We start from the raw sequence: 288,358 nt of genomic DNA, 5'->3' as shown, positions 1-288,358 counted from the left end.
TGGCTGGGGTCACCCTTATAACTCAAACTTTAAGTGTGCTGGATAATCAGTAGAACATGTGAGTCTCTGTAGGGCACTGTGGTTGCCTCAGCATAGCAGCAGTGCCTGCTAGGGAGCACACAGGACCTATTCTACTCCGAGGCACTCACGGCAGGAGATATGGTGTAAGACAGTGCTAAAGCTCTGCCTCTGAATGAGTTGACAGCCAGATGGTTCACAGCAAGAACCATGTGGCACTAGCCTATGTCAACATCAAGCTCTTCCAGCAGAGATCACCAGAATTCAATCATCATGCTCAGCTATAGACTAAGACTAAGCTTACAGACTAAGCTAAAACCGCCAGGTGCTTCCCTATTGATAGATGAAATGCCCTTCATTTGTAGATGCCATTCAAGCCTTGTCAAGCGTTTGTGTTATCATTTTGTTTGGAGCGATTCCCAGTGGGCACAACTGTGATCTAAACAAGGGCTGTTCTTAGCGCTGTTCATAGCATGTACATTACTAAAGTACTTATTTCCCTGATGTTTCCCACCTTAAGCATAGGAATAAAGTAGGAATATTAGTTATAGAATGGCAAATGTTTGGGCTTACACTATCTTTTTAAGCCTTTCTTTAAAGCAACTCACACAGCTTGCAACTATGTCTGAATCAGAATTTAAATGAATTTCAGTTGACATACCTGGATGGGCTAAATTCAAACAATTTGGAGAAATATCCACCAAATGTTAAAGCAAAAAAGAGAACTGTAACAATTTCCATGCAGAAGTTTTGTTTTCTCTTTTAACAACTCTCTTAACTAAAAAACACCTGATAATGAAACCACATTTGTTTGGGAAACCACAAGACACACTGGGCTTTCAGCTTTCAATGGTTTTTCCTCTTTTTTTTTTTAATATTTTCTCATTACAGCTTGCAAGTGGAAATTGCATTGTCATACAATTCAGTCAAAAATTCCCATTTCCGTCAAAAGGAGGTTCATTCAGCTTTTCAAAACAATGTGTTTTGATTAATTTCATAGCTAGCACAGGAACACAATGATAGTTTAGGATGGAAAACTAAAGCTTTGCCTATGCTTAAAAGTTGCATGAGAATATTGGTATTGGCTAGGTGTAGAGACAGTTACCCCAGTAACCCTAATATGGATGCATTTAAAATGAGTAGTAAAAAAAGCAAAACAACCACCCACCAATTTGCTTACATAGTTTATCTTGGGGAGGAGGAAATCCTTATAAACTATGTTGACAAACAGTTCTTTTAAAATAGAAGCTGTGGCTCCACTCAGAAGATTCAGTGTTACAATTCTATTAGGTTATTTATAGCAGCAAATCCTTTTAGTTAATGCATAAATAACCACCAAAACTTCATTTACAGTTGAAATGGTAGGTAATTTAGATACAAGGGATGATGTTACTTCAACTAGGATTCAAAAAGGCTATGCGATACGAGTGTTGGGCTTCTCCTATAAATAGATAAATAAATCTGTTCAGTCACACCTGGCTTGTCCAACCCCTCCACCTTCTCATCAGTAGTCTGATTCTCTCATCTGGCTCCCACCGTTTAATGTTGCATCATGTGAAATATTAATTTTTAGCCCAGGTCTCACAGACATCAAGTCCCTCGGAGCCTTGCTCTATCACTGTACAACCCCACAAGTAAATGGGAGTTATTACTAAACAACTGTACTGAGAACGTATTTACGATTGTGCATATTCACAGGTTTCCTGGACAAGCCAGTCTTGCTTCACTGAGCGAGGCAGCTGTGTGCCGCCAGCGGCTCCAGCCCCGAAGTCATTTTGTCCCAGGATGCAGAAGACACTGGGGGGAATCGGGGAGCAACACATGCGACCTGAAAAGTATGGATCTGCGGAATACATTTCAAAGAAAAATAGCATTTTGATGAAAGCTGCCCACCTTCATAAGCAAAAATAAACATAACGGTGGATATACAGACTTGGGGAAAAAACAAATCTTCAGGCTTTTCATTGAAATTAACATTAAATTGCTTTTTGATTCTGAAACGGCACAGTCAAAAGCTTCAGGCCATTTGTAACAGGCTCCACGAAGAGCAAACGCACGAAGGCCACAGCGGCCCGGCCCTCCCGCCCTTGCCCCCCGGCGCCCCCCTCCCCTGCCCTCCCCCCTCAGGCCGCCATCCCCAGGCCCCGCCGCGCCCCGGGCCGCCTCACCGCTCCTCGGGGCCGCCGCCCGCCTCCGGGCCGCCCCGCTCCTGGGTGCCCCACCGCCCCTCCCCGCCGCGGGGCTGGCTCCCGAGTAGCCTGCGGAGGCAGAGAGCTCGGCCCCGGCAGGGCGGAGACAGCTCACCCGTGCCCTGCTGAGAGGAGCAACCCCAAGCGGTTCAAGGCAGCGCGCTGCTACCCCAGCAGGTAACTTGTCATCCCCGTACTGCAAAGAGCTCCTCAGGGCCCATTTCAGTGCCAGGGATACCCCAGGCAGGTGGGAGGTTTGCAGTGGGGGAGGGCTGTCCTGTCAGAACGAGGAGAAGGTGCCCGCAGGTGGCGTCGTGCCTGCCTCCATGCAGTCCACCATGCTGGGAGGGGAGGAGGTGCCAAGCTGAGGGGGCAGGGAAGGGGCTGCGTAGGTGGTTTTGCGTGACACAGGGAAAATCCCAAGTGTGATCTGTGGGTTTCTGCCGGTTGATGCATTGGGACCCTGTCAAATGAGAATATTGCGTCATGCTCAGCTCGGAGATGAGGGTGGCTCTTGATATCATGCCCTATCAGTGGGCTACCTTAGCCGACTGCCGTAGGCTGCCAAAGACAGATCTTGAAGCCAGCAGTGGTGCATTAACTTTACTGACAGCTCCATCCGTGTCCGCTGGGGACGAATAGGGACAGTTCATGCCCAAAAAGCAAACCCAGCTTCATGGCAGTTCTATTAAGCTCACTCCTGGCTTATTGAGTGATCCAAATCATTTTGTTGCCATGAAGCAGACAGAAGGAGGGCCTGGTTTCTCTTTGTCTCCTCAAGGTGTGGCCTTGAGTGGAGTTCCTCCTGATCTGCACTGGCAAGAGCAAGACTGAAGCATTCAGACAACAATAAAGACAGGAACTGAGCGGGGTGGGGGGGGAATAATCAATATGATTCCTCATGAAATAGTTTCGTAGGACTAAAATCAGAGTTTACTGTATACTGTCACATTTGTTGAAATAAAGCAAAAACACAATAGGTAATTGAGGCAGTTTCCTGAATATTAAAAAATTCTCCCTGGGATTCTCATTGTCCTGAAATTTAATTCTCATGAGCCTTGCTCTAGACTTCGTATTTAATCAACTCATTGTCCATTGATTAGTGATACTGTACTACTGGGTGTTGCAGTGGGTGATCATCAAAAGGTTTAGAGATTCTCTCTTGAGAAATTCCAAAAATCTTTAATGTGTTTAACATTACGCTACAATGTGCTGATGGCTGGCATGGTAGGCATCACCGATACGTACGCAGTCAGGATGAAAATCCTAGGAAGAGAGAAGGGTGCTGTGCAGTGCCTGAACCAAGGGATTTACTTAGAATATTGTGAGCTAGAACATTTTTTTGTCTGATGTTTGAAGCATGAAATTCCTATGTGGTATTGATGAACTATTTGAAAGCAACTTGGTATTTAGTTTAGTGTTCCAACCACTTGTCTCGATGAGTTGATATAGAACAGAGAGGATGATTAAGAAGAGACGTCTGTGCAAAGTTTTCAAGGGAGACAGAAATGCAAAGTAGCTGCCTTTGGAATCAGTTGAGATACCTAGTTTTTGAAGTCCAGAAGATTATATATGCATTGCATACTGCTGTCCTGGTTGGGGTATCCAAGGCTTTCTAAGGCAATAAGGGGGAAAGAGATGTAGTAGGTACTAGAACAGAAGATAGTGAACTGTTTTGTCAACATATCTGGTTTTGCAGTTATCCAGTTATCTACAGAAGTTACATATTTCTGCAGATTTTCAGTGCTGACTACAAATAATAGTACTTATCTTATACAGCATGCTTTCCAGTCCCTGTACCTTATTTCTTTTAGTATGTACAGTACTGCTTTCTTCACCACAGGGTATGTTATTCTACATCGCTGCAGATTTGTATCCTCCAAAGAAGAGCCAGAGTCACGTAGAATGACACAACAAACTAAGGCAAGACTGCAGTTCTGATTAATGAGAGGATGTTACTGCATTTTAGCTGAGCACCAGAAACATTTCGGAACGATGAGATCTGTTAGATAGTGAAACTGTCTTCCAGTGGAACTCGCAGAGGCCCTGTTATTACAGTCATTTGTAATTACATTGTACAAAACATTCTGCAGGCAGCAGTTTCAGGACAAAAACAAGCTGATATTCTCTCTCCCAGATTTTTGTGACTCACTACATGAACAATGGGTGTTAGCAGCTGTGAGAAAGCCTGTGATTTTCCAGCCATCTTGCCTAGACTGTTCACCTGTGTATAGTTAAGAGTTCACTTCTGTAAGATCTTCAGAACTTTCTGGAAGGTGGTAAGTAACCTAGACTCCCACTGAATTAATTGAAATTAAATAGTTTTCAGTGACAGAGAAGGGTTACATTCTGCAGAATCAGGCCCCTCATGACACGTGGGAATGGGCAAGAGCAGCCTTCATTCAAAATTTGAATAGAGCATTGATATATTTATTCCTTTTGGTCATCAAAATTTTCACATTGTATAGTAATAACAAAGGCATTAAATTTTCAGTTAAATCTCTTCATGCTGTAGCTAAAACAAGAAACCTCTTCTGAACTTTAAAAAAGATTCCAGACTATTTTTCTCAAATCATTTGTAGCTGTCCTGTATCTCCTGGTTTCATTTGGGAATTGAAGGATGAAATGGAACTTAAAACCAGAGAGTGGTATCTCTAAATTGACCGAGACCCAGATATACTAGAAATCTCATTAAAATAATGTGTTATGTATGAGAGTTCCAGAAAATGTTCTCAATCAAACATGTCTAGAGAAATATCCAAAGCCATCCAAGTAGAATAGAGAAAAGGGTGAAGAAAGGGAGGGATGCAGGCTTTTAAAGAAGTTTGGAGATGCTGAACAGAATAAATCTACAGTGGGCAACAGGGAAAAAAAAAAAGATCCAAGTTATTGGTTTTGCCTGCAGCACTAAGTATTACAGAAATACCCTGCTTTGGCTGATGGTAGGAAAAGACAGGGAAACAGAATATTTTTGAATACTCAGCCATAAGGATCATCTCTGCTCTCTTTTTAGGTTGCCCAGGCAATGGAGTGATTTGAAACCTCATCTGCTGATACAGCTGTATTCAGTCATACAGCCATGTGTAGGCAACCTTTGGTTTACCTGCCAGGACATCCAGCATGTAGGAGTAAGTAGTATAGGCTCATGCCACCTACCAGTCTGTCTGTGTGTACAACAGGCACTGCAGGGTCATTTCTAGCGGAATGCCATCTTGTTTTCCCAGTTTAGGTACTCTGCAGTGTTACTATAAAGTTGTTTCAAGTGGTCATCCAATACTAGTAAGTGGTTTTCACAACATTGATTGATTCTAATGGAGCCTAGAGGGGAACTGTATTTTCTCGTGTTTGTTATGGCACTTCAGGAATGAAAATAGCTCTAGCCAGACTAAACAAGGCTAAATTAAATGAACAAATATCCCTTCTATAGGACAAGTGTAATAACTTCTAGTTATAGGGCAGTGGAGGAACTGACAGCATTGTTTCTTTTGGATACAATGATGTCACAGTGCACAGCTTTGGTCTGTTGACTGAAGGAGGTTTTGTATTCCCATGTATCTTATCGTCAGCACTTTCAAATCAATTTTATCCTTTTGAGGAAGGGAAGTGAGGGTTGGAGGTTGGTTTTTATTAGACACAGCTGGTCCGAGGGACGTCATTTGTTCCTAAAGCTAGGGCTGTCTTTCATATGAAACCATTAGCAATGGGGGTGGATGGTGGGCAGGGAGAATCACTTGAAGTAGTTTCAACAGCTGGGGGTCAAATTATAGAGAAAAGTGGGGAGAAGTGAAATTTATAATCTATAATTTGAAACCAAAATAAGAATGAGAGAAGCTTATTTGAAGGACTGGAAGGAAAAGGATGTGATATATGGCCTGACACAGCCAAGCAAAATGAACACTGCCATTGCACTATTACTTTGCGGACAATCCAAAAAACCAAAAGGGCCTATTAAGGCTGTCTCTGTGGAAATCTAATTAGGTCATACAAACAATCCCTGTTGTTAATAGGACCCTTTAACCGTACACGGACGCCTTAAGAAGTCTGTAGCAGATATAGGAAAGATTCTGATCCGTGAAGGGAATAAGAAGTGAGCGAGAGAGAAAGAGTAACAGATGAGGAATTGGCATAGGGGAAATCTATAAAGGGAAGAATTAAAGAAGTAGGAGAGGAACACATAAGAGCCAAATTCTTCCCTAGAGATGTTATCCTATTATGTAGGACATAATCTGCTTTGTTTGCTTTAAGTTAAGGGAATGGAGAAGAGCAATTGGTAGGAGACAATGCATTTGGGGGGGGAGGGCGGAGCAGGAAGAGAAGAGCTTCCAAAGAAAACTGTGGGAAAGACCATGTTAAAAGAATGTGCTTGCTTAGAGCAAGTGACTGATACCTGTGACTGCCTGTAACATCCTAGTGAAAGAGATACAAAGGAACGATTCCTGTAAATTAAAATAGAATTATAAAAAGACCAGTGGGACCACTCCTGGCTTCAGGACATCATGCAAGAAAGGTGTCAAAAGTATGTGGGTCCTCACCCATTGCAGGCTATACTTCTTGAGACACCACCACCACAAAGTGAGCTACTTACCCTTACACTGAAAGTATGGTTGCCATTTACACTTGTTATCTTCTTTCCTTCCCAAGCTCACAGGTAGCAAATAACTGCTTCACACCTATTGCTCCTATTATGTCCCAGTAATATTCTGACCACCTCTCTAGCAGAGAACCCCACTCCTGTACTTATTATAACTGTTGAGTAATGTTTCTGTGAACATATCCTAGAATTTTGAAAGAATTATGGACTTAATCATAGCAGGATACTCTGTAGGCCAGTGAATGTTCAAGTTATATAGCACTGTACCTACAGAGGGAGAATTTAATATCTGAATATTTGCAGAAAGCACACACTGAATGGTACAGTTGTTCATAACATACTTGGAATGTGCTGTTTGGTAACCAGTGAGGGTATGGTATTCACATCACCTGAGTCCTGTAACTAACCCACTCTGGGTGAATTTGCAGATGGGATATTCACAGCAGACTAGTTATGAGCTATTTGCAATGAGGAATATCGCACACCAACATTTACAATTAATAATGCATAATTTGATATTTCAGAATGTCACAATCTACTTACAAATGCCTCAGTACTATAAAGGACCTAATTCAGTACTCGGTCAGGCAGAATCTTCCCATAGACTTTTAAGTCCCACTGAATCAGATGCCAAAAGAGTCAAACCATGAGAAAAAAAATGTTTCAGGCAACTTCAGTAATCATATGCATGTTAATCTAGCAATGCAAAGGTCCTACGGCATTTTACCAGCAGTATTTAAACTACTCAATACCCATATGAGAGGCAGAGGAATTATACTGCTTTGTTTATGCAGTGCTGAATAATTTCCTGAAGATTGTGTAGGGAACGTGTAGTTCAGCCTGTAAAAAAATCCCATCCCACCCCAATCTTTGACTCCCCATCAAGGAACGCTGCCAGTATAGCTATCCCGAGGAAGGAGATGGCTTAGATGACCTGTTAGGATTCCTTTCTGCCCTGTTTTCTATGATTCTATGCTGTGTTCCACAAAATAAGTCTGAGACTCTCCACTGTTTGGATATTTAGCCTTCCCAGCAGCAAGTTGTAACTAGACAAACCATAGTGAAGTGATTGTCTCTACTTGTTACCTTAAATACTTTTTACCAGTATATGTTGCCTCAGAACCAAGAGCAAAGTTTGAATACTGCTTGTCTCAGGAGGAAGTAATGAATTTTAGAAACAGCTCTGAAAAAGGCCTCAGTAATGCTAGCTACCTGAAGCAGAATTTCTTCAAACTCAACTACATCTGAATAGGAGTCTACAGAAAAATACCCTTATTATAGATCACTTTCTTTAGTCACAGATCTGTCATTTGTTATTGTATATGCAAAGGAAGCAGTCAAAGAGCTGCCTGGGAGTTCAGCTTGCCATGACTGAGCTGCATTTCACTTTAGATTGAGATGAAACTTGTTTACGATAGATCTTTGACTATTGCAAATAAAACTGCAAAAGTTTACTAACAGGTTTAAAGAAGGCCAAAAATAAGAGGACGAAAGCTAATTTTAAGTATTTATAAAAATTAAGCAATATACATGCCAATTATATTCAGGCACCCTGTATATCAGCAGGTGCCAGCACATATAGGAAACCGCAGGCAGTGATTTGGTAGCAAACTAACTGAGTTGATACGGTATTTTGCTGGCTCCTATGACATCATCATTGCTGGATGGCTCTTTGGAATAAATAACCTCTTCCACATATCCCTAAGTGCACAGCTTCCGAAGTAAATTTCTGTTGCTGTAAGGCTCAAGGACGTCCTAAATCACCTTGGGTTAATAAGCAGCAGAAATAGAGTAGGAGGGGGATCCAGGATTTGTTTTTATTATTCTACCAGAAATATTTCAGAGTAAGTAATTGTTAAATGCATCAGATACAACGCAGGGCAATCAGGAAATAAAAACACAAGGGCAGGAGAGATGTTTGTATCAGATTTACATACTGAAAACCTGGCAGGACATAGTGCGGTAATTCATGTATTGCTAGGCTATATTTTAAATCATGGCAGCATTCAAGATAGGTTGAGATTCTATAACTGTTTTGAGCAGTGTTTGTCAGGTGTCTTTGCAGAGGTCTGTGTTAAGAGAGTATTTGTTCAGAATAGAGAGGACGTTGAATGTGAAACTTCCCTGAGAAAAAAAAGCCATAGTAATGTTTGAAAAACATGACAGCACTTGTATTCTTACTCACAAACAGTAAAATTAATTCCCATGTAGATGATCAGTGCAGGACATGCAAATATAACTCCCGCTTAGACCTGATCTGTAATTCTGGAGTATAAATGGTGCCTTTATCTCTTGCTGTCCCTCTGAACCGGGAGAATCTAGGAAGACCTGAATAGATGTGCTGTGGCTGAATAATAGAGAAATGCCAGTTCAATTATGAGTGTCCAGCGTAGTTACTTGTTCTTCCAGGAACTAACAAGTGAAAATGAGTCCTTAGCCAGTTTATGCTGGATCTCTTCTAAAAGAAGAGGAATTAATTATTGCAGTGTTGTCTTTGCTTACCAGTCTGTAATACAGAGAGAATTGTTTCTAGAGATCAACTTGTAAGTGGTGCATTTGCATTTAGCATGACCTATCATTGCGACAAAAGATAGGCTCTATCCTAGATACTCAGCTTGTGTTTCACTGAATTTTTTAGAGTTTTGGATGCAGCTTCTAGCCTTGCACATCTATGTGATGCACCACAGAGAATACCAGGGTTGCATTCCCTGAAATTTTGTGAAGTTTGAATTTTAATATGAATACTGATTGGGTTCCAGTTTCTAAAGACATCCGAAGTCTCTTCCTACTCTTCGTAGCAGCACAAAATAGATCCCTGCCCCCTTAAACCCAGAACTTTTGGACATTAAATTACCTTAGTGGAAAACTGGTAGAGTCTCCAGAAGCCTGCTGCTCTCCAGGAACTCTGGCAACTTACTGCTCGCGGTTTGACATGCACTTAAAGTGTTGCTTTTGAATTGCAGAGTTGAATTGCAGTTTTCCTAAAATAAGTTAAAACCTTCTTACTATGCAAAGGGGGACAGAAAAGCTTTTTTTTTTTTTTTTTTTAAATATCCAGACATGCATATTCTTGCTGTATTTTAAATGTGATCACATACTACTGCAATGAAGGCTGTGAAATAAAAACTGTTGGATGGATACATGGCTGAATAGATATTTCATTTATACTTAGTGCATATGCTCCCATGTCATCCCACAGGGTTTGAAGTCAGACAGGACTCTCCAGAAGAGTTGGGGATTCTGCAGAACTTTCATGTGTTTCGTGTATCTCTCTGCTGCCTTTCTAGCAGATGATGATTTCTCTCTCTGAGTTGACCTCACACAGACATTCCACTTGATTCAGTATCATAAGCTTCCTGAATGCCACCCTGTCATCTGCAAAAGAAGTATCTTTGCATAATGTCCTGGTTTCAGCTGGGATGGAGCTAATTTTCTTCCTAGTAGCAGGCATAGTGCTGTGTTTTGGATTTAGTAGGAGAAGAATCAACATTCTGATGCTACTCTGAATCCATAACACGCTGATGTTTTAGTTGTTGCTCAGTACTGCTTATGCTAGTCAAGGACTTTTCAGCTTCCCATGCTCTGCCAGGTGCACAAGAAACTGGGAGGGGGCACAGCCAGAAGAGTTGATCCAAACTGACCAAAGGGCTATTCCATACCATATGACATCATGCTCAGTATAGAAACTGGGGGGGGTTGGCCAGGGAGCAGGGATTGCTGCTCAGGAACTGTCCAGGTATCGGTCAGTGGGTGGTGAGCAATTGCATTGTGCATCACTTGCTTTGTATATTATTATTATTATATTGTTATTATGATCATTACTATTTTACTTTATTTCAACTATTCAACTGTTCTTATCTCAACCTAGGAGTTTTCTCACTCTTATTCCTCCGATTTTCTCCCCATCCCACCGGGGCAGGGGCAGCGAGTGAGCGGCTGCGTGGTGCTTAGTTGCTGGCTGGGGCTAAACCACGACACATAAAGACAATCTTGCCCTTTCCTTGCTGTCTCTGAATCCATATAGCGGAAGTCATAATGACTTCAGCCTGTCAGGCAGGTAATAATGGGACAGAAACAAAGATTCACAAAACACTTGGCCAATATGCAAGAAGAAAAGAGGCTAGCATAAGTACACCCATTATGTTTTTTCTCCTTAGAATGTATAACAAAGTATAAAAACACAAGAACCTAGCCTGAGTAGTGTTTTCCTTTCAAGACCAGTATGGAGACCATTTACAAGAAATTGCTACCTCTGTATAAAACAAAAAGGAAAAGAAAAGCTGAAGTTGGAGCAACCTATCTGCTTTCCATGAGAAAAAACAGGCTCAGCTTGCAAATGCAATGGGAGAAGCGATCAGTGTCAAGACACAGATTCCCCCTTCCTTTTTATAGGTTGCACACAGCAGTCCTTCATACTGAGCTGAAACAAAGTTCTCCCTAAAAGTAACACATGTAATACTGCAAAGCCCAAAATCACCTGGAGAATGAAGTTCCACGTCCTTCATCTGGCTCCTCATAATACACTAAAGAGCACAACGCCATTTTGGTTCATGATAGAAGATTAAAAAGGAAAAAATCCACTTGCTAGCTAAATGTTGGGTGGTTATTTGATTGGTACTCATTTGGCGTGTCAGGTGGTGTGCAGCTGAGCTGGACTTAGAAGCTGTGCGTGCAGTCTCTCAATCAGAGAAATGTAAGATTTGAAAGTCCTATTACGCCACTTATCTCTATCTCTGCCGTTGCTGAATTTTTCCCCACAGCACAGTATTTTCTCTTGTCCTTTTTTCAGTACTGTATCAAACAATTCAAACAGCATGGTTTCACAAATTCCTTGCAGAGCCCATTCATTATCTCGCATCTCATCCCATCACTACTTGTTATACCCCCCCAGAGAAGCTGAGGCATGGTGTTTGTATGCTGGTGTGTTCACCTTACCCAGCACAGCCAGGCAGCTGTCAAAGGTGGAGGTGATCGGAAAGCAATGAATGAGAGACCAAAGGGGAGCACCTGGCACTGTGAGATGACGCTAGTAAGAGCTGGTTTAAAATTTCTGTCAGTGACAGGCAGTTGAGAGACATTTGACAGTTTTATCACAGGATAGTGGAGCACACTGTAATTTCACTGTTTACATGGTGGCATGTGCTTGCATTTTACGGGTGTTTGTCCATCTCCCCACTTCTCTGCCACGCTTACCTGAATGCAATGAATTGATTAATGAACTTGCTTTGCACTCATTCTCTCTCAGCCCTGTAACACATTACACTGGAAATCCAGTAGGGAAGAATTCCATTTATTTATCCCATCTCCCAGAAAATACTGGCAGAGACTGGATGTTTGAAAAACTGTGAACAGCACGGGAGTTTGAGGAATGTTCCACTAAGTAGTCATCTCAGATAAAAATCTTTCTTTTAGAGACTTATGCCTTGGGTGAGCATTTCATCGAGTATTTGCTGTGTGAAAATGGTTCTCCCTGTCCCAAATCCTTTCCATCTCCTCTCTCCTCCATCCCCTGCCCCACCCTCCATTTTTATAGAGCATGTCAAAATCACATTGTGCTGTTGTTATGCCTGTCACCAAGCAGATAGGCCTAAATGGCAGCCTTTCAGGATTCTAGCTACCTTTTGCAGAAACAGCATTGCATGAGAAAACTACAGTTGCCATTGTTTCTAGCTACATGTATTCACCTCAGATACCTTAAGGACTATGGAATGGGACAACCAGTGGCACAGTGGTGTTTCGGAGGTCCTCATCATGACTAGCCAGATGTTTCATGTTCATGTTCTAAAAGCTCCCAGCTCAGTTAGATCTATATTATAAAGAACCCAAGTCACATGGTACTATCATACCATGCTTGGAATCATGCATGCAGCAAGCCAAGCCTTCGCATTACATCTTATGAAGCAGAGACCTTGACAATCATTTCACAGAAACAGAAGTACTAAAGATGCCTGCATTAAGCCAGATTTTTGTAAGCCATAACTTGTTCCACAGTCCTTCCACAAACAGTGAGAGCCTTGTGTGGCAAATTCTAAGTATGCCATTCAAGATTAGTCTCAAGATTATTAGCATGTGACAAAAACTAGATGCTTTTCCATAAAAGCATGGTGCAGCGCCTGGTACTCTGAAGCAACTGAGTTGGTGGATGACCGGTGTGTGCTCTCTGACCTCCCAAGAAGAGAACCCAAGTAGTCTCTGACAAGCCTCGTCCTTCACACCCTGAGACCTTGCTATAAGCACTATTCCTCCAGACCAGTCAGGGCAGCAAGAGGAGGGCTGGGACAGAGGACAGCAAGCCCAGGGAAGTTTAGTTTAGCAGGCTATAAATCCCCCTTCCCCTCCTCCCCTCTTTATTGCCTGTCTTTGGAAAACACAATCCGATATAAACCAGAGAGAGTGGAAGCAGGGCAATAAAACTGTACGGCAGGAGCACCGAGTGTCGCAGGGGTGTTATATTACTGGCATTCCAAGTGGCTGATGTCAGGCAGAGAGCAGTAGGGCCCACAACACACCAGGGCAAAGAAATTTCCCAACTCTGCCTTGCGGCACTGTGACACCCCTTCTGCTCAGATCCATTCTCGGCTGTTACGCCATTCATCTCTTCTGCCCTTTGCTACTCCAAAGTCCTTGAATTATGATTTGAAGGGCTCTGGTTTCAAAGCCATTCAAGTTGAGCACTCAGGCCTTTTGGCTGCAATGTTTTTTGAGTCAAGATGTTCTTGAAATGCACAGTGTGTTGCCTGATCCATGTGTCACACAATCAGCAGTGCCACACAGATAAAGATTGTTTCTTAATATTCACATGGCTGGATTAAAAGATGTATGTATCGGCTTATTATTAAAAAAATTAATTTACATGAATGTAACTTCTTTTAGAGAGGGCCAAGAGTTTCAAAACTGATTAGCAGTGTTGGGTGCCCTACGTGAGTGATGGTTTTCACAGGATGGGCTCCCAGCACTTTCTGAAAACCAGGTCCCTTTAAGGTACTATAAATTGGGCACTTAAAAGACAGTTTCCAACTGTCTTTGCCAACACTTGCTGTGAAAAATTGAAGAAAGATGCTTAACCACAAGGAATGAGGTATAAATATTGCTCAGAAATTCAGACCTCCTTCCATTCATAGGAGCTTGCACAAGCGTGATTTCTCTGAGCTAGGTTTCTTTCTCTTCAATTGTCTTAAGTTAGGTGTTTGCTATAAACTAACTTCGAAAGCTCATATAATTGGCAAAGCGTAAGAAGTATCTCTGGAAAACAATTCATCCTGCTTTTTTTAGGATATGGTTGCACAATCAAAATTAAGCCTGTCATCATGCAGTGACTCTTCTGTAACTAATCTTTTTTCTTTCTCCTGTTGTTGTTATTGTTCAGAGTTGGTTTTAGTTGGATCAGTTTCCTGACTCAATTTGTTATGCGGCTGTATGAATGCTTGCTGGCACAAGAGAGATGGCGAAACTTGCAGCTAGGGACAAGGTAATATGAGGTGAACTTTTTTGGGGACAGTTTCCCCTTATGTTGACTTAAAGCAATTATATAACAGCAACCTCAGAGATGCATACAAGGATGGCTTTGTCATCTTCTAGGGTTGCGTATCTTTCTGTTGAATTAGTATATGCAACAAACTTAGACTAGAGACCTAACTTTAGATAACTGAAGTTTGATGAAGTGAATCTCACCATTATTCATCATTATTAGTATATTCCAGTTGTGAGGAGTACACAGCAGTACCAGTAAGCTCATTGAAGTGGTGAATTCACAGAGCCCTGTGCTCTAAATTCTGCGCCATTTTATAAATCTGACACATGTACTGTGTGGTAGTTTCTGAGCATGTCAGGAAAAAATATCCAAATTAACTTTTGAAGTGGACCAATTAAAGCATAGTAAATCCTTGTGTAGACACTCCTCCTCAGTATCGAAGAGGCCTTAATTCAGGTCAGCCTAATTTATTTTGTATTGATGTAAAACAAATCAAATAAAGGTCCCTTTAATCCTAAATGAGAGTGCCCGTGCAGGCAGGTGGAGGGGGCTTAATGCTATTCAGAATTTAATAGTATTTGATAGCAATTACTTAGAATAATCTCCTTTATGAGGTTTTTGGACACTCCTCTTGAATTCAGTAGTACTGTATAACCATTTGTTAAATTATATGGAATAGTTAAAGATGACATTGAAGAGTTAACACTGGAAATTGAATTCCAGTGGGGTTCCTGTACGTGAAATGTAGAGATTTTGAATGACCAAGGAAGCAGGAAAAGGACATTTGATTATCTTGCCGTTATAGATACGCATTGCTCTCCATATAATTTATTTCTACACATTTCTGCAAGTCTGCATAGTGCTTATTTTTAGATCTGAGCTAACTTTTTGGTTCAAGTGAACACAGCACTTTCAAGAGAAAGCTTTTAGATTAATGATTGAGTTTGCTGGTGTACATCTGAAGGGATGTTCCCCTCCATTCTCTTGTCCATCTGTATGGATATTTAATGAACTGAATATCATACTATTTTGCATGAATATATAACACTTTCAATCCTGTGATCCTAAAGTGCATTTTAAATGTCAGTGAGCAAAGCCTCCTCACTGCCCCTGAGAAAGTTAGGTAAGTGCCATTACCCAATTTTACAGATAAGAAGGACACAATCCTAAGAAGTGAATTGTCTTGCCTAAGGTCACACACAAGGAGAGAATGACTGCATGGAATAAAACAAATTCTTCTAAATCCCTGTCTTGTGACTCAGTCACAAGACTGCCCTTCTCTATTGTTTTATAACAAGCCTTTATTCCACTATCTCCCTTCCCAGAAATTCTGCTGTCAATACAGGCCTTTCCGTGGTAGACACGTTGCCTGGCACTATCTGTTAAGAAAGATGGAGCAGTTACTGGTTGTATGGTTTAGGGCTGCTGTGGCACTTCAATATGGTGGGCTCTTTCTGCTCCTAATCCATTGTATTAGCTTCTGGCAATTCAAGCACCGTCTACCAAATTGCTGGGGGTGAAGGGTCAATGCATTAAGCATAGCAGATTAATACACTGCAGTAAATCCCAGAACCAGCACTTTAAGGAGCCAGTAATATTTCACACGTGATTGTTCTACCAATTGATTGCACCATCTTGTGAGTGCGTGTGTGTATGTGTATTTCTTTTACTCCATTTACGAGCTTTCCCAAGCTCCCCTGTTTAGTGGAGATTGCTGTGTCCCACACTGGTTGCACTTTGATCAGGGAAATTCAATACCTGAGGTCTGGGCTTTATAGGAAAGCAAGGTCCAGATTAAGGGAATTAGCCACAGTATATCACAACTAATAAAAGAGTGATTGAGCCCCACCACAGTGCTGCCCCAGGGGACAGGAGGAAAAAGGAGGGGGGGCAGTTAGCAGAGGGTGGGGGGGAAGACTTGCAAATAAAGCCATGTCCATAATTATAAATTAATAAACCTGCTGTCACATCATGCCTTTTATGGTTCTAGTAACCAAAGCAAGATCTTTTCACAAAATGTTTCAGCTACAGCCTTTTCCTTCCTTTTTTCCTTATAGATGTAAAATTCTTTCGCCTTTCTTCTTTCTGTTAATGTTGTCCATCCCCAGGTTTTCAGTGCAACTAAATTACAAGTCCTTTTTAGCAATTCTGTGGAGAAATAAATCACATATTTCACTGATTCTTATGTCCATCTCACACAACTTTTGACAGTAGGAGCTGCAGTTTCAGAGATTTGACAAAAGAAGTACTAGGAGCTACCAACACTGCCATTGTATGGATGTTAGGATTTCTCTCAAGATAAGCCTGAATAAAAGTTTTGTGAAGACCTGTCTATCTTTATGATGGAGCAAATCAAAGTCATCAACCTGTCTTTCCCCATACTGCTGCAAAAACCAAACCAGATCTGAGTATGTAGTTTGCTCTTGACCTGTTGCTACACTAATTTTGTCTGAAGGTTTTCCCAGTAATATGCCAAGACACAGTATAACATCTACATATGTAAACCAGGAGATAGTAGTATTTATTATTTTATAGACAGTGATGGAGGGAAGAGTAATGATCATGCTATCAAAGAAAATCAGACTGCTGCATTATCACAATTATTCAGTTACAAAAATATTTTGTATAAACTATCTTCACGTAGGCTATAAGCTTCATTTTCTTCAAATTGCCATTTCCTTGCCTGCTTTTTTCCAAGTTCTTAATCCAGATCAAATTTTCCTTGATTTTTTTTTTTAAGAGATTTGCTTGAACAAGGAGTGGCAAAACCAGTAGAAAAAACAGCACACAATCACTGTGACTGGCATCTCCTTTGTCATAAATACGTCTGTGGCTGAGTACACTGTGATAGGTGCAGTTGCACATGGGCAACCTTGATTTATTTTCCAAAGTTTGAGTACTTGACTTTTCAGTTTTGATGCTCTTTGTCCATGATATTTGTTTGGAAAACAAATATAGAAAAATAACTGATTTTATGGTATCAGTTTGCATTTAGACATCTGTTTATGTAATAGATTTTGGTGCTTATTAATTTAAATCTGCCCCTATACAGCAAAAACATTTAAGCATACACATAATTTGACTGCAGTGTGCTTTAGGATCTTACTTGGAGTCAAATAGAGGGTTAAGTGCTTCAGTGAATCAGAGCCACTGTAATTTAAACTATACCCATAATGAAAGAAGGGAGTTATTACTTAGTGCCTTGCAGAGTTTTAGGATTTCTGTGCGCTGAACAAATACCAGCATCCTCTCCAGTAACAAAGTCCTCTATCTTTTTTACTAAATCTCTAATTTCCATGCTCTTTAGCATTACAACATGAATAATGGTGAATACTGAAGCCAATGGAAACAGTATGTTGAACTAAATGCATATTTGATCAGGTTCCTAGAATCCATTTTCACATATTGTTTATTACTATGGTTTATTATTATGGTATAAAGTAGATGGATACATAAATAGATAGTCTGTCTAATTAGGCTGGTCGGCCCGAAATCCTTATTCATTTGCCAGATAATCATTTTTCACTCAAATGGCACAACTATATTGATTAATCACAGTAACGCTTTATAGTGTTTTTTAGAACTTCTGACCTTGCACAGGATTTTGAAAGCATAAGCAAATATTTTTTGTCCTCTCATGCCTGACAGCTAATTAAATTTGCCCCAGGTTTTCAGAAGTACATAAATAAAGTCATTTTTTCCAGGATCAGGGTTTCCTGCTTTCTAACACTTTTGCTTTTTTTAAGAGCAGGAATCTTCGTGCCAAAGCAGACATTTGTGCTTGTCACATTTTCTCTTAAGCAAACTAGGTTCCCAGCCTTCTCAGCTTTGATAAAATTCCAAGAGGCAATACAAAAAATGAAGAGTGTTAAATTCAAATTAGAATATGTTGTGAAAAGCTATCAATAATTCATGGACAAATGGTTGGTTGATGGAGCAGAAAATTTTGTTAAATATCAGTTCCTAGAAGGATTCTTTCTTGACACAATTGAGCCATCTCCTTGAATTATCTGTCAAAAGTGGGCTAAATTTAAGAACAAATTATATGTATTAGTTGAGAGAGAGATGGTGACAGCATCAAAATGTATTAAGCTTGCCTGAGTACGAGCAAACCCACTTTACTGGCATACATAAGTTAAAGCACTCATGAGAATATTATTTTATTTAAAATTAAATTGGAAATAAGGTAGATAAATTCACAGTTTTGTGATGACTTGCTTTTCAGAACTTTAACCTAAATTTCATGTCAGGAAGATCTTATAAGATGATTTTCTCTTACGTAGACTGTTACCTCACAATAACTAGAGACCAGTTCAAGTGACAGACTGACTGGCAATACAGCTACTCTACCTTATCTTACTGAAGATGGTCATTTTAGTAATAATGCTGAGCAGTTTTTCCTACACTCATCCCCCAGTATCACCTATAATTCTGTCACTTGTTGTAGTATGTGGGGGTTTAAATTATCTGCTTTCATTATTTCATTATTCATCTGCCAAATAACACAAAAAAAAGACAAAAAAAAGACTTCCTTTAAAAAAAAAAAGCCATAGCTGTCATATCAGATGATGCCTTTAAACACAATGTCCTGTGCATGAATGGATCACAGATCTGGGTGTCAGTAAGACAAAAGTTGTCAAGGGAAATGATGTCTATAAACAAACGTGGAAACTTGTTTAAGAAACCCATTTTAAATCATAAAAATTAGAGCAATCAATGTACCTAATGCGCTTGGACTTTACTTAACATCCCTAGTCAAGTTCCTGATAACTCTCCAAGCTACAACTAGCATAAGTTTACTTCACAGTCCTAAGACTTTATTTTAATTAGGCAAAATTTTGTCACATAGAAGCTAAAGTCTAGGTTATCAGAAATGTCTAGGTAAGAGCCAAATATTGAAAATCTTTATGTATACATCAGTCTTTTTTCATACAATACTACCATAGACCTCAGAAATGTATCTCTTTCAGAATAAAACAAAAAAGCAGCACCCACTAGTTCTTAGTTAAATATTATATGAAATTACTTAAATGCAAGATTTTTGACATTCATTCAGTACAGGATTACGAAGACAGCAGTTTTCCAACTGCTCTGATATTTTTTTTCCAATCCACAAACAATTTACACAGTGAGGGCTGAACTGCCACTTCATTAGGCTTTTACTCCTGCTTCTGTTCAAGTGAAGGGTAAAATTTTGATAGATTTGAACAGTGTAGGATCAAGGCTTGTAGACCCAATATAAAGTCTGCTGAAGATTCCCATCAACCCCCATAGTCTTTGCAGCAGGATCCCAGATGAGTGTAAACTTCAAGCAGCTCAGCGGGATTATTTAGAGTAACCCAGAACAAGTCTGTGACTGTAACTTAACCATGTTTTATAAAGTGGGAGGAAATGAAGACACTGTTGATGGGCAGAACTCAGGAAATTGATTAAAACCCTCAGAATCTCTCTTTCGAGATCCATCCCCACAAGCAGTGAATGAATGCTACAAGTGATGATAAAATGCCAGTGAGCAGGGCCAGCCCACATCAACTGTTTAATAACTGCTTGCCAGATGAACAGATTGGTTGTCAGAGCGGCAGGATAGAAATACTTAGATTGCCAATAACCATAAGCTGAAATTCTGGCAAGGTCAGTTGCTCCCTCAGATCCTAAGGCTCAGATGTTGAATTGTGATCCCTGCTGAGAATGTGATACAATGCATATAAATGAAAATTATTTTTAAAGTAGTTAGGTTAGTAACTAGACATTAAAATAGCTATGTAAAGATATCCTAAACTGTACTGAACAGTATACATGTTGCTGTATAAAAGCCAGCCAGACAGGACATTAAAATTATGATGCTGTCATCTCCACCTAGTCATGAAAGATGCTTTCATGAGACTTCCACATCCAGCTCAGTTAGCAGATATTCGCACTTCCACGTAGACTGTACGTTCCAGTAGTGCTTTAAGTCCAATCTCAGCTATCCAATAACATTCATCTTTCATTTTAACACTTTATATCCATTTATGTCAATATATGTCTTATAAAGGAAGCCCATTTGTCCTTATCACTTCATAGATAGGGACAAAGTGATGTACTTATGGTCTCAAAACACTTTAGTGGCAGAATCAGCAATAAATGCAATCACAGTTTCCTGACTCAGTGCCCTTTTGCTGAATCACACTGTACTAGTCTAATTTTCCCTAGCATCTGCAATCACATGCAGTAGTCATCAAACCCCTAGTTACCTATTATTACGCACACCAGTAATGCAACGCTTATAAAGTGTGTTCAGCTCTTCTAAGAGACACCAACAAATATTAAATATAAGTAATACCTACTTTTCTGATTTTGCTTGCTGTTTACCTAACTGGATACTATTGTAATTATCATCTCCCCATCCCTCTGTTCCTAATAATCATGCATTATTAAACCATTTTACTAAAGAAAAACTTCATTTTACTAAGGAAGCAGGGGAGATTTTGACCTATGCAGTGCTAATATTATTCTTCCCTTTTTTCTTCAAAAAGCTCCCTTACTGAAGTGGGAGCATCTTCTATTTCAGTCCTTTTCTCTATAGCAAATTGTCAGTCTGGGCTATATGTTCCTCTTACGAGCACTCCAGGTATCTCTCTTTTCTGTATTTACAGAACATTATAAACAGTTCTCACTGTGACAACTCAATGGAGACCTTTTATCCATACAACAAGTGATTTTGTTCATTCTGTTCTTGAGCTGGTATCACTTATCTGCCTATGGTCAACATCTACCACAGCACAGGGGATGCTAATCATGAGCTTGCTCTGTATTAACAACTTATGACTAAGCCATTAGGCCTCCTGTTTTTCCTATGGGAAATAGAACATTCAGGTCTGTGGCTAATAGAAGGCAAGCAAAATGCTTCCCGGGTCAGCTTGAAATCAAATCCAGGAATATTTTCTATGAATGTATTCTCACAAGATATTCAGAATGTTTTCAATGCTTCCTTATATAATGATGACAGTGTGCGAGGAGCTTCCTTGGCAATCATGGAAAGAAAATCTTTGGTTTGGGACGCTGACAGATCTTATACCAGAGAGATGACTATCATTTTATCCTGGCAGCTTCTTGTTCTAGGCTGCCACATTTGGCATGGCGACTGATCACCATTATGCACTGACAGACTGTATGCATAACATTTTTTTAGTCAGGCTGCTATGATGAAGAGCCTTCCACATACTGATTCTGGCTGATCTCCTTTTGCCCAGGGGTAATCCTAACACATGAAGTGCTGCAGTCAGGAGCAAATGTTGGTATACACACATTCAGAAAGGGTAAGTTTATTACTAAAGATAACATGGAAATAATACAGTAAAGTCAGTATCTAAGTACAGTGATGCCTCCAGTACGGACTCCTTCTGTAACTGCAAAGAGTCATGTACATAAAGCCTCCTCTAACCTTGTATTAATTAGCCATTTAGTTTCCATCTGCTTTTGTAGGCACTGTGGCAATGAGAATGCATGGGAATAGCCACAGATAGGTTTAAGATTTCTTGTTTTCCCTACGATTCTGATGACAGGCAGGGCAGTGGAGTTTAAGAGATCACAGAAGAGTCATCTCAAAGGGATGAACGTTGTTTGTCCCGAGTATCTTTGATCTTGTGGAAGGGAGGCTGGTTTGGACTTGAGACTAAGGTGACAGTCACTATAAAAGGGCATTAGTAGGGGAAAAAAAAAAGATCTGCATGGGATCCATGTACCTAGATTTGTGGTGCTACATAATGAACTGGAGAAATCCAAACTTCTATTGCACTTGTATAAGTGAAGACAGATTTTTCTGGGGAAATGCAGCCTGGTCTTCTGTAGGCATGGAATGCCTTGAAGCAGCAGTAGGAGGACAATAGAAGAGTCCAGTGAATTAAATAAAAAGAATGGATGAGATGCCTAGCACCACATGAATTGTCTCTGATTGCACACGGGACATCAGAGGATTTGGGCAAGCTTCAAAACTTGGAAAATTTGGGACAAATTGTATCGTGCCATTCTGTCCTCACAAGTGGCTGCATATCCTCCGTGCTTACTCTGCTGTTGAGCTATGGCAGTTCCACACAGTGTCTCCACACCAAGTTCATAGCCTAAGAGGAAGACTCTTTTCCGTGAGCCCGCAAGGCCTAGCCGAGATAAACTGAGTGCTTACCCCTTTACTATGATTCTCTTGTCAAATTTTCCAGCAGGCACTCTAAAAAATAATCTCACCACCCTAGAGGCAGGTTCTTAATTTACTTCCTGCCCTGCACCGTGTCTCACTCTTGCTTGTGTTTTTCTCTTTATTTTGAGGGTAAGGGACTGGATTTTTATGGTGGCCATGTTAATCGTATCCCTGGTGGTCACAAAGGAGTTTAATAAAAGGGGTGGGTGGCTGGTTTAATTATTTTTTCCATCTGTCTTAGGAGAAGAGTGTTTTAAATAAATACAGCTCTGTTGGAGCAGAGGGGTTGCAAGGGTAACGTTTTTTGTTTCCCTTCCTTTGTCACCTCACCACCCTCCTTCCCCACCCCCTCGTTTATTTCCTGCTGTGGAGACAAGTGACTTAATAAACTATTATTTATTTGTTAAAGATGTCTCTTTCCAGCACTATACTTTCCTACTGGGGAGATGAGTGTCTATAAAATATTTCCAAAGGTACCTCCTTTAAAGGTTTAGTGGGTTTCCCGATAGCACACTCCAAGTCCTGCTGCTGTAAAAGTTGGTGGCTATTTATTTTTCAACATGTGTAAGAGCTTGAGTGATGGAGCTAGGGTAAGGTTTTGTTCTTCCACAATTTTTTTTTACCTGCTTCTACTTTGAGTCTCAGTTCTGTACAGCATGAGCAAACTTCCAAGCCAGCACTGAGCCTTATTTTGTTTAACAAGGCTCTGGTTTAGCTCAACTTTATACCATGCAGATTTGCTAAGCAGGATCAAGACCTTCATTTTAAACAACTTTGTGGAACAGTTGCTGAGCAGGGAGTCTTAAAGGTCAGCACTGGGCTTGAAGGTGTTGGGCCACAGATCTAAGTATCAGATGGGCCAACTCAGGTTTTTAATGTTTCAAGGCAAGTTATTTTTTTACTGCACTAGCGTCTTTGGAGGAGACTGTAAATAAAATAGGTTCCTGCTGCTCGGCATGGACTTTTTTCACTGCTGACACATTCATTCATTTTTTTAAAAGCAGGCATTCATTTCCATTTTTTGCTCAAAATTCAGTCTGTCATGCTAAGTGCTGTATGCAGCACCTTTCTGCTTTCCTCATAGAAGTCAATACAGTTTACTGCATACTTATAGTATGTATCATTACAAATGGTATACTTTTTTTTTCTTCTCCAATACTATAGAATTAGGAATTACTACTGTAGTAATCATTCAATGTGTGTAACACAACCTTCATTAAGAGAATACATGCGTTACAGCCTGGTGGCCCAGACAAGCTTAACATTCCAACCTCAAGGGCAATGAATCTGTCCAGCATCATGCCATTTGCTTTTTATAACCTCAGTGTAGTGCATCAATCCCAGAGCCATATACAGCTGCAGGTGAAACCCCACCTTTGGGTCCAATTCTTCCTTGGGAGAAACCATCAAGATTGATAGAATAGAGGTATGAGGTTTAAACAGATTCAGAATTTGGTGTTTACAAGGAAAAGTTGATTATGGAGGAAGTGCATATAAGCTCATAAGTTTATCAGTCTTCCCAAAGGTGATGCCAGTCCAGTTGTTCTCAGGACAACGCAAACCAGCACAGTGCCTCTTTTAGATGAGAACTCCCACCCATAGCAGGTTTTAGGCCAAGTTCTGGTTGTTCAACGCTGGTGTTGGACCTGGCACAACTGTTAAGCCTAGAGTCTGATTATGCATATTTAGGAGCTAACTTCCTGTCTGAAGCAGAGGAGTACTCAGGAACCTTCCAAAAGTAAGGAGCTCTTTGTGGTTCTCTGCTTCCCCCAGGTGGAGGTATCTGTGCTCACAGTTGGGTCCTAGGACTGGCATGCCATTTGCAGAGGGCACATAGGGCTAGAGTAAGGCTAGGGGAAGGGACAGTTTTACAGCAGTGGTGTTAGCTATGCTGCTGAGAGGTTTCCTCGGGCAAAGAGGAGAATTAATCACTAGGAAGATCCTGAGACAAATGGTGGGAAGAGTAGGTTCCTGAACAGAAGACAAGACTACTGGTAGACACAAGGAAGAAGGAACTCCTAGGTTGGGCAGTATGTAGAATAAGATTGGGATGACTGACGTATGTGACTGACCACTATCTGTGTGCTGTTCTGGATGAGCTGTACTTGAGACTCTGAAGCCTTCATTGACCAAAAATACTATCTTCTCATCACAGGGTGAGCTCAGTATTCAACTCAATGTATGTACATTACTTCTGAAAGTATTTTAATATTTGGGTTCACCACTTAAATGAACTAAGAGGGAACAAGCTATCCAGGGAGGAGATAGAGGGAAGAACTAAGACGACTGGTGAAGAGTTGAAACATCAGGAGAAAGAGGCAGACACTGACTTTAGGTGATCGGCTCTTGTCGTCTTTTGTATTTTTAAAGTTGGTTTAGTTCTTTAAGGCTGGCTTTACAGTGTTTGAGACAACAAGTAGGACTCCTATATCATCTCACATTGTAAGACAAGCCAACTGGATTACCTTGGGCCACAGTCACTCATGCCCACACCAGGCAGGTCACTCTGAATGTAGCTGCTTGGGAGATTGATTCTTTCCAATTTGTGAAAAGATGGAGAGGTGTTGCTTCTCTGCTAGATACAAGTGGAAGGAAAGAGCCTGGAGAGGGGATAGAAGATACTTCAGAAGTGTAACTACTGAAAAGTTGCAGTGGTGTCTGCTGGGGAGCTGTAGAGCACAGTCCCACATGAAGGTGCATTGGCCTTGTGATGAACAGAAAGAATGCAGAGAAAATAGAGAAGGCTTGGGAAATAGTTCTTTTTTGACCACTCGATTGTGTAATCACAAGAGGCCACTGAACAGAGACAAATCAGTGCATGATAAGAAATCAAGAGAATGAGTATTGGAACCAGATTGTTAGCCAGGAGCATAAAAATCTGGCGATAGATAATTGTAATCAAGATTCAGTCCCACAGAGACAATTAGTTACGTGAATACAAATCAGAGAACAGATAACTGAATGGAAAAGAAATACTTCATTTCTATGTAAGACTGAAAAAAGCTAGAAAAATATATGAAGAGACATTCTATGTACTGTGAATGAAATAATTTATTATATTACTTGAAACTTTCAAATTACAGCTGCTGACATTATTCAACATTATAGCTATGTATAATAGTAAGACCAATGGACAATCCCAGTTTTGTCAATTTGCTTTAAGAAAAGTTGAATCACATGAGCTGAACTGACTTCAGACTAGGTGATGCAGGAGAACTTACAGTAGTAGTCCAATAAACTATTAGTTCTTACTCATACACCATATTTCTCAAAAAATCTGATGAATTTGGTTCATTTTGACAGAAACGTTGACTTTATGCCAAGACTGAGTTTAAGAAATGCTGCAGCAACTGTCTTAAGACTGGTGATCAAACTAAGTTGGAACAGGCATATTCAAAGTAGCTGAATGAATTCCAGTCCTGGCTTCCCTGTAGCTAAGGTGTGATGCTGTTGGTTGAGGACACCAGCTTATTGATAGATAGTAAATAATGCTGCATGCTGTGACTTGGAAATCTGGATACGTGCTTGATAAATATCTTGAACATACAGTTTACCAGTAGAGCTGGGGAGAGATTATCAGTCATATTAGATGAAAAGTTACTCAGTCCACTGTTGTTGTCATTAAAGTTAGAAGTCAAGAAAAAAATTGATAAGGCACCCACTGCTCTGAGTTCAGTCACAGACTCTAAAAAGGCCTCGGCTGTAAAATGAGCAGCAAAATTACTTCCAGCATCCTCTCAGAATGGCCTTATCTACAAGGGCACCTTAGGGTGTCGGGTTTTATCATTGTTCCAGATTTTGGTTTTTTTGCTTACACAGAACTGTAAAATCAAGTCCTGGGTCACAAATACACCAACGTGAAATCAGATTATTCTGAAACATCCATGGATTTAGAACAGTGGAATCTGAAATCAGCATCTTCCCTTAGCTTCAACAACACCTTTCTTTCTCATTGTGGCCCTCATTGACTTCAAGGACAGTCTTGCATGTGTAATAAAGTAAATACTTCAAGATTTGGCCCACAGCAGTAGTCATAAATTATTTCTTTCTTTGTTTTTGAAGAGCCTGATCCTTCATCCACTAACGTTAATAGAGGAATTCTTATTTGACGTCATTTGGGAGGAACAGATCCCAAGGCAGTTGTTCTCAGGCATATCAAAGCAACTATTTTGTATTGAAAGTAAATTAAAATGCAATATTCTTACATTTGCCAGGAGTGTAAATCTCAGCACCACAAATCAAATCTTAATTGTGTATCTACGTTAAATATTTGAAATGAAACCTGTGACAGTCAGACAAGTTCCTGGATAACTGATCTTTTTAAAACTTTTCATCAGAAGCAAGATTATTTGGTCAAAGGATTACTTAAAATTACTTTTTAGTGGCTGAAGCACAAAGTGATCTAGATTTAAAGCTTCAGTATACCTATTTTAATTTGAAGTTTCTCTGTATTTTCTCAAGGATGCTTGAAGACAGAATGTCACCTAGAATGAGCTACTCCCTACACTAACCAGGAGGTGACTGGACAATTTACGTCAGCATCCTTATTGACAAGGAGGCTGAAGAATCATTTTTGTTGGTGAGTCTTGCAGCAATGTTATTATGGAGGAAAACAAGCTCTTTAAGAAGAGAGAAAGAGAAGTATGAAAAAGAACAATCTTAAATTATTTCTGATCATACGTGACTTCAGAATAATGCCAGGATATTCAGAATAATTCTTACTGCACCACTTTTAGATCATTCCCTTTCTCGTTTAGCAGCACACACTATGCCTCACTTGTGTTCAATTTAAAGTACAGAACATTTCTGACCCTATAAATTCAATACGTAGTGCTTTATATCCTTATTTTAAGAAGGAGAATTCTTTTTCTTGTCATGCCAGTAGGTAATTTGGCTGTCTTAAGTGGTTTACATATTTTACTTGTTGTGGAAATCTTAGGGCGTATGTATATGTGTGTGTATATATATACACACACACTCTACGTATACATGTAAGAGAAACGAGTTTCTTTTCTGTTTTTCTCCGAAGTTTCTTTCCAGGGAAGGCAACTATTTCTAGGTTTTTATAAGCTGATGGAACAGGCTTGTCAAATAGTCTTTATGAGAGAAGAAACAGGAAGATGGCTTGGTTTGCAGACAGAGGGTTATTGGGCAATTATGTTTTTTATAGAGCTGTTGTAGGACAAATCACGGGCCTGCTTTTGCCTTTGATGCTACGAGGCAGACGGCCCAATAAAGATCAGAACAAGGGAGGGCAAAGGGGGTCAGGGACAGAGCCTTCCCTTGGGGTCCCGCTTCTGCCTCTTGGCTCAGAAACCAGACACCCCTTCCAGATGCACTGTAGCCACTCATCATGAGGCTTCGTTGTGACCCTCCTGATGGGCTGTGCTATGAAAACTGGGGAGTGCTTCAGAAAGTTTTCACCCTGTACAGCTTTTTAGATGCTTACACAGATGTTGGTGAGAATGCAGCTCTCTATGGTGTCCTCTCAGAACCAAGCATATTCTTTGTTCCTATGTGTGGAAAAAGCTGTCATATAAACTCTGAAGAAACTTAAGTCTGTGTGAAAAAAAACCTTAGCTTATGCATAGTTGTATAACTGGCAAAACTCTCCCTGCATGTGTCCCTTTTTTTGGTATCTATTTCCTTTTGTACTGTCCGAACTCATCTTTCAGCCATTCTCTAACTTTTCAAAATTAGGAAGAATTCTCCTTGCGGCAAGTTGTCCTATCAGTTTTTATTTTATTTCACCTTCATCTGTAGCATTTCATACTGGTCCCTGTAAGAGACAGAATCTCGGCTTATGTAAACTACAAATTTGTTTGTCTATGCCAATTCTTTTATATGTAAGCGATGTTTAGTAGAATGGTATGTTTGTTTTCAGGATGGGGATTCATCATATGCCTGTACGGGGGTCACTGGGGAAATTGCATCTCTGAGGATGGTATTTCACACAGCATTCCTAATCCACAAACTTTTCTGCTGGCATTTGGAGATATTTCAGTTGGGCAGTTCATTCCCAATATAGAATAGATAGATAAATTAGAAAAAAAGGAAGTGGTTGCACATTTAACATAATCCTTTCCTCCCTATTCATAGCAGCACATGTGAGCCTGAGCTGCTTCTATTCTACTTCATTTTCCTTTGAGACACCTTGATGGCATAAGTAAGGTAGAGATCATGTCCACATGAATGTTATGACTAGCATACTAGAGTTATCTTCGAGAATATCCTGCTTTCCTCTCAGATAGGTGGTGACTGGGATAAGTGTCAGAGCCCAGAACTGCAAGGGAAGGAGGCCTGTATCTTCGAAGCTTGACTGGCCAAAGCAATAAAATAAATACATACACGACAACACAGGTATAACTAGGAAATGCTTTGGGCAATAGATCTGTTAGAACAGAACTGTTTTGTAGAGTTAAAACTGTGGCTCAGTTACTTAAGAGACAGTTCCTGTAACTGATATTTGGTGTAGGTTTCTAAATGAATCTATTTTGATCACTTTCACCACTTTTTTCCTGACAAGGAAAGTATGTTTTAGCACTAAGGTTGAAGAGACCAGGAAGAGGAGACTAACGGTAGGACAACTAGAATCACAGAAGTATATGTGGTGTATATTATGTCTGGGAAGATGGAAATACTCAAGAGTGTGTGAGGAGTGTATTTTGACCCTTGACTTTCTCTGCAAAGAGTATTGACCTCCTCTCATCACTCATGCTATCACAAAATTATCTCTTTAGAATGAACTGGACTTAGCTTTCATGCTGTCAGTCAATTTTGTATTTAATAAATCCTTTTTTTACCTTCCTCCCCTCCTGAACAGTGTGCCACTGAGCTACTTGAATACCAAAGGAAATGGGAGGAAAATGTATTATTTAATGAAGCTTACTGTTATTCGCTGTATGGTTTATTTGCTAAATGCTTGACCAATTACAGAGAAAGTAGAACACTGTCAAATTATTACTGGAATACCAGCGAAATGAGCTAGGGAATACATAAGTGGTGTATAGATTGATCAGTTCTGGTCACTATATTTCTGTATACTAGTGTAATTAGTTTTCCTGCTTGATAAACCTGTAACCTTTCTCTTTTCTCTACTGTCAGTCATGGTTAGGCTTTTCCTGAGATGTCTGCTGTTTCTTTTTGAGGAGTCCTTCACATGATTGTTGGTCTGTGGCTGTTTCCAAGTTTCCACTATAAAAAAGGAACATGACTAGCTGGTGTTCATTATTGATATTCACAACTCAACACCAAAAACTAAGTCTCATTCTGCATTCTGGCAGCTTAAGAGATCTCTGAACTGCAGCACTGGAATTACCATTGGATTCAGAGCCCTTTATCAGGGCTCTGTACAGGATATACAGGATTCATGTTTCCGTGTTCGTAAGATTCCTAACTACTTCAAAATAGAAGACTTTATGGAAAAGTAAGTAAAGTTTCATGTATAAGAAAGAAAGGATTTGGGCTCAGAAGGCCCTATCTAATATGAATATTGGAAGTCTGGAAGTCTGAAAGTCTTGAAGATGGCTCAATATAGGGCTTAAATTTTTACCTCCTAAAGCTGAAAAAACCACATGTAGCCCATTGGCTGAGCAGCACATCCCTGACAATCCGAAGAATTCCAAGAACTGTCCCTTAGGCCTCTTCCAGTACAGTCATGGGCGAGAGCCAGACAGAAGCACCAAGTACCATGCCTGAGACATCTTGAAGACTTAAAGAAATTATAACTGCATACTCCCTGCCCTCCTCTCTGCCTCTGCCCCCAAGTCATGTTTGACTCTGTAATTCACCTACCTTTGGAAATCTGCAAAATTTCACCTGTGACAGCACTGCTGACAAACAGGGGAGATCAGAGCCTTGCATCTGGGTGATGAACTGCCAGCCTGTCAGAACAGTGGAGTATCTGTACTGTGCTGAGACAGGTCAGAGCTGCCGCAGGGGGTCTGCATTCTGACCTTGGAAAGGTTTGAAGAGGACTTTCAGCTGTACCTGTTCTTAACTCTCAGGGTCTACAGGACAGTGAGTGTATCTGTTCTTGTAAGAGACAGACGCATACTGATATACAAAAAAGATACACCCCTGAGTGCACACATAGGTCGAAGAATTTTAGAGAGACTGGGCTCCCCCACTGCCTACAATCATACTCCATTTCTCAAATGAGGGCCTCCCACACTGGATGATTAATTGGCAGGTAGGTTCTAGAAACTGATAATGAGGTAATTACATGTAAAATTAGGTCTTTTCTTTTGAATACCTGAATACAAAGCCTACAGTATGGCATTATTTCCCCACAGTTGTTATACAGCATGATCTGATCCACCTGTATATGTTTTAAAAAGGATCAACACTAGCAGCTTATGTTCTGCAGCCTAGTAGTTGTGCATAAATTCCACTTTTCTAGGTGCAATACAGTGTTACTAAAACAAAAATCTCTTTTAGGTACTGACCCAAGATGAGGGGAAGTAAACAAAAGTTCTTGGCTTTTTCTTTCAAATAATGTAGTCTATCTGCTTTCTCCTGCACTTGTCCTCAGTGCAGGGACCTGGGTGGTCATGCACTCAGTTCCAGATTGCCACTTGTGGATCTTTAACCATTTTTTAGGGCAAGCAGGAAATGGAGGAGGAAGAGGAAGAAGATGACATCATCAGTGTTAGAGGACAGAGTAGGAGCAAGACATTTTGTTCTGTCATTGGATCACTGTAGCATTTAATTTGTGATTGCATTGTGTTTTCAATATTGTAGCTACACTTCGTTTGGTCCTCTAGCTCTGTCTAGATTTGGGTGGGGCAGGGAAGGTCATAGCCTTTATCTAGCTACATTCTTCTATTAAGCAGAGACATATTCTAGATCAGAGTAAATTGTTACTGTTCGGAAGTTGAAGGTAGAATAAGAAATTCCTAGACCAGATTTAGAAGTGTAGAAGGTGCCTAGTACTCAGATTTTTAGGCGAGGGCCTAATAAGACTTTCAGAACTGCCTCCCATCTGCAGTTTGAAGCATCTGGCTATATTTAAAAATAATGTGTCTGGAGTTGGCTTTTTCTGAGTACCTTCAACCAAAAGGGCATCATTTCCCATGTTTTAAGCCTCCATTCTTCTGTAGTATGGTTGTACAGTTTGCAAAACAGAAGGACATGGCTGTAGCCTGCTGGAAATATGTCCCTATATTAAATAATGTACCTGTGATTATCAGAGGTCAAGAATTAACATAGTAAAACTGTTTTTGTTATTATTCATGGCTCCAACTATTTGCTCAGCAGCTTCTAAAGAAGGAAAAACAAACTTATTGGCACAAAATTCTTTCAGTCAAAACAGAAGGAACAAGTTAGCTTTAGTGAATGCAGCCATTCAGGATGGTCACATTACCTTTAAGTGAGCTACCTCTAAGAGTGAGAGCCTCTGGAAAAGGAACTGTGAAATACTGTTCTGTATGACACCGTATACGTAAGAGAGCATCATGTAAATACTTAAGGAATTTCTCAACATGTCCTCTTCCAACTTCACTGGATCTGATCTTTGAAGAGAAGGATCTTATCTGGACATTTCACTATCTACTCATGAAAATGTGTTCTGGGTTGGGCTTTCAGCATGCTTGTGACCACTTAGATCAGTCCACTGAATAGCTCATTGCTGAGTGTTAGGATAGAGAAACACAAACACATTAACCATTCATCACTCTTGGTTGGAAACAGCTAAACTACCAACTGAGAGGTGTCCATGCCCTTCAGCTCCTGTTAGAAAATACAGTTTCTCCCACAATTAAGCCTCTGAATAATTAATTTAAGGGGGGTGTGTGGAATCTGACAGCCAAATCAAGACATAAAAACCCCAGGTTCAGAATACAGAAGATTATTCATTTTGCTACTAAAATGAGGCAGAAAGTTCTATATAATATTAAAAAAGAAACATTCCAACTCAAAACAAAACAGACCTAGCCAGTTCTTGGAGGAAGAAGAGAGTGGGCATTTATAAGAAAACCAAAAATACTCAGAAGTTATGTTCATCAAAGTACTTGCCATTGCTCCTTTACTTGTTAACCTCTTACTGAAGGCATCCACCAAAGGATTTAGGAGGCCCAGTTTCATTACCCCTTTCTATCTGAAGTAATCTGAGCCCACATCTAACCTCTCCGAGTAGCCTGAACAGTGTACTACAGTTAGTCTTTCTTGTGCCTAGGCTTAGTATTTTATTTAAAAAAAATAAAATAGAACTAAACCTGAGCAATCAAGAGCATCTCTCTATCCCCAAGTATCCAACAGCCTTGTGTCAGTGATTTCTTAAGGAAGATGCAAGATACAGTCTTAAGCCAAGAAGTGGATGAGTGCTTTTAAGCCAGGTTTATTAGTTACAAGGATGAAGCCTTTGTCAAGCCCTCAACTTTGTTTTAACCCCTCCCTTCATCTGAAGTTCTTTAGTCACCTCAACATTAATTTTTGTCACATGTGGGAATTTTGCTGAGAAAGTTTCCTATCTTAACCCATTACAGACGCATTTTTCTGCATACATCTTGACTGTAAGGTTGCAGTTTCAAAGTAGAGATGAGGAGGTAGGGAAGGTGGCTTTCATTCAGATGAAGAAAGCCTGTTATGAGAGCATTAGTCATCTATTTGTAACATCCCTAATTCTTGTGGGGAGAGCTGGTACAAGATTACTTTATACTTGCCTTGTTTCTTATAAGCTTTCCATTTGCATCCACTAATGACCATTGTAACAGACAGGATGCTGGGATAGATTTAGCCATGATCTAATCTAATTTGACTCCACTTGTGTGATTTGATAGTGGCTCCAAGACCCTGTTTCTCTGCTGAAAAGATTTACAAGGTTTACCCAATTTAAATAGTCTCAGTCAGTGAAGTATGGAACCATGTTGCATGTAAGTGCTTGACAGAAGGACAGTGACTTTGTTCATCTAAAGTGGAACTGAGAGGCCTCTTGAGGCAAGTGCCTCAGTGAAGAGCAAGCGCTATCATTGTTCTTTTCTCTCTCCCTAAATTTAAGACACTGAACTGTTAAGATCAGTTGCCTCAGGTTAGAATGTTTCGCAGTAATATAACAGGATATTCTTCTCCTGGGGAAAGTACCGTGTCTAACTAGTTAGTACCTCCTTGCTGTTGGCGATTTATTTATAATGGCAGAAGCCGGAATTCCCCTTTCAAGCTTTCCATAGTAGACAAGGAAGACTGTAGGCTCTAGCTATTTGTTGGGGGTTTTTTTGTTGTTGTTTTGTTTGTTTTTTATAATACTCTGTTTAGTACTTTCTAAATGTATTTTTGCTCATTCATAGCACAGTCTAGTGCTTCAACACCTATGTATGTTTTCTCCCTTCCCATTCCCTCAAGTGTACCAAGGAAGCTGGACCAGTAGCAAAATGCAAAAAACAGGACACAGCAAGATGTTCTGGGCAAGTGTTGATCACAGAGAGAATCTGCTACGACCAGTGGAAGGTAAACCTCATAAACAAAGAGGAGAGACAACTTCAGCATTGCTATTTTGTACCTTTAGATACCACAGAGTAACTTCAGTGAGAAACACATAACTGCTTAAAATTTCAGAAATAGACTCTTCAATGCATTTTGAGCCTATCTGCTGCTCTGTTGGCACAAAATACCTGTGCAGCACTGGCAGAAATGGCCTAGGGGCAAACTGCTGCATGAGAGGGCTTTTTATCATCATCTAGTCCTTATATCTAGCTCACTGAAACATAAGAGGGATAGAACATAAGAGTAACACTGGAAAGTAAGAGGAATGTAAAACTGTTGGGATGGTTCTACACTAATGCTGTGGAGCAGCCCCTGGAAAGCAGGTATAGTTAAAATGGAATAACGTGAAGGTCAGTATCAAGGTTAGTATCTAGTATCAAGGGCAAAGTGTAGTCTTCCATATCTGTCCCTTCTATTTGCTAATCTGCCTAAGCTGTTCTTAAACCTTTCCTTGTTATTTTCCTTTCTAATCACCTCTTTAATTCAGGTATTTCAGATATGTCCCACAAATTCTGCAGAATAGTGAAATATCATACCTGCACTGTTTGAGGAATTGAGAGAAAAGTGCTTAAACTCTTCGATTAGCTGTGTTTCCTCCGATCTCCCTCCTTCTTACCTCTAGGAGATATAAATTACATCACATTAAACTCCCTTTTGCTATGGGAGCAAAACTGAAGTGCATAAGGGCAAGAGTGGGAAGGGAAGAGGGAAGGAAAGAATGTTGTATTCATGCCACTATAAAGTAAGCAGGTTAAAAAAAGTGCAAGCTTTACAAGAAATGCACAATGTTACAGGTCACTCATATCCTGCTAGCTGTGTACAAAATGCACGATGGGCGATCTCTGAATGCACTCAATGTGATTGTATTATTACTGAGCTCACTTGTCTTGCTCAAGTCTGACCAGCTCCTATGTACTTTATTTTCTTTCTCCGAGGCTTTTTAATGAGCATCTAGCTGTGTGATTTGCAAATACCTTCCACAGCTATACTTAGCTGCCGTCAAACAAGTGGTGCTTACTCAAGTTTGTTCCACAAAACTGACATATCTGCCTTGCTGCCCAGTCATTTAGGGTTCTGTCATGAGACCCAGGGGCTGATGGGAAGTAGAAAAGACATAGGTGGAAGAATCTTAATCTTAAGGCAGCCCTCTTTTTCCCCAAATAAAAGCATCACAGAGGGGCTTTCCTATCCTCTTTGTAGAAAGAAAGAGCTGAAATCCCATTTCACCCTCCTGTTCAGGACTGCCTGCCTGTACCTGCTCCTCCTGCCTCTGCTGGTCTGGTGTATGTGCTTGGAATGAAAGATTTTCCCTGCAAGCCACCCTGAACCTCTTCCCTGGCCTATCAGACTCTCTTTTATCAGCACAGGTTTCTCAGTGGGCTACAGTGATTTACTGTCCAAATAGTGCTGCTCTTTGTCAGAGATTGTGATCGAAAAGCCTTACTTTGCAGCTAATAAGAATCTCTTCCCTTTCCCTCATGTTCTTTTTTACCTTTCTTCAAATATTGTTTTACGAGCCCATTGCTTGCCATCTGCCTGACACAGAAGCTGCACCTCAGGGCATCATTTTCTTACCTCTAAGTCAGAGGGTTGCTTCTTTGATGCTTGGTTTGAAGAGTTTGGAACAGCTCCACATAGGGTATCCTACCCTGTCTCCCCAGGGCAACCTGCTCAGGTGAGGGAAGTGTCCTGCATGGTTCAAACTAGCATTCTGGGCATTGGGGTTTTTTTTGTTTCCCTTCCACACACCATCCACCCCCCTGCCCCCCCCTCCAAGACAAAAGGAAGAACAACTCTTATCTATTTGAACCAGGACGTGAGCCTTTCAATCTGGGACCAATACGTAAGAATACTCAGGACCTACTCAAAGGAAGTAATTTTTTCTGGAAAGAATAGGACACAATGCTGATTTTTTTTAATCCAAACCAAATGCAGTTGAGAATCTGCAGCATGTTCGAAAGTCAAAGAAGAAGATGTCTCTAAAAGGAGTACTCCCAGTCTCCTTATCAGTGGTTGTGATTCTTATTTAAATTAAAAATGATAGCTGAAGTCATGCAACCAGAATTCCCATTCACTTATTTTAAAATAACTTTCAGGATTTTCCTGAGCTGTAAATGCAGGACCTGGGTTCAAATTTGGATGGAGTTGCTACACATAGCTGGAGGTATGTTAATCTAGTCCTCGTCTAGACCAATTAGCCCATCTAGATGCTATTTAAAACATTGGGATCCACTTCTAAACATCTATTTTATTCAAAGTTTAGCAAGCTGGAGAATTAGAGTAACCTTAAACATTAAGAAATCTATAGCTGCTAGATCATGAGTTCAAGCCTTTATGTGAAAGTCTAATATACACCTGAAGTACATCTCTGAAGGCTTGTTTCATTTTGGCTGTAGTTCAAGTTGAGTACCATCAGTACATGCAAATCCTTAACCGAATGTGACACTTAACTTTTCTGATAGACTCAGTAGCGCTCTGCAGCATGCATGTCATTGGGCCCTATATCCTTTTCACTGAAACTCAGCTAACTGGAAGATCCTACCACAAACTGCTCAGGTTATCTTGTTAACTAAGAAAGCCTGAGAAGTAAAGAATCAGTACAGAAAGTTTCCCTAGATTTTTCAATACATCTGCAACAGTCTCAGAGTTCATTTATCTAGTTCTTTAAAGGGCTGGCACTCTATATTTGGTCTCCCATGCTATTTTGGGAAATGTTCTGAATGCTTTTTTTGGGCACATAACAAAGATTAAAGAATGAAATAAAAACTGAACATCAAAACATTTCATAAAGGGAGTGGACTTAACACATTTATCAGATGCTTGAAAATGGCAGGATTAACAGGAATGGGAAAATGCCTATTATTCACTACCTGTGTCTTAAGATTAAACTTCAAATGCTTGGGCACTTCGTTTTTAGGAGGTCAACACAGCAATCAGGGAAGGGGATTCTGGACTGTGATATACTTTAAAAAAAAATGGAAAGAGACAACTATCCTTTCACTAGCCCGCAACTTGAATTACTACTTGTCAAGATCCTACACAAATAAGAAAGGTGATGTTTTGGCATTGATCGCAAGCAAACCAGACGTCCTACTGCTTCAATTTCATTAGCGGTTTCCCATTAATTGTGCTATTTTCAGGAAGATCCCATCCTGTTTCTGCCTAAAAGTTTGCATACTGAAACTATAGCCGCAACCTTTAAACAAAGTCCTGTCTTGAGATGCCTTCATCCTTGTGGAAAGATTTTGATAACAGCCAATAAATGGACACTGCAAATGCTTTATATCTTTAATTCAAGCACAAATATGGCAGATCAGACACATTCAGTTGATATTTCAAGCACAAGGCAATGGAGATGTCTAGAGTACTCATAACGCCACTCTAAATGGATTTTTTTCTTTTTTTCCCCCTCTTATTTTACATTGAGGCATGCAAGTTTGTATTTCCCTATTTATCTTCATACTGTAAAAATGTGTATTTTACCTTATCATTTTTCTCAAATGCATGTTATTATCTTGGTGTACACCTGAATGGTGATTTGACAGCCTATCATTTTCACATGTTAGAACACATTTTAAAATGTCTATTAGAAGAGCCTGTTCTTAACACCAGCTACATCACCCTTCAACAGGGCTGCTTATTAATCATCATTCAGATAAAAAGCTGTTTCCTTTGACTGTGCAACAAACATAAGAAAAAGAAAAGGGCAAAAAGGTAAAGATACATAGATTCTTTGAGATTTAGTTAAGTGCAGTTGTAGCTTGCATGCCATCTCAAGATGTGATCTTGTCAAATTCCATACATTTTCAACAGAATTACAGAGCAATCAACGATAAGAGTTCCCAAGTAAATGCAGTGTTACAGTTAGCGATGTAGATCATGTAATTAATTGGGTGGCATGGTTACTAAACATCCTGTAGCACTCTTTGCAAGTACAGAGGTGCTAATCCTGACATCCTGTCCAAATTCCAGCTGTAATTATATTCCTTCTGTTAATGGCTGATTGAATTTTCAGTGGATACATGATTCTTTGCTTTCTGCCCTGAACTATTGTGTAACATCACTCCATCATGTTAAATGGCTGCCGATTTCTGCCCTGAAGGTGTCTGCAGTCAAGTGGTGGATTAATGCTACTCCTTGTTTGACCAAAACCAAGCTTGGGTCCTTGCTGAAGCAGAAGCCTGTTCCAGCTATTCTATTGCATTGCTTGAACGTTGGAAGGAAACACAAACATGGGCCTCAACTGGCTACAGAGTGTGCTGGTACCAAGAAAGTTAAGAGTACCTGTGTACTGTGTTTGCTTTTTCACTGAAGGTCCAGAGACTTCATGTAATCTGAAATGGGCAAATACATTACTGATATGCTGTGAACTGTAACAAAACAGATGAGATAAAAAGCTCTCTATTTATTTTCTTTCTAAAGCCAGGAAGCCTGATCCTGAAGTAATAGTAATAATAATAAAAAAACCTTAAACTGAAAATTCTTTCAAAGTAATTTTGAAGCCTATGAGATGCTTTCTGGTTGACTTCAGTGAACTTTGGTTTGTGCCACTTAGCATCCAGCACAAATTAGCTTTTTCTCATGTCTTCAAGCTTTAGGATTAGTATATGGCTGAAGTAGGAATGAGCTTGATAAACGTACTATTGCTGTGTATAAGCAGAACAACCAGACACCTATCAGTATGTAGGAATAAAGTGCTGTCTAAAATGCTTATTATATCTAAAATACTATCAACTATGACTTGGATGAGTGACTGTTTCCTGAGATTTGAGGGCAGGAGTGAAGACACTCTTTGTGAAGCACCTTGGAAATGTGCAGGTGAACATTAGATAAATGTTACTACCAGCCAAGCACAGGGAGGCCAGTGTAATAAACTCACATTCAAACTGAAGATTTAAACTTTTATGTAAGAGCTGGTGATGTTCAGAAGACTAAAAGACAGCACTAACAGGAATTTTTCTGTATGACATTTGGGTAAGGTGCCTGTGCTCATTGTGAAGAGTTTGTTTGATTTACACTATAAATCACTCGGAAAAATACAGTTCTTGATTTGGTGTATGCAGGAAGGGAAGTCTGATAAATCCTGAAATACCACGAAGCAGGATTAACCTTGCCTGATAGAATCATAGAATTGTTTAAGTTGGAAAAGACCTTTAAGATCATCAAGTCCAGCCATTAACCTAACACTACCAAGTCCACCACTAAACGTATTAAGGGTAGAGTCATAATTAATTTCATGTTCCCTGGGTTGGTGGCTGGATTATTTTTAATGAAAGTACAAAACTAGGAATTATTAAGGTTGGAAAGGACCTCTAAGATCATCAAGTCCAACCGTCAACCCAACACCACCGTGCTTATGAAACCATGTCCCAAAGTGCCACGTCTACCCGTTTTTTGAACACCTCCAGGGATGGTGACTCCACCACCTCTCTGGGCAGCCTGTTCCAATGCCTGACCACTCTTTTCCATGAAGAAATTTTTCCTAATATCCAATCTAAACCTCCCCTGATGCAACTTGAGGCCATTTCCTCTCATCCTATCACTTGTTACCTGGGAGAAGACACCAACACCCACCTCACTACAACCTCCTTTCAGGTAGTTGTGGAGAGCGATAAGGTCTCCCCTCAGCCTCCTCCAGACTAAACAATCCCAGTTCCCTCAGCTGCTCGTCATAAGACTTGTTCTCCAGACCCTTCACCAGCTTCATTGCCCTTCTCTGGACACACTCCAGCACCTCAATGTGCTTCTTGTAGTGAGGGGCCCAAAACTGGACACAGTATTTGAGGTGCAGCCTCACCAGTGCCAAGTACAGGGAAACGATCACCTCCCTGGCTCCTGCTGGCCACATTATTCCCAATACAAGCCCAGATGTTAGCCTTCTTGGCCACCTGGGCACACTGCTGGCTCCTGTTCAGCCGGGTGTCGACCAACACCCCCAGATCCTTTTCGGCCAGGCAGCTTTCCAGCCACTCTTCCCCAAGCTTGTAGCGTTGCATGGTGTAGCAACAGTGGCACTGAATGATAGGTTTGGAGGACTACGAACACCACAATGCTGTAGCCATAAAGAACACTTGTCTTGTGTTCATCATATGGATTGACTTCTCCAGACACCAGTTTCTATCTTTTGGGGAAATGAGCAGTGTAAAAGAGATGGCTAGGCTGGGAATAAAAAGTGCATAACAGCAAAGGAAACGGCAGTGGGCAAGTCTGAACAGGAACATTCTGTCCTGTGTCTAGCAACCTGACTACCCTCTACATGTGCTTATTATGTAAAATTTATAAAAGTAGACTTGAAAGCAAGTTACTTTGACTTCTTGCTCTGTGATTAATTCCTGCACAGAACTTCTCATAACAACAGAAGAAGGACATTTTTTGGATTACATTTTCCCATTGGAGTTTAATGTTATAATGAACCCCACCAGCAGCACAAAGACAAATATTAAAAAAAAGCAAACAAGAATTGGAATTCATGTTCAACCGCCTGCCTCAGCCACATGAGAAACAAGCAAATATGTTGCCATGTAGTTAATGAATATTCCAGAGGAAAAAAAACCCTAAACAACAGCCCTTAAAATATGCAGGAGAGCAACAGTTAGTCAAGTACTCAGCTCCAACTGCTAAAACTGTAGAGTTTGAAGGTGCTCAGTAGCAAGTAGATATCCAGGTTGTCATAGCACGATGGGATTGAACTTCTGAAGTTGTCCCTCCGTATTGAAAACTGCATAGGGAGATAGAGGCAACACAGGTAAGATGGCTGAATAAGGAAAACTACTTCACTGTAGGAATTGCTGCCTTTTAATTGGTGACAACTGTTATTGCTGAGTCCAACTTTTGAAGATTTTAGTTTGTTTCTTAAAAACAACAGTTAGCCATGCCTTAGAGAGGCCATGTGCATCTGCTAGAATGAACCTAGCAAAGGGCTTCTCTGGTATAGCATTTCAGTATCAGGCTGAACATCACACTGAGAGAAAGCTATCATATTGAATACCACACTGAAGGTTTGTGGTCCTTTCCTCCTCTAATAAAAAGTTGCTTTGCCACAGTGTCTTGGAAAGAGACAGCTCTGATATATTGAAGTCTTTTCAACCTTGATTCATTAGATATATCTACACCAAGGGGTGACAATTTCAGAACAATGTCGGCAGACTCACTCTCAGGCATCTGGACTATCAGCAATAAGGTAGCACTTGTGATTTCTCCCAAACTTGTTTTTGAGAAGAGTCAGTACATTTTAGTTCTATAGGAACAGTCTGCCACTTTCCTTCCCCAATGCTGCACACTCATTTGAGAGCAGGGACACTTCAAAAGGGACTGAAAGAGTATTTAATATATGAAGAACTCGTGATCTTCACGTAGCTTCTCATTTGAAGCAAGAACTTTTGTTGTCGGTGGAGGTTTGTGCCTCTAAGTCAGATTTAAATTTGTTCTGCATATGCCAAGTATTTGTGTGATCTGCCTGGAAGTGTTCAGCATTAGTGATTTCTGTTGTGAGATAGTACTGTTTTCATGGCCCTCATATGTGGCATTTCTCACCCTTTCCTGAATCTGAGCAGCATTTGAGAAGGAAGACTTTAATTAACAATGGCATCTCAGCCAGCTGCTGGTGGCTGCCATCTTGGTTCAAAGCAGCATCTCTGGTCACACTTGACAGCAGAGGGGAAAGAGAAAGAGAGGAGACCCATGTGTACAAAACTGCAAACCTATGTTCCTTTTTTCAAAATTGGGGTTTAGCAGTTAGAAGAACTGAGCTGTTTAGGCTTTAGGACTGTTTAATTTTTTTAGGTTCTTAATTGTTGAACCAGCAGTTCAGCATTTTAGTCTCTTCTGCAGTTTTCACATTGCTCATGTCACAAAGGATGTCACTCATCAGCCAAGTGCCCACTGGCACAGGCACTGAAAGCGTCCAAAATGCCAGCTGCCATTAGTCATTGCTGTTATGAAGTCCCACAGTTTGGGCATGGTGAGAACATCATCCTTCACTGTGTGAGCCTACCAATCTCAGCAGTAAGAAAAACAGGTGTCTTCCCTTTCCAAGTGTCCTGGTTTCAGCTGGAATAGAGCTAGTTTTCTTCCTAGTAGCTGGCATAGTGCTGTGTTTTGTATTTAGTATGAGAAGAATGTTGATAACACACTGATGTTTTAGTTGTTGCTAGGTACTGCTTATGCTAGTCAAGGACTTTTCAGCTTCCCATGCTCTGCCAGGTGCACAAGAAACTGGGAGGGGGCACAGCCAGAAGAGTTGATCCAAACTGACCAAAGGGCTATTCCATACCATATGACATCATGCTCAGTATAGAAACTGGGGGGAGTTGGCCAGGCAGCAGGGATTGCTGCTCTGGAACTGTCCGGGTATCGGTCAGTGGGTGGTGAGCAATTGCATTGTGCATCACTTGCTTTGTATATTATTATTATATTGTTATTATGATCATTACTATTTTACTTTATTTCAACTATTCAACTGTTCTTATCTCAACCCAGGAGTGTTTCTCACTCTTACTCCTCTGATTTTCTCCCCCATCCCATCAGGGTAGGGGGAGTGAGCAAGTGGCTGCGTGGTGCTGAGTTGCTGGCTGGGGCTAAACCATGACACCAAGGAGGGTTTTGCTTTCAGGTACTCACGCTATCAACAAATGGAGGCACAAAATATAGAGTTTCAGCATGTAGATTTAAACAATATACAAACGATATATTTGTGCATCCATCCACTGCTTACAGAGAGCAGAGATAGAACTAACCTAATTTCTGTCCTCAGATTTTCTCTCTAAAATAATGATCTACTATGTGAGAGAAGTTTACTTGACAGCTTTGCTCCCCACCTGTTACCAGTCACATTCAACTTCATGGACAGAATCTTTTTATTTATTTTAAAAAATGATGATCACCTAGCAGAGCAAGTACAGTCAAGAAAAATAGTGCACTGGGTCTTAGTGTCTCTTACTAGTATCAGAGCTGACATAGGTCTTTCTTTTGTCCATCCCTATTGTACACAGGTAATACACAAATGGTGTAGTTTAGCACAGGGTTTGGCCTATAAACTCTAAACTGATAAAGGGTTGAGGCAACTGGCCCTTCCATTTCAGTCTGGACTACTGCTCATAGGCATAAGCCAGCAGTTAAAGTTGTGATCATTTTACTTGCAAAGTAAGCATGTTTTATCTGAAGTCTTTGTAATGAAATACAAAACTGCTTCCTTCACAGTTGCTTTTGCTGTAGAATGGCCAAAGAGGCCCTTGCTCTAGTCCTTGGGGTTTATATGGGACTCAGAGTTACCACCTCCGGTGACTTAACTTACCCGTTTGTGACATTCACTGAACACAGTACTTCATCCTACACAAGGAGGTTTTTCTCCCTGCTGCAGAGCAAACATGTTTAGATAGTGCGATTTGCTTCCTTCAGAGATGAAGGAGACAGAAGGCTGGAGCAATAAAATCCATTATATAGATCATCTTGTATCTCCTTGTCATGAACTTCTAAGAAAAGGAACTAAGAGGATCACTACTGAGAAGAGCACTATAATTGTAGCTCCTGAGCACTGCATGTAGAAGATTGCCAAGGCAACCAATCATTCCACAGCAAGGGCAGAGGTAGTTGAGTTAAGATGAGGTTGTTACAAACCCCTGCTGTGCATAATCATATAGTAAGCAACATTTTTAAAAGGCTCTTGTAAAAAATAGGACAGAGGGAAAAGGAACGAGAGAAATTAATTTCCTCTATTTTTCTGCTTGCTCATTGAGGTACAAGAGCAAATTATATGCATGTCCTGCACCTGAGGACACAGGGGGCTGGCAGGGAAAAGCTAGCTGCTTTCTTCACAAATATAATGCAGATCCTATGACAGGTAGGGCAATGGGCTAGTTTTATCTAGAAAAGATAGTTTAATTGATAATGTGGTTTTAAATATGAAGTCTCTGGACAAAAGTGCTCTTCTAATGCAGAAGCTTAAGTCTTTGCTGTTTTTGTTACAAATTGCATTCTTGGGGGATTGTCTGAAGTCAACAAGATCTTTTTGTGAGTAGGTTTTACTCATGAAGAGATTTGCAGATCAAATCCCTAAAAATTAAAAGGGTGTGTCTGCAATATTGCTTCCACCAGCAGCAAACTCCTCTGAAGTAGTTCTTTCCCTAGCTTGCCCCATCACATTACTTGTAGCTACTTATCTGAACTGCTAGAAATTGGCTGTTACAGCAGTACAGCGATTCATAGGGCTGGATGGTCAGTTGAAGCAGATAAATTTTTCTGGTTCAAAGTAACCTTTACAGGAAGCTATTTTAGTGATTCAGTCTATACTGCTGCCCCACAAACAGTTAACCAGCTTAACCAAAAGCAGCATGCAAGGCCCTGACTAGGTACCCCTAAGTCAGATTCACTGCCAAAAAAAATCTGCCCTAGTACTTCACTGAACAGAACTTGTCACTTTTCAAATTCTAGACACTGCTTTCCTCCAGTGACCTTCCACTTAAGGAATAATGATTGCTTCACAAACGGCTGTTTCCATTGGGTTTGCTTCTTTCCTGTTTTGAGTCATGTTCAGTTGCTGGCTCCTTTGCCAAATTGTGTACAAATGGGACTGGTAGCATTCTAGACCCACTTGTGCAGATTACAATTTCTACAGGTTTAAATGACCCCTATTTTCTATAGCTAGATCTGCATCCGTCAGATTTTCTGCTCTCAGCAAGAAAGAAAACACCACCCAAACAAATTTCAACTCCTACTGATACAACACACAAGTTACTCAGTGGTACTTATTGCTTATTTCTTCTACATAGGACATAGAGCATCACCCCTGCAGCCTAATATGAAAGACACTGTACCCAGCAGCACCAAAGGGAGGAAGATCAGAGTGGAGCTGTGTTTCTCATCCTGGCAGTGATGTGTGATACACTGGACAAATCAATTCTCCATCCATTTCTCTGCCCATCTCTCACTTACTCAGGGGTGGTGGTGTCTAACAGTGACTTCATTGGGGGAGGAGTCACACACAGACATAACCTTGCACCAGCCCCACAAGAATGTTCCCATATTTAGGGGTTTGGCATGCATAGAAAAGACCTTTTCCTTTACATTTCCAGAAAGTGGAATTGCCATGTGTGTTCTCTTATCACTAGCCAACTGTATTTCACACAGCTGTTTCTCACAGAACCCATTTCCTTGGTATACAGCCCCTGCCTGTTAAAAGTCAAGACAAAATTGTCCCCATGAAACCAAACACATGTGAGCATCGCAGGCATCAGAAGTGAGATTCACCTATGATTGTCCTACAGTACTGTTGTTTGTGTTGCATAATTCACCAGCAGCCATAGCAGGGATTGATTTAAACAAAAACCTAAACATTGACCAGGGATGGCATTTTCAGACCAATACATCTTGCCATCATGTATGACCAGAAAGTTTGCTCATGGCATCTCATCAAATATTTTTGCCCGTCACCTGAAGCATGTATGTTAGTATTATTTTAACTGAACTTGGGAAAATACTAGAATCTTCAAGGACAGTGAGAGTTTGAGATGCACTCAAGATCCTGAAAAGTTACTTTCCCTGTTTTGTTAAGGGATAGTGTCAATCTTTCTGCCACTGTATGAAGTTTTCCAGATGGCTTTTCAGTCCACCAAGTTACAGCAAGAAGAAAAGAATCCAATTATGATACAGCATGCAACACTGCATTAAGCACACTTATTTCAGGCATTTCTCTCCCCTGTGCTTCCACCAACATCTGTGGCATGGTATTTGACAAATACTTAGTCAGACAAAAATAATAGTTTTATCACCAACTTTTATCCCACCTAGATGTAACATACAACAACAACATGTTTAGTATTTCCTCCAAAAAAGATCAACCACCTTGATTTTTAAACAGTCCTCAGGAAACCTTAGTTTATACAGGATAGTCGGCCTCGCCCTCAGGGCCTTCAGTGTTGTCCTTCAATGGGGGACTTCCTGCTGCTTCTAAAAGGTCTTCCCTATGGTATTAAGATTATTGTTCTTTGGCATAAAGGTTCCTCCTTGATGCTGTAGTAAAGCTAAGGCAGGGTATAGGACAGTAGCTTACTTTGTTGGAACGCCAGTCAAGTTTTCTTCTGGACAAAGTGTGCTGAGAAGAGCTAAGACAATAGAAAAATCTTACTTGACATTACTAGGTGCTGAAAAGGACAAAAGGCTCTGAAACAGATCAGAGTGCAGCTCATTTAAGCAGATGCACAGGCTAGCACAAATCACAGAGAGGTATATCTATTTTTGAACTCATCCCACTATCTGTCTTTATTTGTATCACCTGAAAGCAAACAACTGCAATTAGTATACTCTGAAAATTGAACATAAAACCTTGTGGATGAACAGATGCTAGTTGAAAAAAACACACTTGGTAGAAAAACTGAAGCACTGTAGCAGCCTATGACCATGGTCTGAAATTTTGCCTTAGAATAGTCTTGAAGTGTCACATGTAACAAATGATACAAATCTTTGCTTTATTGGCAATTAGTGGAACTGATTAGTACTCATATAGGTATCTAGTGTCAGGCTAACTGCAGGGCTTTCCTGCATTGTTGTCTGATTTAGTGAAATTCCAGCTAAATACTGTGTATCACTTGGCTGGACATTTCTTTTACTAAAGTTAGACTTCAGATCATTCTTAAACGTGTAAGTTTCAAGTATCTGTATGCTTGCCCTTCTATACCCCCCCCCCCCCAAAGAAAACTGTCATTCAAGGAACTGAAAAATAAGTTGTTTAGTTAGTACAGGGCCCTTGTGGAAATTGCTTCTTCCATACACGCAAGGCGACCAGAGATACAGACATACTCTCTTATGTAATATTCTGAACCTGTGGAAGGATATTTAGTTGTCCTGCAGTTCAAGTTCCACTTGAATATTGATGTTTTAAGCCTTCCCCTTCCTTTTATGATCCTTAAACTGCCTGTCTTTTCATTGACATAGTCTATTCAGCTCTTCTTTTCCCTACCTTCACTTTAGTAGACAGATGAGTCCAAGTTTCACAGTTATCCCACTCTTCCTTGTAAAAAAAATCTTTCCTGTTTTATACATCCCCTTCAGCCTGCAATACCACATCTTTTCCATAAAGAATTTAGGTGTGGGTTTTGTTTGGTTTTGGTGAGGAAGGATGCTTTTATGTTGAGGCAGACAACTGCTGTTCAGGGTATTTAGGTTCTGCCCACAGGGCTTTTCACAAAGTTAGCAGTATATGTAGCAAGTCAGTACTTGACTTCTGTGGCATTGCTAAAAAAAAAAAAAAGATAGGGATAATACTTCACTATTTCAAGGCGATGCATAACTAGAGTAGTGCTTTTGAAATCGTGCTGAAAACAGCCTCTTCTCCCTCAAGCAGAAGGTGCAATGGAGGCAGTGGTTTGTTAGTGTTGTCTGTTTACCCAATCTCATTTGGATTTTACATGTTTTTGCCCTGTGGTTGTTTGTATTGAATAGGTAGGAACACTGGAAATATGATTATATGCTGTGAAGTAAATTGCTCTTATTTGCTGGTTTGTCCATAAAAGCTTCCTGGAGGAGCTCAAAGGTAATTTTTAGCCACGTAAGAGAGGGTTTTACACACCAATGAAAATTTTATCCTCTTCAGTGTCCTCATTGCTACCCCAGAGTAACTTGTGTGTCCACCTCCTCCTCAACCAGGTTAGCAAGAAGGCCATCTGGGGTCAACATGGCTAACTCATCTAGTTATAGCTAGTTTTGTTTATGAGTTGCGCTCCAAATTCATCTGAGCTAGCATAAGCTCAGAGCTTGGCAAGATCCATCTTTGAGACATGATGGCTCTCCCTTCACTTGAAGGTGACTGCAGCCAAGACTTAAGAGACAGGACACAGAAATACTATGTTTGACTAGGCTTTTTCCCAGAACAGAAATAATATAAACAGTATTTGTATAACAGCTCTATGCCCACCTTATATTTTCTGGGATCATAAGAAAAGAATTGCACAGCACTAAGGTCATCCGGTTGGTGCTGCCTGGGCTCTTCTGAAACTGAGCTGTAGATGAGTTAACTGCTTTCCATCAGACTTTTGCCCTTAAAAAAAGTGTAGGCCACCTCTACTTTATTCACTGTGCTTTGCTTTACTCAAATTTCAACACAAATTGTGCCTAAGTACACAGGAGAAGTGAGAACTGTCTTGAACAAAGCTATAAAAGTCTTGCCTAGTTTTACAGGCTTTACAACCCCAATCATGCACACATGCTTCTGTAAGCCTGTAGTGCATACTAATAGCTTGGACTAAGAGGACAAGACTCTTCTGAACATCTGGTATTATGGCTTTGATTTGGCTTAGAGAAGTCAGGAGCAGTCTGCCTCTTGAGGCTGAACACAGCATTCCCAGGCCATGGAGCAAGGTGTGGGAGACCACTAAGGTGTTCTACACATCAGCACAATGCACTTTATCCTGCTTATTCCAGAGGGAGAGTCTTATGTTTATGCCAGTGAAATTTCACCATGAAATGAGAACCTATTTCCCTTCCCTTTAAATTTGAAACAATGCAGATGGGGCTTCAGTTTATCAGGCCCAAGATGTTACAGACCTGTCTCTTATTTCTCACCCGAAAGCTGTGCATTCTGATGTCTCTCAGGTCAACCTATATCTCCCCAAATACGTTGTAGGAGCAAAAAAAGTTACTAAACTCCAGGGAGAAACTGGTTCCTTTTCTGAGAGATTTTGTTCCCTTTCCCATTCCCTATGAATGTTATTGTATCTGCTGTTTTTGGAGCCGGAAATGCATTATTAAAGCAGTTTCTCCCTCCATAAACTGCTTTGCATCTGACTGTTTCATTGTAAATCTGTAGCCACAAAGTCAGGCCACCTTGGGATAACCCAAGGTGAAATCTGACCTGATGAAAATGGTTCATGCCTCCCGGCCTGCATTGCAACCTGTGAGAAGGGCTTTTATTATTTATTCAAAACCTGTTTAAATCCCCCTTTTTCTGAAACAACCATTTTAAAAATATTAAAACGCCACAGCTAAGCTGGGAGATTAAACAAGTTTAAACCTTATCATCGCAGGTGGGATATTAGTTCCAATAAAATGCAGAGAGATGGCAGGCTGCATGGTAACTGGAGCCCCTTCTACTCAGTAACTAATCACTGAGAAAGCATTTGGTAAAGGAGGGGGAGAGTGGATGAGGGAGTGAGACAAACAATGCATCCAAGCTCCTGGCAACCCTAACTGTTTTCCATGGTGATGCACAAAAGGAAGAATGCCATGCAGAGTAGCAGACCTGGATCTGTCCCCATAACACTTGCCCTAGTTTCAAGTGCTCTGGAAAGCTGAAAATGTGACCTTCAGATATTTTTTCTGATGGGTGATGCTGCAGCTGGACAACACTGTTCCAAAGCTGTCAAAAGGCTGCAGAATATTTACCTACATGTCTCCCATTACACATTTTTCTTTTAAATGTTTAGCTATCAACACCACTCTACCAGATCTCTGCTCTTGTACTTACACTTTTTAAATGGAGCCAGTCTTTCTGTGGATCTTATTAACTCAGAATTATAGCTTCATTAAAAATAATTGAATTAAAAACCATCAAGCTCCAAAGTTTGCAGGGGAGGAATGACTTTTTAATTTTTTTTTTTTTTCCCCTGTCATGGGAATAAGATTTGCTGGTAGGTCATTCCTGTTCTAAGGCACCATACCTTCAGTTTTCCAGTCAGGAGTAGCCTATGAGAACATCTTCAATGTCCCACAACTGGATCAACCCTTACCTTCCTTCCTCAGGGTTCCCCACAGACACAGGCTTGTATCTAGTCCTATGGTGTAGGAGGACCACAAGTGGAACTACAGAAGACAGCATGGTGAACCCCAGCAAGCAGATTGGGCACTTCTAACTCTGAGGTACACACAGGCTAAACAGAACAATCCTGCAATGACTAACTATATGGTAAAAACAGAGGCTTTTATCAGTATAGATAATTGATCGTCTGAGTGGTGAGAGAATCATTTAATGCCAAGAGGAATTACATTGGTTGCTTGCAAATATTAATCTCCTTTTGTCACCAGCATTGAAACCTATGTACTTAGTAAATCATTTCTAGGGCATTTTCCACACACACACACTTAAAATGGAGAGGATGCAATATAAAAAAGTGCAAGCAAGGTTTTGACAGGCTACATAACTGTCCTGAGAGAGGGGCAGTAATCACTCAGTACTGTTTCAGGAATTAAGTACTCTGGCCATGAGAAGCTTTAGTAGGAAAATTGTAACATGTAAAAAACTGTGATCGTGATCTAAAGTAGCTGAAGACAAAATAGCTTGGAACCACAACACCACTCCTGTCCCTTACTGTTGATTCTGAAAAAAAAGTTAAACCAGAAACTAATACACTCCACACTACTGCTCCTCCCCCCTCCCCCACCCTTAGTTGTCTGAAGGGGAAGGAAAGTTTTGACACTTGGGAGCTGGCTAATTTGGGCTGGGACAGCTTTCATCTGGCCAGCATTGAGGAAAGTTCTGAGTGTACATTAGTTTGTTTTAAACACAGACCTGTTTCTAACAGAAGAATTTGTGCTTTTACCACGTATCATAGGTACTTAGTTCCTTAGGCAGGCAGTGTGATTTGTATAAACCCAAATCATTAAATAGCCCTTGGCCACTGCTTAAAGTGAGGCAAGTACCTGCCTGAGCTACACACTTAAATTCTTAAGGGAGGAAACAAGGGGGGCAAAGTTAATAGAGATCTCAGAGCTAAAACACAAGCAAAACTCCTAGGAGGAGAACTCCTCAATGTTGCATCCAGAAATACTTAGGAGAAGGAATCTGAAAACACTAAACAAGGTGCTTTGATGTCACCAGTGGGTGTTGAGGACTGAAATGCATTATTAGAGGCTGATGGGAAAAAACATAGATTACCTTGCTGGATTGCTCGAGACAAGAATAAGGGCGAGAATAGTACAACAATGCTACAGATCAGGAATGGGTGTGGTGCAGGACCAGCTATCAGGGTCCTGAGCATACCTGCCTGTGTAGCTGCTGCCCATGTTGCCCAGCCCTTGATGATGCCATCTGCCTCTCCTTCTCATTAACATCCATTTTTTGTGGGAATTAAGAAACCTTTGGTTCTGATTGAAGGAATGCTCCACCAAGGAGTGGGAGAAGGTTGATTTCATTGAATTAGGTATTTCCATAAGATTCTAATGAGAAGTGCATAAATGAATATACAGGGAGGATCTGTGTGGGTCACAAAGCATCCCCATCTGTTTTCTCTTGGAGGATGGACTGTTTGGGATATAAACCATGTTTAAAGCTTAATGCTAAAATATCCATTGTCTACTTCACCATTGTGATGCCTGCATCAGAGGTATACAGAAAGCTTCTTGATCCGATATGCAAGGTTATAAATCACCACCCTAGGTTATCCACTGTTGCCTAGTTTTACTTCGAAAGTGTCACAAGACCAGCCAGTCCTGAGAATCTGTTGTACTGGGTGCTGTATTCTCAAGTACAACAAAATGATAGCATCTATAGGAAACACAAGTGCTACATAAATTTCTTAAGTCTAATGGCACTCATGACACCTGAAAATCATGGAGTTACTGACATGGTCCATAAAATGCCTAATACTGCCTTCCACTCTCGTGACAGTCTCATGATTCCAAGACAACTATGTCCTCAGTGAAAGCATTTTTTTTTAATTTTGTGTCTGCTTTAATACAAGTAAACCAGATCTTTATCAGATCTCTTCCATAGGCAAAATTGCAATCTTTTGTCAGACTGAGTCCAAAATCCCTCTGTATTTGAACATTTATTAGGCTTTAACACAAAGGATGCCACACAGAAGGTATCTCATCTGGCAGCAGGTTCAGCAATCGGCAGGTAGAGACCCACAGCTTCAGCCCTGGCCTACAGGCTTGCAGGTAAAATCCTGTGTGCACATCGGAAGCATTAACAACTTTGAACATGCACATGAAAGATTTGCACAGTTCAACCTGCTGCTGTCAGAGAGCATCACAGAGGAGGCACCCCAGGTAGTCTAGTTCTAGCATTTGAAATTCAGCTGTCCCATAGGCCGCTTTCTAGAAACCAGTTTCTCCGGTGTGGGCAGAAGACACCCACTGAGGTGGGTGCGGAGGCCCTTGCTGGGGCAGAGCGAGCGGGGCCGGCGCCTCCCTGCTCGCCGGCGCTCGCCAGCCTGGGGCTGCGGCGACACCTCCCGGTGCTGCCGGGAGCCAGCCCGGGCCCGCGGCTGCCGCAGGAGCGGCGCAGGCTTCCTCTCCTCTCCTGCCACTGTCTTTTGCCCAGTACTCGAATTCGCCATTTATAAATAACCTTTTGGGTTTAGATGTCGGCATAGGGTCCAGGAACTTCGTTCCTACTTGACATTGGTTTTAGTCTTCAGAGAAGCAGACTAGGCAATCCTTTGTTTTACTATCAGGAAAACTTTCTGATCTTGTGTACAACACCAATATTAAGTTTGTAGGAGACAAGATTGTAAGCTCTTTTCTATACAAGACAGCTGGAATCTAACTGCTAAGATAGTGGGGAAAAATGCTTGAACAGTGGTAAAGAGCCCTATTGCTTCTTGACCCAGTGCCGAATTGTCAAAGGCCCAGAACATGCCTGTATAGGTGAACACAGGCAGTTCCTGGGAGTTGATCATAGGTATAAATAAGTACATGCATGCACTAGGAAAGCTGTTAAGTCCCAGTTCAGTCCAAAGACGCTCCCTCATTATGCAAAGCCTTTGTTCTGGTTATGACCTTTGAAAGGTGATGTATGAGAATGTAAGATGTTGGGGGATCCTTTGAAAATTCTCTTTTGGTGTGACAAAGTCACTTCCATATCAGCCCCCTGTACACATTTCCATTACTGGTGTCTGTTACACTAATGGGGACTGAGAATTTAAGACCCCTATCAAAGGCAGAATCCTCCAAAGTCTGAGCAGCAAGGAAGAGCGGAAAGTGTCCTTATCTTCCTAGTGATGACTTGGGCTTCACTTAGTAAAAGCAAACGCCTTCCATAGCTCCCCTGAGTCGCACACCACCAATGGGATTGGAATTCTCTGTACAAGTCCACCAGGTGGAACGGCCTGGTGATTACAGTGGCCCAGAAGCCTCACAGTCCTAGCTGACTTTCTGGGGAAACTTCAATATTTGTACACCAGCATAGATCTAAGGATGTACAAGCATCCCACTAAGCTCCATCTGTAAACAAGAGCTGGGATTTCATGCAGGCTTCAACTCTCAGTTTGTGGGGCAACTGGATACTCGCAACAGGAAACAGAATTGACTTCTTCATGGCACTGCAGAGACCCCCTCCTGTCAGCTCAGTGATACCCTCTCATGTCTCCTCAGCACCACATTTCACCCAGGAATGGTTCTTGCTACTCTTCAGAGACAAACATGTGGCAGTGTCATTACATTCAGACATACAAAAAGCAGACTAAAGCGTCTTAATTCAAGTTGAAGTGGGATTCTAAAGCGTTTTGTAAACTTGGACACATGCTGTCAGTTACTATATAATGAACAGCACAGGAACACTGGCTGCAGGACAGTACCTACTCCCCAGAAATGAGTGTTAGAGTTATAACTGCAAGAGTGTTCCTCGATGCTTGTTTTTCAGTCTCAGCCCTTCTCTGTAAGGGTTTTTTCCCCCCTCCTTAACAGAATGGCACAGATGACTTAAAAGAACAATATTACAGTTTCTCCAAGGCCTCTTTGCAATTCTACAGGCTTTTGACACATTCCTGAGGAAGCACAAGGCCTCATCTAGTGAATCATTCAGATAAATATCAGCCTGGCAGCTAAAGATGGAGCAAGCTACGAATACAGAACTGGCTCGAGCTTTCTGGAACCTCTTCGTAGTCTTCAGCCTCCTCCCCTGGTTCCCATCTTTGGAAAATAAACAGCTCTGATTGTTGTGCACTTGAGATTATGAAAACATCAAGTCCATTAGTATTTGGCAAAGTGCTCTCTCATTTCCTTCTGATGTAATAATTGAGAGAGAGGGAGCAGAGACTGCAAAGATAGCACAAGGCACGAGTTAATGACCTTCTCGCATGTATGTGTGGGCTCTTTTATAGGGAGCCTTTTCCAATCCCCATCTCGCCTCCACTCATACTGTTTCAGCTGAAACACTGCTTCAATGTGGCTTTTATTATTTGATCTGATGTCCCTTGGCCAGCCTTCAGAGGCAGCTAAATGGGAGGCAGGTGTGGGGGTCTAAGAGACAAAAAGCAAATGGAGCTAATGCTTCAACACGCCTACTGCACACAGTCATTCAAGCTTCAGTCTCAACAGGCAAGCACCACTGTTGCCGAATTCTTGTTGCCTGCTTTGGTTTCTGTTACACATTCAAGTTAAGGGGAGGGAGTGTGTCCTATTTCCCTTTTTGGGGGAGATTCTTTGGAAGACTGAAGGCCTGATAAGATCAGGATGTGGGTGGAATGACTAAATGTAGAAAGGGATCAACTGTTGAAAGAAAATTAGCTGAGGTCAATGGTTGCTACTCAAGTATTGGACTGGTCACCCACTTGTTTGGTTGCCAAATTTGTGGCTTTACTTTAGGTACCTAAAGCCAAATTAAAGTGGGATAAATTTCACAGAAGGGCATAGTGTTCAGTACTGGCTTTCTAGAGGCTTTACTTGCATCTTTTGAATTGCTTCTAGAAGCCTCCAGAGATGTGTAGCTTTCCACATTAGTTTAACTGGAACTTAAGCCAAAAATGTCATCTCATTTTTAAAAAAAAAAAAATCTTAATTTGACAGGTCAAGTTTTGGGAAAACAAAGATTATCCCTTGCCAGAGGTGGTCTTGCTTGACTACCCCACCTTGAAATGGCAAGTTACTAGGCTTCCTGAGCCAAAAGGTGATAATATAGATACTCCTTCTCCACCACACTGAAGCCCAATCCTTCCCTGTACCAGGTGTCCCGGCTCCCACTGGATTCACAGTAGTCAGCACCCTGGGAAGGGGAGGCATGTGTGGGATCACAAGTAGATTTCGGTGAGGTACTCCCTCCTGTAGGTAAGGGGTTCTGTCAAGATTGACAGTAGTGCCAGAAGGCAAGTTACATGTTACCTTGGTGCCTAGAGAAGGAGTCTTTCCCCTTTCTCCCAAATAAGGGTGTGCATACACCTCTTCCATTTGTATCAGAGTGTTTTAGTAGGAGAGTTAGGCACATTAGTTTGATGTATTCCAAGTCTCAACAGGGTTTGGACTGTTCCTTTTTTGCCACCAAGACACCCTGGGCTTACATGTTCCAGGGCAAACTATGTATTCTTTGTGCAGCAGCATTAGAAGACTGGCAGTGGGGGGATCAGTTTTACCCTCTTTTCACCTCCAATTCCTAAAAGGAACTGACAAATGGACTACAGGATTGATCTATCCCAGAAGACACATGATTTTTGAAAGGCCCTTCAGAAGGGCCCCCAGCTGATTTCAGGACTGTAACAATACTTCCTTGCCAACCTAATATACCCTTATATTTAATCATGAAATATTTCATATCATAGAAAAATGGTCTTTTTCCAGACCTAGCTGCATGTGTAGCTGTTTCCTCCTTCCCTGTACATTTTCTCCCCCCATATTTTATACATGCAAAGGCACATATATTCTTACTCCTTTCTGCCATACTTCGGTGGCTTCAGTTTTGATTTCATTGATTGCACACACCAGTGTCTGCAAAGCTGCCTTAAGTAAGTTGAATCAGTTGGGAATTCAAGGTGATTACATTTTTCTCCTTCAGATACATTGTTTTAGTTAAAAGCCACTCTGGCTGCTCCATAACAAAACTAGACACAGTGGGCCTCATTGTCTGACTCTTGGCCAAGGTAGCATGTATGGATTAAGTGATGAATTGCAAAAAGGGCCTAAAAGCCAAGCTGTAACTTTACAAAAAGGCCATTAAAGGTGAGCACTGTCAGTAAAGTGCCCATTTAGAACAGCTTTTATGACCCTTGGTCTTCCAAAGACTTACATGAGCCACAAATCGTTCAGTCTCCCAGACTCCTGCTGCCCAAGAGACAAGAGAGGCCTTCTGCAAGGTGACAAATTCTCATCTGAACTTGGCTGGGAGAGCTGCTTGCTGCAGGGAGGGTGGTTGTAACACTATGACTATCCACTCCCAGCTGGTGAGAAAAAGCAAAACCTTGGTCAGAGACAAGTCTAACAGCACTGAAACTTCAAGACAGAAAAAATGGGGGGGGGGGGGGGGGGGGGGGGTTAAGAAAAGAAAATGAAAGCACACACTTTTCTAGCTTCCCCCCCCAAACTTCACCTCCATCAATTCTGCATAAGATCTATTTGTGTCTCCTTTTATACATCCCTTTATATGGCTTTCAGTGCATCTATAGAGCATTTCAGAATGCCAAGTGCTTCACGGATTTCTGGTTATTAGAGGGGAGGTACCTGGCACTTGAAAGCAAAGTAGGACTACAGAATAGATGTCAAATAGGACAGAAGACTTCCTGTCATGGAACTTATGGTTGGCCTCTCTCACTCCTGTCTCCCTGCCATCCAGGTAGCACTGCTGTCATTAAGAGCATTACCAGTTCTTTAGGAAGTACTTCTTGGCAGCAAGTTTTTTACTGGACTGAAATTTCAGTCTGTGGAAGATGAGGAGCAAATACTTATCCCCAGAGCTCATTTTCTAACAGGTGAAGGCAAGAAAAAAAGGCAGGGAAGAGGACCCAAAAGTACAGACCTGTGAATCAAAGTTTAGGTCACCACTGCTGATTAGGCTTTCCAGACTTCCCAAGCAACTCTTGACAAATCAGTTCTATTTTCTGTGCCTCAGTTTCTCTTTTAGGGGCAGGTTAAGATTATTGCTGTATTACAGAATGATGATTGTGCACTTCAGTTCTGATCTTAGATTGCTTTCAGGACCCTGAGTAGAAGGGGCTATAAAGAATGGTGAAATGCTTGTCATTTAGAGGGTAGGTGCCCATTGTATGATCCAAGATGTTTCCCATTCTTAAGGGGTCCAATCAGGGGGCCCGATTATTTTTCCATATGGAAATCAGAGTAATATCGGCTGTTGATTGTAAGAGCAGAGTATAGACAATATAAAATATTTTTCAAGTTCCTTGTGGAGGAATGTAAGCAGCTACTACAGCCTGTTATAAAAAAAACAATGCAGCTTGAAACCTGACCACATTTGCCATCAAATTCAAACCTAACTTACATAGTCAAAGAATTGCAACCCAGCTAGAACAAGCATGTATCCTAGAAACAGACAACACAAGGCAAAAAACCATTAGCTTTCCAGGAGACAGCCACAAACACTCTTTGGGTAGCCCCAGTGGCCAGCCTCCACCAGACTTTGTTTTCCACCCGAGGCAGGAGAGAAAGAGCTTGCATATGTAAAGTGTCAGGACCACTCACCATGAGCTGTGGCATACCTTGTACATATTCCCTACTGTTCCTGTAACCCTGCCTTTTGTACTTTGGACAAACATGTAGGAGCAGCAGTCACAATCCCAGGCAGAAAGCCTGGAAAAAAACTTTTAAGTGATAGCATTGAAGTACAAGGGTAGGCAGCTGGTAAACAGAAGACTTGTTGTCAGTTTGGGGAAGGAGAAGCTAGTGCATTATGGGGATTTCACTGCTGACAGAGAGAAAATACACAGGAAGAGCAAAGCATATCAAGAATATGCAAGATGTCTCTTAGGCAGGGATCTAGACAAAAAGACCAGTCAGCAAATTAGATTACTTAGCATAAGATAGTATAGTGCTCTAGCTTAGGTTTTATTCTCAATTCCTCCATCAGAATTCAGGGAGAGGTTTCCAAGACTATCAACCCATAAAATTCTGAGGTACTTTTAATAATAACTTTGCAGGCAAAACAATACAGAAGGCACAAGAACTGTTTACTTCCAGATATTCATGAGCAAAAACTGTTTCTATAAGCCCACATGAGCTTAAGGCTTGCCTTTTAGAAATGGTTTTACATCAGAAAAAGAGTCTTAGGCTAAGACACAGTAGTGGTCCAAATCAAACCAGTCTCCTAACCAGAAAACAGCAAGTTATTAGCACCAGGTATAGTTTTACAATCATTGTACAACTTCCTGTGAGAAAGCAAGCCTGCTACATCCTTGTCCAGCATATGTCCTTCCAAATAAAAAAAAAAAAACACAACCAAACCACCATGTAGAATAGCAGAAAAAATACTAACATAGCAACACATACATGAAAAGTTTATCAGCAGAAGAGAATTCTTCTTACCTTGCAGGCTACCATAGCTGGAAATTTATTCTAAAGAGTAGTGACAGTTTCTTAAACATGGACTGCTTTGAACCCCCAAACAGCTTTTTAAAAAATGAGAAAAAGACACCACACAGCCTAAACATGAGGGCCTCATATAAGGCTTTCATAGATAGGTAGGGGGCAGCTGTATGCTATATATCTATCTATGTACACCTGAAAGGCTGAATGGGATTGGTCAGCAAGAGAGACAGATGCTGATTTAGGATTGGCTGACAGCAGAGACAGGTGAAAATACCAAGTGAATCAAGTCCTCTAACAAGAAGATAATTGAAGTGGGTTGAGCCTTGCCCAGATAGGGATGTTTTACTACAGCAACATATCTACACATTGTCTACAGTACAGTATTTCTTGGGAAAGCCCATACAGCATGCTCTTTCTGCTCCAGCAGGCATGCTGGATATTTCCAGATTTTGTTGCTGGGAGGGAGGCTGTTCCAAAAAGTATAATCATTTAATTCAAAGGCATTTAATCTCTACCTGCTGCTTCTGCCCATTTGAGGGTAATGGGTCTTTCTACAGCTGTCATAGATTATAAAAAGTTCAGGATACAGCTGTTTTTATTCTTCCATCTCAGTTTATTTTCTAATTGCTAGAAGGGAAACTCAGTTTACACTGCAGTCTTTGTACCTGAATCATTCCCCACTGTATGGATCTCATCCAGGGTTTGGTGATTAAATTTTCATAGTGTGATAGATATTTCTCTGAAATTCCATGGCTTTCTCAGTTTAGGATGTTTCACTAGAATTTTATTCTGTAATAAAATTGGAGTTACGGGAAGACTTTGAAGAGCACCAAAAATACCTTTTTGCTTTTCTGTATAAGTGGAAAATTCTTAAACGTTGACACTAAGACATTTTGAGTATCCCAAAACAATATGGGACTTCTAAGCTTCCTTCGCTGAGTTTCAAAATAGATCAGAGGAGGAATCAAGTTTGTTCCCATTCAGAACAACCTCAGACTTTGAAAGCCTGTTACATAATGGGACTTCTACCTCTTGTATGGCTTTATATGTACCCCAACATAATTTAAATTATCAACACCTTTTTAGGCATGGCTTAGAATTTTGTATAGAGTGGGGGGGTCTACATAGCTTATGTGAAAGGTAAAGAATAGCTCAAAGAGTTGTATCAAAACGCCCTTCTCTTTCATGTCTCCATTTTTCCTCTGCCTCAAGTAGTCAAATTTGATTACATATTCTTCATCTGGAGCAGCAGAAGAGATCACATTTACTGTAATAGTACACTGTACCACCAGTCCAAGCCCTTCACCCAATCCTTTTTCTTTTCTGCGGAAAATTTTGGTTTCAATAATCAAAGCACCTTCCAAGAGTATACACCACCTGCAGCAATTTGAAACTGCTGTGCTTGCTATAGTATGCAGATAAGGACTGGTCTGTATTATTGTCTATGTTTGGATATTTTGTAGATATACTGAGCTATTTTCAGCTAGATAGCACAGATTCTGAAAGATGTCATGGCAGTGATTTAGGCTATAGATACAGCATGATTACCTGGAGTTGGAGACAAACTTATACAGTGCACACAAAAGGCTGAGCTGGCAATATACAATTAGCCTGAGTAGGTTTTCCTGATCTGTAAGCTCACCTTTGGACAGCAGTATACACATACTTTAATGGCATAGACTTTCTAGAGGCTAAATTGTGCCTGAGTTTCCTTGCATGCTGGATTAAAAGCCATAGAAGATGAAGGAGAAGGGACTAAACATAACCCTGATTGTTTCTATCAAGCTTTAAAAAACCAGTGTTTCTATCAAGCTTTAAAAAAAACAGTTCATAGAGCAGCAGATTCATTACAAATATTTTAATCGCTCCCTGAAAGAAAAACATGCATCTTCCTTCTTCATAGGGGAAATGAAAAGAGCAGTTCCTTGACTTCTGTATGATGCTTTGAAATCTGTAATTTGGTGGACTTGTGAAATGTTAGATGATAGTGGTCTGAAATATAGAGGGTTCTGCAACCCAAAGCAAGTAAGTCTACCCAGAGACTGGAGCATTAGATACCTCATACAGCTTAAGTGAACAGTCTCTCACTTTGGGATCAGTAGCTGAGAGGTGTTTCTTGGGCAGCTGCATTTTAGCTTGAACTATATTCCCTCCTTTCTCCAGCTGTTGGCTGAATTTATTGTTTCAGGCATCAAGGAAGAACAGTTATTGTGGAGGGCATTTCTTTCTCCACAGCACCAGATCCTCTTCTAGCATTGCCTTTCTGTCCCAGCTGGCTTTGCTGAAATCCCCTTACTTGGACCGCGTTGGCCCTTAAAATTTAAGTTCCTGCTTTGGTCAAGGTGTAATTCTGAGCTGCAGATAAACCTCTCTCATTTCACTTTTGACTGAGAAGACTAGCCAAGGCTGTGTGCTGTAACCAGCTAGGGGAAATCTTACGAATTTGATTGTGGTTATTTGCTCTGATGCAGTTGTTTCTACATAAGCAACTCCCGCCCCACCACCCACCCAGACATACATGTTCTCCTCAGCCCTAACGAAACCAGTTCTTCTGGCACAGTGCCTGTGTTTGGGGCTTCACTTTGACATGTCATAGCCTCACACATTGCTGTGAAGGTGTTGGAAAGGCACTGCAGCCTCTCTCAGAGCGGTGCTCTTTAAACTTTCCACTGATTAGGGGCCTTTTAGCACTCAGCTGGCTTTTCCTAATGGATTTTTCCTTTTCATTGAGACTATTTTTTTTTTTTGCAGGCGTTGCCAAAGTAAACAGTTGTGGATGGCTATTTGGAAAGCAGGGGAGAGAAGAAAGGGGTAGAGAATCAGAACTCATCCAAATGTGTCCAGACAAGCACTATATATCAACTGATATGTGTTGAGGGCCAAGTGCTGCCAGAGTGAAAATCTCTGGGAAAAGGAGGCCATTTGTTGAGAGAAACTGCAAGGTCTTCTTTTGGACCAAAGATGCCGTGCCTGCATCCTTGAGCCTTTAGGGGGAGCAGGGTGTGAGCTTGGCATTAATCAGCTCCCTTCAGATTTATTTCCAAAGTCTTGAAGACAGAGGAGGTGTCTGAGCAATTCAAACCTTACAGAGTTCAAGCACATCAGTCCTTCACTGCTCTGAAGTGGTAATTTAAATTTCGGCCAGCTTGCTGTGTGGGAACCTATCAGGCACTGTCTCAAAAGAAGCTCCCTTCGTCTGTGCTGCTCTGGTCAGTGGAAACCCCACATCTCTCTTTGGAGATGTTCAGAATTTAGTCCAGGCCAATAAGGAAAACTGTGCACAGCACCTATGTTCCCAGCTGGATAAGTGTTCACTTTTGTGTAGGCCCTGAATGCACTGCAGATGTCTATTATGAACATAATACATTTATGGCCTGCATTTTTTTCCGTTAGTCAGGAAGGGCATGGGGCTCTGAAAATTGTCCTAGGTTCTACAGTTCCTTCTCTGATTCCTTGACACAAAGTATGAGAGAAACAAAGCAGACCTTTTGTATATGAAGATCTTCTTTCCCTGCCCCATCTCTGTTCTGATTTGGTCCTTAGTTTGGCCAGCTGCTGAATGCCCACTCTTTTGGCTTCCTGCTCAGATTAATTGCAAGAGTTCAGACTTTTCAGCTGGTACTTGCTCCTTGCCAGAAGCTTCAGCTTTGTTTCATCACACAAAGCAGTGAGGGTTCACCTGGCTTGTTCTGGTCAAAGATGAGGAAGCTCCCTTTTGGATATCCCTATTGGATATTCTTGTCTACATCCCCTCCGCCAGCTAGAGCATAGTTCATGGGCAGAAAGTTTCGGCTAGAGACAGCTAGACTTGATCATATGTCTCAAATGCTCAGGACTACCCGAGACCTCCTATCCCCGCAGCAGAGTCTCCCAAATGTCCAGGTACAAGCTCTCATGTGACTTTGATCCATGCCAGGGATGGATTCCAGATGGACACTTTCTCAGTGTTGGCCTACAGGCATGTTTCACACAGCATTGATGGGGTGTTAATGATGCTAAAATTTTCAGCCAAGCTTCTTAGACATGCTGGATAGGGAATGGGGAGAGTAGTTCTTTAATAAAAACCTGATGTAAAACAGGCACTTCTACCTGTAGCGCAGCTAGAGGAGTATATCAGTACACCTGAAAGAAGGAAGTGAAACTGCAGTACCTGCCCATTACCAACCTACTGAAACAATAGTGTATCTCTGTATTTCGCTAGACTTTAGCTTGAATCAGGGCCCAGGATGAAGCCATTTTTGGCAGGAAAGTGCTCACCGTCTCAAATGGCTGAGCTTCCCATTCAGCACGCTGCCCTGCACAGCAGAGGAGCCCTTCATATAGAGCAAAGGTTGAGAATTAAAGCAAAATTAGGCTTTTTAGATACCAAAGGATATAAGGATCTACTTGCTTCAGGATTAAAAGGCTATAAGGATCCTCTTCATAAAAGGATCCTCCTTTTAGGACTAAAGCATGTAAGGATGTATTTGCTTTAGGATTAAAGCAAAATTAGGATTTTTAGATACCAAACCACTCTCCTCCTTCCACAGCTGAGTCATGCATGTTGTGGTTTAACCCCAGCCGGCAACTAAGCGCCACACAGCCGCTCGCTCAGTCCCCTCCAGTGGGATGGGGGAGAGAACCGGAAGCTTCCTTATCCCCTACTAAACGAGTTGACTTCCACTTCCACTGGTTCCTTTTAGTTATAGCGGCGACTGATACAGTGTCTGGTTTAGCCATAGTGTCCATTGCTATGTTTCCCCTCTCTTCTCCTTGAGGGAGAATATTAGGCAACGAGGGAGAGTATTATGCAATATTGAGTGGTGTTTGGTAGGTGCTGGCCAGGGCCCAGCACAGCGCGGTAAGTTGTGCCTTTTTGGAATAGCCACGGCTTTTTTTTTTTTTTCTTCCCCCCAAACATTCTGTCACTTCATCAGGATCCTGCAGTTGTTTGGGAGTGAACTTCCAGACCATTGGTGCAGCACTCTTAGGCATTGCTATAATGCAAGTGCTGATGCTTTTTGATAGCGCCAGTGTGTCACAACTACCTTTCTCCTGCCTGAAAAATGCCAGGCCAGTCCCTGTCTGCAGAGACAGTAGAGTTCAGCCAACGTAAGGCAGGAGCCTTGAGCTCACAGAGTCCTGATGCTGACACACATGCAACCAAAGCCCCCTGCAGCAAGTGGTGAACAAGAGGAGGAGATGGCACGGATTCAAATTAATAAGTCCGGTGTAGCTTATAAGGCAGTTCTGGGGCTTGAGAAGCCTCCTGTGAAGGGCTCTGGCCCCAAGTCGGGAATGTAGGGCTGGAAAGCACCATTTGGGTGAGAGGCATCAATGCACCGGCAGTTCTGAGTAGCCAAAAAAGGGATGTTTTGGACTATCCGTCCAGTTTGGAGGCCACCTAGCCTGCAAACACATCCCAGCCCTCTCTGCAAAATCAATGTAAGTCACACAACAAATTTAAATCTCACTTTGAAAGCCACAGTGGCCTTGCCTCGTGACGTGCTGCGTTTGCCCTCCAAAACACCCAGCAACCAAGGTGTAATTGCAAATCATTTTGCATACAAAGGTTAGGAAGACCATCTTCTGCGGCTGAAGTTTCCTCTAGTGGACAGGTGCATCCAGGAACAGCGCTGGGATGGGCAGTTGTAGCTCTTGGATGGAGATGCTGCATTCTAGTGCTGGAGCAGCGTGGATCTGATCCATTCCTTGCACTGCCAAAACTGCAATAGGTTCTTGCTGTTCCCTGTCTGGCCAGGACTGGGAGGGGCTGGGAACTGAGTCTGCAAGCAGTGCTCTGCACAAAGCATGTGGGTTTTGGGATGGATTGATAGCTGCTGTGATCTAAGATGGTGTGTGGCTTCCCATATACAGTTGGTAGAGCACCCCTTCATTTTCCCAGTAGCCACATGTGAATCCACATCCAGGGCTCTATTGCCATCCACCCTGAGAAGTCAGCAACGTATCCTTCTACTAACGAAGTGCAATGGGTAGCAGCATCTTCATAGCGCTCATCCTTTTTGCCCTCCGCCTTGCTTCTGTGAACCAGTTAGAGAGGGCAAAGTTTCTCCCTCTTCTCCCTGAGCTCTGTAAGCACCCACTCGCACTGGGCCTGATCCAAATTCCACCAAAGCTGGTGGAAAGTCTCCATCTGGCTCACGTGGATTTTTAACAATACCTCAGCCATTAAAATGCTGAAGAGGATGGGTGAGTAGAGTCTGAACAATGCTGGCCCTCCTCAGAAACAAATCTTTGCCCACGTTTCAGAACCGATCCCTGAAATGCGCCTCAATTAGGAATGGACACGGGGGAGCGATCCCCGGGAAAGGGGCCCTCATCACCCCCCACCCCTGACCCTCCTCTTCCTCGCACAGTAGGTAGGCTACCTTTAAGGCCACAGGCCCCCCAGCTGCTAGAATAGCCATATATGGTTATTTGCATAGACATCACAGTGGCCTCCCATTGTCACAAGCTACCTCACTGCGTTCTGTTCCGGACCCTATAAATATCGGACCCCCAGCAGTTGGCCCACATTCGCTGAGCTTCCGGGCCCTTGACCTCCACGATGGCTGGAAGAACGAGGACCCACAGCAGCGAAGCGAGCGGGTGCCCACCTCTGCATGGGCAACGATGGTGGGAGGTGCGGAGGAAGAGGCAGTGTCAGACGGGAGGCACCATCAGCTACATGGCCATCGCGCATGTAGCTGGTGGTGTGGAGCCCATGGAGGTGGATCCACCTGAAGATGAGGTGGAGCCCATGGAAGTGGACCCACCTCCAGGATGGCTCCCCTGGCACCACTACATCGTGCCAGGGCTCCCCTCCACGGCACCGTCGACGCGGTGCCATAGGAGCGCCCAGCCAGCGCCCTACCGTCGGCCCGGCCTCCGCACCTGGCGCTAGCTGGGAGGCCTACCCTCCGCGCCTGGCCAGCCTGCCGGCTCACATAGTCCATCTCCCCGGCATCAGCAATTATTCTGTTGATGGCCGCGGGTCTTGTGAGCCCTTCCTTCCCTGCCCCCCTGACCCTCTCCTCTACCCCCACCCCTTCTGAAGAGGTGCCATCTCCTCTGCTCTGAGCCCCAAGAAAAGGGGACGAGACACCATGGCTTCCGCCGGGCTGCTGTACTGGCAGAAGTCCCTCAGAGGGCCACCGAGGTCCCTGGGGCCTGGAGGTGGTGGGGGTTTTTTCAGCTTGAGGACGAGAAGGCTGCCCGACGGGAGGTTGGAGGTGAAGCCAGACCCTGCACGGCGGCACACAAAGAACAACAGCTCAAGAAGAGACACCAGAGAGGCAGCCATTCCTCTGGAGAAGCAGAAGACCGCAGGTCTGCCAGGAAGAAGTGCTGGCCGTCAGCGTTAAGGCCCCTTCTAGCTGCTTCGCTAGTTCCTTTCAAGATGGGGTAATAAAAAAGTTAAACACACACACCCCACCACCCCGCAATAAACCAAGAAAGTAACAGTAAAAATGCTTTCCTCCTCTCTTCTTTGGTACTTTGGCAACCACGCCTGGACTCCTCTCTCCCCTCCCTGGTCTCCCCAGCCCAGGAAAGACACCGGTGCGTGGGGTGCGGGCCCAGCCCCGGGCCTTCGGGATGGTGAGGGGCCGGGGCGCACGAGGGCAGGCCGAGGGAGCTGCCTCTGCTCGTGAGGGTGGCCAGACCCTGGAGCAGGTTGCCCAGGGAGGCTGTGGATGCCCCACCCCTGAAAGTGTTCAAGGCCAGTTCAGCTGGGGCTTTGAGCAACCTGATCTGGTGAAAGATGTCCCTGCCCACGGCAGGGGGTGGACTAGGTGATCTTTAAATGTCCTTTCCAACCCGAGCCATTCCATGAGTCTGTGATCCTATGAGGAGGCCACCTTCTCCTGGCTGGCCTGAAAAAGTCACTGGGGGAACCGTGCTTTCTTCCTCCCCTTCCTTTCCTTTTGTATACCAAAACCAAACCACTCTCCTCCTCCCTCAGCCCTTCATATAGAGCAAAGGTTGAGAATTAAAGCAAAATTAGGCTTTTTAGATACCAAAGGATATAAGGATCTACTTGCTTCAGGATTAAAAGGCTATAAGGATCCTCTTCATAAAAGGATCCTCCTTTTAGGACTAAAGCATGTAAGGATGTATTTGCTTTAGGATTAAAGCAAAATTAGGATTTTTAGATACCAAACCACTCTCCTCCTTCCACAGCTGAGTCATGCATGTTGTGGTTTAACCCCAGCCGGCAACTAAGCGCCACACAGCCGCTCGCTCAGTCCCCTCCAGTGGGATGGGGGAGAGAACCGGAAGCTTCCTTATCCCCTACTAAACGAGTTGACTTCCACTTCCACTGGTTCCTTTTAGTTATAGCGGCGACTGATACAGTGTCTGGTTTAGCCATAGTGTCCATTGCTATGTTTCCCCTCTCTTCTCCTTGAGGGAGAATATTAGGCAATGAGGGAGAGTATTATGCAATATTGAGTGGTGTTTGGTAGGTGCTGGCCAGGGCCCAGCACAGTGCGGTAAGTTGTGCCTTTTTGGAATAGCCATGGCTTTTTTTTTTTTTTTTTCTTCCCCCCAAACATTCTGTCACTTCTTTGGTTGGATTTCTGAGCGTATCAAAGGGTAAAAGTAAGAAAACTCTTGGGTTGAGATAAATAGAGTTTAATAAGTAAAGAAAAAGCCACGCACGCAAGCAAAGCAAAACAAGAATTCATTCACTACTTCCCACCGGCAGGCAGGTGTTCAGCCATCTCCAGGAAAGCAGGGCTCCATCACACGTAACTGTGACTTGGGAAGACAAACGCCATCACTCCGAATGTACCCCCCCCTCCTTCTTTCCCCAGCTCTATATGCTGAGCACGATGCTGTATGGTGTGGGATCTCCCTTTGGCCAGTTGGGGTCAGCTGTCCCAGCTGTGTCCCCTCCCAGCCTCTTGCGCACCCCCAGCCTGCTCGCTGGTGGGGTGGGGTGAGGAGCAGAAAAGGCCTTGGCTCTGCATAAGCACTGCTCAGCAGTAACTAAAACATCCCTGAATTATCAACACTGTTTCCAGCACAAATCCAAAACATAGCCCCATTCCAGCTAGTAGGAAGAAAATTAACTCTACCCCAGCCAAAACCAGCACACCTGTGCAGTCTTCAGAGGATATCTTCTAGGTCTCATGTAGTGAGAAAAATCCATTCCCTGTTGGTCTTTGTTTAACCTCAGACATCCCCTTTTGTTTTTTCTGAAGTGAATGATCGTGGTCTGTTTAGTCTTTCTTGTTTATTATGAGTATGCCATGGCTTTGAACATATTTGTTATCCTTCTCTGTACCTTTGCAGTTCTATTATATTCTTTCTGTGGTTGGATGGCCCCAGGAATGTGCAGAGTTTAAGGCACAGGCAAACTGTGTGTATACAGTGGCTTGACTATGATTTCTGGTTTACTCTCTTTCTCTCACTTTAAGTCCTAACAGTTCATTTGATTTTTCAAAGGCATTGTTCTGTTTCTATTCATGGAAATACCTACAGTGACTATGAGATCTTTTGAAAGTTACATCCTGATTTAGGTTATATCCTAAGGTTTTATCCTAGTTTAGAGGCAATTCTACATCCATGTGTTTGGCATAATTTTTTGAAATTTTGTGTCTTACTATGAATTCCTTCTGACATTTTATTGGCCAGTTGCTCAACATTCTGGGATTTTTCTGTAAGTATTTGCAAGAAGTTTTAGTTTCCATTGTCCTGAATAATTTTATATCATCTTACTGTCTTGACTGAAGTTTGCAGACTAACGCTCTGCATTCTTCTGTCTGAGGGTCTTTCACTTATAATGAAACAGATATCCAGACAGGCCTATCAGTATCATTGTGATTGTTACATAGACAAGGAGTAAAAAAAGCCAACAATTTGCCCAGCATCACACATCAGTTTTGGCATGTTTAGAATTAGAGCTTAGATCTTTCCTCTCCACCCAATCCTTTTAGCATGCCTCCCTTATTTGCTTATTAAATCTGGAGCTGTTCTTCTGTATAACTGTAGACTTAATAACTGGAAACACGTTGTTTAGGAGGCTGAACTGGTGGGTAGTAGTTGCACAGAAACTTGGAACTGCAGTTCCATTCTGTAACTGCTTGGCCTCAGGCGTACTGAGATTATGCATTAACGCTTAGTGCCAGTGCCCCTCACCTCCACAGGTACCGTGAGCTGCCGTCTGCTTGCCCTATTTGCCAGTTTAGTGGTAATGCCTATGAAACTTGAGGCAGCATAATACTCCCCTGCTGTTTGCAAAATGTCAACGCAAAGGAGGGAGGCAGGTGTGGGCAGAGACCTAACTGGGGCTGCAGGACTGGAAGCAGGGTGTCTGCTGCAGCACCAGGAGAGAAGGGAAGGGTGGGAGCGTGGGCCGGTGCTCTGTGCAGGGCTCTGCCTGATAGCTGTGGAGAACAAGGTGCACCTTGGCTTGGTAACTCGGCTGCTTGTGTGCATTTGTGCACGGCTCGCGGGTTCAGCAGAGGGAGCAAGACCTTCTATCCAGCCCTCTGCCTGCATGGGCACATGTGCGTACTGTTAAGGGTGTGCAAGTTCCTGTATGAGCCCCAGTCTGAACTAAACCACTGTGTTTTCAAGCTGTATAAAAGGCGAAAAACCCAGTTTCTGAGTTTCTCATTTGCGCTGAGGTTTTGCTTTCAGATTTTCCTTTGCATTGACATTGGATAGAAACTTTTTTCCATCCTTATTTTTTAACCAAAAGGGAGCGCAGACTCTTAAGTTGGGCCTTGGTTCTCACAGTGTGGTATTTAGAAAGAACATAAATTGACAAGCGTCAAAAACAAAGTAATTGTGGTGGAGGACCCTACAGATGAGAATCTTGCAAATATAATGGAGTTCACCCTAAGTCCCACTCCCTGATCAAGAATCTGTAGACTACAACAAAGGGTTTGTGTTGCCTGCACAGACACAAGACTCAGCGACTGAATTTGACTTAATAACTTAAAAACAGAGGTATTAATGGGAAAACGAAGCCTAGCTCCCACGGTGGAATGGAGCCACTTTCTACACATAGGTGTTCTCAGGTTAAAATTGTTGAAACATTTTAATTCACCCGTCTTCCTTTTTTAATTCACCCTTCTCCCATGTGTGTGTGTTTTTACCCCTCTACATTCTCTCTGCTTCTTACTGAAATTGTTTAGGGAGAGAAGGTTTTGCCAAAAATGCACTTGTGGAAAGAGCGCTGTATGTTCACTTGGGTATGCTAGAAGAAGAATGTTTCTTTTAAATAGAAGCAACATTTCACTAGCTAAAAAGGCCCAACATCAAAAAACAAGTCAGCAACATAAAGTGCTAAGAGAAGGGCAAACAAATGATGGGGGAAAAATCTCCAGTTCCGCTGCTAGCAGCAGAAGAGGGGTGTCCGATCTCCCTCTGTCGTTCTGCTGCAATAGGGAACGACATGGATCTTGATGAAACAGGCCCACTCTGAAGCATGTGTTGCTTTCCACTTGGACTCCCTGTTATTTATGTCTAAAGTCACCCTGAGACCAGGCTTGAACGCTGCCTATTATTCTGTGTTGCCTTTCAGGTTTCTTTTCTCTCTGCTGTCCCTAGCTTGACAATCCAATTGTGCAGTAGTGTGTGTCATGGCACCAGAACGCCTCCTCCACTCACTCCCAACTTTTGAATGGGGAAAGAAATGCAAAGGCAATTACTTTTAACTCTAAAACGCTGCTTAACCCAGCAGCTAGGAGAGTTGCTCACAGCACCTTTCTTTTAGCACTTCCATGGGCCATTACCCTGCTGGGATTACCAGCCTCCCCTTCCCTGCCATACGCACCTTACCCCATCACCTGCTGCTCTTGTCTTTTCCCCAGGCACTAATGAAATTACCACTGAAACTGATTACAAGTAGGGCTGGAGCACTTTGACCAACGAACCCACACCTGTTCGCGTGGTTGACCTTTAATGATCGAGCTCTGTAGCTGCGTGCGGTTTGATTTGGTTTTTTAAAGGCCTGTTCTGTGAGGAATCTGTCGTTTCATTTGCCATCAGAACGTGACCCCTGCTGGAAGACAGGGGACATGACTTCCACTCGTTAATGGTAGACAACCCCGGCGCAGCGAGCGCAGTCGGTGGGATTCGTGTGATGCGTCGCAGCTGTCGCTGACTGCAGGAAATCACAGATAACTAAAAAAATGGTTGACTTAAAAATTGACTTTGCAAAGTATTCACCCAACTGCAAAGTTAAAAAAAAGTATGGTTTGGGGTTTTTTACTCATCTGTGGGATTAGGTTTTACAGAATTGCAGGAACCTGTGAGCTTTTTGTGCAGGGGTGTGTGTTCCTTTTTTAATTGGGATTCTGGATATTGGAATCTGTTGGCAGGAAGTTCTCAAAAACCTCAGGTAGCAGCAACGTGTTTCAGAATGTAGTTTGTTGCTAGATACAGACCACAGTTTGACATTTTCAAAATGGCATAATATTTAAATGAAAACAGTGTCAGGCTGGTTGGACTTTTTTAAACATATGTCTAATTTATTGTGTGAGGAAAATAAATTCCACTTGTGAAGGACCTAGGTCTGCTATGGTTGCCACGTGGGCTGAATCACGTCTGTGTCTTTTAAAATGAACCAGATGGAGTGAGTATCACTGCCTGTGAAGTTAGATGATGTTACTGTGTAGGTGACAAGTATCTTGCAGAAGCAGGTGTTTCTGAAATGAAATGTCTGTCAAACAGGAAAAGGTGCATGTTCCTGGGATGTACAGGTAGAGGAGGTGGCTAAGTACCAGAGGTTGGTTAAGAACTGGAAAACGAGGCATGGCTTTTGGGAGCGGAGAAGGTGTTAACAGCAGAGGCTGTTGTAGTGTCCTCAAATCCATCTTAGAGTCTAGTAATGCCTTCTGTAATTAAACCGGTCTCTAGGCCTTGCAGGCATGCTCGCTGAGGAGCAAGCAGAGGTAGCCGGTGAATTCTGGCAGGTGTTGCCCTTGATTCTTGTTGCAGGACCACAAAAGATATTCTTGTAGAAAGGGTTTGTAGTAAGTTCTAGCAACTACAGTGTCCATGGTGGCTTTCTGGAAGGGGCCTTGATGCTAAGCACTTTTTTTGTTTAGTTTTGGGGTTTTTTTATGGTATCGTAATTCTGAAAGGCTCTAATAAGCAGTTCTTACAGGCAAAAAAGCTAACGCTTACATAGATAAATGATCATGTATTATATGTTTATAGCCTATATAAGCTATATTCTATGTGCTTATAGCATGGTTAGACAGCCAGTTGGCTGACAAGTCCCAGTATAGAACCAGAGTGAGAGCTGACGTGTACTGAATGGTCTCAGAACCAGAGGCTGAACGCCGACTTGAGCAGAGTTAATCGGAAAGGGGGATCTCAGCCAGCGACAGCTGAGGGCAGTCTGTATTCAGAGTTGGCCTCTCACAGAAGGTGGTGTCATGTCATTTCAGGTTTTTGAAGGGTATTTCAGGTTTCACTGAAATAGCACTGAGGTTCGTATATCCCCTGGGAAAGCCCTATGGGACTGCTGCTTTGATACCTGCGAGAGGAACAGTCAGTTAGGCGTAAAACAGGGCCTGCCCACGTAAACATTTGTTGGAGTGTTACGGTTCAGTTTCAAAATAGGGAAGTGGAGGCAGCATAATTTTATAAATACTGCTTTGTTGTTAAAGACCAAAGACTTCCTGTTTTGGGATCTCAGGACTGTTTCTATTTCCACTATAATTGGTGAGAGACTGACCATAAACCTAATGTTTACTTTCATGACTTCTGATGCTTTCTACATGTGCTTAAAATGTTTTCAGGTGGCTGTGATGTTTTGCCAAAAATAGAAATGGCAGTTGGAAAAAGAAAAGTAGTTTAATGTCAGCCTAATCTTTAAAAACGTTTTCTTCATTGGTATTAAAGAGACCATCACCACAGTACTGTATATATGTCATAAATATTACATTATTGTTACAAATCAACTGAGATTTTAGTGTTTTCATTCAATTCTTCCTTGCAGTCCACATGGAACAGCGTATCTAATTGGTAGGTTTTGTCTTTAAAGCCAATGAGTTAGCCACAAAATAATCTCCATTTTAAAAATACTGCTCTGCAGTAATTCCATCTACTTACAGCACTCACAATGGAACGCTGAAGCGTTAACTATTCTGTAAGAACTTGTACAAGTTAATTGTACAATGTCATTTCTTAAGAATTTACCAATAGTAAAGTGAACTAAAAGATACAAGCTCGAAAGTTTAAAACTAAAAAAGGCAAAATCTTGGGGAATATTTTTCTAACTATATAACTTTAAATTTAGAAAAAAGATGCACGAAAATTCAAGTGGGCTAGGAAAAACAACTACTGAGGAAATCCCAGGTGGCCATTAAAACAGCCATGAAGCTGAGCAGCAACTCCTCGATGCAGTCACAGGGGTTGTGGCTGGATGCAAGCGGGGGCTCCATCTCTCTGTGGAAGGTGAGTTCTTTCAGTATGCTTTGCAAGAGAGCGAGCTACAAAGATCAGTTCTAAAAGCATTTCGGGTCGGCAGAAACTCTCTCATCGGATTCTGACAGTCACCACTGCTGGCTCCTGCCAGCAGCACAGCCTACATAGCTGATGGTGTAGTTACAACTGGAAAGAGAGGGAGGGTAGGTTGTAGTTTACTTTTATTTTTTCTTGTTTAATAGTAAAGCAAGGAATATGGTATTTAAAATATACTTAGGCAGGTCACAGATTTGCACTTCTTTAAGTACAGAAAATTATATATTATCTGAAGATTCTGTTTTAAGTTTTTCCAGAACTATTCTTATGGGAGATGAATGGAAAATAGACCTCTGGTCTTGCTAAGGTGTAGCACTGTGAAAGGGCATGGGGTCTAGTTGTTAATTTATCTTTTTTTTTTTTTTTCCCATGTCTGTGTTTAGAAATGAACCTGCTAAATACAGAATGTCTTGGTTTGGAAGGGACCTTCTGAAGTCCAACAGTCCGACCAAGCCCCTGGTCAAAGCGGGTACAATGCCATCAGGCTGCTCAAAGACATGTCCGGTTGAGTCTTCAGCTTGTCCAGGATGGCGATTCCGCAGCTGCTCTGAGCGACCCGACGTGGCAGATCTGGTTTCGTATTCCTCTCTAACCTGGGGCTGACTGCACTTCGGTTATCTCATCTGTAATCCTGCTGCAGCGAGGAGGAGGTTACAAGACTGATACGCCACTGAAATCTCCCGTTAAAGAGTTACCTGGTGTATTCAGAGAAATTTCATGTGCAATTGATGAAGCCCTGGTGATTAGAGTTGCGAATGTAAAGCAACTACTGCTCATGTATCACCAGATTATCCCAGGTTGCTTCCACCCAACCTACCTGGCAGAATTTTAAATCTGTTCACCTCGGCATTTACATTAGTAGCACCGAATTTCCTCTCACAACAGACACGCTTTTAAAATAGAATGACTACTCTATTTTGCTTTGATTTCAATTTTAAAGAAAAGTGCTGTTGCAGTGTGAACCTTTATACATTTTAATGAGCCTTGTAACTCTGAAAGGGAGTCTGACAAAGCTGTAAGCTTTATCAGCATGCAGCAAATCTAAAAGGCAGGCAGGCACTGGGTTAATTCAGGGAAGGCAGCAGTGACTGTCTCGAAAGTAAATAAATATTAAAGAGCCTTTAAATTAATTTCAGTTCCATTCATATCATGTGGAATCTACACCTTGTAATGCAAGCCCTCCTTCACTAGAAATGCTAAAACTTAGAGTTAAAGAAAATACTCGTAAGAATAAAACTCCACCAACAGTTTCAGTAATTCAATAATTTATTCATCTAAAAAAGTGTGTAAAAGTATATAGCTCTCATCCACAAGGTATATATGAATGACATTTAAAATGGAGGTCTTTATTATTATTGTTTCTTTTTATCAAAGTCTTTTTTTAGTGTATTGTACCAGCGATATACTGTAGATTTAAAATGAACTTCACATTTTTTTTTTGTTTTCTTTCAAATTGTCGGCTATATATAAAAGAAGCTCACTGCAAAATGCTCAGAGAAAAAAAAAAAAAACCAAAAAGAAATTCAGAACTCCTCAGAAATGTACAGCTTTTACATTTAAAAAAGGTTCTGAAATATACATACAAGCATGCTGGACATTCCCCACCCCCTCCCTCTCCCTTTAGCTCAAACAACTGTAATAACAATTCTGATTTAGGCATGAATTTCCAAAGTTAGAAATAAAAAAAAAAAATAAAATAACTTTCTTCACTCTGTAGGAAAGCCAGGGCTTGTACATTTCAGATTAATTCAGTAAAAAACTCACAAGTAAAATAATGCATATTTAAGGGAAATATTATACAGAACTTTTCACACTGAAGTACATAAGATTTTTCTTTAAAATCTATTGCCATTCATTTATTTTGCACAAAAACGTATAAATATGTCACCAGCTTCTCTTAACTTAAAAAAATTAAATAAAAGACACCAGATGAAAACTACTCCTTGCTGCCCTTTTTTTATTTTAAATTTTTGCTTAGAACCAGGTTTCTGGGGAAGAAACGCCCCTGGATAAAAACGGCCCATTTAAAAAGAACAAACAAAATAATAATCCAAAGTTCAAGATGAATCCTGGGAACAAATAACCCCCAAATGGTAAAAGATTACAAATGTCTACTTTACATTTTTTCCTCCCCATGTTAAATTTTTTTATACAAGTTTACAATCTTCATCTTTTTATGCTCTTCAAAAGGCCTTGAGAATTTTCTTTTCTGATTAAGAAAAAATAGTACTGCAATATTTTTAAAGTCAATTTTACACTGTACACATTAGATACAAATGGTTTGATATCAGATTTTTTTTTTTTTTTTTTAACCTATACATTGCAAAGAGGATACCCACATGGGAGGTTTGGTGCAGAGAATGAAATAATCCATTTACAGGTTACTTCTCTGACTTCACCTTCTCATTACACAAGCAATTCTTTTTTTTTTTTTTATTTTATATAATTTGTTTTAAATGTTACATTATCTCAAGAAAAATACTTTTTAAAATCATAGAATTTCTTTTTTTTTAACCAGAACATGAAAGTCTTTTGGAAGAACTTTAAAATTTGTAGTTTTTTTCTCCACAGATAGATAACTAGGTCACACAGCCTGATCAAAGTGCCCGACCCCTCACATAAGGCAGTCCATGCCTGCTGCACAGTGCAACAACAAACATTAGAAAATGGAGTTTAAATATAAACCCCTTGAAGCCTGGAATGAAGGAGTCATAAAAATACTTCAATTAGCCATTAACCTTTAAAATGGCAATCATTTTACTAAACAAAGTAACTTTTCCACCACAGTGGTATAACTTCAAGTACTAATTTAATGATATAATTTTTAAAAATTATTTCTTTGAAATAATATTCCTATAGTCAGAAAAAATACACCAGATTTGTAACTGATTTAGTGTAAACAAAAACCATATTTTTGGATATGTACATGGACGAGTCTGCCCAGAATTAAAGGGCGACTTGGGTTTCAGTAAATAGTTTTCTAGCATCACTAAATTTACTGGAAATATATTTCAATCATAGCTCTACAATAGATTAATTTACCACTTTCCATTTGCCCTTACACTGGGCTTTAAAGTATTTTTCCTCCCTACCTCTCACTCACTCTTCTTCCATTAGGTAGTGTTATCCTTCATTAAACACTGGCCATTTCTTGGTTTAACCAGGCTAAATGCAGGTGAGAATTCCTTAAAATACAAGTATACCCTTACCAGAATACACTTCCCTTCCCAGCTTGGACTTTGATTGTTATTAGCTTCACTTTTGATTTCTAGGTCAGAAGAGTGAGAGGTATGTAGATAAATAACCCTACAGTGGAACGGAGCTGGATTTTTAAGATATTCTACGGTTCCTGGTCCTTTATAATTTAATCCCTCCCCTCCCCAAACCTAAAAATAAATAAAGCATCTCCAGACCATTCATATCTACATGGACAGGTAACAAATGCATGCATTCATCCCAATCCACTCTGACAGGAACTCCAGGTAGACAGAAAACTCCAATATTTATACGAGACTACAACTGTGTGGTTTTTTTTTTCCCCCTCCTGCAAAGTCCCAGTTTATGATGATCAAACAACAAAATAAGTTTTGGACAACCCAAACTGGTCATTACAAGGTATTTTTACTTGCAGGGCTGAAACTGCTCTTGGTTGTTTATCAGAGTTCCTAATGCAAAAAGATACTGTAGTCTTCCTTAAAAAAAATAAAATATTAAAAAAAATAATCACACTGACCAGTAGTTACCGGGCCACCAAACTAACACTGGCTTGAGGTTACTCTGTGTTCGCTGTTCTTGGATGTTCCCAGATTTTGGACTGAAGCTGCCAGAGATGTTAATGGGTAGTTTAGTTTTGAACACTGCAGAATTCACATGTGCTTTTGGAGGGACAGAAGCACAGCACAGGACTGGTCTGAAGAGAAGCAAAACTGTGATCTTTGCAGACTGTGGCACGTTTCTCAGGTTGAGGGGAGAATAAGCCAGAAGAACAAGTGCTTTTCTATCTATTAAAGTATATTCATGATGGCATTGTACAGCTGAGTGAGCACCACGAAGTGGACAGGAAGGCAGGAGCTGCGATCCTGAGTGGCAGGATTACACGTAAGCCAGGACAGTGCATTGTACTGCTCCAAAACGAACCTGCAGAAGAGAAATGCAGAGAGAAATGAAACTGGAATTGTTTACTCCTTTCCCTTCTTGTCTTTTCTAGAAGACTGACTTAAACTTATCTCTGGTTTCTCCTGGAGATACAATGTCATGAGGACTGCCTGGCTGTATTAACGCCGGTGGTGTTGGCAAGGTAGGGAACTCACTGAAGCATGAATTTTTAGTTTTAATATGTTTGAACTTGAACCAAGCTATCTGAATGTAGGCCCTCCCCAGTACATAGTAGAGATTATGGAATCACAGAGTAATTTAGGTTGGAAGGAACCTCTGGAGGTTTAGTCCACCGCTGTATTAAAAGCCTTGAGTTTTGAACACCTCTAAGGATGGAGGTTCCACAGGCTCTCTAGGCAACCTGTGCCAGTATTTGATCACACTTTTTGTGTGTGTGATGAGAATTTCTCATGTTGTAACTTGTGTCTGCTGTATCTCGTTCTTTCCCCGTGCACTGCATCATCCTTTTACTCAAAACAAAGACAGCAGTACCTCAGGACAGCTGTGACAGCTCAGTCCTCTAAGAGGATGCAAATTCAGATCTTCTAGAACAATACAAACACCACCAATCTTCTTAGATTAGATTATTCTTCAGGTTTCCTGCTGATACTCTCTACTTGGTGAAACGTACATGTTTGTTCACTGGTGTGTTCCACCCTGTACGCTGTCTCATAAAAGGTCTTTTTTCAGTCCCCAGCGGTGGGATGGAAGCAAACGGTCCTCTAGTTATCTTGTACCATATGATACACAACCCTGTATTAATTCAGGAAGAATGCCTCCTTTATATCCCAATTCCTAAGATACTGGTACCAGGAGAGTACTTTTATCTCCATCTATAAATCAATTTGGTTTGGTGAGTAAAAATAATTGTTGACACAGTCCAGATTAGACCACCAGCTAAACAGAACAATCTTAGGGAGGCAGACCAAGATGTCCACTTGGTAAGGCAAAGCGGTTCCTAAGTTTTCTTTACATAGTTTTGTATAGTAGTATGGAAACCTGATGAAGTAACCCTCAAAGTCCTGCTCTTTGGTGGTGGAGGTAGCAGCTGTAGTAAGAGTTGCCCACTGCTCTGAGACACACATGTAGGGCATAACAGAGTTATAAGCTGTTGACAAAGCTAAGAAATGATTTTGCCAGGTCGAAAAGAAAATGTCCCTCTGAAATTTTAGAGCTCAGTCCCCTTAACATTAGGGAGGAAATGCAAAATCTAAAAGGCGTTACCTCAAGACATCTGATGTAGTTTTAGAGTCAAGGGGGTGAGGAACTCGCTGAGAATTTCTGGCAGGTAGAAGCTCATCTGTCTGTGCTACAGAGATATGGTGATGTAATGAGGCCTGTGTAAAGGAAAAAAGTACAAATTAACTCTTCACACAGCAGTACTTCTAAAGATTCACAGTGAACAAATACATTCTGAATTGCCTCAGGACAGCATGGAAAGTTGGCAATTCTTTGTTGAACCCACCATGACCGTGTGTATTTCCGAGTTCCATAATGATTACATGTTTGAATAAACTGACTTCTCTTTTTGACTGGAATGAAGGGTCTTTAAAAAAGAATGCTGAATTCTGTTACTAATTTTAGTCAGGGAAGAAGCAATGAGGGGAAACACTTGGGATGTGTCAGCGGTTCTTTTGGTATTTCAGTAACAAACCATTCTGATTCTTCAAACTCTCCCAGTAAGGGACCATCACAGAGTACCACACCGGGGGGCGGGGGGGGGCGGGATGTCCAACTGGAACGCTTAGTGCAGCCTTTGGCCCGCTCTCTGCTCTCTCAGTCTGTCTCATCTTTCTTCTGGACTGCGGCTTGTGCATTAGTTTATACAGGAGTATGAAAGGGATTTCACATTGATCATGTGCTGGGGGTAGAGCAACCATGTAAGCCTTTCAAGTGGGTAGCCTAATACGCCACACAGCCTGCCGAGGCAAAACCTCTAATTTATACTCCTCCAATTACAGCATGCACATTAGAGGTGAAATACTTTAGCTCAAAAATACTTAATCCAAATCAGACAAAGATGACTTGAATCTGTATGCCTCACATGCCATACAAGTTTCCTAATTGCAGCGCTGTGCAGCATAAAGGAGACAGCACCACCTGCTCACTGAATGGTGAACAAGTTACTGCATGAATTCAGCCCCTTGCTTTTATTAAAAATTGTCCAAACCAAAACAGTATGTTCCAAGTCAAATTAAACATTTAATTCAACCTAGATCTGAGAGAGCAATTGTGTTGAGCTGGGGGGTGGTGGTGTAGGGAAGGGTGGTGGCTCCTTCTCTCTAGTACAAATCTAGTGTAAGCTTACGGAAGGAATTCATAAAGTTGCCTGGAGCTCTGCTGACTATGTTTTTACTGCTGGAACTGAAACGTAGTCTTTGGATTACTCATTCACAAAAAAAAGGTAGTTTTAAGTTTAGCATAAAACTTCATCTCTAGCTCCTAGAACATGGTGGTTCATTTTTCATATTATTTTGAGATCTCCATTCTGTAGGTTTAAAGAAAAGCACATCCTTAAGGGAAATCTATCCAGGAAAAGTGCAGAGTGTAAGGAATAAGGTTCAGTACTTTGCTGGTGGAGGTGCTACACTGAATATAAAGCCTGCCGTGCTGACTGCAAGTCATTGTTAACATCAGTTCTAAAATTGCTTTTCTTGCATGAGGGGAGAATTGAGAAATAAACACATTTACTCTAATAATTGCCTGATAGACATGGATGAGAGAATTTAGTTAAGAGACTAGCAAAAAATGTTTAGTATTTGTTATTTAAGCTGGGAATGGATAAAGTAAGTGGTACTATCCTTATTATTCTATATGTTGTTTGCTCGAATAGTTATGTGATGCTATTCAAGGCAGATTTTCACCTTCTTTCCATCCTCATTACTTCACATTTTTTTGATTCATTCAAATAAAAAGCTGCATGTAATTCTACAGGGATCAGTGAATCTCTAGTAGTTGAACCAATTCTGCTGCATACATCTCGCAAGCACTTGCAATTCTGGAATTGAAGGTATCAGGTTCACTCTGACAGTACAGGCTCCACTGTGCAACTTTTACAACTAGAGAAATAGAAATGGATTGTAAATGCTCTCTCTGGAGGTGCTACTCTCCTTCTAACTTATAATCTATGTGTCATAACTGGATTACAGCAGAAGAGAAGGTATGTCCCTCCTGTCTTAGGCTCACTGAAAATGAAAACTGGGACACTTCTGTAATACTGAATACAGCTTTGATGATTCTGTATTTAGAAGCTGCCAAACTATTCTGCTTTCAGGTAAGTGCTTTAGGAATAGAGAATTAAGTTTTAACAGCCAGCTATCTTAAGTGAAGTTAAACCAAAAACTGTATTTCTGTTTCCAGTACTGTCTCAGTTGTGGTAACGTGCAAAGCCAACATTTTCAAGTAAAATTCATAGGATATAAATACAATTCTTCTTCTCCTCCCCCTGTGAAAGGATACCAAGACACACCTTCAGGAAGAGGGGACACTGGTTTTGTGCCTGAGGACAGGATGACCAGAACCACTGCGGAAGATTCTCAGCTTTGGCAGTTGATACGAAGTATCCGAGAGCAAGAGGTTGCTGCTTCAGTTCTTCAGGGGCTTCTCTGGAAAGGAGACGTTCCCCTTGGCTCTGAAAGAAGAGTTGAAAAGGCAGGCTTGTTGTTTTATGTCATTGCATCCCACTCCAATAACATTAATTTTGTTTACTAATTACTCAGTTTTTAATCCAGTTCTGTCTTGTTACTAATGAGCTATCCTTTAGTCATTCATGCATCTTAGTCAAAGTTGTCTAATCCCTTCCTTTTTCCCTGTAGTTGGGTTCTCCAGGCTTATGTTCCAGAATCACTTTAGATTCCCAAACAGCAATGTCAATCCTCTAAATTGACCCAAGGCCATGTGGAATTTGATGTTACAGAGTAACTCGGAGGTATTACGCTGCGGCTGTGAATCTGAACAGCTTCTTGTGTGCAGGCAGACAGTAGACCAGTGTTGAATTTAAGTTTATAAAGCTGCATAGGCTTTTCCTATACATGTCAAAATGAGCAGTCTGCACTGCAGATCTTCCTGTCTTCAGCTAGTGGAAGGATGTGTTGCACTCTCAAATACGGAAGAACAGAGAGCATCTGCATCTTTACAAGCCTGGTTGTGCTTGCTTTCCCAGTTAGTTACATTGATAGCTTAGAAAAAAATGCTACACTTGCTATTCCTTGCTATGGACACTTGGACAGAAGATACGATGCTTTGTTTATATTTGTACTACCAAGCAGAGGTCAAGTGTAGGGAAAAAGAAACAGCTGTCCTGCTTTTCAACTTATGTCAGTTATTCATTTATTTATATACTGTATTTTTGCAGTATTAGTTACTCATTTACTTATATATGGACCAAAGAGTTACTTGGAGAGGAGAGAGTTAAACAATGAGAAACCGACTGTAAAACTAATTTCATCAGACTTCGAGTCGCTGACTATCAGCATATATGTTTGTGATTTTATTTCTGTAGAGTAAAACCTAGATGAACCTTCCGTACCCAAGGCTGTTGGATAGGAATGCTTGATGCGAGCTTGCTTACCTCAGCCTCTCTGTGTGTATGTATACATATCCTTATCTATCATGAACCATACCACCAAACCTACAAGGGTCTCCTTAGGTATCAGAAAGGGTGACTGCCATTCTATTCTAGAGTACATACCTATTTTAAATGCATTTGGTGTTTTTTGGAAACGCCCTTTATTATTTTGCTTTTATTTTTATTTCATAGAAGAAAAACCCAAAAGATGCCTGCAAAGGATTTTAGCTTGCAACTTATCCCAGAAGAACTGGGGTAGCAGTTCATTTAATCCATAAGCATCTTTAAGTCAACAGTTTTTTAAAAAAACAAAACAAAACAAAAAAAAGATTCCACTGCACAGAAAATGGCTTAATCACAAAACCTCCACTGCTAGCCCTTCGAGCAGGTCTTTCTCCAACAGCAGTATCTTGATCAGGAATCAAAGAAAGTTAAACACTCCATAAAGCTTGGAGAAGGCTGCAGAGCTCACCTGGCTGTGGGCACTCAGCTCAGAAAGCTTAACAGCAAACCTTGAAACCGGCTGCTGAGCAATCAGGACTTACACTGCTAAACCACAGCAATCAATTATGGGTTACATGGATGAAGGCTTGACCTTTCCTGACCCACAAGGTAATGATCACACGCTGTTGCTTTTTTAAAACCAAAAATTACACATCAATTACTAGGCCCTTGTTAATGGTTAAACTGAATTACTATGACAGGTTCATGTAGAAATGGTTTGTCCAGGTCTCTAAGCTCTTTGGTCATTGACCTTTCAGTGCTGTTCTTAAGCCACTTGGATGGAGTTCCATTGAGAATAAGTTTTGTAAATGCATTTCTAGAAGTGGTAGAGAATGGAGATTTTTAAATGAACTAAATAAGAGAGAGAAATTGTAATGAGTGATGAGTTGTGATTTATGGCTGGAGGGTTTAGTAACAGAATTTAAAACTTTTAATTTGCCCACATACCAGTTTGAAATAACCAAGTGACAGTAATGTGCAATTTTTTAGCCTTTGAAAAGTGGGTTGGAGTATTAACATAAGGTAAGGTGGTTGTGTACTGAGATCACAAAATACAGTATTAGCATTTTTGTGGCTGATGCAGAAGTAATTTTTCAATCACAGACTGTATTAAGCTGACCACTGAAGCATTTTGGCAGAGGTTGCAAGGAAAATACAGGCAGGACTTTTTCCTTCCAGGAGGTGAAACTAACACCATTTAGTTAGTCATTTTCAGGGAGTGAGAATTCTTTTTTTAAGATATCTTATTTACATTTAGAAAAATGCACCGCTTTGTTGAATGAGGCTGAATGAGTAGCATCATTCACAGGCAAATATCCTAGCTGCACGTATACCTCCTCTAAGTATCTATTCTGTACTTCCTTTCATACCAGATTTATAGTTTCTCTTGATGAGACTGTTTAAAGCCACCAGTGATAGTCACTGATCCAGATCCAGTTACTTAAATTATCACAGATCACTCAATCAGAACTTTTAAATGCATGGGGTTGTCTGCTTCCTGTATAAAAGTTAGCCTGTTTCTTTAATAAAATACTGTATTGTTTATTAAAGAAGTAATATCCTACTGCTTTAAATGTACTATTTCTAGAATAAAACTTCTCCACAGGAAATTATGAAGTGTCAAACTTCTACATACTTGTGATGGAACCATTTTAAGAGTACAGCTAAGTCTCTTACACAATTAAGTGTATTAGTAAAACAGTTCCATCAAACATGATCCAAATTATGCTAAAGCTGATTCAAAAAAATACCTTGAATTACCCAAAATAATTTGCATTTTAAGTAATCACTGGTGTTGGAACCAACTTTATAAAAGCCACTTCAAACAAAAATAACTTACAAACACTTAGTGCTCTGGGCTAATTTCTACTAAGGAAATGACATTTGCATAAACATCCAGCACCTGCAGAGTTTCTGTGGGTAGGGTTTTATTATTAGGAGAATTATTTCCCTTCTTGCCTCCCCTAGAAATTCATGTGAACAGAGCTGTCATGTCTTCCTTTCTCTGAAAGACCTGTCACTTTGTGCCAGGGACGTTCCACGTGATTTTCCAGAAAAAAAAAAAATGAATGAGTACAGATTAAATTTATACAGGGTCATTACATATGGCTCTGCCACAGACAAATAAAGCTTCTCTCTTCCTCTCAATTATCTTGTACACTAACAATTAACTTCAGAGATGTAAATACTCAAGGCAGAGGCATCTTCTACAACAGTATTTAACCACCACCTTCAATTTTAATGTCAATTTCTGCTTGCTGTTGACCTAATTATGTTGCAGAATCTATAGGAAAAAAGTATTTCATTGGAGGATTTGGGTCTTTTTTGTGTTTTATTTTAAGTAGCATACGCCCTAAAGTGCTACAGCCTTACCCTACTATGCTGGAAGTGAGATCCCACTCCAATGCCAGATGGTGATCCAGGGGAAGGAACTGGGGAGGAATTTGGTGAAGAGTGAAGATTCCCTGTTATTAAGATTCTAATGTCATTGTCCATGTCATCTGGGAATGGGAGGTCAAACATGTCATCTGAAAAGGAAAAGAAAGAAAAATAACTTCCCATGTGCTGTAGTCATTTTTGTCACAAATTTTTGCAATTTATTACCGTTCCCTTTAATTTATTATCATTCCTTTTTTTTTTTTTTACATACTCGAGGCAGATGAAAGCAGAGATAAACACATTACTATTTAATCTTTCTAAGTACCTGTGACTGCAACCGCACAGACTTGAAAGGAAAAGTTGGCAGACATCTATTAAAATAATGAATTTTAACAATGGTCATAGAGTGAACAAAAATCTTGTCATACCAGCTCAATAAAAATCCAAATTGAACTTTGTAACAGAAAATATGACACCTCTCTGCAGTTGGTCACAGAAATCCATTAACAAAATACTTGAAATACATGAAACAAACCTACATATATTACTCTCAGCAGGTGCTGCTCTTCAGGCTTCTAGTGCTACACACCAGCGCTTTGGCACATTTGCTCAAAACATTCTGGGAGCAGCCCCAGCAGCTTCAAGGAAATTGCTCACAGAATCAGTAAGGGCAGCAAGGTCTGCTCCACACTCACATGCAACGTACTTTCATGATTATTTCAAACATTGCACCAGGATTTCCTGGTGCTGCTTTTAAGATTTTACTTTCATCTCAGAAATTAAATAGTTGTATTATCATAACTTGCTATTTTATAATTTGGTTTACGTTAATATGTGGGAAGGACATAAGGATATAGTGAAAATGTGTTTGCATTCTATGAGCAGTACATTCATTACTCAGTTGTTTAAAACACAGGTTATGGTACGACAAGTAATTTACATGATGACATTACAAACACAGAGCAAAAAATTACAAACAACACAGTATACTTTATAGGGTTTTTTTTCCTTATCCAGATTTCTCAGCAGGCAAAGACGTTTAAACAGTATAATGACATTTAAAGTACATTTTAGGGGACAGAAAAGGACAGTGGGGGCTGTCTGAATCAACTGGATTAACTGGAATTGCAGCCAAAATTTATACTAAAACACACAGAGTCCTCAACAAGAATCATGCATTTCTACATATTATAATAAATAATTCATCTTGTAAAAGAACAATTTACTCCGCATGAAAAAGGAAAAGAATGTGTGTGTCTTGAACTAATTTCACCTGAAGTTCTATTGCTGAAATAGGCAGGTGGTTGTTTTTCTTCATCTTCTGAAGAGAAATATTGGATTGCAAGAGCAATGAATTAACTTAGTTTATTAACTTCTGTCCTACAACCTCAGTAAACAAAACAGAACTAATGTCATGCTCTGCTTAGCCTCCAAAGCATAAATGAGATGCCTAATAGCATAGGAAGCAGTTTAATCATTAAGTAGAACAGAGTAAAGAAAATTAAATTTAACACCATTTTGGAAAACGCCAGTTCTTGTACCTGATTCTAATTAGCATCTGAAGCACTAAAGGGCAGGTTAATGCAGGTTAAATATTTGTCAGCACAGCATTCAGTCAGGATTCTGGGGCCTTGAAAGGACAGCTGCTTAAGTATTAAGAGGGGTAACTTCCCTTCTGTGAGGCCCACTGAAATTCCAGGAGGAACAGATCAAAGCAGACTCTTTCATTAAAAATAGTGGTCCTTTCTTCCTCTCTATACTGTAACTTCCCTCTTCATAAAATGCTTCTATTGTAAATGTTTGTAGTTACTCTTGGTTTAAATTATTTTACAATAATTTTTAAGGATTTATGGCAAAACAGTTCGGAAAATACTTATTTGATATCAAGTATTAACCAGAGTCTTGCTGACACAAACTATAGGGTTAAATATGCTTGAAAAAGCACACTGTCAGCAGAATGAATTCTGAGGTTGGTCTATTTTGCCTACGCTACAGGAAGATTAAAATTCTAAACCAAGTATCTCCTTCCTCAACAAGCTTTGTACACAAAAGGGCATGAAGCGAACCACTACTATAAAAAACAAGTTGGTCTCATCAAGTCACAACAAGAAGCATTTTGTAGTCTGGGCCATTTCGCATATTGATTGGTCAATAGCACTTTTGGAATACATCAGTACGATTACCTGAAAACAGACTTCAGAAAAACATAGTACATTATCCTGTAACAATAAAGTACAGTGGTGTTCTCTTGACATTAAATTAGGATGGTATGGGGTCCGTGGGAAAACGCTGGTCCACTTGGTTTTTATTCATGACTGGCACAGCTCTGCTGATGTTCCAAATACTGCTGAGCATTTGCAAGTATTTCACCTCTCACTAGACATGCTTACTCACCATTAGTAGGGCTGAATCCATCCTCATTGGGGTAATTTGCTGGCGCTACCTGGATAGTAGCAGAGGTTGGGAAAACCAGGATGTGTGTACAGGAGGCATCCTGAGGGGTATTCAGCTGAGATGACTGCAGATTCAGCGCAGTACTCCGGCCAAACACTGATCCCATAGTGACAGCATCTTCCAGAACAGAAGCAACAGCAGAGACATTAATTTGCACCATCTTCAAAATATATGTTCAATTAATTTCTAATCTGGGTTTGCAAGCTAATAGAAGTGTTTAAAGGTTCTTATCTTGAAAAGAATAAAGTACTAGAAGAGCTTGAAATTAAGATCACAAGTTGTAGATAAGGTTTAGCTAAGTGAATTTCCATACAATGCCCCACCTTTCCTTTCATTCTGCTGCCCTTTAATCAAAGATTTACTTGTTAAATGAGCAAGTTAAATTTATTTTTGACACATGCATCTGTATAATTATGCAATATGCCCCACTTTGGTTGACGTGAAAAAAGCATAACTTGCCATCTATTTTCTCATGTTACAAAAACTCTGCTTTGAAAATTACTCAGCTTGAGTAATTTTCAAGCTCGTTTAATTCTGTTCCATGTAGTAATCTTTTATTTCTAAACTAAAAAACTAGAGTAGTTTGTAAGGATATGTCACCACGTACATTAAAAATACGTGCTTACATAATAGAGCAGTAAGTAAAGGGAACCTCAGTATTTAATTTTATTTCAACTTAACCCTGTGGACTGCTGCTTATAACAGAACTCTAAGTAACTTAAGCATATGAAAAGGCAAGTAGGTTTATCCTTACTCCCATTTACAAAGACTCCTACTCTTTCACGCTGTTGACTCTTACAGTGTCTGCAGTCCTCCTTGCATGAGGGCATCTACAACATCACATTTCAGCTGATGAGAACTGGTCTACCTGAAAACATGACCTCCCCAAGGAAAAGGTCACCAGTTTGCCAGTGGCATACAGTAGTCCTTCCCCCTAGGAGCCTACACTCCCAGCACAGCATTTCTTCATGGTATTTTTGGGAATTCTGCTGGCTCAACCTATTTTCTACCACATCTAGCCATGCTAGTCAAGGTCATCTTGTTGGACTCAAAAGTCTCCCAAAATTAACGTGCTTATGTGACAAGTATGATAAAAGAAGGGAAGTTTCAATGGCATTTAAATAGATGGATAAAATTTACCTGGCATCACAACAAATGACCCCTGTGGCTCCATGGCAACTAAGCAGGCACTGAGGATAGAAGGAGAGTCTGCTGATGAGATGCCACACATGCGGCACACCTCCTTTAGTTGTTTGCTGATTGTCTGCAGGGAACATTCCCCAAGGAGGATACTCCAGTCTGAAATGAATAAACATTACAATAGAACAGAAGAGAGTTCTGAGATAGCCAGCAGTTGCTTGAAAATAGCAAAATAACACTTTGCATTTCTTTAACACTGTAGGATTCTGGACTGCTTCCCCATGTAAACAAGGTGTATGGTTCTACAAACTGGGTATTCAAGCAGTCGCTGCAGAATAATTTATTCTGTGGTATTTTGTTGTTATTCCCACGAGCTAACAGCATTACTCTGACAAATCACTGAAGATGATGTGTTTCTTTAAGAACGAGTCTTTCATTCTACCTGTAAGGTAGAGGAGGTACTTATCTGATGTGAAACAGGGCAACATATAAGGATTCTTTTTTTAAGATTTTTTTTTAATGTCTTTTATTTACACAGAAATCTTTTCCTGAACTGCACTGATTCTTTTCTTCAAAAAGGATGTCTGTTTTCATCTAACATGCATAATTGTAATACTTGAAACGTAAGCAAAGACATGAATTCACACACTCAACATCAAAGAAATTTTGTTAAACTTTGTTATGAAGAAAATACACTAAATAAAGCAAATTTCAGTGGAGGTGCAGATATACATTCAAGAAACTACTTTTGGCCATTTAAATGACATTGTGTGTCCAAACAGAGGAAGGGAGTTGCTGATTAAATTCTTAATCTGTTTTCCTGCCTTCGTTCCATTTAACTCATGTGTATGTGATGGATACCGAATTCCCATACCAGGGCAGGCAACAGCTCTTCCTCCCTGCATGTACTATATGGGAGAAGGCATTTAATTACTGCTTTCCCCCCCTAGAGTATTTCTTTGTGCTTTCAGACTGAATTGTTATTTATTGTGTGCACCATTTTTCAATTTTTTTCTCATCTCATGAAATACAGAATCTCCTACAATAAGGCAGCCAGAGGAATTCATGTCTCCTTCAGTTATTAATGTAAAAGGACAAACACTCATGAAGTATCTTTATCCTCCTGTCTAGTTTGTCTTCGTGTTCCAACTCAGGAGATGGGAGAAGACTGAAAGCACCCTCTCAGAATCCCATTTTCTTCCAGTTACCAAACAAAACCTGAATAGTGGCCACAGTCCTTAGAAATGGAAGAAAAGATGATGAATGGAATCACTGTTGAAGTGAAGCAAGGCAGTCCCTACCCATGTTGGATTAAGGCACCTATACTTAAAACACTCCAGAGCTCCCTTTAAGTTCCCACAGAGCTGTTCGGAACACTAAATCTTGGGAACTTTTTGCAGGCTGCAGAGGGCATCTTATTGCTGGTTAACACTGATTATCAGTTAGTTTTGTATACCACAGAAAAAAATTAAATTGTTTTTGTTCAGTAACTTTTGCAAGAGTATTTTGTTTGTTTAGTTTATGGTTAAGTTTAGGAATCAGGGTTGAATCCTGTTTCTATTTCTGTGACAGGATAACTATTGTTCAGACCTTTTTCTAACGTGACAAAACCCATGACTTGGAAATACACTGTGCAAATACTATTTAATGTACACAACATCTACAAGACATGAAGGAGTAATGTCAAGCCCAGTGTACAAACAAGCAAGTTGTTTATGCAAACCAATACAAAAATCCAGTGCAAAGGTAGGATCATCAGTCTCAGTTTTCTGGTTTTAAAGGGTCATGATTATTCTGTAAGTCACTCTGCCTTGCACACTAAGGCCATGTCTTCATTCCAAAACCACAGGTAGCGACAGCACTGACATTTCATACCTTTCAACTCCCCGTGGCCTAGGCGGCCGAGCCGCCCAATTACAACTCTCCAAGGCAGTGATGTCATCTGTACAATACCAATGCACCATTCCCATAGCTTCTGCAGACCAATTTTACGTGCAGACAACTTGCTCCTCCTTGACCTTGAGGTTAAGGAAGGAAAAAAAAAAAAAAAAAAAAAAAAAAAAGAAGAGAATCAAGGACAATATTCAGATTTCTATTCCATATAATTATTTCACTGCTTACCCTCTACAGGAGTTCTTGCAGTTCTGTGGAATACCTAACTTACCTTTTACTAACAAGAAGCAGAAAAACTACTGTGTGTCTGCTTTCAGTGCTATTATTGCAGTGATATGCGAAAGGTCTCAATATGCTGAGCAACACAAGTTGTTCTTGAAGGTATGAGTCGTACGTAGCATTTGCAAAACAAGTGTAACAGTTAACTTTTTTCCTCTGCAGTTTATAAGTACAGAAGTATCACTGTAACATTATCATAATCCCATTAGCAGGAAATATGATTAGAAGGGATGTGTGTGCAAGAAACTAGTAAGAGTGAGGGATTACAACTATAGACCTATATATAAAGAAAAAATTAAAGGTTTCTACCTGTTTGGTAAATCAATATTAACTATGCAGGTTTCCAACAATTCACCATGAAGGTCAGTGCAGGATGCCAGAAGCCAACGCTGATCGTGAGACAAACAATATCCAACGAAAAGCACATTGTATTTCTGACTGGCCTCTCCAAATGTTTCTCCCAGCTCTGTCTGTTTGTCTTTGATGGGTGCCAATACGAAAGGAGGAGAGTATAGCTGGATTGGGCTGGGCCTCTGCAATAAAGTCAACACAATCATCAGCAGACGATTCAAAAACTATTTAATGCAAGAAACACACAAACACAGATCAGCAGTGAGTACAGAAAAATGCGAGTTTGAAACGATAAATTCAAGATTCAAGGCATTCATAGACAAGAGAGATATTGGGAAAAGAGTGGTTATAGACAATTCATTTCTGCTAGTTAACGCTGATGCACTTCAAAACTTATCTAAAGATTTCTTTTTACATACAGGGAAACTCAGGTATGAAAACAGTCTTTGGACAGAGTAATATCAATCTCTGAAACAGTCAGGAGTTTAAACCTGTTATTCCATATATTCTTTTGCTAAAATTGATGGCATCTGCTCACCTCCGGCCATTCACATACTACCTACAGAACAATGGACAGCACGATCTGATGTGAGGTACTAAGGACTCAGGTAAAGCTCATGCTTCATGTATGGTTTTTATCTAGGCATTAGGTACAACACACTTTCACGAACATCAGGCATGATGTCAGAAATGCTTTAAGTCTTATAGCTCACAGTTTAATTTCAGAAATACTTTGGGTTTTGAATCAGAACTCAACATCGGTTGGACTTGATGATCTTAAGCGTCTTTTCCAACCTAAATGATTCTATGATTCTATAATTCATCAGGTCTGCTGTATATGTGATAGTGGTTCTCTTTAAGAACCAAACTACCCCTCAGAAAACCAACCTGTAAAAGGTTATAAGAAATCAAGGCCATTCAACACCATTTATTGATGAGCAGAAGCAAATCAGTATTGTAAATAATACACATGCAGTCCTCCTGCAGAGTCTGACAGTAATATGTTATTAAATCCATCTGTTATTTTAAAAAAAAAAAAAAAAAAAAAAAGTAGTCATAAAATCACAGGAGGCTGAGACTGGAGGGGACCTCTGATCACCTAGTCCAATCCTCCTGCTCAAGGCACGGTCAATTACAGCAAGTTGCGCAGGACTCCGAATATGGAGATACTGGACATACACTGGACATACAGATATTGGATGTCATCTCCAGTGACAGAGATGTTCAGCCTGCCCGGGCAACTAGTTTCAGTGTTCAGTCACTCCTACAGTAAAAACGTTTTCTTGCCTTTTTTTGTTTCAACAGACTTTCTTTCATTTCAATTTGTGCTCACTGCGTCTCATCCCATCACTGGATACCACCAAGAAGAGCCTGGCTGCATCTTCTTTACCCCCTCCCATCACGTATTCATACACATTCATCAGAGCCCTTCTGGCTAGACAACTGCAGCTCTCTCGGTGTCTCCTCAATTGTCAGATGCTCCTGTCCCTTAATCATCTTTGTGGCCCTTTGCTGGATTTCCTGGATCTGGTATGTCTGTGTCTCTTGTACTGAGGAGCCCAGAACCAGACACAGTACATTCCAGGTGAAGCCTCACCAGTGCTGAGGAGAAGAAAATAATCACCTCCCTTGCTCTACTGTCAGCACCCGTCCTAATGCAGGCCTGCCTGCTGCTGGCTTGCTTTGCTGCAAGGGCACACTGCTGGCTCACATTCATCTTGTCCAACAGGACCTCCAGGTCGTCTTCTGCAAAGCTGCTTTCCAGACGGTTGGTCCCAAACCTGTCTGTGCTTTAGAACTCCTCTCTGAAGAAAAAACATTATGGGCCTGACCAGGCATGCTTAATAGTTTAGAAATGGTCAGGGTATTTTCTTAATTTTTCAGGCAAAGTTTGGAAGTCTGCAGTGCAGACTGATAGCAAACTCACGTAAAATGGAAAAAGTAGACATCTGATTAATTAAGTATGCTAAATGCAAGCTGCTCATGAAAACGTTTGCCCCTTTTCTGGTGTCTTTTGTATCTTCAGGAAATGAAACATGAAATGCAAAATGCAAGTTAATCAGCTCAGAGGAAAAGTAAGTTACAGTGTTTTCTTAGAGACATTAAGGGGTATTGTATTTCTGCTTATGTCACTTTCTAGAAGTATACCACGCTGGCAACAGTGCAGGAACGTTAATTAAAGGGAGGGAGATGCTTGCAGGGGTCTTCAAGTTTATTGCTCTTCCCCTTACACCTAAATATCTTGAAGTATGACTGTTGTAACTTGCTGCAAAATCCATCCTGCTGAACAGATATGTTTTTGAGGGAAGCATGAGGAGAGAATGTGAAGAGGAGACGCCTGAGGTGATACTGCTTTTAGAAATTTTCAGTGAGAGCTTACGGTTTTACATGAGTAATGAAATGTGCTGATAGGTTGGTTTTATGATGATTTTGAAACTAGGTTTTTAAACCTTAACAAGCATGTCTTTATCCCAAGGTAAGTGTTTAAGTGTTTAGTTGGTCCATTAAATCTAAATAAAACAGTCATCGTTATCTTTCAAAGAATGAAAAACATTCATGGAAAGTAGGATGGATTATTCTTCTTTTGAAATCCCTGAAATTCCAGAAACAGGGCTTGAATATTTACAGTTTAAAAAACAGATGAAAGATAAGCCCACTGAAATAGGGGAATTTCTCCACTACCTCAGGGAATTAATATAATATCTGTAATTAGGCACAGGAACTTATTTCATATATATGCATATATATATATGTATATAAATAAAGATTGGACATAAACACTTTCTTGTAGGAGTACCCTAGACTAAAACTACAAAATGTCTCAGAATCCCAAGTAACAGCATACATTTTCTCTTCTTTCACACTGACCTTTAACCTTTTACTTTATGACTCAAAACCAGAAGCTTAAAATGTTTTGAAAGCAAGTAGTCTGACATTTTTCTTACTATTTTCAATTTAGTATTAGCTTACCTTTTCCCTTTGTATTGTCATTGTCTTCTATACCTTGAAAAAGTACTCCTAAAAGTATTTTCTTTACTCTTTTTTTTGGATATTTGAGAAAAGTGGGTACAGTTTATTAGCAGGCTTTCGTTTTCTTGACACCAATACTAACCTCAGGGTTTTTGAGGGTCATCTCAATGCTGGCAGCTGGCCCAAAGCCTGTGAGAGACTTGATGTGAATCTGTGTGGGCAATGGCCTCCTGCATTGGCAGTACACTGAAAATGCCAATGACTTCAAGTGCTGAATGTAGAAAACCTGTTCATCCTTCATTGTCTGCAGCATGTACTGGCAAGGCACAATCTATATAATTCATATAAACAATAAAACATGATCGAAAGTCTTCAAAGAGCTGTTCATTCATATCAAACCAGATTCACACATTCATTAGTCATTTAACAACTATGATGTTTTGTATGTGGTATTCAAATATTTGCATTATAGTATCTGTAGCTTCCCATCAGGGCTACTGTCCTTTGGCATGAATGACTGCAACATTCAGCAACTATATTCCCTGGCACAAAACTGCTGTTCCCATGATAATGATACATTTAAGGTTGCAAGATCTCTCAGAAAGCTACAGCTCCTACTGTCCAATATAACGGAAGAGTCTTCTTATAGCGCAACAATAACTGAGTAGTAGTATCATACAGCTATAACAGCTGACAAACACAGCTTACTAGAAACTCCAAATGAATTTTGCTTTCTGTGATACAAACATCATGGAATGAGAAACCCAATCACCTACACGAAAAGAACAGATTATTTTCCCCAGTCAAGTCTTATTTTTCTGAAGTCCACTTTCTCATTCATACTACAATTTGGGAAGGGCAGATCATTAATTACATGTATAACATTTATCGAAGTATACTACAAGTAGTAACTGCTAGTGGCTTTTAAAAGCAACACCCTAAAACTTGGGGGTAGTTTCAATTTTAATTTTTTTAATCCCCAGTCCAAAACCAAACAGCCAAATTCAAACACCTCTATTTTTTTTTTTTTTTAACTGTTTTTCTGATCAACATCTTCATTTGCAGGTAGCCTTTACTATATAATCTCAGTATTCTGAACTTGGTGTTTAGGCAGATTTGGTTCCAGAGCTTGCAGTTAGAATTAGTATTTATTTGCTGTTCATGTGGGAATCAGCACTATGGTGTCATTCATAAAGAAGACTGAAGAAAGCAGAATTAAGATTCTGTTATAATGATTTATGTGGTTGTTTCTCCTTTTCAATTCAGTAAACAGTGGAACCTCAGCAATCTTATGCTGCTGTTCAGTTTTATCTGTTTCAGAAAGTAATGCGAAGCAAGATACTTAAATTTACATGTTCAACCAGCAAGAAACAGAACTACAGTAAGATTTGCCTATGAGGTTTGAGTTTGGTGGTTAAGACCCATTTGCACAACAAGAACAGGAGGGAGAAATGGCACAACATTCCTTCAGAAGTAAACAAAGCATAACAAAACTAATCTTTTCAGTTCAAATCCTTTCTAAAATCAGAATTAAATCCCTGTAAACTGTTTTTTTTAAAATGTACTGTTGAGAAATACAATGTCCTCCACATGGCTGTGGAAACATTTTCTTTTGAACAGCGAGATCTTCAGAGCAGAAACTGTCAATACAAAATATTTATGTTGCACCTAACACTATGAGACCCAAGCAGATTCTTTTAACAAATATTTTCAGTAGTAATAAAACTTAAGTATTACCAAACTTTTACCACTCTCTGGTTCTTGTTTGAACCATCGTTACTTTGGTAGCATATTCTACTTACTAAATGCAACTGCATGTTTTTAGAAGACAACTTCTTTATCCAAGAATTTCAGGAGCTGGGCTTTTCCATTCTATATATGAATTGTAATAAATCTGTAAACATTTGGGTTTGATTTATTTTGAAATAACTGTATATTTGTGTATACTATGGTACAGCTGTGAGAATACTGTGCTGGCAACTACATCCTGTTATCCTTTACTTAGAGAAAATTGTCTACTATTTTGACTTAAACTGGCAACATGCCACATATTTTGAGAAACAAACGGTAAGTGCCCAGAAAATAAACAGTACTTACAAAGAGGTCGTAAGCCCATTAGTTGTCTCATACAGACTAAGATACAATTTCAATACACAGTTTACATGTTCTTGTAATTCAGACATTGTGATATCAGTGGCTATTTTATTTTTAGTATCTTCAGGTCTGAATCAATTAAATTGCCTGCAATCTACCGCAATATGAAGTTGTGAATCTCATTTTCAGTTCATCCCCAAGCCTAAAATATTTTGGTGACAGTTTCCCCCATCATTTCAGGGAGTGATGAGGTCAAGATTACCGAAAATGACAAATGTTTTCCATGCCCACTTTGAGACACTACAATAATTTCTAATTCTTTTTTTAAATAATTTAAATTAAAATACTTTTAAGCCAAGTTGAGCACACATGAATAAGGTATACAGGAATCATTCACATGCTGCTTCTTGCATGTGTTGCACATGTACATGCGTAGTCTGTAATCTCTGGCCTCCCATTCTCCCCCCCATTTATTTAGACTGAGCCACTGTGAAAGAGGAGGCATGGCAAAATGCAGGCAGTCTGGGCAACAGGCCAAGCTCTGCTTCTGACTAAACAAATTCAATTCTTAAGTAATTCCATAGTGAGTAACTATTATTGTATGCCAAGTTACATGGTAAATTATTTTTAAGAAGCAGATAATAACAATACAATAGTTAAATTATGCATTAAATATCTGGTTTCACATGCTTCTTTTGGATTAAACAGTATAAATCACCAGAATATAGAAAGCAAACAACTCAACATGCAAAGTAATCAAAGGAGCAACTGGACATTTTTGGCAATGGCAACCCAAGTTGCAACTTAAATAAATCCCTCTTCAGGAAGCATCTAGCTTATATGATTGCTAGAATGATGCAACAGATTTGGTGCAAGGATACTGTGGCTTCTTAAATTAATTTCTCATCAAAACAAAAGCAAGTGGTTTTTTTTCAATATATAGCCTCATGCTGTCAACAAAAGAATTTGCAAATATCACCTACATTTTATATATTATCTTCCATTTTATATCTTTTAGCATAGCGTACGTATCAAAAGTATGCTGTGATAGAATGACTCTCCAGTGTGAAGATACAGAGGAATGCAGAATTACCTGGAGAATGAAAGAATTCCTCATATTCTCAGGCAAGTTATCCAACATTTCTGTGTAACATCTCATCAAACTTAACAGCCAAAAGTTGGTTGAGGCAGATTCTTCATCTGCAGTGTAGGTAAAAGGGTCCACCATGTAGATGACAACTGCTGGAGGATAGGCATTGCTGTCCGCAGACTCTGGTTCAGTGGGAATCCCGATTCTCTCCCTCTCTGTAACACTAGAGACATACATGTTGTTAAATTCAAAGGCAAGTTACAACTGTTAATTACTGTGTTTCTGTAAAGGTGTGCAAGGCTAAAGCAGAGGAGGAAAAAGGGGAGTACTGAGTGATTCTTATGTTCAGAAGCAAAACTAAAAAACATGACAACAGTGATTGAGGCGAGATGACTTTTACTTACAGAAGTTCTTAATCCAAAATACCCGTTATTAATTATGCATTAAAGATACTTACCATAAAGTCTAACATAATCTCTTTTAATGCAATCAGGATAGCTTATGTCTGAAGAATATGGAAAAGTTGACTAATACTAGCTCTGTTAGCTTTCTTTTTATGTTTGTGCATGTCTGGTTCTTGGTGCTGTTTAGGGTTTCCTTTTGGGAGAGGTGGGAGGGAAGGGAGAGAGAAGGAATTGAGAACTGAGGAAAAGTGCCAAAGAAACGTTCACAGAGGCTGAATTCCTCTGTTTAGTTACAGAAAAGGTTCCATTGGTAATAGAATGAGCAACTGAACATTTTTTACTTGGTAAAACACTCCTCCATGTTTCAACCATGAATGGGAGGCTCAACATCTGTAAGTGATAAAAAGCAGCTCAGACTTACTTGGTCAGAAACCATGCTGCAGTTGATAAAATGGTATTTTGCATAGATCCAGTGAACAGATGTCTTAAGGATAACCCGAACTACAACAGGATGTGGGCTTTTCACTTAAGATACAGGAACTCCATAACATATATCATGACTATTAGTAATACACATTATTATGAGAGTAATGAAAAACATGTTCACTCAGGAAGTTACTTACATAAGATGTTAAAAAACCTTTTCCTAATTTTTATGTTTGATGGATGACTATTTATAATGAAGTCTTTAAAGAAGTTGTGCTGCTAAAATTTATTTTAAAGTAACAGCAATATAATCCCGCTCCCTGACCTCGCGATATACCTGCTTGCAAAACAATACTTGCAACGCAAGAAAATTAGGAAAAAATCCCTGGATTGCATTTCGCATCTGTTCACATTACAGGCATGATGGAGTTGCCCATATTAAGAGGCATTCAGTGCCACATGAGATACCCTGCAGTACCTGATGCACGTGCGACTGAGCTAGCAGGTACGGCACAGAACCTATAAGACATCTTTTGTTTTTCTTGTACTGCAAATGCAGGCCAGGTGGGATACCCTAAGGCATCTCACATGGCACTACAACACCCATGTTCACGCAGTTGAATCAAGCTTTGCTTCTTGTAACTAAAAAGGGGAGGTTTGTTTTTTCCAACTCCCCTGTATCAGTAACTACTACAAACAAATAAAAATGAGCCCTGCTCCATTTACAACTGGTCAGTAGTACTGTACACGTCAGAGGGTCCTCTCCTTTCAAGGGTTTACATAAGGCTTAAAGGTTATGAGTTGTATGAAAAAAGGAGAACAGTAGATTTAATTAGAAGTACTTTGAGTCATTTGAGCACTTAAGTAACTTACCCTTCCTGTCCTTCCTGTTGCTGTTGTGGCAAGTTTTGACCTGATTCTGTGTCTCCTCCAGAACCTGTGCTTCCTTGTGAGCGGTCTGCTGTGTTTCCCCCAGTGCTGGTGTTTTGCCCTGAACCAATGTTCCCACTAAACCCTGGAGTAGAGGTAGTGGTCATCTGGTTAACCCCGGGCGTTGCAGAAGATGCTGCCAGCTGCGGCACAGAGGATGCAGAGGATGAACTACTTCCTGCTGGAAGGCTAGTGGTCCCACTGCTGGGTGTGGAGTTAAAAGAACTGCCTGTTGGTGGTGCCCCAGCAGCTGAAAGACATGTTGAATTTGAGGGTACAGGTCCAGTGTTCCCAGGTACTGTTTGTGTCTGGCTTGCTGGCGCTGGGGTTTGGTACTTAGGTGGCAGCAATAGGCTGCTGTCAAGCTGCAGAGTGGCTAAGTAAGGTGCTGAAATAGCATATAAAGAGGAAAGGAGATTAATGACCGTCTGTCAGATCAAAGTGAACTGCATTAGCCATAAAGTCATACAACATTTTCTGCGCTTTTACAATATTCTTAAGGTATACAAATGCTAAGTGAATATAATCTCCATGATAAATATTCACTTTGGAATCCATTCTTCAGGGTTTCAGTTCTAGCTGATATGAATCAAATGTCTTTAAAAACAGGACGGACTTTGCAGAGCTTTGTGAATTGAAGTTGGTACTCGCATGTCATTATCTCTGGCTAGGTTGTGTTGCGGCAACAGCTTTATATAGTGTTCAGCTTTGCAATCTGCTACAAGTTATCTTTGTCAGACTGAAAATCTAAAAGTCCTTTTTACCTGAGCTACAGTAATGGCAAACTTTAATGTAGTTATTTCTTCTCCTTAGTATCAGAAAAAGAGATATTACAGTGATTATTTTTAAGTAATAAATGAATAAAAAAGTAAGTAAATGAGTATTTATTATTTATTTACTCTCAGAGGTGGTAAATCACCAGCAGGGGAAGTTTCCAACACTGCTCCTGCCAGATGCCTCGGGTGTGAATTGAACAGCCCAATTCCTCAACTGACCAGGCACATGCTACATATTTCTGCATGTAAGCCTGGGGTACTTATGTTAAGTAGTGTTGTAGTAATTCCTCGCTCCCAGTTACATGGTAAATTAAAACTAAAAGCAGACTGAATGAGGCAACAGGGTCATTTGAGATAGATGAGTCCTAGCCTGTTCTGCCAAACTTTCCTCAAAGGATGGGGTGAGCATTCAGCAGTCTGTAGAACTGCCCAGCTAACTCAGATACATTTGCTTAAACTTTTTTCCAAAACCAGATCACCAGTCCTCAAACTAAGCAGACTTAAGAACTGTCATGCCTTTTTCAGAGCAAAGGGAGCAAGCACTTTTCAAGAAACCACTTAAAACTTCCTGGCTGTTTTTAAACAAAAAAGTAGTTTCCACATTTCCGCTCAAGCATGAAACATTTACGTGGCTGGTGTTCTATGATCACTGCCTGCCTTGCTGACCAGCACTATCTCAGCAAATGAGACATACAAACATCTTATACCAAACTGACTTTTCCAGAAAGATAAGAATTGGCTTTTGAATCTCTGACATGATCACCAGACTGATAAACAACAACAAAACTTTCTAAAGTAGACAAATTTAACATGGAAGGACTAAGAAATTAAGGTAAAGCCTCATAATACCTTTTTTTATTTTTAAACAGATCATAATTCATACCTTAAGAAAAAGCCCCCTCTTTCCACCTGCTGCAAATAATCTCTAAAATACGTACAGAAAACAAAATAGCCTTGCTAACGCCATGGTAGACTTACCTAGGTGATGCCGGCAAACTTGCGCATAAAGTTTGAGTCTGGAATGATTGTCACACTCCTCAGTGCCCCAAGGCTGGTTAAACCATTCGCTCACAAGCTCATCCGTTAGCTTTTGTGCCACAGTCTTTCCCACCCGCATAATCCCATCACGTAACACTTTGCAGATTGGTTTGTGCTGGCCAAGTCTACACATCTGGTGAGGAAAGAAGAAATGCTTGTAACTAGATGCCAAGCACCTGAGTAAGTTATGCAGACTGATTTGTAGCGCAAACCCTCTATTACCAGCACACATCTGGTAGCTTCTTACTAAACATGAAAAAAGAAAAGGCTACGTTCATCCGTTGACTTGAATTGCACTTAGAGCAAAACTAAGGTTACAAAGTAATCTTACATATTCAGTAGTACACAATGTGCATGCTAAAAAAAGGAAATGATTTTATCTCCAGCCTTGTTACAAGAAAGCAAGTGTTTCTTTAATCTACTCCTTGCTCTTTAGGTTTGGTTGGGCCTTCATGCGTTAGGTTGCAACTGCATTAGTACTAGTGTTACATCCTCTGTAAAACAAGAGAATGTGTACTGGAAAGAGCAGATGGCAACAAATAGCCCAAAACGCACAGAGAATCACAGTATAACTCAATTAGATAGTATTCTTGGACTCTGAAAGTGCAGAAAGTCCTCAAAATGAAAGATATCCTTATTCAAATAATCATAACTTTAAAAAACATGGATTTCTCCCAATGAACATGCAGTAGACCAGAAGCGACACTTAAGAAGAAATAATTCAGTGTGGTTCCTCTTTCCAACCTCGTATACAGCACTCAAGTCCCTGAAGAAAGTTTTGGCTCCATCGAGCAAGGCCTCATTTTCTGGACACACCACGATATAGGCGACATCCCGATGGCCCCCATATGGGTCTAGCAACAGCCTCTCCCAGAATGGCAAGGAGAATGGAGAGATTGTCAGGAAGTCCTTGTCATAACCCACTAGTAAAGTCGGGATCGGAAGAGGCTCAGGAGATTCTTCAGAGCCTTCAAAGAGAAAAAGAGAAAGAAAAAATGTTAAAATAAGTGGTTTAACTGCAGTGGGTTCTCTGATGTACCAGAAAGTGGGTTCTTTTACGGGAATACTGGAAATAACTAATCCCTTGCCATTCTGAGTTTCCTAGAAGTTTGACCATAGTGTGGAAACATATACCAAGGCTGTACAATGCCTGAGAAACCATGTTCTCCCACAGCCTTTTGCCTTGGAAAAGAATATTTAATAAAGGAGAAGAAAGATTTATATTGTACTTAAGAAATGTCATAAAATCAAAGTTCAGTCAGCCAAAGTAGAGGGAGCCGATCCAAGCACCATTTAAACTTTCCTAGAAAGTTGCAATAAAACATCTTTCAGTACACTGTAAATACATGTATTGCCCTTCCTGAGGCTTAATCTCATGGTTTTACTTTGCCATAACCATAACCACATCTCACTAGTTCCTAATAACATGAATACATAAAATATGATTTTACAGTTCTGAATCTACCTCCACCTGGTTGTGCAAAATTACTAAGTAAAATGGTTAGGCAAATTTATTTCCAGGTATATAATAATAAGCAAAGTTATCGTAATTCTAAAAATCGCCTCCTGCTCCTCTCCATGGGAAGCGCTCCAGAGCACTTGCTGTCACAGCTGAGAGGATTACCATCCAGTTTAACATGGTATCTCCCAGACACTGTGCTTATTAGAAGAAATATTGTTGAAAATTTCATGCAAAAATATACCCATTGGTTTCTGCAGAACATAATCCAACTTTATTAAAAAGTCAACATTCAGTAAACGTTACTGAATCCGTATCAAAGGCTCTGCTACTTACTATATGGCAATTTCAGTTTTATTCTCTGGTAACAACTGGCAAATCCTAACTCTTAAGGTTACAAATGCTGGAAAAGTTATTAGAAGTATTCCTCATGAAGCACAATATCTTTGGACAGGAACTGTAGTTACCACAAGTTGTCCTAGCCCCAGAGGAAAGCAGCAACATATTAAATACCAACAGAGAGAAAATAAAGCAAAGCATGATGGAACAGTAGAAAAAAACTAAGCAAGACTGCATCGGTTAAGACTGAAATAAATTGCAGGCAAGAAATACATATTTAAAGCTCAGTCATTATTTTGCAAATGGGCACATACAAAATGTATTTTGTAATCTGTATTTTCCAGAAGCGTCATTCATAACCAGGAGATACTTAAACTGAAACTTCTTACTAAGACTACGAGAAACCTTAGAACAAGCAAACCTCTTCATGGAGAAAGCATACCCACTTTTTATATTTGGATAGCTCAGAAAGCCCCTCTTCCCAATTATGATTTGGTACAATTTTAACAGCTTCCTCTCTTCATGTTATTTATATACCAGCTAGTTTCAGTACAAGCCAAAATACAGATTCAGATAGGGAGTTTGATCCTCTGTAAATATTCATCAATCTGGAAGAGTAAAACCTCCACTATGGTATTCAAGCATGTGCTTCAAATGCCTTTTAAGGCATTTGGGAAAAAGCTATCTGAAGAGCCCAAAAGGCGGGGGTGTGGGGAGCTATCTGAAGAGCCCATTTATTCTAATGTATTTCCAGAAGAAAGTGCATGTTTCTAGAAAACTATGCTTTCATTTTAACTGTTGGCTTATAACACAATATATGTACCATAGGTTCCCCGTCCTGCCATCTTATGGAATTGCTGCCAGGTGAGTGGTCCCTGCACGTGCTGGATGTTCTCCCAGGTCCTTCCTGTTCGCTTCTTCTGGATAGCATCCTGCAGAAAGGGCTGCAGCGACAGCAGCATGCGCACCACATCCTGGGAGGAGAGCATGCTGATATCCAATACTGCAAACGACAAAGGAGCATCAATCATTTTCAGTGAGGAACAGGAAGAATTATTTTGAGGTGGCAACATTTTTCAGTTTATTGTTCCTTCGCGTTGTTCTTCACAATGTCCATTACATTTGTACAACTCTAATTAGCTTAATGGCATTTAATATTGTACTTCATGAAAATATTACTGAAATAAAGCTGTCACCACAGTCCTTTTCACATACCTTTCAATGTTACTGTTGTCCAGCTCAGTTCATAAGAAGTCAGAGCATCTTCAGCATATAAACAGGTAATATCTGATTATAAAATCACCTTTCTTTTTTTTGTGACACTGTGATACAGAGCAGTTCTTTTCTGCTGACTACTTATACTCTTCTCCAAAAAAAAGGGACCATAATACTGCCCTCCCCTTAATACTTGAATTTGTTTTGCATCTCTGCTTCAGATTTGTGAACTTCCACATTCTTACACAATTTAGACCACAAAGTCTAAGGACAACTGGATTATTGGTACTTTATATGTAATTTATAGAGCTTTCAGAAATCTACTTTATTTCTAGAGTATTTTTATGCATATCATTTCCCACATAAAGATTAAGTGGCTCATGATTGGCAAGTTTCAAACAAATTTATAGAGGTCACAAAAAAAAACAAAGGAAAAAAAAATCTGTTCTGACCCATACCATTGCTGTGAGGCCAAGAATGTACAGTGGCACTTCTTACTAGGGCTTCATCCACTTTTCCACCAGTCGGGTTGTCCACATACTGCCTGCCTTGCTCAAGGGCATTGAAGCATTCTATCCAGGAGTCATTACTGTCTGCCTGCAGTCTGTCATAACTCCAGTTCATGCATGGGAGCGTCTGACGATTATTGGAGGACATATAATCCAAGCAGCTCAGAGATGTGAAAGGCTGTGTGTGCTGATTCTGGAGGAGGAGGAGGAGGCTCATGGGAGGTTCCTGGGTCTTTCTAGCTCCCTCTCCCATCTGAGAGATCAAGTTGCTTTGACATACCATCAGTCGTCTTTCTGCAGCTTGGCCAATGTCTGAGGTCTTGCCAAAAATATCCAGCTCATCCTCAATGAAGAGCCCAGAGTTGTAACCTAATTTGCGGTTCATAATAGCACTAAAGCCACAGGTGCAACGGTACTGATCCTCATTAGATGAATCTGGGATGTATAATCCAACATCTGCACCTTTAATATTCATATTACAGGCGCATATACAACAACTATCAAAGTTACGGTCTTTGAAGATGTTCAACACAGAGTCTGAAAGAATTAAGGTGACGTACAGGCTGTGGGCTTCTGGGATTGGCTGGACAGTGGCTGGCTCCACAGAATTAAGTGGTCGTGTTGTAGAAGGGGTAGAAGCAGGTGAACCTTGATCTGTGCTGTCGTATTTTACAGATCCTTGACCACTCGCAGTACCCCCACCTCTAGGAGTCCTGGGGGTCCTGGGAGTGCGTGGGGTAGGGACAGAGAAGCGGGGAGTTGCTGGTGATGGCAGAACTCCTGCCCCACTGTTGCTGGCCGGAGCAGTGCTATTTAACGTCACGGGTGTATTCATCTGAGGAGTGTTCATTTGAAGATAGTCTTGGTCGGCCAAACTCCCAACACTAGGCACATTGCTACAAGAAATATATGAAAAACCAGAGTCAAACGCCATCACAAACTGTTTGGCTGTGAAGACTGATTTTGTCAAAACTGATTTTTAAATACAAGGAGATGGTGAAAACTGAAAGGATTCATTGTAACTGCAGTAAAGAAAGAACACCTTCAGATGTTCTGCTCATAACCTTTTACTCGTGTCTCAACTAAAATTGTAATTCTCATCATGAACACTGTTGTTTCTATCAGTATAATAAAAAGCTATCATCTCAGGCACTTAGCCCTCTTAAAGATTATTCCTATGGCCTAAAACTCAAATACTCTTGAGAAGAATCTCTAGATAAATTATCAAGTTAAGATTTCAGGATATTTGTAACTCTTTTAGGGAAAAGAGAAAGAATTGTAGCTGTTGTTTTAAACACAATTACCTGTAAAGAGATATACATTAGTGGAAATGAAGAAAATATTTCAGAGGCATAGAAGTCTTCCTTTATCTTAGAAATTATCACTTTAAATAGCTGTCAGAAGTCACGCATGTGGCACATATGCGATACTGCCTCATGGTGGTATGCAACTGATAACAGTATTCAAGATACTGTAAATGCAAATATTCATTTAGAATTACACAGTCTACAGCATAATATGACACATTCCATTACAAACTCTTAGTCCAGTAAAGCTAAGAATCATTTCTGGGTCATCTCCTGTCATGCCTGGTTTTTATTACTCTGTTTTTGCCATTTTCTGCCAAATTTAAGTGGCCAGAGAACAGTTTGTACATTCCTGTGAGATCTATCTTCTCTCTGGAATGACTCATTATATCAAGAAACAGGTAATACAGGGCAAATCAAAAGAATAAGATCTTTACTTAACTTTTCTCTTTCCAAGTTGCTAATAAGCTGCTCACTTTTCTTGAAATGTGTTCATTACATATTAGGGCGAGGAAAAAGTATAAGAACTCAACAAGTCTCTTGATAAAGGATGGGAAACAGTTTTTTTCATGTTTGTCTGTTCTTACTGTGTATTTTGTGTGTTATTTAAAAGGAGTACTATTTTAATGCTCAAATATCATTAGTTATTATGTACTATAATATATAGGATTATATTTTCCTTGAAAAGGAAAATAATGAAGACCTTATTCCTTAGAATCATTTTATTACCTTGAACTGATGTATGTCCAACTCATAGCAAGACAGGAAAAAAAATGAACAAAGGTTTGAAGGAGTTCTGAATCTGAAGCATACTGAATGCCTCAGACTAATAAGAAAAGGTGACCTAGAAACCTTGATTGGCAATCACCACTCTGTTGGAAGCCTGCAGTAATAATCTTCACTCTAATAGGATTATATTGAAAATGAAAGGGTTTTTTTTCTCCAACAAATACCTGAAATTAATAACCAGCTCAGGCCTGGTGCATCAGTTATTATTATGAAAAAAACTGAGAATTAAATTGCTCTCTAGGCACTATCAAGGGTTTCCAATTTCTTTTTTGCAATTCTTTTGAGAACACTGAAGGATCCTTTGGAGTTGGAAAAGGACTGATTTAAAGGATTTACAGACTGATTTAAAGATACAGGCTACTTCCTCTAGAAATGAATACAGTGCAGCTGGAGACCTTTGTACTATTACTATACCTTTTAAATGGTTTTAAATTCATATTTAATGGTGCAAATTCTTGATAGCTTTCAAAATCTCCAGCAATTAATTTCTTCCATGAACATTGCTAATTTCTGAGTAAGGAATACAAGCTTTTAAATTTAATAGCAGTCTTTGCTGATAGGTCACAGCACACTCATACTCAAAAGAGACGTGGCATCTTTTCTATTAGGATTTAGAAAGGGGAGGATAGCATCCATCCTATCAGCATCTTTCTGATTAGTGACTCCATATGTGGCCCATCCAGGTTAAATCACAAGAACTCAGAAGAGCTAACATTAGAACACAGAGAACAGAGCTGTCAACAGGCCTGCTCAAAATTTTAAGAGTCCTCAGAAGGCATACTGGTTATCATCAGGACCAGATATCATCAGACTGAAGCTCAAACTGAATACACAACTACAAACAAGAGGGGTGCCTAACTGCAGGCTAGAGAATTGGACATTGAAACGGGAGGACAGAGACATGAGACATTAAGTACATTAATTTTATTCCCGAACGCTTCTGTTTCATGTTGAATTACAATATTTTCCTGTATCAGAAATTGCAATTAATTCAAGTACCACATGTTCCTGTTCTTTTAAAAGCACTAAGAATGTAGCGGACACATGCTGTAACAACACCAATTTCCAAAAGCTGTTTTTAATTAAAATGTTCCTACTATCAGAACTTTTTTGATCTAAGACAATGACAAATTGAAAAGGTTTAAAATACATTTGCAGGATATTTTATGGTTCTGGTGCATAGGAAAGCACTGTTAATACATGCAAAATTTTAATTAATGAGCCATTTTAGGTATGGGCATGACAAACTGATTTCCTACAAGACTGTACTTACTTGTAGCCATCTCTAATGAAAGTGGCTGCAGGTGGCAAAGGAAGTTGTTCAATTTTAGGAGGAACAGCCCAAGAAGGCCTGAAAATGCAGGCATCTGGTATCTTCAGAGGTAGGAGGCACTGACTTGGCAGTATCTTCAGTGGAGCAAATACGGAGGAGCCCACAAAAGGTTGAAATGATGGAACTTTGTGCACGTACGAAAAATCCTGTAACATCCAAGTGACATTGTTTACAACAATATGGTTAGGTTGCTCTTTATATTTAGATATTTATTTTTAATTAAAACTTATTGTACTGTTTGAACCCTCTACAACTGCCTTTTTTCCAAAATTAAGTATATTTATTCATTCTACAAAACATTCAAGAGCAGTTCCTTCAAGGAAACTCAGCTGAGGCTCCTTGTTACACTGAGATGCTATACAACTTTGATATCAGAAGATTTCACAATTCGATTAGACTCATTTAAGACAAGCTATGTCTGAAAAGTGAGTAGTATACTATGAAATTTTCATACTACCTAACTTTAAGGACCTAACGTAGGCACACAAAAGATCGCTCTTTGCAAGAGTTCTATACTGACAATGGAGAGAGAGGCTGAGTCACAGTGTGAAGAACCCTTAGGTGCCTTAAGTCAGCCTTTCTGAATAACCCCCATATTGGGGAATAATATAATCCAAGTAATAACAGTGGACACTTCACACTTTCCAAATATTAAATATAAGTATATAACCAATCTAGTAAGCGTAATATTAAAGATAAATGAGATCCAGTCAAACTGGACTTTCACTGATTGTCATGTTTGTTGGCAGAGAATGATGACGAGAACTTCAGCCAGAGTTTCTAGTGCTATTCCAAGTTTCTTTCAGAAGAAAAGAGCTAGTCCTTTTGAGGCACTACTGCAAAGTAAAAATCATTATTAAAATAGTAACAATAGTCTCTCTTAGAATTTCAGCATTTAACATCTCATTAGATCTTTGCATTTTTTCCCTTGCACCTTGTAAAGCATTGAGAGATGAGAAATGTGTGGATTACTATCTTCAGCTGCTGAACACTCAGCGCAAGAAATCTACTTCCATGTTCTCAAAATGATTAGCAATGAGTTTAGGTGCTTGTTTCCCCCACTGGTGTATATGAGCAGGTGTGACACACTTAAAAGCAAGTAATCTGTGCTGTTGGAAATGTTATCAGGCAGAATTAAAATATGTATTTTAATACTCCTAAAATGGTTGTGAGGGAGATTAAAATATCTTCAGTATCGATGACGCCCTAAAAACTATTCCCAGTCAAAAACTTTCAGCTCAACAAATTCCAATTCTTTCCAGGACCAAATTATCCTAGTCTTAAGCAAATAGTTTACTGCACAAACAGAAGAAAAAAACCCAGCAAGGTCCCTGGCAAGGCAGGTCTTACAAACCTTACAAAAAACTTATTTCAAACTTCTATAATGGTATATAAATTGGTAGACACACAAACTATACCAGGCAAATGGACAGCTGTACTTCAGCAAAGCCTTTACGAAGATGCCTTTTCTCATCATGCCTTCAAGTTATGAAGTTAGGATAGAAGGAAGAAGAGATCTTGCAATAACAAAGCAGACTTGCTACATAGCTTTCCGGGTGGTTAACTGTCTCCACGAGGGGCTCACTGCTAACTGACTCCCTTACACTTTTGCAAAGTCTCTCTTTCTCAACAGAATTGTTTGTAAAAGCTCTCTACCAGCTCAGCCTCTTCACAGGTGTCAGCTTAATCCGCAGCCCTGTGAGCTGGTTAACTCCTGGCTCTGACTTTATGATACTTTATGGAGACATAATCCCTGAATGCAACAAGCTGCCTTACTTCCTCCTGTCCCAGGGATAAAACTGAATGGTCTTATGGAGAAAGTCACCCTGTGGCTTGCCTGTGCTTTACTTTCACTCTGCCTGAGGTACACTATTACTGCCATGCAGGAAAATTTACTAATTCATAGCTGACTAAATAATTTATATTAAAATAAATGTATGTATCAGTATTCTCATATTGATATATAGCCACTTCTTGTCCACGCAACTGCAAGTGCTGTATCTTTCTGTGTACAGCTCTCTCAGCAATGCAGATGCTCAAAAATAAGCCTTCAGTTAATTCCAACATTCACAGGAGCACAAAATGAGAGGGAAGGAGGTGGCGTTGGAGAGAGAAATGGCTGCTGAAATAGAAGGAACAGGCTGCGGCAGATTAGAGACACAGTGGGCCTGAAGGAGAAGAATTAGGCCATAAAATCAAGGGTTGGGGACTACCAGGACAGAGTTATAGCGTGTATCTCCCTTGTTATTACCTGCGTACAAATGAGCTTGCTGCAGAACAAGGCGATGTGTATTTCTACGAGGAAATGTGCATTTAAAAAAAAAAAAAAACAACCAAAACCCTCAGGCTATGTGCATGGAAATATGGTAACGATAACTTCTGACAAAAGTGACAAAAATTGGCCCAAAAAGTTAAGTAATGCAGAAAACACACAAGCAGGCAGAATGATTTTATCCTACCTCTCAACCTGTGCTAAAGATGGAACAATGAAATACAAATCAATGTACACTAGGTGCTTATGTTAAGGCCTTTTATGTGATGCTATGGAAAAATGGATACATCTTGATATGTAAAGTCGGGGAGGTGAGTACTAGTACCCAGCAGCAGAGTCCCCATTTAAAAATAGTTCTTTACTCAGATATACTATAGGACTCAATATAGGAGTAACTATGTGACATTACCTGACCTGTGTTATACAGAAAGTCAGATAAGAATGGTCCCATCTGGCCTTAAAACTTGTGAAGTAACATCAGCTGAAGAAGAAACAGAGCAAGTTCAACCCCTGGGCTTTCTCAGAGATTTTCAACCCTAACCAAAAAAGGCAACATTTCAGAGAGAAAAAGGCAGCCTTTCTACATGCATGATTTTATCCTAGCTGCATCCCCAGAGACTGGCAGCAAGGAGTGGCTATACATAAAAGGTGCTACAGAAAAATTATCTGAAGAAATAAAGCATTTAACAGCTACGTAGTCACAAGTATGATTTTTTTTCATATACGTACATTCTTTCTGTTAGGCATAGGGCTCATTTCACATACAATATTGTTTGTTTCCTGAGAACACCCAAAACCATTACAAACATAAAATTACGAGAAGAAAAATACCTATAGTTGAAATCAGGGAAACAATTAAAAAGCTCTTTTATTAGAGAAGAATTTTTTTCCCAAGTAAAGGCTGATATGTACTTTATATGGATCCAGTTCACATTTGTTAAAGTAGTCTGCTACACACACTACATGTGACTTTTTAATAAAAATCAAAACATACATAGATGAGATTATACAAATACCACATCTTGGGCATGTTACCTTAATTTCTTCAGGTTTAGGGCTACCTAGTCCATCTTCCACCTCCATTTTAAACTCAGCAAGATGTGTTGGAACCATGTTGACCATAGGACTTTCCATCATTCCCAAGGTAGTCACAGTCTCTGAACTTATTCCATCTTTATAACTCATTACCGGAGAGAAGGCAGGGTGTTGTTCTAAAGAAGGTGGTGTTGGGAACATCCTTTGGAGATCTGCCACAGCTAAATAAGATGAAACAACACACTGTTAATCATTAAAATACAAATTCTCAAGGAAATCCAATGAAACAGAAGAGACTGACTCAATACTAGCTCTTATTTCATCAGTTAAAACCTAGCAAAGATTCTACAGGCTTACTAGAGTTCTGACACCAGTATAAATCTAGATGAAAAGTTAACTCCTAGGGATAAATTCCAAAAATTCCTAGGGATACTTTGCAAGCTTATTGTTCAGCAGAAACAACAAACTGGTAGATGCACAAATTCTATATACAATTTTAACAGCAACAAAAAATATTTCGTAATAGAAGAGATTAATTGACATTAATGCAAAGTTCACCCCAGCAGCTTTTACTAAGGAAATACAGAGTAGTTTCTTCCCCTTTTTAGAGCCAACACTGAGCCCCGAACCAGGAGGCTTTTGGAATTGGTGTGCATTTAGCTGCATTTTTCCACTGACATACAGTCATTGTAGTCTCATTTGGTCCATAGTGACATAACGCCTGAAGATAAGACAGGCTACTGTTGCTAACACAAACATAGGCAATATTGCTTAAGAATCAGACTGCCAGGCATCCAAAAGTGACAAGTGTCAGAGGAAGCCACAGAGTTATAATTTTGCATCACAAGACATTAAGCCAGGAAAATCCCTAAATTACTTCTCAGTAAATGCACATAATGTCATCATCCATCATACGTTTTTCTTCTTTAAGCAAAATAAACAAAAAACCCCAACAGAAATGCTTTATAAGGTGCAATGCAATCAAACAAAAATCAGAATAAAATCTTGTATTTTCTCGCCAGCCACATTTTTTTCCTTCCAGCTACCAGCTTCCACATTTATTCTGCTTAAAATTCAGAATATATGCTATCTTTTCCTGACTTGAATTAGGACAGATATTCTCTGGACATAACCATCACTCTGGTGAATTCACTGCTAAAATACTCCAATTAGAGAAGGGTAAATTCCCATAGGTGTCTCTTCTTAAATGTTTTTTCTGACTAAATGCCCAATTCCATTTCCATTCCTATACATACATCAAACACAAGTTAAGAGGGCACAAGGACATACTTGTATTCAATAACTTTGGCAGCCTAAAGATTATGGAAAATTCATAAATAAACACAGATTGATTTCTGACTGGTAAACACTGTGTTGTGGAAATCCAAACTGGTGAAACACAGTACTACTCTCAAAACTTAATTGAAAAAGACAGAAATAAGTGATGGAATTAAAATTATATATAGTAAACAAATACATACACTAACAGAACATTTTTGTAGGATGCTGCAACCTCAAGACATATCTCCACTCTGCCTTAACAGAGCCAAAACCTGAATTTCATTCTTTTGTGCACAGAGATGGGACAACCAATCTATTTAATTCTTTAGACAAAGTGAAACAACTCAAACAGGTGAAGTCCTCTCAAAATGGAGTTCTGTTGGTAATAACAGTCAAAGCTGAACCCAAAGTCTTTCACAACCTGAAGTAGCAGAGTAAATAATGGGCTATGAATTATTCCCACTCGGTTCTTCTCCACCACCCCCCCCCCCCCCGGCCCCTTTCCCAGTCTTTGAATTTAAAAGCCCTTAGTCTTGCCCTGATATAGGATAAATTAATGTTGAAAATAGGTTCAGTAGAATGGAAAAAACTATTTTCCACCCAATGGTAGTATGAAGTATAATCTTCAGGATGCCAGCTGGATTAGCTACTGCCTCTGTTTTTCAACAGAGAGAAGCGTGCTTTAGAAATTGGAAAAAACAGGACAGGAAAGAAGGTTAAAATGAAATGTGGTCAGTAGGACTTTATTATGATGTACAAGGCATTTCAGTTCCCTGCAGATACTGTTATGCCTCAACAGCTGGCATCAAGGGGACAGCTACAGAACAGAAGTGGAGTGTACCTATTTAACTTACTTCATACAGCTCTATAGTATATCATTTTCTCCTACTCAAGCTCACTCCAGTTAGGAAAATTCTGCAGTGCAGATTCATAAAAAACTTTAATTACAAAAAATCCCCCAACCCTACAGCAACAGGCTAACTATCATTATTCATTTTCATGTGTGTCATGCTTGAAAAAGCTTTGCATATTTTAAAAAGCTATGGATCAACTAAACCTGTCAAAATCCAATCTCTGTATACTTCAGACTTCTACATTTGAGTAAATCAGCACAGCTTTTATGGGTCCATAAAACTCTGACTCATCTCCTTCAGACTGTTTTTTTTCTTCTCCTCAATTTGTTCTCATTACCAGCTGAAGTTAATGAGAAAGCATTAAAGAATGATTTGCAGAGAGATCTGATTTCTGCTTATAGCAGCCACAAAAATCAAACATTCTTCCTCCTCACCATGAATTAATTCGTAATTCATAATTTGATTGGTTAGTATTATACCAAAAAGTCTCACCTTCCTCCTCTCACACATACATATACACATTTCTCTTTCATCTCAAGAGAAATGCCACATATATAAATAGAATCATAGAATCATTTAGGTTGGAAAAGACCTTCAAGATCTTCAAGCCCAATCGTAAACCTAACACTGCAAAGTCCACCACTAAACCATGTCCCTAAGCACCACGTCTACATGGCTTTTAAGTATCTCCAGGGATGATGACTCAGCCACTTCCCTGGGCAGTCTGTTCCAATGCTTGATAACCCTTTCTGTGAAGAAATTTTTCCTAATAACCAATCTGGTGCAACTTGAGGGCATTTCCTCTCATCCTATCACTTGCTACTTGGGAAAAGAGACTGACAGCTACCTCCCTACAACCTCCTTTCGGGTGCAAGATATGCAAAAGTTATCCAAAAATTCCCATTAGCTGTTGGCACAGTCCTTACAAAAAAGCCCTACTGTTTTAAGCTGTGTTTCATATATTTTCAGCATACTAAATTTAATTTCTAACTTTCCTGCACTCCTATAGCCTTCCTTATACGTGTGTAGTGCCTGCAGAAGCATCACTTCTACCATAACCACCTGTAAAAAGTCTACAATGTGTCTTCAGTTAGAACCTAGTCCTTCAATTTTAATCATGCACTTCCACATCTAGATTAAACCCTGAAGGTGATTTTAGTCTGAATTTGTCGAATGTTGAATGCAATTTTCTTCGAAGACAGGTTGCACCATAACGGCCAGCTTGTAAGTCACAGCTTTCAATTCTTTGAAGTCTTTAAAAAGAAGAATGATTTATATTTAAAGAGGGATATGGTAACGGTGTAAGTGACTAACTGGGATTAAATACTGAATTGAGAATAGAGGGGATAGCTTCTAAATGAAGATTTGTAACAAATCCCTCCCATACTTCCAATCTAAGACAGTAACATTAAAAGAAGAGCATCTCAAATCTCAGTAGGCACATAAAAAATACAGGTCTATATTACCATCCACTGTTTTCATTAAAATCTGCTTATCCTCTTTTAATACTGGCATCTTGTAATTACAGAACAAAATAAGCACACTACCTCTCAGTCCTGAAAAAGTCACATTATAAGTCTCCTACAAAAAGGCAGTATGGTAGCTATAAGGAGATTTTAACTGTCAACGAAGTGGAAATCAGCTGTTGCTACTTACTTGGTGGGTAAGGTACTGCTGTTCTACCATCCTTCCCTACAGGGCGTTCCTCAGACCCTACTGTGGGTATTTTCGATGACCGAAGAGCTGGTGATACAGCCTAAAAGCAGAATAATCACATACCGTATTAACAAATATACAAAATATTAGAATTCATAAGCTATTAAAAATTCTGAAAACTCGCTGAATGAGATTTCACAAGAAAGAAAAGTGTACTTTTCTACTCTCCCATCCGCTCCCCCCAAGGCGCCTGGATTTCTTTTTCCTCTCTTTCAACACTAAAACAAACCAAAACAAACTCTGAAATATTTGCCTGTCTATACACCCCCCCCCCCCCCATATAGATACATACGTATAAGCATATATATCTATATACACAAAAATTATATTGAAAAAGTTATCACAAACACTGATCTTGAAATTAATGTGACTCCTCTGCTTGCTTCCATGTTTGGACTACTCTAAGATAATAATGAAAATACAACACTGAGAGTAAGAATGCCATAAACAGACTACCACAGGGGACAGCTCAACACATGCAAGTTTTAAGACAAGAAGAACATCAGGTCTGTCCAGGCCAACTTCAAAGAAAAAGGTAGTTTTTTATTTTGACAGAACAGTTCTCTAGTAGATTTGCACATTAACTGTTACATCTTAAGTGCAGTTTGTGTGGAACCGCAGAACAGGAAGAAGTGCTAAATAAATTGGTGTGCTTGAAAAGTACTGCCAAGAACCAGACATTAGACTTTTAAATGCTATTATCTACTATCAGTCAGTTTAGGATCACCTTCTGTATCATTATGGCTATAAGATTAAGCTTAAAAATGGTAATTATTCAAATCTTTGCTTTTTCATGTATCTTGATTTTTTTTCCTGGTAATTGATGTAAATCTGCTTTTCCTTTTGTATTTCTAATATTCAGCAACTATTCCTCTTTGCACTGAAATACACTGCTTGTAGGAACAGAAAGAAACATGCTTCAGAGAATTACTGAAATTCAGTAAGGTTGAATTTATTTTTCTTTGGGCAGTTTCTTAGAAAAGGTGAAAGAACAAATCACCAGTTAATGAAACTAGGACCTTTTCCATAACTCTCAAACAAACACAAAATACTGACAAAAACTAAGGACAAGAAACTAGATGCAATACATTTATAAAGCAACTACATTGCTTTATCTACGGAAGTATTCTCACAGCCTGTCTACGCAATGACTGAGTCAGCAAGTTAGCTGTATACAGGTTCCCCTCATGACTGAAAAACTGTCGGACAACACAAGCTTTGATGTTACCTAAGTGATCTCCTAACATTCCTGAATTATACACAGTGATTTCTCTCTTTGACAGATCTCCTGAAAGGATACTTCTCTTTCCTAGCAATTCTTCCTAGTTAAAATCCAAGCCTGCCTACCTGGAAACTATCTCTCCTATCTATTAGGGATAATTGCTCCTCACTAGGATTCCATCATTCTCCTCCTTTTTTTGGCCAAGGTTTAAGTGTACAGAACACTCAGTCCTACAAAGACTTACACCAAGCTCATCTTCATCTGAATTATCGAAGATATTATCTAGATCATGAAGCGATGGAGCCAGATCCATCACCTGTGTGAGGCTACCAGAGCCTACTCGGCCTGCAGCATTGTCTTGCCTGGTATCTATCAAAAAGAAAAGGAAAAACACATGAAAAATGGGAGCAAAGTTAAGAAACACAAAATTGCCTTTTTGCAGTTTTACTTCTCACTCTAAACAGGGGACAAGCAGAATCACTGAGGCCCCTTTTCTACAATGTAGCCTAGAAATAGCCTTGCAGTCAAGTTTTAAGCAAGGACTGAAGGTCAGCAGGGAAAAAATGAAGGCAGCTACTGCTCAACTTTGATATTCTAAAAAAAAAAAAAAAAAAAAAAATTATAAAAACGATAAGCAGAATCAAGTTTTTTTCCATCTCAGAAGCTGTCTATAGCTCTCATTTTACAGTAAAATGTTCAGCATGTGACTTTTCAGATTTTATTGCATAGCTTTGAGTATTTTTGCTTTGCACAGCAAATTAAAGAGCTTTTACTCACCAGTCTTAGGAGCAGAACTGAAAATAGACATGGCATCCTTTCCATCAGGAACTGGTGTAGAATGACCTGTTGTGGGGATTTCCTTGGTACCAATTCCATCTTCTGACTATACAAAAAATCCAAGAGTTTTTAATAGAGATTAATTTAAGCTATGTAAGAACAACTGTTTTCCTATGCCAAGCCAAACTCAGGGCTCTGGATTAAATGCTTTCAGAAGCAAAGAAAAATTTAAGAAGGGAAAAGAACACAGTTGTCTGCTGTTTATCCACATATCAGGAAAAACATGAAGTAACATTGTGTATGATTTACAACGGATTCTGTATACATCAGTTAACTTTGATAGCCAGTACAGATAATTAGCCACCTCAATTTCTCCAGAAAACACATCTTCTAGAATTTTAAGCATGGTGGCTACCCACACAAGAACAAATTAGTGAGTAGCCAGACAATGAAACAGCTCCATAATGAATAAGATACATGAGAAGTATCATCCATACAGGGCAGGTGATGACCAAAGAATGGTGACCAAACTGTTTTCTTTCACATATGGAAGAACACCTCTAAGGTAACGTTCAAACCAATATAGTGTCCCTGCCACAAATCCTCTCAGCAGAAGGCTACATTAATTTTGCCCAAGGAAATCAAAATAAACTTGGGCTGGAGAGATCTGAGCTTTGCAGTGAGGTGATATGTCAAGCTGAAGTAAGCAAGCAAAAAAAAAAAAAAAACCAAACCAAAAAACCCCAAACCCCAGCCCAGTAAATTCTTTCATCTCAACAAGTGAATATAAGGCTCAAAATATTTCACTTCTTAGCTTAAACCTGGAACCTGCTGCTGGTCAAGCTATATATATATAAAGAGGAAGTATTCCTTGCAACGGCAGTTTTTGCATATACAAACAGGTTCAGGGGGATGCCAGCAAACAGCAGTTCAAAAGTACCATAGTGAAATGAAGCTTTTTCCTGTGAGCTGGTGCAGGAAAGAAATACATAATCTCTGACTTCGATCTGTGGAACAAGCTTGTGTCTTCCTGAGAGCTGTAGAGCAAATACTGTGCTAGAATACTATAAGTCCAATAAGAATGTTAATGATAAAGACTCTGGATTTACATGTTACCTTGTTCTTTTTCAAAGGATCTTTTTCAAACCCAAGTTTGCATTTTTTATTGCCAGTGAAGCTGTACTTTATATCACCATCTTCAAAAGTGTAAGGATCACTAGCATCTCCCAAGCCTTCTCCCGGTTGTTGTATTAGAGGCAAGGGGTCAAGATAGTTCAGTGTCTGCACTGGTTTCTGCTCTTCCAAAATTTTAAACCGTTTATTAGGTTGTGCTAAGAGCCTGAAAGTGAAAATAAACAAGCAAAGCCATCATGAAACAAAACAAACATGCCTTTTACAGCAAAGAAAAATAACAGCTCTTAAGATCAGTAGCTGTCACACACAAATACAGCCCAGGTCTCACTCCATCCTCCTTGATCTAGCAGAAATATGTTTTTTACTCAAATAAAGGATGGATTTGCCTACATTTAGTATTAAACACCTTACTATATTAAGAACTACTTTGGGACAATGAAAAAAGAATTAATCTTGTCACTATGTAAATAAAACCACTCTGAAGTACACGTAACCTTTTCAGCCTAGCAAACTCCATTGTAATTACCAAAATCAACGTTGTCCTAGCTCAAAAATTCTTCCTCAATTAATTTGAGCTTATACATTTTCATTAGCTACTCTGCTACATTTTTCTATGCAAAAGTAATTTTTAGGTCAGCATAACATTAATTCAAATTCTCATGCTAAATTTATAAATAAATAAATAAATATTGTTGCAAAAAAGAAAATCCATGTTTAAAAAAATAAAAAAAGAGAGATAGCTAAAAATTCCCTAAAATTTAGGCAGTTCATGTTCTTCACTGAGGAATACACTGTATGTTAACTGTAGTTTTTCCGAGGTAACATTTACAAGAGATTAGCACTTGCTCTTTTCTCTGTACAGACCACAGAGACTGTTGGGGTTTTCAGTTTCAATCCTCCGGAGACTGAAGTTAATAGTAAAGCTTCTATCAATTTCAAAGATCTGACAGTGGGTATATAAAAAAGCAGTATTATTCCATAATATAGTATCAGCTATTACTTACAGAAAGCATGGTACAGTGCAATTTTAAACCCACTCAATTGGACAACACACACGGAAGTGCCTCAACAGTGCCATAAACAGAATTTCACTCAAAACCAAGTATTTGTGTAGCTGGAAGGTTGCGTAACTAAACGCAGATTTTCTTTTTTTAAATGATCAAGACATAGGCTTAATAAAACTCTTACATTTGCTCAAATTACTGTGATACAGGTTACAGAAAGATTTATCAGTTCTTATAGTGCCCAACAGAAAGCCAGATAAGAAATAAATAAGGCATACTACTATAGCACATTTCTATTTAAGCATTTAATGTTTCCTCCAGCATACATAATCTTTGATGTTATAGTGAAGCCTTCTACTTGTTTCAGTTTCAACTGAAAACAGAGTTTGGTAATGCTTATAATTTAATAAAACCACCACTCAGATCAATTTGCACCCTTACCTTTTCAGTGCAGTGCTGTCCGAGTTTATTTCCATCTTGGCATCATATCTCTCACACGGAAGATCTGGCGGCCTGAACTCTGGATCGTCACTTGGTGGGACATTATAGGTCCTCCACATATCTAGTGACTCATTGTTCGGAATTATCCCACAGTATAATGCTGTCTCACTGACCTCTGCCATCAGAGGTAACCTCTGTCCAACAAGGACTGTCCTATCATCTAAGCTAGGCAACGGCTGAAGCTCCAGCCCGCTGCCATAGAGTGCTGGGTTTACAGGTACTGAAGGTGGGTCCAGATTCTCTGCTTCCTGACCTCTTGGCTGGGGACTAAGTGTGGGAGGCAGAGGGGAAGTAGGGGAATGGGGAGAATCCATAGGATTCATATTAATTTGCTTGCTTGGATTTCTAGCAGGTATAGATAGCGGCTTCTCGTATTTTCGGGAATTAGGGACTTCTAAAGAGGGCTCCATTCCTGCTAATCCCAGTTTCTGCCCTGATGTGTCCTGCTCCATGCATAGCTCTTCAGTCACAGAGGGCCGATGGTGAAATGGCATCATAGGCCTTTTTTGCAGTTTATCTCCTTTTTCCTGTCTCTCTGTTGTTTTGTGCTTTGAAGAGGCGGGAGGTGGCAATGATGAAGATGATGATGTTCCCACGCTGAATCCTGGCTGATTTATCGTTGGGGGACGGCTGGAGCCAGCAGCACAACGCTGTTTGAAAACCTTGTGCCTGAAAGAAGAGGCAGAAACAAGTCACTACATGGTTTATGCAGTTATCTGATCTAATGGGGAAAGAAAAAAAAAAAAAAAATCCAAAGAGCAGCATTGAGAAATCTTATGTCTATTCCTGATCTTTTAACAGATTCTGGAACAGTCACATGATCTGGACCAGGTTGTTCAAGCCAACTCAGCTGCAGTTTCTCTGACCTATAAAATGGAAAATGAGAGTCTCCAGAAAATAGCATTCAAAGGAAAGACTTAATGTTTACAAAAGCTTAGTACTGCTCAGATGGAAGGTAGTGTAACAAAAAAAATCCAAGCTACTGTTGTTTTCATTACCCTAAAGAAAGATAGCCTTTCAAACAAAATGACTGCTGTGGAACTACACCACTACTCTTGCACGCTCTTGAGCATCTGTTACAAAAGATACAGATCGGAATTGTTTTAGTTATGTTCACAGACGCAATACATGGCAGGATGCTTTCACGGCAGTTTTCTCCTCCATATCAGCTAAGAAAAAATAAGTACAACTCTAGCCCAAAACCAAACCAAAACCAAAACAAAAAAAAAAAAAAAAAGAAAAAAAAAAAGAAAAAAGCAACTAGCAACTGATGAAGACAGCATGAATAAATATTTTTAAATATTCAAAACGAAAAATGCAGTAACATACAAACTTATTATGGGCTTCATATTTTAATAGGGCTTTTTTCAATTTGTATCCACCATCTTTGAGACTGGGAAGCACAGGACTGAATTTCAGTATTTCAGGTACTGCTAAACAGTATTTTCATCACATAGCTGATGGTCCCTAAGGATGTTACAACAGGCTGTTGTAACTAACTGTCCACATTTTTATTAGCCTTTTTTGTTGTTTGGGGTTTTTTGTTTAGTTGTTTGTTTTTTAAGCCAAGCACAAGTTGAAAGACATACTGTGCTTGATATTTATACCTGTTTAAAGTTAAATACCATTTCAAAATAAATCACTCCATCCCTATTTTTGTTTATAAACAACAATATCTAGGACAGCAACAAAACATTTCAAAACATATAATATGCTTCTTACTCACAAAGATAAACTACATTATCACAAGTGGACTACTAGATCGAAGAAAAACCAATTCTGCTTTTATGACAGCTGTGAAAACATCCAAGTTCTATAGCACTGTCAAACGGTACAAATAGAACTTCTTGTACTTGCTACACCTTTCTCCTGTAACCATCTATGTTGTGTGGTACTGTCCTGGCTTTCTTTGTGGGCTTTGCTCTTATCAGGATATGTTGCAAATTTTTTGCCACAGCAGATGGTCTTTAGCTGCAGTCACCCATAACGTGGAGCTAATGCCCTAGTAACTGAAGATTTGCCTTAAGCACGTTCTTGTAACATTTCATTGACTTAATTCTCCATCATTCACCATATTTTAACTGACTGCAGAAAATTCTTTTAGACAGTCTGTTGTTCAACACACAAAGTTGGGTCTATAGAAGACTGAATTTGATGCCGAGTACCAGACAACCCTTTAAGACTCCATATTTAAGATCTTGACATTTATACAATACATGGAATGGGCACAATAATGATTAAAACTGTATCTGTATGACAGTAGCTGTCCGGTTTCTGCAGCTACGCAGAGAATTTTTATTACTGTTTGAAATCAGGTACCGCCTCCATTTTAATGATAATGTTTTAATTTCCCAGTTGCTGTGTTTACTAACTCCAGCATGATGTAGTTAGCACCAGAGGTATTAAAAGACAGTGCAAAATTGTGAATGCAGCTGAACCTATCCATAGATTCAGGTTTCCATTGTCCAGTATTGATTCCTAATGCTTTCCAGGTGAGGCTGGACCTCAGGTTTCCATAGGAAACACTTGGCACGCTGACAAAACATTTATCTGTTCCGTGTTCTTGAGTACATACATACAAGCAACAAATAATGTAAAGAGCAAGGCTGCAGAAGAGCAGCACTTTCACTTGGATACAGCACAGAGTCTCCAGGTTGAACACTCTGCCCTCTGTATGATGCACAATTCCTCTGCATCCCTTTATCTCTTCTAAATACACAAAGAAGAACTGGCTTCATGAGAAGTCAAACACAAAAGGTACAAGGACACAATCTTACTTCATTCAATTTTGGACAATGGAAATTTCTAATCAACAACCCTTCAGAGACTGTAAGAATGCTAGATTCCTAAATTTCTCCATACAGCCAAATCTATACAGAAAGCTCTGCAGAGACTGCTGTGGCAGGTATCACATTTAAGGATTTGGTTAGACAATACACTAATTTTACTGTTATTAACAACAGCATTATTCTTGAGTTTGCCTTGCTGTTAAAAGAAAAATAAAGAAGAAAAACAGCTATGCCTCAACCAGATGAAAAGCAGAGAATCATTTCGGCCACATCACTGGCTGTTGTATTAACTATTATTTTGGCAAAGACCTTTACTGCACTTGGGAAGGGGCAGGGAGGGATGGGGGTGCATGACAGGAAAAAAAAAATACACCAAAGGGGTTAGCATAGCACAATCAGCATTTCTGTTTGATCATACAAATGACATTTTCAACTGCGCGTACTTAAGGAATAACTTCTTTAGGTCATAAAAACACCTTTACCAATCTTATAAGTAGATGGCAACCTTAGGAACTAAAAGTTTCAGTAGAAGCCGTTTCACAGGACTATTTCACTAGAAACTGTTTTTTTCTAGTCCTCAACTCAAGTTGACTACTGCAAGCGACAATGATACGAGATGCATATTAATCACCTGAACATGAGTGGTGATCACAGTTTTGATATTAGTTTCCTCTTCTCTCAGCTAAAACAAAACTCTCTTTTGTAAGTGTACCTCTGTCTGAATTAGACAGGGTTCTTCCAATATGATAAATGCTTACTCTCTTTAAAGCTCACCTGGAACAAGAACAACTGACTCTTTGGACTGGATCCACAAAATCCCAGGAAACAGTATTGTTAGGAACTTCCTCTTCCAAATTTGCAGTTGTAATTTGATTCCTTCTGAGGAAGATAAAATTATTTCAGTAGTTACTACCTTTTGTAAAACAAAATTTTAAAAATGCATATGCATAAATTCACGTATGTTCCCCTCAAATAAATTACTTCCTTCTACTTCACCTCTGAAATACAATTCTGTATTTAACAGTAGTTCCCTCTACTACTCCTTAAAACTTATAGTTTGATTTATGTGGTAGGATGGTACCAGCTCTACATCAGATAGCTCTGTCTGGAGTTTGAACACAAGAAGCAAGGGGCAAGCAATTTAAACTGAATCTGGAAATTCTTCTGATATATACAGTGAGGAAACTGCATGGAAATAGTGAAAAATAAAGACTTCAGGGCACACCGTGCCACGAATATACCCTAAATCTCCAGTTATAAAAGTCTATGATACTAACAACAAGACTTTACCATATCCTTGTCGACTGGAATTTTAGTCTTTACTAATGTTTTACAAATATTACCCTTAGAGTTCTAAATATCAAATATATACTATTTGCTCTTCAGCCACCCCACTTTCAGTCTAGTAACTACAACTGGAGCTAGAAACTGCAATCAATAAATGTGAAAGCATCTAGTTGAAGGTACATATTATAGATTTGTAGCCTCGAAGACTGTCACAATTAAGATATACAACCGCAAATACAATACTAAGTGTTAGGAGTTTTCAGCTGAACGCAGTAACAAATTTTGATAATGCTGTTCTGCATCATTAGCTTTGGTTAGTGGCAAAAGAATTCTGTGAGGAAAGGCAAAACTACTACAATTTTAACTATATATTATATGTTATTAATAAACAAAACCATCAGGACTACTGCCTTACTTGGACTGTGACCTGTTGAGAATGCATTCCTTCCAGACACGGTGAACCATATGATTGTGAAATTTTGGAGTAATCTTGCCTGATTTCTTTGGACTCTGTACACTGACTGTCCCCTCCTGTACAGCTGAATGGCTGACATTGCTCTGAGGGCATCCACTTTCTCCTGCAAAATAAATTAAGCATCAATGTTATAGCTGTTCTTCATATTCACATTTGAAACTTTTTCCTGAAAAGACTTTCCTTCTTATAAGTCTGCTGGCACAAATGCACACATTCACTAGAAAATGCTTAAAGCATCATTATAAAAGACATTTCAAAGCAACATTTGCCTTTGGGGTAACAAAGATGGCACTAGGTTATATCAGGTACATATGCAATAGTCGTGCGAGTACTGCACCTCACGTGAGATAATATACTCTGCTGCTTAAATGGAGGTAGTTTAGATAGCCCCCTACAGCCTTTTATTGAATCAGTAAGAAATACTGCAGACAGAGCTTTTTTCCCCAATTATCCTGGATGTTAAACATGAATTTATACAGTCTTTGGTGAGTTGCTTTAGAGACTAAATTTATTACAATATGGATGGTTCTAAAAGCATCTACTAAGAAAACCAATAATTTATATAGACTATTTCAAAGCAAGAATCAGTTCTTTATACTCAAAATAAAACCTCACTGAAGAAATGAATGGATTAGTGTGATGCTATTTCTTTATAATATGCTTGAATTGAAATACCAGAATCAAAACTCACATTGGTAAAATCTTATAGTTGAGATGTATACTACTACAGAAATTGTTCAATAGTTGATCATGAGTATATACTATTAACGTAGTATGTGAGGTTCTTAGTAATACTGTGTGATTATCAAAGAGATAACAGATGAAGATATTACTTCAAAATGTCAATAGCCTGAAAACTCTGATTTACATTCTGCACTTCATTTCTTTCTGTTTGTGATGCAGAAACCTTACCAGCTATTGTATAAGCAGATGTTTCTTTTTCTACTATAAAATATGTTTTTGTCGTGTTGGATTTCAGTTAAGTTAAAGTCATCTTTACAAACACAAACTACAACAGTAGAGGGAGCTTTAGGTTCATTTGGCCTGCTGACTGAGTAATGCTACTCTGTGCTCTGGATGGAAAAGTAAGGACATGCCGCATTTTAACAAGGTCAAATCAGTGTACAGAACACTTCGCCCTTCTGCCTGACGCAATTTAAGAAGCCTTAAGAATGAAACGCTGAAAGGATTCACTGCTATACACCACTGCACCTAACAGGTAATTCTGCTGATTTCTATTAGGTGACTTTCAAAATACAACTTTTAAAATTGTGCACAAGCTGCCTAACCCTGTATCTTCTTTGATTCTTCATGCTTATATTTTTTTTTCCTCCAGTTAGACCTTCCCCGGTTCTCTTTTTGTAAAGAATTCCGATTAAAAAAAAAAAAAAAAAAAGAGGCAGTTCAGACTGTAAATGCCTAGACATACTAAGGCTTGTGGCTCTAACAGTTTATTTCACTGGCTTTCAAATGTTCTACAACATTGTGAACTTGACAGATGATCAAAAAACAGGTCAAAACCGCAGAATTAGCAAATCTGTCCTCCTTTTTTGGGGGGGGTCAGCTGGAAGGAATGTGTGTATATAAACAAACATACACACATATACATCACATATGTCAACAGCAGTAGAGTTACAACTGCCAGGAAAAAGAAGTATGATGGAAAGGGAGGGACAGGACATATGAGAGGATAACCAAGGAGCTACCACAGCTTTCAAGTTACTTTTGAGTGCATTAATTACTGTCTTCCAAAATTCTGTAATATTTTTATACTACACAGTACAGCAATACATGGCATAACATGACACAGAACTTTGCAGCAGGCGAAAACATTTTGTTCTCATACAATGACACTAATTTTTATCCATGAAAATCACTGACAAAATACTGGAACACACACAAATAACTATGTCATATAATGGTATAAATACTGGAGGACGCAACCAGCCACTCACCAGATGTCACTTCACAATCCCTACAGTGCAGTCTGTTTCTACACATTTTTCAATGCCATTCCCTAGTTTCAGTAGCAATTTGCTTTGTTACATACTTTCGACACAATCATGGAGAAGATGGTTGAAAGAGATCTGAAGAGATCATCTAGTCTATCCCCTGCTTCAAAGCTGGATCAACATATTTGACTAACCTGTTCTTTAAAAACAAACAACCAACCCCCCTCAACAAACCCCCCCAAACTCCCAACAACCCACCCACCTCTCTGCTAATGGAAATTCTGTAGCTTCCCACCAACCAATTTATTCTAATACTTCATTATCCTTCCTCAGAGAAAGTTTTTCCTCATGTTTAACCTAGTTTTGCTTTGCTCCAGTTTAGGTTCATTACATATGCATTGCAGAGAAAAGATTATTCTTTTTCTCCTTTTATGTCTCTGAAGACTGTTACACCATCTCTCCTTCAAATTTCTCTTCGCTAGACTAAACAACCTCAATTCTTTCCATCTTTTCCTGTAGGTCCTGTTTGCAAAATCTATGATCATTCTCACTGCATTTTTCTGGACTCCAGCCAATTTGTCCACATCTTTAAGTGTCCAAAACTGGACATGGTACTACAACCACATTTTTACTAGTATGGGGCAGAACTGAAGTATTATTCATGTGCCTCAGACTAATCCAGTTTATGTATCCCATTTACGGATTCTGAACTGCATGACATTTTTTTCCAATCCATTTCTCCAATTTTTCAAGGTCTTTTAAACTGGTGTATGATATAATATAAAGGAATGCCTTCATTGTTTGCTGGAGAGGCACCCCCTGATAGAATTTCATATTGACCTCAAACAATAGCATGACTGCCAGATTAGACAATATGAAACCTTTTTAGATATTAATAGTTTATAAACAATCTAAAATAGAATCCCCTCGTGATATTGTACAAGTTTAACAGGGATCTGAAAAAATTAAAAATACAACGGCATATTAAAATATGCATCAATACTTCAACAGCGATTGTTATTTAGAAGTTGACTGTCCTGCTTCAGTTAGTTACTAATAAGCTTTTTGCTTATTTTAACTATCAGTTGCCTTGAAAAATACTATTCAAAGTGAATTTAAATTTCCCATTCTATATTATTAGCAGTAAATACTAAATATTTTGATTGTCTTCATATGCAGGCACTGTTCACGGACAAGTGAATCCGGACAAGTACTTCCATGGCAATGAAGCCAACGATGATTAGTTTTCTTTGGCTTTGCATCAAGATTGATCCTCTTGATGTGACAGAACTATCTAATAAAGGCTAAGCTAGCTTGGTAGCTGCTTAGACCTCAGTGAGGGTATAACAAGGATTCTTTAATCCCATCTGGCTGCATAGTCTCACAGAAACTTGTAGGAACTTCATGTCTGACACATCTATTGCTCTGTGAAATTTGGTAAGCACTGATCAACAAGTTCAAAAAAAGCACAAGTTCAAGCAGAAGAAGGTTGCTCAGTGGTGAGTGGTCTCTAACGATTTTGCTAATGTGACTCAGGTCGGAGAATCTTCTGTGAACTGAGAACTGAATTCCAAATAACAGTCATTTGCAAAGCATAAAACATACTAGTACTTGTGAAATTATTATTAATAAAGGTTACAAGGAGAGGCTGAGAAAGCTGGGGGAGGAATCTTATCAATGTATACAAATAATAGGTAGGATATAACCAGTGTATCCAGTGAAAGGATAAGAGGCAATGGGCATAAATTGAAATACAGGAAATTCCATTTAAACCTAAGAAAGAACTTTCTACTGCAAAGACAGTTGGAACAGGTTGCCCAGAGAGGTTGTGGAGTCTCTGTCTTTGGAGAGACTCAAAACCTGATTGGACAATATCCTGAGCAACCTGCTCTACCTGACCCTGCCTTGCACGGAAGTGTTGGGTAAAACAATCTCTGGAGGTCTCTTCCAACCTCAACTATCTTGCAATTCTGTTAGTAACTGGCAAGTCTGTAAAGAGCAAGCTCAGAAGACAATCTACACAGAGAAAAAGAAAAATTAGTTGTAAACATGCCTTCAAAACATTTTTTGAGGAAAAAAAAAAATCCACTGAATTTCTTTTTTCTATATCAGGACATTTGACTCCTCTGTTCCCTAGTTCTCATTTGAAATTGCAGTCCTGAATTTGTTACAGCATAACCACACTGACAGCAACTATTCTTAAGGTCTTGTCTGTATTCTAGATGATGACAGGTTATAGATATTTGTTTTCGTTTCTAATAAGTGACAGGATATACACATTTGTTTCAACGAAGCAAGATATTGGATCTAGTACCTCGCATACCAAGCATTTGCATGGCTTCTGAGATTAGAACTACCGTAGATCCAAACATTTGAAAGAGGCATACTCTATCCAGACAAAACACGTAGCTCACTTGCAAGTATTATGCAGCACTCCGTTTGCCACCTGCATATGATGCAAGCCTATCTCAGACCTCATTCGGGAAGCCCAGCTCCTTCTCACCAGTTCCAGAGACTTACGCATTTCTTTTGAATAGCCCTAATTTAAAACCCAACTGTGCTGGGCAAAAAGAGTAGCTAGCTTTTGCAAATTTTTATTATACCAACATGAATGCTTAGTTAAGTGTCATATTTCTAGCTCTTTACAAAAAGAGCTACATACTCTTGTACGTTCACTGTACTCTTGTACCACAATGAATCAACACCCTCCTCCCATCCCAACACAAGAAAACCAACACTTCATAAACACTGGCAAAATCTGTCTAAAACGCTGTCAGAATCTAGTCTCTCAGGTATTTGCACTACTGCACAAAGATAATGCAGTTATAGAAAATGGAGCTTAACTGAATTCACAAAATTTTGTTTAAAGATGTGTTGTCTTCTGAGACTTTTAAAGCATTGGCTTTCATTTACCACAGACCTACAGAAAAAGTCCTCTCCTAACTTTTGCCTGTCTTTAATCTGCTACTGTTCACATACTTGTCGTCACTTATCATGAGCTATGCAAAAACAAAAGACTGACTCCAGCCTCCTAAGTTTATTGCTTACCCATAACGGCCTGCTCTGGAGAAGTGGGTGGAGTGAGTGGCATCCCACAGGTACTAGCAGGATCTTTCACGCTTCCAAGGCCCTGCTGTCCCACATTTATATGGCCTCCAGTACTGGCAGCGTTCTGTGACATGGGGATGTCACTCTGGGAGATGAGAACAAAGGCTGAAGGATATACCATTCTTACACCACCTACAAAGAAATGGAAAACCAAAAGTCTTAAATATACCCGATAATATTCAGCAGCCCTAGCTACTTCAACTTGTTTTCAGTGTCAGTTAGACAAAACTTATTATCTGAAATATAAAGAGCTAAGGAATTTCACATACTAATATCCATCTAACCCTCTATAACTAGTACAGAGCTGAAACAAGAAGCTTGATACTGTGAATAATAGCATGTGGGATACAGGGAGTACAGAAGCTTGAGGCAAGATAACTAGTCAGATGTTCCAGTGTCAAGAGAGCTACGAGAGAAGACAGGAAAATTATAATGGCTGTTTCTGATTAATTAGATTTTTTTTTTTAAAATCATGTGGAGGAAAATAATCCTTCAGGCAGAATACTGAAACTTACCAACAATGACTTCAACTGCCACAGGGAAATCGTTGTCATATCCCAACTCTTCTTCCTCTTTCATGCCTTCTTTTTTCTTCAGCACCATAGGGTAAAAATACTGCCATTCCTCCATCAGTTTGCGAGTTGCTGGGTCTGACATCTTATACGACTGGCCCGTGAGTGTACCATTTAAACCATAAGGACTCACCAAAACTGCAAAGTAAGAAACAGTCACTACAGCATGCGTATTTCAACTATGTATCAGCCAGTCTCTGCTTCTCTAGCTTGAGTCACTATTCCGCTCACATGCTGATTTAAGGATCTGCCTTCAGGGGAAAGCTACTGCAAAATCAGGTAAGGGTGTGAATTTAAAGCTACATTATGCTGCTCTAGCTTCCTTTATAGCCATCCTTATTGAGCTAAAAATGGACCTTTTTGCAGTTCAGTTTAATAATTTCCACAATGAACTAATCTAAGTGTACTGAAACAGCACTTGCTATGGCAAAGGGATGACCATACATGGAAGTAATAGAGAACAGATATTCAACAATAGGGTTTTTACCAGGAACATATGGTACTAGAGACTTCTCGGCATTAAAAAGGATAGAGATAACAATATATGAAGACGACTACAGTCATGACAAATAAGGAGATCTAGTTGCTCAACAACAGGTATTTCCATTCAGACTCAATTTTGCTTTTAGTCATATTTGATTTGAGAGGGCAATGAATTTAGCTCACTGAAATAAAACCTTCTATGAATTAAGTGTCTGAGCCTCTGTCAAAACTTTATATTTAGAAACAATGTTTTTCAATATAGCTTCTATAAATTAACATCTCTATAAATGTTCATTTTATAAGTCTCTGGTGTTTCTTTACTGTATGTTTAATTTTATAAAGACTTCTTGCTTTAATTGCTTTGAAACTACAATTTCAGGCTGTAGTAAAGACAATATAACTCAATGACTCAAATATTCTTAATTTTTTTTGATGTAGATCATTGCATCACAGCTGCATCACGAATTTAATAAGCCATTAACTTAATTCTGTAAACCTCTAGTTTCTTATACTGGCAAGTAAGTAGTCACAGATACTTCAAGGTTTTCATTTTTTCTGATACATTTTAACACACACCCCCTTTAAAAAAAAAATAGTTGACAATTTATGAATGAAAAGTACTCCTGAATCAGATAAGCTTAGTATTTGTATTCACATAGCATTGAAGTTACAGATTTAAGCCCACTGGCCAAGACACCATGTAAGAAAATCAAATCAGTGCACTCACTTTCTTAAATAACAAGTCTTTTTTTTAAAAAAAGATTAATTTATTTTATTTTATTTACTATATGCACGTACCTTTAAAAGCAACGTTAATGAACAGAAAGCTCTGGAGAATTCCCATACCATTTATGACTGGCTATAGTGCTGAAGTCCTAGCAACATTCTCCCTTATGCCTACAACTTCCTGAACAGAAATTTAACCCATTTGAAGAGTTACTTAATCTTACTTTATTCACCTCTGACGATAACAACACCAGGAGCAAAGTCCCTGCCACACAGAAGTTAAGCGCACGGAGTTCCAAATCCAGCTCACTTACCTTGAAACGGTGACGGTGAAGACTGGGCCATATGGATATGCTCTTCGTTGATCAGGTAGATTGGCTGGTGTTGAGCAATCTCCACGCTTGTGCACACATTGCTTTCCCCATGAAGAAAGAATGTGAAGGCACATGACAAATGCTCACTGGAGGAAGGGGGAGACAAATGAGAAACGGATTTATTAGCATGTTAATGAACTCATAGGAGGTAGTGATTTCATAGCCTTAGAGGCCAAATCTATACTCTTCTGTTTCATCACTTGTGGCTACTGAGTACAGGTTCATTGATCGATAACCATATATGACAAATGACCCGTCACTAGACAGCTATGTGACAATGTTGGCACCTATCTCAAGGATTTGTTTTCCTACTCGTTTCAATTAATACGATCATTGCAAACAAATGGGATTTTAATCAGGATTCAAGCAGTAAAAATAAGGGTCTTCAGAAAGAAAAAGGAATTCTTCAGAATTCATTCTGCAGTGGGTTCTAGCTGAAAAGGAATAAAAAAGGAATAGGAAAGATGTCTGTCTAACACCTCAGGAGAACCTCCACTAAACAAAATAGAAGCACATGAATATTACAAAAAGTTGACAATGGTCTAAGATGAACCATGGATTTGCCAGCAACAGTTAAACTTAATTTGAAATGAGTGGTATTTAAAATGTTCCCACTTTATTCTACCCCTAGAATGACCTCCCATCATAGCTAACTATTTGCTTAAATATTCCTTGCCACAAAGCTGCATGAAAAAGAAAACAAAACATGTTTCATGCTTTTTATCATCATTTTAATCAACTAAAAATTTACAGAGCTGAAGTGGTAATCATGCAGTAATTTTTCTGTCCAATACAATAGCTGTACATAATTTTATAACTGTTGGCTTTGACACTGGGCCAGCCATAATGTAACCAGTATTTTAAAGACAGCTCTTAACTACCTTTACCAGAAGGAAAGAACACAGGCAACTATAGCAATTTCACTTTAGTAATTAACTCAACCAACTGCTCTACTACTGTCAGGTACTTTTAAAGAAAGGCACTGATGGTCTAGAATAGGAAGCTGGTTTAATCTCACTAAATCTCTGAATGATTCTACACGTCATGCAGAACAACTTTTCATCCTGTACTACAAGTTATTCTTGTGTGAGCCTCAAATGCTACCACAAAAAACCCAAAGAAAATGGTCAGCTGAGACAAATCTGGAGGAAAAAGGTTATTTAAATGACAGATCACAACTAAACTTCCTTGGTGCTATCACCCTGTATTCAGAAGTAATGTGGCAATCTTTTAATTCCATGAAATAAAAGGTTTCATTAGATTTCTATTTTCACAAGGGAAAGAAATTTCACTATCGTCAGTGTTGCAGAAGTAAATTGATCATTAATTTACACGGCGGGGGGACGGGACACGGGACAAAAATTCCAGGTATTTCTATCTAGCAATCTTGCCCCAAGAAGAAAAAAAAAATCAATTCACGTAAAAAAACTTGAACAACAGATTTGCGCACATACAAGAAATACAAAAATAAAAGCGAAGCCCAATTATTTAATCAAAACCCATTAGCTTCCTTACATAGGATGATAGCCTCTAGTATAAAAAAGGTCTTAATAAATAAAAAATGATGAGAAATCTGGTCCAAGATCAAGCGGAGATAATCTCTGCAAACAGTTTCAGCATGCAGCAGGTCAGCCTTTCTAAAGCAGAGAGTAAAGCTATTTGTGAAGTAGTCATTTTCAACTCCTGTCTTTAGGATATTACACAGAGATAATCCTGATTCTGCAAGCTTCCTACAGTGTTTGACTGTGAAAGTGTTGCTTGTCTTCTATTGAACTGAACAAAAAAATAGCCTTCTGGGACCACACAGGGACTCTTTCACGTCTCTTGCAAAGTGGCCTGGCATGAACAAATCACGTGCAATCTTATGCAACATTCACAACCATGCATAAATACTGTGAGAATAAGAAATAGACAAAATGAGAGTTTAAAAGAAAAAAAGACTCATTTGTTTTTGCAGGGAAGGGAATGCATGCCACTTAATTTTTTCAGCTGAGCTAACATCAAAATTAATCATTAAGTTCAGAAAATTAAATAGTCTCAGATTAGAAGTGTATACAGCTAATTACAGGAAGAAAGATATACAGCTAGCAATAGGACGAGAGGAAATGGGCTCAAGCTGCGCCAGGGGAGGTTTAGACTGGAAATTAGGAAAAATTTCTTTACGGAAAGGGTGGTCAAGCATTGGAACAGGTTGCCCAGAGAGGTGGTGGAGTCCCCATCCCTGGAAGTGTTCAAAAAACGGGTAGATGTGGCACTTCGGGATATGGTTTAGTCTAGTCTACCCTTGACTGGTTTAGGTGGGCTTGGTAGTGTAGGTTAATGGTTGGACTGGATGATCTTAAAGGTCTTTTCCAACCTAGACGATTCTATGATTCTATGAAATACAGCCCATATATTAGCCCATTTTACTTCCCTGCAAATATGACAGATTAAGGAAGAACAGTAATGAGTATTACCACTCAGGACCAGCGACAAATGCTTCATTAGTGAAAGATGGATCATTTCTAACACTGGACCCAAAGTAAATCATGCTCAGCTACAGAAAGCGAACCAACAAATGGCATTCGCTCGGGTGTTCCTTTTCTTCAGACCACAGCTAACAAGTCCTTATGGTACGAGGCCCGCGCACGCCAGCAGTAAGCTTGCTTTCCCGCTCCCTTCCCCAGGCCTTCCTCCCGAGGGCGGTCCGACAGTGCTTTGCAAGAGAAGACACAGTTGTATGAATGTTATGCTCCCTCTGGTGTCAGTCATTGCTATAAGCTCAGCTTTCAAGACCAAAAATAATAAAGATCAAGGCCTGGGGACTTCCTACATTCCTAATAAGCTTCTGGCAGATTCTGAGTGAAATGTTTACTTTAGTAACAAATATGAATTTTATTTCAAGAAAATAGCATCAGCGCACTCTATGATGTATTCCACTCGGGCATGTACATCCCAGCCTCCTGACATTCCCGTCTTTAGTACATTTCACACAATTCCTTAAATACCAAGCTGCAGAAATCACTCTTGCTACAAATGTGAGACAGACCTCCGAATAAAATTCAAGCAGAAGAAAACTTACCAAGCTAAAACCAGTCAGCCTGCAGAAGCAGACTGAGCACTGAGGCTTTACTTTTAATAACCATTTAGCTATAGCTCTACAGTGTACATCAAGACCTACATACTTCAAACTAAAGCTCTAAAATACATAAATTGTTCAGGTCCTCACTACAGTCATCCAACAGTGTTTTATCAACATCCAGTTTTCTTAACAGATCTACTACTCTTTGTGCGAACAAAGGCACCATAAAAAAGCTAAGCACAAAATGCAGATCAGACCAGAGTTTCTAAAAACATTCAGCACCATGTTCAGATTGATTTTTTAAATTTTGTTTCAATTTATTTCAACCTAGTTAAAAAACTGAAGCTAACAGGCTTTTGAGAATCCACTCTACTCTCTCTCCAGGTTTTTAAACTTACTCGTTTCTGTACTCTTTCTTATATCCCTGACATTCAAAATATCAGAAACCACCAGAGGCATGTGAAATGGATTCCAAACTATTTCCCCTACTCTACAGAGTCTGTTGGAATACTTTGAGCTGTCCGTATATACCTGTTCAGAACAGGTACAATAATAAAAATACTACCAATTTTAAATAGCTGCATTATACATTTACTTCGCACGTATTAATGAATTACACAAGGAACTAAACTAGCTTCAGAATCATGTTTTGAGCCTATACCGCTACACAGAGGAAAGGAAGAAGGGACAAAGGCTCTTTAGGTGAAAGTGTGAAAGCAAGGTGACCATCCTGAGCAAGCCACCAGACATTCCTGATCCTTATCAGGGGAGGACAATGTTCCATATATTCCCTAGAAGAAGTTCCAAATCAGAAACCTGAATCAGACTGAAGCATCTAATGTATTTTTTTTAAAAGAAAAAAAAGTTGGGGGCATTTAAAATTATTTATGCCTTAGGTGTAGTATAAAGTGAAAATGCTTAGCCATGTACCCATGAACTTAGTATGAAATATACTTCAGATGGATTCATTCAGCTACCTACCATTTAGGGTTTGAGCTTTTTAATTTCTTCCCTTCCTCATTTTTTTTCAGGCATACAAATAGTGCCACCAGAGACAGTGCAGCTGTTTTCCATCAGAAAATTTCAACATAAACTTAAGGTTCATCCTATTTTATAAAAATTAGAAAAATTTTAAAAGAATGCCAATCTGTAACAGTACTCTCATCACACTACGCTGGAATTGTTGTCTCTTTTTTACAGGTACCTTTTCAGAAACCTTTCTTTCCTCTCTAGGTGACTGATGGCTGCCTCAGTTAGGATGTCAGATTGCCAAATAGAATATATAGAATATATGTTATTTCCAACTCTAGCTGCATTAAGGCCAAGGGATGAAAAATGCTGAGCGCTGTGGTCTTGAGCTACCAGAACACTTGAGCATATACTTTCAAGAATATTTCCACTATATTCACTGAGAGACACTTATGTGCTAAAATTAAAATAATTGTTTAAATAAAAGGCTTCTATTAATAGAAATACAAGGAAAACAAAACAAAACAAAAAAATCACTCCCCAACTACACATTGACAAATATTCTGTGCCATTTCCCTTAACTTTATTTTGATCTGCTCTTGGTGTTTAGATCCTTACCTTTTATGAGCAAGGAAATTGGTAAGCAAAAGCCCCCCAAAAAAACCAGCGGTGTCATATAATCTCTTGTAACCACAGAAAAGGTCTGCGTCTTTCTCCTAAGTATTGCAGGTATTTTTTTCCCCATAACACAGAAAAATCTTCAAATAAAGAGTATTTACAATAATCAAACCTTCAATCTGGCACCTAATCACCTGCAACTGACAAAAACTGCCTTTCAGATGTTTCCTCTGGGATCTTCATTACCTTAAATAACCTTTGAGACGCCTAAAAAAGTCCTTGTCAATGTAATATTTAGGACCTCCCATAATCTTTATGAATGCCAATCCCTCAGTTACTATAAATGACTTAAAAGAAATAACATTATGTTAAATTCACATATATATAAATTCAGATGAGGATTATGAAAACATGACTATGTTTAAACCACACAACATTGGCAGAGAAAGGAGAACATCTGACGGATTTATGTATTTTTTCCATTTGTTAGTAGGTTTATACAAATACCCAATGGAAACTGTGCTAGTCTGCACTGAAACGTTAAAGAGATTATTTCCATACAAATAATCTCAATGAAAAAAAAGCCAAGGTATTGCAATTCATAACTGAGTTTTGAATGTATGTACTAAATGTACATCTGTGTACAAAGTCAAACTATACCTCCTAACAGATTTCATACCTCATTTTGGATGCCAAATGTGGAAATCAATTACTTCAGGAAAATAATAATAAAAAAATGCCAATTACTTGGGGATGGGGGGGAGGGGGGAGGGCACCAAGAAGAATCTACAAAAAAACTTAAAAGAACATTGCAAGTTTTTTTCCTTATTAGAGGGATATTCAAAAAATACTTTTATGATATGAATATTATTATTATTTTAACGAGTTGAAATCACTCACTGAAAAGTGCTTTTATATTTTGGAAAACACTTGCTGCTGTGCAGCGTACAGTTTCTAAGCTAGGTTTTGTCCCAAACACTGCAACCTACTTACGCACCCAGAAAGTGCAATGGGAAACAGATGACGACAGTGACACCAAAGGTTACTTAGAAGAATGTGGTGAAAATTTGAGAATCCTGTATTTGTAAACATTCATCCCATTTTTAGAACAATTTCAAAGATGAGAATTTTCTAAATATTTATTTCTCTACAGACAAGCTTGAGCAGCCTTTCCCTGCCACCAGGCCGTTGGCAATCTCTTGTTTCTCTCCTTCAGTTTATAAGCAATTCTCCATAAAGCCACTGACCGTGTACAATTATAATTTTATGACCAATCAATTGTGTTGCTGTTCCAATACCCCTCAAAATTAGGGTTCAATCTGAAAGCCCTCAACTCACAGTTACCTCAAAATAGCTTTATCAAGTCAGATCTCAGAGAAGAGGCAGCAGTAAGCCACATGCATTAGGAAAACAGTCATACCAATGAGACTAATCACTTGTTTGATGTGGACTATAAAAAAGAGGGCATGACAAGGCTCTGCACAGATTTGGAACATAAGAGTAAGTGAGAGCATAATAAAATAAGTTCCTTTAAATTTGGCTAAAGCCACAGGACAGTTATTAGCAGGTCCCAGTGGTGGTCTGGACAGGAGATGGCAGCACCTGGACACACCTACAGTCGATAACACTCTAGAACATGTCAGAGAAAATTAATAGCCCCATAAGAAAATTGCCTCTTTTTAAATAATCTGGAAATGGATATCCTCAGTGAAGTTTGAATTTGAGCAAGCTCCCACAACAACCACAGACTGAATGTAAAGGGAAGAGAGAAAAAAGGCCTTCTGCTTTGATTTTAGAGAAGTCAGACCTTCTGTTCTAATGCATAGAAGCCTATGCGTTCTCCTTAAATGGGAGAAATGATGCACTCTCCTAGTGCCCAGATGTCCAGTACATTTTTCTAGGACATATGATGGGTCCAATTTAGGAACTACAGGGACCTGCCAGGCAGCTGTGTTAGCATATACCAAGAGAGCGGAAGAGGACCTGGAACTGAGACTTCATCAAGAGCAGTAAATAAAAAAGGCCAGGACACATTTTCTGGCCCTTAGGGGAAACAGCATGTTCATATGGTAAAACCTCTTCATCCCTAAAAGGGAGGCAATGTCCACACTGATTTACTGGAAATGGTCCTTGGCTGTGCTATCCCCAGAACCTCTCCTGGGCATTGCCTTGGAAGACTGCTAGCTGCCACTCCCAGAGCCAAGTAGGGAGTGCGCAACAGTACAGCAGGCCGGATAATAGCACGCCAGTTCTTGAGATCATGACCTGTCTGGTCTAATAAGTAGTGTAGATACAGTCTGAGAGGCAAAACTTTCATGTGGCATTTCTCATGCTTGCAAGTAACTCATAACATACTCTCGGCCTAGCAGATGGACTTTGAATGTTGCCCAAGCTAAAATAATACAAAGTAAGTTACTCAGAAGTACAACTTCAGTAGTTCGCAGTATACATTCAAGAAACATGGCATAATTAGTAACAGTTTTTGCAGAAACCACAACTAAACCAAAAAGGAAAGCATTTCCAGACATGAGACAATTCCAGAGTTTTCTGGATACAACAGCCTTCCAACGAATGGTAGGCAGCACAAAGCTGACCACAATTCTGCACTAGACATGAAGCTCACACAGTTGGTTTCTCTATCCTACGGCCTCAGATGCAGGCCCATAGTCAAATACCTGAAACAGCAACCCAGAGCCTATTTCGTGCTCTGCAACTCCATATATTAACCACTGGTAATCGAAGACTGGCTGCCCAGCTGCATCCAACATATGCTGTGTGTTAAAGCTGGAGAGAGGGCTGTGGCACTGAACTGCAGCAGTCCCTTCAGCAGGAGCTTGTCTGAAGGCTAATGAAGACCCAGCTGAAACCACGTGTTGCGGCCATTTCACTGTGTCACAGGACTCGAAACATCTTTTCATGTGACACACACTGTTATCTCATGAACAAGGGAACCTGATACTGGGAGAAATCTGGTTACACAGCGAAAACAATCTGTGTTTCTGTAGCCGTTTCTGCCCAAAGTCACAAATTTTTGTATGGCAGAGAGTAAGAATACAGGAGATCAAGTTGCAGATTAAACCATATTGCTTTTGCAATTACTCCTTTCCTCTTTCCTTTGCTGACTCTCCCCCCTCCCTGCCCAAAGCGGGGAAGAGAACATTAAGTTCCCAGAACTACCCAGGTCTGATCTTTTAATGATTGTATTTTATAAGTCAATGTGTTGTCTCACACATTCTGTTAAGATTTTTTTTTTTTTTTTAAATGTATGAGATGCGCACACAGAAACTTGGTATAAATATTAATTACCTTTAGTGTTCTTCCAGAGGTGGAGTAAAGTACTAAGATAACAGTTTCACAATGCAGCAAGCATTTAGGTAACATTATCTAAACAGTTTCTGTGTTACAGACTTATTATCTCAACACTTCCTCACTTGTCACCAACAAAACCTCTTGCCAAGGCTAATACATGCCTCACTATCGAGATTCTCTCCCTGATCCCATGTCTAACAACCTTCTTTTCTTCTCTCTGTATAAACGTATGCACAAGATGACCTGCTAGCCTGGAGGGATACTGGAGTTTGTACTTCAAATGGATACATCAATCTGCAGCATGACAGGGCTAACAGCAGTATGAACACCTCCAAGAAGTCAAGGGGAAACTGCTGCACATCACATTAGCTAACATTTTGAGGAGTAATTATATTGTAGTCTCTCTACGTACAAGACCTACTTCAAGTCTTTGCTGGAGGAAAGGTCACGTACAACGTACGTAACCTTTAATATGAACACAGTACAAACTGCTCTGCATTTTCTGCACTGGTTGTTTACGGTGTCTTAGACTAAGATAGTTCCATGTTTATTTTTTTTTTAATGACCTTAACAAAGATGGACTGGACTATATACAGAACAACATCCCAGGGCTTACACGCTGTCAGTGAGTTATACTGCGACAGTGCTCAAGCTTAGGAGGAGAGAAGTTTTCACTTTAGGAAAGAAGATCACTGAGCTTTTGCCACATGACTTCTGCAGGGAGGAACATGTTCTACAGTAATAGCCATCTCATTCTTTCCCTGAACCTATACCTACACTGAAATAAGCATATTTTTACAATACATTAAAGCAGTGGTTAATATTTAGTTTGGTTTTTATTAATGGATTATTTAAACTGTGTAAGTAGCTCCTCCAGCTTACTGGCATTGTGAGATTTTCTTCCATGTGCAACTGAAGTAGCAGTTTTATTCCTGTGATCCTCAGTGAAATACTACACCATAATAGGTGAAAATCTCCCATAAATACTCACAACCCCCCCCTTATTTTTCTATATTAAATAAGTGTGGCATGTTGAACATAGAAATTTATTGATTTATTACTAGCTGCACATATGTATACAATGTGGCTTGTCAAAATATGCCGTTCTGATCTAAAATTTGCTTATTATTCTTAAGATGAACTGAAGTAATTCCTAGACTGTTGATGGTTACTACAGAAATAATCCAAAATAACACAACATCCCTGAATAATTAAATTAGGCAGCAGGCTGCCATGACCACTGCTACGTATTTCTTTTCTCTACATCGGGGGACAAATCCTGCTCTTCCTATCAGTTAATACCAAAGGCAACATGAAGTAAGAAGGAAGGCTGAAAGCCCCTGGATCAAGGTTGTTTATCCTCATACCATGTATGCGGAAATATGGGACAATGACAGATGGCACGAAAAGGTTGGTCAATGCATCTGCTAATGTAAAAATTAACCAGTTAAAATCAGAGTATGGCAGTGCAGGGTTTTTTTAGTTAACACTTCATGACTGGAAGCACAACCCATTCAAAACAACTTTACATGGTTTCTGCTCTGCAAATGGGACGCGATTCATCTCTGTAACAGGATGCCACATGCAGATCAAACTACAGGAATCCAAACAGTACTGCTAAATAGCTGAAGGTTATGTGCATCTTCCTACTAATATTTAAAACTTATGAACATTTAAGGTACTTCAGGTTAGAAAATATACTGTCTTCAGAAAAGACAAGGTAAACAGAAAAATAGTTTCCCTCTAACAGAAATTCAGATCGCTTAAAATTTTTATGTACTAAATTATGATTTTTTTAATAAAATCCAGTTTTTACTAAGTTTAATCAATACCAGATCAAATTTGAAAAAAAAAAAAAAAAAGTCTCACGGATCTATGAAATAAAATTTCTGCAATGAAATCACAACCAACTGTCTTCCCTTAGCAGCAGGTAAGTGATGTAGTCAGCACTATACCACAACCTATAGCTCAAGGTATTAATAATTATTGATTTGTTGTTTCACATTTGTGTTACACTTCAGAATATTGCTGATTTAGAACTACAACTATTTTGAATTATTTAAAATGTCAGTACCAAAAAATGATTCCGCAAGTTTGTCATATTCATTATTAATATAAATTCATCGTGATAAGATACTGGATCCTGCCCTATTTAGGAAACACAGAAGTTGTTGTAACCATATTTCTATTGTAATACAGGCTATAGGTTTTACAATAAAATATAAAAGCATACCAAAAAAAAGAAACACGAAGGTTATTAAAGGTACATTCAGTTAATGCTGAAATAAACACACATTTTTCACTGGAAATTCTAAGCTTCTTCAGATGTATGTCCTTAACAAAAATCAGGAACTTGCTCATATCTGTACCAGTATTACCAGTTATTCTAAAAACAGTAGCACCAGCTGGTAATAACTACAAAATGAATTATAATTAACTAGAAAATTGTCAGAATGGACACAATCTTTTGCTTTAGCATACTCAAAATACCAACATCAGGAAAAATTGCATATAAAACTTCTAAAATCACTGCTGTATCACCCTTCTGACATCTCTCTGTCCTTGTCTGAATCACTGTGTTTTCACAGTTTGAAATGGACTCCTTTGGAACATTCATTTCCACAGAAGACCTAATACTCTTTAAAACAGGAATGCAGCCAGATAAGCACATATATTCAAAGTGACACATAACTTATTCATGGGACATGAATAAGTTACACATTAAGTTACAAGTGGTATCTCCAAAAAATCCCTCTTTTTGTGCTGTTAGTATTTTATTAAATACCATACAGGCATAAAATCACCTCAGAACTGTCATGAGCAGTTGCGCTCTAGAGATCAGGACTGAAAAAAATCCTTTTGAATATTAATAACCTAAAACTCAAGAACAAGCCTGACTAGCACTGATGGAGGTTCGCCAACCAGCTATTCCATTTTTCCAGCCTAAGGCATAAACTGACCTTTTCTTAACAGCTCAGTACTGCAAAGTTTAAACCCTAGGTCTCCTTAAATGTAAGCTTTCCCTGGTAATTTTATCACAGATAATACAGCTATCAATTTTTGTCTCACTGTGAGCTGTATTAGAACCACTGACCGGCATGGCTGCACAATGATTCATCTGTGGGTCACAGACCCAGATATAGCTGAAGCTTTGGAAAAAGGAGGCTTCCCCTTACCGCCCATAAAGATGCTTTCAGCAGTCATAAAGTGGGTAAAAGTATCATCCTTTCCATTAATATTTGTGTTATGCTGCTCTAGAATTAGCAGCTGTTGCATGCTGGTGATCAGTGGTCTACTGAAACGTCCAATACCAGGCACCTATTCTGCCAGTCAGCTGTGCCACCCACACTCTGCCGGACATCTTAACCAGGAAAAGCAGAGTCCTCCTACCCCTCTGGAGAAAGGCGGAAAGGGCAAGGGAAATGTTGAGAGGTTTGACATTTGATACATGGCAAGCACTAGCATCTACTGTACAAGTCAGTCTGTAGAGTCCGGATGATGAAAATGAGATGACTTTTTTCAAATTAAGTTAGCGTAGTTTTCAATATTACACCCTAATTACACTAGCTGTATGTTAAGTCAAGTTAGTGATGTAGTCATGTTCAGCTTATAAACAAAAAGAACATTTAACACACAGGTATATAAGAGTATCAAACCACATTTACATTAGGAGCTTCATTTTCATAAATTAGTATTACTCTAGGAGTAAAGCCACAAGTCATTATCAGTGTTAGACAATTCTTTTTTTTTATATGTCCTTGTTGCACAGATTCACTCGAAGCCACAAATAAGTTTGTCACCACATTTTTGCTCTATATTCTGCTAGATTCAAAACTGCACAGTTTTGAAAAGACTATTAATGTGGGATAATATAGAATTTCTTTTATAACAAAATATCAAAAATTACCTGAATTCTCTCTTGATAGTTACATCACAATTAGCTCTGAAAGCTAAAAACTTAAGATGTTTGATAACCTGTTTTGCCTTAAAATGGCTTTGATCTCAATAGCAATTTGTTAGAAATTATTACTGTCAATACCCCTGTAACTTGAAAGAGTACTGTGAAGTAGATAAGCATTACTGTAAGCATTTTTATAGGGCTACTGTATAATTATGTATGCAAAGTCTGAAATAACACATTATTTGCTTATATAATACATGTGGCCCTCTTCGTACAAACAGCATAGCTCTGAGTTTTTCAGTATCCAACAAAACATTTTCTCAGTGTGGGAACACCTAGTTGAAACAAATACCACAGTAGTGTTCAAACAAGGCTAGAGGGACCTAAAAAATTAAAAAAATATGAGAACAAAACCAGCTGGCAACTGCTCTACAACACCCCTAACTAGAAGGTATAAAGTATAAGTGGAAATAATACATGAACGTAAGATGATTCTCAAGATTGCTAATAGCATGAGGAAAGAAAGTGAAGCAGATAGTAAGATGCTGCCCCTTAAAAACTCCTGCTTGCATCGTGTGTTTAAATACAGGGAGGGGTTGTGTGCAGATTTAAAATTACTTTGTCCAAAATCTTCAAAGGTTATAAGATCGTTGTACATAAATCCTAAAAATGGGGCTTAAAAATAATGAAAACTGAGATCTGATAAAAGAAAGGACAAATGTTTCTTATAATAATAGAACCTAATTTTCTAAGAAGCATGCAGTCTTCTTTTTCATTGCTTTTTGACTAATTTAAGAAGCACTGGCATGGTAATATCAATCGATAGTAATTCACACGTTAATAGACACTACAATTAATTTGCTGTATCTCAACTTAAATTACTTGTTCGCTCAGTCACAAAGATGGTCTCCAGACATGCATGCAGGCTGTCACCACAGTTAAGATACCAGACCACAAACACATAGCATACTTTTGACATGTAAGTTATAAAAATAAAAACACAGCATATCAAATGCCACTCCTCTTCTTAGCAAGGCCTCTGAACACACGCTTATTTTTGCTGTCTGCTAATGTAGGTTAATGCACCCTTCTTCCCTTCACTCCCATGAAAGCTGAATGCTATTACCCAAAGTAGCATTATGTTAGATTCAGGCCATTCAGAAAGGATACTCTTGAAAATATATGGCAAACTGAAGGGGAAGAAGGGACATAAGCCCATTCTTTGTTGTTATTAAGTTCCACTGAAGATGAAATTACATTTATGAGTTTCATTCACAAAGCAAGTACATGAACAGGGGGAAATGTGGTTACTTAGTTTCATCAACACAGAAGAAAGAGGAAGAATATTTTTCTCAAATATTTTTCTCAAAATGTAAGAACTACTGATGCGGTTTTGATTTGGGCTTTCAAACAGCTGCTTACCATGGGCACCTCAAGTAAGTCACTTAAGACATAGTGTTTTTACTTCTACTTTTCCCTTGAGGTCACCTGATGTCATAGATCCACACGACCTTAAAAAAAATCAAAAGTCATCAGGTATTAAACCCATGTACCCATTTTCCAGTATGAGCCAATTTTTAGTTTTTCTTGCAGGTGAACTTCAGCATTGGAGCTCTCCAGTGAAGAAGCAGCCATGCTCTTAGAACATGTAAGCTAGGTAACTTCTGACCATCTTAGATCAATTTAGAAATGACAACTGGAAACAGGATTTGCAAGTGCTGGAAGACTTGATTCCCCTCTATGTCCATTTCTCCCCCCAAAACAAATCTGATACCTTTACGTGATTATAAACCTATGATAATAACCCTGTATTTAAATTACAGAACATGAAGAGATATTAATCTTGATGGAAAGTTTTAATATTCCTAGGACTTGCAGCTAAACTCTTAAATTTGGCAGGGGTACAGCACTACCGTAAAATGAATGCCTTTTTTGTCCCCTAAAAGGAAAAAACCCTCAAATGTACCTTGACTGAACTAAAAAAAAAAACCAAATACGAAAAAACCCAAAAACACAAAGCAAAGCAAAGTATCTAAATCTCTCTACATTTCTTTGTACCGCACACCTTGCTCAAGTACCAAGGACTAAGTATATGATGTCCTTCACACTTCTATTAAAGAGCACAAGGTTTAATGGGTTCCACAGAATGGACCCAAATTTTTAAGAGACCTGAACCCCATCCATTTTACAGCATGGTTTCAGGGAAAAGTTACTATCCTTTGCTGTATTGTCTGTAAAAGAGACTGCAAGAGATGTAAATACCTACTAATACACATTTAAATTCATGCTGTAAGCCTGCTACCAGCTGTCCTTTAGGAGGATGGTTGCACAAAATTATTTCACATGTGTCCATTATGCAGTATGATCACAATTCACAGAATAAATTTTATGATCCAAAACAATATTAAGCAACATGTAGAAAATACTAAAACCATGAAAAATGCATTAATTTATTCATTGCCATGCATTTGTGATCTTTCCACTTTCGAAGTACAGTTTAATTGACTAGTTTAGAGACCAATTAATCCCTTTACATTTAAGTCAATCACTGAATCCTCTCCAAATAATTTAGCTTTTACATGCTGACTCCCATTTGATGTCCCTGGAGAGCGAATGCAGCTGAAACAGGTGGCACACAAATCACGTTTAGTAATAGAGAAAGAACTGCATTAGCAGGGATATGAAGTATTAAAAATAAAGACTCACAATTCAGTCAACCATATTCACTCTCTACTCTCTAGTGCTCCAAGCTCCCAATCATATCCTGAATGTTTTCTTTTTTTAAAATGACAACTGCAAGTCCCAGATAATTATTTTAATTTTTGTTAGTTTCTAGTCCTCATCTACCTACTGCTCATCTCTTCTCTCAATGTAGTTCTACAGGCTTTTCTCTATGTCACGTTAGTCTTCTGTTCTTCTGTCTTCTGTGTAAGTAAGTTAATGCTAAATTGGCCTGAATTAATTCTGGAAGATAGTATCTTGTTTACCCCCTCATTTCTTGACTTGAAAGCCCAAAATTTCAGCTTCTGTAATAACCATCTGCCTTCTAGGATTACTCTTCTGTCATCAGGATTTCATTTCTTCTTGCCAAGCACACATACCTAGTTTAACAAATTTAGTCACACTGTATCCGTTCATATCACTTCATGAAGACCATAACTTCATTTCTTTATGAGGTACTGGAAAATAATTTGGCATCGAAGACAGGGAGAACTGGATCTGTCAGCCAAGGAAATCATTACTCAGATGGGTAACAGAGGTATCTGACATCATCCCAAACCAGTAAACTCCAGCAACACAATCTTAGGAGGGGAAAAAAAATAGTAATTGAGGTTTTGGCCTATTAAAACCACTCACAATCTCACCAATATTAGAACTGGATAGGGCATTTAACTTTCCCACAAAATAACGTATTGAAGGGTATCAGAATGAACATGGGATTCCTCTACAGAAATAAAAAGGTAAATTTGAAAATGAGTCAAGGATTTCACCTTTTCTGTAAGTTGCCCAATCAAGCAAGAAGTTTAAAAAGACAAATTATTTCAAATCAATTGTAGTTAGAAACACCTCCTGAAACCATGTGAAGCTCAAATGAACAGAAATTAAAGGAAAATATTATTTCTGTACATTAGTCCAAGATCTGTTGTATTTTAAACATTTACATAAACATACGATAAACAAAGTATCTGAAAACTATGTATGTTCCAAGAACACAATTCAAGAAAATCACATGAGAAGGAAAAATAATTATTCTATCATACTAAATGCAAGATTTCTTGTTTTCAGTTCCACCAAGTAATCCTATAATATAAATTAATAATAATAATATAAATTATTTCCTCCTTAGTTTTAATCTTGAATTAAGAACAAGTTTCTGTCTGAAACTGCTGCTAAAACAAAAAAAACCCACCACCCCACACAAAAACATTTCTGCGGTGAGAAGTATTTTATATAAATGCCTGGCATACCAATTATGTGCCTTTGCAAGAATGAACTGCTGCAGAGTATGCTTAACCAAACAGAGAGCTCTCATGAACAGCACACATTCACGCTGGGACACTCTGAAACAAAATGACCACCAGAGAAAGGAAAAACAATATCATTTATTCATCCTCGGCCTTTAGTTGCAACAAGCAGTTACTGATTTCTCCATTCTGAAACCGATGAGAACTTTGTGCAAACCCTAAGTAGGCTCAGTCTCTTTAAAACCCAGTGCCTGTGTCTTGGCCTATATTGCCATCTATACTGCTGACTCAGGATCTCTGCCAGTTCAAACAATTCCTTAGGCAGGAATGTGCTGCGACCATCAGTTTTGCACTGAATTCTCACCCACGTAGAGAAATTAAATGGTTGAAACTTTCGGCTAGTTCTGTGACGCTAGCTATTGTAATGGCACATGTTTGTTTGCAAGTGAGAAACAACACTGTTCAAAATGACTACAATCCAAAAATGGAACCAAAATTGAAGAAATTACTGGAAGAGCTGCCTTAGTCTATTAATTACCATGCAGAAAGCACACTAGCCTTGCACGTATATAGGCACTGTGTGCAGAGATCTACATACATGTAATTCTGAGCTTCAGTAGACCATGCAAACCCACATGTAAGTAGTGTGCAGGGAAAAAAGATCCAGTTTGCCCTGATCTTCAAACCAGCCTCACCAGATAAAGTACTGAAAGAGAATCTAAACAAAAGGAAAAGCTGAACTCCATAAACTGTACGTGCAAGCTATTATAAGGTAAAGTAGCCATACTTACACATACCTCTGAATTGTTTAGATTGTACAAGTTTCACAAAACTTTTCTGAAAACACATAAGACTTCATTATTTCTAACAGGTCACTGAGATTTGGCAGGATTTTCCTCAAGGTCAGAAACATTCTCTTCATGCTTTCAATTAAGTACTGTTAAATTTTGACTGAATTATAGGGTGAAGAAAAAATAAATTACCACTTCTCAATTCTGGTTCCTCCTCCCCCTGCCCAGTAACTTGACAGCCTGCCAAAATTTCTGAGCATTTAAACTCAAGTCCATGCTACAGCTATTGCCGTTACCATCCTACTCCTGAAGAATCCAGGAAAAAGAGAAAACACAGGTGTTACCAGTAAACGTGGGAGAAGGGAGATGAGTTAGGCTGGAATCATATTGATATCCCTCAGTATAGTCTGCAGCTTCAGGATCCAAGCTTTTGTAGTCTAGCCTATAGAAAACGTTTCATACCATAATTAATAAAATGGAACCATGAGAAAAGGAGTTGTACATCCATTTCCTCTAGTCTCGTTTTTAAGCTTCTCACTTTTTCAAGTCACACTGAGCACACCTCATCGGCTATAAAGCACTCACAAAGTTTATTTAGAAACTGTTTTGACAGAGAAAAAGAACATCTTCACCCCCAAGGAATCAACTTCCACTGATCCACATTGCCCCTCTGAAAGAGCCTATCGTAACTCTGACTAATGCAAGGTTGTTTGTTTAGATGTACATCCTCAATCAATGGTCGACATGTTATGTTTTACACTATTGTGACCTGCTATTACACTGGAGCTCAGAATGAACAAGGCAGCCTGGGAATATTTTTCTTTCTTGGTAGTTCAGAATTCCTGGCATGGCTCAGGAATCGCTCCTGTGAGGCTTCCCAGCACCTTTATTACAATGGAAAAGAACAAGTGCTGTTGTAAAGAGCAGACAATTGTGAATAACCCAAGATACCAAAAGGAATGGACCTACCAGGAAATTCTCGCACAACATCGGCAAGAGTCTCTGCTACCTCTTCAAACTTTGGTCTCTGTATTGGCACATCTTTCCCTCTGTGGTGTGGACAATTATTTTATGCAATGTGCAGCCTCACCCAGTACTCAGTCTGCTTTCTAGAGCTATCTATCAACCCTGAGCTGTCTGGATCTGCTACATCCCAGCAGTTATAGCATATGTTCTATCCTGGTATCCCTCTGCTCCAAAGGAAAGAGAGCTAACAGTAGAAAATAGAAATTTCTCAGTAACTCTGAACTGCTCTTTTTTCACCCCTGGCATCTGAAGACAGGCAGAGTCTTCACAATATTGTGTTTACATGCCCTATGAAGGGGCGAGTCACTTCCTTTTGAAAATATTCTGGTAAATGGTGGGATTGTTCACCAGTCTGATTTCTATCAGGAAACACGAGAAGGTTTTTGAAGATGCGAGTACAATAGGCTGCGTAATCTTAACACTGTTCCCACAGAGATGTCAGGCTTCCATCATGCACTTAAATAGCTGTCTGCACATAGACCTTTATCAAGCTCCTTTGTTTTAGCACAATCAACTACTGCATGAGATACATTCAACTATTCCAGAAAAAAGGACATGTGAGCAGAAGAGCAAAGAGGAAAGTCAGAGTGAAGGTTATAATGTGTGGTCTTTTGTGTGGAATAGGTTAGTAATACTAAGATTGCAAATGAATGAAAGGAGTAGAGAACATGCAAATTATTTCACTTTTTCCTTTAGGGCATATGGTTTCCTCAGTACGCAGGCTACCCACCCAATTTAACTATCGGGAAAACACAAGCCGCCTTTGTTGATGCTTAGTGACCCATTAAAAAATTCCACTGTAAAATGAGACTGTTTTCAGGTGTTACAGAAGGTCTTGAGAATCAGAGATACCATGTTTTACAGATGGCAATAGATATATTGCGCAAAAAGGTACTACTAAGTTCCTTTATTCTGTCCTAAAAACTTTTCTGACCTTACTGTCATGGAAATGACAGAACTAGCCTATGGAAATATCTTTATCAATAGAACAGCAAAAAAGTCCACACTTGCATTTTATTCCAGAATTTAAGTCTAAAGTGTAGGATGTAATTGTTTGCACAAAATTGGTACAGAATGGAGTCACACAACGTTATTTAAAAATACCTGTAAATTCACTCTATTCTCAACTTGGGGGGTGGGGGGGAAGAAGGGCAATGCTGCCCTAGTGACATCACACCTGCATCTTTACTACTTAAATCCTGTTACCATAGCAACTGCTACAGTCTCAGTGTCACACTACACAATCACTAACTGGAAATGGAGTGTATCACAACCCGAACAGCGATACACTTAACGGAGAGAGAAATTTCACAAGGGTTAAAACAAAGGCCCTTTACTCCCTCCAAGTGCTTTTGTTATGGTGGACTTACACATACCTCCCAGTAAGCACAACTGAATTTCAGAGAACGTGCTAGTATTTGCAATCACATCCTACGCTAGATGAAGAGCAAAATGGGTGCAGATGGATGTGGCTTTACTTTTAGGCAGGTGTCTACTGTTCCTTTGAGAAAATCCAAAGCTTGGAAAGCAGTACTACTGATAAAGCCACACTGCGGTGAAATGCAGTGCAATTTTGGGGAAAGCTAAGTTCCTCCATGTGTACAAAAGGCTTTTGAGTTAGAGTTTCTTAATAAATAAATTCTTCTTTTTTTTTTTTTTCCCATTTTTTAATGACAGATGAAAATTACACAAGAGTATATTGAGTACATAGGTACATAACGCTGAGGAACATTTAGTCCAGAGATGTAACCAGTGAGTAGAAAGTATTCAGCTAACTCTAGCTGTCTACAGTCTTTTGTTTTCTCATGAAGTGACTCAGACATTAAATAAGAAATCTGTATATGTGCTTTAATTTTAAAGCATGTCATTTTACGATTGACACATGAAGAAATGTGTTAGCGATGACCTGAAAAAATTTCCATGAGTGTCATTATCTTGTACAAGTGATTCTGAGTCAGATTCAAGGAATTTCAGATTTACAAACTATTTGTATTAGTACAGTGGGCATTTTTACTGAAGCTAAAACTTTTGGAAATCCTTATGCTAGGCGATTTTGAGAATCAGGCTGCAGACATTTGTATTCTGCACACAATTAAAAGACTCCCCTTTTTTGATGTTTTAGTTTTCCCAATACATACTAATAATAGTACTTACTTCATAAAGACGTGGTGTTATTTTCCTTCAAAAAATGATTATTGGGAAGAAACAGCAGATTTAATGGAACAGCAAACTTCAAAATGGCCAAAATACAAGAATGCTTAAAAGCACTACAAGTACCACTCTCAAAGGAGAGAGTATTTTCTTAGGACTGTTTTTGTTTTTTGTTGGGTTTTTTTGTTGTTTTGGGGTTTTTTTTTGTTTTGGTTTGGTTTTTTTTAGCAATTAATTAGAAAGAGAAGATTCTCTTAGTAGTGCAGCTGAGAACATAATTCTGAATGGATTTGAATTTCTTGGGCAGGAAGAAAGTATGAACTATAAAATAGGCAACCAAGTTAAGGAGACACAGAAGAAAGGAAAATACTAAGCTTGTAAAATACATTTCTTCCTTCTTTTTAGTGAGGGAAAAATCAAGGTACTTGTTTTGGAAAGTGGAGCATAGTGGATAGTGGGTAGTTTTGTTTGTGGGGTTTTGTTGTGTTTGGTTTTTTGGGGGGTTTTGTGGGTTTTTTTGGAGAGGGGGGTGGGTTGTTAGAATTACAGAATTGTTTAGGTTGGAAAAGACCTTTAAGATCATGAAGTCCAATCATTAGCCTAACACTACCAAGTCTACCACTAAACCAATTAAGGGGAGAGTAGCAATTTCATGTTTTCTGGCTTGGTGGCTGGATTATTTATAATGAAAGTACAAAACTAGGAATCATTAAGATTGGAAAGGATCTCTAAGATCATCTGTCCAATCATCAACCCAACACCACCATGCCCACTAAACCATGTCCCAAAGTGCCACGTCTACCCGTTTTTTGAACACCTCCAGGGATGGTGACTCCACCACCTCCCTGGGCAGCCTGTTCCAATGCTTGACTACCCTTTCCGTGAAGAAATTTTTCCTAATATCCAACCTAAACCTCCCCTGGCGCAGCTTGAGCCCATTTCCTCTTGTCCTATCGCTAGCTACTTGGGAGAAGAGACCAACACCCACCTCACTACTACCTCCTTTCAGGTAGCTGCAGAGAGCGATAAGGTCTCCTCTCAGCCTCCTCTTCTCTAAGCTAAACAACCCCAGTTCCCTCAGCCGCTCCTCATAAGACCTGTGCTCCAGACCCTTCACCAGCTTTGCTGCCCTTCTTTGAACACGCTCCAGCACCTCAATGTCCTTCTTGTAGTGAGGGGCCCAAAACTGGACACAGTATTCCAGGTGCGGCCTCACCAGCGCCGAGTACAGGGGGACAATCACCTCCCTGCTCCTGCTGGCCACACTATTCCTGATAGAAGAGCCAGGATGCTGTTGGCCTTCTTGGCCACCTGGGCACACTGCTGGCTCATGTTCAGCCAGCTGTCAACCAACAGCTCTTGTTGGGGTTTGAGACCTTGACGCTAAGCCTAGCCTGGCAGACCTTAGTAGAGTGTTACTGCTTGAAGCCTCAAACTTCTCTTCCCATTTGTTGTCTTTATTGTTGTCGTGGTTTAGTCCCAGCCAGCAACTAAGCACCACGCAGCCACTCGCTCACTCCCCCTACCCCGATGGGATGGGGGAGAGAATCGGAGGAGTAAGAGTGAGAAACACTCCTGGGTTGAGATAAGAACAGTTTAATAATTGAAATAAAGTAAAATAGTAATGCTAATAGTAACAGTATAATAATGATAATAATAATAATGATACACAAAGCAAGTGATGCACAATGCAATTGCTCACCACCCGACGACCGATACCCAGACAGTTCCCGAGCAGCAATCGCTGCTCCCTGGCCACCCCCCCCCAGTTTATATACTGAGCATGACGTCATATGGTATGGAATAGCCCTTTGGCCAGTTTGGATCAACTATTCTGGCTGTGCCCCCTCCCAGTTTCTTGTGCGCCTGGCAGAGCATGGGAAGCTGAAAAAGTCCTTGACTAGCATAAGCAGTACTCAGCAACAACTAAAAACATCAGCATGTTATCAACATTCTTCTCCTACTAAATCCAAAACACAGCACTATGCTTGCTGCTAGGAAGAAAATTAACTCTATCCCAGCCAAAACCAGGACAATTGTTAACCTTGTCAGAACAAATCCAAGAGATTCCACGTTTCTTAACGTTTCTCTGTGTATGTGAGAAATACAGAATTCCCCTGTACAGAAAAAAAGACTAGAGACCTAATCATTCAATTGCATGGTCAAACATGAAGCACAAGTTGGACTTACATTGTGCAGAGATCCCGCAATCTTAGATTTCTTAAAATAATGTGGTTTTTTTTTTTTTTTAAAAATACAAAAGCAGAGCATAAGTAGACAGTATCATCTTAAATATCTTTAAATTCCTTTAATCTCTGGATTAAAGTGTAAATTATCATTATTACCTTTTCATTTCATAACACAGCAGACTCTTCCTACTGTCAAAATCACATACAACTACTCTTCACGAAGATCATCTTCCTATTGCCTTGGGTTCGCGTGGCAAAGTTTCAGTAGTGGGGGGGCTACAGGGGTGGCTTCTGTGAGAAGCTGCTAGAAGCTTCCTCTGTGTCCAGCAGAGCCAATGCCAGACAGCTCCACGACGGACCTGCTGCTGGCCAAGGCTGAGCTCATCGGCAACAGTGGTGGCGCCTCTGGGATAACATATTTAAGAAGGGGAAACAAACAAAAAAAAGGCCTGGGACACAAACTGCAGCTGGAGTGAGGAGTGAGAGTATGTGAGAGGAACGACTCTGCAGACACCAAGGTCAGTGAAGAAGGAGGGGAGGAGGTGCTCCAGGCACCGGAGCAGAGATGCCCAGGCAGCCCGTGGTGAAGACCCTGGTGAGGCAGCTGTGCCCCTGCAGCCCATGGAGGTCCATGGTGGAGCAGATATCCATCTGCAGCCCGGGGAGGACCCCATGCCAGAGCAGGGGGATGTGCCCAAAGGAGGCTGTGATCCCATGGGAAGCCCACACTGGAGCAGGCTCCTGGCAGGACCTGTGGACCCGTGGAGAGAGAGGAGCCCACGCTAGAGCAGGTTTGCTGGCACCACTTGTGACCCCATGGGGAACCCACGCTGGAGCAGTCTGCTCCTGAAGGGCTGCGTCCTGTGGCAGGGACCCACGCTGGAGCAGTTTGTGACGAACCGCAGCCCGTGGGAAGGGCCCGCGTTGGAGAATTTCGTGGAGGACTGTCTCCTGTGGGAGGGACCCCACGCTGGGGCAGGGGAAGAGTGTGAGGAGTCCTCCCCTGAGGAGGACGGAGCAGCAGAGAGAACGCGTGATGAACTGACCGCAACCCCCATTTCCCATCCCCCTGTGCTGCTGGGGGGAGGAGAAAATGGGGAGTGAAGTTCAGCCCAGGAAGAAGGGAGGAGTAGGGGTAAGATGTTTTAAGATTTGGTTTTATTTCTCATTACCCTACACATGTTCTCACTCCTCTCTCCTACTCCGTTTTGGTTGGTAATAAGTTAAACTGTTTTCCCCAAGTCAAGCCGGTTTTGCCCGTGACGGTAATTGCCGAGTGATCTCCCTGTCCTTATCTCGACCCACGAGCTTTTTTATTATATTTTCTCTCCCCTGTCCACTTGAGAAGGGGAGTGACAGAGCAGCTTTGGTGGGCACTTGGCATCCAGCCAGGGTCAAACCACCACACTATGTTCTTTCCTACTCCCCACCTCAGTAAGACTGGGTACCAAATAGGGAAAAATAAACTGTGATTGCCGCTTCATCTCAGATTGGACCTTCTCTCCTCTTCATGGAAAATGAACGGACTTTTCTATTCTCCCTCACTTCTTCCCCCCATGACTCCAAGCTCCTCCATCTTACCGAAACAAGGGCTGGCAAAAGTGGTTGCTTGTGGGGTGTAGCCCCTTTCAGGTGGATGAGGCAAAACCCACCTCCATCTTCCCCAAGTGTCTATAGTGCCAGTAAAGTAGCTGTATGAGCACACAACAGCAAAGTTATGTAAAACAGCAAACGCCAGATGAGGCCAGGGACGCAGCCGATACAGAAGTGTGGGACCATAAGTCTTCAAATTGATGTATGTATGTATGTATGTATGTATGTATGAAGTATGCACAATTTGTCAGACAGCTGCAAAACGTGCACAGACAGATGAGTAAGCACATACCTACATGGTATCTGTATTTTAGGAATGGGCTGTAAGCCCTCTGCAATTAGAATAGCATTTTTATAGCTTCATTAATTTCTATGGCATTTTGTGATTAAAAATCTACTGTCTTTCATCACAGGATAATACGGGTAGGCATGTTTTTGGATAACAACTTTAGCTATGAATACTATGAATGTAGATTCAAAGTAAGTCTACTGTTTATTGGTAACATATTTGCAAAGAAAATCACATGGGTACTTTATGTCCAAGAGCAGAAAACATGTCAGAAGCTATAAAAGATTTTGCTGAATTCCTACTGAGAACTCTGCTTGGTAGACACAGCATTCATACATTTATGTCTTATTTTGTTACTCTCTAGTAAGAGCAGACTAAAGTAAGCACATCCCTTGTAACAGTATCTTCCTTATTGACAGAGGAGACGAAATAAACAATCCCACTGTAGTAGGTCTTATGTCACTGAAGAAATTACCTTTCCGTACTTTAAACAACACTGGAGTAAAAGAAATGAAAACTGCTCTTAAAATAACATCGTACCCCTATAAAGCCCATCATTAGTTTAAATAAAAGTTTTTGAATGCCCTAAGTCAGTATTTAGCAGTAAAATACTCTTCACATACCTACACAGAGCAGAGAACTGCCATTTCCAACTATTAGTACTTTGCAACTTCCTATACACTGTAATAAATCCACAGAATGGAAACATAACGAAAAATACTACTACTACAGATTAAGAGAAGCTAGAGGCCAATCAGTTTAAAGAAAGCACCTGAAGCACTGGCTTAAGAAATGTTTTCTAAAAAACAATATATCCTGTTTCAGCAAAGAAAAAAAAATGACGCCTATACCATTATTCTACAGTTCAACACAATTACTACAACTTAGGACTGAAAAAGGTGAAACAAATACAAGGCTCTAAAATTGCTCATTAAGCTAAGACACTGCAGTAAGTGATTAAGCAAAATATCCAAACTGAACAAAATGTTTTCTTGTTTCTTCTTATACTCAGTCTGCTTCAAGAACAAAATCAGAAAGCAGATGTAGAAAATCATTCTTTATAGATACATCCATAAAGTTCCATTCATTTAGTCTAACTGCACAAAGGCAAAAATAATGACATCAGTGTAGGAATTTTTTTAAGATACGGCAAACACTGCAGATAGGAATGCAGACAAGCAATAAACAACTTCACGCAAGATTTTGCTTCAACTTCATTTCCACTGCAGTATTAGCTGCCAATACTGATGAGCTTGCAAGACATGTATGTCTCTTATCAGGTGCCTGTGCTTTTAGTACCTAAGGGAGATGTAACTTTTGCCAAAAAAACCCCAAAACAAAACAAAAAGCCCAACCAAAAAACCTAAAAATCCATTTCATCATTAGCATTTGTCAAAATCAAGCAAATCTCTGGAATTTTATTAAGATTTCATTTAAGGTCAGAATTTATTGGTATTGATAATAAAACTCTATTTGCTAGTACTATACTGCTACACAACTCAAAAATGTTTTATCCGATTTTGTACACTGTTCCTGTTTCTGGAATAAATGGAAACAGAACTACTCGCCTCAGCAGGTATCCAAGGCATGGCGGGACAGCTGACAAACACTGACATCTCAGACCCGCTAGGTGCGGAAAAGGCAAATCGACTCCGCCTGCATGCAAAGTGCATCCCTGCAATTACGTGGAACTGTGCATTGCACCAATGTCATGACTCCTAGCATTCACTTTTAATTAGAGCAGGATTGCATGAGAATCAAACTTCTACCCATGAAAGAGAAAATACTGAATATATGAATGAATGAATTCAAAGATTTTCTGCAAAAACAGAGGATTGGCACTTTAATGAGAGAAATAAGAGAGCCTTGAAGGGCATGCTGGACGACAATACAATTAAGAGACTGGAGCAGGGAAAGTAAATTGATTTATATTCTCATCTCATCATTGTAACTTTTGGTCAAACCCAATCACTTAACCTTAAGTATGCAACTTAACCCAACTACATCTACATTTCTCAATGAAATGAAGTTTATTAGGCAACTTCATAAAGCTCACAGAATTCAAATGAAGAAAAAAAAAAAAAAAACAAACCAAGGAGCAGAACATTTATGATCTTCAGGAAGCAAAAGATCGTACACCATATCTTACCTCCTGCCCAAAGCTCAAACCACCAGAAGCAGTAGTCCAACAGTTTTAACTTATTAAATGTTATTCTGCTCCAACCATCAGCAACACAATTCGACAGGAATCACTCAAACTCCAAAAAGAAAAAAAAAGCAGCCCCTTTCCCCCTATCCCCAACACAAGAAAACCCCAGCTAAATTAACAAGAGGCCTGAGAGATTTTGTACTTTCTTGGTACCTCAGTGGCCTATAAGGACCAAAGTCCCTACATTTCTTGTACATTCTGTAGACTATTTTTTCCCTCTTTAAGACACTGTTAGTTAAAACAGACTTTCAGAGAAAAAATAAAAACTTCCCTGGAATACAGAATTTTACACAGTCCTTGTGTAAAAATTAACACTCAAAGTGTTAGGGTTTTTGTTACACTGGCCAATAATACATAAGTGACAGAAGTCGTGAACATTTTATGTTTAGACAGCCAGCAACTTGCAACAAGTATAAGTAATGAGACCATTTGTTTCTGTCAGTGTGTATGCATTATACAGAAATTTCTAACATTATGTAAAAACCTACACATCTGTACTTTACATAAATATAACTTTTAACAAGTAACTGCTTAGGAGAAGATTTTGTGAAAATATATTTACATATTCATATGTAAAAATTATTTTTGTCACACAAGTAGTCAGTTTCATAGTGAGACCTGTATCAAAAAATCCTGCATGAGTCTACTGCTATTTTACCCCAGTAGAAATAGCACATAAGTTTGAGAGGTTGGCAGTTGTGTGATGGCTAGCAACCACCAACTAAATGCTGCACATAGCCTTCTACAAGGAAGTTTTAGTATATAGTGAGGGAACATGATATTTTTCTTATTTCAACCACACAACTAGTCCTCCACCAAGCCTAAAGGGAAGGTGTTCTTTCTGGTACTCATGAGAATATCTTGAAAAGAGTAAAGAGAATTAGAAACAGCTCATCTCATTCAAGACATCTAGTCAGTTCTCCTGACCCATTTTGCTGGTTTCTTGGAGGGGGGCACTACAACAACGGACACCAAAAACCACCAGGAGAACAAATACAATTCCTTATCTTAAGCTGAAAAGAACATGGAACACTTAGAGATTATTTTCAGGTGTAAAAATCCTAATGAACCATAGTCAACACTTCAAAACATTCGCTGGCATAAAGAGGAAAGCTTCAATCCCCTCCATTCCTCACAGACACAACTATGCTGGCAAAAGCCCTGCTGGAGACGAATCGGTATGACCTTTTGTTTCTAGTATGGTTTCTCAAGAACTGCTTTAAAGCGTTTGAATACAATATTTCTTGCAAATTTAAGCTATACCAGCATTAGGCAGGTCTGGTGGTTCATTTCTTCACAAACTCTAGAGAAAGATTTTTCAGTAGTCCTAGCTGTTGAGTCACTACAGTCAACATGTAGAGGCAGGAATGGTGAGGTACATGTACTGAAAATCCATCTTTTTCGTTACGCATTCATAGTGACTGCTGAAAACAAGCCATCCATGTTAATCTTTTAAAAAACTTGCCTGTAAAAATATACATATAATGATTGTATAGAGTACATGTGAACTGTAAGAATAAGGCCACCTAAGTGAAAAAACAAACACATAACTGGCTGTAAAATACTGTCTCTGTCTGGATTTCAGGAGGAGGGCAACATCTTTTTGCAGTACGAAATCACTGGAGTAAGACATATAATTGTTTAAAGACATGACCAATACTGGGAAAACTGGCAAAGACTGTAACAGCAGTGCCTTGCTGCAAGTAACAGCTCGTATTGTAGCTAACTACTGATGCCTACATATGAACCAGTATACAGCCCTGGCTGGGTACAGTATACACACTACAATTGTTGCCAAAGAATTAAACCATATGAAACTAATTACAGAGTGGATTCCGTACAGCTTTATTTTTTCTTAAGCAAACAATACCAAGATTCTTGAAGTACCTAAAGACATGTGCCTCACGAGAACTTTGTAGTTAACTATGTTTTCCCTCACAATTTGTTCTTCTATAACATCAAGGCTGATCATAAGTAGTGCAATATCAACCCAAGCTAGTCCCAGAATTTCTATTTCCAAACCTCTCTTCATAAACCAGAAAGGATTTCAATTTTCCAGCAGCCACGGGAATTCAAAAGAGCGGGGGGTGGGGGAATCACTTCAGATAGATGCCAGATTTTATTACATGTGGAAGTTTGAAAGAAATCTAAATCTAGGAAAATTATTTAAAAGCAAGACACAGTCTGGTTTTGTAAAAACTATGCAGATTTAATACCAAGGCAGGACACTGCCGTCAAATAGCTTTAGCAGATTCTGTTTTCCTTGTGCTAGGATCAATTCATGAGTTGAGTACGAGGGAAGACTTCCTTCAGGGTTGAAAGGGTAATTTAGTTTCTATGGTCCATTAATTTCTTGGCTTCTTTCCCCAGTCTGCTCGTTAGTGTGAAGTGCGGCAATGAGTTTCAGAACATGGAAGTTGAAACAGCATCTACAAAATTCCTTCACGCAATTATTTAAAAACTTCCATCAGAATTAACATAGCTTTGAAATTTTTTGCCCTAGAATTCATACTGGTGGCCTGCATCAATAACCACTTTTACCTTTAAAAATGATACAAAGTCAGTTAATTACATTATTCATGGCTTCTCACGGTCATTCATCAGCATTTAAGCCAACAGCCTCCAAACAGACAAACTAGTTTTACTTCAGCTGAATTAGTAACAGATGGAAAAGATACATTACCCTCAATCACAAGGTTAAACAGGTAATTATGAAAAAAAAAAAAAAAAGGGCAAGTCTTCGATATTATCTCATCCTATTAATGTTGCATGTGCAAAGAGTAACGCATAGCTGAGTTTAGGAATAAGGATAATTATTTAGGTCACTGGAAGAAACAGGTTTATCTATGATTTCTTTCCTTCCAGAAGCACAGACTGCAACCATTGAGCTGAAGAAACCAAATTTGGCACCTTGGAGGCACATATAAGCCACTAGCCTGTGTGAGTTCTAGACTCCTAGAAAGAGTTACTGCTCTGCAGAAGTATTAGCTTGGTTTAAACACTAACATGATTTGACCCTTTTCTTCCAGAAGGCAGGAAGAAAAAAAGACTTATATATAGTTCTGTTAGCCTATTTAAGACAATTTTGTATTACACCTTTGTATTCTCTATCTGAAACACACAAGAGCCAACCCTTCTCATATGAAATTAAGTAGCCTGGGTTAAAAAAGGATAACGACACAAAAGCATTAGAAGTAGTCAGACAAAGATTTAGGATTACCCTTCACGCATTCCCACCCCGTACCTCAGGGCAGGGTCATTCATGTTCTTTTTTAAACCAACAGTAAAAAAAAAAAAAGTATAAACCTGAGGAATATGTACTTCTTTTGTTAGTGTCCATCTTCAATCTCCATATTTTAAGTAGATTCTCAGCAGAATAAAGGAAAAATTTAAGTGAAAACAGACATACATTTAAAAAAAAAAGTTGATTTCAACCACTTCCTGGGATTTGGCTGGCTTCACTGACAACACTTGACAAGAGAATATAAACCTCACTAATTCCCGCAATCCAAGATGACTACACTAGGAATTCCTGCAAGAAGTACCATTTCTAACTCAAGACACTTGGGTGGGTTGCAAAGCCTGCCACCCCACTCCAGAAGAAAGCTCCTGTTCCTTGCAGTGGAACAGAACTGTGACTGCTATTTTCTTTCAGACGAGTTTTCTATAGCCAGCTGCTCTTGACAGAGGGGGTAAAAAACTCTAGCAAGAAATACACCTTGCCAGAATCCAGCACTAGATCTTTTCCTGACTAACTGAACCAACCAGCTCCAGCTATTGAGGATGGCAGCATTTCACAGTGCTGGCTTCTACACAGGGTGAGCCATTAAACGTATCAAGAGTGAGCCAGTAAAGGCTAGAGAACGTACTACAAAGTAAGAGAAGACAAAAAAGTCCATGTTAATTTTGCCTGCCTTAATTAGTCTTTCAGTTCACAGCTTAACCCGATGGGCAAATTATCACACAGATGATCCTAGCAAGCATTACGCTACTGCTTGGAGGCGGTCAAATTGCCATCTATTCTGGAGGTCAATCCTGTATCACAGTTTTCTTACCTTGCTTCAGCTGTTTCCTCTTGTGTCATTTTAGACTTCAATGGTAAGGCGGTTGCTGTGTTTTAATTGATTAGCCTAGCACAATGGGATTTTGACAAACGATAAAATAATACTATAGTATACCTATGCATATATTATATGCAGATATAAAATATGAACTCTGCATTAGAATATTTTATTTCCTTCGGAAAAAAATCAGACTACCTACATTCCTTTCTTACTTTCAACAACTCTCCCAAAACTAAAACAACCAGGGTGGAACAGCTCAGCTAACATTTTTCAACCATTAGCAAATGTTTTCATAATGCTACTGTTGAAAGGCAAAATTTTAATCAAAAAGATTTTGTTAAGATTCTTAAAATGCTACTATCTACCGCAAAGACTAGGTCAGAGCAAGTGGCAAACACGAAAAATCTAAATATTGACTTAAATTATAAGTTACCTAGCCACAAAATTCACATCTAAAATTAAGATCCTAAAAATATGACTACATTTTTGAAGTGCTTCTTGAAATGCAAGCTATATTATGGGCATTCTGCCAACAAAATAATCCCACAAAATCAAATTTTAATTAGAAAAAAGAAACAACACAACAGCGATGAGGAGATCATGGTATTTCTAAACACACATACATACGCACACCCATGTATTACCAATCTCAAATAATCACCTGTACAAAATCTAAAGGTCATAGAGGGAGGAGGCAGGAAGAAGCTAACTCCATCCTGTGAGTAAATACAGCTGAACATACAGTGTACTTTGGGACCTAATGTCACGTTGGGAAAGCCTTAAGAGTGTATAGGTACATGACTGATATACAATTAATGAATCACAAAAACATGTGAATAAGTATCTAGCATAAGATAGTATAACATTAATATTAACATGAATACACAACTCCTGTTTTTATATATGCTGGTACATAGAGAGGGGTTTTATTAATACGTGTTCAGGATCGCTGAACCGCTTTGCAAGTCCAGAAGTCAATTAGGCAATGTATATGCTAGTTAAGCTATTACAGTGTATTGCACATTCTTAGATTCCAAACATAGCCAATACCTACTTTAGGAAACAGTCCAAAAAAAGATGCTCAATTTAAAATGGAGATTTCGATTCCACATTCAGATCAGAAAGATGAAGTATCACTGGCAGGCTACTTGGCTGGGAAAAGAATCTCTTTGAAGCTGCTCATGAGTTTGGAATGCACAAATGAAGACTGTATCCTAATTCAGCCAGACAAGGAAGTAAGGACATAACTTTAAACAATCATGTAGTTACAATGGCTTCAATGGAATGTGATATTCTGAAATTATGTGCGGCTCAAGTGTTTTTTAAATAAGAACTTGAAGTAATCAAACTGCAGATGAAGGAGTCAGAGTACTATTAAAACCAGCATGCTTCATATACAATACTTTTCACATGATGTTGTAACCAAAACATTAAAAAAGCTGTTCTCATTTCATTATTTACCCTAGTTCCGAACACACTGCACTTTTGCCTTCAACAATATAGATGTATATCGAGCTTATGCTCACTGTGAGAAATTCACCCACACAACCTTGTTTCCTGCCCATTACTCATTAGTTTATTTCACTTTTCATTACTCCTGAGGCCCACCTCCTGATAAGTCAAACCTATATTAACATTTTTTTTATTTGTAACTCACTCAATCAAAAAAAAAAAAAAGACAAAACCAACCAAACCCAACCTAAACAGTGGTTAAGTATTCCTTTGCTCTATGATTTTTAACTTCTTAGGACAGGTTTTTTTGTTGTGTTTGGGTTGTGTTTGTTTGGTTTTAATAACATCAAGTTACAGGGCATACTAGTACATGGTTGGGGTTTTCCAGCACTGGCACATGTAAGTGTAGTTTCATTCTTCAAACATGCCTCTATAAGGTTTTATAAGTAAAACCCATGGAACTGTTCAGATGCAAAATTAACTAATAGTGAAGAGTTTACCACATCTTGATCTTTAAGCAATTCTGTGTGACTTAGGAAATTAATTTTAACTGCTGTTATTTAGGTTTTTATAGAAAAATTTCTATAGAAAAAACATTCATTTATTCAACTACAAAACAGAAGAACAGCTCTGTATATGCATTTCAGTTATTCACTAGAAGTATCTGAAAATTATTTTCCTTACCAAAAAATCTAGTTAAATAGAACAGCGGCAACACGTATCTATCTACGCATATGTACAGAAGATGTAATGTGTGTGCATATGCCACAATGGTCCTAAGGCAGCTGTAGGCATATTTTTGTACTGTTTTTACAGCTTATTTCAGTATAAGGGGCCTCTAAACTAATAAACAAACAAAGCAAAAAACCAAGGGGTTGTTAAAAAGATAATCACATACAGCTGTGTCATCTGTATTAGGGCAGAACTTTAATATAATTTGACCAGTGCCATTCTTTGGTAAATAGAAGGGGCCATCTAGTAGCTAGAAAAGCCATTATCATAGGAAATCCCTCCTATTTCATTGACAATACAGATAAAAGCTTCTCAGATAGGGTCAGGTTTGCATGGTCAGGAGAAAGAAAAAAAAGTAAAACCAGTTTTCCACTCCCACTTCTCGAGGGAAGGCTGAATATTAGGCTATTAGGTAGTCAGATACATTATTTTATAGCTAGCAAAGCCCTTGGGTAATAAAGAATGAGTGCAACTGCCACAGGCAGCTTTACAGGAAATTGTGTGAAACAATGACAGATGCTCCAGAATTGTTTCAAAACAAAGAAAGCCAGGAAGAGCAGTGTGTCAGCTGAGGGTTTTTTTTGCTCATGAACTATATTCTCTAGCATGCTGACAGAAACTACATTCATAAAAATTATATTTTGAGATTATGTACATGCATGCACACACACACACAACCATATGAATGCAAAGTTAAATAATTCTAGCCATAACTAAAAATTTTAACAAACATGTATTTCTATTGCCATTCTCAAAAACAATGCAAAAAGCCTTCCTCATTTAACAGAAATTGCTTGAGAAGCTGACTGTGAAAGATAATTAAGAGGAGTAAGTGACAACATTAAAGATGCATATAAAACTTTCCAAAAAAGTTTAAGTCCCTTTTCAGAAAACACTCAGGCATTTTAAACACTAAATCTCACAAACCCTCAGTTGGATTTGATATTCTTTATTCACTTCTGAACACAGAACTTATGCCACCAACTAACTGTGGAGCTAGATTTTAAAAGCAATTGCTTGCTGTAAGACAGAAAAAGACACCAAGCAGGATCTTAAAGAAGCAAACAATGCCAACTCCAACTGAAAGAAACATGAAGTAGGTGCCTAAACGTGTCTGAAAACCCTACAAGTAGCTACGTACATATTAAATCACACAGATGCTATTAACTGCCCCTAAACCCAAGTTTCTCAAGATTTTTAACTACAGTGAAAAATTATCTTACAGATTTAGGAACAACGGAAGAGACATGAGTCTTTCACACAGTTCAGCTGGCGATCTGCTTGCTTTTGGCAGAATGACATTGATCTTATTATTTTGCAGTGCCATCTGACTGTTTAATAAATAAGGCTGACTCCTTCTGATCTTCTAGTTGTTTTGTGTGGGCAACTAACCACATCTTTTTCTTGCTTAATATGTTTACATTTCCAGTGTACTTTTTGCTATAAACTGCTTTAATCTATTTATTTGCTTTAATATGCTACCAATGCAGTATGTAAAAATTCATTTGACTGGCTTTTATAGAGACCTTTATAAAAAGTAATAATATTTAAAAGCTTAACAGTAAAATCACATCAATAAAGTCAGCTTAGTACTTTTCAAAACAAAGTAGTGGAATTTCAGTAAAGTATGCATCTGCAAAGCGTAGAGACAGATGAAATTACTGTAATATTGCCAACTGCATAAGCACTTGATCTTAATTGTGATTCTAATTGTTTCTCAACATTTATAGAGAACGTTATTATTTTTAAAAGACACTGGTCCAGATTATTTCTTCAAATTATAAACTTCATTAAAGAGTAATGCTTAACCCTCTTAAAAGAGCTCTGAAATTTTTAAAGCGTGAAACAACTGTATCTCAAAACCTCCCGTAACATGACACAGTGAAGAAAGAGCAATACCCCCCTGGCTCCAAAGGTGGTGGAAGCCAAGTATTCTTAGTTTAATCTCTTGAGTTTCGCATCAAGGAAATTGTGTGCTCAGCTTTATTAAAGCAGTCCACAACAAAACAGGGAGCGGGGTCGGGGGGGAAGCACAACTCCAAGTAGTACACAGGCCATACGAGCGCCTAAGTAATATAAAGCATGCTATCAGAAAGCAGAAAGGCATTATGACAGTCTAAAATAAAGCAATGCTATTTTTAATTTTTTGTTGCTGTTTGATTGCACTGTACCAGAAATAGATTCTAAAATAAGTATCGGTGTTTGGTGAAGAGTTTATTGGTCCATCTGTTCTCCAGGAGAGTTGGAATTTTCTGTAATACCACACAAATGACAAAGCTGCAGGATATGTAGCTGTTCTTAAAAATAAATATATAATTAAAAGAACTTTCACAAAAAATACACCATGAAACAAAGTCTCAAAACAGTCGTTTACAGTTTTCAACTTGAACAAAACAAAAATCACCAAACTAACACTTTTATTCCCAGATCTCTGTTATGACAGTATATTGTAAAGGATTGACTAGTTTATTTTTCAACTCGAAGTAAATCATCTCCACTCAAAAAACCCCCGTCATTCAAATTTGGAACATTAAACAGGTTTTTCTTTTTATACTCTTGAACTATTCATTTACATTCAAAATGTATCTTTAGAGATCATAAATGCTACATAAAGGAAAAATGAGAATACAGCTGAAATTGCCAGTGTGTGTGTGACATGACTGTGAACATTCACATTTTTGCAAGAATTGTGACCTTAAGAAAAATGAAGTACAACCGAAAATCCTACTTTATTACCTATTAAGAAAACATTCACTATAGCAGAAGAAGAGAGATTTAGTCCCATTAGTATTAGTGTTATGTCCTGTAAATAAAATTAAAATGTGATGCACGGGGTGGAGGAATGGATAATTAAACCCATTGGCTAGTAGAATTTCTCAGTCAACTGCTTTACAATACTTACTTCCTTCATTTAGAATAGCTTTTTCTATGGTAACTTCCATCAGTAAGATATTTATTTCTCTATTGATTTTTATTAATACGAGTCCTGCAGGTTTGGATTAACTGTATTAAACAGGTCTGTGCAAGTAGTTTTTACATTGCACCAGCTTACTTTAATCAGTTTTTTTTAGTTCTCTCATTTATACAAACACTACAGCTACTGAAGTACCTCTCCTGAGATCACTTAGCCTCCTTTGATTTCTTCACAGCATTGAGACACAGCCTTTGACTTAACTTTGCATTTAAAGGAAACGTCACAACCATTAAGGCTAAATAATGAGAATTAGAAGACGAGGGCAAACAGCATGATAACAAATTCTACTATTACTATGATACTGAAAAAAATATTAAAACCAGAACTCAAGGCAAAGAACTGCAGTACAACTTCAGAAGAGTTAGTGACTGGATGAGGGGAAAAAAAACAACCCACAAAGGAAATTCAATATAGATAAACATACAGAAAAGGTGCACGAGGAAAAAAAAGGATAATTCTTTCTTAGGGATTCTTACTTTGAACAAGTATTACTGGCCAGGAAAGAAGTTCTTGAATCTACAATAAACATTTCTACAGAGATACATCAGTTTAGAAATAACAAAAAAATCCCAAACAAAAACACAACAATGATCAGAATTTGGAACGGGATGCAGAACAAACAGAAGATGCCATTGCAACAGCCCAGAAAACCATGAGGTATACATATAAAACCAAGTGCCATTCTGAATCTCCTTAATCTAAAGCAATGACAGTAAGAGATGCACAAGGAGGTAACAAAAAAGGTAAGAAATACGGAACAGTTTCCATACAAAGAACAGCTAAATACATAAGGAGTCTTCATTGTGAAGGTGATTAACTGAACAGGGAGAGAGCAGATGCGTACTAAAAGCAAAAGGATTGACACAAAAAAGGATATAGGTAGTTACATTCTCCCCTTCATACAGGAAGTAGAAGACCTAACACTACACTAATGAATGAAAAAATTCAAACAAAAGCCACAGACTTTTTTCCACCCACTGCATAGATGAGCTATGGTATTAATTACCAACAAGTATTTGTGCATGCTGAGATTCTGTGTGGGTTCAAACTCAATTAAACTCACAAAAGAAAAATTCATCAACAGTTGTTAAACACAAAAAAATGTCAAGTTGTATTGCCAGAACCAGCAGGAAGCTGACCGAGTGTACAGAAAAATAACTGTATTCTTCGCATGACCTTACAGTCTTCCCTAAGCTGTTCCACTTTTGAGCACTGCTGGAGACAATTTTTATGTTAAGGGATTATTTAAAAAGAGTATCTGCGTATATTTCTTTTTAAGACACTAGAAGCACATAATAGCAGACAGCTTCCCGAACATCCAGAGTGACTATATTACACTGCTTTTTATCTTACTTGGTTAAATGCCACATCTGTCTCATGGCTGCACCCAAAGTAGACAGGATCTGAAACTCTTCAGGCAACATTTCTCTCCTTCCTAAAGTAAATCTTTTTCTAGGAATTGGGTGGGACAGTAAATAATTTCACTATACATCCCTGTGCTAGGGAACTGTTCTTCAAAACATCAGATCATAAATGTGTTTTAAGCAACATTTTGTGTGCACACATAATCTACATAATCGGAAAACTAGTAAAAAGATAATTCCATACATTAGACATCCAATTCTATAAATCAGACTGTTGGATCCTTCAACAAGTAAAAAAAAAAAAAGGGTATTTTAATGTTCTTCCTTCAGATCTTCTCCATCAGCTTTCCAGTCAACAGATGGAAATTATATAATTAAATGTACTGATACCATCATCCAAAAAACACTTGCAGTTCCCCATGTTTTTAACAGCTGGTAACATGAAGATATTAAAAGGAGACGAGATCCCTTACAGTAATTTTTGTAGCTTGCTTTCCTCAAAGACGACAGAAAATTCTCTTCTCTGGTGGGAAATTCTATCTACCCCTGAATTACCATCTTGTCCTTCTAAGATTCTTCTCCTGACAGTCCTGTCATGACTGCAATCAGACTGGCCATTAGGATTGATCTCTCACCTCCCATGTTGTGTCATGAATCATGAGATGATATTTTGGACAGCCCTGAATGATTCACATAGCTACCTACAAGGTGGTGGCTCTTCCCACTTCTCATGGAATGTGTTTCCCACCCCCCACCCCCTCCGGAAGGAAATTCCAAAAGAAGAATTGTCACCATGACATTCAGACTGATAAAAAAAGAAAGTCAGGGGAGGGCAATTATCCTCCATGCAAGTTTCAATTTTCCCAAATATTCTGGTATCTAGTAAGGCACTGCTGAACTTAAAGATGGCAATCATTACACAATACACCTTAAGAAAACTGCTTTTCAGTCCAAATCTGAACTGGTTCTCAGCAATCCACAGAAAACTTGAACAACAAGCCAAGAAGAAAGGGTGGAGAGTAAAGGGGGAAGTCTACTCACGTAGGAAGAAAATACATTGAAAGTCACACAAGAGGTTCACACAGACATTGCTAAATCCATGACACATGAGGAATGATTGGGTTTTTTTTTTTTTCTTATAGATCACCAAGGATCAAAAGGCACTGCCGCATGAGTGATTTGAGATCAGAGTATACTTCATCTGCAATTCCCTGGATAGATGAACCCTGACCAAAATATTGACTGAAGTAATTCTGCACGAACACAGTTTCAGTATTTAGAGTGCCTTTTCCCTATGTAATGTGAACTCTTTGTAACAGACATAAGCTAATCCAAAAGTAGTACTTTAAATCCTGAAGAACAGTATCCACATTCAAGTATTATAATGGCAAATCTGCAGAGGTGTAATCATAACAAAGCAGTTTGGACCACGTGTTTTACCACAGAGGCAAGCCATGATTTGATCCCCTGCTGCAATGACAAAACATGATGTCAATAGATGGCAGTATGAAGCATATTATTGGTAAAAATAGTTTGTCAATACTCAAAGAGATGAGCTCTTTGCTAGGCACCTGGAAAAAAGGTCTACTCCTTAGTAATTACTCAGTCTTAGCCTCATTATCAGGGTAAAGTCTAGAGAGACTAAATGCAGTCTGATTTATTACAGGTATTTTTTATGTTTACTGATTTTTCAGAGAAAACTTAAATACCTCTGCTGTGACTGACAGTGCGAAAAAGAGGACTGCCTACATTGTAAGTCAGAGGCGAGAGCGCCATGCAAGTGGATATACCCAACTGAAAGGGAACCTAGTCAGCTCAGACCCAAACACAGCAAGCCGCTTCAGTTTTTTCAAAATTTTATCCAGTGTTTGCTCATTTGTCCAGGATTTCTCAACTTCCTAAGTGCATACACTCAAACATACAAAGTCACTTCTCTGTCAAATTAAGAGCACTTGAAAGTTGCCCAACATTTGTGATTGAGAAACGACCTGCTCCACACAAGCTCTTCACCCTGCCTCAGGCTTAGACCACATACAACTTGTCTGAAGTTCAGACTGAAGGAACAAGGTGTACTCTGCAACTCCAAGCAGGAGGACAGAAAGCTTTTTCCTGAGGTTTTGCCCTCAAAGCGCAAAATTCCTCAACAATTCACCCCAAAAATCTGTTTGAGGGAGGTATGCAGGCAACTGATCACACATCTGTTGCCAGAACCTCCTCCTCCCTTCCCATCCTGCCCGAGTCTTTTCAATGAAAAAGCTAGACGTTTTCCAATAGGAGATTTTTCAAAGACAAAAAGTAAAAGCCTAGTCACCAGGCAATACTTCTTGCTACAATGCACTCAGAGAAAGCATCCAAGAATAACAACCAGTGGCTTCTTAATACACTTTACTAACCAAACTCTATCCAGTTCGTACCACCAAACATAATTGCCCTAACTGCAGCTCTTCCCGCTCCAGGCAGGCTTAAAAACTAGGCAGGTTTAAAAATAAATATTACTGAGCTCAGAACAGAGTTTGTTTACAGCGATTGTGTAGGCGAAAAGAACAAACCCTCAGAAGCAAACAGAAGGGAGAAAGGTGGGAAGAAGTAACTCTGAAACCTCAGTGAGCGTTACTTCTGTTCTTTCAACAATGGACTGGAGCCATACTTCAGAACTTACTTTGCTTTACTCAGTTGCCAAGTGAATTGAAGCTAACAGAGGTCATTAATGATGATATATTTTAAGATGTATGTATCCACTCTGTAATTACTGTACATCAGCAGACTGGTACTCTGCAATGTTCATTTTAGTCATGAAAAGGATGGTTTACAGCTCACCGGTTCATTATTAAAAGGAAGAACCCAGGTTTGTTTATGTTACTAGTCCTACGCAGAACTGGTTTATATAGCCTTATTTAGGTTATATACGATATACCAAGTCTTCATTCAAGTACACTATCTTCTAAACTAGCAGTAAATTAATACCAAAGACAAGCTACTTTAAAACTGTGTTATTATCCTGAATCTGGAAATTTAATAAACCAAAACACTAAAAGCATTCAGAACACTAATTCAGCTTTCTCTTCAACTTCACAAATGGTTCCAGCCAAATAATTTTAAAAATAAGCATTTCCGTAACTTTGACCTATCAGTCACAGAACAGTTAATTTATATCACATCATCTGATTATTTCTTAAACAAGCAACCTGATTGCACAATGCCTAGTAGATAGTGTGGTATTGCACAAAGATGACATTATTTTGCAATATTTTAAAATACTTGTTCTACAGGCTACTGAGGTGCACAGAACACTGTGCTGGCATACTACCTCCTACAGCTCACATTCAAGAGAATTTGCTAAGAGGTACATGCAACCAAACTCGATTAAGAGGAACACAAAGAAAGGGAAAGAAACATTTTGAGGACGGAAAGGAGAAAAGAGTCTGAAATCATGATTTCAACCAGTTAAAATGAACAAGATTGCAAAAATGTCATTAATGCTTGAAGGTGTGCTAGCAGACAGATTAACCAAGAATGAAATGGTTCCATACTGGCTGAAAGGGAAAAAAACCCCAATCAAACATACTGCACTACAATTCCACTTTAGTCTCAGTCTTCAGAAAATAAGGGTTAGCAAAAATTTTTTAAGTGAACATAAGTCTCAGGAAACAGACTTTCAGAATAAATAACCTAGATAACTCTGTTCTGAAACAAAGTTGTATTTCAAGATTAAGTTATTCTAAAGAGGTATAAAAGTGTCAGAAAAATAAATGAAAAAGGTATTACTGTTGACTGAAATCCTTCAATGGAATTGCTTTCAACTGAAGTTTTCTTTCCTGTTTTTGGAGAGAGATTGAAGAATTTTTTGGCTTTAGGCACCCATTTTATTTGGGAATATGAGGAAGTGTATTTACTTCTGAATTAGACTGAAAACAAATCTTATAGTGCAACTGTTTTTGCAGAAGTGAAAAGACTACATACTGCCTGCAAGGATTTTAAATCAGTTTAAGCACAAAATCCAGCTTGATTTTCAGAAATTCAAGAAAGCGGATCTCTCTTGTTTGTGGAGGCTCTTGCAGTACAGTAAGCAGAGCTATAGCTGTAACTACAATTATGTTGCAACAGATTCAAGTATTCAAAACTAAGGCCCTCTAAATATCTACAAAAGCCCTTAAGTCAATTCATTACTGATACAGTAAGTGACAACACTTGTGTTTGGCAGACAGTGCAACTGGGAGTCCTGACAAATCTAATTAACAGCACATCAGGGGCACTTAGTTTGTCCTTTATATACAGTGCCAATAGTGAGTGTATAATGAGAAAAGGAGCGTAAACATTAGTGGGACTTCACTAATTGGTCACCAAGTCCTGATCAAGCCAGGCTTCATATATGATTATTGAAGTTCCAGCATCTGACACAGTGTACCCAAAAACACTTCATGAAGATACTGAGTCACTTCTAAACTACAGAAATAAAAATAAGGCACAAAAAGGAAAGAAACAGACAACAGAAATATGCAACTCTGATCATCTTTAACTACTTGCCATTTGTATACCCCTAGTCCAAAATATTTCAACCATTTAAATATCTTTTTAAAAAGTTACAGAAGTGTGAAAAATAAGGTAGTGTCTCAATTACATTAAATAATGCAAATATTTGGAATATATGTAGGCATTCCAGTAACCTTATATATATAAAAATATTTGTATATACAATAAATGTTGCCAGCAAATAATAAATACAGGAGAAGGTTTTACAAAATCCAGAAGTTAAAGATGACAAGAGCAGCTTTATATATTTGTTCATTTACATTCATTAAATCAGTAAAAAGATCCTTATCTTCAAAATTGTAGATAACTGATCTGCATTATAAACTGGAATCCACAACAGTATCCGCCACCATATCCCCCAGAATGGTGCAAGAGGCGACCTGAACTGTGTAACTGGCTGCACATGGAAACAGGTATCGCTACACACATCTCCCGTATATCCTGCCTTCCTCTACAAGGAAATGGTAGTTATAAACATTCACCGAAAATAGATAGATTCAGAGGATTTCAGAAGGAAAAAGGCAATCCAAAGTCTCAGGCACGTCACCAAACTTGTGAAAGCTCCATGATACTCGGTGACAGCACCTTGAATATTTCTATGGGCTCAAGTACAGCATGGGAAAACAGGCTACCTTTAAAGGCAGCGGTCCACACGGTATTTTTCTTTCTCAAGACAGAAAGCAGTAAGAATTCTGCTAACGATTCATTTCAGACTGGTAGATGTTGATCGGTAGTATCTTGCTTCGGTGTTGGAAGCTCACTAGGAGCCAAACAAGTGGAGCTTACAAACATCCTTTTACAAGATTCTGCCGTGTCAGATCACCAACCTTGGCCCATTCTGCTGCATACCCTCCTGCCCACGTTTTGGAATTTCTGTATGAAACGAGGGACCCACAATCTACACTGTGGCTCCCAGAGACACACAGGCACTCCAAAACACACAGATTTCATTAGCAGCAGTCTCATTTTGAGATAATGCTGCATCCATACAAAGAGGTCACTGCAATAATATAACCCCCGTTATCAAGACAAGGGTATACTTGCAAAGAAGGAATTTCAAACTTGTGTGTGTCAACAAACTGCAAAATATCACAGGACTGAACAACCAGTGGCACACCTATCAACATCCCTTATGTTTTATCTTAGCTGTCTGGCTCAGTTCCCCACATTCAGCGAACAGCTGTGTAAGATACTCTACAGCATCAGTTGAATCAGCTGAAGTGGGTATATGCAGCATACTAGAAGCACTGGTCCAGGGACATCTTACAAATCCCCCCACATAGGGAGTACTTCTGTTGTTCCCAGGACTTTACCTTGATTGGCCAGGGTCAAGGAATCTAAAGAATCAGTGCCCGGGGTTGCTTTGCCACTGTCTTTTTAATGCTCTTATCCCAGGAAAGGAAGATGAAAAGGTTGGGTCATTATCATGAAGAAAGTAGTCTTCAGTGGTAGCTGCTACAAGTATACCAATCTAGCTTCCTATTTAATTTATTGAAGGACATTCATAAAAAAATAACAGCTGTAGCTACATACCATAATGTAGAGCTGTGCAGAGGCAATGCAAACTGGGTCATATATTTAATACATTCAATGAAAATTTTACAGTATGCTCTATGAGAGTTCTTACCTTCTCTTAGAAAATACCATTTTATTATTTCCATTATTAAATGAAAAACATCAGACAGTTGAATATGGAACACTCCTTAATTTATAGCTTATCTAGAAATTTACTTTGGTAAGAAAGCACATGAACATTAAGACCTTCAGTCCAAAATGCTTCTTTCCTGCACGGTGTGCTAACATTTTCAATCAAGAATTTTACATACAAGATTCTTGGATTATGACACAAACAAAATAACCCAAGACTACCAGTAGCATAATATCCACAATAGATAATAGTAATTAAAATAGTAGTGCTTGAATAGTATTTTCCCAAACCATTTTAACAGTATCCTTAAGTAACCCTAGGTTGTTAATAATGTTTTACTGTCTTCTGTCTATAAAACATAAAAATACATTCTATTTATTAGATTAATATACTCAAATACAATTATATTAAATTACTTTAAAACATATTTATAAATATAAGCATACTGATATCAATGACAGCAGCTTTTGCTGAAAAATGCATGTGAAAACACTTATTTTATAATCTATATATCTATTCCTTCTGCTAAAATATGAATGCAGACCATATTCCATTGGGTACACTACCCAATATTTCAGAGTAGGTAAGAATTAAGTCAGCTTTAGCACAAACAATATTACCAATTTAATAAAAAAAACAAAAACAAAACCAAAAAAATGCTACCACCCCACCCCACCCCCCCAAAACCAACCAACCAACCACAGATACAATACATGAGCTTGGCGTATGATTTTACTGAAACCGTAAGCAAGACTGAGAAGAAACTCAGCAAAGGCCAACATAACATTTCAGACTTTAAACCTCAAAAGTATGAAAATATTTGTCTGGGAACTAAGCCTCTTAAACTGAAATAGAAAAGCTTATTTTTACAGGGGTAGAAAGAATTATTGAAAAATATGCAGTATTTCTTATTACTCAGTATTTCTATCACATTTATTTTGACAAGTCAGGAATAAGCACACATTATTTAAAATGAAATCAGATTGATTTTTATTATTTTCCTTCCTAGTTTTTCCTCATTCGTGATGGTGTTAGTTGGCAACACTGTACATATATATTACTATAGTATCACTATACACCATTTTCAAGAAACATACAATCACGTTACTGTATTTTAAGACATGTTTAAAACACAAGTACACAAACTTGCAGAATTAAAACAATTTATATGGCTTATTTTTTCTCAAATTCAAGAAAATAAAAACCTCCAGTTTTAAACTGAGACATTCTCACTGCATTGCAGTGAACTGTACATGCACAATCAATCAGTTACCATTTCTCAGCTGAGGAATTCAAATCTTATTAAAAATTTAAATAGATCACTTAAACTTGTTTTACCATGCTTTTACTGCATTATGTCATCATTTAATGAAACACCTTAATACCATTTGGCAAAAGACATTATCTGTGTAATGTCGTGTGCCAGGATCAAACCTCCATATCAGATTCAGACAAGGTACTCCAGCCTTAGGCACTAGCTCCACTAGTTTCCAATTCCTCCTGGCATAGTACTGGAGTCCTTCTCTAGGGCTCACTAAATCTGATGTTTTCATATGAAGATACTGGCTGACAGGAGCTCCCAGCACAGCAGAAAGTAAATGCAACATGCAATGTTGCTTGCAACAATGCTGAATGTCAATTTTGGTATCACTGATCTAGATATTCCTTGGATAAGACCTATGACTACTCCCAGGAAACTGAAGGCAATAATAGTTTCCAGGATCTCAAAGAGGAAGCAGTGCTTAAAGTGTCTGCAGTCTCCAGGTTTTGATGGCACTGATTAATGCCCGACTCTGATGCTTGCAAAGAACTGAATGCAGCTATTGAGCAAAACTGGATATGGATGTACTGACTGAACTCTGTTAGAGTGGTAAAAGTTCATGGATTAGATGTAAGGGAGGAGAGTTGACATGTGAATGCTTAGGATACTGTAGTTACATACACTCATTAACTCAGAAATTTCTATATTCTATCAGCATCACATGAGGTTGTCATAATCAACTGTCTTATGGGACAGTAACAAACAGAAATCCGCTTGGAAACTAAAATGAAAGAACTATATTTCATTGCAGCCTAACTGTAATTCCACTCTTCCATTCATGCTGTTTCAAGCACGCAGAGGGTAACGTGGCTACCTAGATACCATTCCTATCTGTCAGTCTTCTCACCTAGTAACAAAAAAGAAACAAACTCTACTTCAAAATATTTCACTGATGGAACTTTTTTCTTCTTAAGGCTAAAAAAATGTAAAAGACTTTTGGAAGAGGGGATGACCCATCAGTTATTTAAGCTAGAAAAAGCAACAATTTTTTTCACATGTTCTTTACATTGAAGCAAATTAAAAACAGCTTAACAGCTTATGTTAAATTGCTCATACAGTTCAAAACAAACTGATTTTCCCCCCCAATTTCCTTCTACACACCAAGAAAACAGTCACTAAAATAATTAACAAAGATTCTTGCATAAGATGGTCACAGATTTTTTTTTTTTTTTGTCAAGTAATATGTTTAACATTTTATGGTGGTGCTTTCCGAAACCAAAAAACCCCATACAAAACTTGGAAAGTGATTCTGAATAGACTGTGAAGATGTATTTTCACCACACAGTGGAAGGCACTATCAATGCCTTCTATCAGACAAATTCTGCGAGCTCCAAACACACAGAACTCCTTTAGGAAGTTGTGTACATAAATAAGCAAGTTTGCCATTTTCCAGCAGTAGCACGGAAACATATTTTAGACATGCACTGGTGTAGAACAGAGAATAAAACATGAGGAATTATTTAGTAAGTGACACATAATATTAAAGATACTCAGGAAAGAAAACCCGCAAGTTCTGCACTAAATTTCCTGTCAAAAGCATCTGGTTCACACCGTAAGCAAACAAAACCATATACGGATCTGTCTGTGCATTGGTTTTGCGTGGCAAGGTTTTGGTAGTGGGGGGCTACAGGGGTGGCTTCTGTGAGAAGCTGCTAGAAGCTTCCCCCATGTCTGAAAGAGCCAATGCCCGATGGCTCCAAGACGGATCCACCGCTGGCCAAGGCCGAGCCCACCAGCGACGGTGGCAGCGCCTCTGGGATAACATAGTTAAGAAGGGGGGTGGGGGGGACATGGGACAGACAGAAAAAAAACCCTGCACAATTGCAGCTGGAGACAGGAGTGAGGAGGACGGGGAGGAGGTGCTCCAGGTGCCACAGCAGAGATTCCCTTGCAGCCCGGGGAGGACCCCATGCCAGAGCAGGGGGATGTGCCCAAAGGAGGCTGTGATCCCATGGGAAGCCCACACTGGAGCAGGCTCCTGGCAGGACCTGTGGACCCGTGGAGAGAGAGGAGCCCACGCTGGAGCAGGTTTGCTGGCACCACTTGTGACCCCACGGGCAACCCACGCTGGAGCAGTCTGCTCCTGAAGGGCTGCACCCCGTGGCAGGGACCCACGCTGGAGCAGTTTGTGAAGAACCGCAGCCCGTGGGAAGGGCCCGCGTTGGAGAAGTTCGTGGAGGACTGTCTCCTGTGGGAGGGACCCCACGCTGGAGGAGGGGAGGAGTGTGAGGAGTCCTCCCCTGAGGAGGAAGGAGCAGCAGAGACAATGTGTGATGAGCTGACCGCAACCCCCATTCCCTGTCCCCCTGCACTGCTCCGGGAGTGGAAGTAGAGAAAATCAGGAGTGAAGTTGAGCCTGGGAAGAAGGGAGGGGTGGGGGGAAGGTGTTTTAAGGATTCGTTTTTTTTTTTTTTTCCATTATCCTACTCTGATTTGACTGATAATAAGTTAAACTGTTTTCCCCAAGTCGAGTCGGTTTTGCCCATGACGGTAGCTGCTGAGTGATCTCTCCCTGTCCTTACCTTGACCCACGAGCCTTTCACTGTAATTTTCTCTCCCCTGTCCAGTTGAGGAGGGGAGTGACAGAGCTGCTTTGGTGGGCACCTGGCATCCAGCCAGGGTCAACCCACCAGTCTGTAACTCCCTCTGCTGTTCCCTCACTCCTCCTGAAAAGACCAGCAAAGCTCATCTTGCATATTGTTTCTAACACCGCGTCAGAAGGTCACCTACTGCTCTTAGACCTCCTTTTCACATCTCAGGACTAACTAGGTCACAGCCACTGCCATGCTCCACTTCATCTCTGACCTCATTCTAAAATCACAGACCTCCCCGCCCTTCTCCTTCAATGCCATTCACAAAAAATGACAGGCCCTGAATTAATTTACTCCTTGAAAGCCAGCCACATGAGTTTTAACTCCTTCCCTGTTTATTTATACCCAGTCTAAGACTTTTCAGTATATTCCTGAGATGAAGTTAGTAACTCAGGATGTTGGAACTTTGAGACTCCTAACTTTTCCACAAGTATAAGTATAAAAGCAGACTTTGGAACCATTTCTATTTCTTTGCCAGAATGACACCTGCTCAGTTTTTCTCCATGCAAGGGGTGGGAAGGGCGAATGTATGTATCTACATAGATTTATCTATCTCTTTCCCCATTCAAGGGGAACAGTGCATGCATTTTCAACAGGGATTACCTGTTCCCAGACCTCAACCTAATCACTGTACATACCTGCAACTTATTTCTAGTATTTTATATATTAACATGGGTTTAGCTACTATTTTTTAAAATACCACTTTTTTGGTTATGAAGGCATTACTCACAGTGCTAAAATACCTAAACACTCTCAGTTGGCCTCTTCTTCCTGCGACTGCTCCTTACTGCTTTAACTATAGCAAGCGGCTGCTTAGACCAACAGTTTCACAAAGAATTTATATGGAATTAGCGTGAATCACTTAATTCGTGTAAAGATAGCTTTTGTGCTATACACAGAAAGAACACTTAAAAGATTAAATAAAAAAAAATCTGGACAAAGTAGTCCCCAAAGCCTCCTGCTATTTGCTGCTACTGTCCACAGTTGACTCTACTGTCAACTTTTGCAGTCTTTATTACCACCTTTCAGTAAGATTAGTTAACTCCAATGATATATTTATAGCAGAAAAATTAACAACGTGAAACAACACAAAACCTATCTCAAATTAGGCCACAGTTATCATAGCTAAATAAGTGCTTTTAAAATGGTGTATAACTATAAGATCTGTAGTGACAAGTACTTTCTAAAAAAACAAACCAATAACCCATACAAACCAACAACAAACATTATCGTCTTCAAATCCAGAGTCTATCCTTCAACCCTAAAATGCTCTATAAAAATGTCGTACTTCAAATACAATTTAAGTTCAACATGAACTCATTTTTTGTAACACGTTCAGACCAGTTATTTATGTGCATACTGTACATATATTTACAAATATAATTATCCTCTACAGATCACCTCACAGTACAAGTGATTCAGTGTTACACACATGTAAACAAGACACAGGACCTATTAATCTGCCAGAATTCTAAAGTAACAATACCTTCCATGTCAGTGCTGCTGCTGTTTTTGACAGACACCATCTACTGTATCGGATCCTTCAGTTCTTAAATTGATACACACAAGGAACATACATGAGACTCCCAAACACATTTCATCTGAGCACTAAGGCTGCAGTGAAGTTGATAAAACAAACAGCTTTTGCTGAAAGGAGCTGTCTCCATTTTCCAGAAGCTGGAAAAGACACCACTTCTTATGTCACTTTAGGGAATTAATCTTCCAGAAAATTAAACTAGATCTTGGTGTGATCAGAAAAGCAGCAGAAAAAACACAAGGGAGGAAGGTGGTTACGTACAGCCAGGAGAGAAAAAGGTATGAAAAACCCTGGACCTTTCAATGGCTTCTTGACATTAGATCGATGTGTAATCAAAGGTTACACATACACAGTGTAAGCCTACTTAGCGACAAAGAATAAATCACAAAAAAAGAGGTATCCCCATGCTAAGTTAATGCTTTATGCTTTTAGAAAGGAGACAAATCCATGTTTAGTTACTGCATTGTATCTTAGAAACAACTACTGTTTGGAAGTACCTGGTTAACACAGAGTCTGTTACAGATGAAGCCAACCATTTGCAATATTACACTGTAACAGAGGTAAGACATTTCTGTTGTAAGACAACGCAGTGAGATAAAGAGATGAGAGGGAGTAGGTATGTATGATCTACAGAATGATTTCCACCTGTACCTACAGCTGCCATCAGACATGCTGTTGTGACTGTAGCTATGCTGGATGAAGAAGTTGCCACCCCACTTCATCTCCACTTGCTCATTACCTTCAAATCTTCCACCATAACTGCATGTTTAGTCACTTCCTAACCCAGTTCTGTCAAAATGATTCCTGTTAGAAAATCTGTGTTTCAGCTTAACTCAGATTATTTTTGACAGAACTTGTTTAGCGGATGACTATAAGTGCAAGTACCAGAAGATCTGAGAACACTGTGGCCTTTAGAACTAGGAGAGCAAATAGCAATGAGCAAGTGGAGACAGCTAGCCCTTTTCCATGGTTATGTTGCTGCCAGAGAAGCACATTAATCAGACATATAGGTCTGATTTGTCAGCCTGCCTAATCAGTGAAAGCTGTATATCAAGGCTGGCATCTTTAAAGATAATAGATACGTAAATCTATATACTACTTATTTTACTGCTTAAAATGTCAGGTTGGGGTTAAGTGCCCAGAAATTCAAATAATTTGTTGTAACTACCTGGAATTCTGTTGTACAATGTGACAAACAGGCAGATGTGATTCAAAAGATATATAGAAAGTGGTATTTCTGTGGAGTTAAGGGATAGATACCAACCTCACCTTCTTATCTTAAATTATCATAACAAGACCTGAAAAATTACTTAATTGCTTTCTATGTATTACTGACATGAACAAATAATGTCTGTGTTTTTACTTGTTACATGGTAAAAGAAGTTGAAAAACTACCACCAAAATGCACCATCAAATTGCCATCACGTAATAATCAACATTGACAGAAACAGTACTTGGTATATTGATCACCTTACCTTTTATTAACAGGCTTCTCATCCTTGTCATAGGGTCTTATGAACCATTTTCCAATTCTTACAAAGTTCTTATCCATCAAGCACCTAGAAAATAATTACAGCAACAATTACTATTTACATCTTAAGATGTAATTAAAAGCAGTCTTTGAAGACAGTAAATCTAAGGGATTAAGCAGCTGAATTTCCATCATACTGAAATCAACTTTGTGGCTTCTGGGTTCCATGTAACTTTGCCACTTTCTATTTTCCCACACTAGTCATAGAGAATCACTGTCCAATCTCATGATGCTGTCACTGATGCTCATCTTCCCATATGCATTTTCCCCTCATCTCTGACAGGATCTTTTCCACTCCATGCTACTCTTCTTGCTGAATGATCTACCAACCTATTTTTCAAACTCCTTTTCTGGAACAAAGACTATTCATAGCACTGATTCTTTTCTATACAGCGTTTCTCTCAAGCTTCATGATAAAGAATATGCATTCCTGTATTTGTGGCTTGTAAATGGCATAGTACAGTATACGAATGACAGGAAATTGTATTAACCAAGTATTAACAATGAACCATTTCTCCTTCACATGAATGATTTCAGGTGTTAAAACTTCCATAATTACTGTTTCTCAGAAAACCTCACTCCAACAAACATACTCCCATGTCACTAAATTTAGAGCAATAAGTTACCTATTTTCTGTGGTCCCTTTAGAAGTGCACAATTTCTTTATAGAAACTGCGTATTTGGTGGCTTTAAAAAAAAAAAAAAAACAGCGAGGATGCAAAGTGATCAATAACCAATTTAGGTTGACAAGTTAAGGAGTGCTTGATGCCTTTCTAGTTCCACCTGTACAGACGAATCGCACTAGCAACGTGCCAGCACCATTTAAGTATGCTTCATACATTAAACATGCAGTCGAACATACTGCCTGAGGGATCACATACAGAAATTTGCTATGTAGGAATATTTTTCAGTAAGGTAGATATTCAAAAATTCAGAAAAACTCGTCTTTTGTTGCTAGTGGTTTATTTACTATTACGAACTTTCCCTATATATTTCATGTCTAATCAGTGTTTATTTAGATGGAAGAGCTATACTTCTCTGTTCTTCAAAGCTTTCCAATGGTTTATTTGTATAGCAGTTGCTAGACATCAGCCAAAACAAAACAAAATAATTAAAAATCACATGAAACCTTCTGGGAAAGTACATTCTGCAAGGTTTAGAAAAACTGTGTGATCTATACTTCAAAAGCACACCTAGAAGACAAAGACAGGAAATGGACGACAGACAATGTAGATACTAATATGCTCCTAATTCTTCTGTATAAACTTGGCAGGGTTTTCCAAAGTTAAAGCTAGGCTGAAGAAAATTCTAACAGCACTTTCTCAATTAAAGCAAAAAGAATCCAGCTCAGTTGAAGATACCAATATCTTAAACTCAATATGAAAGCTAAACCAGCAGAGATCTAAAAAAACTGCTCTTGTGCTGGTGGGAAAAAAAAGAGTATGCTTCAGCAACTGTTTCCCTAGGAAATATTTACTATTAGAGAAAGTCCATCAGCATCAGCACACTTTATACAAACAAAAGGAAGTCTGTGAAGTTTACATCAGATCCCTAAAGAAAATAATCTGTACTAGCAAAAAATATAATAAACTCTCCCCCATCACACACACACACTTTAATGCCACATCATCACGTCTCATGATGGCAGGTTTAACTGCCTCAAACTAATGCTATTTTCCTAGAAAAAAAATCTTCATGGGTAGACCCGGCCTTAATCAGCCAACCCTCACATGCTAAACTAAATCACAGGTTATTTAAGGTACAATCCCATATGAAATGGGAAACACGACTGCAGAAGCATGGATCTCAAAGATTCGGACGTCTGAACAATTAATGACAGTACGACATTATTTTTGCTGTATAAGCACTCAGTGGTAACTAGACTTTAACAGTAAACTGTAACAATGAACTTGCATAAAAAAAAGCTGGTCATAAAATCCCAAATGAGTATACACTTAAAAGCAGTTATTTAATTGTGTGAAATAAGGACATAAAATACTCTAAACTCGTTGGCTCATTTCTCTAGTTAAAGCTGAGTGATATTTTCTTTCTAAGCAGTACAGCTGTTAGAGCACTTCACTATCACTTGATCGCTCATATTTCTGATTTTTCTATGAAAAAAATGACCTGACAAGGGGACACTAATGACTATGAAATAATACCGTAATATTTTGAGTATTATTTCCTCAGATCTTCTGATCTTCTAAATTGCCAATTAACATAAACTTCTGATCACTAATTTGGGTACCAAGAAAAAAAAAAAAAGAACATAAACAGTTGCATAAATACCTTTTCTTGCCCCTCCCAGGGTTAACTTAAACACCTCTCCTCCCCTTCTTCCTAGTCACTGCCTCCCGTATTTTCACTCCCTCCCTCCAAACTCCTCTGTGAGGCGAGGGGTGGAGGAGGTGGTGGGGGTCACCTACACCATGGTCCTTCCTGCTGCCACTTGCTTCCCACCACCAGGTTTTCCTGCCACAGCAGTTTTTCATGCCCCTCCTCCAGCAGCTGCTGCTTTCTTCCTTGAACACGGCTGAGCGTGGTGCTGTGGGCTCCTCTGGCTGGGGGGAGATGTGCTGGGTGACAGAGCTGGCTGGAACCAGCCACCAGCTCCCTCTCCTCCCACAGACACCAGCGCTCCTTGTACGAGCTGGATTACCCAGAGCTGTAGCGAGTCAGAAAGACCACACTGCCCTGCTAAGAAAATTACGTCTTGGTGGGACGTAAGAGGTTTCCCAGCGAAGAAAATATGTCCTTCCCTAACTGCAAAATAAACAAAAAAAAAAAAAAAAAAGAAAAAGAAAAGAAAAGCCACAAAACTTCCAAGCACAGGCAACAGCCCTGTCACTTTCTGATAAGATCAGAAAGAAATTCAAGGCTGCTTTTTTATTAATCAAGCTTTTCCTAAACACAGGATAAAATGGGTCTTTAAAAATAAAAGTGTTATTTCTTTTTTTAATAAAGCCTATACACTTATTGCTATTATTTTAAATGAAATTATTATCATGTCAATTTAAGAATTGGTATGGCAAACAAAAAAACCCCCCAAAAGTGTGTAACTTAAAATAAATTCGGCTATAATACCGTAAAAATGAGGTAGCTAATTGGATAGATATTTGGTAAACCATCATCCTAAGTCACCCTGACAACTACTTCATTAAGACTTGTAAAATAAGGTGTTCCTGAAAGCGTGCCTCGGTGGCAGCTCCAGCTGAAGAGCAGCTTCCCACAGTTTTCCACCTCTGGAGCAAGGCCCCGTCTGCAGCTGGCCCCGCCGCCTCGGCGCTGCTGTGGCCAGGCGGCAAGAGAGCAGTGGGGGCTCACATCTCCAAGTGCAAGAGGCCGAGACTGCGGCATGAGTCAGATCAGCTTACAGTGACATGAAATGAGGCTTTCAGCAAACATTTGATGTGTGTTGACCAACTGTATTTCAAAGACTATTGCTGAAAGAAAAAGAGCTCTGAAGACTTTTCAGTCACAGCTGGACAGAACAATTCTGCTAACTCTGCTAACTAATTTCAATTAAGTTAGTTCAAAAAAAATTTTTTTATTAAAAGTTTACTTCACAAGCTTAAAATGGTCCAATGAATAAAATTATGCACTAGGAGTCATACTTAAAAGTCAGCTGGATGGGTACCACAGATTAATAAACACATATAAAATTATTTTTCCCTTTTTTAATGCAAAGCTACAAAAGAACTAGTGAACATTCTAGACTGGGGATTTAATTTTTATACTTTTATTCACTCTGAGTAGTCTATTTCTTATGTAAAAATCCCCTAAAAAGAGTGATGAGACAGGAAATACAACAACTAGTCCTTGTACCTGTGTACATGCACATAGGTAGCCATTCAAACTTGCTAGCAGATACAGACAGGTAACTAACAGTCACAGGGACAGTTACTACACTCACAGAAACACAACCTCAGGAGCTTAATGCAAACTTCGTTACTAATAAATCCACACCAAAGCAAACAGGATACTAAATGAGACAAGAGAAAAGTATTTTCAATTAGCTTATTTTCTGAAAGCAAAAATATTCAGTGCTACATTCTGCAAAATTACTGTAACACAGAGGTATAGCAGAGGTGCATTACATTTTGTTGTTGCTGTTGTTATAATAAATTTGCGAAATGTGGGAATAGCATAATGACACTTAATTCTGAGAAGATCTCCAAATTTGTAAAAAGAACTGAAATATAATACAGGAAGGTGATGATGACCTGAAGAACTGCAGTAACAGAGAAGGAATAAAATGCAGTAGTCCAAGATGCAATGTCATACACTGAAGGCCTAATAACAAGATAATCTTAATTAAGCTTAAGGGTTGATAGCTGGATTAAGAAGAAAAAGACGTAGGTGTATTAACTAATCACAGAATAACTTTGCAGTCAAGACTTATGTGTGTATATATATATGATCATATATATATATATATATGATCAAGACAAAAGAAAGCAATGCTAGGATATGTTAGGCCTGTCAGAGCCAGGAACTGTTAAACTTCACCATGAATACTGTGCACAAATTTAGTCAAATTGTAATCTGCCCATGACCAGGATGATTGGCAGAAGAGAGTTAAGATCTTTTAGTGTTATCTGTTAAGATATGTACCGTGTTACCTCATCAAAGGGGTTGGAGGTCAGATACAATTATTCTCTGTAAGCACCTCAAGAACGTGAAAACTTTTTTTTTTTTGCTTTTGAAACAACTCCCCAGCAAGAATGCAAGCATAAATATATACTGACATTATTCCTGTATGAGCGCTTAATTAGTCTGCACAGCATTTTATGATACATTACCAGAGTCAACGACTTAAGAGATCCATCTCTATCCTGTGTCTCTTGCCTTAAAGTTCTACCTCTAAAAAAATGTGGTTTAAGATCAGTAATAATATAAATGGTCTGTAGGTATCCTGCATTATTTTAAATACCAAAACAAAATATTTGAGCGCAATAGAGTTTTTCTTACCTTTCCAGAAGATTATGAATTGCTTTGAAGAGCAGGGTCCTACACTCATAGGAAAGTCCATTCTCCCACAATCCTTCTTCCACCACTACAAAAACATAAAATGTCAACATGCTTAGAATAGGAAAATACAAACATTTATACAAAACACAACTCCAACAGCTTTAATTTTCAACAGTAGCATATTTCATGAAACTGTTTCAACTATTGCCTATATTGCCAAAGTAGCTCTAATCTTTACTTGCCAGAGACACCAATTTTGCACTTAAAAAAAACCCACAAAAGCATAAAAGCAAAACACATTTGTTTGTAGCATTCAATGTTAAAGCAGGGGGGTGAGGAATTCATGATCATTCTTTGCCATGACTGCTGAGAGATCCTTTAAAACTTAACTGCAGATGCAGACAATCAAGAATTCAATCACTATAGGTGTAAAATCAATTTATATAACATTAAACAACTATCCTGAACCTCTCACTGTCACACTGAAGTGAAATTCTTCCATTGTACTGACTTAAACTATTGCAGTTTAACCAATACACAGCAAATATATGAAATACACTGCAATTTTTATTCCAAAAAACTGTAAACTTGCAACCAAACTGCAGAGATTTTAGAGAGTTTAAAAAAAAAAAAAAAAACTATTAATGTCTCACAGTGGAGTGCAGCATGAACTAGTCACCTGAATGAGTACCTGAAGGATATACAAACCTCAAAAATATCTGCTGTCCTTACTCCATTGCTTTTGGATGCTAATACTACCAAGAGTAAAACTATTTTTGGTATGCCTGCACCAGATTCTAAATCTTACTCAGCCAGAAGATGCAATCTCAGCTGCAGAGTAAAAACAGATGATTAAGTAACTTTATAAAGGAGTAAGAATTTGTTAATTGTCCGAGTTCTGTCATTTCAATTTTACAGGAATACTCTGCACATCTTTAGAAATGCAAACATAAAATTCTACAGCATGTTAAGAACCAAATACTTGACACCCCTCCTTGGCCAATTTAAAGGATGAAACCTTCCAACAGCTTGTCTGTCATGCAGAGATTATTATCGAAGTATAGTTTTATGCTACTTTTGGCTGGGGTAGAGTTAATTTTCTTCCTACTAGCTGGTATGGGGCTATGTTTTGGATTTGTGCTGGAAACAGTGTTGATAATTCAGGGGTGTTTTAGTTACTGCTGAGCAGTGCTTACGCAGAGCCAAGGCCTTTTCTGCTCCTCACCCCACCCCACCAGCGAGCAGGCTGGGGGTGCGCAAGAGGCTGGGAAGGGACACAGCTGGGACAGCTGACCCCAACTGGCCAAAGGGAGATCCCACACCACATGGCATCGTGCTCAGCATATAAAGCTGGGGGAGAAGAAGGAAGGGGAGGAACGTTTGGAGTGGTGGCATTTGTCTTCCCAAGTCACCGTTACACATGATGGAGCCCTGCTTTCCTGGAGATGGCTGAACACCTGCCTGCCGACGGGGAGTAGTGAATGAATTCCTTGTTTTGCTCTGCCTGTGTACGCGGCTTTTCCTTTACCTGTTAAACTGTCTTTATCTCAACCCACGAGTTTTCTCACTTTTACCCTCCAATTGTCCCCCCCCATCCCACTGGGGTGAGGGGGGTGAGTGTGCGAGCAGCTGTGTGGGGCTTAGTTACTGGCTGGGGTTAAACCACAACAAGTTTACTCTACAATCATGTTTACAGTAAAGCTTCTAAGGAGTTTCTGCTGGATGAAAAATACTAATATTGCCAGCAGTCTTCAACTACAGCTTCAAAGCCTCAAAACCCAGCATTGTTAAGTTATTCTGCTGCTTCTCCCAGTAACCGTAAGTCATATAACCGCAAACAAGAAGAGGCACATTTTTTGAATGTGTAATGTTGTGATATGCTAATACTGGTAACAGAGTCTCTCTCCTTTTACAGAATGAAAAAGCCAGGGCTTTAGTACCTGAATCACCTTATCGAATAGCACAGTTACTTCCTCAGAAGAATGAAAAGGCAGACTTGTGCTTTTGGGCACAAGCATGAGCCAAGTATCTTTCCCTGTAAAACCATTAAAGGCCCCTTTAAAGCTTGCAAAACCTTACTGACACTGAGTAGGTAAGTGCTATAGCTGTTTACTAGATAGAACTTCACATGGCCTCAGATTTCATGTTTAAAACAGTATTTTTAGGAAACTTCAGAATCTCCATGCATTTTCAGAACTATAGTGTATAAATTCTATATAGTTCAGAACTCCTGAAGCCTAAGAAACTGCAAGAGTGGTAGAGTCTTGCACTTAAAAACTACTACACAATTCTCAAATATGTAAACAGTACGAGAGATCACACCTGAGTTCACCTCTATAAAAACTCCATTAAATAAATAAAAATAAATTTAAATAAAAAGTCAAATTTTTTAGACATTGTCGTGGAATTGATAGAATCTGTAAAAGTCAAAAGAAATTCACTATTGCACAGCACCGAGCTCTTCTTGAGTTTCACCCTAATCCTATCAGAGCTTCCGCGCCAGAAGTCGGTATTGTCCCTGCATTAAGAACTTCATGCAAAATGGGAGAGATAAGAATCTATTCCATGACTTTACAGAAAACTTCTCACAGCCAGTTCTGATGCTCTCAGTCATAACTCACTATCTAGTCCCAAGTATGCACAACTAAATAATGGGACCCAATTAAAGAACAGCTTGTATCATCTCTGAAAACTGTTTTCTGCAAGTGTAATTTTGTCAGTGACTCCAGAAGAAATAAGAGCAGGTCATACTGCTTTATACTGTTTATAAGGTAATATTCTGTAGAGTTGGAATAATTTTAATACCAAATTCTTTAGGTATTGGACCTGCTTAGGTATTTTGCACTGCTTAGCTATGACTGGCACAGCTCCTCTCCGGGCTGTACCGTCTTATTACCCTTCCACAAACTGGGACCCCTCTCCCCAGGACTGGTGTGACATGGAAGGCCTACGTATCCCAGCAGAAGGGACTGAAATCAAGGGAATGGAAATTGGCAGCACTCTCCCTCTCCACACAGCACCCCAGCTGTATTCATGGTTATCCTGCACTCAGAAGAAGGAATGGCTATGCAAGGCAACATGTCCCAAAGCCTAGGAAAAGCAGGAAAAAGCAACGTTAACCTCGCGGTGGAGGTCCTTGTAGGTAAGTCCCTAGAGTCAAGTCTGCCAACGAGATCAGACTGGCTGAGGAGCAGCAATTGAGTGGGACAGGGAAAGGGGGAAGTCTGAAGTGGTATCATCCTTCAATATTCTAATTTTTCAAATTGGCTTTTTTATTACTGGGCATTCACATAAATTATATATGAAATGAAAATGAAAATATTCCCTATTAAACTTAACTGTAAGCATATCATAAGACATCTTCATAACCATTTTTCTATAATAAATAATGCCTTTGATTCCCAGATATATTAATGCACTATACTTAATTACCTCTAATACTTCTTTATCCTACTAAAAATGTTCTGCTCACAATTGAGAGCATACCCATAGGCCTGTTGCCATAAAAATGGTGAGGAAAAAAAAAAAAAAAATTAGGAGCACAGCATTTTGCTTCCTCTCTGCTTTTTGGCGTCCTGATCGTCTCCAAAAGAAAAGACCTTAAATAACTGGAGCAAGTTACAACTTCAAGATGCAAATGGTGACTAGTAACAAAATTTGGCAAAACACTAGAGATTAGATTATCCCTGTAAATTGCAACCACTGTAACAATGTAACTAGATTTTAGATTTTGAACAATGTTATAAATTCCTTATAAAAAATTGAGGACTAGGAAATAATTGTTGGTCTCTGTCTACACAATGATTTGCAATGCTTTTAGGACTCAATGCTTCCAACTCAAGCCCTCATCAGCCTTTCGGTGCTGCCTGACAGCACTTTCAGGCACACAGCTAACAGAAAGCAGGTGCTGCACAGGCTCAGAAACATACTTACGCCAAGCACCTATATCCTGTCCTGAAGGTATTTTCTGTTACTCTAGTTGAAATATTTCTCTTTAAAGGCAACAAATTTGACACTATACAACAGCTGTGAAAGCCACCTTCAAAAACGAAAACTTCTAGAGGAATAATGAAGTAAAGATTGAATTTTAGTAAGAGAAAGAGTACGATAGAGCAGGTAACTACTTTTTCCTCCACAGAAGTCAGAGAGGAGACAAGAGGCTTAAAGAGGCAGCAAAGCAGATGGGACAAAACTGTGGGTCACCACTTCCCAGGGCCTGGGCAGACAAAGCCATCACTAATCTGATCCATGGTTTCCAGCAATCCCATTTTGAGTAGAATGTCAGACTGGATGACCTCCAGGAGTCCAAGCTCCTTCTCCCCTGTGTATCAGAGCTACTGATCCTCTACTGTGATAGATTTATATAGATAGATACCTATATCTCTCTCTGTGTGTGTATATATATGTATATATTTACCTGTATACGCTAACTAACTTATCTAAGCATGTGTACATTCCAGAGTAGTCACGGACGACAACTGGGAATAGCATTTACTTTCTTGTAAAGCAGGCAGTTCATCCCCTTCTCGCTGTTTGTCCTGCAATAGAGAGATACCTCTACCACTACATTTCTCACCAAAATAAGAAACTACTACATGTGGGTGGGTTTTTTCCCTTTTTGTTTTTGGGTTTGTTTTTTGGGTGGATGGTTGTTTTGGTTTGGTTTTTTTTTAAATGAAATCACCTCTCAAAATAAACAACTAAGTCTATTAATACTCCATCTCTAAAGATCTGGTTTATTGGAAAAAATTAAGAAGATAAGGTCACATCACCTCTGCCATTAACTGTAATTCTATAAACTGCTTAGTTGAGATAGTCAGTCTAACTGTCCTTACTATACCATTCTCAGTATATGCTCTTTAAATCCAGTGGAGATAGAGAGCACTGAAGAAGCTTACGGATCCAAGAAGTGGTGTGACATTTTCAGTATGGTTCAAACGGGGGGGGGGAGACTTGAGAGACAGTTTTGTACAAGAATATTCTCTTCATTTAACTGTAGAGGCATCATTGCTTCAATCTAAAACATTTAAGAAAGTGAAAATATAAATAGTCATTAAAATTTTCATGGAGAGTTAGTAAAACACCAAAGCAATGTTTTAACAGATACAATGGCAAAAAAATAGTTCTATGTAAGCCGGCAGGGCGCTGTGTAGTAAAAGTAAAAGTTACTCTTATAGCTGAGTACCTGCCTATTACCATTATCCAACATACAAGCATGTACAGGAATAAGGTAAAAAACCTTTTGGTTATAACACCTGAAAAAGAATACAATGCAGTGAATTGCAAACAAATCTTCCACAGAGAAAATACTTTCTATTTTCTCATTGCCAAGATATTATTAGCAGAAATTCCAAAAAGAAAAAAAATGTATGACACATCATAATAGATTATGACTGAGGTGCTAAATCTGCTAGTCTCCATACAGAACAGGAATTAATCGATAGCCTTTGCCTATAAAGTTTTTAAATGTTTGTTATCATTTCATTTTCACAGGCTCAAAAAATGAATAGAACACTTGTGCTGATTTTTAAGTTTATCCTCGCAGACTGGATGTTAAAAGAATTAAATGCAACTACAATAATTTAGACTTACACTGGAAATTTATAATTTAAACATATATTAATGAGCAGCTTAGTTGGCTTCGGGTCTTTTTTTATTTTCAAGTCAGAGATATTAAGGTCTTCAAAGTGTCCAATGATTTTTATGAAGCCAGCCATGTTCTCAAAAAAAAAAAAAAGAACCATTATAAAAATTTCAAGGAGAGAAGTCACAGCAAAATATCAAAGCAAATACTTCAATAATTTTAGGTCTCCCAGCAGAGATACTGGAAAGATAATAAGATCTCTGTTCTGCTTCAGTGACCAAACTGACATCTTTTACTTAAAAGAAATGTAGGAAGGAGGGAGAGAAAGCAAGTTGAGACTGTGTCAGCATTGCAGAGATAGTTATACCTTTAAGAAATTCAGCTACCCACATTTTAATAATTCAGGTCACACTGCCTTATGCAGTTTAAAAGTAGAATTAGTTTCAAAGAATACATATTTCCTCAGAGCTATGTTACATATTTCCTTTTAACGTATCATATTGCAGCAACAGCTGAAATGAACGTCTAGACATCAAAAACAGTCTTTATTCCCACCTACTGCTTTTTTACCTCAGGCATCAAAACTAATGAAACCTATTATCCAGAACACTGACTTCAGTTACCACATTGGCCACTGCAAATATGAAAAAACACTCTGGGACAGGACCAGTTATTCAGCCATTAAAATTACTGAAAATCAATTTCTTGCTGCACACTGCAGAAATACTGATAGATTAAAGCAGGACACATGGGACAAGGAGATTACTTTGAGAGAAGATTACTATGTCAAACTGCTGAGGAAGGGGAGTTACTCAGCGACTCAGGATTCATATTCAGAGCAGTATATGTTCCTTCTTACTCTTTGATATTTTGTCTCCTCGTTATCATGAAATACGAAGAACATGGGCTTTTTCCCTGTGTAGATACAGTTTTTAAAAACACACAGCCAAGTAACTCGAACAAAGTCAGAAATTCAATTACTAAAAGCAAGCATTTAATTTTTCATTTTAATTTCTATTAACGTGCCCTTAAAACAATATTTTAAAGACCAACTAGCGTTTTGAAGCATCATTTCTTCTAAAAAATTGAGTTAAAAGAGTAACAAAGCAATGCAATGGTACATTAATTCTGAAAAACTATATTATACCCATAAAAATCCAATTAAATGCAATGCTATTGATTGATCATTCTTATACTGCCATTGATCACCTTGTAAAATCTGCGTTTGAAGTCATTAGTGATTAAATTGACTTATTACTAAATCAGATTCAACCCACTTAGAGATCTAATTTCCTTGCACTGGTTATGATTGTAGGGAAATTGTACTGCTTACTCTTACAGTACTGAGAATTCATCTTGGCTCTCTGTCTCCCAAGTCAACTCAGAAAAGAACCAATACCGAAGAAATGCTCACCAGAATGATCCATTTCTGTAAATCTATTCGCAAACAGAGCTTATGTGAAGCACTGAGACTATGCACTGCACATGCACAGAAGCATTTACAATCCATGTCCCACCAAGGTATCCTTAACAGCACGAGTTCTGCACCACACTTTCAGGAAATCAGAATATTAATGAAGACTATCGCTGAAGATTGCTGTTCAGACACAAGCCAAGTTTGCATTTCAATGGACCACAATTTTCTATTTAAAAACTAACACTTCCAAGCAGAGTTGACTATGAAACTAGAATCGCTGCACTTCAGAAAGATAAATAAAACCTTCAAAGGCAACAGCTGTTGAATATCACAGGAATACCACAAGGCTTTAATTGTTGCGCATTGAAACAAAAATTAGCATAATAGCTATTTATTGAAAAACAGATGGTAGGTAACTATCTGCACTTAGATTATGTTAGCACTACTTAAAGTATTACTTTTATTGCTTCCTCACTCCCGGTAGGTGCAAAATTGTTTTTATAAAATATACACTAAACGTTACATTCTCTCCCTCTTCCTGTCCCATACTCTCCCATTCCTCTACTCCTGCACAATCACTTTTGTCTTTCCACTGTAACACACCACAATGCAGATCTTTACAGTGAAATTTTCTCAGTATCATGGTTAACTATGCAACATTTCAAAGGGCACTAGGAACAAATTGGTCACACAAAATATGTAATCACTTCTGGTTCTTCAGAAGTTCACTTCAAAATATTCAAAAAATCCAGGGGTAATATCTAACTTCTCCAAAACCAAAATTATTATCTATGAAATCAGTATAAACATTTCTGTGTAATTATAGCTCAAGTCTGCTTTCTATGTAGGAATGCAAAATTAGCTATGCCAGAGAGTTGAGCAGCTCGCTTCAGAGATGTAAGAGATTCCAAATAAAATAGTTGTTTGCTGTGTGGTTTTTGCTTTGAATGCCTTCTACAATCACCAGCTCTGTCCCAAAGAAGAGTAAAATGAACATAAATATGGCACAATTTTTATGCAGTTTACACTGCAGGAAGTGTGAAGCAAAGCAGGAAGTTGTTTGCAGTGTAAAACCTGCTCTCGCACACCAGAAAATTCCCCCCCAAACCCTGATTTACAGTGTTTCATTTGTCCCACCATCTATTTGTGTTAAGCAGTTTTATTTTCAAACTACTTTGTATTTCTTTGCAGAGGTATTTCCTATAGATGAAAAGCATTAACCTGACCATAGTGAAAATGGACTAGAAGTTTGGAGAGATTCTCACTGTCTTCCTCTGAACTGTTCAGGGCTAAGGATGCCACTAAGAAAGAAGTACTTTAAGTTTACTCTTGGGAGTTTCTAGCATTTCCTCCCACATTTCTGAACTTTTCATTTTGCGTTACATCTCGTTTCCCTCTTCAACTCTTTGGTATAAGGGCATTGAAAACAGTTTCTCAGAAGAACATACAAGTAACCCAAAAAATTTGAAGGAAAATAGATTTTTTTTTTTTTTTAGAAGTATTACTATGCTTTTCCAACCCTGGGAAACGATTGCTACTCTCCAAACTTGATTTGCTCTCTTCTTTCCCCTTCCAATTCTCCACGTTTTCTTCATTTCCTCCCATTTTCACTGACCACCTCAGACTTAAAGCAGAATGAGAGTGCAACCCTCATTCCACACATCAGCTGCAACCCCCCCCACTTCTGCCTTTTGATCTTTCTAAGTTCAAAGAAAGTAAAACTACTGAATTATATCTGCATCAGTAAGATCTTCCTCTCTGCACCAATAATGCAATGAGAATGTGAACTTTTATTTTTCTTCTCTAAACATAAATGTTGTTTTTCATCGATAGCACGTTGAGCATACTTCCCCATCCCCTGCAGTCAAGGAGCTCTGTTGGAAGTAACAGAATGTACGAGGGCAGCGAGTCTCTAAAGAGAAATTAGAGCAAGTTCAGCCATCACCAGAGTAACACAAGGCTTGTTCTTAGGAAAAATACAATTCGTATTAATCCATACTTGGAAAGCAAAAGGAACCAAAAGTCTTCTCATTTATCAAGTATGCAAGACGTCATTCTTGAAATACAGACAGATCATTTTGGAAAGCGGTACCGGGATGCTTTCTTCCCTCTTCTTGAGCACAGGTTTGCCTTAAAAACAATTGCACAGCTCAAGACAGCCGGTTCCATTTTAAACTGCAATTCTGATGAGCCAAGTCCCTGAAAAGCCTTCCACTCACCACTCACACACTTGGCCGTCACTCCTGCGCCAGCCCTGGTGAGTAATCCCTGCAGCTGTAGGGGAAAGCAGGGCGCTCAGCAGCATTCCCTCCCCGCCCCCCCGCAGCCGGCATTTCTGCGCTTGCTACTCATCCTAAAGAGCATTTTAGAGGAGGCTTAGCCCTGGCTAAGGGTACTCTGCAGCGTGACCAAGAGAACGTGGAAACACGATTCATTAGACATGCCTGGAGTGATAACAATGGAACTGCTTCTTGCTGCCTTTCATTTCTTACATTTTGTGGAGGCTAATGCATTCGCGTTACACAACGAGCACATTTACAGACAGGAAAAATGTAATCATCTTTAAGAAAGCCTGCTTTTTTCATTAGTATTTGCTGGTTTACAATGTGCTTGCAGGCTGCCAGAGGTTTTAATTGATATGTTAAGAGTATAAATGTAAGACAGACAAGATCGCCAACCCATCCAAACGTACATTTATAGAGAATTCAAGGGTGTGATGTTGCCCAATCTCCCCATTATCATGGCTGCCTTCCTTCCATCCCAGCTAGGCTGTACATTATGGAACAAAAAACTCTTAATATTTCCATCTCAGTTGTATGCTTATTTAACCAAGTAAATATTTAGTTTTCCATCAGCTAAAATTTTAGTTTACTCTTCTGTGTAAAAATTAAGGATTGTACTCATTTTTTCCTCAGTTCACACTTCTTAGTACCACGTCATTACTTGCGGCCTCCAGATTACTATTTTCTTCTTTTATTTTTTTCAACCTAATGGTTATTAGAAATAACAATTTTCATCAGAAAGTCTTCTTTTCCTTAACTTAGTTGTAATGTGATATTGTGAGAAAACAAGATTTTGATTTGACTAAGGAATACTGGAAAATATTTTTATAGCAGCCTCCCATTTTAAATATACATCATGTACCACAAACACATAACAGCTGAAGGTTATAAGTGTGAACTGCAACACTAATTCCATTATATGTGGAACATATTAGATAAGTCCTATTCATACTACTTTTTGAAAACTAGAAAAAGAGTTGAGCAAACACATTTGCTTCTAGTTTATACATCACTTGAAAATAGTGTTTTAAAGCTTATTTTACTACTTGTTTTCTTACCTCCCTAGTGGAATTCATTATAATATTTTACACAGGAATGAACTACAAAATTGACTTTGCAATTTGTTTACTTAAAAACTTGCTGAAGCAGGAAGTTGAAGCAATTTCAAAAAAACCCAAACCCCACCCATCAATCGCCAAATATACGAAAGTAATAGTTAGCAATAGGCAAAAACGAATTTAATATTGCTAGCAGATTTTTTTCAGTAGCAAAGTTAAGCAATAAATTTCAGCTTATAATGTTTATGCATACTTTAGAAGCAGAGGGTCAGGCTTCAGCAATAACTAACATCATTGCAAAAATGTTTATGGTCAGACTTGATGCTTGTAAATGAAGTACTGTATCTTCAAAAGAAAAGGTAAGTTTCCAGACTCTCAGTTATGCTACTTTTTTTTTTTTTTAAATTGAAAATGCATCTTAAGTTTAGGTATTAAGAACAGCAGAAGTGATTGAAATGAAGTCTCTCTTTAAAAATGTGACAGCGCAAACCATCTCCCTCATATACATGTCTTTTTTGAGAGAACAGTAGACTTTCAAAACCACAGGCACAGAATAAAAGGCCAGAAAAGACTTCAGAGACAAGACAACCATATTTTTGTCATTTTGTTTGTTCCTCGCTGGATTTTAGTGCTCCCCAAGAAGCATGCCAAAATACTTTATGCTCTTCTGTGAGAAAATGTTTACTGTAGTTTGCCACTATTTAAACTGAAATAACAGCTTTTGTGCAACACTACCATGTACTGAGTTCTACCAACAAAGTGGTCTGACATTTAGGCAGCAGAACGTCAAGCAGGTTTTTAAATATATTTTTGTCATCTTCTGACAGAGAGCCAGCAGAGGGAGCTGCACGTAACCAGTTCCTGGACTCTTCACGTAGGATCTGTTTTTCAGATTAAGAAAAGGATACGAGATCATACATGCTAAAAATAAAACTTCTGAAAAAATGTCCACATTCAATAATAAACATATTGGTAGGGGGCAGATTTTGAGTAGGAACAGTTTAATGGCTCGTTTTAAAATAAAACCCTCCATGTGAAACCACTTTAAAAACAGAACAGCCTCCTTGAAAAATAATCTAGTCAAAGTGCCCAGTATCAAATCTGTATAATGATCCCTTGAGAAAGGCTAAATAAGACCTTTGAAAATCCCTATGTCCATTACTTCCATTGGTTAAACAGACACGTATTTTTAGGCATCTTCGATTTTTAACTAAAATTGTTTCACGCATTTGGTCTTTCCTGGCAAGTTTCAAAATTTCTGAGTTTTTAAGTTTACACTTACCCAGGCTGCCACAATGATTAGGACTGTGCTATGCTGGGGTAGGTTTTTTGTAATGCTGAGCTTCACTAACACTACCTGTTATTACAACTGCTGTGTTGGCAGCACCTTTCAACACTGGAAACTTCAACTATAAAATTAATCAAAGTAGATGTGCCCAGATTCTTCCTCCTCCTTCACAGAAACATCAAAATGGCAATAAGACAAGCACAATACACAGCTGCTTGTAAGGCTGGTCAGCCAAAGCAAGAGGGACAAACACAGGACTGCCCCAAACCATAAGTACTAAAAACTCGCTACTGGCAAACAACCCCTCTCCCTCCCTGTCCCCATCTACTCCTATCTGCCTTTTCAAGCAGGGAATACTACAGATGCTCTTTCAGATGGGGACAGAAAAACAATTTCTTAATCACATATTCTTATTTATAAGAACATATTTATTTATTCTTATTTGGAAACAGAAGTTATTACAAAGAAAAAAAATAATGAAGATGACAACATGGTAGACAGCATTGAAGATGGAAAAAAAAGTTACTGAAGACTGCAGAGACATTGTGGAAATACGTGAATCTTTGGAATTGTGCATAATAATGAACTAAGCATCAAGATTTTACAGACTCCCTGAGACCATCAAATATGCACCTTTTCTCATAATCATTAAGGCTGAATATACATATAACAATTATTAATTTAAAGTCAGTCCTGTTCTATAAAGATCTCTTCTGTAAAGACCCTTTCCATGAGAGTTACTGCAAACAGAAGGCACAACTGAGAACGATTCCCCTGGTGACAAGCAGGCACTGAGACGAACAGCCCGGGAAGAGACGGCGACTTTCTATTCGACCAAAAAAAGTGATGCAACTTCTGGTTCTTTTGTACTTGGAACTCCTTTTAAAGATCAGCTTTATAAAATTTGAGAAAACACAGCTACAAAAAAAAAATCCCCTCCACAGGCACCTCCTGTATTCACTGTCGGAGGTATTTCACATATCCGTGTTTCAACAGGAGCCATCTCCCTCACTGCTGATTCTGCAATGCAAATGTAATATGTTGTTCACTTTACAGTCTGTTGCCATGGATATTAATGTGATGTCATAAATTGTTACATCTTCATTGCAGAAACAAAATGAAAGGGCTTGTAAGCAGGAGAATAAGAACTCATCTAAGAAAGCGTATTTAAGAATAAGCAACTGTTACTCAAATCACAAACGGAAAAAAGACATAGATTTGTATTTTAATTTAGTATTGTTGAATGTTTAGATAAGAACTACCTAAAAGATTACAAATTACCTATTTAATTTTACTCTTTAATTTTATTGGACTGTTACCTGCACAGCAGGACCTCCTCAGCAACAAATATAACAGCACTTCTGTAATTTAGCTTTTCACCATTGTGGAAAACATCTTAGCTGTTTCTGAACTCTCACCTTAAATATCAGGCAGTGGCTAACCATTCCAGCAATGCCTACGTGACTCTCTCCTCCTTTTCCTTTTACTGCAGCCTCTTTTTGACTAACCAATTACATTTATTGCATATGGGCCATGTCAGAAGCATGACAATTGCAAGTACTTAATTTCTGAAAAATCAGGGTTGTGGATTAACCTTAAAAATTATTACCTACACATACTTCTAAAGCTTTGCTCTCCAAGGATTCCAGGAATAAACAGTAACAAAACTTGCCGTTGCCTTATTAAAACAGTAGTTAAGATTACGATAAGTTATTCTACTTTGTCTGTAGATATATACAAAGAGAGAAGGAAAGAATAATTTAGCTTAGAGAAAAGTATAACACAGTATAAAGCACACCCAATGTTCACAGTCAATCTACATCTTTCAGAATGAAGAGAATCTAGGATTTCTCTCATTTTCAATTAGTCAAACTGTCTTGTTTAATTTTTTTCCCCAAACAGTTTAGCTTTTCTGCAACTGGATTTGATTAAGTCTAAAGACACACAGCAACTGGGGGATGAATGGGCATTTCTGCCTACTCAGACCTGCTGACCTGCCAAGCAATAAACTACGTATGAATTAGACACTCACATGATGCAGGAATCAACATATACCCATTTCCTGCCATCACAGTCACCAAGACACCAAAGAGTCGCCCAAAGGCAGAGGTAGCACTTTTGTAAGGAGAATTCTTGCGCTGTCTAATCCACTCTACTACTGTGATGCTCCCCAACCTGCTAGGAAACAGAGTCACCCCTCCTCAGCTTCTGAATATTTCCTTTGTCAGCTCAAATAGGGGAAAAAAGCCTCAAAACTGGCCTACGTTTCTGAGGTCTTGTGGCACTTTCATCCAAGTCCACTAGTTCAACGCCTAGTAACTCATCTACTTACAAGGGTATGTAAAGTGTTCTTCCCCTTTTCAGACTTACCCGAATTGCACATGAAATGAAAAAAATCCAAGCCCTTCCATTCAAATTGGCCATCCAACATTTACGTAAGTTCAGACAACACAACAGATCTTATCCTTCACAATCTAACATTACTTTCCCTGGTCTTATCTGTGGCTTCCGCTTCCCTATTCAATCTAACGAGGAGTCTTAACCTTTTCCTCAAAGTCTCTCACTACTTAGCTCTCTGTCATAATTCATTAAATACCTTTTTGTTCCTATGCCCCCACCCATTTCAGGGGAAGGATCGTGCAGAAAGAGGAGAAATATATATAAAAAGAAGTGCTTGCCATTCCAATCTCTCCAAAACTCAAATGGCTACTGAATAGCTGAAGAAGTAGAAAATAAGAAGAGTTTCTTGATGTCTTTTGAAGAGAGAGGTATTCTGTAATTGCAGCTTTACTAGACTTCAGAAGATGTTCTAACTCCTTGTCTTAACCTGTTTAATTCACTTGCTTATGAGATCTGCTACTACTAATAAAATACACAACGAACAGTAACCCTCCCAATTAAACAGAAAGCAGAGTCCCTCACAGCAAGCTGTATTTCTTTGCGATGTTACCATTAGCATCAATTCTACAACAGATGCACATGTGCATCATGTGTTTTGGAATAATCTGAACAACTCTGTTAACAAGGGTCACCTATACACTGTGTTTCCGCTCCTATTTTCAATTGAGTAGCTTAAAGGGCAAAACAGCCACAAACTGACATCACCCTGGTCAATCTTGTTGTCTTCTGGATACTGGAAACAAGACACAGAAAAAGCATCATATGCAAGAACATAATTGGGGAAAAGGGGATGGGCTGTGGCATCCTATCCCCCACCTGCCAGCCTTCAGCTTTAGGTATAAAGTGAGGGGTAGTTTAAGAGCTAAGGCAACTCAAAGGACAGACAATTTTGCCACACACACGGATTTGTTTCTGAAGTGTAACCCAAAGGAAACAAGGAGTGCCACCCATTACCTGTCTTGACTTTCTTTTCTTTGTAACGGTATTTTACTTGCTACCCATTCCCATTTAGAGAAACCAAGGGCGTAGATCCACATTAATTATTCACTTTTGAAACATTTCTTGATTGGGACTGTTTAATTTGATTCCCAGGCCCTGTAGGTCCCTATTCTAGAAATAATACATCTCCAGCGGCCAGGGGGCCACCAACATGGGCACAGCCAGCAGAAACTCAGCCATGTAGACAAACCGAACAGTGAAGCAATAGCTACTGCACGAGGAATAACATTAAGAATTTATCTTCCTTGAAGGATATTCCTCCTGTATTTCTACATACTTCAGTTTAAGTCCAGGGTCAAAGAGCAATAAAAAGTAGAGAAGCCTACAGGACAGCCTTGACCACACACTATAGCTCCATGCTGAAATACCAAAACTGAAATATCAACTGTAACTAAACATGAGCAAGAGCAGCACAAACATTTGAAGAATGTCTGCAGGATGTAATACGAAGTGCAGAGATCCCCACGCTGGCAGAAATTTGCTCTCGTCAATCCACGCAGAGTAGTACTGCACACTCACGAGCTGGCATCTAGCAGCGATTTAGACAAATTCACTCAAGGACAGTGCTATGCACACACAGCCGTGCAGCTTCTTTCTAGACTCAAAATGTTTCTGTGCATCTAGCCCAGGGGTTCACTGTACATGAGAACACAAAATGCTATTTCTAAAAATAAAAGAAATAATTTTTTTAAAATTGTAAAAGATTTTTATTTTATTAATAAATGTAATCCTGTTTAAAAAAAAACCACAGCTATAAGATTACAGTTCAGTCTACTTAATTTTTCCTAATATCTCAGTAAATAATAACCACATATTTATGTATCCTAAAAGAAAGACCTTAGCTGTCAAGCAGAAGGACCTATGCACAGAACTCTTTGCAGAGACTCAACTGAAATCAGAGCGGACACTGTGAACCCAGCAATCTTCATATGCCCTAAGCTGAAACTCTGTTCTGGCTGACCATGCAGCCCATGTCACCACGCATTAGCTTCAGATAACACTTGCACAGGAGTGGAAGTGTTTCGTCCTTTTGCGCTTGCCTTAGGCCACAGCCTCCTCTCACATACATCAAACCAACTCCACTGGACACTCCAGAAATTTAACAAGCAAATTCAGGATACTGACTGAATATGACAGGGAATCTGTAGGATCATTATCAAATACAGGGGTGGGTGGGAAGAAATTGTTGTCAGGCTGTTTTAACTGACATTTAGATACTGTAATGGACATCGTAATTTTCCCTGTCAACCATTTTAATGTTACAAAGTAACTACACATATAGCTATATACCCAAAAGACTGCCTGCAAGAACTGTGGCTGTCCTTCATGTAAGCAAAAATAAGCTGATTTTACATATATGATAAATCTTTCACTTCAGAACGCCTACAACCATACACAAATTCTCACCTACTTACAACAGAAGCAGAAAAGCCATACTTAATTGACTTTGTCATGCTATGGATGTAAAAAGCAACTCTTAACTACTGCAAACTACATACACACTCCTACATTGCTAAATAAAAATTATAGCACTCAAGTTTAAACTGCAAATTAACAATGAAAAATCCCCATCTGAAACATCACATCAAGTTGGCAGCCCTGCTCAGTTTGATCTCTCTTGGCCAAAAAATTTCACTAGCTCGTAACATTTAAACATACTCTGATAGCAAATGAGGCTTCCAACTGAAAATTACTACAAGGCTGGATTTTGCTTACTCTTCCCCCCCCTCAAGTAGAATATAAAACAACTGGAAACATATCCTGTTGGAAATTTACTAGATTCTTTATCCTGATAAAAAGCAATTATCAAACATAACCAACAGATCAATGATTGATGCTACAGACAATTTCATTTATTTTCTTTTATTCTGTCCTCCTTGTTTATTCAGTACCCATATAGCCTGTAAGAGGCCTTTGCCTTTAAGCACAAAACATTACAATTACTCCAGGTATTATTTTGCTGGCATAAAAATCCAGATAGAATACATTTGAATTTCTACAAAACTATCTAGGTTGTTTAAAGAGGGTAGCAAATGGGGAGATAATCCCAGTTTAGTAACTCTAGATGTAATTGCTCTGAGCTACAATCTTAAGCTGTCTTACATAGAAATCATCCCCTGTATCAATCTTTATGCTCCTTACCTTCTGATCACAGCTTTCTATACAGTTGTATCTCCTGACCCAACTGTACTTGACCACTCAGTCCACCATCATCAGTACTACACTGCTCAATGCACCTCTCCGAATTAGCTTTCAACATAATCATGGCAGCGATTGTTTCCCATAAACTTAATTCTACAGACACATGAAGACTGCCCTAGCATTTTGCAAAAAGTATCACATGAGAAGCAGTATGTCTTAATTTCATAAATAATAGTATCTATGTTCTGTGGCACTTTTTTTCTTATTTATTACATTGAAGCATTAGCACATTCACATTGTCAATATGCAGCTTCTTTCTAATAAGATTAGAGAAGATTTAATGTCTAAAGTAATTGCACCACCTCTGTTTTAGTTAAAAATGTAAAATAAAGGTCACTACTGCTAGCATTTAACCTCTATCTCCAAAACTTACTTTCAGCCATAAAAGTGGTGGGCATTACCTGTGACTTCAGAAAGGAATAAAAGTTAGGTCAGTGAGGGTAATTCTGTAAAATTATTGGTATTTTTCATTTATGCAAGATTTAAATCAATCAAGTTACAAAAAACTAGCAGAACCTTGGTAGAAAAGGCATAAAGTTCCTACCTTTAAGCATGAGAAATAATTTCACCAGAAATGACAATCTTTTTCAAGACAGAACAGTAAGAGACAGACAAATTATTTAACAAGTAGTTCGTCTCCACTAGAACATCTTTCAGCATAAAGCAGGAGAGTCATACTGCAAAGGGAATACAAGTTTGATAAAGCAATGTGTTATACCTAAAATTCTTCTCATTTCCAACAAACTCCCAATGAATTGTCAGCAAATCTGTAAGGCGATATATACTCGATGTTCTCACTACTGTCATTTTTGCATTTCACAGGAACTGTTTTGAATGTCTTTTCTTTTGACAAGATGTCACCATCGGAATGCTATATTTATTCTGCATTTCAACAAAAAAAAGAAAAATACTACCCTACTCAACTTCCTCTTGTTCTCTATATATTTTAAAATGGCTTTTAACATGACATCAGACACAAATTAGTCCAAAAGACTTAAAAGTTACTGTATCATTTCCTTTTGTTCACTGCACACTGCCAGCATTAGTACAAAATGTCTACCACAGACGCAGTACTGCTGCATCCATTGATGCCAACAGTGGCTTCCAAGACAAGGTTAAGGACAATATTTAGCACTTACACACATACAGCAACCTTGTAAGCTGTCCTCAGATTTTGGAAATGCTAAGATCCTAACTACAGTATTAACTGACAGCTTCCACTTACTCCAACCATTACAGAAGCACAGAACTATCAAGACGCCTATGCCCTCTCCCTGTCCTGTATCCTCTGCCAAGGATACCTTAAATCAACAACATTAATGTACAGATACTAATTTACATCAGAGAGGGTTTTTTGGGGGGAAATCACATAATATATGAACAATAATATTAAAAAGATTATACTAGGGGCAGATGTTCCTGAAATACAAATAGATTAAATCACCATTTGGGTCTTTCAAGACAGACACACAGCCTCCACGCCATTTCTGTGTGTCAGGAGTCCAGGTGCTTTTACAGCTGAAGTTTCATCCAGAATAGCACATGGTGTCACTGTGGCTGTTAGTAGGAGACACTGCTCTCTAACACTAAACCGGGTAAGTAAATAAGATGACAAAATTAAAGTGCTGGCAAGATTAATGAAAGTTTCTTTGATCTTACTGCTTACTTAATTCTCAGCAACTCTTATTTACAAGAAGTGATCATTTCAAAACAACAGTGACTCCTTCCTGTAACAGTCACAGCCCAATACTGTCTACAGGGCAACAGAAGTATTTCTGAGATGACTGATTCCCTTACAAACCATTACGAAATCCTATAGTAAATGAGAAAAGAATTTAAGTATGCACTTAAGTGACATGCCAAAGAACAGGATTCTTTACATGCTTTGCTGAATGTACTAGAATATTTTGAAAAGTAGAGGTTACAGAAATACAGGAGATGCTATAGTAGGCAAAGAAGTATTTGGAAATGAGCTAATTTTGGTAAAAGTTACAGAATCAAATACACACAACCTTCACTAAGAGGAAAAGAATGAATTAACTTTTCATTTGGCTCATTTTTAAACTACAAATTAAGAAAGAGAAGTGGAAGTTGACAGGCATCATCCTGCAGCTGTTTTAATAAACTCTTACTTTTGTGTATCAAAGGAAGATACGTGTGTGCATATACATATAAAATAAAAAGGGTCTTATTTTCTTCACCACCCCTTAAAAAGCATTAATTTTCAATTAAATTAAGTATTCAAGAAAATATTACAGAAAGCTCCACAGACCCTTTTAAACACAAAATTGGGGAAAAAAAAGTACCACCTAATGTATTGTGTACTCACAATGTTTAGGAATGATACCTTCCAAACTCAGATATTCATGTCAAACAAGTGCACACTAAAACCTTGGAACACACAAAGGCTTTTCAGTGGAAGCTGTTAATTTAGCACTGGCTGGCTGCCCAGTGGATACCAGAATACATTTTAATCCAAACAACAGAATGGGAGGGAGGAAGCTCAAAAGCAATTTCAAATCTATCAAGATTGAAATATTACCTCAATACAATAACAACATTTTCACTTTGGGAGTTCTGCCAAAAAAGAATAGTTACCCTACAGTAACTACTGCTCTTTGGTATGTTATTTTTAACCAAGAAGCCCCGGTAGGAGTACACCTACCTTATCTATGCTAGCCACCTTTTCAACAGCTAGAAATACAAGGCAGTATTCAACATCTGCAAGAACCATAGACACATGGCAGAAGGATCCCAGTGCAGCTTGCTGACAAGAAGCATCCTTCCATGACGTTACTGGTAAAGAACTACAGATTCACCAGTCAAAAAGGTATTGGAATAGTCTTCTCTTGACCTTGGCATATGACCCAAGAATTACTGCCAAAGAATACAGTCCTACTTGCTAGCTCACCTATTTCAGACTTTTAGATTCTTGAAACAAGCTGAGTAAATTTTGACACTAAGTTGTCTCAGTGTGTGTAATAGTTTGGTATGCCAGTCAGCTAGAGACAGAAGAAATTTCAACACCTCTTTGATATTCCTTAAAACTACCAAAACCATTGGCTGTACAAACTTGGCACCAGAAGCTAAACAGTAAATTGGACAGAGACAGTTGATCAAAAAAATAATGATGGGAGCCAAGAGAACTGAGATTGCTACCACTCTATTCTTCACGCCTCAGAAGACCAAGCAGCACAGGTTGTAAGCACACCCCAGTAGGCACAAGCACTAAGTGTTTTGTCACACAAGATCACACGAAGTGTGAATAGCAAAATATACAGTGAGAAGAGATTCACGTAACAATCAAATTGAAACGAAAGGCACTTGCAATTATATTTGCAAGGTACAATTCTCAGTTGCATCTCCCAGTTTAATTCAGTTTAACTGGTTGCTGGTTTTTTTATAGCTAAATTATTCAGCAGGAAAAAAAACCCAACAAACAAATCTGAGAGAAAAGGTTTAGGATGAGTATGCTGTTGTAGGGGTGTACATTTATCTTTTCATGACTATTAGAGAGGTTTTGCTGTTCATGGATCAGTTATTTATAGCTCATCTGGGCAGCATCCACATCTTTAATTCCATAACAGCTTCCCTTGCCTTTTGAATTAAAAATTGAACTTTCCTCCAACTGATTCTCAAGGGGAAAGCATTAAATGTGCCACATCCTGTTCTTTGTTTCAAAGCAGCAGTGTGAAATAATGCAAAGAGCTAACACAGCCCTGATGATTACTGCATATTTCATTAAGACTCCAGCACTCTTTGTCCCACTTAAAGGCTGACTACATCCTTTTGGCCATATGGAGTTAGTTAAGTAGACCCTGTGATTACTGCTTAGCAAAAAACTGCAACATACAGATTCTCAGACAATTCTCCTCAGTATTATCATTATCAAACTTCCATTTTTTTTTTAAACCTTAAAAACTAATCGCCTGTGTCTAGAATGTCAACAAGCCCTGAGTTTTCAAAATTAATATTAAAAGATGCACCTGATTATATAAGTAGGGCTCACAAGAAGTAACCAAACAGAGGTGCAATGTGCTATATTTATTTTTGCACATAATTTTTAGTAGGTTTGGGGAAACATACAACTTCAAAGTCAGAAACTAACAATCTTTTATAGGGCCAAAACACATGGCTGGTAGGTGATACACAAGTTTGTAACAGGTCACCTTAACCATGAGCTACTCTAAACTTAGTTTTGTTGTCTGTCTTCTGCCTAAAACTTTCAAACAATTCAGTTTCACTGGATCTCTTTTTGGCTCTAACATGCACAAATGTTAAGTCACAGATGAATTCATGACCAAAAAAATTTCATCTGGAGCTTACAAGAAACTATCTGACGACTCCATTCCTGCAGCCGGGAAGAACCCCCAAGTCCGTCCCAGTGATATACCACCAGCGTGACTATCCAGTCCACAGACAATAACATCATTTTCTCCTCCTCTCTACAGACACGCATCACTGCAAGATTGTTTATTTTGACTGTCCAGATATATTTGATTAATTAGATAATGTTTGTACAGCATCTGGGAAAGGAAGACACTGTTAATAATGTAATCTCTGTGACAACTACATTTACGTTTACAATGGACCTTTTAAAAGCAATCATTTGATTTTGCTCATGCCATGCAGTCTCAGACGCTGCTATTCACAGAGAGCTGCCCCGGAGGAGAGGCTTTCTGTGCTGCATACCCCACTCGCACAGACCTTTGCCTGCAGACAACAGATGACATTTATAGGCAGTTGTCAACAGAAAGAGGATATGCTGAACCAAGGTAATCTTTCTGAGGTCTTTGGCCTGGCTAATTTCATAAATTAATCCAAATCATTTCTCAGGACACACTGAAACCACTCATCTCTCCTTCCAAAAAACAGATACAACTACCATTTGCTGCTGAACTTTGTAGTCAAGAGTTTGCTAGTCCAAGGATACAGAGCAAAGTATAGTCTAGATAACAAAAAAAGAATTAATAGATAAAAGGCCTGGAAATGCCAAAGACCACCAAAATTTTTCACTTTTCATTTAACCAGACTTTCTTCTTTTCTTCTAGAACCACTTCTCTCCCCTTAGCTTGTCTCAAGTACTGATATATCTACCAGTTTCTAATGGTTTACAGAAAATTCCAGTCAACCTATTCCCTATCCTTTATTATCAAATACTCAAGTCTAATACTTTTTTTGCATTTATGCTCATAGTAAGGGCTCTTACTCCCACTGGCCCAAAGTAAATGTTACATTTGGCTGCACAAGAGAAAGTAAGTTTTAAGGTGATGGAAAGAGGAGGTGAGGAAGGAGGTACAAATGCAAAACACAATTTTCACAGGGCTCCTTCATCCCCTCCCTTCTCCCTCATCAGATAAACCCTCAGCTTCAGCATCCCGACATCGTCCCACACGTACGCCACACCCAAACCTTCCCAAGTTCTACAGTAACCCTCAATTTGACTCATGGGTGTCAGAGGAGGACAGGAAAGAAAAAAGCTCTCACTTCCTCAAGAACCCCAATAAGGAAGACTCCAGAACAGAGTATCTAACAGAAGAATAACACCATCTATAACTGCCCATATACAAGTAGTTCGAAATAAATGGGGGTTTTCGTCTCATTAATTTCAATGTAAATTACAACACTTTTGAAAAAATTAACATTATAACATCCCAACAGAGTACTACTACATACATTAATCAGCATGCACAACACAACATCACAATCCAGTAACTCTGATTTAGGAACAGCCCGTTTTCAAAAGTTAAAACAGGAGAATCTGATTATTTAACCACAAAGGATTTCTGCACTGCTCTTACACTGGCAGGTTGCTGATAATATTAATAGACGATAATTAAATATCTTTGGTTTAGCATTAAAGATGGTTTTATTAGATATTAGAACATTTTGTCTTCCTATCCAGCAAACCTTGCATTTCTTGTTTATTCAGGACAGAAGATATATTAGAAAAAAGCAAGAAACCAAAGGTTTCATTTTAAAAGACAGATTTTTATTCTTTTTTTAATGAGTATGATGGCCAGTAAAATGGATTTTGCGCTAACTACCTGCAGAACTTCCCTTTAAAGATGGCTTACAAAGAAAAGAATTTACATTTTCCAAAATGCAGTTCAACTGATCTCCTTTTCAGAGAAGTGGGTGGGATTTTTTTATTTCACTCTGTTCAGCCTATTCAAAATGTCTAAAGAGGATAAAGTTCTCCGAAATCGTTCAATAAAATCAAATTAATTATATTGACATGTCAGGTGTTTTAATACCATCTAATTTATATCAGCATATATTCTACTTTAAATCATTTTCCTGAAAGGGGTTCAGCAATGTTCTATTACTACATGGCATATTGTAGTGCCAGTATTATAATGGATATTTAAAAGTAAAGAATTTTATGCAGAAAAACAACACTTACAGCATATGCAAAAGCTAGTTTAAGAGCAAGCACAGAATTAGCTATACAGATATTTTTTCAAGTTTGACAGTTAAGCCTTCTGTGCTTGTCATGCATATGCCACATTAGAAAAAATAATATTCTTATGTAGTAGTGAACACATGTTTATTTAATGGCATCTGCCCAGAGGGATGATATATTTTCTAGTTAGCATTCACAGAACTCTCTCTCTCAAACAAAATCACGTTTGAAATATCTAGGTTAAAACTGATCTGGAATGGTTTGATTTTTGAAAAACAAGACCTTTTTAACTTTTTAGAATTCAAAAGGGGTTTTCTTTATACATAGCTGCATTTACTATGCAGCAAAATATCCACCTCTGAAAAAAGGGAGAGTAAATGGAATAAAAATATTTTTTAAATATTATAACATTTATGAACAGAAGATATGGTTTCCAAGAAAATACTAGGAAATCTTATTCTGTCAGTTCCCCCAAAACCACATTGGCTATCCTGATCTATGTCTTTAAGCTAGAGCCACAAGGAAATAGAAACTGATGCTTCAAATAAAAACAGTTTTGCTTGGTTTTGCCTTGCATTTGTGGGAAGCTTCCGTGGGGGTTTGGTTTTGGGGGTTTTTTCTTTAGATGGGGTTTTAGGTTGGGGTTTGGGTGTTTTTTTGTTTTGTTTTGTTTTTAATAAAGCAATGGAATATTTACTACTTAGGGTATTTATTAAAGGAAATAATCAAAATGCAGAAAACAAAGCCTGTTGTACAAGACTTACTCCTTTAAGAGATTAAAAAAAATATAGGAAGCAATGGATAAGGCTCTAAAAAATAAAGAAAAATGAGAAACCATGTCTTTTATTTCTTTTCCTCTTGTTCACAAAGTGATGACTTAGTTACTAAGTAACTCAATATTTGTGCTTCAGCACCATCATCCGTAAAGACCAAACGGTATGAATTAATTCATCTTAAAGAAAAAAAAGGACACCCCCCCGCCCCGCCTTTCACATCTATGACTAACACACACATGTAAGAGACTGTAGGCATTAAAAACATGATGGGATCATTCAAAAAATTAGAAATGAACTAAAGCGTTTGTGTTGTTAAATAACAGATTCAAGTTTGACTGAAATAAGTGATAGGAGCCCGAAGCACTGTAAACTTCTATGCTCTCCACCGACAGTCATCTTTCACTCTGTTCCATTAGTAGTACTGAACAGCACACCAAATGGCATCCATATGAGTGAGTTGCTGGGCTGGACAGCTATCTAACTTTACACTTAGAGATTTCTGCAACAATTTTCAGCCAACTCAAAACCAAGTGTACATGTGCAGTTACTGCTAGAGCAGAGGGGCTTTCTGTTAAGCAAAAAAACCAGTCCTCATCCAATGAAATACAAAGGTGCCTGAAAATTCAGTTTAGAGCAATTTGGGAGACCTACGGTAAACAATTCTGCACAAAACACCACCAATTATTTCAAACTTTGGATGGAATGAAAATTAAAATAAACCTTTAAAAAAAATAGAAAATGTGGGTCTCCTTCCCTTTCTAATCTTTTTTTTTTTTTTTTTTTAAATCTGCTTGTCAGAGAAAGGAAAATAGTTACTCACTTATGAAAATACTCTAAAACATGTCCTATCATCAGACAAAGTGACTTACATTTACTGTACTAAATTCCTTACATTAATTTCAGACACAGTCTAAATCTAGCTACACTCTAGCTGTACCATCTGACAAATTAGACAGAAAGCCCATGTTCAACAATAACCACAGACTCAAATGTCGACCATTCAGGTTCTGGCTCTCTTCCAGAGGCAGTAAAAAAAAAAAAAGATAAAAAGAAAAAAAAGATAAAAAGAAAAAAAAGATAAAAAGAAAAAAAAGATAAAAAGAAAAAAGCAACTCCAGATAGCTTGATAGCTTCTGGATCAGGAGCAATTAAAAAAAAAAAAATTATTTGTGAGCATAAGTCATCTACATATTTATGTGCACACACACAATCTAATAATGGCTGCTACACATGCCACCCTTACAAGTGCAGGTGGATTACATACCTTGTCAGAGGTACCGACTATAATTTGCTGTTGATTTAATCTGCATGCAGGTCTGCTAAAATTATGACTGAAAATTTCAGAGACATGCATAAGCTTCACACACAAGGAAATGTGGCCTCAACAAGGCCTCAAGAGGAGGAAATGCTTTACTCAACACTTACGGCAAGAGCTCAGACACCCTCACCGGCCCGGACTCATTGCTGTGCTCCGCGCAGCTATACAGCACCCAGCTCTGGGAACACCGGCACTGCTCCTGTGCTGGTACCTAAAGGCAGCCACAGATTTATCCAAGTGTCACATAGGACAGCTTAGACCCCTACTTACACTTAAATCCGGGTATCTTTTTAAGGGCCTCCCAGAATTTCATATTATATATTTTTAACAACCCACATCTAAGATAGTTTTCCTCAGCACAGAAAACTTTCATTCAATAGTAATAAAGGTACTGAAACACATTTCGGGCACAGCATTAGGAAAACCACAGTGGAGATTTTTTGTATGAACTTTGTATACGCACTTGAGTCTCCATTCTTCTTAGTTTAGAGGCTGCTACGCTGAAGGCCCTCAGGGTATTTCAAGGTCTACAACTTCACAGCTTAATAGCCATGTCACAACACAGGCTGGATATGTATTCTATCATTGCATGTGACATTTGCTCCCTGGCTTCTACAGCCTGACCCCTCTCTATCATTTTTTTCTTCCCCCTATTTCTCTTCCATTCTGTCATCCCCACTTTTTCCTCAAACTATTTTTCAGGTTCTATCAGAATTTGCAAGCACACAGACCTCTTGTGACTTGCAATCGCTAACAGTGGCAAAGATGGGGGCAGAAAAGGACATCTGGAGGCAAGGGGAAAGGAATTAGCTGTTTCTTTTCAAAGTAGATCAGATTCAAATTAAGATGATCCTGAAAACAGAGCTGGAAGCATCTCCTTCTAGAGGCAAGAACACCTGAGATTTCCCATATCACTCCAAGAGGCTTAAGGGGAAATAATCTTCTGGAAACAGAAAATAAATTGCATAATTAATTATTGTTTAAATGGAATTTCTGCAATATACATGACTGTACATTAGGGTTCACATGCCGTAAACAACGTGTCCCTGTCTAACACATCTAAACAAACTACACATGTAACACACATACTAATTACAAATACAAGGTCATGTTTCTATATAGCCTGAAGGGCTTAAAAGCAACTGCATGAATATCTAAAATATTGTAATCCTGTTTTGGTGGCAAAAAGCTGCAATGCATAAATAATTTTTCTTCATAGCATCCACAGAGGCCTAAAAAGGGCATTTTATGTTACGACATTTTGTGGTGTTTTGTAAGAACAAACTTCCTATTTCTGCTGTTAAAAGGAGAACAAAATTAATCAACAAGCCAGTCTCCCCCTTGCTGGTTTGCTCTGCCTTCCTCCTGGAAAACACAGCACATTGCTCAGAGGTTTCTTTGGTGACAGTGATTAAGGGCTAAACACTCTTGGTAACGGAATATCACAACTTTGGAGCAATTCTTTGTCCCTTTATCAGTATTAGGGTGAAGATTTTGGGGGTTCTGTCAATTTTGCATTATTTCATATCTTTTTATTGCTAATGTAATAATAAATGTATTATGAACTGTGAGATACATCATGCATTTCAGATGGACATCTGAAGCAGAAATGTTTGTCATCCATTAATCAATCTTTTGGAAGTTTTCAGGGATGAAATAGAGAAACAATAAGCCACTGAATAAATGGGGGTTTCATTCCCTTACCCTCTAATCTTCCATTACTCAGGGAACACTCAGGATGAGAGAAAGTCTATTCGACAAGAAGCATCAACATACTAAACACACACAAAAGCCATCCATCCTAGAAGTGATTCCTTCAGAAACAACCACTAACTGGATTAATTTACACTAATTTGTAATTTAAAGAAAGATGACACTGATGTTTCACTACTAAAAAAATGAAAATGGAGAAACATACATAGAAGGCAGACAGCAACAGAGATCTTACTTCATAACCGTGTGCAAATCAAACGCTGAATTGATAAAAACCACAAAGTCGTCGTCTTTGTTATTCTCATATTCCACCTGAGAACAGTTAGCATTCCAGTTACTCTCAGTGATGTTTTTAAAATGTAACTACATTCTGTGTCTTGGTTTTACCTCTTTAGCTATGCTATTTGTTTTCTGAACCTTAAGAGAATACTAATTGCTTAAAATGAAGGAGCACAGTGTACCTCTTCAAACGTGCGTGCAAACATGACAATTTATGAAAATTACAGATTTGCTTTTTAATTTTTTAACTGAATACAGTATCAGCTTGGTGGTTGTCAGGCAAACGTGCAACAATTCCATCTACAATCACACCAAGACTGCTTACCTCTTGCTATACAACCAGGTGCCATCAAAGAGTTTTAGGCAAGTTTCAGGTGATGTTAAAGTAGAGCAAGAAAATAATGGCTCAAGTGTTTATATCTTTACCCTTTCACTAGTGCCACAATTCAAACCTATCATTTATGTAGGCACATACTATTCACATTAGTTTAAATTTATAGGTTATTCATGTATTATTTTGAGGTTTTGCCATTGTAATTACTTGGTGGGTTTTTTTACTCCTTAACTCATTAAATTCTTTACAGCCTTTTCTGTAATCAAAAGACACACTGGAGACACCACCCATGGGCTGTAAAACAAGTGCAATTAGGGCCTCAATCTATAGAAGAAACATTCCCTACAGATCTCATCTAAAGCTTACCTACAGAAAAGAGATAAATAAACCAACAGTAAATCACCACCACTATCTCATGCCGCTGTGTACATCCAAAATTCTTGTGTGAGATTGAGAGGCGGCATCATTACCCAAACTTAAATTTTTGGCTTTGCCCTACCTTAGGTTCTGAAAAAACAGGCAGACCACTCACATTTTACTGTATTTCAGTGGAGTTTCACAATGTTACATTACAGCTATAATGAGAAACTGATTCCTGGAAACAAAACTGGTAAAGAAAGCTGAAACAGAGGGAGAAAGAGAAATGGTCTTAGCCTTTGTATAAATATTATGCATGCTTACTGCGTTCTGTGCTTTTGGAATGGAAACTCCACTTTAAACACTATTCACAGTACCACCTGTAAGTGTTTTTTGGAAGACAATCAACACATTCATAAAAGTAAAGGGATTTTTTTTTAAAAAAAAAGTCAGCATATAATAATTCTGAAGGTTTCAGAACTGTTTGGAGCTGCTCAGTGGGTCACACCAAAAAAGTAAAATTATCTTTTTTTTTTTTTTAAGTTTTGTTACCCTTACCTAATTATAAAGTAATCTAATTTGAAGTCAAATGCACTATACCTATATAAAGTATACTGATTTTCTTTTTTTCCCATTCCAAACAGTTTATATGCATGTTGTTAGTAATAATATTTTCAAACACACAGTCCTTCAAATAGCTTTAGAAGGACAGGAAAGATTTGAAACTCAGCCCTCCTGTAAGGGAGGGAGGGAGGGAGGATCTTGTCTTTTTTTTACTTCTTTAATTGTGAGAAGGAACATAAACAAAAAGAACAAGACACACCATAGCTCCTACTGACAGCTGGCTAACAATGAAATCCAACATTTCTTTAGTTTTATATCTTGTGCTTTACCCAATAAACCATTCCAACTTCCTCCAAGGCACAGAAGGATATACAAGTAACCACAGATTTTAACAAAAGCTTTCCTAAACTATTTTATCTATTTATGATAGGGATATGGATCCAAACTTGAGTACAGCTTTATTTGTACATTTTGCCCCTAGAAAGTACGCTGCCCACCAGAATCAAATCTAGGCACACCATCTTCAGAAGATTTTAATCACAGAAAAAGAGATTAAGGCTACATCCTTAGATTCTTTCCAGTTACTTGAACAGACCTTAAATCAAACAGCAAGAAACAGCAATTCTGGTCACAGCTCCAAGTTTCCTTCTACACAACAAATGATCTAAACAGTTTGAGGTTTTCTTACAGCTCCATTCCAGAGTTTATTCTGATCATGGCTCCAGTTTTCCTGACCCAACTTCTCTGATAGTTTCTCCTGCTTCTCTAAAATAAACACACAATTCACTAACCAGTACTCCTGCCTTTCCAACTGCAATGTTACTTCATGGGAAACCTTTCACACTGCCTGGTGTAGCTTTTGCGCAGCCTTTCCAAAATCTTTATGATTTCAGTAGGCATAGATCCAGTTTTATTAATACATAAATATGGTTTTATTTAATCTTGCCTTCACTTAAACTCTGGGGCTGCTATTACATAAACCCAGCCCAACTCCTTACCAATTTCAATAACTTTTCAACACAAAGATGTGTGCCAAGTAATCATACTGTAGCTAGCAAACCATTTTTCCTCAGATACTCAACAATCTGTCTGAAAAGAAGGAACAAGTTCTGGCCCATAGAAATCAGTGATAATGTTGTTCAACACAACAAAGCCAGGACTTGACTTTGTGTATTAGAAAGATACTATGCTTGTGCTTTCATGATTGAATGTAGATATGACAGGATGAACTGGCCTTTAAAGATAAGACAGGTTAAATCCCATGGCTGCCTAGTTAGCGACTTCCCCAATAGCAGGCTTCAGTTTCAGAGTATAAAATTGCACTACAGACCTTTATATGATGATAGTTTGGAGGAAATATTTTCCTAAAAGAGGAAGCAGATAACATGCTAAAAAAAATAGCTTGATTATATCTCACAAGTTATTCACTCCCTCTTACCAACTTCCTCTAATTTTCTAAAACGTAATTTCTAGGTGGAGGATGGATTACTCAGCATGTCAGACACCCAGGAACCCACGCAGGCAAACTCCTCACCGCCGCCAAAAGAGCACACCTTCATTAAGAGTAAGGTCCCCTCAAAATAGCTTTCTTATTAAAAAAGTTGCATTAGAAAGCCACAGAATATTCTGATGTTCAAATTACAATACATAAGGGGAAGGCAGCAGGTAGTTAAAAGCAGCTACAGCATATGTTCTTGTAGAGAAAAAGAAGATCTAACGAAGCACAAACATCCCTGTCAGGCGGATGACCAAGTAAAATCTGTAAGACAGCCTAGGATTGGCTCATGCATTTAGTTCCAGAGGTTTGTCAATGCCCCAAACCTTTTAATTTTGTTGTCTTTTGTACAACTTGGCATAAAATACTCTTTTTGTTCAACTTACATCATCTTGAGTCTTGACTCCTATATTTCAGGAAATTACAATTCTAAATTCAAATGGAAAGCAACCTGGCCCATTAAAAAGGAAGAAAACAAGTGTGAAAGGATAGAGAGATGGCAAATGCTGTATTCTTCTTTTGAGGCTGAATTACAGAATGGTAACTAAATGTATTTCAGGTGTATTGGGTTTGCGTGGCAAAGTTTTGGTAGCGGGAGGGGCTACAGGGGTGGCTTCTGTGAGAAGCTGCCAGAAGCTTCCCCCATGTCTGACAGAGCCAATGCCAGACGGCTCCAAGACGGATCCACCGCTGGCCAAGGCCGAGCCCATCAGCGACGGTGGCAGCGCCTCTGGGATAACATAGTTAAGAAGGGGGGTGGGGGGGTGGAAACAGGGACCAATACCCAAAACCCTGCACAACTGCACCTGGAGACAGGAGTGAGAATATGTGAGAGGAATGACTCTGCAGACACCCAGGTCAGTGAAGAAGGATGGGCAGGAGGTGCTCCCGGCACCAGAGCAGGCATTCCCCTGCAGCCCCTGGTGAAGACCATGGTGAGGCAGGCTGTGCCCCTGCACCGCTGGGGGAGGTAGAGAAAATCAGGAGTGAAGTTGTGCCCAGTGTCCTGGTTTCAGCTGGGATAGAGTTAACACAAGAAGCTGGGAGGGAGCACAGCCAGGACAGGTGACCCAAACTGGCCAAAGGGGTATTCCATACCACATGATGCCACACTCAGTAGAGAAACTGGGGGGGGGGGGGGGGGGGGGGCAGCGATTGCTGCTCGGGGACTGCGTGGGCATCGGTCAGTGGGTGGTGAGCAATTGCGTTGTGCATCACTTGATTTGTATATTCTTCTATAATTACCATTATTATTACTTTCTCTTCCTCTGCTGTCCTATTAAACTGCCTTTATCTCAACCCACGGGTTTTACTTTTTTTTTTCCTGGTTCTCTCCCCCATCCCACTGGGGCGGGGGTGAGCGAGCAGCTATGTGATGCTTAGGTGCCAACTGGGGTTAAACCACAATACCCAGTGAGAAGGGAGGGGTTGGGGGAAGGTGTTTTATGATTTAGGTTTTGTTTCTCATTATCCTACTTGACTGGTAATAAATTCAACTGTTTTCCCCAAGTCGAGTCGGTTTTGCCCATGACGGTAATTGCTGAGTGATCTCTCCCTGTCCTTACCGTGTCCTCAATCCACAAGCCTTTCATTGTAATTTTCTCTCCCCTGTCCAGCTGAGGAGGGGAGTGACAGAGCAGCTTTGGTGGGCACCTGGTGTCCAGCCAGGGTCAACCCACCATATCAGGATATAAAAAGGGGTCAGAGCACAATGCATCACCACTGCTTAATGTTTGAACTGCTCTAAATAGCAAACAATGTTTCAGTAACTTCTTTAAGACTGAAATACTACAGGAAAAATGTTTCTACCTCAGAAAACAAGCCGAAATAAAAGGGGCAAATCTTCACAAAGCAGAAGCTGTGTGGCACAGAGCGCGCTAAGTAGAGAAATTCTATTCATAATATTCATTCACTTATTATGTCCAATTATGTCTCTTAAGATCAACCTTGTACTAAACCAGAAAACAGGCAGCTTCTTCCTGCAGACAAGGCCTGCATCTACATCTGTTCTGGGCCACGTAAGTCCTCAATTGAGGTGCTGGCTTCCAAAAACACTTTAAGCAAAGGAATCACAGAATAATGTAGACTGAAAACCTCTTGAAGCCAACCCCTGTAACCTCCCTGGTCATAATACAACCAAATCATAAGTTAGGTAACACTACTCCCAGACAAGTTTGGAGTATCTCCAATGATGAAGATTCCACCACCTCTCTGCACAACTTGTGCCAGTGTCTAAACATCCTTGTTGAAAAAAAATTTCTGATACCCAATTGAAATTTCCACCCATCTGTGGTAACTTGTTTCTGTTGTCTTTCATTTTTCTTGGGCATATACAGAGAAAGAGTCTGCTTCCTCCTCCTGTAGAGCCACCCAACAGCTAGCCAGAAACAGCGATCATGTCCTCCTTTCAACTTCTCTTCTTCAGGCTGTAAAGAAAACAGTCCCCACAGCCTCCGGCTATAGCACATGCTCTGGCCACCTTCTGCTGGACTAACCCCAGTATGCCCATCTGAGGAGCTCAAAATTGAACCCAGTACTCCAGATGCAGTCTCACCAGTGCCTAATAGGAAGGAATAATCAATTCCCAGAGCAGTAGGCAATTATCCGTAAGGGCGTTGCTACTGATTCATATTCAACTTGCTGCCCACCAGGACCTCAGATAATTTTCTGCAAAGCTGCTTTGTTGGCCCCAGGCTGTAATGGTCAGTGCATCACAATATTCCATCTCTGGTGCAACATTTTGCATCAAATCCAGTATTAACTCTCAAGAAACAGCGCTGCTAACCAAGAATATGAATTGGACCTTGAACCACTAACCATTTCTCTTGGAGCCTAGCAGCTCAGCCAATTCCGCATTACAGAGATCAAAAATATTCAAATAGCAGGCATAAGTTTGTCCAAGTGGAGTCCATAAGATGGCACTGAAATAAAAAAATTCAAAGTTCGCTAAATCCTGTTGCCCCTTTAGAAGGCTCACTCCATGTCTTTCCAGCTTATTAAAACAGCCCAGGCCAGGATTGTCCAGTAGGAACAAAATATTCCTTTTAAAAGATGCAAACATATTTCACATGAAGCTACTGCAACAAACAAATCTCCTTCCACCATACAGAAAGTTATATATGCTAACATATGCTAACAGTTCAGTAAGCTAATCCTCAGAGCTGAAAACCTGTTTCAGGAAGAGGTAAACTTCAAAACATTTATCAAAAAAAGCTTTCCATTGAAATACATATTCATTACCTTGCCAGACATGAATGTACCACAGCATAGTACACTGCAAATGGGCTCAACAGAAAACTGAATCAAGTGCATCCATTTGTCCATAACTGATGGACAAGATGGACTTGTTAAGGAGAACTCCTCTTCTCCTTAGAGAAGATAAAGAAAACAGACAGACTGTACCAAAAATACTATACACTGCCAGTCCTCCTGGTTCTAGAAAGAAGGAAAGCCACGTATTTCGATTCTTCCAAAGATTATTTTCAAAACCAACACTTCCGAATTTTAAAGAATTTGCACTACAACTTTATCAATAGGTGGCAAATACAAATTATGTTACACTGTGAGAGACACAATATTTATTATATCACTGTAGAGTCTACTTAGTAAGAAAACAGCCAGTATGAAATCCATTTCCATATACATTTTCATAGAATCATAGAATTGTTTAGGTTGGAAAAGACTTTTAAGATCATCAAGTCCAATTGTCAACCTAGCACTGACGAGTCCACCACTAAACCATGTCCCTCAGTACCATGTCTACATGTCTTTTAAACACTTTCAGGGATGGAGACTCAAGCACTTCCCTGGGCAGCCTGTTCCAATGCTTGACAACCGTTTTGGTGAAGAAATTTTTCCTAGTATCCAATCTAAACCTCCCCTGGCGCAACCTGAGGCCATTTCCTCTTGTCCTAGCACTTTTTACCTGGGAGAAGAGACCGACACCCTCCTCGCTACAACCTCCTTTGAGGCAGTTGTAGAGAGCGACAAGGTCTCCCCTCAGCCTCCTCCTCTCCAGGCTAAACAACCCCAGTTCCCTCAGCCGCTCCTCATAGGACTTGTGCTCCAGACCCTTCACCAGCTTCATTGCTCATCTTTGGACACGCTCCAGTACCTCAATGTCTTTCTTGTACTGAGGGGCCCAAAACTGAATGCAGTATTTGAGGTGCGGCCTCACCAGTGTTTGAACGTTTTGTGTTCAAAGCAAAGCAAAGAGAATGCTACGGTAATCTAAACTATGTCACATTTTGTGTTTGTGTGTGTATATACACACAATGCCTATGATTAGGGCAAATTCTTATATTTACACATGCATACACATGTAGCTACACATGCATATTTCAGAGAATTTGTTCTAGTCGCACAGGTTGCGTAGAAATGAGTAACTGTCATATAAAATCTGGAATCTGTTACTGATCCAACTGTTCCACTTAATCAAAAGGAAAGAGACTCCTAAGAGCTCTCTTGCTACTTCTGACAGCCAATTTCCCAAAGAAAGAGCAACTGTGCTAACAGATCTTAATAATTCACAGGGCCTGGAGAGCTTTTGCTTAAGAAAAAGGGAAGGAGGGAGGGAGGCTTTTCTTTTTGACAAAAACCAGCAAATGGCCTCTTGAAAACAGCAAGAAAAGAGTCTGCCCTGCCTACATGCAAGTCTGCAGAACAGGAGAGTGCCAACAACAGTGCCACATTTCTCATTCATTGAATGTATTTAACAGCTTTTGCATGCCTAGAATGATGTAGAACACTGCTGTCTCCAGTGTATTCCCTTTCACACAAAATGCTTACCTTACAGAAGTACACCATCTCAGAAGGCTACTGCAACCTTTTATAGATGTTAGTGTTCAATATATGACCTTGTTTGAAATCATTAAAAGAACAACTACTACCACAGCGAACTAATCTGAATCTAAGCAAAAAAAAAAAAAAAAAAAAGAAAAAAAAGTCTGGCAAGAGATTTTTTTTCTCTGAATTGCAGGAGAAGTTCATACTATAATTTTTGTAGGTTATGGAAAAAACCTCCCACAACGAGTAATAACCCTCACTTAATTCCTGAAAGAATTACCAATAAAAACAGTTCAAATAGAAAATAACTGAATATCATGACTGTCAGATAAAGCTTTCAGGATTTGATTAAATAAACCTGCAGAGGAATCTTTCTATAAAACGAAACAAACTTTTCCTTACAGAACAGTAGAAAATAAATAAGATATCTGTAATAGAGTATAGCTCTGAAGAAGTGTTTAACTTTAGTCTTCATTATATTAAAAACACATGTTACTGCAGAAGAAAGGAAAGCCTGACTTGGAAGAGGAAAAAATCTGCAACATCCATTAAAAAAAGTAGGTATGAAAGTGGTGTTCAATACTGAAAGCAACACAGCTGTGCAAAGCAATTGAAAATTCTCCAAGTACTCTAAGATAATTTCATATGAAAGTTATTTTTCTATTCTAGCTGCTTTAAAAAAAGCCAAACTCATATTTCTCACTATCGCTGTGGATATACATCCACGCAGTTGTGCCAGGGGTCACTGTCCTCAGTTGCTTCTCACAATTACAAGCACTCAGACCTGCCAGAGGAGCTCCCACGTACAGGCTTCCTACGCACCGCACCAGATTACCAAAGCATATTAAAACTTTTTAATACCTAAATTGCATACACATAAATACTACAAATTCAATAGCTGAAGTGCACTGCACCTAGTGTTGTAACCGAGCGTTCTAAATTTGTAGAGCTAACAGAACTGCAAAAGCCCCATTTGCCCCTTTTTCCCCAGTCATTCACCTGTCCTGAAGGTTAAGCTCAAGCTTCCACAAGGGTGGCTCTTAATGCAAGGTGGAAGTACTACTTACAAACAAATCCACAAACCAATTAATTTACTCCATGTTACCTGCCATGCGGATTCTGGCAAGAATTCTCATTCACCTTAATTCCCTAACTACCAGGGGAGGAAAGACCTCATGGATCAGGCCTCCCGACAGGAAACGGTTACAAAACAGCAGATGCATACTGGCTGAGAGAAGGCACATTCTCTGCCAGAAATAACTCTTCCTAGCTGAAACACTTCAAACAATAACATTTTTACTTTTTTAAGCACTGCCTAAAGAAAAATAAGTACAAAGAGGACTGGAAAGGCTGGCATATTTATATCACAAAATAAGCTAAACCACAACCAAACCAACAACAGTGAAGAAAGGCTCTTTCTTATAAAAAGTACTTGTGAAGTTTTGGACGCAAAAGAAAAAATAGGTTAAAAGAGCTTAATCAAAAAAATCAACATAGAGAAAAATATTTTTTTTCAGCTGTTTTATGGAGCATAATAAATGAGGAATAATAAGAGCATAATAATAGTAACAGAAGCATAATAAATGAGGAATCTAAGACTGGCTGAAACTCCATTTTATAGATTAGTGTTAAATGTTTTGTTTTCTTGATTTCTAACTTGATTTAAAACCAGAAACATGCTACTGTTTATTTTCTGGCACTTCTGTTCACTTTGTTTTCTTTTACTTCTGGAGAAAGATAAGACCTTTGTTTCCAAGCCCATAAATCATGAATGAATAAATGAATGCCTTCAGGGTCTTATATTGTTTGTATGGCACTCCAGGCATCTCCTTTGTCATTCTCTGTAAGGACACAAACAAACAAAGGTGGAAGTGAGATTACAGAAGACCAGTTTACTGGAAGGAATCATGCTTATACTGAAAAACTGTCTGCTACAGCTTTATCCTAAAGAATGGCAGCATAGTATGATAGCTAAAACATTAGAAATCGTTTTCATCAGTCCTACATGACAGTTGAGGCAAATTAGTTTGATGTACGTATTAAAACCTCATCAGTTAAGCTCAGAATCTGTAGATGGAAGTCAATAGAATTGAGAAAGGACATCTCAAAATGGGAAAGCCCATAGCTTCAGAAGTTTCATTAGTACTATGCTATTAACCGACTGAATTTCACTAACTACTTAACAGGATGTTTTGAGCTTTCAGGTAAGAAATATTTAAACCAGTAAGTCCATACAGAACAAGGACTGCAAAGTATGCCATACTGTACAATTTCTGCTACTCTAAAAAGGAATTACTTAAATTCTGGGGATCGCTGGAGAAGAAACTCAGCCTTCACTGATCCAAATACACATTCCCTAGAACCGTCAGCCGCTGGCTAAAGGAGGTAGATGAACCTTGAGCACCAAGCACTGTGAAGCCTACATCTCCACTAAGATCTCTGCAAGGAATACAAGTTGCTTTCTCCATGAGTTCAGACTCTGGATCCGAGAAGAGGTAGCAGCAAACGGGAAAGCTGACCCGGCAACTTACTCCTCAAAAGGCTCTGCTGCACACATATGAAAAGGAAGCATTTTGTGCACACAAGCGCAAAGCCAGGAGAATGACTACATTTTGTACAATTCATGAACTACTTATCTGCTGTTTTCTATGTCATGGACAGAAATTGTAAACAAACCATCCCTGGTAGGAAATGCAGAGTTGCAAATACTTCCACACAGTCTTCCCTGCAAACAGAAGAGGCATTTAATATGTTCATGCCTGTTTGCAGTTCATATTCCTTTTTTTGAAATAGAAAATGCAAATACTCATGTCTTAATTATCTTGTCGGGGAGACAGTAACAGTTCTGAAACTGTGAAACATGAAAATATGAGCTAAAGCAGAAGTGAAATAGCCTCCAGAAAAAAGGTACCCCTGTGGAAGTGGTGGGTGTACCAATCACCTACCCATTCCCACTCATCCAATCCACACTAAATAACAAGTACATCCAGTCTCAAAGTGGATATAACCCAAGAGCAAAGAGTTTGGTTGATACACCTATAAAAAGGCTCTTTACCAGGAGAACTTTAAAGTGAGAGAAAATTATTACTATGCAGCAATGAATCCTGTGCACTAAGCAACGCCTGCAATACAGAATTTAAATAAAAACTAAACAATTATACTGTACTTTAACATTATTACTGTTATTATAATATTATTATTATTACAGGCTTGAAGAGATTTTTAGGTTAATTTATCAAAACAGTTCATGGAATTCAGAAACCATTTCCATTAAATTGCAATTCACAGGCAACTGCTTGCTCTGGACACTATTAGTATTCCAACTTTAACTTACTCCTCAATTGTTCCATGTGGAGTTCTGTCACAAACCCACTACACAATGCAGTTATGGTGTTTGTTCAACACATACCATTACATCTTCCACAATGTGTTTGGAAATAAACTTTGATAAGTTAACTTGCAACAAAAGCAGCCAAGGATGTCTAAAGAAACGCAACTAACATTGTACAGCAGTGCAGAAGATCAATCTGATTTTGGCAATATAGACTTTGAAATGCTGTGACCATTCTACTAAAGTGTGTTTTTACAAAGAATCAAATAAAGAATCTCTGTAAACACAGATTCACAAATAGAAACAGCAATACAGGTGACCATTAGCTTCTGACATTCACAGAAATTAGGACTATTTTTCATGAAAAATATAGAATCCTTATAATGACAAAATGTCATAAATTAAAATCCATTCTCAGCCACTCAAGAGCACTGTAAAACCTTTAAGTAACAACTGCATACCTCTTCTAAGACAAAGCACTGAAAAGCATAGTTGTTTCAACTCAATGTAAAGCAATCGAGTCACATCATTTGGTGTACTAGCACACATATATACACCACTCATAAAAACACTCCTTGTCTCCTTGTAATAGTTAATACTACAGTAAACATATTTGGTTTATTGCTCAGCACAACACATACAGGATTTTCAAGAGTACTTGAATGTCAAGCTTACTACACCTTATATTTCTTACCCAACCAATGATACTGTTTCTAAAACTACTAAAAGCAGTAGGTTTTATCCTTAGATTCACCTCATTCCCCTCTTCAAAAGCACTAAGCACAACCGCTGGGAAACCAGCAGATTTGATTTAAAAGCACTAACTGACATGTAATGCCACTAACAATGACAGTCAGTCTAATAAAATACTTAATGCCTTAAAACTCTCACATTTTGAGCCCATGAAGGCAGGGGAAAGTCAGATAATTAAACAGCTTTACTATAAAATGCAAGCCCCATCTGGCTGCAGTTCATTTTCCTAACTGCAGGATCATCAAGCACAACACTTGACTTTTCATAAGGATGAACGGAAAACTGTTTTTGTTCCCTCTCAGCCTTTAAAAAGAGATTTGCTATCCATATGGATACCTGTGCTAGATTACAACTATGACTGAACTACAGGTGTGCAATATTAAAAGCTACAGGAGGGGGAGGTTTAGAGTAGATATGACTTTTTTGGTTGCTTATCAAAAACTATCCATAAAGAAGGAATTTTTGCTTCTTATGTTTCACAAATCCCTGTTGGCATTATTTGATCACAAACAAATCCAACAAAACCTACTCACAGTATGCTTTTAACAGCTCATTTTATACTGATTTACATTTTAAAGAGTCCACCTACACATGACCAATATCTGCTAACTCTGAAAGATAATCCAACTGTTTTAATCAAGTCCATGCCTGTTCAAACTCATCTTTTCAATTTTAACACTGAGCAACACTTTAAAAATTCCTAGTGAATTATATCACTGTATTTATTACAGGTAATCCACTCCAATTTTTTCCACAAACATTATTCAATCAACAGCTCGAGAATACACAGGCACCTTTGAGACAAATGATGTTTCTACAAACACTTTCCTCTTGTTAACCCTAAACCCACACAAGTTTAGATTAATCTGTGATGTCCGAACTGATGGTGAAAAATTAAATAAATGTTACTGATGCATTTCCACTGTTTGAAGTGCAGCAGATAGCCTATTCTTTTTTTATGTGCTCTTCTACTTTATCATGTATTAGTTTTTACACTTTTATCCAATACTCTCCACCTAAATGCACAGCTAGAAAACTTTCTCTAGACCAGCTGTTCATGAAGGAATTTCCACCTCTGTGTGCTTTTCCATCAATTACCCAGTCTAGAACTGATTTATGCTCCTGTCTCCAAACTTAAAGTTCAACAGCCTCTGACGGGATTAAGAAGTATTTTACTGCCATCTCTGTCCTAGCGCTAAAAATCATCTTTAAAACCAGACATATGAAAACCACTCTATAGGTCCAAGTCATTCAGAGCTATTTCTGACCGTCTGCAGCAGGTGACCTAACAGCATAAAGTTAACTGTTGGACACATTAATTTGATTTATGCAATCTCCAATGTGTATGTGCGCTTTATTTTTCAACCATTTTAAAATACAAATATTACCTACCAGAATTTTAACTTCTGTAAGAAGAACATATTGAAAAGCTATTAGCATTTAGCTTCAGAGCCATGAAGCATTCCATTTACAGAAGCTAAGGAGAGGGTCAAATCCAACAGTGATACTACCACTTCTGCACTTGTTTCACAAATTCTGAGCAAAGTAAAACAGAAATAACACTACAGTTTAGTATGTGTCCTCTCCTGAAAACCTATAGTGAAAATAACACTGTATTCCTCTATCTCCAGGATTTTTATTTTTTTTTTTTTTTTTTTAAGCTAAATAATGGCAGCAGAATTTCTGAGTTTCAGGAAATAATGAGAGGGATCTCAGTAACAGTAGCTACAGATAACTGCTCTCAGGGCCAGGAAAGCAATTTACCATGCTTAAAATCCTTAAGAAATGCTTACCAGACAACATTAGTTCAACGCAATAAAAATAAAGAAACAGCTCCCCAAGAGCAGTATTGCCAAGACTGCATTAAAAAGGTTATTCAGTGCAACACTAAGGGTAGTTTACCTAATGAATTTGCATGTTAGCCAGCAGTGTTTAATCTTGTCAACTTCTTCCACTGAAGCCCTAGATTGCCATTTCAGTAGTGCAAAACTGAATTTCCTCTACAGGGAAAGCCTCCTTTTTGTTCTTAAAATGCAGTTCATGGCAGCAAGAAACTAAAAGGCAAGAAGTCCACTGTGAAAGGACAGCTTGGCAGAGGAGAGCCTTATCGATACAAGATTTCTGTTAAGAGAAGTTGCAGAAATTCTAGAGGACACTTCAGACTAGTTGAAGACTGAAATGAAAATGGTATGATCAACATGAAATTAAAAAGCAGGGGGGAGGATATTAAAATTAGTACATTAAAAACAAAAAGCCAAATAATTTCTTTTAACTTTCAATCACCTTCAGAACAGAAGGCAAAGAGAGTATTTACTGAGTTACCTAGTGAATTTACAGCAGGAAAGCAGCACATCTCCTAAGTGGCTTCCCCAATGATGGGATTCACCCCTCCTTAACGCTGACACGTTAGCTGAAACCTTGCATTATTCTGTATTCAGGTCTGTATTCAGGAACTCCTAAGGCTTTCAAATCAAATAACAACTTACACTTTTTTTTAAAAAAAAAAAAAAAAGTGTATCTGCCTAGATCTCCTACCTGCCTAGAAAGCCTGCTGGCATTCTCCAGCCTTGTAATGACAAGTCTTTCTGGCACAGAGGCCAAATGCAGATCATTGCCTCTAATGCCAGCCCAAACGCAGGTTAATATTAAGCTTAGCATTAGTATTACTACTGCCAACATCAATATATAAAAAGCTTCATTAAGTATGATTTCAGTTGAAATGTCTCTACAAGAGTAGCAAACTTACTAGCACAGCACTCCTCAAAGAAAGACAGACTGGGGATATGACGCCCATAGGAAAGATGCAGCAAAGTCTGAAAGGGTTTTAGGAACAGAAAACTGGAAGGAGCTCTGATTTAGTACTGGATTGTATCACCCCTAAATGTGACTGTTACCTTGAAATTGTTTAAGGTTTTGCAAATTCTTGAAAAATGCAAGTGGAAAGGGGACTAGGGGGAAAACACACAAGTGTCTTTCATTTTTACAACCAAATCAGATTTTTACTTCAGGAAGTCAAAAACGTAAAGATTATCTCTGAGGTTATTTATGACCTCAGATACCCGGAATGAAGAAATCTATTGTTCCTTAAAAACATTCTGGTTTCTTGATTGTTAAGCTGTCCTATTAATAAAAAAAAAACAAACAAACAAAAAAAAACCACAAAAAACCCCACCCCACCCAAACACACTCTTTCACCAACATCTACTCTGTCTCCACGAAGACTGATTTCTGAGAAAAATCTAAGGGTTTTTTTGCATCAAAACTATTTGACTCATGACAGCATCTAGGAATGCCTTTTGTCATGAATGAAAATATCATTAGACCATACCATCCCGCATGAGGATAAGAACACTTCTGTAATTAATGTGAAAATACATAATTCTGCTTTTTTACTGTATCTTCCTCAACTATGCAGATATTTATAAACTAGTATATCGTGTGTAATACTGAGCCTTAGGCCTGTGTGGAAGTATGTGCAACACCACTGAACTGTAAGAGAAACATCACGTTTCAAGTGATCAAGGAGTCAGCTTTATGGCCTTTCAGTAATCTAAAAATATTCCACACACCTTTGATACACATATTTTATTGGACTATTTAACCCCACATCTGGCTCAGAATAAAAAAAAAAAAAAGAAAGAAAAAAAAAGAAAAAGAAGAAGAAACAAAGAAGCAAAAGCAAAGTCACAGCACCAGTTAAAATGCAAGTGATTCAAAACCTACACACAGCTCATTATGTATACAAATAAACCTGGCATGGCCTGTCAAGGGAATAAGTTCCATATGTTTGCACTTAACTGTTCTCTCTACTAAAGAGATCCCATTAAATCGAACAATTGCTTACTGTCTGCAAGATAAGTCCTTGAACAGGTGTTATGATCAAATCTTGTTTTCACCTTTACTGCCCTTGGACAAAACACTCCAAACTTCAGTAATTTCATTTAAAATTACATGGGATGAATTTGGCTTATAAGATGACATTACTCAGTCTGAGCTAATAAAGGGTTTCCTCAGAGGTACGTAAACCACGGCTTTTTCTGTGTCTTATTTTTGTAATAGTTTGAAAGCAGTAACACTTAGAATACCTACTGGAAAGCAGGTAATAAATACTTATTCAATAAATACAGTTTCAGAAAACAGTAACATAATACTTCCCTGACCATTTTAGTCATACCCTTTACAGGCATCCTTTGAACTGAATTTCAGATGAGTGCATTTATGTCAAGAAATGGTTATTTATTTCAATGGTCTTGTCTTAGTGTTTACCTAGGAGTGTCTTTCAGATGAGATGCATTTCAGAACTTAAAAACCATCAGCAACTCACAAATCTGTGTTTTCCTAGAGGGGAAAAAAAAGACAACTCCAAGTCTGCCATGAGAAGTCAACCAAAATGAACAGCTCCTGTTCCATAAAGTTGCTGTCCTCCTTCCTCACAGGGGCCGCTCTACTGTCACAGAGGGCCTCTGAAAGTGTCTGGTGGAAGTCAGATGAGATAATAAAGCTCTAAGCTGCAAAAAAGTGTGATTTAAAAGTATTTTTCCTCCTTGCTCCTTCTTTCTCACATGTCCTAAATGCAGAGTCATCTATTTCTGCCAGTGGTGAGAATGTGTCCAAATCACAATGCTTCCCTGTCACTGCTACTATCAGGTATCTATTATATTGAGTGAATCCCTTTAAAAGACTTTGATTAATTCTTTTTAAAAAATGAATTGTTAGATTTAACACAAGAATTATGTAGATTACAGAAGTAACTCCTTAATGCAATTCTAGAAACTATTATTCACTACAAAGATTGTTTTAATGCTTTTTTGGTAGAGTGCCTTATGCCATCCATGAGGCTTTATTTCAGGAGTAGAACTCGCAAGTATTATTAGAATGTAAGTAACAATATATTTTGCGCACTTTAAGCGGCAAGTTCTTATACGAAGTTTTCCCTTACATAATATCTCTGGATTTATACATTTGAGCTGTACCTAGGAGTAGCCTCAAACAATAAGTATGATCAAGAATTTCTACTCCTGGCATCTAATGGGTTTCTTTCTTTTTTTTTTAAAATACAGATTTGTATAAACCTCTGTCTGTTGGCATTTTAAGCACATCAGACATCTCACCCAGGTAACTCAGTCTTCATTATGTAATGAAGGACAGCTATATATGTACATACAGACAGTACTCATTTAACGGAAAATTAATAGACAAAATCCAGGAGCCCTAAGAGACTAGCAAGTGCCAACTACAGTAGGAAACCTATGAGGACTGACATTACATGTAGAATCAGCTATCTTACTTTTCTCTTTTGAAGTGAGAGAGGGAATGGATATAAGGGAGTAAGGAATCCCTAACACTCAACAGATTCAGGGTTTTAATTACTTGCTGAAGTTACCAAGTAGTAGATAAGTACTGAAAACTGAGTGCACTTAAGACAAATATGGTGATCACATAATCCAGAGATTACTACAAATCACTAAAAATGCAAATAATGATGCTGCTATTACAGTTTTGGTTGACTTCAAGAGGAGCCCCAATTCCTCCGTGGAAGTCATTACAGAGGACGTGGAATCTCCATCCACAGTACAGGATCCGTACTGCTTAACTGCAGTAGAGAATGGCAGCAGTTCAGTGAGTTTGAATTAAACAAAGATGAATTACGCACTCAAAAAATCCCCAACACCCTCCCATCCAGAACTCATACCTGCAATTATACAAACATGTCCATACACAGGCATACCCCTCAAGTACGTTACAGCAGTTTTGCTACTCAGCAGCAGTTTCACTTCCGCTCCGTCACACTGAAAGTCAGAAGTCTCACTGCTGACAGAAATTAAATGTATTTTACATGGCTCCATAGCCAGGGGACTCAGAATAAAATATTAAGCAGTTTCACAGGAAAGAAGGAACCCCAACAAAACCCACAAATCTTTTTATGTTTCTGCTCAAAACAAAGAACAAACCCCAGCCTCCTTGCAATAAATGTTATCCTACAACTTACCAAGCTTAGACTAGACAGTTATTTAAATACATTTATCTTATTATCAACACTAACATGCTAGCTTGTTTCCAAATTAAAGGGCTGAAATAAAGCAGTTCTTTTAGTAGGATCTACAAACTACATAAACTACATAATTTAAAATTTCGGTCTCGCCTACCACAAATAAAGCCCCCTAATATGACTAAACACCACAGTATCTCACTCATGCTCATCATCTTCCACTCATTTTTTTTTCTAGTCACAGTATTTCTTAAGTTTCCACAAATAAACATATTCTCAAAGTATAGTAAAATATTTTTACAGCTGACAGAGTTCTTTCCTCACTCAACAGGAGAGCTGAAGTGGACAGCAAGAACAAATAAGCAAACAGTTAAAAACAGACAGAAAAAAGCATCAAGTGTTACTTGAATTAGGTAAGTAGCACCAATAGCCAACAGAATCCCAATACAGAGTAAACTTAACCTACACAAACAAATCTACAAAAGCAATCTGTGTTTAAGCATTATATGGTCAAATTCCTGAAAGAACAAATGTAAGTTTAGCTTTGGAGTGTATCGCCTGTTACTGATGGGAAAACCTGTAAACTCTGGTTAAGCAAAACAAAAAAAGTCACCAGGGCTGCTTTTCTAACTCTATAACCTAGCTTAACCAGTACTTGAAAATAAAGAGCAATCTAGCAGCAGGGTTAGAGCTGTGAAGATATATACTGTACAGTACTTTAGCCTCGTAAGAAAAGCAAATAGGCAACAACGGCCTGATAAAATACAGATTTAAGAAAGAGACATTCAAAGCAATAAAAATGACTGGGAAGACTCTTTCTGAAGAAGTTTAGAGGGTTGATAAAATTTATTGAATGAAAACTGCTCATCAGGATGGGGAACACTGCCAGCACATTGAGACCACAGTACCATCAGACAGTACGGACACAATATTTATTAGCAACCCAGATTGAAACAGCAGCAGCCTCGAACTACTCCCTCTACAGCAACAGATTTGGCTGAAGCACAATGGCACAGCGGCTGTAGATGAGGACAGTTACTCACACGCCAGGATATCTACCATAAGCGTTGTATGGAGCAGTTGGAAAACCAATTTACGTAACAGCATTTTATCCTGAGAGGTCAGTATTCTTGCTGCCCTAGGAATTTCTTTTCCTTTCAGAAGTGTCAAGAAAGCCGAACAATGTTGAAACACACAAACACAAATAAAAAAGACCAGTGGGAATGCATCGGGGTATTTATTGCTACCAGCTTCTCACTGTAAATAATCTCCTGCCAGGCTCAATACATGAAAGCAACTTCTCGAACAATATCCAACCATCATCTCTCTTTTGGTGTGGGATGAGGAAACATCCATTAGTCCCCTCCATAAAAGTGGAAATATTTAATGCTCATATTCTGACTGTTGACTGAAACAAGTTTCTAGTGAGCTCTGAAAGAGGCATTCAGGGGTGGCCAACAATTTTATTACAGAAAAAAAAAGTTCCACTATGAACACGAAAGTCCCAAACACCTTCTCTGTCAGCTTAATCCCCACATGTGAGCACAAAACACAATTTACCTACAATACTTTGAATAACAGAGAACACAGAATAACACAGCAGGAAAACTTGGGCTGAACCAAAGACTTTCATCTAATGGAACCAAAGATAAAGGAAATTGGTTTTCACTATTACAGCTTTTTGAAAAATCCACTTCTTAAAAAGATAACTTTTGGGCTTCAACAAGAGTTTTTTTTCTTAAATAAAATTTTCTTTTCCTCTTTCTCTGTAAGAGAAAATTACTTGCACTGCCCTAGGCAGCAAGAAGATCTTAAATAACAACCTCACTAGGAGATAGGGCTCTTCTGACTGCAAAGTATATTTGGAAAGTCTAATGCTATTTTGGCAACTCAGAATTTTAAGCAGCTCAATCTACATTTTAAATTTATTTATGAATGCTTCATGCACATTTTCATTAAAGAAAATGTAAGTTTAGGAAGAATACTAAAGTCAGAATATCATAAATGAACTAGTTTTTGACAATTTTCATAAACTGTTCAGCTCTATTTGTTCAAATGAATTCAGCAAGCAACAGTAAAGATAATTAGATTAAGAGGTAAAACCAAGTCAGAGATGATGGATTCACAAAAATCTAAAAAACAACAGAAAACCAAAAGAGTAGTTTATCATTATTATTACAAAAGGCAGTGTACATTAAATTCAATGCAAAATGCAAGAAGTACTAATGAGGTAAACCCAAGGGTTCAGAAATATGGTGAGTGGAGATGTTTATCTTAAATCTAGCTGTGTCTCTTGCAGATGAGACTATGTTACTGAGAAGAAACAAGTACTGCCGTTATGTTTTAAAGAAGAAATACAAAACCCAGCATAGTTCCAGAAGTGTACATTAAACAGACTTTTCTATGAAGAGTATTTTGCCATGCTAAAAACTGAACTTTTGAAAATTCTTAAGTAACACATAAAACCAAACCTTTTATTTTTGTAGTAAGTGTTCAAGAATTCATACTTCAGAATTTCAGCTATAAACAGGAGATGCCTAGTTATTTTGCTTTTTAATTTATATTCTGATATGGAAGTGATTTTCCAGCACTTACTAGATGAACATGAAAAGTCATCAGAAAAGTACACCTCGTATGATTCACTTTCTAAAACCTTTCTGAATAAAATTTTAACATTAAGAAAGAGAGAGATTACGCCATAAAAATGCTTTTTTCAAATAGACACTCCGAAAATTATAGGTAATGACGGCCTCCTAACCACCCCCATCCCTTATCAATTTTAAACTTCCTCTGAAATGGTAAGCAAAATAGCTTTTAAAATTATTTCATTTTTTCAGTCACAGATCTTTAAAGAGCAGACTCAGGAAGAGAGCACAACATTAACATCAGATATTGCTTGTACAGTTTTCCTTACTAAATTACAGCAGTAGATATTGGGAATAATCAAGTATCCCGGGGAATTTTTCCTGCAGCAAGTCATTTTCATATCATGGTCCGTCTATATTTTCATTACTTATTAAAAGATCAATATACATACAGTACAGTGCCTTGCAATTACTCCCCCTTATATGTATAAACATCAAAGTCTTCCCGGCTTTAACAATAGGAAAAACCCTGTGTCACCCTTTAAGAGATTAAAATGTTTATGGTTTGGACATATCCACCGCATAACTAAGTAGGAAAAAAGCTGAAGCTCCTGCAGATCTTAAGATTTTTGCCTTAATAAACTTTTTCCTTCTGGGTATCAGGGATATCATGATATTGAACAAAACAGTGTTATTTCAATGTCTTGTTTTTTTATGAATCTGGTTAATACCTATTTATTTCCTTTTCTCTTTTTTACTTTTTTTTTTTTCTGATACAGCGATATTGCACAAAAAAGTTAACTGCAGAAGTCAAAAGAAAGATGGCCAATTAGTGGTTGAACTGCTAGATCTGCTTCATGGAGAATTTATTTGACCCCAGGAATGCTAGTCGCTCAAGCAGACTAAAAAAATTTGATTCATTTCTGTGTGTTAGGATTGGGGTGTACAGATCTAAGCCAGGCTGGCAAGGCTTAATAATAGTTCACATACAGCATTACACAGCCATAGTCACATTAGTCTTCCCTGCTCCACCCTACTCCACTCTGCCAGGAATAAAGTCTGAATATCTTTAAAGTAAAAGAACAAATTTTGAATATCAATGACTTAAAGAAAGGGCTGTTGCTAAAGCAGAATTATTGAGGTCTCTTACTCAAAAGCTGTATCATGGATTTTCATACGGGATAAAGCATTATGTTTTTATTTTGTGTTATTAACAGGCTTCTTGACTCTGTTCCAACTTTCTTTGATAGTTATCATAATGTGTGAACCCGTCTGATATCAGTGTCTACAGGAACTCACAGTCTCAGATAAAGTCAGCAACAATCCGTTTGTCTAGAGAAAAAACTTACTTTCTTCTACTAATTGAAGTTACTTTTATGTCACCTGGTTTAGATAAGCTGCTGCACTTTTTCCTGTTCTGATTTGAACAGCTGCTCCTTGAAGATGAAGGGATAAGGCCAGAAATAGTTAATAACTTTCTTAAATGGAAACACTGTTGAATGATTCATTTTCCTCGCAACAGATTGAGAGAAGCCTTCTCAGTGTTTAAGTCTAACCAACCTTTTAACAAGAAATAGTAATCCTTGTTGAAATTTTCCTGTCCTGGCACTAGTTTCTCTTAGAAGTGTCCATCTGGCTTCTAGCCAAAGCTGTAAGAGGCATTTATTAAAACCAAATTTTGAGAGAGAGGAAGGGGTGGGTGGAAAATTCAAGACAACAACCAAAATCTCTGTAGGTTTTTACCTACAATGCACCAGGGTCTTCTCCTTTCCCTAATTCAGAAACATCATTTGTTCTCCCCACATCTTCTTTCCACTCCAGCCTTTGACTTGAACACTGATTCTCTACATCCAAAAAATTGTTCTCTATTGGCTTTCATAGCTGCAACTTCTATGGCTCTCTTTCCATCTCTCCAATAATGCCTTCAGTGTCTCAGACAAGATGCCTGCTTTCTTTCAATTTATCTACAGAAGAGGAAAGTAAACAATCAATGTATTCATATATACTTGTTCACCAAATAAATTATTAGATGCAAAATAAAAGACATTTGTAGATTGGTAGTGCTAAGACATGACTGCCAGAAACAGGCAAATTTTAAAAGTGCAACTGGTAAAGTCTCAAGGCAAAAGACGTTTAGATTAGCTTGATCTATTTCGTAAATCCTTAACATAATTAGGATAGAATTAGTTGTAAGATTACAGATTTTGTTTCACATCCTTAACTTAAATTTTAGCCAAGTGAAAACAGATGCAAACCAAAGGAAGAATTATTAACCTAGTAAATAAGTACAATCTTTCTTGATAGCCAAAACATATGAAAAAGGAATCTGAAGAAATGTTAGGTGATAGAACTGTAATATTACATACCTCTATAAAATAAGTAATATTATATACCTCTATAAAATAAAACTAAAACAAAACAAAAAAGAGCTGTGTTTTCCTGGTTAGAGGGTGGTGGATTTGGTTGCAAACAAGCTCTGTGTCCATAGTTCATTTTTATTAAGCAGAGGGGAAGGGAAAAAAAAACAAAACCCCCAAAAACCCCACCCCACAATCAAAGGGGGGGGGGGGGGGGGGGGGAAACAGCCAAGCTTAAACAAGATTTAAAAGCAAGATTTCCTACTAGCTTACTTAATTTTCAGTTAGAAGTGGTAGTTTCCATCTTGTACGGAATCAGTTCACCTCTCTAAGCCTTCTTTAGTTTTGCCTTCTATATGTTCTGCCTTTCAAGTCCACAACTTACATGTTGCATCATTCAAATCATACATTAAGTGAGAAGATAAAATACAGCATCTCTTCCCAAAAACTGGTCCCAACCCATTTTTCAGATCATCTCCTCCCATTTTAACCCAGCCAGTTCCTCAGTCCAGTTCAACAGACGACTACAAAATATTTTTGCTAGCACAAAGCAACAAGCAGCTTAGGGGCAGAACCTTCTACAGAACTACCTGTGACTTAAACCACCTTGGAGTTGGGGGCCCTAGCAAAATCTACAGGCAGTATGCTCAAAGAGAAAATTGTTTCCTGAGTGAGTTCAAATGGGGAACACCTCGCAACAGGATAGTGTTAATGTCAGCAATTAATTGGGTTTCAAGAAATAGGTCTGACAAATTGGGGGGGGGGCGGGGAATAGAACAAGCAAGGACTTGAAATACAAAGAAACAACCTCTGGCTAAGAAACATCATTAAGTTGGAGGTTGCTGGAAGTTTGGAGGCAAACCGAAGGACATTTCACTGTATTCTTGCTCTCCTCTTGCATCCTTTCCCTAGACATTTGCTAGGTCATTATCAGTTGCAGGATACTAAATGGATCTTTGATCTGACCTAATTCTGTCAGATCCCTGAACAAATCCCCCCACTCCTGGGGGCTCAAATACTTGTGCTCAGGCCAACTTTGACAGTGCAGCCATCCAAGCATGAAACCACAAGCTGTAAGAAGCCTCAGCAGGGGCTTGTCTCCCTTCTGCTGCCTGTAGCTCAGGCAGAGCTTAAGGGTGGGAGTCTAAGCTTAAGCTACAGGTCGGTCTGTGCCTACCCGTGCCTGGTACTGTACCTCTCTGACTCTGATCCTGAGCCACTGATGTGCCTTTCTGGCTTGACATCGGACCTGATTCATCACTATGGACTTGTCTGGTGGTCTGGACCGTTGGCTGGTCACCACCTCATGGACTTTCTGTTGTTCTTGATCCAGTACTGTGATACTGTGACCTTGCTGGTGAGGCCACTGCCTCTGCCTGTCTTGCTGTGATTCTCTGCTCCCAGCTTGCACTTTCTTATGGAGCAGCAACCTTTCCTATGTTTATTACTATTCTAGTTGCTTAATCTTTTCTTATAGGAGTAAGAAAATAAAAATTCAAGGTGGATTAATGCTAAATTATGCAGGCATTTTACAGAGTGCATGACAAACAACAAAACTGACAATTCTCTGAAGCAAAACCACTAACAGCCACAATAATACCTATCAAGAAGACATCTATTCCTTAAAATAATGGATAAATTTAACATAAAACCCCTTCAGCTCAAGGTGGTATCAGTAAATGAAAAACATTCACTTGTAAATTCTTCACATTCACTTTTTAAAAAGTGGTAATTATTTTCTTACTTGCTATTCCAGTTCTGGCACAAAGGAATTTTAAGCTGAATTTCATCCAATCTTAAAAAACAAATGTTAACTATAGTTTAAAATAGTTAGGATTGTTTACTCCTCTTTGGTTCTACATGCCAATTCAAATACTGAAAAAATGATGAAAACCATCATGCTGCCAAAACAAGCACCTCACAAATGCCAAAGTCACGATGCACAATACAGAGAAACACTAAGATCACTACTTTATAATATAGTATGAATAGGGTGCAATCAGCAAACTCACATGCCCACATCCCCCCAACATGTGCACCTTAATAAAATTAAATACTCATTAGATGTGAACAGTCCTGTGTATCTTTGTGAAGATGTTGAGTTGCTAATTGAATCTGAAGCACAAAAGATGCTTAGTATTTCATTCAAATGCTGTTTTTCATATATATTAAGTACACTCTTCAGTTATCAAAAGTAACTAAAGAAGATCAGCCAGAGGGTTTCTGGTTCCCCAAAGGTAAGTATTTAAACCATGAGCTAAAAATCTCAACAGTTGCGGAGAGGAAACAATTCACTGATCCCATAGTAAATGCCATTTCTGATTAAAACACCTTATAACAAAAGCTTTTTTGAAGTTGAAAAATATTTTTCTCTTGAGTATGGCTTCTGCACGAAAGTCCTCTTTGACATGAGACTACCAGCTACTACAACATTTTACAGCATATAACATGTTATGCTACATTTTGTCTTACAGAATATGCTGTGGGCTAGCAGGCCAGGGGTCAGAAAGCTCTATCATAAATTCTTTAGTAAGAGGGTCACTTCCTCAGGCAATGAGGAGATAAGTGTCTTGGAAAAGAGAAAAGAAAAACAAACAAACAAAAAAACCCCCAGAACTCCACACCACCATACAGCCTACTACTGCCCACATTTTCAGAGAAGTCAGAAACCTTGTGAAATGTCGTCTTTGTTTACCCCTTGATGCCAAACTCCTGACAAGAGGTTTAGAAAAAGGCACAGGGTGTACAGAAGCAGCATGACAACTACAAAGTTCAGTTTACGGAAGAAAAATTTAACAAACCTAAACCACAAAACTTTTTTGTACTTCATTTTCAGAAAGTCATGCATGTTTCATGAACTTTCATGGAAGTGAAGTCAAAAATATATCGCCACAATGGAAGCTGTAATTTTTAATAGTCTTCCTCCACACTAGTAAATGTACTTGCATGCACTTACCTACAATGCATACTAGAATAGATAATTTCTGTCAAACTCTGCTCAACAACAGAAATTAGGAAAGCATGACCACATGCATCTAACAATAACAATACACACAGACCCACTTGAGGATGCTTCTGTTAACTCTTAAGCTCTCCTCTGGAAAAAAAGTTCTTCTGCCTATTTCAATCTCCAGTGTTAAATACCCAGCAAAAAAATGTTGCAAAATATTGCAAAGCCTATATATCGCAATTTCTGTTTGGCCGAAGTTTGTAGAAGTTATTCATTCAGGGAGGGAGATCAGGCTATTGCTGAATACTTTTTCCTCCTGAACTCATTAAGTGACAGGAATTTTGTCTGGGATCACAGCTAACATTTAGCTACTGAATCAGCTGTCACAGACCTGACAAGGTATTTGGGCAGTACAGAGCAAGTTTTACACAAAAGACATTAAGATCTCTTAACAGAAGAATCCACATATGGAGAAGGAGACGGTTTTATTCTATGCAATTTACAAAGAAAACTCAGATTTAACCACTGTAACATGAGCTTTAAAATAAAAAGGCTTTCCACAGGGCAGATGCTCGTTTAATAAAGGCAAAGAGAATCCCTTTCATATTTTGAAATGTCTATTTTATCATAACACAGGTTCATGCATAACATCTATCAACATCATCTATTAGATGACCGCAGACATACATGCGGATACTGCAGATTCATAAAAATGCCATCTAATCACTTCCTCCACAGTTCTAGTTATTACGATTTCCCGTACCGCAACCTCAACTCGGTACGTGGAAGCTATGGCTGCTTCTTTGTTTTCTGAAGTTCAGGTGAATAAAATTCTGCCTGAAGTTATAGCTGTCTTTTATCTCATGGGGGAGATATTTACTTTAAGAGGACTGTGACTGACACAGCGTAACAAAACTAGTTCTGCTATTCAAAAGAACTGCAGGCAGTTACGAGTAAACCATAGTGGCAATAAAACCGTTAGCATAAGGATGTACTTAAAAACATCAGAGATAGTACTTCTGCTTTTATAGGTAAAAAAGATCAAATGATATATGAAAATAGTCGGTACTTCAATGCGTTTATAAAAGCCTTTCATGAATGTCAGGCAAGATGACAGAAATTAGAAAATACCTTCAGCCAAGTAAAACCGTGCCTTCATTCACTGAAACTATAGTAACCATCTGCTTTTTGTTGCCTCTGTACTTTTACAATAGTATCCAGAATTACGATGTTCAGAGAAAGTGAACATGGAGGGGAAAAAAGGATTACTTACAGCAGTTCTATAGTCCTCCTTTTACTTAGATGCTCTATTTAAATATTCTGGCTGCTTCAACAGCCTAGTAAAACTGGCTTTTGTAGGCTGTACAGAAAAAGCAAACAGGAGAAAAATTCAGCATTTTTCCCCCTCAGCCAGAACACACTGAAAAGAATGCAGTGTTTAAGCAAAGGCAGAGAGTAAGCTAATTGTCAAGTACACAGCTGCTCATACCTGGCATAAAGCAAAGGAAAAAAAAAAAATAGTATGAGTCATCAAATGCAGTTCCTAAATCTGGAAAACCCTTAGAAAAATAAACTTCTACGAGTAAGGGACTAGCTCTAGAGAAAAATGCAATGCAGACAAAAAGACCGTTATTTCAGAACGAAAAAACTATTTACAGTTTGAAAGGAAGAAGTTTTTTTGGCAAGGCAGCTACTAAATATGTCATCTAGTTTAACACAACTTCTCTTCTTGTGGTTTGCTGTGGCAGAATGAGTGAAGAGATCTTCTACCGTATTCTTCTTATATACCAAATACTGAAAGGGGGTGGGAGTGAGTCATTTCTAACTGAATTAAGAAAATCTTTATTACCCTCCGTTATCATCAGTACTTCTTACCATACACCTTCACCAACATACACAGAACTCCAGCTATTCAAGTAAGAATTCAGCAGCTACTCAAGACTGCAGCGCAGCTCCCCATATTGCATTGTGCCACTTGTACCAAGAATGATCCGGCAGTTTTCCCAGTAGTGTAAGTTTTATGTCCTACTTTAAAGAGGAAGAATAATCCTCACTTCTCAATTTTGTGGACACACTTACAGGCATACAAATATACAATTGTTTATGTTTTGGCAGAATAGCACATCTTTGCAAAGTCCTTACTTGTACAATTTCTCATCCGTTTTAGAAAACAGCAAATAAGACTGCCAATTATTAGTAGCAAAACAAGAGAATTTGTAGAAAAATACCCACATTTTTGCTTCTTCACAGAACATGTTGGTTGAAATTTTTGTTTTTCACCTTTGTTATTAACTTCATAGTTTCCCTTAGCTCTTTGGGGAGTCATTTCTTACAGTCACACACAGAATCACAGTTGCTGTTGAAATTATATTACGGTGGCCTTACACTGGAAGATACTTAAATTGAAAAAGATAGGAGCTGAAAACTTAAAGCTGGGTGTGACTTGGGGGAGAGAAGGGAGAGGAGGGTGTTTGCTGTTGGTTTTGTGAAGTTTTTGTGGTTTTTTTTTTTTTAACTAGGTGTCATGACAGGTAACTAAGTTCTAAAACACCTATACTCACACAACTAAATAACCACTTACATACAAGAGCTACTGTGCCAACACATTCTCGTACTAGGACTCAATAATCCAAAATCAAATTTCCTTCAATTCTCCTAATAGATATTTTTATCCTTGAAATTAAAACTATTTCTGAGGAGAAATGCATTGGCTTCAAAACCTGGTCCCATGCAGCAGTTCGATTATAAGCTGCAAAATATCCCCAAAATGTATTAGAAATGCCAGTGGGAAGTCCCCTTTATGCCCAAATCACCGGATCCCCTTTAAACAATTGCAAGCTTCATCTAGTTTATACTCCCACATTTCTTTCCTCCTATTAACAGTTACTCGAATTTTACTTCAGGTTCATTTTAAAAGGAAGTAATTAGATTTATAATTAACATTCCAAAGTATTACTTGTTTAACTTTCTCCCATTGCCAATCATTTACCCAGTGACAAAGCAAGTTCAGCTGTTTTATAAGCGTATGAATCTAGGTATGACAAGCGTGTAAGGAAGAACAATCAAGATTCATAGGCTCACAAAATTTAGCATGCAATGAGAAAAAGGCCGTATTTTACAGGAAGGTTGTCAAGCTTCCAATTTCCTTTCAAACTGGCCTTGTATTTCCAAATCTTGCATTTCCAATCAAAATTTGTTCAGCTCAAAAAAGTTTCCTTTTGATACTTTCTTCCCTTGATGTCTGCACAGATTACCAGCAAGAAACAAATTCCTTCTTTCCTTACTCTAAAAATGTTTGGCTGCACAGCATCCCACTACAACAGAATTCCCCAGACAGCAGGAGACTGAAGCTTACAGAAGAGGAAAAAAAAAACCAACAAAACAAGCAAACAAAGAAGACAAGAAAAAAAAGGAAGGGAAAAAAAAAGGAAGGAAAAAAAAGGAAGGAAAAAAATCACATACACCATTAGTGAGCACTGCTATAGACACCATCAGATTGATAAAAATAATTATTTATGGTCAACTGCAGTATAATCCTTACTTCACCTCTGCTGCATTTCACAATGTTTTCTTAGTAGGTTTAATCAAATTTTCCAGAATCTCATTAGATATTTAAATAATGACACACTTTATTTGTTAAAAAGAAACAGACTGGATTAAGGTTTGCTTTGCCTCAGTTGTTAAGCATTAAGTAATTAGATTTTCCTTGTTAAAAAGGGGATAAACAGGTTGCTCATTTATGATCAAAAACCGAATCTGCCCCCACTCCACCTTTTACCCACCAAAATGCTTCTTTTGAGTGGACACTAGGAGATGACTGATATAAAAAATGGATCCCTTGTTAGTTTCTTTCATGCTCAGCAACAGCATGAACACAAGAATCTCCTTTCCTGCTGACTGAAGAGGGCCTGTGCCCATCACTTGCTCCCTACACAGCTTCAGCTGGTGCCAGGCTCATCTTTAAAGAGTAGAAAAGGGGTAGAGGTACCTACTGTCCTCCAAGAATTTCCAAGCTTAGATTAACATAAACACAGGGAAAAAAAAAAAAAAAAAAGAAAAAAGAAAAGAAAAAAAAGAAGGGGGGGGTGGTAAAACCATGATATATTCTTAATGAATTACACAACAGACCTATATTTCATTGAAGGGCAGCAAGAATAAAATCTAAAGAATCAGCACACCAACAGCAGCAACAACATTAATCTCCCCCACCTCTCATCAGCCTATTCAAAACTAGAAGAAGCAAATACCATGTATGAAGACAAAGCAACTCCTACAAAAAGAAAAAATTATATTTTACTGTGGCCTCCTATAATGCCTGAACTCTCCTTTCGTAGGACCATCTGAGCTTGTTTCACCCAGAATATTCTCAGCAATCACAAAAATCTAAGACATTGGTGCCGTTCTTGATCTCTCTCGCCTGATTTTTGTTACACTGCAGTTTTTGCAGGTTGCGTTCCTTTGAGTTATAAAGCTTAAATATGATACACTGTGTTAGGAGCACTTTTAGACTTGTGATATAAGAAAAGCGTATGGTGGATGTTCTCCGGACACTTGTGACCTGAATGTCTCATACATGGTTCCCAGCTATTATGAGGAACTACAGTTGACTGCACAGATGATTCCTTCATAAATCCCCTTTATTCAGTACTATGGAGACCACACTGGGAGTACTGTGTCCAGTTCTGGGTTCTCCAGTACAAGACACGCGTGGACAAACTGGCCTGAGTCCAGCAAAGGGCCACGATTGATGATTAAGCAATGGGAGTACCTGTCATACAAGAAGAGGCTGAGAGAGCTGGGACTGTTTAGCCCTGAGAAAAGAAGTCTTGGGGCATCTTTCATTGTACATAAACATCTGATGAGAAGGATTAAGGAAGATGGAGCCAGACTTCTCAGTATGATCCAGTGATGGGACAAGATGTAGTGGGCACAAATGGAAATCAAAGAAAAACCTTTTTACTGTAAGGCTGACTGAACACAGGCTCCCCAGGCAGGTTGTGGAGTTTCTACCCTCAGAGATATTAAAAACCTGACTGGACATCATTCTGGTCCACCTGCTCTACTTGACCCTGCTTTGAGCAGGAGGGTTGGACTAGATACCCAGAGGTCCCTTCCAACCTCAACTACTGTATAATTCTATGATAATTTACCTTCCTAAAGTATTAAACATAGCTGCTAGAACAAAAGGGAAAAATAGGCATCAGATAAAGGATAGTAAGCCTTTTTGTTCCTCATCAGAGCCCTGTCTTAATTATTGGATCACCAAGTCTCAGGGTGGGAGTTCTGAACATGTAACATTCCAGGTATTTAAAATGCCATTCAATGCACACCTTCATGACTTTCAAGCCAAACCTTTAGCATAGCATTAGACTCAAAAGATGGGTTGCTGCATAAAAAGCTAATTTTAAAAAGGTACCGAGATGCTTTAAGGTATACGCAAGCATCTGGCAGGCCTGTGAAGAGTGTCCTAGCCATCTAGCTTCTATTGAAGAAAAGATGACTATAAATCAAAACTTATTGCTATATGAACAAAGGTGTATAAATGCTTTATACAGAAGAGGTTTTTGGCTTTGTTTTCTTTCTCCCAAAGATCCCAGAAGATATCTACTACATTAGGTCTAGCAAACACAAGATTAAGATTAAATTGGGCCATCTGTAGCCCTACAAAAAGACACTGGTAAAATAATAAGGATGCACTTAAAGGACAAATAGCGGGTATTTTTATTTTAAAGAGATAAAAAAGTCAAATTAACATTTTGTCCTCCTCTTCCAACACAATTACAAATCTGCATACAGAGAGCTCAGAAATCATCATCCCTGACTGGAAACTGGCTATCGTGATTAACAAAATGCAACTTATCTCCAAAATGGTAGGTTTTCCATTGTGTTCTTTTTTAGTATGTACTACTATACACATACACACAAAAAGATGCATCACCTCTCCCAACTGAGTTCACAGAGACAGATGGAAAAAAAAAGACAGATACACACTACAGGATCAAGTACGGAATAGTGACATAAAGCCTAGAATTCAGAATATACAGATCACACAGTACAATAAAAAGGCCAGTTGATCCTGGTTGGAAGTTAATACACCCCAGATCATTCACAAAATACAGTGTCTAGAGACACTTTGCATGCCATATGTTCATAGCATTTAATGTTAAAAAGAGAGCCACAGAAAATAATCTACAAGCCCACCGTTCACAAGGTAGAACTCTAGAGAACATTTTTATAGAAAAACATTTTACATTCACACTGCTTTATACTTCCTGAAAATGTTTACTTAAGTTGATATTTTCCATTACTGTTGCAACTCCTGTCACTTGAAACACTACAATAACAGACACACTGAAGTGTCAGTACAAAGCCAGAAAGAAAACAAGAGAAAGCTTAGAAAGAACATAGCCGATTTTGAAATCAGAAGACACCTGTACAAATACTTTTTTTTGAAGAAAGAAAACCCAACACTTTTTCACATGAAGAATAACCTCCCAAAAACGTATAAATTAAACTGAAACAGTCTAGATAAAAACAAGGAAGTTCAAATGCACTTATATTGCATAATAAAAGGATTGGTTTATTTGTTAGCTACAGTAATTTTTTCCTACGATAACATTCACCAAAAGACAAATATTTAATATTACTCAAAAGCAACAGTCACTGTTTAAAGCTGTTCTGCAAGACCAACAACTCTGTTAACCAGCCAGTGTTTATAACAAAAACGTGCTTTTTCTATCAGACAGTTTGTGCTAACTCTGCAACATTTACAGTTCAGTACACTCTGTACTGATGGTACTTGCCAGAAATGCAGCACTCCAAAAGCTTTTTCCTATTTGTTAACTATTTCTTTCAAAACAAAAGAACTAATCACAGTATTTCGAAATTCTCTTCACAAATATTTAATAAGAAATTAATTTGCCTAACAAAAATACAAGGAAAGACTAATGTAAATATAATAATAGCAAAATAATTTAAACTATGTAAACTATATAATCTGATGTTTTAGTTTTAATCCAGAACAACATGAAACCAACCATTACCACATTACTTACAAGACTAAATCCAAGAGAAATCCAAGAGTCAGTAGTAAAGTCTTCTTGTCTCTTCCCAAGTCTATTTCAATTGGCCAGATAACATCCAAAAGCCCCTTTACAGTTTAATTCAGTAGTGATGTCCATTTTTTCTATATTTAATAAATATTGATGAAATGTTAAAATATTTAGTAACTGTAAAAGAGAATGGTAGTCGATCTTACAGTTTAACAAAAGGGCCAGGAGCACAGGCACTCCCTCACCTACAAGCACAGTCCTCAGAGCAGGAAAGCACGCATGGCATCACGAAGGAAACGCACATCCACAACAACAATCTACACACCTTCAGTGGCTGTGTTCTCTCTTCATACCTAGAAACTGTGCCTGGAACGTGAGGACTTTCAACATTTGTGTGTTATTTCCAGACATTTGGCAGTCTACGTAAATGACCACCATAAGCCAGCCCTGCAGCAGACCAGCAGAGTAACACATACACAATCAATTCAATGCATCCTGGGCTCATCAGGTTTATTGTACACATGTTGAACAGACTTCCTTTACTTGCACACAAAGTCCAAGATGCAGCAAATACCACACACTCAAACGGATGTATGCAACACAAATACATGTTGTCACGACACATGGTGTCTCTTGAGGGAAAAAGTCACCACGAACAAACACCATACATGCAATACTCTCAAATAACAAACCAAAGCATAAATACCAGGCAACTCTGATCACCTATTATCACTCCGCCAGTTCTGGTATATGCAAAACAGATTCCTTTGGGGAGCAACAAAACCAGGATCTCTGTTCCACATATATGCTGAAATACACTCCAACCCCAAAGAGGGGACAAAAGGGCCTGAACTGAAGGTTCATTGTTTAAATTAATTCAAAGCCACACATGGTGAGGGCTTCTGGTCCAGCTCAAACAACCCCCAAAATTTCATATAGTGTGAACTAAAGGACCTTCAACCGAACTGCTCTGATCTACTGAACTGCTTTTATTTCACTGAATTACTTACTAACATTGATATCACCTCTGAAAAACTTAATCTACTTCCACAAAAATCTGATAACGTAATTTCTGCTTACGACAACTGTGCCCTAGCACTTCTCCTGTGTCTCACCCTCTTAACTTGGACACTGTGCAGGGCAGTCAAATTCTTTGCAAAGCTTCCATTAAATAAACTATCATTCCGTAAACATAGCTACATTTTCACAGTACACACATTTTTGAAAACTCCCTTTATACATTGGCCAGCTGCAACACTGAACAGAAGCTACAACCAAAGTTACGGTAGATGGCACAGAGTTTTGTGAATCCAAAGTTTCTGTATGTTTTTATTTGGTTGCAAAATTTCACATTTCTGATATATGATAGGGATTTACAACTGCAAATGCTCAACATGTTACAGTGATGGACTGAGACAATACTTATTAAGTGTTTTGCTACATTATCAACAACAACCATGACAAAGAAAACCTGAGTCTGTACTCTGAATGCACTCTGTACTCTTTTCTAATGTATTCATAGAAAATATCTTAACTCCTTCAATTTTCTTCAAGCTCTATATATTCAAAGGCTTTTTAAAAGTTACAGTTCATGGGATTTCAGGGTTGTATTTTCTTTTTTTTTTATTTATAATCTCATCCCAGATGTGGAATCAAATGCACACAGCAGAATATCTTCCTTACGCATTACTTTGTAGAGGTCTTTGTGTCATCATCCAACATTCTTAATCACGAGGATTAGCATGAAGACTTAGCTGGAAGCAGTGCAAGCAACAAAAAAGGATACTGGGTATCTGCTATTTTTAAACAATTCCACAACACCTCTCCTTTTCTCAATTTGCCCCTGCTACAAGAACACAGAAAGACAAGGTGAAGCGATAAGCAAGCAAGCTTTAACTTTCATTTACCATTTGCATTGCCTACTTGTTTATCCTAGCACATAAAAGCAATCATGGACCAGAACTCCCTCCTCCTCAGTCTCACATCCTGGATACACATCCTGGATAGCTTCACAAGTCAAATCGCTGAGGAAACTTAGATTCAGTGGCCAGGGGGGAAATGCTAAATACAAAAGCAGATCCTGGTTACAATCAGCTCGGCAGTTAAAATCCCAAAGCAAGAGTATCGTGTAGTCTTACAGCAATCTACTGAAGAGTTTACGAACCACTGTAAATAGCCAGATGAAAGCTAGTATAAGGATATGAGAGACTCAACATTCAGGTAGAACTTATCCACTCCATTAGGAAAACAGGATACAAACAATTCCATTTTTAAGACAGACAAACAAGCAAACAAGGTGCCCTGAACTGGTTTATATTCCTCCAGATCTCAAAAGACAGGTGTTGGGAAAGTTGTCCATTCTTATCACAGGTCCTACAAGATGCTGTTCTTAAACCAGGACTGCTTAATATGCGCAATGCTGATACAGACAATCACAGAAAGCCTTTTGACCAACTGTACAGTTAATAAGAAAAATAATTTAGGATACATTCATTCATTAGTCATCACAACAGGTTAATTCAAATGGCTACCTGGGATTAAGTAGTCCCAATTCCCCAAAATTCAGAAACTGTATTGTCAAGTCTAATATGCAAACTCCAGAAAAGAAGAAATGGATCTGCTGACAGTGTAAGTTCAAGCCAGAAGAGAAATGAAAAACTATAGCTCCGACACATATAGACTAGCACTAACACAAATTAACAGAAGTTTGTTCTAGCGTGAAATTATGCGACAGCATAATAGTACAAAAATCTTCTTGTATGCAGGTCACTTAAAAATGAATTAACAGAGGACTATTGCATAATTACCACTAGTTATCATTTTAAATACATTAAACCCCTTACTTCCCCAGACCAATACGTAAAATAAACAAGAAGCAGCAAGCAAACACAACCACTTCATTAAAGCAGTTACATAAACTCTCAAAACAAGACTTATTTTGAATTAATATTAAAGATAAAATTGAATGTACAAACATCCCATACAGAAAGTATAAAATTATCAAAAGAATTAAGTGGGTTGATGATATCACATACCAAACAACCGACAATTTCATTAAACACAAAATGCTCCCCTTTTCATATGACATGATACACAACTAGTAGTTAATACTTGAAAAAAATCAGACAGATACCAAGCTAACAAAAACCTACTAAAAGCCTTAACAGTTGCAGTACAGATGCAGAGGTTTTGCAAAGAAGCAGCAAAATGTGTATTTTAAACTACCACTGATATAGCCAGAGTATAATGTCAATACCAAATATGATTAGTTCCAATGAAGAGTTATTCCACTGTTTGGGACAACAGCTGAAGAGTCACCTATGACACTGCCTTATGTTACGTATCTGTTATTTCTGCTTTAAAATGCTGTGGATTGTTCTCTTAGGATTTCTGTACTGTAGGCTGAGACCTTACTTTCCCCTCGCCACACTGCCAAGGAGAGACCCACAGCCCATTAGTTACAGAAACTACTTCTACAGCCTTACTCACCTCACTAGGTCACCATACACACCAAGATTGAAAAACTGCAGTGCAATCAAAGCACTTTTTCTAGAACAGAAGAGCTGACAATTTATAGGCTATTCAGTTTTGCATGCTTTTATCAGGCTAGTTAGTTGAAAGAAAATGCACACATAATTACTTAATCCCATTAAAACAAAGACAAATGACAGTACAAAACTACAGAGCTCAGCAGTTTGAGCAATGAAAGATTCTGAACTAACATAATAATGAATCATGCAGCCTTATCAGTGTGCAGCTCCTTCCTCATCCCCCTTATTTCAGCTAAATCAGCATCGTGTTTCTTGTATATGCGCTTCAGCTATATAAAATGGTACCTTTAATAATTAATAGCTACCATAGATTTTCCAATGTATGAGTAATCCAAGGTCTCTACTTTTTCAGTGAAGTGATTACATGTCAATTAAACTAAGCAATTCAATTCAGATGAAAATACTAAAAAGTCAGTTGCTGCTTCTGATATTTGGGGAGGATAAGGGAGCATAAGCAGGAGGCCTACAGAGATAGCAAGTGATAATTTGGGTTTGTTTTTTTCTTTTAATATATCTACCATGGCCCTCCTACTGATTTTGTATTTTGGCCAGTTTTGAGTTCAGAAACTTATTTTTACCTCCTATTCAGTGCCTTATGTTAACAGACAAAATGTAAACTGCATTCAGTTACTGAAGAGGGAAAGAAAAAGCAAACAAACATCTTTCCTAGAGGATATGTAACACAGGTTTGCTGGTAAGTTTACTATTGGGAAACAAATAAAAAGAAAAATGTAAAATAATTGTAAAACCACAGAGAACTGAAAACTGAACTCATGCAGATTCCCATTCAATTCAAAAGTTACTTCCTCAAACATGGCAATGGGGTTTTTTTATACATGTATATAATTTAATGTATCTATAAGCATTTTGATCTTTTGGTTAGATTGTTAACACACTGTAATCTGAGCACTTTAATTTGAGAAGTTGCTAAACATAGGATCAGCCATACTAAAAGCTGAGCATCTCTCTGTGGCACAAAGTTTAGACAGCTGTCTAGGACAGGACATGCAAGTAAACAATGAAGAGTGCTTATGTGTAATGTTTGCTCACCAATTATAAAGATTTTGTGGGCTTACTGAGAAAATTTCAGGACAAGGCCAGGCATGAACCCATATACCAAAAAGGGAGGCATTAAGAATTTGAGTACCATAGTGTATTTCTTCTGAAACTAAGCAGTAACAGTCTCGCAGGCAAAACATTTTTGTTCCCACTTTCCATGCCTTAACTGTGGTTTACAGCAAAAGACATAGTAATAAAAAAAATAATGCTTACTACAATCTGGTTTTGTTTAGGAAAAAGGCAAGGGGGACGGGGACTTGAGCGATAATTCTACATACATCTGGGACAGCGGATATCTGTCTAGAACTTATATATTTCAATGGATAGCTTCTCCAGGTACAAAGTCTCTCTAGAGAGAGCTCTGAAACACATTGTTGTTTATTACTCTCAGCTTTACCTCATCTGCTTATTAGCTCCTGAACAAATTATCTCCCAAAGAATGGGAAAGGGAATAGACAAGTGGAAACCCCTCCATTTGGACTGTAAAACTCTTCTGGGTATAAACTCTGGCTCTGAGTTTGTGCAGAGCCTAAGCAGAGGATCAGAGGACCTTACTTAAGCTGGAAGCACCAACAACAAGCCAGCAGAACAGAAGAAGCAACAATCTTGACATACTTCAGGATACCACTTCCCATTTTTAATGTGTTCTGTTAAATAGCTCAGCATTTCACTTCAATCCTTTTTCACATTGCTGAATTCTAACAATTCACCCCAAATATATAGTTTCTGCATATACAACATTTTAGAGAGATAAATAAGTCAAATTAACATTTTGTCATCCTCTTCGAACACAATTACAAATCCGCACACAGAGAGCTTCAATATCCTGCAATCTACCTAGAGATACGGCTGCCCACATGAAGCTTACGGTGACATTCAATGCAATACACAGCACAAAGGTGAAATGGCACAAAGGTTCAAATGGCTTGTCAGGCTTAAGATCGAACTACACTTCCTTTTTCCAGGAGGCAGAAGTGTTATCAGTCTCTTCCATTCTTTTTTTTATTTGTTCTGAAGTGATTTTTACCATGAAAAGGAGGTAACTGTCCACATGAGCAGTTAAAAAGTTGCAGCATATATAGTCTTTCCACTTATTACTGAAACAATCAAGGAAAGAAGAACCACCTTTACTTTCCAGGTGTTGAATAAGCTGCATCTATTTCTTTTGCAACAATGAAAAAAAATCTTGCTTTCATAATTGCTCTTATGTTACAGCAATGAAAAAATCTTACTTTGCTTTTTAAAGAAAATCAGAATTGGACTACCAATTGAGAGCTGCTAAGGTTGGCAACAGAATCCTTAAGTTATTTTTAAGTTATTAAAAATATAACACTAGTACAAAACAAAAATAAAATGTTATCTTTCAATAAGCCAACTGCACATTAAAGCAAACATATAAAACTTTTGTCAGAAACACATATCCCTCTTGATAAGCAGCCTTTTAAAGTAGCAGAATTCCCAGGCACATTTAGGAATATCACTGGAAACAGCAGAATTTTCAGTTAAGCCTTTCATCATTCTATCCCAACCTAGCATAGTCCAACATCATATCCATTGCTTAACCAGAGCAGAGAACATCAATCAAATACAGAAGCCATATTTGCTTTATAATCATACTGCTTATTACCATGATATTATCAGAAATAGCATCCTTTTCATACAGGAGAGACAAAAAAAAAGACAGGGGAGACAAAAACCACACACACTTCCCCCTCATTTGCCTTAGAGAACAGATTCCAGTGAATTTTGTTGATGTACGTTGCAAAATATTGCACAGAATAAATTTTATTGAACTCAGAAGGGGCCAAGAGATTTAACTTCCATGCTGCCCCAATCGGTTAACCCATTCTCCCAAACCATAAACACATAAGACTATAAGCCTTCCTGTTCCCCCTGTAGACACAATAATAATTTTCATATTTCCCACCTCTTTAGAGAGCATTAAAGAATACATATGAAATTCTTAAAGCCATTCAAGTTAAAAAAAAAAAAAACCCAAAAAACCCCACCAAACCTGTACAATGAGACTTTCATCACCTATGATTTGAAGTTTCCCTTGGCCGTTTCCCAGACTCCTGCATAGAAACTGCCATACCTGCCACCTTCTGTTCTTCCTTCTAAGACCAAGTTTATGAATATACACTCCTTAATATAGGAACTTCACACTTAAATTTCTCCAGAAACTTGAGGTGCTAACTTTGCCTGGTTATTTGTTACTATCCACCCATCAATTTCTTTTATAAATTTGTAGCATTTCCATTTGACCCCTTTGTCCCACTGACTATTCCAAAGCAAAAAATGCCCCAAGATTTTGTGAAAATCCAGGAAGATTGGCAAATACTGTACCAGTAGAAAACAGAAATAAGGACTGCAAAAGTCTTTGAGCAAGAATGGCTGTTCTCAGGCCACAGCTTTTTCATGCAGAGGCAGATACTTTAAACTGTAGCAATGGGCCACTAAGGGGAACACCTGAGTTTAACCGTGCTACATCACAGAAGTAGCAGCGATCTCATTCCAAATCCGAATTATGGATGATAAAAGGCCGAAGCAAACTAAGCAAGCCGAGGGCTGTGATGCTCCAAACCGTGTCATCAGCTGTAACAGAAACTGAAACAGGGACTTGTCTCACACCAGCCTGTACCTGAACTAAGAGAATACAAAGACAACTGAAGTGCATTTTTATGACTAAAGGGAACACAATAGTCAACTTTGTGATACTGGACAAACTGAGCACAGGTAGCTTTGTTACAAGTTATGCTTACACTGCTCAGCTGAAAGTGAAAAAAATTAAAGCATGGTTTAAATCAACAAGACAAAAAACATTTAAGTAGTGTGCCTTTCCTCCAGCATACACTTTTCCTTCAAACTACTTAAATGTTTAAGTATTGAAAAATCAATTTAACACTGTTTCACTGGATGTTCAAGTTCTAGTTGTCATTATATGAGTGACTGCAACACACAGCTGTTTGGGTTATTTTTAAACAAGGAACTAATATTTAACTAACAGCAAAACTCCACCCTTTTCCTATTGAAACCCACAATTCCCATGGGCAAAGAGCAAAGGTAAGAATTCAACCTCATTCTTAAGCTATTCTATGTACTACAGCTTAATTGTTGTGCACTTGCTCCTCCCCCTAATTCTATGCAAGAATATTTTGTTTGCGTATTTATGGCATGCTGTTTTGGAAATGACATATTACAACCTCAGCATGCCCTGTAGTTTCAAATAAACATTAGGAAACAGGCTTCATGTTTCAAAACCTTCATTCTCAGTGTACCATATTGCTTCTTAAATTTCATGGCCGACCACTGACACACTAAACCATACATCAAATCTTATTCTAAACTGCCGTATGTACACGTTTCTAGATATCCAATCTACTTGTAATACAGATTACTGTCAAATCCTTGGATAAGTTAGTGCACATATATAATTAAGCCCACTTAAAATGAAACGAGTCTCAAAACTGGGCTATAAGAATTGTGTGTCAAGATTTATAACCTTTAATAGGAGCATTAAAATAAAGTAACTTTTATGTAATAGAAAACATACCTCTCTAAAGAGAAATTATGGGTTAACTTTAGAAGAGTCATGTTTCTATGTTTTCTATTTGCAATCCAGTAGCATGTGTATGTCACTAGAAGTTGATTGATTATTCTATATACAGCATTACCAAAATGCAATTGTATGCAAATTTTTTATTATTATTTTTTGAAAGTGGCATTTCATCTATTTTTGAAGATGAAAATTACAACTAGAGCTTATCCTGTGTTCTTAGGATTACTCAGTACGTGAAAATACAAACATCAGTAATGAGCTCTATTAATGCAGATTTCACTTCAAGCTAACTTGGATTTACTTCACACAGTTAAGTGAGTTCATTTCACTGGAAAAAAAAGATTCCCTGAAGCAAAAAACATCAACTACTGTGCATGATATTGCCCAACACATGGCTGAAAAATAAATTCTACTGATTGGATTTTTTTCATTTCCCCCCCTCAAGCAGCACTTTTAAAAATACAATCTTTTAATGATTGTTTAATTTTCATATAACTAGAATATAAATCCTTTACATACTGCTTTGCTGCAGCTGCAGTATAATGTCTCATTTTTCATGGAAAAAACCTAATTACGTGGTTCACTGAGTTGCCTCTGGTAACACATCAATTTTATTTACATTCAAAAGTTGGACTTCAGTTTGGTCTCAACACTCTAGTTAATTCCAAGCACATTTTATACAATAGTTGTCTCCAATTCATTAGTAATACCTCACTCTAGCTTTTATTTGAAAAGGATTCTGAGCTATTATAATCTTGTTTCGGATTTCCAGCATTTTCTGTGCAGTACCACATTTGTAGCACCAATTCTATTCCACCCTTAAATGTACACAGTTTGCTATGAAAACTAGTCTTACTGAAATAGTTCTGCAAAAGAATCATTAAACAGTCACTAGAGAATGGAGCTATTAATGTTTCACAGTGAATGCCAATTCATTTTTCCAGAAAAACACATCAGAAAAACAATAACTATTGTGTGGCCAATAAAAATAAAGATTAATTACTTAAATATTTCAACTATTTAAATTAAACTAAGCTTATATCTTGAAAGCAGGAAGATTAAAAGGAAAAAGTATGGTATTCGGTAGAGAATTTCTTGGCTTTACCTTCCATCAGTGTCTTTCCTTCAAACTATTTTCAGAAGGTACTCTGTTGCAACTAACAGTAAAACCTCCAAATTCCCAAACATGAAAAGATTTTAAATGTCAATTCTTAGGAGATTTAAAAAAAAAAAAAATTAGAAAGCGTTAGGCTATCTTACATAGGACTTAGGTAGATTTCTTTTTATTTTTCTTTTGCTACCTTTTAGACTTAGATATTGCAGACTGTAAAAGGGGAAAAATGCAGTGACTAGAATTCATAATGAATTCATGAGTGCCATATGTATTCATTTGATACTACTGTGAACACTGAGATTCACTGTTAATGTTGAGAGAAAAAACACTGAAGAAAAGAAGACTTAAGGAAAAGGTAAGTGCAATCTGACTTCCAAACGGAAGATGATTTTTTTTTTTTTTTTTTAAAACTCATACCCTCATTGTCTATAACCATAAACTAATCTTAAAGTAAGAAGAGGGAAGAAGTTGGGGTGGTGGGAAGAATATTTATTTTAAAAAGAAAACAAAATAAAATTAAGACATCTTGCCCCAACACAATAAGGCTCTTGTCAACCTCATGTGTATAAAAGGAGTTGGCATTTTCCCATGAAGCAATTCCTTAATCCCAAATGATGGCATAATAACCTCATTTAATATGCCTCCTTAAACGAAAAAGTTTATTTTGTCTAACCTAAACTTCAACTGGCAATCACCAGACACCAATTAACAGTGTCAAATATAAGGGTCACAGAACAATTCCGCAAACCGAGAAAGAATGAATTCACTTTCAAATCCTACCTTCTTTCCAAAAGAATGTAAAAGTTTAACTCTGTTTTCATGTCTTTGGAAATAATCTATGCTAGGCAATGAAGAAAATGAAAATAACTTATCTTACTGAAAGTAATCAATCCAGAAACAGACTTTTCAGCAACTTAATATTCCAATAAAGTCATATGAGCCTACTTGCTAATTCCACTCTTAACTCAAGAACCAGCAATTAACCATTTTCAGATTTAAATTAAAATATTAATAAGTGGTACTCAGCTGCTTTATATCCATATCTTCTTTTTAAACTGAAAGCCTTCAAGAATACTTCCATTTCAGCTCCTGTGAGATTCCTTTTATTCCTTGTTCGTAAACTGCTTTTTCATGTATTAGCTGGTCTCATTCTAAATAATACTGAGCATGACAATAGTTATGGGCTTTATGTAGTTACCTATAGCACATAAAACAAATTGTTGTAATACACATTCCATGATTGTACACCCTACAACTAAGCCTATCAAAGCAGGAAACAAGGAGATAACCTTTTGGTAATTTCAAGAAAGTATCAAAGCTAGCCATAATGCAATTTCAGCAGCAAAACACTCCCTTCTTTCCCACTTTCATAATCTTACAATAGAATGAAAGATTTAAGAGCACTTTCATTAAAAGCAATACTGTTAATTTGTATACTCATTTCACAGGAAGGGGTGCTTATTCTTGATTTTACGCATTGCTTCACACACACATTTTTTGACAGACAGAACATCTTCTCATTCAATAATTAACATATCTCACTACACAGCGGCTACATACATATTTCATATCTTCCAAAAGAGTTCCCAATTCCTTACAACTACAGTAAATCAAACGCAGTACCTTAAAAGAACCTTAAACAGGCTATTTTAAATTGAAACAGAAAGTAAAGCAGACTTTTCACTCCCCCTTTATCCTCTTCTACATGAGAACGAAAAAAAAATTCTTTTTTTAAAAATTCAAGTTTTTCATTGTTTTTCTTTAAATCCCTAATAAATACTGAAAAACACTATCTACTTAACATTTCTAGGTTAAAAGTGTACTTAATTTAGAAGACTTAACTGATAAAATAAACTTCAAAATCTGGACATTAGAAAGTAAACATCAAGAACCCTGCTTAGCTGTAATAAAAATACCTAAATTGAGCTCTGGCCAGTTATTCTTGTCAGGAAACATGCTTGAAGACATAGCTGGCATGGTCTGTTTTCACGTACATGAAAATCTACCCATCAGCAATTTGCAGGTAGAGAAACAAGAGCAGAAACTAAGCCTGGGCCACAACTATATAGTCTAACGTGAATGCCTTGCAAAAAGTCCTTCCTACAGCTAACATTTTTTTTTTCCTCTCAACACTTATCAGCACATGGGGATTACAATTGCGTCAGCCCAACATGCCAATAATTCATAAACAGGAATGAACTGAAGCTCCGTGTTTTTTCCTGTCACAGATCAAATTTTAACTACATTTTTAAACCTAACAAGCTGTGAATATCCTGAACAATAATCTTTCAGGAAAGATTTACCTAATTAATACAAGATAATCTATTCTTCGTAACAGTTTCCATCAAAATCCTGATGTTCTACATCCAGTATAGTACAAAGGTTATTAGTACCTTTTTTGGGGAAGCACCTCCAGCAATTAATGGATCAAGTGCAATACACCAGACAAAAAACATAAAATATAAATAAATAAAAATAAATACATAAATACATAAATACATAAAAACAAAGGCTTTGGCTCAAAAGAATTCAACCTGCAGAAAACCAGTAATGTTATATATACACACCACCTTCACAAGCCCTTCCCCCTACAACAAAAAGGTTGCACAGGAAGAACTGTCAAGCTGATCTATAGGGGAAAATGTCTTCAAGTGAATTTTAAGTGAGAGCAAGTCAAGAGTTAACTGTAACTTTACCAACACTTCAAGGATGATTGTCACAGAGCAGCAAAATGCTAAAATTGTATTTATTTTCTCCCAACCAGCTTCGTACTGTTAAGCTTCTATTTTGAAACTGTATGATGACACACACCTGTCACAGTACAGGGTTTTCACTTCTGTGCCATGCAGTGCTAAGGCCAACAATAATGGCTGGAGGGTACAGATGGGTGTCTGGGGTTTCTCACTGATGCCCTAAGCTCCTCATATTCATTTGTCTCGTCTCCATAGATTCACAGAGGAACACATGTGATGGCAATCCCAAATACCTACAAGAATCAGTAATTTTAGGCAAACAAGTCAATAGTTCTTTCTAAATGAAACTGCATCCTTCTATCAAACTCATTCTCAAGATGCTGTCTAGTATTTTGACAGTTTTGCAGAGTCCACCTCCAGGGTCAAGATGATATTCTCGGCAGCAACGCACATCAGAATACCTGCATTATTCCTGATAATTCAAGTATTCTGTACCACAGATGCAACAGAGAAAGCTGAATATATCCATAAACTCAATATGCAGATTACAAATTTATAGACAAAACCGTCAGACAAAAAGGTTGTTTAAAATGTCAGACATAAGCATTCTTTGCAAAAGCAAAGAAGGCTACTAAGGAACAGACATCACCTGCTTATAATCTACGTGGAATGCACAGGGTACAAGTGTGGGGTGAGAGAAAAGAAAAAAACCCAAGAGTCAAGTATAAATTTCCTATGGTGCCCCAGATGGTATTTGGTCACCAAATGCAAATGAGATCACTGCAACTTAGAAATCTGCAACTTTCCTGTCAAAAAACCTGCCAACAGTAAGATCCTACCTCCTCTCCATTCCACTTCTGTAGAATTTACACAAAAATATTTTTATGGGAAAAGGTACAGCAGCTGTAACACTTGTCAAACCTCTTCAGGCAGTAGTATCATTAAATAGCATTTATCTTTGAGAAAACAAAGCTTCCACAACCAGAACACTCCCAACTTTTTCAAACTTGTTAAATCACTCAATTTTTTCCTCCCACTCAGTGACCCCATACCAATTAGCTTTTTTCACTTGGGACAGAATAAAGATCTGTCTTTCTTCAAATTTAAAATCCAATCATAATAAAAAACAGACGACAACAGCTGAGGCTGGCAGGAAAAAGAAATGTAGGAGTATGCGCAAAAGACACACCTATGAAATTCACAGCTGTCTAGCTAATCTAACTACTTAACTGATCTATAGCTGTTCCGCAAATAATTGTTTTAATCTCCCATGACAACATTTAATTGTCAGCACAGTTTTGGAAAGCTACTACATAAACAACTGTTCCTAGTACCTCCTGTTTATAACTACTAAGATGTTTTCCCCTATTACTATTTGAAATTCTTTTCGTAAAGGCAGATATTTGTTTCCAAAATCATCTACCTTGAATGTTATAAAGATAAGGTGACCTATACAGCTCAAATGTAAAACTAAAAACTGCTTCTGAAAGAAAAGTCTCAGTCTGGACTTCTCATTTGTTTAACCAAAGTACTAAATATCATACAATATTATCTGAGTGAGTCTCTTATTCCGAAGAATGAGTAATTCTAATTCAGACTTGAATGAATAAAAGATAAAGACTTAAATTTAAGTTGCCACTACATTTTTATTACCCTAAGGAAAATTTCACTTTTAAAGCACAAGTCTGAGGCAGGAAAAGAAAAACCCAAAACACTGTGAGCAACTTCATGCTTGGTAAGAATTCATGATCTTATTAACAACCATTATTTCCTAAAGTTCATACATCTCAAAAGACAGGATTTGTAAAGCAAAAAATGTTTCAGATAGACTCTAGTCTTCCACTTGGATTTGCACTGTCAGATTTCTGGGACTTGTGATCCTAAATATATGAGTACGAACACAAAAACAAAGTTCTGGTCATTGAACTATAAGTTGCTGACCACAGCAACAATCTAACCCCTATGAACAAGATTTTAAGCCAATGCAGCTGATTTCATGACGAGGTTATACCAAAACAAACAGCATGTTATGGTGGCTCAGCTGACAGGCAAGTAAATTACTGTGCTTCAGTAATTTATTTTCTGTTTGTATGCCCACATGCAAAGTCCTTTATATTTTCAAGCGCATGTAAACTCAGGAAACTTATTTCAATTATCAAGTATTTCAGTACTGTGGTCTGCTTACACAAAAAAGGCAAAGTAACCTTGTTTCTTCTGCCTTGCTGCTGCATGAAACATTGAACACAGTGTCCTTTGTCATATTTCAAGGAATCAATGTACATAAATGCCTCATTCTGGCAGAATTTATGTTCAACATTTTGTCAATACTGATGTTTGAACTCTAAAAAACTACTGAAGAGAGCAAGACAACCCTATCAGCAGTAAAATTTGCAACACTTTTACAATTACCTCTCTTTAAACTATTATCTGCTCAGTCACTACAAGCACTTGAATGTGTTTTTAATGGAACAAGGAACCTATCATTATATGATTTACACACACTACAAAGAACTCCAAAACCTGCAGTGGAAAGGCAAAGAAAAGGAGATTACTTCCCAAATTCTTGTAGGATCCTGACAATTAGCAGGAACGTATTTATTCTTTCAATTACCATGTACTTCATTCCCCTAAATGAATTACACATAGTCCTCCTTTGTCCATCTCCAAACTCAACTTTGCATCTCTTCACATCCCTCTGCACAACCTTTTTCCTTCAGATATTTTTACTTTAATTTGAGAGAGCATTGCAAATAAGGATCACTCAATGATAGTGCTAATGTACCAGGGTAGACCTGTCTTTTCAGTACAGCTGGCTGCAGTGCTGTGAAACACACTATGCTCAGACTGTTTTTCAATAGTGTGATACTGCCGCTGTTGACACTTTACAAACAGTGTTCTTGCAAACAATTTTCAGATTTAATTCCACTTCACAATTATTGTACTGAAAGCTCCAGCCCATGTGCTTCACAAAATTTTGTGCCAGGCAAAAAAATGTGTCAAAGTGATGCTATTCTCTATTTGCTATACTCTGTCCCATACCATACTTGAGCAGTTTCAGCTATTCATACACTTAAATGCTTCACCATACCATTATCAGTGGAATTAGCATTATGTTGTTGTAACCAAGATGTTAGATAGAAACAAGCTACATCAATTTACAACAGAAACAGAAGCTATCACCTGTAACTCCCCTCAAATAAAAAGACACTTAAGTCCCATATACTGCATTTGAAATATTAAATAAACTACATTTCACAAAAACAAAAGCATATATTATTAAAGCTTTGCTGGGTAAGTAGAAATATTACCCATGCCTACATTCAAAACAGGTGCCTCATAAAAAATTAATGTCAGTGGAATGGCTTGGTGCAGCACTTCTGAGCCATCTCTTTAATTATACATGATCACATAGCTACCTGCATGAAATACGCCTAAAGATACGCAGTGTTTCTTATCTGTGATTTCAGAGGCTATATTACCAAATAAACAATCTGGTATTCATGAAAGTATGAAGTTCTTAATGGCCTGAAGATAGGTGGTTAGAACAGGATAACAAATAAGAAAATGAACATAGCAAAACCCAGGACCAAAACAGTGTGTAGTAGAGGTAGGGAGATAAAGGACAACTAAAGCACACTTGACAAATACAACATTCTATATATTTGAACTGGCATACAAATTTTATCACCAAGTAACCAGAAGATCTAAAGGCTACCAGGACAAAAATTTATTGCAAAAACCAAAAAAAAAAACCTGATCCTTATTATTGGTTTGGGGTTTTTTTAATTACTATTATTATTCCAGGACTAGTGAACTTTCATTGTTTTCATCCAAGACATGAGATGTAAAATAAGAGACAAGTATTCATGCAGTCTAACAAAATATCTTTTAAAAGTTAAAGTTTTCAGGCAAACTATGTCTACTCAAAGCAACAATACATCACTGAAAAGGAATTCATATACAGTGGATAGTCATAGCCAAAAAGGATCACAACAGGATAGTTTTGCTGTATAATTTTAAGGCTACACATTCTGAAGGCACTGAGGACAATCAAGTTGCACAAAATTTACAATTACATGAACTTATCATTGTCACCTTTGTCCTACCTTCCCCTTCCTTCCTTTTATTACTTTCACTTGTGGCAACTTGCCTCCATTTACGCTCAAATCCTGTAGCATGACCAACATGGCAAGTTCTCACCTTGCAGATTTACCTGTGGTGCCACGGAATTTACCTCACTCTGTAGTACAAGTGTTTTATTCCATCAACTATTACCTTATGCCAGAGTTTATTTTCTTTATTGTTATCCTTTGAACTAGAATTTACTCTTCCAGCGTATCTGAGATTTCACAAAAATCTAAGTAATGATGTTGGATATTAGTCTCCTAAGTTCTTTCAAGTTTTATTTTGCATTTTATCTGCAGATTGCTTGCAGGAAAAGTCACATTTACAAGCTTTTTTTCTTTAGGTCTTAATACATAAATTGTGACTAAAATCATATATGGTAGCAAGTTAAAGCCTTTAAGGACAGAGTTCCTTTTTCACTGGAAAAAATATAAATAAATCAAGAAACAAAGAAAAAGAAAAACTTACTGTGCAGTTCACGATGTATCACATCTACAAGATTTGGTTCATCTCCCCACCAGAATATCCATAGTTCCTTACAATCCGGTTTGACGTCACGGCGCCACACACAAAGCAAATTGGCCTGCAAGCAGCGGATGAAGCTGAGCAGAATTGGATCATCCTGTGCTGGGGCTGAAATGATAGGGCCACAGTCCCCATGACCTTCAAAATTGTACCTACGCCATTTGATGCCTGTAAGTTCAGCCTACAGGAGGGAAAAAAAAAAAGCCATTAAATCACTATTTCAAAATTCAGTTATAGTCATAGTATTGGTTTGTTTCATTTTCATTGTTTAATTCCTAGAATTTAGCTCTAAGCAGCCAAAGTTTAATAATCCTCCTATTCCCATATTTTCCTCTTTTCCCCCTCAAGGAAAACGCAAAGCAGTTTTAGAAACAGTTTAGAAACCTGGCTTACCCCTGCGTTTAGTTTTTTCACCACAACCTAACTCATTTCCAGTGGATTCATTCATTTCTAACCTTATTGTTATTTATTGTTATCTTACAAATTAGAAGAAAAAAAAACAACACAAAAAGACAAAAGCCCAAACAAACAAGGAGAGGGAATAAGGCCCATTCCTTACATGCTGTTTGGTGGTCAAGCGAGTTCAGTGTCAGCCCAAAAGCTGACCACTTCAAAGTCACAAACAGAAAGTACTACAGGGCATAAGAAAACAAGTGACTTACTGAAAATGGTGAAACAGAGTTTCATATTATGATGTTACAGGTTTACCACACATGCTTTTTATTTTTATTTTGCTCAAATGAACAAAAACAGAATAAGGGAAGATGCCATTTACTGTCTCCTGACCAGACAGAATTTTCTTGTTAACCATCAAGGAAGAATAAAAAGAACAGAAAAATGGCTACCCAGACTTTTGGGGAAGATTTTCTTCTACACAGGTTGAAAAATCTGAAGGCATGTAGCTGTCCCCCTGCACAGCAGGGTGAATAAACAATTGCCAGGGAAGAAGCCGCCAAAGTACGTAAGCCATGAAAGAGTTGGCAGCTAGAACCAGGTCAGCAGAGCAGTGGTTCTAATTCCCCCCCCCCCCCCCCCCCCCCTTTTTACCTTTAATAGCAGATACTCACAGCTGTCACATTGTTTCCCTTCTTTGAAAGGTCCAGTTTGCTACCTTTTTACCTTCTATTACCCTACCCATCATACTCTTCCTCTCCCCTCCCCAACCTGCTGCCTCATTTCCCCTCTTGCTTTTCCCCCCACTCCCAGTTTGCCCTGTGACCCTTGTGTCCTCCCAGGACACAAGGGGGAATACTCGTGTGACTTTCAGTCTAGCTAGTGGGAGTATCATTAGCAAATAAAAAAAGTGGTATGTATATACTCTTGTGTTCACAGTGGGCTTGTATTCTAGTTTCTAACCCATGTTACCATATTCTCACTGCTGTTATTACCTCTACTGCTTCATTTACAATATGCACTTTGCTGCTTAGAAATAGCTGGTGTGCTCAGCTCTCAAGTGGTCCTACAGGAAAAGCCAGCTGGTCTACAGCAACAAGCTGCAAAAACTCAAATACAGCATCTACACCTTTTACAAAGAAAGTCAATGCCAAGGAGAAGAGCAAAGACGCAGCAGTGGAAACAACTAGCTGTAGGAATGCCCATCCCCCCACACCCCCACCAAGTAATAAATTAAGCTGTAACTAAACAGTAAACATTCCTTTCCTTTCTCTGGACAGTACATATAGAAAATACCAACAAGAAAAAGGGTGCATTTTTATTCCTAAAAAAAAAAAACCCAAAACCCACCAACTTGCAGATCATGTATTCCTCCCATTTTCATCATCTGCACAAGGATATTTAACCTACTGTTCCTCCACAACCCATACTACATGTCACATACAGGAAGGTGTCCCCTTTCAAGTCCATAAACTTAGCTCATTTGGAATTTTAAACTCTAAAATTTACTTTCTTCACTACAATAACTGCAAGTAGGCTGTTACATGTTCAAGAGCTAGCTGGTTAAATGCTGAGGAGCTAAAAGGTGGCGTTCACCATACCAACACCACAAGCAAAAAATACTTGTTTTTCTTTGATCTTGTAAATATATCATCTAAAACAGTTCCAGCTCATTCTGCCTGTATATTGCCTAGCACAGCAGGGTTCTGGCCCGTGACTAAAGTTCCTGTGACTATGCCTCAAGGACTACTTCCCCCAACACCGAATTACCCAGATTCAGTTTACTGTTGCCTAGTTAATTTTCCTCTGACAGGGCCTCACCAGGCACACAGGAATACAGTAGCTGACCTCTACTGGGAAGGAGAAAAGAAATCTGAGAAAACACTGAACAGCAGTGAAGTTGGTTTTATTTTTTGCATGTCCTTAAACCACCAGTCATCTTCAGCTCCACTGCAGACACAACGCTACCATCCTGTATCATGTCAGCAGGATACCAATGGTGGTGAATCGCAGACAGTACTGGATTATCGCTGCTGAAGACTTTCTACAGCCAGCACTACTGCTTTTGCACTCAGACAGAAATGTTTATCATCTACTCAAAGCGTTGGGAAACTATGGAAAAGCAAATCGGAAAAAGACAGTCAAGACTGGCCAAGATGCACAGCATACATGCCACGTTCCTGGCGCAAAAGAAGGCATGGGAGCACAGGAAGCAGACGCAAAAAGGAAGGACAACAATATTTTTTCACAGGAGGGTGCTGCGTAGTGCTGGAATACCTCACACATTACATCATAATCTAAGAGAAAGTACTTACACATGCTCCTCCAAAACATCTACATCTGTTCTACATGGATCTCTACCTACAGCCTGGAAAAGGAATGTGCAGGGTTTCTGAAATAATATAATGAATACGACTACAAATCACAAAACACCAAAGATTAGCACCAGCATAGGCAACCTAGGAAAAAAATAATGTTAAATGTTTATGTCATAATCAACTAGGAACATACAGTAAGTCACAATGAATATGGAAAAGGAGGATGACAAAAACAAAAACCAAAAAAACCCAACCGAACAAAAAAGGTTACTCGACAGCACCACTCACTTGATCAACACAGCAATAGCTAGAGGTCAGCTGAAACAGCAGACAAGCCCTTCCAGCTTTCTGGCAGCTCAGAGGTATCAACCCACAACATCCCATCCATATTATGGTGAAATATAGTCAAGAAAAGCATACAGGAACCAGCAGAGTTGCATGCAATTTAATTCTACACTAACAAACTGCTGGAGTGTCTATTTCTACAGACTGTGAGGAATGACGAACTACTAGAGCTACCCAGGATCACTAGTGACCACCCACACAGCAAATGACTCCCAAAAAAAGGAAGAGACAAGTACTGGGGGTTTTGGATTTAGTAGCAGCATAAAACGAGATCACACACGTTTCCTGGTCAAAGTTGCAGAGAAGCGGTTCAGTGCATTTATTTGGATATGTCTGTTTCTGTTTCAAGTTTTAATAGGTAAGCATCAATATTAATCCTGCAGAACTTCTAGATTTTGTCCTCACATTAATTAAAACTGAATTCAAAAGAAGATCTGAATCCAGAAGTACACAAGAGAAGACTGCACCAGGAACACTTACATATATTCTAAGCCTCTACAGATGTTTTGTGTAAAGTATTTAAGACACTATAGGGAAACTATCTGCATCCACATGGAGTTTTTTAAATTTATTAAACAAACAAACATCACTAGTTTTAAGAGGCCTCAATCTGTAGCAGGGTTTTTACAGACAAGACAGCCAATGGCCTGTGGTTCTGGTGACTGTTTTGAAGAAACAAATGTGGTTTCATCTATGCTTAATCAGCAGCGAACACAGGCTGCCACCAAAATGGCAGCCTCTTCCTCATCCTCAGCCACACATTTCCATCTCCCAGTCTGGCATCAGATGTAGTGATCATGCAATCACTGGGTGAATGGAATCAGTTCACCAATTTAAATATGAGAAACAAAAACGTTCATCAGATCAGCACACTGACAGCTTGCCCTGCAGCCACATAATCACTAGAGCAGACAGAAGAGCAGGAGTGACAACGCACAGCTGAGAGCAGCAGTGGAGTGGGTTCTCCCCTTTCAGTGACAGCTCCAACCAGACAGAGCATTAAACCGCACACAGATGCTGTTGTTAATGTACACCTTAAACCAACACAAGCAAGCACTGGTGCCAAAAGCAGTCCCAGACTGGCCTGCCTTCCCTGCATCAGTCGTCTGCTCCTGACTTTACCACCACTTCCGCTTTGTGGCAGTGCTGCTGTTTGCATAGATTCATACTGAGGTGAACTGACTAAAAATTGGAAGTATTATGTTAAATGTTTTTTTTCCTCTACTCAGATCAGTCCCCATACCTGATTCATTAAATAGCCACAGAGATGCTTGTACCAGAAAGACAGAGGACAGCAAAGCAGGTCAGGGAGGGTAGAGCTGCTCCTTTTAGTAAGACTGATGGTTTTAAGGCAGCCTGAAGGACTGAGATAGAAACCAAGATTGCCAACCTGAGGACAAAACTGTGAACACGCTGTTTTGCTCACAACCAGTTAGAAATGAATACAGAACAAAGCAAAAGTCTTGCCAGGTGATGTAATCTATTGTGTTTCTTGCATCTTTTCCCATATGCGCAGTCTTGGCTTATTATGGTTGCTACAATGTTCTTGATGCTAAAAAGCCTGACAAAAAAAGGAACACAAATACTTACTATTAACCAACATTGTTAGTAAATCATGCATTATGCAAGAGACTTTTTGCTCTGGTTTATAAAGGAACGTATGTTTTGAAGGACTGTGCTGTGAAGGGTTCAACTTCCTGGATAAGGGGGCCTTTTTTTAAAATTATTTTTTCCTAAATTCAGTTAACTGCAATTGGACACAGAATAAAGTGTTTGTAAGATGCCTGTTCTAAATGCACTGGGCCAAGCCAGTAAGTAAGTAGAGAAATCGGATCTCTATGTCTAACAGTAATATCCAAAATCTTTACTAATATTCAACTTTTTACAGTAAAATTCCCAATACAGAAAAAGATCCATTTCTAACATATCCAAAAGCAGCTATCAGGGTAGAAGAGCACATTCAAACCCAAAATTCCATTCAAACACACTCAAAACATACCCAAGAAACAGGCATTAATGAAAACACAGTCATGCCAATGCTTTCATTCAGAAACATGGCCATAGAAAGAATGTCATATATAGTCCTTTGAAAAGGAGCACAAATGCAGGTTTCATTCTTCCTAGGTGACTGTCTTAACCGTTACACTCTGCAGAGTGAAATGGCTTAAAAAAAAATTAACTAAGAGTATTCAAATTTCTGATATCCGCTATACACATAAGCAAGCAAAAGAGACAGAGAAAGCAAATTAGCACTTTCTCTTATAACCATTAGTCTGCTGCCCTAAATACAGACACCTTCGCATCTATCTGCAACGGCTGAGGGCTGTAGCCATTTTAACTCCAGGACAGCATCCAGAACTGTAAATTCCTAGCAGAGATAAAACCTAAGCTCCGATTCTTTTTCCCCCCTCAGGCTTAAATCAGAATAATACAGGCAGGAAGGGTCTTCTGTGGATCTTGGAGTGCTCCATTCAGATTGGCAGAGTTTAGGCTGCTAAAAATCACAATTCCCCAGTAACATTTCACACTGCACAACTTGATTCTGGCATGCTACCAGCAACCCTAAAGATTTAATTAGTCCTGTGTAGCCACTGTGACTATTTTCCTCTACTGCAGTCCTCACAGATGGAACACAAACAAAACACATCTTCTACCTCCCTTCCCACCCACGCCCACCCCCATCTCCATCAAATGCTTTTTGGACTATATATGTTGTACAGGAAATGGACAGACCAATTCTAAATTAACTTCTCCAGAAGACTTGAGTAATTCCACCCAATTTAATACACGAAGCTCCCCTGGAGAGATTATACAGACACAGTAGAACCAGAGCAGAGCATCAAAAGTTTGACAAATTCTTGTATTTGGCCATACGAAGAGTAAAGTGGACTTATTTCTGTATTATTGTACTTCTGTACATTAAGAACAATGGCTAAAATTATGTAATCACATGTTCTTTTTCCTGCTTCCTATACTGCAGAAAGGTGAGAAAAGCTAAGGCAGACTCAGGCCTCAGAGTGTAGAAAATCAGTACCCCAGTATTCCCAAAATAGGAGGCAAAGATCTACAGAAAAGGCTTGAAGGGTCTTATGAGCAAAAGAACTAGATATCCACCACACAGTCCCTCAGCTCCGACCCTGACTTTCTGAAAGACTTCCAACATGGCATTGTTCAGGTCATTTTATCCTTTCTCAGTTCTCCTATCTGAAACAGAATAAAAACCAGGTATAAAATACTTCCCAACTGCCTGTCCAAAAGGTGCTACTCAGACAAATTCAGGTCTGCACAGTGCTTCAAACATAAGTTTCTCTAATTTTCTGAGAAAAGCAGCAAATGATGTAAAAACCAAAACCAAACCACACCACATCACTTAAGTCAGGTACTTCTACAAACAAGTTTCAGTCAACCAAATGGAATATAAAAATGAAAAAGCTTTCATCATATGCCTTTCTAACCATGGGAAAGATGTTAAGTTGTCCAGGGTACCTTAAAACACTATATTCACCAGCCTCTGAAGTTAGGCGCAAACTAAACAATTTCTCTAATCTAGATTTTTGTTTGCTTCTATGTAGGATACTGTAGGATACTCTAGGTGACTTTAGTCTACCATTTATGCTTCAAATTAGAACATAAAAAAATGTAAATGTCATATATATGCCAGTTTTGTTAGAGTCTTATCTTAGAGAGCTTCATTCAAGTAAGTAGGTATTCTGAAGCCACTAGAGACCCATACCAAGGACTACTCACATGAGTAAAAATCTCCATAAGAAAGCCCTTAGTTCATAGCCCAAGAATTTAAACTGTAGTTAAAGGTGTCATGGGAATTACACCACCATTTTAATTAAATGCTCTAAGATCTTGCAGACAGATTCAAGATTAGCACCATCTGTTTTGGTTACAGTGTTTCATTTCACTACATCATCCTCACACAGCAACAAAATAGCATTTCACACTCTACTCAGGCCATTTAAATACCAGATAAAATTTATGTCATCTTGATATACCTCACTAGGAAGGAAGGACAAAAGGACAGAGACAGGAGGACTGAAAAATACTCTGTAACAACATGTGCTTATGAGGGAGGCAAACACACACTCTGACAAGAACTCTTGTCCTCCACTCCCACTGAAATAAAATATTTAGTAACATCTGCCTAAGTCCCTGTCAAGTGAATTGAAAGAACAGAGGCAAGAAAAAACAGAAAAACACATCAAGGAACAGAGAAGACTGCTTAACTAAAAAAACAAACACACAAAAATTTCTTCATAGCTATATGAAGCTATATATTTCTACGCTGCGAGAAAGATTCCTATTTGGATAGCACAACTTTCTACAGTGAGACTGAAGAAGCAGCAGCAAGCACCTGTACACAGGCACTCTCTTATCTCTTACTCCTGGGTCTGTAACTCTCTTGGTTTAAAAAAAACCAAAACACCCAACCCAACCCTGTGTAGCCTCTTGAAATCAGATCATTTACTAAACCACATATTAACATTCCCCTCTTCATCCTACCCATTTAAAAAAAGGGGGGAATGGTTTGTGTTCCCTTCCCTCAGGGCTCATCCTTTCTGCCCCTTAAACAGGGAGGAACCATATGGCAATGAAAAGAGGCCTTATCGTGCACTGAATGAGCCGCAGCTCAGCTTCAACATGGCATTTCGGTTAGGCAAAGTGACTGGCAGACAAGCACTGCAGTAACTGCATAAACAAAGTTCTTCAAACTTTTTCATATTTTGAATTCAAAAATTGAAAAAACCCAACACATTAAAAAAAATCTAATTCTGAAATGGGCCTCACGTGGCCAACAGAAAAACTGTGCCATGCTTAGTGCTTCAAAGAGCTGAATGATCAGCTGAGTTGAGCATCATTCTTCCTAATATGCAACTGATCAACAGCAGAATGACATGTTTGACTTTAATTCTTTCCCTGTATAAGCGCAGGGTCAAGTGGCTGGGGGAAGGGAGGGAAAAAAAAAAAAAAAAAAAGAGGACAGCCACTAACAATCTTTTAAAAATGAAGGATGACAAAAATTACCTTTTTTGTTGTTGTTCATTTGCTCTTAAAACCAGCAAGAAACTGAGCACACCACTGCATGCAGCACGTGTGCCTGAAACAGCTTTCTGCTGGATTCATCTCTTCATACCATGCTGCCCCCTCTTTCATACCCCCTGGAACAGATTATCTAAATGCTACTACGTCAGAGCTGTTTGTGACAAGCAACAGTGTCAGGGCTCTTGTATGTCATCTTTTATCTTTGCCAGGTCTCAGTGAGGGATTTAGCTGTAACCAAAATCCTATTATCAGACATCTTCCTGATGGACTTCTGTATCTGGGGACGTTTGAGATACTGTATCATAGTACCAAGGACCAGAAAACCAAGCTAAAATAGAGTCTACCTATACCATTATTAAAAGCCACAAACTAATAGCATGAGCTGTTATGCCTAAACAGTACTGACAGAAATGAGTTATTTTTTCCTCTCTCTCTCCTAGATGTATTCTACCTGTGTGGGAGAGGAGGCAGCCAGGAACATTAATAGATTGTTTCAAAGAAACAAAAGTCAAACTAGTCTCAAAAGGAATTTGAGGTGGCAACTAAGTACCATCTTTCCCAGTGGAAAATACAAAAGGACTCCAATATTAATGCTCAAATTTCAGCAGTTCTGGCAGATGCAGAAGCTACCAACAAAGAACTTTTGAGTGGCAAGCACAAAAGAAAGAGCAATCTGATAAAAGGTCCCGAATTGCTGATATGTATCTCATCCGTCACAGAATTTCAAGGTTAAATACTAAAGTAAAAGAGTGAAATAAAACACAGCAGAAGGAAGGAAAAATGAGCAAACGCTGACATACTGAAAGATAAACAGTACCTTCCTAGAGTCCACTGCAAAAACAGGATGGCAAAATAAAACCCAATGTTATAAATTCTTATGAAAGAAACAGAAGGTGACACAGAAATTGTTAGGCCATCACGACTCACATGTAGCTCTGCACCTTCATTGCTAACTGCAGTTCTTGTTTCACCACATCAAAAAGCAGAGAAAACAGAAAAATTACAGGAATGGTCAAAAAGTATATATTCCACACAACAAAAAGCATTCAAGGATTAAGACTTTTCAGTCTAAAAGAGGGAAACTATAAGGGTCTCTAGAGAACAGCTGCTGTTTGTGTCTTCCAGGTATCAAATTAAATTAGCAGAATGCAGACTCAAACCAAAATGAGATGGCTGAACTTTATGCCACAATAAAAAAACTTAGGTACTAGTTTTAAAAAAGTCTTTTAAATATCTACCTAGTTCAAGAAATCTCTCAACAAAATATATAAAGCGCCTGGGAGATTATCCAAGGGAAGTGTATTACTATGCCCCTGACCTACTTTTATATCCTTCTCCAGGTAACTGCTAATGTTTACAGGGGTGAGCACACTTTTGCGGCAGATTTTTGGGTTCCCTGTTCTTCTCCCAGAAAAACTGCAGCATTGCTCTGAGTGGCTATAGCAAGCCTCTAGGTGATTTGCCAAATACAAAAAGCCACGTAATACAGGTTGCTGTCACTGACAACATAGCAGCTGTTAAACTGATAAGCACCAACACAACGCTGCAATAAATCCAGCAGGCCAAACAACTAGTGGCCTCCATTGAGGCAGGACACTTTGATGGACTTCTGCTCCAACTCAACAAAGCTGTTCCTGTGCCGTGTTGTTTAGCCAAGTACCATACTGGCATCTTTGAAATCTTTATCAGCACATGAGGAGTAGCGTCAAAGATCCCCCTCAAAACAGCTCTCAGACCTGCCATCCTCGAGTCAGTACCGAACATCCATCAATAAAACAGTAATAGTCATTCAGGACCAACTCCAGGAACTCTCAAAAAATTAATTATGAAACAACAACAACCACCAAAAATTCCTTCTTTTTGTTCTAAAAGAAGGAATTTTTGAGAGAAGACCTTTGAGTTACATCAACATCTTTCACCTTCAGGGAATGGCTTTGGTTAGCAAATCTCCAGTCCCTTAACTGATTCAGCAAATCTCAGTACACTGTTCCAAACAGGCACCTGGCTCGTCAGCTCTCTTCCACTGTAAAGGCTGTAACTAAGTTCATCAGAGATGTAAAAGGACAACATGATAAGCATGGCTGGAAGCCAAAGGGCTGAGATTTAGCCGTTAATTGAAAAGACGCTTTCAAGTCAAAAATATTCAAGACACAAAAACAGAAGGAAACTAAAAGACAGCAGCAGCATCTTCTCAGGTCAGCATGTGATAGAAACTCACATAGGCATGCACTTCCACATGCTTGCACTTAGTGGCTTTTGCACCAATACAGACACGTGAAATGGGAAGTTGTCGTGCTAGAGTCTCACCCCCAAGCATGAGAAAGGGAAATGGAAAAGCCAATCTGAACAACAGGTATTGAATAGGTAGGAATCTAGATTTCAGAGGATGCTACTACGCAAGACCTATCCATGTACTTGGAGAACATACCTATCCAATAAAGCCAAGACAGACAAAAGCATTTAAAAACAAGATACGGTGGGGTTTGGTTTGGTTTGGGTGTTTTTATGGGGAAGAGGGGAAGAAGTGGAATGAAGTTCACCCATGTCAGAACTGAACGTATACCAGTGTAGGCTGTATGCAACGGAAGCATACAATGCCTGGAAGCAAAATGCCATCTCCAAGACAAAAGACAGAAGGAATTGGATACATTCTTTTCATTTTAACAAGCCCTAGGTTTAGGTAGTGAACTACCCTGCAGGTCATCTTATGCACACTACTTTACAGAGCATGCTAAAAGGTACCTCTGAGTTCCATGACACTTCAGCAAATTTCTTCACCAAAGGGAATCAATTATATTTTAGCTTCCAAGTAGGTGGTTGAGAACAAATAATAAAACGAAAACTACCACTGCACACTTCAGATAGCACACAAAAGAAAGCAAACAAATGTGCAACTTGCTAGCCAAAGAATCCCTCCCTCATTCTAAGACAGGGTGAATGATTAGGTTTGCAAGTCCCCTTCAAAAGATAGAATCAGAACTAAGTAACTGCCCGTTTTCCACACACACAAAAAATCCCCGCTTACAGAAAAGTAGTCCAACACATGAAAAACGATGACAAAAGCAAATCTGCAAGTAAATGAAGGAATCATCTCTCTTCCCCCAACTCTAAATTTTTTAGTATATATTTTTTTTAACTGAAGGAGGAAGGAAATGTCAAACATCAGAGTCATACAATGGACTATCAGATGTTTCCCAAACCAAGTAATCTGACATATGGGCAAGGAAAAAAAAAAGGGGGGGGGGGGGCAGGCTGTAGGAAGTAACACCCAAGTAGAGTAAACTCTGGCATGCTGAGTTAAAGAACGCAGTTCCTTTTCTTCCCTTATACAAAAAAACCTGTATTTAAGAGCTCAGAACTAGAACATTTTTGTACACCACATCTAAGCAGAACTGCTTAGTGAATACCAACAACAGCTCACATAGTCGTTTTATGTACATGTCCATCACTGACCTGCAAAGCGAACCATGCTGCCTGCCCAAATGGGCTCCGGCCCAGATTCCTGGCTCCAGGCTAGGAAGGTAGTAACAGTGCAGAAATACAATCAGACAGCCCTGGTTCTTTAACATCAACATTGTCTTGACCAGTGACATCAAATAAAGCTCAAACTGATAGGCAGTCAGCCAAAATCCCTTAGCCCTTTAAAAAACCACCACCTCAAGAATTCTTTCCTATGAATCTTCTTTAATATAGAAAGTAGTAAATAAATCCACTACGTGACCGGTCATGTAGATTAATTTTGCCAGCTTTCTTACTGTCATTCCTGCAAAGACAAGAATCCAACAACTCCCGCCAGAAGGAAATTCTGGAAATTCACAGAGAACTCAACTTAAAATTTTATTAAAATACACACACAAAATTAAATAACCAGAAATACTGGACTAAAAATGAAACCAGAAAATTCAGAATAAAGTAATTTAACCAATTAACCTACTCTGCCAGCAAAGAAATTTTTTTTTTTTTTTATAAAAAGACTTGACACAGTCACTACAAGATGCTCCTGGAATGGATTTAATAACTCACCCAGAACTGCCTACAAATCCAGTAATATTGTGGACATGCATGAACTGAGATTCATAAACCTGACACTAAGAGACTGCAGATACACTAGACCAGATTTGAAAGCTTCCTAGTAAACCAGAGACTCCAATAAGAAAGAAGTCGTACTTTCTTGTTTTATACTGTAAAAAACCAATATATTTTGAAACTTATGTCTCATAGCTGTTAGCTATGAATGCATCATTACCAAAAACCAGAAGGTTGCCAATGCCCAGTCAGTAGGTACAGAACAGTTTTCCCGTAAACTGTTTTCAATCCTCTGTTCTCACAAAATATTGTATTTTATGGGCAAATATGGAGCTGTAAGAATAGGCAACAAGGCACTGACCACAGCATAGCTCTTTTAAAACTAAAAGATGAATAAATAAAGTTTTACTGAACAAGCTTTATATTCCCTTCTCTAAGACATAGATTGTGGTTACTCAGTCACTTTGATCTCGCTTCAATCCATGCTGCTGCCAAAACTTTGTGGGAAGAGAGAGGAACAAGAGGTACACAGAGCTGGCTAGGGAGTGAGAAGGGGGAAAAAAATTTTCACTATGTCAGTTGCCTGATCCAGGCTTAAATGTGAGCTGATGAATCATTTTGGGTCACCAAGGCATGGAAAAAGAGTGGAGGGAGAGGGACAAAAAGTGAGAGGAAAAAAAACCACCTTTTATTCTGTAATTAGTATTATTTTCTTTTCATAAACAAGAATAGTACACTACACTACACTGCAACACTGGCTGACTAAAGAAAGCAGAGGTAAGTGCCTAATGAGAAGCGATACAGAAATAAGCATGTCATATCTTATACTAAAAATTAATTTTAGAAAACTGTCCATTTTTCTCCATTTTCATAAGCTGATTAAATACAATCCTAAATACATTCCTTAGTATAGGGACAAGGTGTTTTGTGTATGTTTGAGCTCATCTGCCTTAGTCACATAAACATAAATATTGCCCAGGGGCACATCATAGAACAGCAACACACAATGAAGTTTCCTGTCTCAAAGAAACAAGAGAGAGAACAATAGCTCAAGTCACACTTCCATATGCCCTATTGCAATTCTGCTCAGGAAAGTGAATTAAGCCACACATGACTTAATGAGAAAGAACATTTTTTAACAGACTGAGGTAGGAAGTGAGAGTCGGGATTTACCAATATTAATCAAAATTCCCAGCAAAAGCCAAAGGAAAGACTGCTTAAACCTTTTAGATTTGTGAAATACTAAAAGACAGGCATCATCTTACTAAGTAAAATGCTAAGAACCCTCTCGATCTGAAAAGTTAAACTTACTATATGGTATCAAAGTGGTATATGTTCAGACATCATTATCATTTTACAGTACAGTGATCATACTAATGCAAGACTGCGTAACTAGCTGAAGCCACAGCAGGAAACAATGCAAGCTGTCATTCTTAGTATCACAGGCCTGTTATCCCTGTGCTATTTACGTCACAACTGTGTGTAGAGGGAATCTAACACAATGTTTTAGTAATATTTTGAGATCTGTTAGAGCAGAATATTTTTATTAGCTGGTTTCTGTTTGAAACTACCAGCTGATGTCAGGGAACTCAGGGAAAGAGTACCTATTTTTAAAGCAATACTTAAAGCTTAAAATGAAAGCATTATAAAAGCTTGGTCTGAGGAAGAAGGATGCCCCCATGTAAATACATACTCCATATAAACAGATCTTCTGGATTTGACTTGGGATCTTCTTTTGAAAACACTTGTGCGCTTTTACAACTAGCAAGATAATACTAAAACGAGCTTGCTTCTAGTCAGAGCAGTATTTTTTCATATTATTTTTGTTACTATGGCACCAACAAGTCGCAAATCCCACTGTGCTAGACTCTACACAAAAAAAGTGCACTACTCACCCACAGAATAGTAAATGAATACACATAGACTTGAAAGAATATAAAACTATACTTGCCAGCCTTAAAGGCAACAGTCTGAAAAGACCAACCACCTATTCAGTATTATTAGGTTGTCTGTAGGATCCCACAAACAAGTTTAGGAAAAGGGTTTGCAGGACGACAACAACGTAGTACGTTTGTGGACATCAACTGGTAACTTTCCACAAATACAAAGGAACAACTAGGAAAAAGCCCAAAAGATACTAATTAATAATTTGATGATCCTGGTGCATATTAGAGTCAGGAGTCAGTCAGTACTGAATGAAAAATAAAAGGCAGAGAAGGAATAGGGCTCAAGGCTTTGGAACTGAAAGCACAGTAACTTTGAGGAGATATAACAACAGGGGAAGACAATGAAAGAACGCAGAAAGGTGCAACATGGTCCCAGCCCCCAAATGTGAGAGAACATTTGTAGCAGCATTCTTGATATGATCAGGGATGTTTTAGTCAAACTCCGATAAAAGGATGCTGCCGTAACTAAGAGTGCAAAAGTGAAGACCGGGGGGTGGGTGTAATTCCCTAGAGCGATCAAAGAAAAAATGGAGACAACAGGTTAAGCATTCTCATCCAGTAAACAGCTTCAAACATGCATAGATGTTCAACTTAATACAAAGTATAACATTCCAGTAACACTGATATTTTTCAGGTATTTAAAAAGCAGTGCATCTGTGCACACACACCCCTTTATGAAGGCAAAACATTTTTGAATAAAGAGATTAAAAAATGAAAACAAAATCCATAAAAATTCCTTCTTCATCAAGTGACTGAAGTTAATCAAGTTAACACATTCAGCAGATATATCTCATTCACACCATAATTTTTTCTACTTAAGTTCAAAAATTTGTTTCTTTAGAATTTTTTTCAAAATAATTGCATTGTCAAGAAGGAAAATAATAGAAGAAAGATCTACATATAGGATTAAAGAATTCCTTCTTTACTCGCTTTCACCTGAGAAAGAGCTCTCAGAAGCAGAAGGGGAAAAAAATTCAAGATCAAATGAATCTGGGGGAGGCAGGGGCGGTGAGAACTGGAGTTATGATGTCAATACTGCACTAATTATGTAGAAAAAAACAGGAATATGTATTTTCAGACATTATTATGGCAAGTGAAAATTATGATTCTTAAGACACAGTTACCTAGGATTTAATACATCAGCCTAATATTTGAGTATTTTCTTAATCATGTTGATGTTCGCAATAGCCATCACACCAAAGGACTCGTGTTGTCACCGAAAACAGAACACAGTCATTGGAGAAGGATTCACAGCCCCAGTATCTGTGTACATTCAGAATAATCAACATTTCAAGATAAACCTCACTCAAATATTTCTTAGTGGCTAGCTTGGGATTCTTTGGCATGCTTTGTCCCAAACTGCCCACCCCATTTTCTTTGTGCAATATTCAGAAGAGGTTAGTTACCTAACACAGGTTCATTAATTGCACTCCCAAAGCAGGGCAAGCTAACTGAATGTCACTCCATCCCAATCTCTTTGCAAATCTGGGTCTATTTTCTTCAAACTCACACCCTTGTAGATACCATTAAACGGTCGAATACTCTGACAGGACATAATAAAAGCCTACCACTGAAGCAACTTTAAATAATCTTTTATTAGCAGGAAGTGAGCAAGCTTTCTAATGTAATTTTTCTACTTCTGTCTTGCTACCTAATAGAATTCAGGATAAAGGTAACTAAAGAATCAAATCCTTTTGGAAAACTTGAGAGGCTAATTCCATCTCTTAAATATATATACATGCAAATTCACACCTACATAAAATTTCAAACAAGGAAGATACCTACCATGTAGTGATGTAACATCCTGCATGCCAAAATAACAGCCTACTCCTTGGAGCACTGCATTTATGATAACACAGTAAGCGAGAACAACTACCGGTTAATTTACTACTTATGGATTTGGTTGGGCAATCAACCATTTACCATGAAGTCCTCTACTGACAATTATGCAACACCAAAGAGTACCTCACCAGCAATCTCTGCATTCTTATTCTTCACTTTCTGATGCCATGAAAAACCTTTAAGAAAATAATTCAAATGCCATCTCAGATTTCCTTGACTGCTTTCAGTTTCGTTAAGAAAACGGCAACAAAACTCACTGATCGAAGGCAACAACTTCTGTTCCTGTTTGCAAACTAAAAAAAAGTAACAGCGGCAATGATCTTTACGTTTGTAAATTCACCTTTGAACATTAACTGCAAGAAAGATACAATTCCTATTAACCAGACCTTTCTGGCAGGAGGTTTCTGTAAGAATGCATTTAAACAAGTACTCACAACATCTTCCACACCAGCTTCTATGAAAGTCCTCTATAAATAGGTCTCACTTTCCAAGAACACAATCTTGTCTTTTCCAGGCTAAAGATTCCTGCTCCTACAGTATCTAATCTTTCACCACAGGAAAGCTACTCCAAATTTTAGGTCATTTCTGACACCCTTTGCTGTACTCTTTTTCCAGCTCCCGCATATGAAATGTTATGCAACTTCATCCCGGTTTTCAGAGACTGACTTGTGCCTCTGGATCCACCACGGCAGCTAAGCCAGACAGCTAAGGAAAAGATCTTCATACTTCATGCAAGCCCTCACTGTCATATGATTAACCCTTACTCACAGGAAAAAGTCAAATTCATTTCAGTAAGATTACTTTTACGATTAAGGATTATTCATACAAAGACTGTTTGCCAGCTGGGTCTGAAGTTTTAATATAAAGCATATTACCTCAGAAGATTTTGTCTCTAAATAGTTATTAGACAACTCTTAATTAGTATTGAAATAAATTGGCCCTTAACAATTGCTTATTAAATACTGTTTTGATAAACAGATATTCTTTTTCAGAAGCAGCAGCAGACATTTTGACTACTACAAAAACAGAGTTAGGATAAATATAATTTCTTTTACTGCTGTGCTAGAAACATAGCAATTTCAGACAGAAAGTGTATTTTTAGTGAAGAAGCCTATTAATCTGCTGCGTATGCCAGTATAAACAAGTTTATATCTAAGGTGTATTCTTATGACAAACATGCAAACTGGCCCTTATATCATCTTGCTAAGAAACACTTCACATTTAGAGTAAAATTCTAGATTTCTTTGTGGGTTTTTTGGTTGGGTTTTTGTTTGGTTGGTTGGTTTTGGGTTGGTTTTTTTTCTGTGACTGACAGAGCATACAAACATTAACCCATTTTCTAGAACTGGAATTTCTGGCACTGGATTCCTGCTTCATTATACAGTAACACACAATACAGACACTTTGCGTCACTAAGTCCAGAGGGACACTCCATGAAACCCAACTGTGCAAGCCTGAGATCACACTCAGCATCTGAATATTCAAAGCTAACTTTAAAACCTTAACTTAAGATTGTGCCTTCCCCTCACGTGAAATATTTTGAGGTAAGAAAGCCAGGGACCTCTATACTTTCTGGACATCACTGATAAAACAGCATCAGTTTCTAAAAAGCTTTTAGAAAATATTTTTGTAAAATGATTCAGAAGAGAGACAGTGGTACCTAACTTCTCTCTGAAGACTGTCTACAGTCAACAGAAAAATAAGCTAGACATCACAAACTGTTAAACCAACCCAAATCCACTACAGCAACCAGACAGACTCACCACAGAGCTCTGGCTTTCTCTGGGGTGGGGAGATAGCATTCCCTCTTAAACAAAACCAATGTTTGGGGGAAGAAATATTATTTAAACATAAATAGAATCACAGTAGATTATAACTACTGCAGAACTGTAATTCTCCAGTCAAGAACATTTCTTTTTGATTCACGACCGAAACAAAGCCTGCAATAAAAAAATTTGTCAACTGCTAATAGCAGAATGACTTCAAAAAAAGATTTGTAATCCACCTCACTCCTAAAGAATGAATGAATTCCCATCAACAGTTGATTTAGTTTGTGCACTGTTTTGTTCTGTTGCACTAAAAAAGTGATTAGCAAAAGTTTATCTAATTAGTAATCCAGACTACTGTAGCTCTAACACTTCATAAATTTTTAAATGAATATGACAATTTGAGGTTAAAGGGTCAATGGTGTTGGTCACATATTTCTAGTCAGTACTTCCTTTCTCGAAATCTTTCACTGATACATAAATCCTAACAAATAACTAATGTAATTTAAATTAGCCTAATAGTTACTGTGTGTTTGTATGTATGCTGTATTAAAAAAATACTACTTGATTGGAATTTTCTTTGCAAGTAGAGCCAGAAAACAATAAAAACATCACACTTTCATACACAGCACCACACTACAGGTATGGATAGCTCCCACAAAATTACACAGGAGATTAAAGGGTTGCACATTAAATTCATTGTTATTGCTAAACCCACTTGCAAAAGAATTTGCCTAAACTTATTTCAATCATATTGCACACACATTTAAAATCTAACGTTTCCTTAGTCTAGTAAGGTGGGGGGGGAGGGGAGGAAGAGAGACCAAACCACAATAACTGTGAAATAACTTCACTTTATAGTTTTTGCTAATTGCCCGCCAATGATTATTTGTACCAGTGACAGATTTGCAGACTGCAACTACACGAAAAGTTACGTTTCTCAAAAACACTCTACTGTATTCTCCATTAATAAATGGGGACTTTACAACTCGCTCTCTATAAGGACAAACCATTCACTACCTTGCTCTTACAATCACATAACAATTGTCTCCCTCATGCTTACCGTTTTATTTTTCTTACTGGGTAAGAGCAGTGTATTCAAAATCACCATAACAACTCCTGCATCTCCATAGATATAGCACTGCTATGTATTTATAAATATCAGAAAACATTATCAAACAGAAGCACAGATACAAACTTATATAACATAACAGTTCAATAAGAAGCCAAAGTAAGAATTGCATTTATTCTCATGGAAGAATCTCTGGGCTAGTTCCCTAGCAGCATAAGTAACTACGGCTCTTGTCCCAGATTCTTAATATGAACAAAATAAAAACCAAACATACAGACATTTAAAAAAAGGGGGGGAAAAAAACCCCCACCAAACCAGAGGCAAAATAACGAACATACAGCAATAAAAGATTAAAAAAACCATAAAACAAAGAGCTCTATCATTTGCATTTTTCATTAATTTTCTCCCCCCCCCCCCCCCTTACTTCCTATAAAAGAGCTAACAACAATCTCTTCCTTTCTATTAGAAAAAGAACACCATATGCACCCACCTCCAATTCTGGCAGAGTTCTGATGCAGGGAGAGGGTACCTACCATCTTTCACACATGCTATCCCCAAACTTGCATTACCATTTTTTAACTATACCATACCATGCACTAAAAAAGTCCCTCCTTCCCTCCGACATTATCCCTGGTAGCACCAGAAGGCTCTTGATTATCAAACAGTCCTCCCGCTCACTCTGCTGTTGCCCAGCCAGAAGGGATAACGTCCCTATATGTGTCAGGTAAAATAAAGCAAGCCATTTCCAAATGACTTTGCCCTTACACAGAAACAAATCGTTTTCTTAAGTTTAAATCACAAATCCGTAGCTAGCCAAAACAAGATACCATAATTTCTGCGACATTAAACCATGCAATACGAGTAGGAAGTTGTCAATTACCAGTAAGATGGGTAGACAGCATCTATGCAAACAAGCTATCCAGCATACGGCATTTTCAGCCACTGTTTTTCTTCAGAGAAGAAAAAATTAAAAGGTTTGGGTTTTTTTTTTTTTAACCTCTTGCATTGCCCCCAAGCACGATGTATGCGAAGAGGAGACCACGTTGTAGCAACAGCTGACATGCAGTCACAAGAGCCCAGAGCGTAAGTCCGACAGTCACACTAGATGACTGTTTGCTGCTGCTGAAATGGCGTTTGTCATTGTGAAAGGAGAGAAAAACCCCCCAGTTTGGCAGGCACAAAGCACAGAGAGCACGGAGCGCCAAGGGAGGCGGGGAGAAAAGCCTGTTTACCAGGGAAGATGGTCGCACACACAACCCGCTGCCTCCACGCTCTCCCGTTCGGAGGAGCGCAGCTGCCAGAGCGACACACGCACCCGCAGCAAACCACGTTAAAGAGAAAAATAAACACGGGGAGCCGGGCCGGGGGAGGGGCCAGCGGAGGAGCGGCCCCACGGGCCCTGACTATAAAGCCCCCGGCAGCTGCACCCAACCGGCGAACTCGCTGCGCAGCGGAGCGCCCGCCTAAGCCGCGGCCGGAGCCGCCGTTCCCCACCCCCGGGCACTCACCAGCGAGAAGAGGTTCGAGTGACAGTCCTCCAGGCTGGCCCCGTTCGCCACCCAGTTCGCCGCCGCAGTCATGATCCTCGGCGAGCCCGGCCGCCAGAGCGGGGCATGTCTGAGGAGACGGGCCCGGCGGGGGGGGAGCAGCAGCGGGCACTCCTCGGGGCGGCCCGCGCCTCCGCTGGCCGGGGCGACAGCCGCGGTCCGGCCCCTCGCCGCGGGCGGCCCGCGCGGAGCGGGGGAGCGCGGCCGGCAGGGGGCGCGCCGCGGGCGGGGGGGGGGCGGCCCGGCCGCCGGGCGGGCGCCGAGGCCGGGGCGGGCGCGATCCTCTCTACCCGGCCCCGGCCCGGTAATCCTCAAGCCGCGCGGCCCGGTGCGGCGGCGGCGGCCCTCTCCGGCGGGCCGCGGGGGGCGTCTCGGTCCGGCCGCCTCAGCGCGCAGCGGCGGGGGGAAGCCTCCTCCGGTCCTCCAGGCCGCCTCAGCGCCGCCGGGGCGAAGAGAAGAAGGGGGGGGGGGCCCGGGGCTCTCCTTCCGTGTCCAGGTCTGGCCCCCCCCCGGCCAGGGCACGCGTTGCGGCGGAGGGGAAGGAGAGGGGAGGGTCTCGTCCCGCGGCCCGGCGGCGGCCCCCGCGGGACACGGGCCGGACGGGGCGGGGGAGGGTCCCGGTCCCGGCCCCGGGCAGTGGCGGCGGCGGCGGGCGGGGGGCGCTGTCTCGCGTGCCGGCGGAGGCCGTGTCCCCTCCCCTCCCCGCCCGGCCGCCCCTCGCTGCTGCCGCCGCTGGCTGTGGGTGGATGGTGTTTTCCTCCTCCTCCTCCTCCTCCTGCTGCTGCCGCTGCCGCCGCCTTGTTTACGCTCCGTGCGGGGCTCCCGGTGCTGCGGGCGGCGGGCGGCAGCCCCGGCCCAGAGAGGGAGCACTGTCCCTGCCCGTCCTCGCCCCCCTCCGCCTGGCGCTGCCCGCCCAGCGGCCCCGCTCACCCGCTCCTCCTCACACACTCGCCTCTGCCTCTCTCCACTCTGACAGCAATGGCGGCCGCCAGGCGCAGCTCGCCTCGCCATTGGCCGCCGCCGCCCCACGTGACGCGCGCCGGAGGGCGGGGGCCCGGCGCCGGGGCTCCCCCCGGCCCCTCCCTCCGCCGCGGCGGCGCCCGCCGGGCCGCTGGGGGCGCGCGGGAGCGGGGCGGGGGCGGGGGCGGGGGCGGGGGCGGGGGCGGGGGAGGCCGCGGCGGCCGGCGGGGCCGGGCCGGGCTGCCCGCGCCGCTCCCGGGCGGCGCCGCGGAGGAGCGGGTCCCGCCCCCCGCCTCCTGGGACGGGACAAACTTTCTCGCTGCCGGCGCGGCGGCCCCGGGGCTCCGGCGCCCCTGCCCTCGGCGCTCTCCTGCCGTCCCCGCCTCGGGGCACTCGCCGCCAGCAAACGTTACCAAGGGGCGTCGTGCGGGGGGGCGGCGGCGGCGGCGCCGTCGGCCGTGCCCGAGCCCGCTCCCGTCTGTTGACCCGCCGCGCTTCCCCGCCGCGCTGCAGCTCCCCGCCGCGAAACGTCCCACGGGTTTTTCCGCAGCACCTGCGAAGTTGCGAAGTAGTTTAAAACTGGCTTCAGAATGTATTCATTCCAGCTTTTAAATTAGGCACCCCCCCCAAGAGCGCCCCTGCAAAAGTCAAGTTCAACCCCGCGTTCCGCAGAACACGTGAAACACGACTGCGCTAGAGCCCCAGCAGTCCCGCATTCGTCCCATTAGAAACAGCTTTTAAGACATCATGTGCAGTTATTTTCTTTATAAAAGCAACTCGAAAATACCCGAGTTAAATAAACAAATGAAATGCATTCCTGTAACAGCCATGGTCTGGAGAAGAAGAAAGGATAGACACAAAATAAACCACAAATAATATAATACTTTCTTAAAAATACGTAATTCATAACAAATAATTTTTTGACTGTTCCTAATGACCCTTTGATTCTAGCCAGTGGGAGCCTGATCTGCCTAGGCAGATTAAAGCTCACCTGCCTGAGTTCCTCACTGACAGGAGTGTTCCACAGGTGATACAAAGCAAATATTGCTGCTTAAAAGATGAAGACTATTTAGCAATTCAGCTTAAGCTTTCATACAGAAATGCAGCACGTTTTCAATTATGTGATTCAGTGGAAAAAGTTCTCTGTGCTCAATGGCAGCTTTCCTTATCACGATTTTAATCTTATTTAGGCATTTTTTTTGCAATTTACTTTTCTTCATAATAAATTAAGATTAGCATCTATTCTAATGACTGAACAGAGTTTGTTTGGACTTACCTCATAGTAACAAATCTCGAACACAAACAGGCATCACGGCCATTTAGCTAAATTACATACACAGAGCAATAGATAGAATTTAGGCCAAAAGAAAATTTCCACCAAGACCCGTGTTCTTACCACGTGCATTCTTCATCTGACAAATCCAGTCCATCATGCCCCATTCCCTTCACTGTCACACCGAACAGGAATTCTGTCTTGCAAAGACTGGGCCTGTACTAGTGAGAGGAAAAGTGTTTTCAAACACACATTAAACATTCACATTCAATTACAATTGCAATTCCTTTATTTTTTTTACACCTATTAGTTGCCCAAGCACAGCCTAGGCTCGCCCCAGGGAGAGACTTTTAGTCCTCCTTCAGTTCTCTAGGAGAATCAAAGCGGCACAAATTGCTGTAAAAGCCCCAAACTGGTAAGGAGCGACGCTGACAAAGTAGCCAAACTGCCATAGTCTAGAAATTGCTTGCTACAGCCTGGCAATCCAGAATCAGGGGAGTACTTTGGACCATATTACTCCCCTCCCTTTTGGCAACAAGTCTTATAAACAGAGAACACAATGTGACACTTGTAAATATGTCAAGCAATGTGTATTAACCAACCGAAAAACATGTTCTTCTGCATTGAAATAGTACAGTTCTTTGTAAATACGCTGCAGCACCAGTTTCCCATCCTATCACTAAATGACAAACCCTTTGATGAAGTATCCATTCTATTTCTGGAATAAAGGAACATCCCTTATCATGAAAAAACGATTTTCTTATTACAGAAATATTTTGAAATTGAGAATCACATTATTGCTTATCCCAGAGAAAGCTAACAATACTGTGCAGAATTAGAAACTGCAGAATTCGTGTTTCTTCCATATGCTGCTTACCCTCCAAATGGTATTTCCAGTTGTCAGCATTCCTCTTCTGGATCTTCCAAGTAGAGATGACTTATTATGCTTGATTCTCTCATGAAAATGTGGGGTCTAACACATGATTCAGATCCATTTTCATGGGGAGAAATGTTAATATACTCACACTGTGCTGCTTGGGCCATTTTTCAGGATTCTTAGGAACGTGAACTACTCTTTAAATTAAAAATCTTTTAGTATAATTAAATTAGCTGTCAATGTTCTGAAGTTGAAGGTCACTGCTCACGTTTGTGAAAGGCTACCAGTCAAACATTTTGACCACATCCCTGCATTGCAAATTTCATTTTGGTTTTAAACTGAAAAAAGATAGCATCTCTTTAAGTAGTTTGCAGTTACTTGACTTTATATTATGTTCGGTGATCATAGATGAGAGAAATCATTACAGTCTAATCATTCACTTCACAGTACCAAAATAGGAAATTTCCCTTGCTGTCTTCTGACAATAGTATTACTTAAAACAGAAATTGTTCCACTTACAGATATCATATACAAGTGACACTTGCTCATGCATAATTATCCTCGATGGTATGTGGTGGAACGTGTTTCCCAACTCAGGGTATTCAAGTTTTATTCCCTGTTTTCTTTTACTTCTTTTTAAAAATTGATCAAGAACATGCACAATAACATTGGGTTTGCTACTTCAACAAAATAACCATTTTTCCATAGTAGACAGATACAGGAACTTGTTAATTAATTCTGCCAATGTAGTAACTTGCAAGCTGCTATTCCAAAACTCAGGCACAGAAAGGAGTTCCCAGGCTCCTGGAGATCAGCTGGGTCACACACAGCCTTAGCCTTCACCATACAGAGCTGATAAGCTCTCTGGGAAGGAGCCAGTTACCTACCCTTACAAAATGAGTCCCAATAGTGATAGGCAAGCTTATTTTATTCTAGAACAACTTACCCAGAGTTTACAGTTAATGATCAAACCTGTTCTTCCAGGAGGATGGCTCAGCAGTTTCGTAGACTTTGTTTTCACCAGCAGGTGTTGCTTATGCTTCAAACTAAACATGGAGGAAGAAACAAAGATGTCAGGAGGCTAAAGCAAAGCTAGAATGCCAGGCAGTTGCTTGGTTTTATTTTGCCTTAAAGTAAGTCCACTTTGCTCTACTTTCAAGCACCGCTAATTTATGAAAAGCCTATTTACGTGAGGAATACAACTGGCTTGAGCACTACATTCAGACGAGGCTTTCCCAACTCTGGGTATGGAGAGTTTGGCCCTTCTTACACCAGTAGCAGAACTCGAGTTTGGCCAAGTTTTGTCACTGTCAAAAAGAAGCAGTGTTTGACATTTCACGTCAAAGACAACTCATTTCTAGGGAAAGCGTATTTATCCATGTGTTTGAGTTGGACATAATGGTTATTCACTAGCACAAGTTTCAGCTTTTGCAGCATAAGTAATTATTGTCTTGTGTCTAACTTAATGAAGTATCTTTTTTACTGTTTTCTAAATTTTCCTCTCCAGTTGCCTACAATACCCAGTAATGGAAAGGATAGGGTGGGGGAGAATGATGCTGAGACCCAAATTACAATACAAGCAAATGGTCTTTGACTATTCTACATATCAAAAAACAACACAGAAAATGATTTTGTTTCCCCCGTGCTCTTGAGTTGCTCTTAAATAAATTCCACTCAAGTTAGTAATTTCATTGACGATTACTATAACTCAAAGAATTTTAGAAGTTCTTTGTCCATGATTTATGTAGTTTGTTATTTCATGTTTTTGTAATACAGTGCAGATTAACAGCCTAATTTCAGGTACGCTTCCAGTGGTCTCATTGTCTACTTTTTATGAGTTTGCATTAATTTCTTAAGTGTTTTTTAATTCATCCAGTAATTACTTTTTTTTTTTGTTGTTCAAGTGTTTATAAATAAGAACTTGTAATGATTTTGGTTTTAAACCAAAAACCTTTACTTCCACAAATGGAAGACTTAAGAGGAAAAGAAACCTAAAACAACCAAACTAGTTCACTGGCATAAATAAACTAACAGCATCTAATTTTAACATAAAAGATAATAAAAAAATTTCACATGTTAAATCCATACTAAATAGTTGTTTTGTTTTTTTTTTAAAAAAAAACATGATAATCTACAGATTGCCTGTAAACTAACATTTTAATTTTAATTTCATTAAGATTCAGAGAAGGGCAACGAAGCTGGTGAAGGGTCTGGAGCACAGGTCTTATGAGGAGCAGCTGAGGGAACTGGGGTTGTTTAGCTTAGAGACGAGGAGGCTGAGGGGAGACCTTATCGCTCTCTACAACTACCTGAAAGGAGGTTGTACTGAGGTGGGTGTTGGTCTCTTCTTCCAAGTAGCTAGCGATAGGACAAGAGGAAATGGGCTCAGGCTGCGCCAGGGGAGATTTAGGTTGGATATTAGGAAAAATTTCTCCACAGAAAAGGTAGTCAAGCATTGGAACAAACTGCCCAGAGAGGTGGTGGAGTCACCATCCCTGGAAGTGTTCAAAAAATGGGTAGACGTGGCACTTTGGGACATGGTTTAGTGGGCATGGTGGTGTTGGGTTGATGATTGGACTGATGATCTTAGAGATCCTTTCCAACCTTAATGATTCCTAGTTTTTACTTTCATTATAAATAATCCAGCCACCAAGCCAGGAAACGTGACATTAATTATTATGCTACCCTTAATTGGTTTAGTGGTGGACTTGGTAATGTTAGGTTAATGGTTGGACTGGATTATCTTAAAGGTCCTTTCCAACCTAAACGATTCTATGATTCTAAGATACAGGAATGGCTACATTAGCGAGTTTATTTATTCCTAGTAAAGATAAAAAATTACCTGAGTTTTAAAACAAAATATTGATTTTCTGAAGGGATGGGTACTTCTAGCTAAGAGGAAAATAAATATATAAGTAAAAGTTTTGTTTGTAGAGCAGTTGTTCATGAGGCCCACAGTTTAAGTCCTGCTAGTGATTAGACTGTGGTCTTTGAATTAGTCATCCTTGCTCACCATCGTTATCAATAAATACTGCAAGATAGATCCATGTAGTCTACTTACAACCATCCCTAGCTATAGAAAATAGCTATAGAAACTAAGTATATTTTTAATAAAAATTAATTACATGGATTATTTTATGGTGCACAAAAGCAAGTCAAACACATTGCATGTGACTCCAAATCTCCCCAGCTGATGCTATCTGAGATTTTTATAGTGCTACCATTCACCAGTA

At 39.0% G+C, this 288,358-nt stretch overlaps 1 protein-coding gene across 1 annotated transcript; it reads right to left on the bottom strand.

The window, feature by feature from the left end:
• Positions 1 to 73,866: 73,866 nt before the first annotated feature.
• On the bottom strand, positions 73,867 to 282,051 carry MED13L (mediator complex subunit 13L). The gene is made up of 31 exons (XM_075718255.1): positions 281,977 to 282,051; positions 261,652 to 261,889; positions 184,809 to 184,893; positions 179,782 to 179,865; positions 129,963 to 130,108; positions 128,383 to 128,577; positions 127,808 to 127,999; positions 122,748 to 122,910; positions 121,820 to 121,924; positions 118,197 to 118,925; positions 116,734 to 116,956; positions 115,618 to 115,723; positions 115,085 to 115,209; positions 113,559 to 113,658; positions 109,768 to 109,988; positions 106,401 to 106,606; positions 102,981 to 103,927; positions 102,131 to 102,310; positions 100,254 to 100,477; positions 99,450 to 99,642; positions 97,639 to 98,083; positions 95,939 to 96,158; positions 92,894 to 93,082; positions 89,740 to 89,963; positions 89,134 to 89,276; positions 87,259 to 87,417; positions 86,059 to 86,235; positions 83,659 to 83,813; positions 80,185 to 80,346; positions 77,940 to 78,052; positions 73,867 to 76,697 (listed from the first exon to the last, which is right to left on the bottom strand). Exons 1-31 carry the CDS (start codon positions 282,046 to 282,048, stop codon positions 76,565 to 76,567), a joined length of 6,654 nt encoding a protein of 2,217 aa, XP_075574370.1. The 5' UTR covers positions 282,049 to 282,051; the 3' UTR covers positions 73,867 to 76,564.
• Between the last annotated feature and the right edge of the window lie 6,307 nt (positions 282,052 to 288,358).

Source organism: Pelecanus crispus, chromosome 11, assembly GCF_030463565.1.
Source record: "Pelecanus crispus isolate bPelCri1 chromosome 11, bPelCri1.pri, whole genome shotgun sequence".
Lineage (NCBI taxonomy): Eukaryota > Metazoa > Chordata > Aves > Pelecaniformes > Pelecanidae > Pelecanus > Pelecanus crispus.
The sequence above is the reverse complement of the archived record's forward strand: the minus strand, read 5'-3'. Positions and strand labels throughout refer to the sequence as shown.

Coding starts and splice junctions, on each gene's coding strand:
- MED13L (XM_075718255.1), bottom strand. CDS start 282,048: ATGACTGCGGCGGCGAACTGGGTGGCGAACGGGGCCAGCCTGGAGGAC. Junction 96,159..97,638: donor CAACAGGAAGGACAGGAAGG/GTAAGTTACTTA, acceptor GTATGTCTCTAG/TGTTACAGAGAGGGAGAGAA. Junction 93,083..95,938: donor GGAATTCTTTCATTCTCCAG/GTAATTCTGCAT, acceptor TGAATTATATAG/ATTGTGCCTTGCCAGTACAT.